A 282,857-nucleotide genomic window follows, 5' to 3' on the forward strand; every position below is an offset into this window, starting at 1 on the left:
CAACTCTGCTCTCAAGCCTTCCCCAAGACTTCCTAGCCTCCACATTGCCCAGCCTATCCTTGGACTAGAAATCCTCCTGACCGTCTCTCAAGTGACTATATGAGTACTGCCAGACCAAGCTCCCCAGCAAAGTCCTACAAAGACTTTTTTTTCCTTTTATATGTTAACAGACAACCACAAACTGTTTTGCCCCATAGACTTCTACCTTCTAGCCAAGTGGGCCATTCTAGTTTAATTCTTTTTTTACTTTCCATGACTGATTCTATGCCAAGAGGTCCAACATCCACCATGTAAGCCCAAACTGGTCCAAGTTAAGAATAGTTTTGCTATTCAAAACAAGTGTTGAATAATATAAAAATCAAAGACTACAGCTGGGCTCACACTCAGGAAGAGAGACGTTGTCGGATTTCTGAGGTCACGGCCAGCCTGGTCTACAAAGTGAGTTCCAGGATACCCAGGTCTACAAATAGAGAACCTGTCTTGAAAAACAAAAACAAACAATCAAATTGAGACACATACATACTTATGTAATCAGAGTCTTACAGAAAGTCCCCAGCAGGTCCTCCCAAGGACAGATGAGCCATATGCATAAAGGAAGTCCTGGGAGCTCAAGCAGGACTCTGTTGTTGGGTTGGTGTGTGGAGAGGTAGGGTTTTGCTACTGAGGCCAGTCTGGCAATCCTGTGGTGTCTGAAGTGTTTACAGGCAAATGCCATGCTTTTCTGTTTTCTTTTTAAACATGTCTTACCAGTCTATTACAGAGTACTTGTGTTCCCTTAGGCAGAGTCTCACTCTATAACTCTGATGGGCCTGGAACTCACTGCATAGCTAAGGTCGGCCTCAAATTTGCAGTTACTCTCAGGCCCCGGTGTGTGGGTGCAGGCACATACCACCATAGCCTGCTGTGCTATTTGTTTATCCTACCAGTGTAACAACGAAAACTCAAAGAGTCTGTCAACTTTAAAATAACCGAGGATATCTGCCACTAGCCATGAGAAGTAAGCAAAATAATTGGAGACTGGATGACAAAAAGCTATTTAATGTCTGACAAAGTCAAGCTCACAAAGAAATTTCCTCGAGTTTAATAAAGATGCTAAAAATGTTACTTTTCAAGTATTTAACTTTTTCTTTTTTACAAAGTTCTGTACATAAAAATAAATATACAGAAGCAAACCCCATCAACTGTACATCAGTAATCCTCACTGGTGGGCTCACCGTTTATAAGGAAGACATCATTCAACGCATCCTGTCACAGAGACTGTCCTATCAGAAAGGACTTCTACCCCCAAACCATCACCACTGGGCCTCCTTCACAAAGTCTGCTAAATACAAGAGGCCTTCAGCCTACCAGCTAGCAAGTAGCCATGAACTTAATGGCTGTCTCGTCTCTAAGCAGAGTGTGACCTAACGGCAATGTCTCATCTCATACTGACCAAAGCCCTTAAAATGCAGGTAGTTAAGAATGGAAATAAGCCCACCTCTTCTTGGCTAGTCACTGTGAAAGTGTGCGTAAGGCAATTGAGTTGAGGGTTAAGGGTTCACCTTGTTAATGTCAAGTGACACTAACAAGAGTCTTAGCTTCATCCACCAGATGATGGGCCCCTGCGTCCAGGTCTCCAGGAGCAGGTTCCACCCCCTTCACCAGTCAGAGGGTTATAACCTGGAAGTGAAAAGGAAACAGATCCATTTTGATGGCTGGAGATGAGGGAATATTCTATATTAAAACTCTAACCACAAATCTAGCATGTAAATCACTGCAAAGATAAAGATTCCATCCTCATGGCCATTTCCAAGGGACTTTAGAATATAAAAAATAAGGTGGAGATAGTTGTGGTGCAGCCTTTAATACCCGGACTTGAGAGGCATGCAAAATGTTAATCAGAAATTACTGGATACCCTGATTTAACTATATGAAGCCTCCAATTTTAAGCATTACAGCTCTGCTCTGAGGGGAAAATTTCCTCAATACAAGTGTTGCAGCTCTGAGGGGAAATCCCCAATGCACGAGTTAACTCTAAGGTAAGGTTTCCCGAAGGAGGTGTTGCAGCCCCGAGTGGGGAGGTTTCCCTAGCAGAAGTAAATGTTTTCCTCTGTAGAACTGTTGCATCTCTGAGGGGAAAGGCATCTTTGGCAGTCGGGAGCCAAGGAATACCACAAAGTCACACCACACAACAAACCTCACATAAGAGATTTATTGGGAGAGACACAAGAAATTGGCTGCCTTTGCTCAGGTGAGAAGCAGCAGGGGACTGGGCAGGAGGCAGGCTTAAACAGGGTTTCTTGGGGGAGGAATTTTCCAGAGCAGGGGTTGGTGAGATTTCAGCCCTGCTCGAGCTTGGCTCGAGCCCAGGGATTCATGGGATTTCATGCTCAGGGACTGGAGGGTTTTGGTAGGTTTTCAGAGAAATGGGCTTGGATGTTTACTCTACACTAATTATAGTGCTTAAAAGAAAGCACACATCCAAATAAAGGCTATTAAAGCTGCAGAAAATAGACTTTTGAAAACAATTAAAATGACCAGATGTGGGGGCTCACAACTGTAGTTCCACTCAGGAGGTTGCATAAGGCCAGCCTTGGATATACTGTGATTCCTAAAACAGCCTAGGCTATAGTTTGAGACATTGTCTCAAAAACAAAACAAAAGCAAAGCAGAACATTTTAAAAGGGTGTGATGGTCCAGGCCTGTGATCTTAGTCCTTGGAAGGAGGAAGCAAGAGGATCAAGAGGTCCAGGTCATCCTTGGCTACATATTGAGCTGGAAGTCAGCCTAGGTCTAAGACCTTGTTTCAAAAACCAAACCAAATAGCCAGAATGGAACCTTACACTTCTAGTAGTCAGAAATGGGTCACCTACATTCTTTTTCCATCTCTTCCTCCCACATCAGATCCTTACAGCCAATATGATAACTGTGTCCTTGCCAAATGCCCGAGGCTCCACAGTCAGTCTTACATGGGCTGGTTCTGCTCCAAGCTTATCATGAAATCTTGCCCTAAGTTTTAGTTTCCTCATTTGCTAAGCCAGGTTGCTTAGGTTGGCCCCAGCTCAGGACTGCTGGACAGCACAACAGGCCATGTACAAACTGATGTGTGTTGGTTAGGCCAGGATGAAAGTAATTAGCTCTGGAGGTGAGATACATAATAAATTGTTCCATTGCTTCAAACTCAGCCTGAATCACAAAAGATTGCTAATCCCTGCATTTGTCTGTCCCACCTTCCCAAGATATGTAAAATCCCTCAGGGACAAGATGAAGACGTGCTGCTATGGTGTCACCTAAAGCATCTCGTCATGTAATATACAGGAAAAGCTGAGTGAACATATTTCTATCTTGAGAAAGTTACTCATAAGAAACAGGGCAGCACTGGAGCAAGACAAGACAGTGTCTGCCAGACACAGCTCTGTAGGACAGAGTGTTCTCATCCTGGCTCACATTTCCTGTCACAGCCTATCAAGGAGCAGGAAAGACACTGAATCCCAGCACCATCATCCTAATTGCTCAGTGAAGAGCCACAGGCAGCCTTATCTCTACAGCCCTAAACTTGGGGACAGAGAAACTGAGACTGTTTCCTTACTATGTAGCCTAGGCTGGCCTCCACTTGGACAATCATGCTTCAGCTGCCCAAGTACCAGGATTACAAGCATACATTCCATGCTCAGCTGAAGAATCTTAACTTTTAAAAGGAAAATACAGAGCCAGGAAGAAGGCTCAGTGGGAAAAGGGCTGAGCAAGCACAAGGACCTGTGTGCACAGCCCTAGCACCCAAGCACAAAGCCACGCATGGTAGCAGACACACTTGTATGCTCAGTGCTTCCGCTTGGACTGCTGAGGCTTCCCAGCCGCCAAACTAACTAATGAGATGAGGGGGAGGTCTTGTCTCAGGGAGTAGGGTGGAAACTGATAGAACCTAATGTCCTCTGTGTACAAGCATGGGCACGTGCACTGGCAGACTCAAGTGCACACAGCACACATACACAGAAAGTACAGACAAAAGACAATATATCTTGTAAGTGTTAAAACTTCTAAATGATTCACATCGCCAGGCTCTTACCACCTCCCCGCAAAGGCTTTTTGTTAGATTTTCCTTTGGGGGTGACAGACGAAGTAGAAGGCCCAGGACCATCTTCTTCTTCCTGTTTGAACATACACAAATTTAAGAATCAATAAATTCTACTTGAGGGTAGGGTGGTATAGTTCAATATGCCATGGTCTGGGTTTAATTTACAAAAACCACAAACCCAATCCAAGCCCCGGCACTCGACACAGCTAGTTGCCGTCAACTCTAGTTACCTGAGGCCTTCCTGGATTTCTCCGGTAACTTCTGCCTTCTTGCATGCTGTCCCACATTTCAATCTTCTGTCTCCTTTTCTCTTCTTCAAGCTAAGGAAAAATCACACACACAAAGAACACAGAGAGGAAGCTCTCATAAGCTCCTACTGGTCTCAGGGAAAATGCTCATTTGAGAATTCTAATTCAAATCTCTCTCCAAACACGGCTCACTTTCATTATATATATATATATATATATATATATATATATATATATATATATATATATATATGTTAAAAAAAAAAAAGAGCTGCTGTGGGGGCTTGGCACGGTGGCCACGGTGGTGATGGTGGCGATGGTGGCGTACACCTCTAACCCTGGAGCCCAGGAGATGAGAAACTTTAAGTCTGAAACCAGCCTGGCAAACACACTGAGACCCTATCTCATAAAATCTTTATTTAAATGCTCTAAAATGTACGGAAGGGGCTGGAAAGATGGCTAAGCAGTTAAGAGCACTGACTTCTCTTCTAGAGGACCCAGCACCCACACGGCAGCTCACAACTCTCTGTAACTTCAGTTCCCGAGGATCTGCAGCCCCACACATACACGCAGGCAAAACACCAATGCACATAAAATAAAAATAAAGTTTTTAAAATGTGGAAAAAGAAACAATGATTCCATTATTTCAACCCACCCTTATCAGTCCATTTTGGCAATGCAGAAGAAATGACCTGTAATGGGTGTGTGTGGCCTGTTTTACCACTACCTGGCTGTGCCTCAGGCACTGGATCATAGGACAACAGATTGCCAAGTGCATTAGAAAGTTAAGTACTATGGAAACATAAGGGAAATGAATCCCAGCAGAAAACCACACTCAGCAATGGCTGCCCAAGAAGCCTGTGGTAGGTATGGATCCAACACACATGGTATTTGCTTCTGCTTCCTGCTTCATGGACAGGAGCCATTTTTTTTAAGCAACCAAGCATTGCAGTGGACATGCATGTCAGGGGCATGCAATCTCTCATTTCCGAAAGAATTCAAACCCAGTGCAATCTATTCTGGTCCTAATTAAATTGTGATGACATAAGAACACATGATGAGATGGCTTAAAAGCACATGTTCTGCAAATTTCTCCATGGCACACCCTTCAAGCTTCCATCACTTATAAGCACAGGAAGTTCAAAAAGAACCAACTACCTCTTAACATAAAGGTTACTCTATACTTTTAGTTACATCAAGAATGTCTAACTTAGTGGGGCATGGTGAAGCATGCCTGCAATCCCAGAACCCCAGCTATAGGGAGGCAGGGGCAGATGTCTAGTCTAGGCAGGGCTCCATGAGACCCTATGCCTCAAAAAAAAAAAACGTCTAATCCATCATAACAAATCAAAAAACAAATGGGGGGTGGGGTGCAGCAAGATGGCTCAGCAGGCAAAAGTGCTTGCTGAACAAGCAAACAAGTTTATGATCTATTTGAGCTCCAGAACGCAAATGGAAGAAGTGACTTGACTCCTGTAAGTTGTCCTCTGAGCTCCCAGTGCACACCACAACATGTACATGGTTGCACTCAACACACAAATAATAAACACCCAGAATCAATGTATAGCAGATAAATTCTAACATTACCTATGAGAGATCTAAACTAACCATAAGCCAGGCAGATATGATGGGCATTAGAAAAAACATGCACGTACTATTTCCATTTCTATTCAAAGGGACCCACACAATGTGCTCATAAAATACTGGATAAACTACATCTGTAAAAATACCTACATAAGCCGGGTAGTGGTGGCGCACACCTTTAATCCCAGCACTTGGGAAGTAGAGGCAGGCAGATCTCTGTGAGTTTGAGGCCAGCCTGGTCAACAAGAGCTAGTTCCAGGACAGGCTCCAAAGCTACACAGAGAAACTCTGTCTCGAAAAAACAAACAAACAAAAAACCAAAACACCTAAATAAATTTAACATTACATGGGCTATTTAGGCAGTGGGTAAGAAGCAAGGACAGTGGAGATGTTATTTCCACAGAACAAACTTCTATGCCACAGGTTTCTAATTCTTAACTTTAAAGTCAGGCTGGTGACTAAGGGGAAGACTGGCAACTAGCTTACATTATCTGAAGGCTGCTACTGAACTAAATGCCTCAGGAGGGAGGGTGTGCATTTATATCTTATTATGTTCTTTCCTTCTGGGTCCCAGTCAAGCTGGGAAGAGCAGACCCGAAAGGATGGCCATGCAGAAATAAGAGAAGGTGCCGATGTGGCAGAAAGGCACATGTCTCTGGAAGCCCAGCGACACGACTGAGGCTGATAATTCTGAGACCAAATTGTCTGGTGCCTCACAGCTGGGAGAGGGTTCTTTTTGTGGGAGATGAGAGAGGCTCTGAAAACTTCTGGATCAGACTGGAAATGACAATGACAGATTAGCTCAATGCTAGTGTACAAATGTCATTGGAATGATAAATGTCACCCACAGGCACTAGTATCTGAACACGTGGTCTCCAGCTGGCAGCCGTGTTTGCGAATGTCATGGAACCTTTAGGAGGGGCAGCCTTGCTGGAGGAAGTATGTTCTTGGAGGTACTTTGAGGTTTTATAGCCTGGCTCCATTTCCTGCCTTGTCTGCTTCCTGACTGCCAGGCTGGCCTCATGTTCCTGTTGCCATGACAGACTGTGTCCTCCCCCAGGGTCTGGACACCAAAATAAACCCTTTCTCCCCAGTTGCTTGTCATTCCAGCACAGCAGCAGAAGTACCGAGTACAGCAGTCTTACTCCCATGAGGACCAGCGCAACTCCCCTGGCTGCTCAGAGTAACCTTTGGTTCCTCCTTCCCTCACTTTCCACCTTTCCTCCCATGAAAATCCATGACTTAAAAACAAACTCAAAATTCCCATCTTTTAGTCTACACCTCCACCAACACAATCCTTACCTAAGCCTTACGCTGCGTTTTCTTACTCTCCTGAAACCCACAGCTGTGTGCTTGACCATCCCTAAACTAAGTCATATGCAAAACCCAGCTTCAAACAGAGCTAAATATGGAGCTTGGAAGCCCAGCACTTGGGAGGCAGACAGGCTGGTGGTATCCACAGCGGCTCTGGCAGCAATGTGCCCCTAGCACACAGTCTTGTGAAGTAATACTGTTAAGAAAACACTTGAAGGCAAGACAGAAACAAAAGATGTACCTTTCTTCAAGAGTTTTCCTCCCTTGACTGTTCAAAACTGTACAAAGCAAGCATGCTGACCCACAGTAAACTAAATGAAATTAATTCTTGATATCCACCCAAAAGGCGTGCACTCACTCACCCACACTGTCCACGGTAGCAATGAATTCACAAACATATTCGTAGCCAGCATATTTCCTCTATATGGCCAGCGCTGACCTAGTAGACTATAAAATGCAGCTGGAATTTAATGAGACACGACTCTGCTCTATGCTTGGAAATAACAGTAAATATTTTACTGACCATTATCACTAAGCCTTGAACAGTTCAGTAGAGGTATGGATAGGTAACAGAGACCTTGTCTAGCATGCTCAAGGCCCTGAAAAAACAAAGAAAAGAAAAAAAAACCCAACACAATTAATTTAAGTCAACCCAGTTCATACCTGTCTTAGTTTTTCCTTATGTTTTTCAACTTGGGCATTTAGATCTTCCTGCATTCTCAAACGAGCAGCTGCTAAAGCCTCTTGTCGCTTAACAACAACATCAGGTTCTAAAATAGCAAGAAAAAACAATTAGGTATGACTCCATATAAAATAGCCTATAAATATAGAGAGGTTCAAACGTCAGAAAATCACCGCGAAATATATCCTTGCACACTCAGAGTGGAGCACTAAGTGCTATTATGGTCACGGAGCGAGACTCTACTGTACAACATATACACCATACATCTCACTCGCACCCGATCACTAGGCTGACCAGCGGTCCACAAAGCAAAGCTGAAGGCCTTTGCATCTCCATCTATCACTGGACTTGCCCAGGTCTGTGAAAAGAGGTGTAAGATCCTCTTCCAACAAAAAACAAGTCCTTTTAGTTAGCATTATGAATTGAATATGAATATCCCAGCTTAACTAACTTCTGGTTGAGGGAGGGTCTCCTGTAACCTCAACTGGTCTCCAAGTCACTATGTAGCCCAGAGTGACCTTAAACTCCTGATCCTCCACCTCCCAGTGCGGGATAACGAAAGCTGGCCATGCCCACTTTTATTTAGTACTGGAGACTAAACCCCAGGCCTTGTGTATGCTACTTAGGCACTCCACCAGCTGAGTGACAGCTCCAACCCCAGTTTCCTTTTTTTTTTTTGATAGGATCTTACTATGTAGCTCTGGCTGGCCTAGAACTCTCCATGTACACTGAGCTGACCTCAAATTCATACAGATCTGCCAGTCTCTGCCTCCTGAGTGCTGGGACTAAAGGCATGTGTCCCATACCCAATCCTAGTTTACAGCTTTGCCTAGCTGTAAATCAAGGCTTTCCACCCCAGTCCCAGTACTATGGTAATTCAGATGCATGGTGATCTGTATTTTAGTTACACTGCAACATAAAATACTTCACATTTCTTTTGGGCACAACCACAGAGGTAGCTTCTAGCTAGAATGGCTGCGCTTTAAGGTTTTTTTTTTTTTTTTAAAACAACCAAATGAGAAATGGAAATCAGGTTTTTTTTTTGTTTTGTTTTTTTGTTTTTGTTTTTTTGTTTTTGTTTTTCGAGACAGGGTTTCTCTGGAGCTTTGGAGCCTGTCCTGGAACTAGCTCTTATAGACCAGGATGGCCTGGAACTCACAGAGATCCGCGATTAAAGGCGGAAATCAGGTTTGACGAGGTCTGGGAAACGTCAAAATGAAGTGCATGCAAAATCCTAATGCCGAGTTTCTGGTCACCCACAATAACTCAAAGGATGTAGCTAGAGCACACGAAAGGGTTAAGTTTTTATTTTGATCCTCTTACTAAACAAGATGTGCACTGAGTATGCTACACGCCGTTGGGAAATTTTTGCATCTCAATAAAAATCTTTCAAAAACCCAAACTAAAAGGCATAAACTGCTGCCACCCATGAAAGTAAGCTACAGGCACCTTCATTTCTATCACAGGACACTAACCCAGAACAGTCTCAGCCTGGTCCAGCTGCCTCTGTCTCCACGCCCTCAGTCGGACTGCGAGTTTCTGGATGGCAACGTAGAGAAGGATGCAGCTGAAGAGGATGTACCAGCCGTAGCTGGCCAGCACGGAGCCCACTGACAAAAAGAAAACAGTTTCAAAAACGGAGAATGCCATTTTTCAATAATATTCAGCAGAGATAAATCATAGCTCCTGCCATCAGAACCTTCACATCTAGCTGAGGAAACTGACCCCTTTACTAGTTACTATCTGGGCCGGGAATGCAAGGATTCCGGAAATGCTGAGTACAGAAACTTCTCAACCACCAGAGCACTCGGGAGTAGTCTGGAGGGTGCAGGGCACAGCAGCGGGGTTCTCAAGGGCTAGAGGGATGTGTCTATCCAATTCAGGACAGCAAAGGCCACCCAGACCTGCGGAGCTACACTTTGTAAAGGAGACAGCAGTGGGTTAGGGCTATGCAGAGCAAAACGCCAGCCGGAGACTCCAGTCACTGCATAAAGGAGGTGTTAGAAAGACTCCAGCGAATCAAGTTCGCGAGCGCCCGCCCAGAGCGGGCCGATTTCGGGGAAGCTGCTCTCGGGCCAAGCCCGCCGTCCCAGCCTGCCCGCGGCGTTAACGCCAGGCCTCCTGGAGGCCGACCCACCGAGCATGGCGGCGCCTGCCGCACGCTCAGCCGCCCTTCACCTGTAACGTGCAGGAATCTCAGGCCTTCGGTCTCCAGCGCTGGCCGCGCGGACAGAGGTTCCTCTGGGTGCTCCATTGCCTCCGCTGCCAACGACAGGCCCACTGCTCTCCTCGGCTCCGAGCTTCCGGTTCAGCCCTTTGTACACGTGGCGCTCACGGCCGCGGCGGTTCTGACCTATCGTGGCTCGACTTGTCTCGACGCTCAACCAATCACAGAGGGGGTGTGACCGGAGGGCGGGGCTTGAGGACGCCCCGGCGGAAGCGCGTTTGACTTTGGGGGAGAAGAACTGTGGCATTTAGAAGCTCTGGAAGTGGATAACAATTTTTGCTCTGGTTTCCAAACAGATCTTGTACTTGGTCCTGATTGGACAGCGAGGAGCAAGGGATTTGGAGCCTCGTAGGGATGAAATTTGCATCCCGCCCTTGTCGTCACAGGGCCAGTGAGGATTGCAGCATAGGTCCCCTCTACGACCATGAGGAAAGCGACCTAATGCTCCACTGACCCAAATTATTTCTAAGGAACCACAATGCCAAGGGAAGGATTAATGTATTAATGACTCCAACATGTTTAGACTCTTACCACAGTTTTGTAATGCTTCCCAGCAACATATTAGGAAAGCAATAAAGGATACTGCTCCGATTTGAAATGGAACTGATGGAATCAAGTTTCCAAAGTCTTAGATTAATGGGATTAAGAAGGCAACAATTTTATCCGTGGTGTATAAAGGCGGCACCTTTGTGGGGGTCATATGAAGTCAGTATGGAGTTCTCCAGGAAAAATACATCCCACCATGATGTGACACAGTCAAAGGACCCTGACCGATGTTTTACCGTGTTTTGTGTGGACTTTGAACCTCTAAAATGCCATTGCTTCGTAAAATTAGCTTGTCGAGTAGCCTACTACAGTAGTAAACTAATGCAGTTTTTCCTACTGAGGGACTGGTGTTCATGGAACGTGGGAGAGAAAAGCCTGAAATTGCTTCACATTTTCAGCCACCTTGAAAATGGACTTTTCAAATCAGAAAATTGATGACTGGATATTATCAGTTAAGGATATGACAATAGTCATCAATTTGCTAAATTAGTTTTATATTCTTAATATTTTCCTCTTAGTGGTAAAAAATGATGCCTTTGTTTTAAAATTTGGGATACCGATCATTGGGCTCCCTACACTCTACTTCTGAGCTACACCCCCAAAACCATTACTCTTAGTTTAAGGTGATTTCTCACGTACTTAGGCTTCGTCATACAAATGCAAGAGAAACATCTGGTTAAGAGGGAGGAGGTTGCTTAATTTGCCTGTTTATCCAGTCCCGTAACATCTGTAATCATGATGATGAAATAAGTAGTAACATTTGGTTTCTTTAAAAGGGAGTGGGAACAAAACCAGCAACAACAAAATGCACACCTTTAACCCCAGCACTCATTTCTGAGTTCGAGGGCAGCCTGGTTTATGGAGTGAGTTCCAGGACAGCCAGGGCTATAAAGAGAAACCTTATCTCAAAAAACAAACGAGCAAAAAGGTGGGGTGGGTATGATCAAAGTACATGATACACATATATGAAAATGTCATAATAAAATCAATTATTTTACACGATGCCAATAAAAGGAATCTTTTCCACTTTAATTTTGCAATATAAAATAGAAACTAGCAATTCATAGAGATAATGCATTAAAAATATACAAAGTAGGACTGGGAATGTATCTCACTTAGGTCAAGTACTTCCTTGCCTAGCATGTCCAAACCCTGGGTTTTGAGCTCTGCACTGCATCCACTGACTATGGTGGCAAAAGCTTCTAATCCCAACGTTTGTGAGGAAGAGGGAAGAGAATCAGGAATCCAAGATCATCTTTGGTGTCATAGGAAGGCCACACTGGGCAACGAGAGACTGCCTCAAAAATCAAAACCAGGGGAGACAGAGGCAGGTGGATATCCATGAGTTCCACTTTGGCTAGGGCTAGCTACATAGCCCTTCTCAGAAACAACAATGCCACATAAATAAAACATATATACAAAGTCGCTTTGTTTACTCTTGGGCACCACAGCGTGCACTTAGATGTGCACAGTATAACAATCCAGTAAAATGGAAAGCATTTTGAATTGAGTGCATAGATTTTAGACTTTTATTCCAGTTTCTGCGAAGAGGTGAATAGCAGCTACAAGGCCACTGTTGCTTGTGTAGACTAAATGCCTAGTTCTAACTGCCACTTCTTAGAACCACAGCCTTGCATGGGTACTTCTTACAGCCATGGCTTTCAGCTTAGGTGACTCTCCACAGCCATTTATTTAGCTAGGTGAATTGCTTTGGTTGACAGCCACTAAGCAGAAATGTTATCAGTCCTGAGTAGGTTAGTTAGTTTTTGGAGAAGTAGGCATAGAAAGCCAGCTACTCTAGTTGATTACAGATGTCACAAGACCTGCTCAAGACTGGACTCAACACCCTACTACTGAGAGGGGGAGGTGCTAATTCAGGCTAATCTAATAGACCCCCCAGGACTCTATTACTACTAGCTGATGGAGGGGTAAGAAACATTTCTTCAGTCGTGCAACCATTGGTAAGGGGCCCGTGCTCCTGTAAACAACCCTAACTCACTAAATCCAGCCCTTAAAAAAAGGTGGCTAGTTGGGAAGAGGGAGATAATCCCAAGGGCAAAGGCAAAGGAGAGTAGTGTGTGTGTGTGAATGAATAAAATATATGATGTGCATGTATGGAAATGTCACAAAACCCATTATTATATACAATTAATATAAGGTAATAAAAACACTAAAAATAAAGAGCAGATGGGCTGCAGAGATGGCTCAGTGGTTAAGAGCTCTGGTTGCTCTTCCAGAGGTCCTGAGTTCAATTCCCAGCACCCACCTGGTGGCTCACACCCATTTGTAATGAGATCTGGTGCCCTCTTCTGGCCTGTAGGCATACATCCAGAGTAACACTGTATACATAATAAATAAATAAATCATAAAAAAATAAAGAGCAGAGTCAAACATGGAAACATGTAGATGATGTGGCAGTAGCTGGCAAACTGCCAAAAACTTGCTGTTTTGCAAGAAGCAAACACAGCGGACTAAGGGTGTAGGAAGCTCAAGATCTCAGAGACAGCAATGAAATGACAGTACTGCTCTAACACGAGTAAGGCCCAGGCTCTTTCTGTGGACACTCTTTTTTCATTTTTGGTTTTTAAGGATAATTTAATTTTATGTGCATTGGTGCTTTGCCTGCATGTATGCATGTCTGTGTGAGATCCCCTGGAACTGGAGATACAGACAGGTGTAAGCTGTCATAGGGGTGCTGGGAATTGAACCCTGATCCTCTGAAAGACCAGCCAGTGCTCTTAACCTCTGAGTCATTTCTCTAGGCCCTCTGTGGGCACTTGAGTAAGTGTTTTGCATGCATGTAAGTACACCATACACCTGCAGTGCCCATGGAGGGCAGAAGAAGGTGTTGGATTCCCTGGAGCTGTTCAGAAGGTTGTGAACTGCAGTGCTGGTGCTGAGAACCAAATCTAGAGTCTCATTGAGACATCAAGTCCTCTAAGTCACTGAGTTATCTTTCCCGCGCCTACTCCTGTGTGTGCTTGTATAAATATGTGGGCATATGTATGGAGACCAGTTGTACAATGTAGATCCAGGGATCAAGCTTCAGGCTAATCATTAATCACCTCTTGTTGATCACGTTCAAGCCTTAAAGCCAAGACATTTACCAATTACATTCAAATGCTAAAGCAATAACATTCAAGGTCAGGCGTGGTGACACGCCTGTAATCTCAGCTGTTGGGAGGTGGTGGTATAAGGGTTAGGAGTTCAAGGCCAGTTTCAGCTGTATAGCAGTTGAAAGTCAGCCTGGACTATGAGACACCATTTGAAGTCAGTATGTTAATGCAGTTCCACGGACCCATTCTTGCAACTGTTGTGTGACTATCAGTTGATACAAATTTCTGCTGTAACATGCCCAACATCAGCCCGAATAAAACTCATGCTCTACAAAATTATTCATGTTGGGTTCTAGGGAAAATAGCATGGGTGGAAGTGAAGACGACCAATTATCTGGGTCCTGAGACAGATGGAAAAGAAGCCTCATTTGCCTCTGGCCAGCTTTGCAAAGTCTTTGATCAGGACACTGGCATTCAGGACCTATCTCAAGTACTAAACTATCCAGTACTCACAGTCCAGACTAACTCAGTGCATGCTCAGCAGCCTCCATCATTCTCAAGGACTACAATGTAGCCCAGGCCTGGGTTCCAAACTTGAGTTACTTGTAGTTAAAAACCTGCAATTTGCCGGGCGGTGGTGGCGCACGCCTTTAATCCCAGCACTTGGGAGGCAGAGGCGGGCGGGGATCTTTGTGAGTTCGAGGCCAGCCTGGTCTAGCTAGCTCCAGGACAGGCACCAAAGCTACAGAGAAACCCTGTCTCGAAAAAAACCAAAAAAAAAAAAAAAAAACACCAAAAAAAACCAAAAACCAAAAAACCCGCAATTGGAAGTTACCCCCGGACACCAGCTTGTCAACACTGGGACTGTTGACCAAGATGGAGTCTCATCCAGTAAGAGAACTCAATGAAGCTATGGAAAACAGAAACGTTTTTTCTTTGGTGCAGTCTTAGCATGACTGTCATAAAGCCACAGTCACAGCCAAAAGAAGCAAGCACTTCATCTGTCTTCTGAGCAACAGGGGCCAGTGCATTACCAGAAGGGCTGTGGGAGCAGCAGCCTCCCTGAGGATACTGCAAACCAGACTCCAATCCAGCACAGGATGAAACTAAATTCAAGCCTAGGGCTCAGCAGAAGCCACTGTCCCCCATTCTCGTCAGCAAGACCCCTAGGAAGCCAGTTTCACTGTATCTCTTTACAAGAGCAGCTAGTTGTCAGTCATCGAAGCAAAGCATCCAGAGACTATTTAATATGCTTGTCACGTCCGCAATTACCAAAGGAGTTTGAAAAACCAATCAGGGGCTGGGAAAATGGTTCAGCCCGAGTACCTGTGTTCAAATCCCCACCACCCACGTAAAAAGCTGGGTCTATACAAATGCATACCTACAACCCCAGTACTGTGAGTGGGGACAGCACTGCTGAAACTGATTGGCTGCCGGCCTAACTCCAGGCTGAGAGAGACACTGTTAAGGGAACTAGGCAGAGTAGCGAAAGCAAGGCACTGATATTTAACAATAAGTCTTTCCTAAATGAGGAAAGCAGTTAAGACAGCTAGATGCTAAGAGAAGTGTGCCTTAACCTGCTCCACAGAGAGCCATGACCCATGTCTGTTCCGCAGGCTGGAAGACTGTTCTGCTCATGCTGTAGCACCAACAAAGATTATTCTCATTCCTACTTAAAATTTTTTACATCATTTTAAATTTGTTAGCTGCTTACGTGTTCAGTTTTATTTGTCCAGTCCTAAATTCTGCCTGCCTTTACAAAGAATCTGTTACATTTCATAATTAGAAGTAATGTTTATTCAAAAACACCATCTCCCTGCACTGGGTACTCTTGTATCAACCTGACACAAGCTAGAGTCATCAGATAGGACAGAGCCTCAATTGAGGAAATGTCTCCATGAGTTTCTAACGTAGGGCATTTTCTCAATTAGTGATCAAAGTGGGTAGTGCCATCCCTGAGCTGCTAGTCTGAAAAGCAAGTCAGTAAGCAGCACCCCTCCATGGCTTCTGCATCAGCTCCTGCCTCCAGATTCCTGCCCTGTGTGAGTTCCTGTCCTGACTTCCTTCAGTAATGAACAGCAATATGGAAGTATAAGACAAATAAACCCTTCTCTCCCCATCTTGCTTTTTGGCCAGTAATGGGAACACGAACACACTCCCAAACTTCCAACTTAAACATGTCCTTATATCTCACCACAAACACACAGCAATTTGGCAGCACAGAAAATGGCCTTTATTTTATCATTTGTAGAAAACGGGCATTTAGATAGCAACATTCATATTAAAAAATTATCAGCAGTAGTTCTGAGCACTCAGCAATGCTGACAGATTCCTTGTTGTTGACACAAGCAAAGCTGTTACTCCATGCTCAAAAAGCAAGACTTGTCCCTAGAGAACCTATCTGTCACAGAGCTCAGGACCCATTTGTGACTGTGTCTTCTTCCATCTCTTCTTCACCATCATCACTTGGACCTGGAAAAAACCCATTAAACCATAAGTCGTGTCAATTTTGTATTACCTGTCCACTCACCAGACACATACACATTAATAAAACAAAACGTGAATAAATACACACAAACACACAACGGTTCTAGTTGTGTTTCTGTGGCAGGATATTTTTTATTTATTTATTTTTTTAAAAAGGATTTTTAAAGATTTTTGGTTGCAGAGTGGTAGTGGTATATACCTTTAATCCCAGAACTTTGGAGGCAGAGTTCAAGGCCAGCCTGATTTGAGTTCCAAGACAGGCAGGGCTACACAAGAGAAACCCTGACTTGAAAAACCAAAAACCAAATAAACAAACAGATAAATACTTTTTTTGGAGGGTCAATGTATTCTGAAAAAAAGAAAAAAACAAAACAAAAATGCTGAATATGGTAGTATATGCCTTTAATCCCAGCAGCCAGGAGGCAGAGGCAGATGAATGTCTGAGTTAGTCCAGCCTCGTGAGAGTGAGTTCCAGGACAGCAGGGCTATGTAGAGAGACCCTGTCTCTAAAAACAAAAAGTGTTTCCTTGTTCAAGTGTGCAGAGAAACTACTGAAGTTCAAGTCTATCTGTGACATCTGCAGTCAGAAGCAAACAGCAGCTTCTCACAGACCATTCCCAAGGGGAACTTGAAGTTTTCTCAAGGAACTCTTTCCATTCATACCTGCAGCTCAAATTCCACCTTGTAGTCTGAACGGATCTTGTACCTATTCATACAGACACTTGAGTATTTGGAAAAATTCATTTACCCTGTTTTGTAGATCTTTCGAATATTGAGTAATTTCATGACACGGTATCATGAAAACTAAATTTCATTAATATTCCCACTTTTCCAGAAACGTTTATAAATACTAGGAAGATATCAACATTACACCAGTGGGTCTACGTTTTCCTTCTACTAACAGTGAAGTTTGAACCCAGGGTCTCATGTGTGTTAGGCAATGTTCTACCAGATTTACATCCCAGCCCAAGTTTTCCAAACTTCAATTTTTGCTTAAGAATCTGCAATTTTATCATTGGTAATAAACACTGTCAGGTGCTGGAGATTGCTCAGGGACGTAAGTATGGTATCTTAACTCTATCTTCAGTTCCAAAGAAAATCATTTCTATTCCTTCATCTAGGACAGGGAGTGAAATTACATGAATTTTACTGGGAGTAGATACAAGGAAGAACACTCCTTGCTGAGGCACCAGCAGGTCTTCCCCACCAGTGCAAATTCTACTAAATGAAAAGAGCAAACACCTTGGACTTATTACAGAAATAATTTGCCTTGCATGTCCCCAGGGGCCCAGGAACAACAGCGCAACAATGTCACCGATCTTAAAACTATCCTATATCCTTTCTCTGAGGAGCAACTGGCAATTATTAGCTGCTGAGGTAGGAGGTCATTCTCTTCAGGAATGAAACCACTATAAGTTGCCCTTGTTCCAGTAAACACTCCTGCCCCATGCTCATGCAAGTAACCATGACTAAAACTAAGTGGGTCACAAAACCAAAAACAAAACAGCTCAAGGATAATGATACCCAAGAAGCTGCTGTGGTAGTGATCCCTAGGGATACTTATATCAAAATGTGTAATACCTGCTTACTTTATTTGAGTAATGTATCTCTAGTGCTCAATTTGCTGACACAACTTGACATTCAAACATTACACTAGTTAACACCTACCCAAAACTTGCCCTGTGCCAAATGCAATTATTACAATCCTCCCCCAAACCTTTTGATGATAGTACCTATCTTAAACTTGCCTAAGATGAAGAAACCTGCCCAAAGACAGTACTGGTCAGGCTCTCTATATAACCTGTGCAGTTAACCACTAAATTACCATCGATAGTCATACCTTGCTTTACAGGAATCTACGTTCTAGGAATTTTATCACTGGAGATCTTGTTTTGTGAAGATGAACAGGACAGAGTGCATACTTACACAAACTAGATGGTATAAGCTATTAAACTACCTATATGGTGAAGGCAATTATTTTTTCTAAACTATGAACCTGGACAACATGCCACTGTTCATCTATATATAAACATAGAAAGCATGCAGTAAAAGTATCAGGCAATTTTTAAGCTATTACTTTATGGGATCACTATTGTATATGTAATGGATCAGTTCACCAAGATGTCCATTATGTAGCATATGACTTAGAAGTTCACAATCACCTCTAGAACTCTGCTCTTGCCATGTTATAAAATGTTTTGCTACAACTTGAAAAGACCCCCATAAATATTCTAATGGATCAACTTTATTGCCCTTCCCTCCCTACTTCCACTTCTTTCCTTCATTCCTATTCCCCCGCCCTCAAAAAAGGTCTTGGTCTTGTGTAGCTCAAGCTGATCTCAAACTTGTTTTTGTTTTATAGCCAAGAACGACCTCTAACTCCTGAATCTCTGGCCTCAACCTCCTGAATACGGGATTTTAGGTCTGCTCATCATGCCAAATGTGATGTTTCAGAATTCCACGGAGAACATTTTCTCACCTGATCTGCGCTCTCTGCCAGGTATTTGGCCAGACTGCAGCAAGCCCTTCAGCCTCTCAACCTCAGCCAGCGTCGAAGCATTTGCTATGGCATTCTGGAAAACACAGGAAAAGGAAGATGGATGATGACTACCACCCAGCAGACACTGCAGAAATTCCTAGCAACTTTCCCATAGAACATCAACCACACGGTTCTGTGATGGGGGAAGAATTGCATTGGCATATTAAATCAACCTAGAATCTGATTAGTTTCTTCAAATAGACACAACGCCCTGTAAGGAGCCTGGGCTGGGCAGTAAAAGGTCTCTCAATCAAACACTTTAGATACTTGATTAAGTGTGGCTAGAATTCTGTTGTCCTTTTCAAAAAGCTTATTTAGTACTTGAGAGCAGTACAATTTAGGAATTCAACATTTAGTGTTATGTTTGTGGTAATTAAATTACTAAAATTTAAATTCAAAGCTGATACTGACTTTCAGTATGTTTGAATAATTTATTTCAATCTTTTTCTTTCTCTTTTTGTTTTTTTTTTGATATCTAAATACAGGCAAAAATATTCTGATGGAAGTTTGATATCTAAATTGTAAGCATTTAGTACATGACTTGTGAGGATTTTAAAAATTGCACAAATAGGGGCTGGAGAGATGGCTGAGTGGTAAAGAGCACCGGCTGCTCTTCCAGAGGACCCAGGTTCAATTCCCAGCACCCACAAGGCAGTTCACAACTGTCTGTAACTCCAGGTCCAGGGGATTCGACATCCTCACACCAATGCACATAAAATAAATAAGTTAAATAAATTAAAAAAAACTGTACAAATAATAAAGGATGAAAACAAGCACACACACACACACACACAAAATTCAACCTAGAAAATACGCCATCAATTTTCAGTATTTAGGAGAGATCCAGGCTCTTAGAAAATAGAAGCAGCAATCAATCATTTCATGCCTAAAATCCAAGCTAAGTATCTGTTGGGAATTCTGTTACCGGAGACTAGGATTTTCTACAGATATTTCAACAGGAGCTGCCAGTCAGCAAATCCTGCTCAAAGAAGTGAACGTCCCCAGGAGGAGACACATACAGATGCCTTTGATTAGTTCATGCAATTAATTCAAATCAAAGTCTGGTCAAATAGGCACGTTAAGGTAGTCTTTTCCTGAACTAGAATTACCAGAGTCTTCCTAAGAACTATGAGATAATGGGATCTACAATGTTTAGCACTAGGCCATGCTGCTGTCCTGTCCCATCTCGGCTCTCTCCAGTCTGACAACTCAGGCACACACATTCTTACCTTGATTGCTTCTACATCCCCTGCAGATGGCCCACCTTTCTTTTTGTCAGTTGGCAAACCAGCACCTGGATTAAAACTTGGGAGGGAGAATATAATCGTTACATTCTGACTGGTGCAAGCTGCTTCTCTTACTTTCAAAAGCTTTTGAAAGTAATTCAACCAGTGTAGTATCTTATCTTTGTTAACAAACTGATACAAGAACTCTCTCCTTCAGAAACACCACCCGATCCATCTTCCAATAGAGAAAGCAAGACGTTTAATAACACACCGAAATGGTAAGCCAAAACATATGCTCTGATAACTTGGTAGAAATTTCCCACGATGTCATGGATGGCCGGCACCATCATTCAAATGTACTAGCACACTAAGCAGTTTGGTTTAATTTTTCTAAGAGGCAGACTGCCAGACAGACGGTGTTTCTGAAGGGAAGTGGAGTTAAGTTGGATATCCGTGTCTTACGTTTTGCTTCTCCTGGCAATATCCTTTGCAAGCTGTGCACCCCGTTTGCCCTTGAACATTTTCTCTGCTTCCTGACGCTCCTACAGCGACACCACACACAGAGTTAATTGAAATAGGAATACCACATGCATTTAGATGCATTCCTTAGATAACATGGAAGAGAATTCTCCTGATGTATTCTGGGCTGGTAAAAACACCAAAAGCCAACTTTAAATTAGGAGACACAGTGGTCCAACCTTCTCGGGCAAAGCTCTCAAAACGCCCCCACCTTGCTAGTTCCTAAGAGGGACTCCCAAGGGACTACAGAGAATTAGCACTTCCCACAGAGGAAAAGCCATTCTAACAGGCAGAGCTGCTCAGCTGGACTATACTACACTTCTTGTTGGGAACACATCTAAGCAGCCAACCCACTGTGTAGTTCGAGCATCTGGCCAGCAATGGCCAACAATGCCCTGCCATAAACTGCCACAAGAAAAACAAAAACAACAACAAACAACCCCAACTTAATGTGTTCTTTCTCACACATAAATTTCAATGTAATGGTAAAAAGTTACTAAGCAACTTTAAAAAACTGGTCATGAAAGTATAAAGGATCATTCTGTAAAGACTCACAGCCAGGATGCAATACTCACTTTGAGTTTCACTTTCTGAAAGTCCAGAACTCTGACTTGTGGGACTTTGTAGATCACATAAAGTCGGTAATGCTTCTTATTTGTTACAGGATTTCTTAGGATGCTATAAAAAAGGGACAGTGCCAATCTCACTCAGCATTCCATCTGAGAAAGTCATCTGAAAAGTGTAGTGACTATAAATCAAGACAAAGCATACCACTCTTCCTACATTACTGTCACAAGGAACACACAACATCCAGGGAAGAGCAGTTCAGCAGCAGCCTGACAGTGTTAAGGACGTCACTAGTCAAACTATCACAACAAGAGATTTCCATACCTTAGATATGTCAGTGATTTGAGAGATGCCAAAGGATCCAGATCACCCTATAAAATAAGGGTCAAAGTAAGAACAAGGCTGATAGACATGCTTCTATTCTGATATTTTGAAGTGACAAGCATCTTTGAACCAAATATCCACACTACCATTTACTTATTTTTTCACTGCCCTGGCACCTAGTCAGATACTAATACAACACAACTATCCAAATATCTTCCACCCAATGAACTGATGAATATATTCTAACTTCTTTAAGTCTTGGTAGTAACAGCATTTGTTTCAACAGAAGACAAAAAAATTGACTTCCTATAGCGATCTCAAAATGACTACTAAGCAATGATTCAAAAATAAAACCAATGACAACATCGGTGACTTACTTACGAGCACGGTATTTACACAGGAACCTCAAACCAAGATCTTGGTCTAAGGTGGGGTTTTTGTTGTTTGAGACAGAATCTCCTAAAGCCTGGGCTGGCACTAAACTTGCTATGCACCCTAGGATGATCTTCAAACCTGATCCTTCCAAGTGTTGGAATAATGGGTATATGCTGCCAAACCTGGTGCAAATGTCCTTTCTTGTTAGTATATCCCAAGTGGCCCAGGGAGCATACTACCTTTGAGAGAAGGCACTGTTATCTTAGTCTTCCCCTGCCCCCTCTCTTCAAATGGTTTTAAAAGACAAGGTGAATAGTATAGCTAAAAAGTTATGGTGGCCAGTCATGGTGGCACATGTGTTTACCCCAGCACTTGGGAGGCAGAGACAGAGAGATCTCAGTGAGTCTGAGGCCAGCCTATTCTACATATTGAGTTCTGGCCAATCAGGGCTACATATTTTCATCTTCCCAAATTGTCCTGGAAACCATGATGGAACAAAGCTAGCAAAACTAAAAACCCATCATCCAAAGCTACAAGCAAACTAGACAAGGTATTTCCTAGAAATTATACACTGGGAATAAGCAGGGATGCCAGCTACAGGACTTGCACAGCGCTACAGGACTTGCACAGCACTTAAGAAGAACGAAGTAGAGGAAAGGCAAGGAGGTGTATGATAAACCACAGAACTCTATAATAACCAACAGATGTTCAGTTTGAGACTAGCTGCCCAAGGATCTGCATGTTCCAATATTATGTACAGGGAGATGCAGATAGAGTGTGACGAGGCTATAGCAATGTGGATCTTCATGCTTGTCTTTTCTCCCACATGGTACAGAGTCTTGCTATACAGTCCTGGCTGGTCAAACTGTGTCCCTTCTAGGACAAAGTCCTACACTAAGAAAAAACCTGAGATAGACCTAAATTGAGTAACTCAAGAGGGACACTGGGAAATCTCACAGATGAAGCAGGAGTACTCACTTCTACAGCATGCACACTACAACAAACTGGGAGGACAGAGAAGGTCAGTGTGGCCGTAAATGGATGGCATGTACCTTTGTTAGGAGGGTCACAATTTTAAAAAGCAGTGAGAGAGAAGGGAGTTCTCAGAGAGCAAGCAGTTATCTTCATGCTGTCAGAGGAAGCACTAGAGCTTGAAATCTGGCTCACTACCATAAAGACTCCAAAAGAAATAAAAAGTGTCTGCTATACATCACAGTACAGAACATAATGACAGCATGCTGCCGGTTTTAAGAAAAAGAATAGCTAGGCCTGTAGCTCAGTAATGGGGGCTTAATTAGCACCCGAAAGGGCCTAGATTCTATAACACATCACCAGAGGCACTGACTCCAGAAAGACCCCCTGTTGGGACCTTCTACATACCCAGCTGTATGCTGGTAGAGCACTGGCTTTAAAGCTGGGTGTAGCGGCTCATGCCTGTAACCCCAGAATTTGAAAGGCTAAGGCCGGAAGACTGTAGTGAGTTCAGGGCCAGCCTAGGCTACATATGGAGCTACAAGTCAGTCTGAGTGACAAAGTTAAGTGATTGTCTCAAAATACAATATAGGCTAATAGTTGATCTAGGTTGCCTACCAGAAACTTGAGGATAAGACCCTATTGGTGAAGGCACCAAACACTTTCAGCACAGGACATGAGAAATTGAGTTGGTATTGACCAGAAAGTTTCCTACTAGCTGGTTAGTTTCCAAAGTACCAGAAGTTCTAGGCAGGCTGCTGAGATAAGATGTCATCAACAGTCATACCCAGCTATGAATACTGTCAGTTCAGTAACGACAATGTGGCAAAATATACCCATGGGCATAGTAGTGGCACAAACATTAATGATATAAACAACCATTTTCTGATTTGATCTAAGATCTACTTCAACAAGAGGAAATGCATGCCTGGTACAATAAATCCGGCTAAAAATCCAAGGTTGGGCAGCTCACAGGTCCTAGAGCTGAGTCAACTATTAATATTTTGCTAAGAGGACACTGCATCAAACTGCCCTTTAAATATGTATCTCTATCCCCACAGATTAGTAGTGCAGTTCCTGGACCTCACCAGAGAAGTTTCTTTGTGGAGTGGAGAGCAGTTTATGAAGAAACTTATGACTGGCCAAAGTGTAGAGACTATGTGTTTCTGGAGGGCTAAGTCACACCGGGACATCTCTATCATACCTCTTCTACCAAGGCCCCCAGACTATTGAGGAAGGACAAGTGGAAAGACCGCAAGAGCTCCAGGTGGGAAAAGACCAGGCAATACAAGTGTCTTCTGAACATGGCAGGACCACTGCACTGTTCATGAACTCGGAGCAGCTGTGGTCATCTGCACGAGACCAAGCCAGTCAATATTCCAGCATGGAAGGGGGCAGGGGCTCACAAGTGCCCAGCCCTACCCGAGGAACTTTTCACAGCTGGGGAAACAGGAGGAGGGAGAGTCAGTATTCTTGAAGGAACCTGGTAGTTCAACCATTCTCCTGTAGATGGTTCCATACCTCAGAGCACATGGCCAGCACAAAGAGGGACATGACGGGTTAAAAAAATGGTGGGGGGGAGAGCTGGGCATGGTGGCACATGCCTTTAGTCCCATCACTTGGGAGGCAGACGCAGGAGGATCTGTGAGTTCCAGGACTGTAGAAATATCCTATCTCACCAAAAAGGTAAGGAAATTAAATTGTGAGAAGGTAGGAGCAGATATGGGAGGAATTGGGAGTGAATACGACCAAAACCAAGTACACATGTATTAAATTCTCGAAGAATGAAAATGTTATATTTAAAAAGAATAAAGTTGAGAAGGGTAAAGGTATTGTAGACTTTAAACTGTGGTTGCTGACTATGAATAGAAATAGGTACAGCAAATGACTTGTAAAGCATTTGAAGGGAAAGTAGAATGACAGACACAGACAGTGCACACGCATACACATACAATATAAAGAAACAGAACACATGACAAAGGGTGTCCCTCAAAAGACAAGCTATGATATGCCAATAATACCATTAAATGCAAATAGGATATAAGCAATGCATTTAAAAGGCAGAATTAATAGTGGACTTAAAAAAATCTTATCACTGGGCTGGGCGGTGGTGGTGTACGCCTTTAATCCCAGCACTCAGGAGGCAGAGGCAGGCGGATCTCTGTGAGTTCGAGGCCAGCCTGGTCTACAGAGCGAATTCCAGGACAGGCTCCAAAGCTACGGCTCCAAAGCTACCGAGAAACTAGGTCTTGAAAAAGGAACAGGAAGCATCCCTACCCTTTACAGTACCTCCATTCAACTTACCAGTTCCACTAGACTGTTGTTGGTGAGGATGAGCTCTGTCAGGCAGGGGAGCGCCTGATCAAGTCCCTCTCCTATACGGCTAAAAGAAAAATAGAAAGGCTTTCAGTGAAAGCGATAAACAAGCTGACAGTCATTTCTACCCTTGCAAGTATTTCAGAACAGCTCTCCCACATTCCACCTCAAGGAAGGTGAGATTCCAGGGCAGAAAAAAAAAAAACTACTTAGCCAATTTGCAACTTTTTGCCCAGAAAACTCAAAAACCAATGATTCTGCATTCTCAGAGCTGGTGTAACACATTCATCCCAAGAAAGTGTTAATCATGAAAATGGCTTCTACCTAAAAACTCCACTCACTACTTTTATGCGTGTGGGTGTTTCGCCTGCACTTATGTCTGAATACCAATTATGTGCTTGGTGCCTGTGGAAGCCAGAAAAGGGCCTTGAATTCCCTGGAACTGGAACGGTGAGCTGCCACGCTGGTCTGGGGGAAGAGCCCAAGTCCTCTGAACTGGGAAAGGAGCAGCAGTACTCTTAAACACTGAGCCATGCCTCCAGCCCCTGGAATCTTTTCTTAATAAAAGCTTCTGCAATCCCAGTCCCCTGACAATTCTTCCCAAGAGCCATAGACCCTAACAGTACCAGGAATGAGCAATCTTTTTCAATAACTATATTAATACAATCTTTACATAAAGCTGATAAAGCCAGGTGGTACTGTACACCTTCAAATCCAACACTTGTCAAGCAGAGGCAGGCAGATTCATAGTGGGTTCCAGGCCAACCAAGGCTACATAGTGAGACCCTGTCTCAAAAAAAAACAAATAGGATCTTAATTTCACAGAATTATATTCTAGAAGCCAACTACAAAGAAAAAAAAAGAGCAGGGTGTATGATGTATAGCATCTCAGTGAAAAGTGATTTTATTTAATTAAAAAGATTTTACTGAGACAGGGTCTCACTATGTAGCACCAGGTGGAACTTGCTAAGGATATCTCTTATCAGCTGGCGTGCCTCAACCTGCCAAGTGTTAGGGTTAAGGGGGGGGCACCACTACACCTGACCTTTAGAAATTGTTTTATTACAATGCTGTTGATAACTGCTCCAGAATCTGAAATGTATACATAGCAACATGTTTTAAATTCAAAGTTTAGTATCAACTATGAATATTAAAGATCTCTGAAGAGTAAACAGTAAGGTCAGACAAACGCCCACATTAATCTCCCAATCTTTTAGGAAAAGTGCTCGATTCATTTCTCCCTTTAAGAAGAGACATGGAGAGGCTGGAGAGGTGGCTCAGCAGCTTATGAATGCTGGCTGTCCTTCCAGAGGACCCAGATTCTATTCCTAGCATGCACGTGGCAGCTCGCAACTGTCTGTAACTCTAGCGCCAGGGGAACTGACACCCTCTTCTGGCCTCCAAAGGCACCAGACACACTTACAGGCAAAAACACTAATACACATTAATAATAATAATGATTATAATAATACACCGTCTTCAAGGCACGCTGTAACATCTACTTCAAATAAGAAAGTATTCTCGCTAGCAGACACTCACCAAATTCTGTTGTTGTTCACTAATAATGTTTTCAGCCTTCTCAATAAAGGAAAACCATCCAGTTTCCTGATCTCATTGTCAGAAAAATCAATAGCATCAAATTGGTCTAAGGTAGCACCCAGATTTTCAATGACAGGAATTTTATATCCTGTAGAGGGGAAAAATACAAACAACAAATATTAACATAAATGAAAGGTTCTGAAAATAGCAGGAGTATTTGATGGTAATTAGACACGAAGTATTCTTTCAAGAAGTATTAAACTGACATTATTGCACAAAAATACTGAAGAGAAACAACAAACAAGAGTTACGGAAGCCACTGCCACGAAGCGTGTGGTTGTGTAGTAGAAGTGACGAGGTTGAGGACAAGAACAAGAAGAGCAACCTTCCTAATACTGGTGTCCACTGTTTATAAGAACATCTACAGGGCACTCACACTGGTCAAAGTCCTTGCGTTATTTGGGCTCCATGATGAGTTAACACACAACTCAACAGTATAGCCTCCTGTATCCTGGCCACCCTCCTCCGCACCAGAGCTGAAAACGGTTTATATAAACCACAAATCACACTGCGCACAAATCACATGGTGCGCATCCCCTTGACTATCCAATAGGCATCATCATCGAGCTACGCACCAGAGGAAGTAAAGACATTTAGTACACAACTCTGTAGTGAAGGAGTACAATAAAACATGGTACCAAAATAATCCTTCTCAAGGCTGCATGGTCTTCAGAGATGCGGCAGAGACCCAAAATGTGCCAAAACAGTAAAAGGGTCCAGATGCTCCTCTAACGGACTTCTGCCTGAGAACGTTAATTTCAACAAACAAACGTACTAGGATTTCCTATAGGCCAGCAAGGTTAGCAAACGGCAGAGCGCAGTACCCTGAGACTGTGGTTGCCTCAGGTCATAGTTAAATAATCGTAAACCTGGCAACTCTAATAGCTTTCAAAACCATCTCTTGAAAAGTTAGGTTGATAATTACACTTTCAATGCTACGCCGGGTTACTTGTCTTGTTTTATTCCAGACAGGAGCCTAGACTGGCCTCGAACTCAGAGATCCGCCTGCCACTACCTTCTGAGTGCTGGGACGTGCACCACCACCGCCCGGCTAATGCTGTTTTTAAAACCAACTCAACAGGTGAAGGGTGTCCACCACCCCTCACATGGAAGTAATGATTAAGTCTTGGGTCAAACAGTTCAATCTTGAAAACACCTTCATAAAAGTGAATTATCAGGGGTTGCGGATCTGGTTCTGTGGGGCGAGTGCTTGCCTATCATGCACAAAGTCCTGGCCTCATCCGCAGCATCATATAAACACGGGGCATACATTTCAACCCAGCACCTCGGGAAGGGAAGGCAAGAGGTCGGAAGTTCGAGGTAATCCTGAACTACATAGCGGTTTGAAGCCAGCTCTGGGGACAGGAGACCCTGTCTCAAAAGCAAATAAACAAATCCAAAAGGGGATTACTGTATAATTAAGATAACTTTCACTTATATCTAACCTACTCTCACGTGTCATATGAACGAACTTGCTAAAAACCAGCCGGTCGCCATCCTGTATGCACCAATTTCTACTTGCCTGGATCTCAAACAGTTCAGGCTGCTGAACGAGCCGGGCAAAGCCTAACGGGTACGGACCAGGGAAGGAATCGAGGAGCCGTGTCTGCTAGCTGGGGCGGGTAGGAGATGGCTCCAAAGGGCCCTGACGGAGTCGATGCGAGGTGACCCGGACCCGGGCGGGGAGGCCCACGGGCCAGGCTCCGGCCTCGGCGCACGCGGCGGGGCCGCTCCTCTCGGGCGCGCGCCGAGCAGGGACGCAGCCCGCGCTCCGCCTAACTCACCGCGAAGGTCCAGCTCGCGGTCCCGCACAGCATTGGTGTACTGCGCCGCCTGCTCGATCAGCTCCGCCGTCAACTTCACCATCCTGCCGCCGCCAGAGTCCCCTCACCTCGGCCACCGGCCTGCGCCTCCCGCCAGTGCCGAGTCCCACAGTGCACCGCGCCGCGCTGCCAGGCAGTACCAATCGCAGTCGCGCGCAGCTCGACCACCAGGCAAAAGCAATCGAAGGCCCCCGCCGAGCGTTGCGATCGTCGTCTTTGCTTCTAGGTTCCGGGCTGGAGCGTTTCTGGAGTGTGGAGAGCCCAGATTCCAGACATTTGTGTTCAAAAGATGAGAACACGCGAGAGGCACTCTCTCTCACTTCAGTGCACCTCGAGGGAGGGGTGTTTGGGATTGTCCCCTTTTCCATCCACAGGGGCGGAGACTACGTGAAATCTCCAGCGATTCAGGTTTCTAAGCCGGATTTGGGCTTCCAGCAGAGCTAAGGTCGGGCCAGGCGGCTAGACTGCATTAAAATGGGCCGCTTCCGAGTTAAGGCTTCAGAATGGACTTGCGGCTTCTACGCTTTTAAGTATTCATATCTGGGCTAGCCGATGAGAAGACGTAGAGGATAAGAGCACTTGTTGCTTTTGGTAAGGACTTGACTTCACATTCCAGTACCCTGTTAGTCGTTTCACAACTGCTTGTAACTACAGCTTCAGGGGATTCATTGCCCATTTCTAGCCTCCTCAAACACCCGCAATCACAAACACACACACACACACACACACACACACACACACACACACATGCAGACAAGTAAAACATCTTAAATGAGATTTACATTGTAGGCCGGGCGTGGCAGGGAACGCCTTTAATCCCAGCACCTGGGAGGCTGGATCTGTGGGACAATAGACCAGGTCATTCTGTTCTGTAGCGCAAGTTCCGGGACAACTAGAACTATACAAAACAAAACAAAACAAAACAAAAAACTCTGTCTTGAAACAAACAAACAACAGCACCAAAATTCGTATGAAGAGCAGGGGAGTACACACCTCAGAAGCCTGACATTTGATGAATGACCACAGAGTGAATCAACAACACACCTGCAGAGCCTTGGCCTCTGCTCCCAAAGACTTCCGGGAGCCCAATTCCACAAATTAGTGTGCTTATTTTTGATCATTATTATTAGTGTATATGCCACCTGTGTGCGGGTGCTGGGGAGGCTTCTGGCCTAAAATTCCCTGGAGCTAGCGGCTGTGAACCTGTGTACACGGGGGACTTCCAGCTGAGCTCCGGTCTTCGGCAAGAGCAGAAAGGCACTCTTTAAATCTTTTTTTTTCTTTAAATTAGCTGTATATCTGTGTGGTTTTGTGCACATGGGTGCGGATACCCACAGAGTTCAGAGGTGCCAGTTTCCCTTAAAATTGGAGTTATAGGTGGTTGCTCAGGTTCACTGAAAGAGCTGTCTACGTGCTTAATGGCGGAGCCATTGGATGACTTTGAGCATCTCACCTTCCTGTCTCCTCCTCCAAGTGCTAGAACTACTGGATTGAGTTTATGTGGTTGAGGCAATGAACTTGGAGTTTTTGTGCATGCCCAGGCAAGTATTGTGCTAAATGAGTCACATCTCCAGACCTGGTTTTGTTTATTCTACGACAAACACAGGATTTCACACCGTAGCTCAGGCTGGCCTGTAAGTCACTGCAATCCTCCCAACTCAGTCCCCCAAGTGCTGTGGTTACAGACAGGAACCACTGAAATGGCTAAGGCAACACCATCCTCTCCTGACTCTGTTTTGTGCTTAGATGGTCCACAGCTTCCCCTCTCCCTCCAATGGTCACATACCTTGGCAGTGCTTTCGGGACTGTCCATGACCCCGATCATGGTCCGGATGTATTAACCAGAATAATTGATGTTTGTGAAGGCTATATATAAAACTCAGATGACTAAGAGGGGTGAAAATCAGAAGTAATTGTTATGTGGTGTCTGGAGAACACTACTAGGCCCTGCAAAAGGGCAGACGTTGCTGATCCCCCTCAAACATTGATGTAATTGTGTTTTTTAAAAATGCTGTACCCCTGAGCTTCAGCACCTAGAAACCCTAAGGTCACTCTTGGTTGCTGGCTAATAAAGGGACTTAGATACTCCTAATTGGCTCAGTTAGCATGACTGTCAATAACTATCTTATGTGGATCATCTCACCCCATACAGCTGATTTTTTTTTCAAGAAAGGGTTTCTCTGTGTAGCCCTGGCTGTCCCGGGACTCGCTTTGTAGACCAGGCTGGACTCAAACTCAGAGATCCACCTGCCTCTGCCTCTTGAGTGCTGAGATGAAAGGTGTGCACCACCCTTTTGTGTGCATGTACTAAATGCATTTGTGTTTGTGGGTGCACCTACCTATAGGCATCTGAGGGGTAGAGGAGGGAGTATGTGTCCTGCTCTAGTACTCTTCTTCCCTCGAGTCACAGTCTCTCATTGAAACGAGAGGTAGGCTGGCAGCGAGCAATCCCCTCAACGATCCTCCTAGTTCAGTGTCCGTTGTCTCCCCCAGTACTGGGGTTCTAGGCCCATACCACCACGCCTGGCTTTTTATGTGGGTTTTGGGTATTTGAACTCAGTTTCTCATTGCTTGTGCAGCAAATACTCTTCATTGCTGACCCCTCTCTCGAGCCCTTGGTCTTTGGTTTTGATCGATCATGCAGTGTGCTTCAGCACCAAGAGACTCTGAGGCAATATGATTTTTGCCTAATAAAAACAACTGAATGACAGAAAGGTTTATTTTGTCTTACAATTAAGATAGACATACAGCATTACTTTGTTATGATCTAGAAGGCATGACTGTAGCCACCAGAGGCATCTGGTCAAACTGCATCTACAGTCAGGAAAGAGAGAGAGAGAGAGGTGAATGCTGCTTCCAACTCACTTTTTCTTTTTGTTCCGCCATGAACCCAGTCCATGGGATAGTATTACCTTTATTTATGGTGGATTTTTTAAACTTGTTGGAAAATGTCCCCCAAGACACACTTCACTAATGAGTCTGCTGGGAATCAATCTGGAATCGATATCAGAAGGAAGCGATCAAGAGATACCATTTCTCCCCATCTGAATATTAAGTTGACTCAACACCATATTCAAAGGCCACCCTTTGCACATTGCTCTCCAAAACCACTCTTGTCAAAACCAAGTATCTAAACTTGTAACCATCTGCTTCTGGACTAGCTATTCTGTTCCATGGGTTTACTTGCAGAGCATCATACTGTTTTAATAACTTCATGTTTTCTCATTACCTTGGTTATTCTTGTCCTTTATAGCCTTTACATAAAAAACTTAGCTACATCTTATATCAGAAAAGATTCTTTGTGCTGGGCAGAGGTGTCACACACCTTTAATCCCAGCATCAGGAAGCAGAGGTAGGCAGATCTCTGTGAGTCCGAGGTAAGCCTGGTCTACAGACTGAGTCCAGGATAGTCAGTGCTATGCAGAAAAACCCTGTCTTGAAAAAATAAACAACCCAGAACAGCAACGACAAAAGATTCCTTGTTTTGTTCTGTATTGAGCCTGTAGGTAAATGGGGAAAAATTAATATTCTTACAATCATGATTATGCTAGTTTCTGAATATGATAAAAGTGCATTAATTAATTTTTTTAAGCTTCAGGAGTATTTGAAAATTTCTGTTAGAGACCTTTCATAAAGTTTAGTCCAGCCTAATCATTTGTAAAAGTATCTTTTATTGATGAGTCCATAGTCTAATCTTTAAAGTTTATTTATTTATTTAAGTTTTGGATATGTGTGCTATAATGTGAATTGCCACTAGGTAAGGAACCAGAAGGTGGAGAGGACCTTTCAAAGAAGGGGAAATAGAATATAGAGTTTTGGAGAGACAAAGATGAAACTAGAATAGGGGATTAAATGGGGAGGAGGATAGGTGAGCAGGGAAAAGAGGAATATGAGGAGGGACAACTAACACTAAAGGCATTTTGAAAAACCATATGGAGGGGGCTAGAGAGATGGCTCAGAGGTTAAGAGCACTCACTGACTGTTCGTCCAGAGGTCCTGAGTTCAATTCCCAGCAACCACATGGTGGCTCACAACCATCTGTAATGAGATCTGGTGCCCTCTTCTGGCGTGCGGGCATACGTGGAGGCTGAATACTGTGTACATAAATAAATAAATAAATCTTAAAAAAAGAAAACCATATGGAAACCTACTACTATAGAAGCTTCCTAAAATGTATACATATATGAAAGTATCTAAATGGGATCACCATGTAATGGGAGAAACAGTGCCCTAGCTAAACATCTTATGCCACTGAGCAAAACCTCCAGTGCCCAGAGTTACATGTAGTTAACTCCTTGGTTAAAGTGATCCCATGTTATAAAAAAATGTTACAGGAGCAACCCACCATTTTTTATTGTAGTTAAGGCCCATTCCATGAGATGGAACCTATACCTGACAAAGCTAAAGTGACCAAGAATCTGAGACACATGGGCACAAGAGAAAACCTATTTTTCTGCTAAAGGAACATAGCAGTAAAATGATGCCTATGAGTGAGGGCAAGCAGACAAAGAGCTTGTACTTCCTCTTGTGTCTTGTGTATAGGCTGCCACCAGAAAGTGTGGCCCAGATTTAAGGTGAATCTTCTGGTCTCAAAAAAATCCAGACTTGATAATTCATAAGGGTCAGGCTAGGAGGCGGCGAGCTCCACAGGGGTGGGATTGAGCCAACCACCTAGGCCAGAGTGGGTCTGGAACAGCGAACTCCACAGGAGCAGGACTGAGCCAGCAATCTAGGTAGGAACAGGCCTGAGACAGCTGAACTCCACTTGAGTGGGAGCAAATCCAGACCAGGGACATTTATGGAAACAGGACTGAGCCAGCAGCCTAGGCCGGAGAAGACTTGAGACAGCGAACTTCACAGGAGCAGGTTCAGGGGAGTAAGTGAGTTGGGCTAGGGCCAGAGACCTCTGTGGGTCCAGGCTTGAGTCTGGGACCTACAAGGGAGTAGACCAAAGTCAGGACTCCTATGGGTCTAGGCGTAAGTCTGGGATCTCCGAGAAACTAGGCCAGAACCAGGACCTCTGCAGGTCCAGGTGCACTTGAGTCTCGGACCTCTGAGGGAGTAGATCAGAGCCAGAGACCTTTGTGGGACCAACTCTAAGCTAGAAACCTCCGCAGGAGTGGATTCATTTACAGAAACAGGTGTGAGCCAGCAACCTAGGCCAGATCAGGCCTGAGACAGCAAATTCCACAGGGGCAAGCAGAGCAAACCCCAGGACCACCAGGAACACGGAGTCACCAACGAGGTGACTGGAACCATGGCACTGACTGTACCACAAGGAGCAACCATCTGAGCCTTGGAGCCACTGGCACATGGAAGATTGATCACCAGAGTCAAAGACAGCCCCAACTACACCAATTAGAGGAAAAGATGGGTAGACAAGGTAAGAACACATGCAAGACCACAAAGAGCAACACAACACTAGTAAAATATTGAGACCTTACAAAAGCAAGATTTGAACACCCCAATATAGATGAAGCAGAAGAAAATTACCTAAAAAATAACTTTAGGAGAATGTTTGAGGCCCTTAAAGAAGAAATGAAAAATTCCCTCAAAGAAATGAAGGAAAAGACTAATAAAAAAATGGGAAGACATCAGCAAATCCCTTAAAGAAAACCAAGAAAAAGCAAAAAGCAATCAAACATATGAAAGAAACTATTCAAGACTTAAAAACTGAAATAGAGACAATAACGAAAACACAAGCCAAGGGAATTATAGAAATAGAAATTATGAGAAAATGAATGGGAACCACAAATTAAAGCATAAACAGCAAAATACAAGAGATGGAAGAGAGAATCTCAAGCGCTGAAGATTCAATAGAGGAATTAGACTCATCAGTCAAAAAAAAATCATTAAATCTAACAAAAGCTTAAACCAAAATATCCAGGAATAGGGGACATCATAAAAAGAGCAAACCTAAGAATAATAGGTATAGAAGGAGAAGTTCAACTCAAAAGCACAGAAAATACATTTAACAAAATCATAGAAGAAAACTTTCCTAACCTAAAGAAAGACATGCCTATGAAGATACAAGAAGCTTACAGAACACCAAATAGACTGAATCCAAATAAAAAGTCCTCTTGCCACATAACCATCAAAACACTAAACATACAGAGTAAAGAAAGAATATTATGATCTACAATGGAAAAGGGGCAAGTAACATATAAAAGCAGACCTATCAGAATTACACCTGACTTCTCATTGGAGACAATGAAAACCAGAAGGTTGTGGTCAAGCATTATGCATACATTTAAGAGACCACGGATGCCAGCCAAGACTACTATACCCAGCAAAACTGCCAATCACCATAGAAGGACAAAACAAGATATTCCATGACAAATCTAGATTTCACAAATACCTAGTCACAAATTCAGTTCTACACAAAATACTAGAAGAAAACTCCAACCCAAGGAAATTGGTTACACCAACAAAAACACAGACAATTGTTAGTCTCATAGCAGCAAATCCCAAAGAAGGGGAAAATGCACAAATTAACATCACCACAACAATGAAAATTAAGTTAACAGCAGATAGCAGTCACTGGACATTAATAACCCTTAATATAAATGGAGTCAACTCACCTATAAAAACTCACAGGCTAACAGGTTGAATATGAAAACAGAATCCATCCTTCTTCTGCATACAAAAAATACACCTCAACTTCAAAGACAGACATCGTATCAGAGTAAAAGGTTGGGAAAAAATATTCCAGTCAAATGGACCTAAGAAACAAGTGGGTATAGCTATCCTAATATCTAACAAAATAGACTTCAAACTAAAATCAATCAAAAGAGACAAAGAAGGACATTTCATAGTAGTCACAGGAAAAATCCATCAAGAGGAAATCTCAATACTGAACATCTATGCCCCAAATACAAGGGCACCCTCAGATGTGAAAGAAACACTTCTAAAGCTTAAATCATACATTAAACCCCACACACTAATACTGGGAGACTTCAACACTCCCCTCTCACCACTGGACAGGTCAGTCAGACAAAAAAATGAACAGAGAAATAAGAGAACTAACAGATGTTATGACTTAAATGGACTTAACAGACATCTATAGAATATTCTATTCAAACAGAAAAGAATATACCTTCTTTTTAGCACCTCATGGAACCTTCTCAAAAATTGACCACATTCTCGGTAACAAAACAAACCTCAACAAAGAAAAAAAAAATGGAATACCCCATCTATCTTATTGAACCACCATGGCTTAAAACTAGAATTCAACATCAAAACTAATTCCAGAAAGTCCACAAACACATGGAAATTAAACAATGCTCACCGGAATCATCAAAGGGTCAAGGAAGAAATAAAGAGAAAAATTAAAGACTTCCTAAAATTCAATGAAAATGACCATACAACATACCCAAATTTATGGGACACAATGAAAGCGGTGTTAAAAGAAAAGTTAAAGCCTAAATGTCTACATAAAGAAGTTGGAAAAATCCCACACTAGTGAATTAACAGAACATGTGAAAACTTTAGAACAAAAAGAAGCAAACTCACACAAGAGAACTAGACAGAAGGAAATAAACTGAGAGCTGAAATCAACAAAATAGAAACAAACAAACAAACAAACAAAAAACAATGGAAAGAATCAATGAGGCAAAGAGTTGGTTCTTCGAGAAAATCAACAAAATAGACAAACCTTTATCCAAACTAACCAAAAGGCAGAGAGCGAATATCCAAATTAACAAAATCAGAAATGAAAAGGGGGACATAACAACAGACACGGAGGCAATCCAGAGAATCATCAGGTCATCTTTCAAAAACCTGTACTCCACAAAATTGGAAAACTTAAAGGAAATGGACAACTTTCTGGATTAATATCACTTACCAAAATTAAATCCAGTTCAGCAAATTAAACAGACCTATAACTGCTGAAGAAACAGAAACAGTCATCAAAAGCCTCCCAAACAAAAAAAGCCCTGGACCAGATGGTTTCAGCTCAGAATTCTACATGATTTTAAAAGAAGAACTAATACCAATACTCATTAAATTGTTCCACACAATAGAAACAGAAGGAACATTGCCAAACTCTTTTATGAGGCTACAATTACCCTGATACCCAAACCACAGAAAGACATTACTAAGAAAGAGAATTGCAGACCAATCTCATTCATGAACATTGATGCAAAATTACTAAATAAAATACTCACAAATTGAATCCAAGAACACCTCAGAACCGTCATCCACCATGATCAAATCGCCTTCATCCCTGAAATGCAGGGATGGTTCAACATATGAAAATCTGTCAATGTAATCTACCATATAAATAAGCTGAAAAATAAAAACCATGTGGTCATCTCATTAGATGCTAAAAAAGCTTTTGACAAAATACAACATCCCTTCATCATAAAGGCCTTGAAGAGAGCAGGGATACAAGGAATATACCTAAAAATAATAAAGGCAATATATAGCAAGCCAACAGCCAATATCAAACTAAATTGAGAGAAACTCTCAGCCATCCCACTAAAATTAGGAACAAGACAAGGTTGTTCACTCTCTCCATATCTATTCAATATAGTTCTTGAGGTCCTAGCAAGAGCAATAAGACAACAAAAGGAGATCAAGGGGACACAAATAAGAAAAGAAGAAGTAAAACGCTCACTATTTGCTGATGATATAATAGTTTACATAAGTGACCCCAAAGTGACCAAGGAACTTCTACAACTCATAAACACTTTCAGTAAAGTAGTAGGATATAAGATTAACTAAAAAAAAAAACAGTAGCCCTCCTGTACACAAATGATAAATGGACTGAGAAAGAAATCAGAGAAACATCACCTTTCACAATAGTCACAAATATAAAATATCTTGGAGTAGCTCTAACCAAACAAGTGGAAGATTTGTATGACAAGAAATTTAAATCTTTGGAGAAAGAAATTGAAGAGGACACCAGAAAGTGGAAACATCTCCCATGCTCTTAGGTAGGTAGAGATAACACAGTAAAGATGGCAATCTTACCCAAAGCAATCTACGGATTCAATGCAATGTCCATCAAAATCCCAGCAAAATTCTTCATAGACTTGGAAAGAAAGGTACTCAACTTCATATGGAAAAGTAAAATACACAGGATAGCCACAACTGTCCTATACAATAAAAGAACTTCTGGAGGCATTGCAATCCCTGACTTCAAACTCTACTACAGAGCTACAGTACTGAAAACAGTCTGGTATTGGCATAAAAGCAGACAGAAGAACCAATGGAACCGAATCAAAGACCCAGATATTAATCCACACACTTTTGAACACCTGATTTTTTACAAAGAAGCAAAAAAAAAAATCAAATGGAAAAAGAAAGCATATTTAACAAATGGTGCTAGCATGACTGAATATCAACATGTAGAAGAATGAAAATAGATCCATATCTATCACCATGCACAAAACTCAAGTCCAGATGGATCAAAGACCTCAACATAAAAGCAGCCACATTGAACCTCATAGAAGAGAAAGTGGGAAGTACACTTGAATGCATTGGCACAGGAGACCACTTCCTAAATATAACCTCAGTAGCACAGACACTGAGAGAAACAATTAATAAATGGGACCTCCTGAAACTGAAAAGCTTCTGTAAAGCAAAGGACACGATCAACAAGACAAAATGGCAGCCTACAGAATGGTAAACGATCTTTACCAACATCACATAGATCAGATAGAGGTCCTATCTCCAAAATATACAAAGAACTCAAGAAATTGGTCATCAAAGGACAAATAATCCAATAAAAAATGGAGTACAGACCTAAACAGAGAACCCTCAACAGGAATCTAAAATGGCTGAAAGACACTTAAGGAAATGCTCAACATCCTTAGTCATCAGAGAAATGCAAACCAAAACAACTCCGAGATTCCATCTTATACCTGTAAGAATGGCCAAGATCGAAAACACTGATGACAACTTATGCTGAAGAGGTAGTGGGGAAAAGAAAATCAAAAAAGAAAAGGCAAAAAAAAACAAAACAGATGGGTCTTTCTACCTCACAAGGTCTAGAGTAACAGTGTGTCATCACACCTCAAAGATTCAGATTAGAAGTGGATCTTCCCACTTCAATGATTTAATTAAGCAAAATTTTGTCACAGGTGTGATCAGCCATTTTTTTTTGCATTTTAGTTGTTTCCAGATGTAGTTAAGTTTAAAACCAAAATAGCCATCACAAACTACAACCCTTAAGGCTCAGGGATCTATGCAGGGGAGGCGGCAGTAAGAGTCGCAGGGTGAGAAGGGGTGGGTGACTCCAAGGAACCCGTGTCTTCCAGATACAACAGAACTGATGCTCACTCAAACTCACAGAGGCTGTGGCAGCATGCACAAGGAATCACAGGTTCAAGTTATACAGGGTCCTGTCATTGAAAAGGGGCAGTGGACAATAGGCCCACCTCTAACCAAGAAGCTATTTGCAATTTATACCTATTGACAAAGGAAAAAAATCAGTTTTCTCCAATGAACTGTCACTGGGTATATCAGACCACAACCAGGGCAGGCAGTCCCATGTTCAGGAGTAACTGCCCAACACAAAATGAACCTGTGGTGGTTTGAATGAGAATGGTCCCCATTGACTCGTATGTTTAGTCCCCAGTTAGTGGTACTATTTAGGAAGGATTAGTTGTGTGTTTTTTAACTTTGGCTCTGCCAAAGATTAGTGGCTGAACCCTAATTTCAGCCAGCAATTGCAACTACGCAGTTACTGGCCTGCTTCTCTGGCAGCGGCCTAACTGCCACAGTCTGGTGGGAATCCTTTTGCCACCGGTACCAGTTCTGTCACTGCTACTGCTGTTGCTGCTGTTAACAATAGCTTTAACTAAATCTCTATTGTTCTATTTATATATAAGACTTGACATTCAAAGCCTGGGGTAAAAACCTGCTAGCTCAGAGATACTGGGTTGCAGTTAGCTAACCTTCCCTCCTTGTTGGTGTCTCCCAAAGACCCATGCTTCTTTTGCTTGGCCAAACCAGAAAAAGCTGAGCCCCTCCAAACCCCACCCTCCTACCTCCTATCTCTCCCAGATGCCCTCTGATGTCAACTAATTGCTGGTGAAGCCTCTTGACCCAAGGTTAATTTTATTTCAATGATGCAAATGCAAACTCGGGGTTTACAGTGTGATTGAATATCCCCCAACGGTGGTGGGCTTGTTGGAGGAGGTGTGGCCCTTGAGTTGGGCTTTGTGTTTTCAAAAGTCCATACCAAGTCTAGTCTTAATAGACCACTTACTCAGTCACTCTTGACCTACAACTTGCAGATCAGAAGTGAACTCTCAGTTACCCCTCCAGTGCCCACCATCCTGCCTGCTCACACTCCCCACCATGATGATAATAGACGAATTAACTGAAACTGTAAGCAAGCTCCCAGTTAAATGCTTTCTTCGAAAAGGTGCCTTGGTCAAGCTATCTCCTTATAGTAATAGAACAATAACTAATACAGACCTCCATGGTGTGTGTGCACGTGCGTGTGTTTGCACGCACGCACACGCGCGTTGCATGCTATTTTGCTCTGTTTAAGCATTTTCTCTTATTGTTGTTTTGGTTTTTTCTTTTGAGAGAGCGAGAGAGAATGAAGTTCAGTGGGTAAGGAGATAGGGAGAGATTGGGGGAGGAGAAAACATGATCAAAATATATTTTATGAAATAATGAAAATTAATTAATTTTGTGTGTGTACCCACTGTGGCACATATATGTCGGTCAGGGGCCAGCTTTCAGGAGGCAGTTCTCTTCTTCCACCAAGAGGATCCTTGGGATCTAACTCAGGCCATTAGACTTGGTGGTAAATGCTTTATCCACTTGATAATCTTTTTAAAAAAATTTATTTATTTATTATGTATACAATATTCTGTCTGTGTGTATGTCTGCAGGCCAGAAGAGAGCACCAGACGTCATTACAGATGGTTGTGAGTCACCATGTGGTTGCTGGGAATTGAACTCAGGACCTTTGGAAGAGCAGGCAATGCTCTTAACCACTGAGCCATCTCTCCAGCCCCCCACTTGATAATCTTGCCAGTGTCCATGCTCTAATTAGTACTTTCTGCTATATTAAAATTAGTTGATTTTTGTATATTGACATTGTATCCTGAAACCTTATTAATTTGAATAGTTTTGTAACTCACTCTTTTTCCTTTTTCTTCTTTCTTCCTTCCTTCCTTCCTTCCTTCCTTCCTTCCTTCCTTCCTTCCTTCCTTCCTTCCTTCCTTCCTTTCTTTCTTTATAGGATTTCTCTGTGCAACAGACCTGACTGTTCTGAAACTCTCTTTGTAGACCAGACTGGCCTTGAACTCACAGAGATCTACCTGCCTCTGCCTCCCGAGCGATGGGATTAAAGGCATGTGCCACCATACCTGGCCATAATATTCTTTGGTATCTTACACATATTATAAAAGTAAAAGGAGTAAAAATTGATAGTTAAAACATCAGAACACCTCATGTACAATGTGTGTGTGTGTGTGTGTGTGTGTGTACGTGTGTGTGTACATGTGTGCAAGAGTGTGCATGAATGAGGCAACAGGGCAGTCTTAGATGTCAGTTCTCCTGTGTTTTTGAGACAGTGTCTTTAGCCAGGCTGGCCTCTGGAGTGCTGAGATGTTTTTCTTGATAAGAAATGCCTTCTAAAGTTTGAGGGAATCATGGCTATTCTTCAGAAAATTACTCTTACATTGTTCAGGAAAATATTTTTGTATTATACAGCTTTTCTATAATTATACTTGAGTGTTTAAAAATCAAATCAAATCAAAACAAAACAAAACAAAAACCAACAAAACAATTCAAACTTTTCTTACTTCCAGGATGAACCACTAGGTGGAGGTCTTGGACTACAGAGCTGGTTTTTTAAGACCAAGAAACACCTTGATTTGGGGAGGCTCTGAAAGAAGGTAAGGTACAGGAAAGAATATGATAAATAGAATATATACTGCATGAAATTCTCAAAAGATAAGTTTAGAAAAGACCTAAGAGTATTTTTCTAATTTAAAAAGGGAACTGCAGCAAGGCCTTAGGAGGAGCCCAGAAGATCAGGCAGGACATTGGACACTGAGTTATTTACATGGTTAGACCTTGGCTTTGTTTTGATTGTGACTGTGCCCTTGTTGTTTCCTTTTGGAATAAGAAAGTATTTAGCTTATTTTTGATTTACAGGAACTCACAGTTGAGAGTGCCGAACTTTTTCAAAGAAGAGATTTTGGAGCTTTATAGAGTCTTTGGATCTTTTAAAGTGCTGGAATTTGTAAAGACTGTGAGACTTTTAAAGTTTCAACATGCCTTATAATGTAATATTAATATGAGATCTTGGGGGTAACAAGAAAGGAAAGGTTATGCTTCATAAGCTATCAACATGTCTGCGTGTCAAGTTGATAAAGGCATTTGTGCCAGTTAGTTTTTATATCATCTGAGAGGAGGCAACCTCAACTGAGGAAATTCTTCCATAAGATTAGGCTGTGGGCAAGCCTGTTGGACATATTCTTTTTTATATATATTTATTTATTTAGTACGTGTACAATATTCTGTCTGTGTGTATGTCTGCTGACCAGAAGAGGGCACCAGACCTCATTACAGATGTTTGTGAGCCACCATGTGGTTGCTGGGAATTGAACTCAGGACCTTTAGAAGAGCAGGCAATGCTCTTAACCTCTGAGCCATCTCTCTAGCCCTGTTGGACATATTCTTAATTAATGATTGATGTAGAAGGGCCCAGACCATTGTGGGTGGAGACACTTCTGAGCTGGTGGTCTTGTATTATATTATATATATATTTATATATTTATAATATATAATTATATTATATATATATATATAATATTTAAAAAGCAGATTAAGCCAGGAATGGTGGTGCATGTCTTTAATCCTAGCCCACAGGAGACAGAGGTAGGCAGATCTCTGTCAGTTTGAGGCCAGCTTAGGCTACAGGATGAGTTCCAGGACAGTCAAGATTGTTATACAGAGAAACCCTGTCTTTAAAAAAACCACCCCACAAAGGAAGTGGAACAAGCCCCAAGGAGCAAGCCAATAAACAGAAGTTCTCCATGGCCTCTGAATCAGATCCTGCCTTCAGATTCAAGCCATTTGAGTTCCTGGCCTGACTTCCTTGGATGATGGACAGTGATATGAACATGCAAGCATAATAAACCTGTTGCTCCCCAAGTTGCCCGTGGTCATGGTGTTTCACCACAGCACTAATTACTCTAACCAAAACAGAAATTGTTACCAGGAGTGGGGTATCTTGTTTTAGCAAACAAGTGGATGAAGTCAAACTACGGGTGGGTTTCGATATCCTTATGACCTTTCAAACATTTTTCTGTTTAATTATATTTCCTGTTGCTATGATTTCTCACCTGAGCACTACTGACTTTTTAAGCTCATAATTCTTGGTTGTCAAGCCTTTGCGTACATTGTAGGGAGCTTAGCAGCATTCCTGGCTTCTATCTGATAGATGGGAATGAATCCCTGTAGTTGTCAAAAATGTTCACAGACATTGCTGAAGTCTCTCTGAAAAACCAAACTCCGACCTGGTTGAGAACTTTTGTTTTAGGTAATAAGACACCCTCGGCTCCTGTCCCTTGGTTCTTATGGGAATAGGCTCCATAGGAATGCTAAGAGATAGTCACCCTTAGTGTGGATAGTCTATTTGGTGGTTTGAATGAGAATGGCCTCTACAAGCTCCTATGTTTGAATGCTTGGTCCCCAGTTCGAACTGTTTGGGAGGGATTAGGAAGTGTGACTTTGTTGGAGAAGGTGTGTCACTGGGGTGGGCTTTGAGGTTTTAAAAGCCCATGCTAGGCCCTCTCTCTCTCTCTCTCTCTCTCTCTCTCTCTCTCTCTCTCTCTCTCTCTCTCCCCCTCTCTCTCTGCCTCCTGCTAAGAGATCAGGAGTAAGCTCCCAGCTACTGCTCCAGCACCATGCTTGCCTGCCTACTGCCAGGCTTCTGCCATGAAGACCATGGACTAACCCTCTGAAATCATAAGCAAGCCCCCAGTTAAATGCTTTCTTCCATAACGTTGCTCTCACAACAATAGAACAATAACTAAGACAACCCATAATCCTGTTACTTAAAATAAAATCTATCAACATACTCTACCTAATAGTGTTTGGTAATCTTTACTTTGAGTTTGGGCATTTGTGAACAGGTACTGGATGAGGTCAGCTCTTTGCTATGTGTAATGAGAGTAGTGCCAGGGATAAAAGGAAGCAGGGCCTCAAAATCCTAAGCAGGTGTCCTACCACTGAATTAGCTCGAGCCCTAGTCAGTCTATTTTAAAAAGATTCCATTTAGTCACTAGAACTCTGTCAATAACTCTCAGCTTCCTAGCCCCTGGATGAGCCAGCCTAGACAATACAAAGTGAGTAGGTGCTTGGAAGGCTGTACGGTTGGCTGCTTGTTCTGGTTGACTGCTTGTACTTCATGTTCTCTGGGACATATAAGATATACAGATGCACTGTCTGTCTGTCTGTCTATCTGTCAGTACTGGGGAATAAACCAGGGCCTCATGCATTGCATGCTAGGTAACCACTCTTCTATTTAAGGCATATCCTAGGCTGGCTTTCTTTTTTCCCCTCCTTCCTTTCTTTCTGCCCTCTCTCCCTCCTTTCTTTCCTTCTCTTTGACAAAAATTTGAGATTCTCCTGTCTATGCTTCAGTAGTGGGATTATAGTCTTGTCATCATTACTCAGTGCTCCAAAAATCTGGACTCTACACTCTTTGTAAAAGAACTTTTTTCCCCCTTTCTGAGACAGGGTTTCTCTGTAGCATTGAAGTCTGTCCTGAAACTTGCTCTGTGGACCAGGCTGATTTCAGACTCACAGAGATCTGCCTGCCTCTGCTACCTGAGTGCTGAGATTAAAGGTGTGCGCCACCACTGCCAGGCTGACCTGGCATTTTTTGATGCTTGAGTGCTAGAGCAGGGGTTCTCAACCTGTGGGTCATGACTCTTTTGTGGGGGGCAGTGATTCTTTCACAGGGGTCACCTAAGGCCACTGGAAAACATAGATATTTACATTGGATTCATAACAGTAGAAAAATACAATCATGAGTAGCAGCAAAAATAATTTTATGGTTGGGATCACTGCAGCATGAGGAACTGTCTTAAAGGGTTGCAGCATTAGGATGGTTGAGAACCACCTTTCTAGAGGCTAACAGCACACCTTGGCCATTGATAGGGCAGAGTAGAGCTAGGCGGGCAAAACTAAACTGAATGCTGGGAGAAAGAAGGTGGAGTCGGGAGATGCCATGTAGTTGCCGCCAGGAACAGACGAGCCTGAATCATGCTGGTAAGCCAGAGCCATGTGGCGATACACAGATTAATAGACATGGGTTAAATCAGATCTAAGAGCTAGCCAATAAGAAGTTAGAGCTAACAGATCAAGCAGTGATTTAATTAATACAGTTTCTGTGTGGTTATTTCAGGGCTGAGCAGCTGGGAACAAACAAGCGGCCTCCTATAATACTTAAGTATCTTCTCAACTCATGTAGCCTTTTGTCAGCATTGACAGATTATCTGACCTATTCTATTGCTTTGCTTTGAGTAAAGTTTTGATACTTTTGCAAATCGACGTTTGCCCTTATTTCAACTCTTTGAAAAGCCGAGAACCTGGGAGCACCGAGTCCAGACCCTGACCACCGAACAATTTCACCGGGTGTTGATATCCTTAAGGCAACCACTCTGGATTCAACATTCCAGACACACCCAGTCACTCTTTCAGTCTCACACTGACAACCCCGCCTCACCTGTGTTTGTGGTAGACCACGTTGGGTAGTCTGCCCCCTTCTCGAGAGCTATGCGTCACTCCTTTCCCATCATAGAGCCCCTATGGATGCTGCTGTGTAGGTAGTCCCTGTGGCCATCACTGTGCAAGACAGGCTCAGCTGAGTCCGGACCCAGGCAAGCAGAGTCAAAAACAGCCAGAAAGTTAGTTCCGGGGCGGGGCTAACACCAGCTGCACTTGGGTGGTGTCTTTTCATTTGTCTTACCATGAGACAAGCAGGATAGAGGGGGAGAAGGCCATGACTTTATTGGAAATAGGGCCCAGGAGGCAGTGCTCTCTGGTGCGCTCATCCCCCCAAAGTTCTGAACCGATCGTGGATTTCAAAACCATTGCCCATCATTGCTTGTGTTCCTTCCTCAGTCAGTTCCAGCTGGTGTCCTTTCTCTAGCTACAACTAAAGGATTCTACATACAAGCTTTGTGAAGATCCCAAGAGGCATGTAACCCAGGAACGCAGGGATTTCAGTAGCTGTGGAGTAGGTAAGTTGTCACGCAGTTAAATGACACTTGGCAGATGTAGGTGGAGGGCCTCAGGGTCCAGTGACTCTCTACCTGGGGAAGCTTTGGGGCCTACTTGGCTTTGGTGGTACAAAGAGGATCTCTTATTTTTAAGTTTTACAATTGTGTATTTATTGTGTGTGTGTGTGTGCGCGCGCATGAGTGTTCCTGTACGTTAGCGAGCATGTGGAGATCAGTGGATAACCTGTTAAACTTAGTTTTCCACCATGAGGGTTCTAGGAATCAAACTCAGGTACTCATGGGAGGAGGGAAGTGCCAGCCCCCATAAAGTTTTCTTTGACAAATGATGCCCTTGAATTGTAATTCTGGGGCTTCTTTATTCCATTATGTCAACATCTGCTAAAGCCCGTTTTGGATGTGATGGTTAACACTGTCAACTTGATGGGGTCTTGGATTACCTAAGAGACAGGCCTCTCGGTGTGTTTATGAGAGATTATCTAGATTAAATTAGCCTCCGGATATGTCTGGAAAGGCTTATATAGATTAAATTAATTGAATGCTCCCAATATCATCCCATAGGTTGGAGTCCCAGACTGTGTGGGAAGGTGAGCTAGTGTAAGCATTCGCGTTCCTGACTGTGGATTCAACATAACTAGCTGCTTCAAGATCTGCACGTGGCTTCCCTGTAATCATGGGCTATTCTTTGGAACTGGGAACGAAAACAAATCTTCCTCCTTAAATTGCTGTTTAAACATTTATTTTATTCTATGTGTGTGTTTTGCCTGAATGTAGGCATTGCATCACATGTGTTCCTGGCATCCACAGAAGTCAGAAGATATTGGATTTCTTGGTACTGCAGTTACACACAGTTGTGAGCTTCTATGGGGGTGCTGGGAATTGAACCTGGGTTTTCTGAAAGAACAAGTGCTCTTAAGCTCTGAGCCATCTCCAGCCCCTTAAGTTGCTTCTTGTTAAAGCAACAAGGAAAGTAATGAATACAGACATCAAACAGATCAACAAACCACAAAGTGATCTCCATTTCATCTGCTGGCCAGAACCAGGGCTCCAAGTTTTATCTTGGAAAGAAATACAGGCTCCTTTGCAATGGGATGTTAACTCTTTTATTAACTCAGGGTTAACATTAGATTTGCTTCACTGATTTCTTAATCGAAGTTGTGGATTCAACAGACACACAGCTGGGTCCTTGCCACTCACAGGTGGCAAAACACATTGTAGTCAGAAAGGGGCACAGGACAATATGGAGAGAGACAAGGCTGGAAAAAATTTAAGGCAAATGTTACTCCCATATTTAAGGGAACCGATCAAGCAGATCTGTGCATTTCAATGAAAATATATGAAATATTTGTCAAAATAATTAACATTGGTAAAAATTAGAACACGTAGCTTATAAAATGCCTACATAGGCTTGTCAGAAATCAATCCAGCTACATCATGTAGGCTCATACTATACCGGACCAGAGCAGCATCCACCCGAGAACAGAGTCCTGAGAGCAGAGGCCAAATGCACTTAAAAGCGGTTGTGTAATGTGGAGGACTGGCGATTAGTGACTCAGGGGCTGGCTTTGCACGTTTAAGGAGGAATTGCTTGGCCATCAGGTGCCTTTTGGTTAGCCCTGAATACCCTCATTGGATCCTCTTCCATAGGTTCTGCATCTGTAGATGGCTGGTGGCTCAGGCCCAGGAGGCCCCAGGGACACAGGAAGAACAGTCATGAGGACATCTCGGCTCACTCAGGAGAACGCCGAAGAGAGAATGGTCTGTTTCGGTTTGGTGCTGGACCTTCAAGGCGGTGGCTGCAGTTCTGGAAGAAGCTGACTACACAGCCAGAGATTCTATCCCCAGTGGTCATACATCTTATGCCCTGAAACCTATTGTATTTACAGTCTGACCAAACTGTCCCTCGGGCTGTTTGGTGGCCGGTGATACATGGATAGGAGGCTAGGCTCTTTATCATAGGGGAGGACAGCCGGGGGTCCTGGCAGCCAGCTTGGTGAGATTTGCCACGGTCACACAGACTGTGAGAGGAGGACTTTTGTGGTACCAGGCATCTCTCTTTTTCTGCTTTGGTCTTGAAATTTCAGTAAACTAGGGTCCCAGAAGCCACTCCGAAGCTGCAGCTCTGAGTCTGATAATTCCTTTTGTTCCCATTGTTGAGTTCAACTTTAGGCTGCAGTCAGCAAGCAGAGTTTGAGGGGGGTGTTGCAATTCTAGCCACATATCCTTTAAGGGCCACCTCCACCTGGTTCAGGTGCTGAGCTGCTGCCGTAGGACTCAGCTCCGGGAAAGATCCAGCTGCCAGAGGCAGGGCCACCCCAGGAACAGGCTACGGCTGACCATCTGGAGGAAGGTGGATGGGCAAATGGGCCGACAGGAGGACCCTGCCCTTTGCGGGCAGCTGGTGCCCCTACCCAGCCAGGAGGCAGGTGCGGCAGCAGAACTGGATAAAGAGCTTCCGTTCGCAGAGCCGGTTGGACTTCACCATCTCGCAGAAGGTCTCATCAGCTGGCAACAGGGAAGGAAAAGTAGGCATCAGACTTTGGATACTGTTAAGATTCCACTGTTCTCCACTTGCCAGGCACCGATGGCGCACGGGGCAGGGCCCGCATTCTCTTATGAGTCATTTCAATGCAAAAGTCCAGTGAGGCCCAGGTGGCACTGGGGTACGGAACATCCGCTAAGTTAAGTGACAAGGGGGAGGGGCTTCCTGAAGGGGCTATGGGGGGTGTGTGCATGTGAGCCTCTTCCAGGACATTGCTGGTGGCTGCTTAGGAAGAAGCGGGGGGAGGGGGAGTGTTGTTGGTGCAGACAGAGCGCAGGGCCAGAGCAGGAAGGAAAGCAGGCTTCAAGAATGTTGTCTAGGGAAGAAGACAGGCAGGCAGGACTCAGGGATGGCAAAGTGGGGAGAGCAGAGGAGGCTGGTACTCGGCCTCTGCATTGCCACAGGGAGCAGACTGTGTTATGGCAGCCTCATTCTCTGGGGCTGGGTACATAACCTGAACAGGGACTTCCTAAACAGGAAGCCCCCTGGTCTTTGAAAGGACAGGGTTTTGCCAATTTAAAAAGTAAAACAAAGCAAGCAGGTCACCTTGCAGTCAGGACACCTGCAGAGTGCTGTGTGGGCGCTCTGCCATGGCAGGGCCAGGCCAGCATGATACCCGGGGATTACCTGTCCACCCTTGAACTCATGGAGTGGGTGGATCCCTTCTCCTGCATATCAGGATATGGTATACAGCGCTCCTGCCTTAGGATTTCTTCTGCGTTTCTAGTTTCATAATTTGTCCTCTTACCCCCTACCATCTATGTGTAGAGCCAAGGTCCTCCCATAGCCCAGCTGGGTTCCTCTTGCTCAGCAAGGGGCTCAACTCGGTTCTTCTAGTCCCGAGGATGGGGGTCTTTCAGGCCTCTCCTATGGGGAAAGCTGCCTATCGCCTGCCTATGTCAGGAGAGTGGGAACGGTACACAAACAAAACTTCTTTTAACTTACGTAGTCAGCTAGATGGTCGAACAAGTCAGAGATAAGCACCCCTACTCTGGGCAGCCATGCCTGTTCTTTCTCACCCCCTTTCACTGCTTCACGGGCAGCTCGGAGGGCCCCCCCGATGGTGCTCACCGTTGCTGCACGTGTGGTTGGTGATGCAGGAGGTGCCCAGCTGCGTGAAGCCAGCCTTACATCTGCTGCAGTTCCTGCTGGAGCCCTCGCAGCTCAGGCAGTTCTCGTCACATCTGTGGGAAGACAGCAGCTCCTCCTGAGGTCCGAGGCAAAGGCCCCACTACATGGGGTTCCTATCCCAGAACCCCTCAGCATATACCCCCAAGCCCTCAGCTTTGGCCTCTGTGGCATGGGCATTCTCGACATGCACCGAGTGTGTATCATTCTTGTTCAGCCTCTTTGTTACCAGGGGAAGGCAAGAGCAGTCATAGTTGTTAGGAGCATTCCCAGAAGAGGAGGCCAGGCCTTGTTTTCTGAGACTCCCTGTGGCATGCCTGGACATCCTAGTGGACACTGGTCCACTCTTCACATGTGTCTTCCACAGAAGGTCCTGGCCCAGCCTGGCCCCATGGTCCTGCTACTACAGACGGCTATGACCTCACGTCACAAAAGTGGACCACAGCGGAAGTCCACACTCAGTAGTCTCATGGGAACATGGGCTCATTTATACCTGATCTGTGGGCGCTCTTTTGCTACAGTGGTAAAGCTAAGAAGCTCTGATAGGTAGCCCTGCCCCGCAAGCCTGAATTACGTATTGTATGGCTCTCGACAGAAGCAACTTAGCATGACTGACTGCATGATTTCCCACCCAGGGCTGTGTGTGCACCCATGCTATCTTTGCTATTCCCAGCTTCAGGTGACCAGGGCTCCACAGTGGCTCCTATCTGCTTCCTACTTCCTTTGCTACTGCCATTTAAGTGTGGAACAGGCCTGGGGGAGGGGAAGAAGCCTAGCTCAGCCAAGATTTGGCCTGCTCTAGGGGGTCCCATGTTTAAGACAGATGACTGCTACCACCTATAAGAGGTCTTCAGTGATGAAATGCCCCTGGCGGGGTTTAGTAGGAGCTACAAGAGGCCCTAGTGCAACATCTCAGCCTGGATAAGGTGGGTGTTTATTCTGTATGCAATGGAGAACGCCAGATTTGCCAGATCCCTTGTTTCAGATCAGTATGTAAGTTACCCAGGGAGCCACTTTCAGGCACTGCTCCCCGGCTACAGGAGCTCTCTACTTCTGGTGCCATTTTGGGAAGTCCCTGGCGTCTGGTTCTAGCTACGCTGTCTCCCAATAGTACCCACAGGGTTCTGAGGACACAGGTCCCTTGGAGATCTTCCAGGCATCTTTCATGGACATGCATGCCAGGCTAGCCATTTCAAAGGATGTCAGTTATCTGTGAGGCTCGGGCCTAGGGACTCCCAGATACTGGCGGAACGTTGTTTCAACCATGAACAACAACTACAGGATGGAGTAGCCTGCAGTGAGAACCCAAGCCAGACACAGCTCTGCTCTTCACATCCCGCTCACTGAGCTCAGCGGGATGGCAGGTGCCTCTGCTTTCTATTTCTGCAGCGCCAACGGCCAGTGAAACATCACATCCGAGCAAGTCTGGGTTCTGCAGCCAGAAGCCCAGGCGGGCTCAGCTGGGGTATTTGCACAGGTCTCTGGAGGCCCTGAAGCGGTGCTGGCCATCCGGAGTGCTCGTTTGGAGTTTGTGGGGTGAGGGAGAACCAAGCATACTTTCTGAGAAAGATGTGATACCTCCCAAACTCTACTCCCCAAACGCCTCCCCTGTCTCCAGCTTCTGACTGTAACCAGCACAATACTGTACTGGCAGTGGTCTCTCAGGATACCTATGGTTCTTCTGTAGTATTGACTTCACCTCTAAAACACCATGGCAACTTTATTCTGCCGAATTCTGGAGGGGGAGCTGGGTTCACCACAGACCTCTCTCTGCACCATAGCAGGAGGCACCCCCTTATCAGGAAATAGTAGGACATGTGCCACCTGCTTCAAGAGCCCCCATCAAGTTTCAGTCTGGGTACAAATTAGGCAGGAAGCACACCCTGAGGACTTCTGTAACCATGGGGGAGTAGGGAGAATGGCAAGGGCTGGGGGAATGTGTGATAAGTCTACCTCTGGAGCAAATCCCCCAAAGTTGCTCTTGTTTTCTTTCAAGAGGTCCTTGCTTGGGAGCCAGAGATCCCCTTACTGGGTCTTGACTGTGGCTCACGGTTCTCCTGAGACATTGCCACAAACTACCTTCAGCTTCAGCATCTGCCTGTCTTCTTTGTATTCAAGTTAGCAGCCAAGCAGGCCGGTGCCATTCTGGCTTCCACATCTATCCCTCAGACAGTTATGTCTTCCTTGTGGCTTCCCTGGCTCTTCTGCAGGAGAAGCATGGTACCAGGGAGCATTCTGGGGCCTGGAGGATGCCTGTGGCCCGCTGGCATCTGCAGCTGCCTGAGTTGAGAGAGGCATCCAAAACCATGTATATTCCCTTTAAGGAAAGGTTCATACTTAAGAGGCTCCTCAAGGCCAGAGGCTCTGTGGCAAGGAATCGTGTGACATTTTAGTGCTTTGTCACTTGGGGGTCTGTGCAAGGCTCCTGGGGGTGTTTCTCCAGGATCTGGTAGATCATCTCCAAGCTGAGGCTGAACTTCCCTCTGGGGTTGTTAGTGTCCCCTCAGACAGAAACTAGCACCCAGGAACTTTTGTCCAAGCAACATTTGTGGGCTGGCCTCCCTCCTGTCTCCTAGAAGCTGAACACCATGGCTTCTGGATGCCACAGCCAGCATCCCCCAGGAGTCTGGGGCACTTGACAAATGAAAGTGATTATCATCATTAAGTTCCATGCTGTCCCTGTGCTGCTGTCCTTGCTTTAATTATCAGTCAGCCAGCTGGCTTATGAAATGAAAGGTTTACTGCAGACAGCTGTGTCCACGGCCCTGCACACAGGACTCGGCATGGCAGGAAGAGGCATTTAAGATTCCCCCGTTTCAAACCAACCCAGCAGGGTGCTGGCCCTCCTACACATGTAAGATACCCCACCCCACTGACCCCTCTTTCTCAACATCAGCTGATGCACCCAAGCTCAGGTGACAATCCACTGTCATTCTCAACACAGCCCAGGAGGCAGACCCCACTGTGAGCTTTGCCACTGGGACTGGGAACTGGGCATGGGCTCTCACGCCTGTCCTGACACAAGGGTCCCAGAGTGGCTTTGCTTTGAGCCTTTTGCAGACAGAAGTCCCCTACTTCCACTTCCTCCAAGACCACCCCACCACTGCATCAGCACCGTCACCTTCAATGTCTCCCCGTTGCTCTCACACCATATTCTGCCTTTCCAGTTCCTGGCCTGTTTCTGATGTCCTCACCTGGCATAATTCCCAGTCAGCCAAGTGCAGACTAAAGCACACATCTGCTCCTTGAACAGCCTGTGTCCCACAGAACAAGGGAGCACTCGCACAGTGTTGCCAGGAGCAGACATGTCTCATTGTCATAAAAAATCTTATGTTATTAAAACATCTTAAGTGCCACGTTCTGTAGATCTCTGAAGTGTTTGAAGACCACCTGTCTACCCAAAATACATCTCTGTTTGACCTTGAAAACATACCTAACATGACTACAAGTTGGTAACTCCTAACAATGGGAGCAGCGACTGTCCCCAATGCTGTGGATGGCTTTTGGTAACCTATTCCCAGCCTGGTCTTAGTACAGGGGACATGCTAAGTCTACCTCGCCAAGTGTGTGCACTCACAGAGGAATGGAAAGACAGCAAGATAGTTAAAACACATGTGTCTCAGCCAGGACTGGCTTTGCTATGAGGACATGACCAGAGTTGTTTTATTTTTGTCTAAACTATCTAACTTAGAAAAAGTGTTAGCTCCCACACATGGGGTTGCCTTGACCACCTACAGGGTGAAAGCACCCTGCACCGTGGCTTGAGCAGGATTGCCCTGTACCATCTGCTGCTGGCAAGGGCAGTGTGGCAGCACCTAGTTAATTCTGTTTCCTGTCCTAGCCCACTGTGACCCGGTGCTGCATATGGTAAGTGCTTCACAAATAATTAGGCATTAAGAGGGGGCTTGAAGGCTGCCAGCTGGCTTGCGACTTTGGCAATCACTAACTGTAGGCATCCCTTCCTCAGTAAATGGTTTTCTGTTTGCCCTCTGCACCTACAGCTGCAGGTGACAAGGCATGTCAGTCCCCTAGGCTCTGGGGAAAGCGACACCACACCTGGCTATCCAGCTGCTCCGTCTGCAATACCCAGATGACCACTACTCCCCGCCAGCCCTGGCCACAGCCCGGAAGACCATACCTTCGGCACACTTTGTGGGGCAAGCCAGGCATCTCCTCTGGGTAGAAGCCCTCACCGCATGCTGGCACACATTTCCAGTCTTGGAAGTGGAAGCTTTTTGCACAGTGAATACATTCTTCTCTGCTGGGCCCTGACAGGTGTGGGAAAGAAGCAGACGTCAAGGGCATGTGTGGTGTTCTAGAACATCTGGGGGGATCTTCAGAGGTTCCCAGCCCACCCACACAGCTGACACTTTCCAGGAGTTTGGTGAGAGCTCCATGTGACTGGAGGTAGATCACCCTCCCCACTTCACAGATGGGGACATCAGAGGCCTAAGCTGAGCCCAGTGGGGAACACTACTGGGCCACCATGACTGACTGATTCTATGTATTTCCTTTCCCATTAGTTTTCAGCTAGAATTAGGGCAGTAGCTACTTAACAGGCGCGGTGGCCGAACTGAGTTGTACTGGGCAGGAAAAACACAAACACACTGGACTTTAATTGTACTTTTTCAATTACGCTGAAGTGATGGTGTCTGAGATTCACTGGGTTAAATGGCACGGTACACAAACTATTTCCACATGGTTCCTACTTCTCTTCATGGGAATGAAGGCAGGCGTGCATGCATGTGGCCATCATGGAAGTCACCCTCAGGAATACTGCCTACCTCTTTTGAGATAAGATCTCTTTTTGGCCTGGAGCTCACTAATTAGGTTAGGCTGACCATGAGCCCCAGGGCTCCTCCTATTTTTGGGCTTCTGTAATGGACAAGAATATCCATATGGAGTCTCTTTTTTTCTTATGGTTGTGTGGCCAGCTCCCAGCCCCTCAAATTAAAAGGGACAATCAGTGCCCGACACTCCTGTGCCTCATTTGCTCAATTGTTAGCCCTGCTGGCCATCCTCTAGCCTAGGTCCCTCTGATGGGAATGGATGCTTGTATCTAGTTGAATATGCGTTACTTTTTTTGGTGGTAGTATTGGGGTTCACATACGTAAGATGAGCTCATTACCACTAGGCAATACCCCTAGATAATGCTGAGTCTATTAAACCGAACAGTTACTCTGAAGTGGATGTGGTGGTGCACACTTACAGCCCAGCACTCAGGATGTGCAGGCAGGAGGATTATAAACTTAGGGACAACCTACTGAGTCTTCATTTTTTTCAGTTTTCTAAATTTATTTATTTGTTTTTCGAGACAGGGTTTCTCTGCAGCTTTGGAGCCTGTCCTGGAACTAGCTCTCGTAGACCAGGCTGGCCTCAAACTCACAGAGATCCTCCTGCCTCTGCCTCCCAAGTGCTGGGATCCAAGGTGTGCACCAACACTGCCCAGTTGTGAGGCTTAATCCCCACCACCAGAAAATAAGAAACTAGAAAAAAATGTTGGTTGCAGGCTCAGTTGGGAAAAATGGCAAAACCCCTGAAGATGAATGGTGGTATTGGTCACATAATAATGTGCTTAATGTCACTAAACTCTCCATCTGAGAATGGTCACACAGGCATGGCAGGCATAGTGAGAGTATGAACAACAGGAACTGCAGAGGAGAAGTTGGTCTAATGTACTTGTGATGTCTTGACCGACAACACCTCTGGCTTGTCTCTGAGGGTGTTTCCAACGTGGATGGCACCATCCCATGGACTGGGGTGCTGGACAGAACAGAAAGGGGGGGAGTGAAGGAGGCAGCCAGCTAAGCACCAGCATTCCTCTCTCTTTCCTAGCTGTGCATGCAGAATGGCCAACTGACAGACTCCTGCTACCACGGCTAGAGCCTTTCATGTTGCTATGCCTTTCCTGCCACGAAGGATGACATCCTCCAACTGAGAGCCAAAATCAAGCCTTCCATAAGTCGCTTTGGTCAAGCATTTTGCTACGATGTTTTGTTAGTGAAAAAAAAAATAATGGAAACAATTCTAAAGCAAGAATAGGGCAACCGTAGCATACAACATCCAGCCATGTTTCCAGATAGGGAGAAGAGCTCAAGGGTTCTCAACACATACAAATGACCATATCTGGAAAGACAGAAATGCTAATGACCCTGACTTGGTCATCACACATTGAATACATGCACTGAATTATAATACGGAGTGTCAAAAATCAGTACAGATATATCAACTAACTTTTTTTTTTTAAACTGGTGATGGCTCATGTCTTTAATCCTTAATCACTTGGGAGGCAGAGGCAGGCAGATCCCTGAGGTTGAGGCCAGCCTAGTCTACAGAATGAGATCCAGGACAAACAGGACTACAAAGAAACCTTATCTCAAAAAAAAAAAAAACCCAAACAAAACAAAACCCCTCCAAAACTCAAATAAAATAAAATAAGTAAAAAAATATTAAAATGGTTAAGATGGTAAATTTTATGTTATATGTAGTCTATTACAACAAAAAATGCTGATAAGCACATTGTCTATAAAACTACTTCCACAATCACTACCTGAATGTTATGAATGTTATATTCAAAATCCCTCAAGGATTCCATTCAGTCTTTATGGGCTCCAGACGCTTTAGGAACCCCCTCAGCACTCGCAGTAACGGCTCAACGGGCTATGCTTCTGCTAACGCATCGTGCTAGGCCTGGTACAAACAGACACACGGAGCCTTGCTGAGAAGGCAAGAAGATGCTGTGAGAAGCGCTAAGGTAGAAAGTCTCTCTTTTCCTTTGGAACCTCTCTGGACCTGCCCTAGTATTCTTTACACTCACTAGTTCTTACTGTGCCTTTCCAGGCCCAGGCCAGGATCAACCATTCCAAGGGCCTAGGACACTGCTTCTCACGCTAGCAAGCATGTAGGCATGTCCACTGGTTGCCACTTATCCTGGGTGGCACTTCCCTCTCCCATGGGTTGACTTATCAACCCTGAGCCAAGGATCACAACCTCACACCAGGACTCTGGGCACTGGCAATGGATATGGTCAAGACTCTTGCTCTCAGAAAGCTCAGTGCACTTGGAACACTGTAGGCTAGGCCACCATGCTGTGACAAAGATGTCACCAGACACACTGCTTCTAGGCAGACCCCGCCTGACATGGAGCAAAGGGCTTCAGATGACTCTGAGTGGAGAAAGAAATCTCTGGTCCCAGTCGCTGCCTTGGGTTACATGTGTTCTAGGGAGGTTAAAAAGAGCCCATGGGGGCTGGAGAGATGGCTCAGCGGTTAAGAGCACTGACTGTTCTTCCAGAGGTCCTGAGTTCAATTCCCAGCAACCACATGGTGGCTCACTACCATCTATAATGAGATCTGGTGCCCTCTTTCAGAGTGTAGATACACATGCAGGCAGAACAGTGTACATAATAAAGAAATAAATCTTAAAAAAAAAAAAGCCCATGGGCTGGAAAGATGGCTCAGAGGTCAAGAGAACTGGCTTCTCTTTCAGTGTTCCTGAGTTCAAACCCAATAACCACATGGTGATTCATAACCGTCTGTAATGAGATCATGCCCTCTTCTGGCATGCAGGCAAACATGCAGACAGAACTGTATACATAATAAATAAAGAAATCTTAAAAAAAAAAGAGCCCAGGGGGTATGGGGAGACATGGAGAATTCCTCTCCTCTGAGAGCTTTACAACTGCCTGCTGTTAACTGAATTCTTCCAATGATGGAGGAGATACAGAACTGAGATAAGAAAACCTACAAGTGACCCAATACAGCCATTGGCTGCCAGACAGTCTGGGGTCTCCAAAAAAAAAAAAAAAAAAAGATAAACGAGAATTGAATTATCGAAATCAAAAGAGTTATAGACCACAAGCCTGAATGCTATGGATTCAAGTGACTCTGACATTTAAGTAGGAGGCACTGGGAGACGCTTCTTAAACAACCTGGGTTAAACCGGAACTAAACACAGGCAATAAAAAGCAACAGGACAACCAGGTGGCAAAAGCTGCCAGCTGCCTGTGGAAAGGATTCTCCCTAAGGTTAAGCCTGGGTCCTTCTGGGGCTGTCTGAGGATGGCGTGGAGGAGGGCATGTCTCCCACGGGAGGCTAGAGTCAGCCACTGCCGTAGCTTGTGGATGCTGCGATCTCTGGCATATCCACTTGGGTAGCACAACTGATACCTTCATGAGGCTCACACAGGACATAAGGAGAATGACAGTGCCTGCCTCCTGGCATTTCTAATAAATGGTTTTGTGGCAAATGAGATTTAGCTGAGACCTAACTCTTCTGTTGTCACTGTCGCAAAAACTCCATCTCGCGTGAGTTTCATAGAAGGCAGCGAAGTGCTGGGGGCAGGAAGGGAACTGAGGAGACTGCTTCACCTGGAACATATCTGTGCACATAACTCACGATGCGTGTGGATGACTGCAAGACGAAACCCAATAAAAGGAATGAAATTGTTGCTATCTTCTGCATAAACTGTGCCCGGAGACATCTGGGCTATAATCTCAGTGGGGAACTATAATGCCTGTGAAATTGTTTATGGCAGTCTTTCCCTCTCTGAATAAAATGTTCCAAACAAGTGGAGATGGGTACAGAGGACTGAAGTTCTGTCTTACCGCACCCTGCCCGGATCTGTCCCCACCCCCTTCTGAGGCCTCTCAATCTTTATGGTACTGCATTTTAGTTTAATTCTGCAGCAAGAGTAGAGTTTTAAGGCAAGCCAGCTCACAAGCTGCTAAACATCCTTTATTTCTTGCCTACAAACATTCATAGCACGGCTGTTTTTAAGGCTGGGGAGCCCAAGCAGCTTGCTAACAGTGGGTCTTTGTACTTTTTGCTGTTTTTGTTTTTAATAATAGTAATAATAAACTGTTGGTAGGTATCAGGTATGTAATAAACTTTATCATCTCAAACATCTTAAACTGTATAGTTGGGCAGCATTACTGAATTCGCATCAGTGGGCAGCCAGTTTTCATTTCCTCTAACTTGCACGTCTGTATTCATTAAATAGTAACTCCTCATTCTTCCTGTCCAGCCCTAGGAGGCTGGGAGAACCTTTGTGTTTTTATAGTCTATTTCCCCCATATATCCTACATGGGAGGCACATGCTCTCCCCTGAGCTCCACTTTAAGCCCCTCGCCTTTGAGTTAACTTCTGTAATAAATGCAGAAACCCACAGAGTTACAGAACTTCCTGAATTTCAAGGTAGCTGGCCTATTCACCTTGGTGACCGTGCATGCAAATGCCCAACAAGACAAAAGCCTTGGCAGCTTACCTACACAGGTTCTGCAGGTGTGATGGCACTCCGCACATTGGATCAGCTCAGAGTCGAAGTAGGTGCCCGGTTCACAGTCTGGAATGCAGCTGCCCCGTGCAAGGCTGGTAAAAAGATAATAGGGCCCATTTCCATGTGTGTCCCGAAAGTCTAATTAAATTATGATCTGTCCTCAAATGCGTTTCACGGGAGGAAATGAAAGTTACCAAAGCACCACGCTTTGTGTCACTGGAGGTTCCCAGCTAATGAAAGCCGGCCAAGCTGGCCTGGAGCCAGCTGGAGGTCCTGGGGCCTCCATCCTGGTGCAGGAGGCCAAAGCTTCCAGCCTTCTCCTACACAAGGGTGACTTCTCTCCATAGCGTTTCCTGAAACCTGAGTTAGAAACACCCCTCTCCCCAGAAACTGGAGCATGGAGCCATTGTCACTGTGGCAACCAAAGGGTCTATCTACATTTTGAGGGTAATGGGCACAAGGCTGGCCTTCGGTCCTTGATCTGCTCTGGATTCTTTCTTACTTAAAACTCTGCTGTTTTCCATGAACTTGAAACAAGAGTCCCCCCCCACCCCCCCGGCAGTTGGCAACTTGCTATATGTGGCTTCTGCTTTCCCTTCTCACCCCATCAGTGCCTACAAACAAATCTTTCCCTTAGCCAGGCAGCCCAGCAAGGCATCGTGGACACAAACTGAGCTTATACTACCCATGCAGGACCTGGCTCCACTGCTTCCCAGCTGTGCAACCCCAGGCAAGACACCCGCTTCCTCCTGGTAATTGGTTCCTACAACATAACACTGCTTGGAAGACACACCGAGCAAATGTATATAACCGTTCAGTGTCTGGCACACAGCCGTGTAAATAAATGTCACCGACTACAATTTCTTTGGTTCCTGGGATTGTATTGTGTCTGAGGCATGCGTTTTAAATGGGTTTGCCAATAAACAGATTGAGCAAGGGCTCTGGGGTGTGTCTGTCAGATCCAGAAGGCCTGCTGTGATGTGATTTATATTTAGAAATACATATTTAGGCTTCATTCTGGCACATAGCTCCAGAACGCTCTAGAATCAATAGTGATAAGTGTCACATTGCGTGCTAATGAGGTAATTGGTAGCTGGGGCCCTACAGCAGCTTCATGGTGGGGCACTGGTTGCAGGTGAACAGACCATTGATCGGAGAGGCAGTAATTTCCAGCCCCACCACCCCTACCTCAGAGGAGGAGAAAGAGACTGAAGGTCGAATCGGTTACCAATGGCCAATGATGTCAACATTAACTCAGGCCTCCATAATGGAGTCTCCATGGCAATGCCAAAGGAGATGATTTGGAGCTTTCAGGTTGGTAAACAAGAACAAATACACAACTCAGAAGGCTGAGGCAGGGGGACTACCATGAGTTCAAGGCCCATTTTGGCGACAAAGAACACATTCGTCCACCTGACGGTAGGGTATTGCACCCAATTCCTCAGGAATGGAAGGTCTTATGTTCCTGACCCTGCCAGTGTTGCTATGGGCAACACCACTTCAATCCACTTCCTTTGTAACACTTGTATAATAAACAGCTAAAGTAAGGAAGTGTCTCCCTGTTCTAGGAGCAGTTGTAGCAAAGCAATCATACCAAGGAGAGACCGAGGGAACTCCGAGAGCCAGTTGGAAGCAAAAATGGTTTGCAATCTGAGACCTGGGAGTAGCCTCAGAAGAAGGGCCAGCATTGGGAACTGAGTTCTCAACTTGTGGGATATTCAGTTGGGTTTATGGGGTATCCAGTGGGTGCCCACCCATCCATCTTCTGATGACCAGAGGGCAAGTGTGCTGTGCTGCATATGTAGACCCCGGGTTTTGCACCTCCATCCAGTGGGGGTGATGCCCAAAGGGTTGCAAACTCCTCTCCAAGATGGCCGATGCTCACCTGGGACCCTGTCTCACTAGGTGCCAGGGCCAGCACGCAGGCCGGTTAAATCACGTTTGTAATAACCGACACTTCCCTGTGAACCTCTCCAGTGTTTGTCCCCCTAAAGAGACGGATGGCCAGGAGGCAGCAGCTGTGACGTGACGGCAGTGATTTGAAGTCACAGCTGAAGAGGATATTGGGCAATAAAAGGAAGCTTTCTGTGGATTATGGCTGGCGATGTTTCCCTGCTTTGTTTGTGCTCCTCTATGGATGCTCATTAGTACTGCAACCATCACACCTGCCCAGGGAGTTCTGCCTGAGAGGCGCTTCCTGCCCTGCATCAGCCTGACTTCGCTCTTCTTCACAGGACACAGAAATAGGTATCTTGGACCCCTTGGCACGTTTCCTCTGGGAAATAGGTTCCAGGGAGTTGGATTCGTGGAGTCTTCCATCCTTTACACCTTCAGATAGCAGCCTATGGTTGAGGATCCATAGATGTAGATACTGGTGCTAGAGGGGCCCAAGATATTAAAGCCGGCCTCTCCCAGCTGCCGGTTGAGGCCTCTAGTAAAATCTCTCCCCTCTCTCAACTTTGTTCCTTTTGGGAGATATCTTTCTGGACCAGCAGATCCTTCTGCTTCGAATCCTGTCCTGACTGGCCAACAGGTTTAAAGAATGGTGGGTATGATGTGCCACATTGGAAGGTCTTGCTTTCCCTGCCTGTCACCCAAACTCTGATCTGAAAGAAAGGGGCAGGATGAGGGCAGTGTCACTGAGGCAGCCACATGGAGCCTCCAAAGCCTCCTGGGAAAGCCATGGCCTCCTCTGGTGCGGGAGAATTGTCTGTATTCTGTCAATCATATTTTAATAAAATGCTGATTGGCCAGGCAGGCAGTATAGGCGGGAAAGCCAGACAGGAAGTAGGGGTGGAGCAATGAGAACAGGAGAATTCTGGGAAGCAGGGAAGTTCCTCTGCCATTCCTGTGCAGACCACCGAAGAGACAGCATGTAACCTGCCCAGCTGAAAAAGGTACGGAGCCATTATGGCTAACATAGATGAGAATAATGGGTTAATATAAGTTATAAGAGTTAACAAGAAGCCTGACCTAATGAGCCAATCAGTTTATAACCTGATGTAGACTCCATGTGATTTTCCTTGGGACTTGCTGGCTTGTTGGGGTACTGGGCGGGACAGAAACCCCAACAAGCTGGCCCTCATGTTACACTCCTCCGCATGAAAGCTATGAATAGCACTAAGGACTTCATAAGTTGCTGTAAAGGTTAACGGGGCGACATGGGTGGGGACATTTGCAGTAAGAGCAGACGCTTTCTAGGTCCTCCTCCGCTGTTCTTCATCAGAGAGCTCCACTGCTGCTGTGAATTCCAGTCTCAGCATCAGTGGGAGGAGAGAGGCTGAGCTGGGTAAGTGGGGCGTGGCCTTCCGGATGCACCCGCTGCTCCCTGGCTGGACCCTAGCATCCCCTCACTTGGCCTCTGCTGGAAACGCAGGGGCTCAGGTTTCACCTCGGCTCGCTGTCATTCAGACACAAACCCCTGAGGTTCCTATGTCTGTCAAGGTACTTACCATGCTGACTCCTCCTTCACTTTCTTCCTTTTCATGAAGACCATAGGGCTAGGCTCTCTGTATGGGCTGTCCAAAGCTTACTTTGAATACGTGCTTTCTAAACATTTAGATAGTAACTCGTGAAATGCATCTGATGACACTAAATGTAATTCAGGTGTAGCGAATGGTTCTAACAAAAGGATTATACATGGTTTGAAGAAGACTCCTTAGCTTAGCAAAGAGGTTTGTTTGGTTTTTTTTTTTTTTTTAATGCTGAATTTCATAGGGTTGAGTTCTCTGGAACTGGGAGGATCAAGAATCTATGAGACATCTTCAGAGAGCCAAGTTCATTCTCTGGCTGAAGATGAAAACCACTGAGGGGTGATAAGAGAGAAGACAGAGGGCTGCCTGGTCAGGAGGGAGGGTGGGCAGTCACGGCAGCTGTCACCTGGGCCAGGAGGGGAACGGGAGCAGAGGGGGTTACTATTGCAAAGGAAAGTGACCTAAGCTTCCTAGAAATTCCTCCCACTGCGCAGCAGTAAACTCTATTGTACCTGGTTCTAGTGGTTTATTCTTTGTATTTTGATAAATAAATCTCAAAGACCAGTGGCAAAGCTAAAGCCACTAGAGGTCAATGGGGACACACACGTAATAGATTTGTACTCTTGAACGTGGTTGTGACTGATAAAGTATAGGGATATCTTATTTATTTTTAATAAATAAAGCTTGCCTGAAGATCAGAGGGTAAAACTAAGCCACTAGAGGCTAGGGAGTGGTGTCACATAACTTTATTCCAGGACTCTGTGAATTCAAGGCCAACCTGGGGTACACAAGGTCAAATTCAGGTAGTGGTGGCTCACACCTTTAATCCCAGTCCCAGGGAGGCACACATGCCTTTAATTCCACACTATAGGAAATATAAAATGGGAGGAGAGAGGCTTAGCCTGCTTAGTTGTGGTCACCCAGCCTTGGTAGAGGTAGAACTTCCCCAGTGGCCTGCCTGCTTTGCTTTTCTGGCTAAACCCCGATTTCTGTCTCTAGGTTTTTATTATTTGTGCTATCCCCACCTGATGTGTTCAACTGTCACTTAACCAGGTCTCCAAACCTAGCCTAGAAAGTTTGACCATGCTCCAACTTCTCTTCAACAGTCCCTTGACTTGACAGCCAGGGCTTAGGCTCCAGGCCTTAGACCTCTTAGCTTTCAGCAAAAGACGTAAACCCTTGAGGAAGCAAACACAGCATGGACCCTGTCACTTTTGTTTTTTTCCCCACGCAGGGCAGACTTACCTGAATCCTTCTTTACACACAGTGCACTTCTCAGGTTCATCCACACACTTGTGACAGCTCGGGTGACACTTGAGGCAGTTTCTCTGACCTGGAGAGAGGCAGGAAGACAGGGAGCAGAGGATGGCATGGGGGAGGGGCCCAGAGTAGAGAGCGAGCTCCAGCGTGCTAGGCAGCCTTGGCAAGCAAGACAGTTCTCCCCAGGGCCCTCTCCAGAGCAGGTCAGGAAATTAACCACAGACCTGGGTGTTAGACCCCGGCTCTTCCATATCCCTTTGTCTGGAGTGTGTCAATCAAATCCTCAAAGGACCAGTAGATCTGGGTGGTTAATTCTACATCCCTTATCTGGAATATGTCAATCAAATCCTCAAAGGGCCAACAGGCTTCAGAGGTGGTCCCTTCCTAAAGGAGACATTCTCATTCTGCTAATGAACCAGAGCCAGTTCCTGGCTGGCTGAGTACACTTGAATCAGGTGCAGGTCTTTACAGACCTCGGGGCATGCTGGAGGCCACCAGTCCCTCTCCCGGCGAGTCCTTCCCGGGAGTCTTCACTGAGAGCTTGGCACCTCTATAGTGAGGCAGGGCTCTATGCCTCCTCTCAGGAGCATCTGGGTCATGCCAACTCCTGCTTGCACTTCCCGGCTTTATTTCCTAGCTCAGTTTTGTTGATGTCTCACCACCCCCAGCTGGTGCTACTACTACATGCCAGGCCCGTGAGCTGAGGGGCCTTGCTGTTCCTCTGTGCAGCCTCCTTGGGGTCCGGTGGTGGCGTCACAAGCACTCAGCTGGTGCTCAGCAAGGACAGTGGTGAAGGATGACTGACCTGCCCTGGAAAGTGAGGAAGCTGCGTGTGTGGCTGAAAGTGAGCCTGGCTGGCAGCCCAGGCAAGAGTCTGCGAAGCTAGGAACTGTAGAGGGGTAACATGCCATTTCCCCTCTAAAGGGAGTCTTTCCCGGCTGCTTCTCCCCAGGGATAACAGGCACGGCAACAAGTGACAGGCTAGATCAGCGCAGGGGGACAACCAGGAGGACTAGGGTCAGAGGTGCTGCCTGCAAAGCCTCAGTCTCCAGCTTATTCGAGAGTCATCACCTGTCCATTTAACACAAACCTCCTCTTCCACCTCTTCATTGTGTGAGGCCGGTTGTTAAAACATATGCCTGAGTTCCTGCCTATCCATCCCTCACGTCTGCCTGGGCTGGTGGGCCAGCGGGATATCTGGCTTCCTGCTCTAAGTCTGAGTGTGTCATTACTAGTTAGGGACTTCTTACTCCCTTTCAACTCAAGATAAGGAAAACCGTGTTCCCTCTTAGGCATGGTCACTACTGTAAAGAGTCACACAGACACTTTCCAGACTTCCTGGGACCTGACTCCTACATGTCAGCAGGGGCCCGGCATTCAGAGGACTGCCTCTGAATCCCAAGTTGAGCTCATAGCACTTCCTGGGGGCTTCCACCTCCCAGTTATGTAAACTTGTGCTGACATCCACAGCACTCTTTCCTGGGTGAGAAGTGGCAAGACAGGTGGCAGGGCATCTTCTTCTGGTGTTTTAAGCGAGGCTGAGCTGTGGGCCCGTGGGCGAGCTACCCTTTCTGCGTCCTGTCCTGAATAGAGAGTAAATTGCAGTGTGCAGGGCTCACTTCAACAGCGCCTTGGCCGAGCGCGCAGCATGCCGCAGCCGCGGAATGCTGTGGATGCCCTCTCCCAGCCCCCGGCCTGGTGAAACGTCCCAGATAAGACCAAGAGAATACAGGAAGCCAAGGGCCCAGCCAATCCTCCCAGAATAGGGGAGCCCACCCCAGAGGCACAGGCGGGGTAGCGGGAGGTGGACAATTCACTCATTCTGTGTCTGTGGACAGTCCACTTACTTTCATCGGCATAAAGGCCAGCAGGGCAGAGGGTCACACAGGTGTTTGTCTCTTGGTAGTGATAGAACCCACGGCGACAAGACAGGCACTGTGTTGGGCTCCTGCCCAGGCAGGTCTCACATCCTTTGTGACATCGTCGACAGCGTCTTGCTGCTGTGTCCCCAAAGTAGCCCAAGGGGCACTCGCTCACACACTTCCTGTGGGACCAGGAGCAGGTGAGGGTCTCTCTGCTTTGGTACCATCCCGTGCCCACCCTGTGTGGCTCTTACATGGGCTGAGGCTGCATAGCTGGGCGGGTAAAAAACTGAGGACACCGGATCTTGGGGTAAGGTTAAGTCAAAAGTAAGTTCCCCTATATTTGCTCACCGGGGGGGGGGGGGGTGTGGGTGTGGGGAGGTGTCCTGGCTACAAACAGGCAGGTCTGAAGACCAGGAATTCAATTCCACAAGCTGGGTCTGGTGGCTCACAAGAATAACCCCGACACTTGCCGGAGGTGTAGGATTCTGAGTTTAAAGTCAGTTTGGGCTACATTTGGAGACCTTGTCTAAACAAGACAGGAATCCTTTCCCATTCTGAAAGCCGCTTGGTTTCCTGTAGGCACTAAGACTTCGGTGTTGACGAGGAACTTCAAATTGTTTGTTTGTTTTGGGGGGTTGCTTTCTTTTGGGGGCACAGGGCTTCTCTGTGTAGTCTTGAGTATCATGGAACTTGTTCTGTAGACCAAGTTGGCCTTGAACGCAGAGATCTGCCTGCCTCTGCCTCCTAGAGCTAAGATTCAAGTCATGCACCGCCACTGCCCAGCTTGACTCGGAATTTCTGATTGGGTCAAATCCTACATGGATGCCCGCAGAGACCAAGTCTGATGGTCAGTGAATGAAGCTGCAGATGGCTGTCCTTGTACTGAGCCAGGGTTTTTCCTGGGTCTTGGGTGGGGACGCCAGATACAGCGAAATTGCATCCCACCACCACAGTGTGCAGCACACCCCCGACTGGCCTCATGAACGTGCATCAGCAGTGTTGAGGTTCCTCTGCCATCCAGACCTTTAAGGTGTCCAGCACGGTCTTGCTGTCACCTTGGCCATTCATGTGAGACCTATGCAGCCCATGGTGGATGCTCAGGAAGGTTTGCGCATTGGATAAATACAAAGAGCAGCTTCAAGTCTGTTAGAGCATGGTACAAGGGTCTGAGGCTTGCACACTCCCCACAGAAGGGACAGTTTAAGCTGGGACAATTGGCTGCAGGCTGATCATCCCAGGTTAGGTCTGTCAGAGGCCTCCTTCAAGGAATAGGAAGTTATACAGACTTTCTAGGAAGCCACCAGGGAACTCCATAGCCCCAGCTGCAGCCTGTTCAAGAGCCATGTCACCCTGCTGGTCCTCTGAGGCCTACAGTACGGGGTCTTGTCCACAATCCTCTTTGAGCAGGCATGTGTACTCAGTACGATCCAGTATGGATGCAGAATGATACCTGAGCACTGCCAGCAAACTGTTCATCTTCTCACCTTTCCACAAGGGACTTGTATCACCTGTGTGATCAGAACCAAGCTACTAAACTTTTCAAAAAATAAATGCAGAGCTGTAACCCTTTGATGCAATTTCTTTGTGGAGGACTATACAGCTCAACATGGCCACCTCAGTGCTACAACACGGGGCCCTAGGGCATGCAGACAGCAGCTCCAGCCACCTGTTACCTGCTTGTCTTGGCGTTCCCCAGGCTGAAGTGGACACAGTTCAGGCACTGGTCTGCATTGGGGCCATCGCAGCCTTTGTCACCGCACTCAGGATGGCACGCACCTTAAAGACACAAGCACTTCTTTTCACCCAGAGAGATGCTTTCTCCATCCAGTCCAGCCCATGGGTCCCTTTGTCAGGTGACCACAGCCCCCAGGTCCAGGGAACTTCCTTCAAGAGTGATGTCTTACAGGGGGCTACACCAGAGACCTACTTGTGGGATGCGGTCACAGCTGGGGGCTGAGTCTGGCCGTCCTGACCCTCTATGGAGGAAAGGCATATGAGAGCAAATGATACAGCCATGGGGGGTGGCGAGGGACCAAGGCCAGTGAAGAGATGGGAACTGAGATGCTAGAGATGAGGCATTAGGGCTATCAAGATGGGACCAGTCCCCTTATTAGGGGCACTGTGAAAAACAAAGCAATACCGTTGGGTGTGAGTTGTGACGTTGCAGTGTTGATATGCCTGAGAAGGGCATCTCTCCATTCCCACACCTGCTGAGCCTACTCTTACACAGGATGGAAGGGGGCAGGGACAGTGGGAACCCGGCCCTGGATGAAGCTTATGGTGACTGGACTGAGTTTCTTCCTGCCGCATTTTTTGCCCTCTGGTTTCCCTCACGCCAACTGTTGGCAGTAAGCCATCAATGTCTTCCCTCAAGTCTCCTCAGGGGACTTAAATTCTAACTGTGGGCTCCATGTTGTTGGAAAGTCATCCAAAAGCGCAGGGAGCTCTATGAATTCCAGAAAACTGTCACCTTCTAGATTCTCCCCTGGGCCCCACAGAGAGGAGATGGGTTTAAATATCCACCTCCTCAGCTGCATTGGGCATGACTGCAGATTCTCAGCTGCTGAAGCCAGTCTGAGGTGACTCCTGCCTTTCCTGCGGGTCTACTCCCGCTATGCATACAGAGGAGCATCCCTGGAGATGCAGGGAGGGGCAGGAGGAGGCATAGGAAGAAGCTGGAGGAGATGCAGGGAGGGGCTGGAGGAGGCACGGCACAGGGTGGGGGCTTCTGAGACATCAGAAGGAACAAGACTAAGCTTGTGTTGGTAGAGGATAGGGAGTGAATTCAGAAGCAAGGAAGAGTTGACGTGCTGGGCCCCTCATCTCACAGCGAACATGAAGACAGATGCCCTCCTTCTCCCAGCCCACAGTTGGCTTTGCTGAGGAGCACAGAGGCTTCTTCCTTCGCTCTCCCTTTCTGCAGGCCCTCCCAGCCTTAGAGTTGGCTTCCTTTCCTGAGGTTCACCTTTGTTGATCCCTCCCAGTTTTCACTGTGGGTCTCCACCTGACTCTCTTCCCACCGGGAACCCCTGCAGAGCTGAGGTCTTCTCCTGGTGTTCTAGATGGCCTTCCCAAGTGGTGGCTGGCCTAGTTTGTATCCTAGAGAGACATGCCTGTGACTACCAAAATTCAGTGCCTGAGCCACATCCTCACCCTGCCTCCCAAGACTGATGATGATGATGATGATTATTTTGTTGTCCTCACCCCAATATTGTTTGGCTACCTTCCCACCCACCAGGCACGGTGACATTCTGCTGTGGCTTTGCTGACCAGTTCGTTAAAGGGCTTGCCTTTTGCTTTCTGTATAGGACATAGAAGAAGGCAGTAGGTAACAACACAATCAGCCAGGTAGAAAGGAATACACTGTAAAGAGACACTGTGACTCTCAGTCTGGCCATGAGACCATTGAAATGACACATCCCCTAGAATTGCATGCTGGGAGAAGGAAAAAGCATTAGCCAGAGGGGGATCTTGTCGACTGAAAGAGATGGGACAGCTTGTCAGACCACCTTACAGGAGGAGACTGAAGCCCAGATAATGATGGGCTGGTGGTGTGCAGAACCACAACCCGATCAGGACTGCTCAATGTGCATATCCCTAGACACCCACCAAAACTTTAATCTCACTTCAGGACCTTGAACATGGACTTGTGGGGGTGGGGTCAGAGGATTTCCTTGTCCCTGCTCCTAATGTGGCTACATTGAATCAATCTCCTTTTCCTGCCCTTTTACCATTAATTAATTTGGTTGTTTTAATTGGCTTCTTAAGGATGGATAGTCAAACTTGACTTCTTAGAGTACAAACTATGTCCCCAAGCTCAGTAACAGTCTTCCATTTTAGGAAGATTAAGGGTGTTGGGAGAACAGGGACATGAGTCCCATTTCCTCACAGATAGAAAAGGGTCTGAAAAGATGGGGTCTCGCTTGTCAACTGCAAGTCCCTAGGCTGTCTCTGTGTGGGGCAGGCGCTAGGTAAATACTTGCTGGTGGCTGAACTGTGACAGGATAGGGAAAGAGAGAGGGGAGCAAGGGCAGAATCTCACTATCTGTAGGCAGAATGTTCTAGCAAGTCCCTAGATTTAAATGGCCTGGGGCGGGGCCTGGACTGGGCCATCCCCAGCATTGGTCTACAGGATGCTGATGTCACCTGCCACCTCCACCTGCCCCTCCCTCTCAGGCCTTCCCAGGGTGGAAAGTTTTATTAGCCTTCTCTACAAAGGAGCCCTTTGCAAGCCCGGGTTCACATGCCAGCCAGGGCAGCAGACCTCTGGAATAGCATCAAGGCCATGGGCAGCAGCCAGCCCTCAGCTGGAGAGGCTGGGATATGACAGTGTCTACCCAAGAGCAGCTATCAAATTCATAAACCAACTAATCAACCAGCATGTGGCTTTCTGGGTGGTTTTAAAAGCCAAATATCAAGCTTCAAATCACCCACAAAACACGCTGAATCAGATCCACCTGGCTAGCCATCTCCCCCCAACCACCGCTGCCCTCCCAAGAATGCTGGGGTCCAGCTGTAACTCATTCTCTCCGCGAGCATCTGTTTTTGTTGTCGCGGTCTGTAATTCTGCCTGCTTTGTATCTCTCCTCAGTTAGCTGCAACGGACTCTGAGGCCTGGCTTCCTGAGTCAGTGCGATTGTGCATCAGTCCGAGCAGAGGCTCCCAGCAGAAGGAGCATTTGAATGTTCTGAACAGCTTGGCTAACATAGATCACAACCCCACCGGGCTAACTAACACAGGCTAATTTGAGATGCCAATTTTCAGTTCTTTGTGGTGCAAATCTGGGGTTGGAAAAAAAAAACCCAAAAACAAATCAATGAATCAGGAAAACAACTTGGGGTCCTGCTCTCTCCCTCTTCCCTTTATCCTCCCCTCCTCTCTCTCTCTCCTTTCTTTCCAGGATTAGGGATTGGATCTGGGGCTGCACACAAACCAGGTAACTGTTCTATCACTGAGTTATGTCACCTGTACTTATGTTTTTGAGACAGAAACTGCAAGTTGATCAGACTGGCTTTGAACTCACTCTGCAGCCCCAGTAAGCCTTGAATTTACAATCACCCTACCTCAGACACTCCTACTACCCAAGTTCCTGGGATTACAGACCTGCACCATGAGGCCCATTAATTTTCTTGTTCAATGACTGCTTCTTTCCCCAAGCTAGGCCCCAGTTCATTCCAACAACAGCTGGGTCACATGCTTGTAAGACCTCCCCTCCCCCCACCACCCCATGTCCTGCCTCCATCCTTTCTGAGCTCAAGTCTACTAGCTGCCTAGGTACCACCTACCTGGAGTGTCTTATTTACCTGCTATGGGTATAGACTTCAGATCACTCCTGGTCTCTTAGGTGGGGTCCGCCTAGGGTCTGCATGCTAATTAAGAATCCTGAGGAGTTCTGGTGGTGATGGTGGGGTCTACCTGTACTGCTACTACCAGACGGCTGTCACTGTAGGCTGGCCCTCACTCCAAGCTGTTCACTCTTAGGACCCTACACGCTGACTTCCCCATGCTTCCTCTTACCTACCGAGGCTGCTACCCTTGCTTCCAGTAGGCCGTCTAGTCCCCGGTTCTCTTGCTTTCTAGTCCACTGCTCCACTCGCTAAGTCATTGCTCATACTCCACTTCCTCATCTCACATGGAGACTACTGCTGCTGCCTCTGGTCCTATGGTCCTATGTGATGACTAGCTCTGATTGTCCAATGACTGGCCCGAGGGACACCTAAGAGATAACTACAGCACACCTCCAAGTGTGTCTGTATAGATATTTCCAGAGAACTGGATCCATTATGCCTCTGACCCAGTCAACAGTTCTAACCACTCATGGATTCACAGTGTTGACAGATTTGGGGAAGTGGTAACACCATGGAAGGTTGGGCCTCACTCTCCAGTCACTGGAGTACTGGCTTCTTCCTGTCTGATCTCTCCTTCCTCTTTATAATGCAGTGAGCATCTCTGCCCCACCCATCTTCTCCATCGTGATGCTCTACCCTACTACTCAGAGCAATGGGGCTAAGTAACCGAAGCCCCTGAATCCGTGAACCAAATCAATTGTTCCTCCTTTTAACTCTTTCTCTTAGGTTTCTGTCCCAGTGATAAAAACCCTATGAGCACACAGTGCAAGGTAGTTAGAACTCTTTGGGTGTTGCCCTCAGAAAGCATTACTTCTAACTTGTGGCACTAAGTTAGTTCCAGCAAGGACAGGTTGTTATAAAGGAAGGCCTTGCCACCCCATTGGCCCTTATATGCCATCCCATGTTTTTCTCTGCTTCTCCACTCTCCCAGGATGCAGCCAAGGGGATCTTCCTCAGAGATGGACAGGTAGACTGCATTTCTAGTCCCCTAAAGTATGAGTCAAATAAATCTTTTTTTCTTCTTTATAAACACCCAGCTTTGAGGGAAAACAGACCACTGTAATGCTGGACACTCTCTGCAGAAGCCCTGTTTTCCAGTGGTGGGCAATCCTGCCAGCTGCTGTTTGGGGTCCTTGATATCTATGAACATTCCCCGATCTTCCTCTTTCACCTCCTATGTCTTGTTCCAGGGAGAGCTGGCCCTCCACCTCTCATCTCTCCTGTCTGTCTCTCATCCCTGATGCTGGTCTTTGGGACCACTGCTCCACTGGACTCTGTCTTTCTTGATATGGCAACTACTTGTTAATCCACAAGGCCCAGGTGGAGTCAGTGCCAGTCTGGACAACACCACAAATGCACCGTTTATCAATAACCAGTTTTCCATGTTCTAAGAGCAACAGCCTGTGACTCCCGTGCCCTTTCTTTAACCTCTGAAGTGGCTATTCCTCGCTCCTCCTCTTTAGCCACTCATACCACGGGACCCCCTGTCACTCTGGCTCGCCTCTGAGACTGGGTCATCCTTCTGGTTACCCCGTAGACTTTAGAGAGCTTTCCAAAGAGCCAGAAAGACATCGTATTCTCATGGACACTGCTTCCTCCATCCAGGCCATGCTGTGTAGAGACCAAGTGACTCAGAGTAGAATAGCATAAGGGTGAGATGCCAGTGTGCATGGCTGAAGTCAGTGGCAGATTTTGAAGACAAAAAAAATCAGTTCTTTATTAATAATTACTGAATCTAGCCATGATTTATAAATCACAGGGGGAAACAGCATATTAGCCCATACATAATTCAATGTTCCATTTTAAAGGAAAAGCAGAAGAAATTTAAAATGAAATCGACCAGTGTTTATGCTTGATTTGCATTGGTGGGACTTTCCACTTAGTTATCCATATTCTGAGAGATCACCCGTCATTTTTCAGGTAGCTAGGGCACTTAGCTGAGAAAATATGCCCAACCAGAAACACCCAGCGTCATAAAATCGCTGTGGGACGGCTTAGAGGAAAACGAACAACTTTAGCTCTAATGACATCTTCACTTTGCTGAGAGGCTGGAGGTATCCAAAGACATCTTTGGGTTACTGTGGCTCCCAGCTACCTTGCAAATGAGCCAGCAGTCTAGAGACTGAGGCCACCATGTGCACTGGGATAGCTATAGAAGCATCTGTACCAGGGGTCTTTACACGTGAGCTTTTGAAAATGTTTATGCCTAGCATCAGTCAGTACTGGTTCATCTCTTGACACCGTCCTGAGAACCAGCCCTGGAGAGTGCTCACTTCTCAACCACCAGCTCTTTGGAACCAAACTTGTGGAACCCAAGTCTTCTTCTCATTTCTGGTTGCTCAAAGTGGATGGACTTGAGAGAGTCAGGATGCTGAGTCCTGGGATGAGGGCCCTTGAAGAAGGGGAAAACCCTGGAGCCAGCTAATTAATACAGGGCAAGCCCCAGTTCTGGTTGGGCATATAGGAACTCAGTGCCCCAGCCTGGGAGGTCAGAGAGTACTTACTGGTCTGAAGCATACTTACTGGTCTGTAAAGTATTAGGAGAGCCTTGGGTGGAAGGAGCTGTGTGAGTGCAAATTACCATCATTATTATAACTTCCAGGCAAGACAAGGCTTAAACCAAAACCCCACCTTTTGCCTGAAAGGGCCCCATCTTCGAGAACTAGAGTGGAAAACAAAGTCGGGAGGCCAACCATCTCGTCTCACTCAGTTCCATTACCTGTGTACTCTTCCTCGTCCTCAGGAGCCTCTGCCTGGGGAGGTGGTCCAGCAGCTTTGGGAGGCTCCAGTTCTGGAACAGAGAGCTCCAGCATCCGTGAGCGAGACTGATGGGAACTGAACGTGCGGTATGGGTGCTCCGCTGTGCCATATAAAATGAGGCTCCATTCTTTCAGCTTTCCTGGAAGGCACCAACACCACAGTTATCCCCCAAAGCTCTGGATGTGCCTGCAGGCTGCTGAGCCTGTGCAGTAGACTCCACTCATCACTCATGAGAGCATCAGATGTGGCCTGGCTTCTACTCCCACAGTAGGCTCTTGGTTGGTCCTTCACTGCCCACTCGCTTACTGGCCACGTGTGATGGCTGTTCCAGATATTGTTAACTTGACTACACCTGGAATCATCTAAACTCCATGCAGTTAGGTAGACCTGGGAGGGGTCTCTTCTTAATTAAATCATTTAAAGTGTTCCCACTTTTATGTTCCCGCCTCTGATTCATTTTTTAAACTGGATCTTTTGAGGTGGTAAAACACACCTTTAATCCAGATCTTTTGAGGCGGGAAGATCCACCTTTAATCTGGGTGACACCTTCTGCTGGCAGCCTATATAAAGGACACAGAAGGAAGCTCACTCTCTTGCCAGCTTGCTCTCACTCACAGACAAGTCCATTCCTTCAATGGCCTTGGAGCTTACATTTTGGGGATTCCAGTGTCTACTGAAGACTGGCTGAGACATCCAGTCTTGTGGACCGAAAAACTACTGGATTCTTGGAATTTCTGCTGGTAGAGAGCCATTGTTAGACTAGCTGAACCACAGCCTTGGAAGCCAGTGATTCTCAACCTGTAGGGGGTGACCCTTATGGCAAACCTCTATTTCCCAAAATATTTACGTTATGATCCAAAACAGTAGCAAAATTATAGTTATGAAGGGACAATGAAAATAACTTTATGGTTGGGGGTCACCACAACATGAGGAACTGTATTAAAGGGTCACAGCATTAGGGTGAGAACCTAATTAGGTTGAGAACCACTGTTGTAAGTCATTTTTAATAAATCTCCTTTCTATATATATTCATTCATTCTTTAAGTTCTGTTCCTCTAGAGAACCCTGATTAATACAGATTTTGGTACCAGAAGTGGTTCTAGAGCAACGGAAGTTTAAGGATGAACTTTAGAATAGTATCTAGAATAGGCTTTCCAATTTGCCAACACCTACCGCTACTGATGTCTCTCCAGTTACTGAAGGCTCTCTCGGAGAGTCCTGAGCTCCCATGGTGTGAACAACTCTACAAACTTAAGGAGGCAATGCTTTTCTTGATTGCACCAGAAAGATCTAGGCTAACACGGGTCTTCCTACTTCAAATGATTTAGTTAAAAAAACAAAAAAACAACCAATTCTTGTAAATGTACTCAGCAACATAGATTTTAGTTAATTCCAGATGTAGTCAAGTTGACAACCAAGAATAGCCACCGTAAGTACATGCCTAATCAACTTGACACACGATCATATTTCCTTACATTATGCTTAATTTCTAAATGAAAGCAATAACTAGGTCATAATTATACCAATATGATATAACCACCTCTCCAACAACCACAAATGCATTAGGAATTTAAGAATTTAGGTGGCAAAGTCCTTGGAGGGCCAATCTTATAGTATTTCAAACTTAAATGATAGCCACTGGTATTCTCTTAGTTGATGTAATATTACATGATAAAGGAATCAGGGAAAGAAAATACAAGTAGCTGCATGAATACATTCTCACAGCAGGACCAATGGAATGGAATCGAGGGCCTGGATATCAATCTACACACCTACGAACACCTGATTTTTGACAAAAAAGCTAAAAATATAAAATGGAAAAAAGAAACTATATTCAACAAAAGTTGCTGGCATAACTGAATATCAACATGTAGAAGAATGAAAACAGATCCATATCTATCGCCATGCACAAAACTCAAGTCTAAATGGATCAAAGACCTCAACATAAAACCAACCACACTGAACCTCATAGAAGAGAACGTGGGAAGTACATTTGAACACATTGGTACGGAAGATCACTTCCTAAATATAACCCCAGTAGCACAGACACTGCAGCAGGTCACATGGCCTTAGATGATTTATGACTGCCTTCCTCTACTACCCATTCTGTATTTCCTACACCCTCAAAAAGCACCCTAGCAGGCCTTGGCTCTTTTCCTGGAGGAGTGACCCATACCTTCATTCCTGGCGGGTCTGTGCCTTTTGTCAGTCTGCCTTGATTAGGATGTTGTAGCTTCCCACTGACTTTAACCACAGAACATGGCAGCACCGAGAGACGCTCTAAAGCAATGGTTCTCAACCTTCCTAATGCTGTGACTTTTATTTAGTACAGTTCTTCATGTTGTGGTGACCCCAATCCTAAAATTATTACATTGCTATTTCATAACTAATTTTGCTACTGTTATGAATCATAATGTCTGATGTATGACTCCCAAAGGGGTCATGACCCATGGGCCGAGAATCACTGCAAAGGATCTTCTGCATTCCAGATATCTTCTTCCTTACTTCCATTGTGTAGAAGCAATTACATTTCTCCTTGAATTTTGGTTGGATTTATTTCCCATCTTCTAATGTGTATACATGTTGTCCAGGATCCCGAAGTTGTGGCCACCTCCTGCTCACTTGTTCCCATCAACATAATGGCATCAATATAGTGAAACAATGTTGTTATTTTGTAGAAGAGACGATCAAGATCCCTTTGAACTAAGCCATGACACAGGACTGGAGAGTTAACACATCCTTGAGGGAAAACAGTAAAGGTATACTGCTGCCCTTGCCAATTGAAAGCAAATTGCTTCTGGTGGTCCTGATGGTACCAAGAAAAAGGCATCTGCTAGGTCAATAGCTGCATGCAATTTACCAGATGTGTTAATCTGCTCAAGTAAGGACACCACATCTGGTACAGCAGCTGCAATTGGAGTCATTACTTGGTTGAGCTTTCGATAGTCAACTGCCATTCTCCATGATCCATCTGTCGTTTGTACTGGCCAGATAGGAGAGTTAAAGGGAGATATGGTGGGGACCCCTGCATCTTTCAAGCCCTTGGTGGTGGCACTAATTTCTGCAGTTCCTCCAGGGGTGCGATACTGTTTTTGATCCACTACTTTCCCTGGCAGAGGCAACTCTAAGGGTTTTCATTTAGTCTTTCCACCCACTGGTCAGGGAACTCATGCGACAATTCTGCCAACTTCTAATTATGCCTATCCCAATTATACATCTTGGACTGGGGAAATAACCACAGGTGAAATTTAGGGACTCACTAGATCTATGTGTGTCGGAATTCAGCCAAAATAACACAAATCATCTGATCTCCATAAGCCCCTACTTTAACTGGAGGGCCACACTGTTTCTTGGGATTTCCCAGAATCACAGTTAATTGAAAACCAGTATCCAACAGACCCTGAAAAGTCTGACTTTTTCCTTTTCCTCCGTGTACAGTTACCCTTGTGAAAGGCTGTAGGTCCCTTTGGGGAAGGATTCAGGAAAGGTTAACAGTAAAACTCTTGGGAATTTTATCACAGTCCTCACAGGAAACTGGGCTGGAGAGATGATTCAGCGGTTAAGAGCACTGAGATAGTTCAGCGGTTAAGAGCATTTCCTGCTCTTTCAAAGGTCTTGAGTTCAATTCCTGGCAACCACATGGTGACTCACAACCATCTGTAATGAGATCTGATACCTTCTTGAGGAAGAGACCTGGTCAGTTGCCCTCATCAACTTAGACCATGAAACCCAATACGGACAAGTTCGACAGAACCACCATATACGGGCTACCCATGCATGCTTCAGCATTGCCAGGGTATACATTTCATTCATTTCATTCTTTACAGGAAACTGGCTGTCCCTTCATTCAAGGTGTTCTAGGTCTGCAACCTAGCTCCAATCTGGAAATTGTTTCCTAATTGAGGTTGACTTTTGCCACGATCCAATGCAGCATTTCTTCTATCTGTTTGAGAATTTTTCTGCTTATACAGATCAAACAAAAGCTCTGTAGGTTTCTTACCTATTTCATGCCTGGAAACACCATGATTGATTAACCAGTATCAAAGGTTCATATGAGTCATGCCATGATAAAAAGCCCTTTGTCTGTGCTGTCCATTATGGGTCAGACCATTGTGAACATTGCTCTGTCTATGCTGCCCATTATAACAGCAATGATCACCTTGACTTTGGCAAGTCAGTGCTGGTACTTGGCCCCTGCTACCTCAGGGCCCAATTAAACCCATTGCATTTAATTTGTCCAGTTGAGCAGCAGTGCCCTAAGGTCTGGCACAAGGGAAACGGTGACAGCGAAGCTCTTCAAAGGTGCGGATGCCCCTCTCACCATTTTTGTGTCTATAGTAATCATGAAGGGCACATCTTCTGGGCCTTCCCATTGTGGGGGATTAGAGCGTATCCACTCTAGCATTGCAGTTTCCCTGAGCCTTAAGATCCCTTCATCAATACCAAGACAAGGAATATCAGGCATCTCCAATTCCTTTTCAGTAGGCCAGCTTTTGACAAATGCTTCAGCCAGTCACTCAAACAAGTTTTTGACAACTTTTTCTCTAACTGTGTGAGCTTCCATATTAAACCAACAATCTCCACTCAGATGGCCCATATCAATAAACCTGGCCTGATCCAGTTTTATGTTCCTTCAACTATTTATCTCACACCCTTAAAATCCATTCCCACACACATTCCCCAGACTTCTGCTTGAATGAATTAGCAAACCCATTAAGATCTTTGGTAGTGTAGGGCACCTCCTCATGAACTACACTTTCTACCACCCCTTTAGAAGCTTCATTAGCTTTAAGTCTGGTTGTAGGTCTAGGGGGCAACTATTGGTAGGCACTGAGGGACATCATGATTGTCTTGCCTGGCATCCCCTTCAGGGAAGGCCACTGTTGGTTTAGCAGACAATGAAGGATTGATTTCCTCAGTCAAAGGCAGAAAAGACAATATTTCAGGGCCTGGGGGTGTGAGTGCATCTTCTGTTGAGGGTGCAGAGACTACTTCCTCAGGTGAGACAAACCCTTGAGAATCTCAGGATTGAAAGTTCTCAGCTTTAATAGGGCCCTCCCACACATCCCCATCCCAAGTCACAGGATCCCACTCTTTACCAGTTAACGCCCTTCCTTTAACTGCTTACACCCTCTGAGGCTAGGAATTGAAATTTCGCAATAACTCAGCCAAACTTTGAGGGTTTTGGTTTGATTTTCTGCAACCTGAGCTCTGTGGAGAGAAGATTCTCTTCCCAGAGCACACTTAGAAATCTCTAGAATGTTAGTGGCATCTGGATCTGGTCAGTCTTACCACTGAGTTCTTTGTTGTCCTTTACCGTATTCTGAGATGCTAGTAGCGACTTTTAATCAGGAGCTCCTCCTTTTCCCTTTCCGGTTTATTCAGAGATGCTAGGAGCAACCAATCACCACCACCATTTTCCTTAGCTTTCCACATTGTCAAAAGTTGTATATACAGTCACCAAATCTGTGAGCTCTCACAGTTGGTGAGTCTACTTCTTTGGGATTCAAGCATACTGAGAAGACCAGCTGAGACACCCAGTCTGATGGACTGAGCAACTATTGGATTCTTGGACCTTCTGTTGGTAGACAGTCATTGTTGGACTAGCACCCTGTAAGTCATTCTAATAAATCCCATACATAATACACACACACACACACACACACACACACACACACACACACACAAAGCCTGTAAGTCATTCTTATAAATCCCATATATAATACGCGCGCGCACACACACACACACACACACACACACACACAAAGCCTGTAAGTCATTCTAATACATATAATATGCACACACACACACATAAATACATGTACATATATGCATATGTATATTCATCCCATCAGTTCTGTTCCTCTAGAGATCCCTGACTAATATACCAGGTAAGCTTACTGCCTGGGCCACAAACTGCTTTCCCTAGTCACCTCCTTCCTAAAAGCCAGGGTTCTTCTCTCCCTGAGCTGCCCTGCATTTCCTGAACCTGATGGAGGGAGCTTGGCTGTTTGGGACTCTGCCATCCTAGAGGTGCCTTTAGCTCCTTGACTCTTTTCACTACAGCTGTCTTTGAAGATGTTCTGGCCCCACACTGGCAATAGCTAGCTATCAGTCCCTCTGGGTATCAGACTTGGCAAGAAGCCTTGCCAGTTGGCCTCCTTTGGGACACTAGCTTGCACTCAAGGGACCTTCTATTTGGGTCCTCCACTCCAAAGCATAAAGGAATCTGGTGTCAGGCTTGTGACTCTCTAACCAGCCCAGGTAACAGTTTGTGGGTGGGAGGTGAGAGAAGCCCTGGGGACAAGCCCAAATGTATACTGAAGCTGGTATGCACGGAAAGCTTTGTAAACAGGAAGATGAGTGGCAAGATTAGGCTCTGTGGGATGGGCATGTGCCAGGTATGGGGAGGCCAAAGTAGGATAGCAGGGCACCAAGCCTATGATGGGGACAGTGGGGGCCGTGTTCCACCTTCCTCCTCCAGGTGGACACAACAGCCACATAGCTAGGCATGCTGAAGTGTGAAGAGAACAGGACGCCTAACCTGAGACTCCCAGGAACATTCTGTGGGTGTGTATATCCATGTGTGATGCTGCGCGTGGAACCCAGGGCCTTGCACACACGAAGCAAGTGCTCTAGCATCGAGTCGCCAACACACCATCAGGTGAACTCCTGATGTCATGGAAACGCACAAGTAACAGACTTCTGTGGGCTAGTCCACTCTTAGGGTTTCTTTCCTGACAACAGCATCCCTAGCAACTGTGTTTAGGAGGACCAGAGGTGAGGGGTAGCGCTGTGCTCATCCTTGGGGGTGTATGCAGCTTGGTTGTCATTTCCCTTCCCCATCCTGCTACAAGGGCAGGCATCTGCCTCTAGAGACATGTGCCGAGGTGGGTTGCAAGGTGGGCAGCTCAGCCAGGGCAACTTTATCTTTTGCTCCAACGGACATCTCTCAGGCTCGCTAAATCCACCAGTCAGGACTCATGCTCATCAGAGTACCACACACCCCTGTGACCCCCTGGGTTCTAGAAGAGGAGTAGGTTTGGGTAAGTGATAGCACAAGCCACCATGTGGCGCTCAGCTACAAGTGGGGCTCATTTGTAACAGTGTTTTATTTGGGCCAGTCCTAAGTTTACAACCACTAAATGGCCTACTTTCTGTTCAGGTGTTGCAAACACAGTGCTCGAATTCATAATAATAACATCTGGAGATGTACTTGGGAAAATAACTTGGAACAGATTATGCCAACGCTGGCCAGGCCCTGTAAAGACAGGAGGAGATGTGTAAGGAGAAGCAGCGAGAGAGAGCGGAGCCAGCACGCTAGCTCTGACTCACCGCGGGATACCCTCCTCCCCATCATGATGCAGCAAAACGGCTTCACCAGATGCTGGCAACAGACTCTTGGACTTTCAGGCTTGTACAACCACAAACCAAGCAGACCTCTAATCATTGTAAATGACTCAGCCTCAGGTATTTTGCTATAGCCACGCAAGACAGAATTAGGCCTTGCCCCAGGTCAGACCCTGCCTTGCCTGAGGCTGGCTTGGCCTGGGCAGCATCGGAGGATGTAGACAGGCATGATCTTTCCACGTGGAGAAGCAGACCTTTTCCTAGTGCATGAACTTCCAAACGGTTTAGCTCCTTTAGACTCTTGGTGGCTCAGCCCCTTTACATGTTCCACAGGTGCATATTTGACTGTGGCATTGAGTGCCTCCCACAGCTCCAGGTACAGAAAGCCCAGCTGTGGCAATGATTGTATCCACCCCAAACTCCTCAGAATCAGAGTAAAGCTCTATTTCAAACCTCAAAGGCACCCGGGCTCTTTAACTACCGAGCAATGCATGGTGATTACAGAGTGACTGTGAAGACCGAAGGCCAAGGGCTCTCTAAACTGTAATTTAGCCAGGAGTTATTTTGGGCCTATAGGATGTCTCCAAAAACGCCCACAAAAAGCCAACTCACTGAAATTAGAGCCTTATTTTAGGAGGCAGTTTCAATCAGACAAACAAAAGGAGTTATTCTGTCCTCAGGATCAATAGTGTTTAATGTGGAGGAGGAAACAGAGCAAAGTCATCCCAGGAACCACCCTGCAGGGTGTGTGTGGGGGGGAGGCAGAAGGAAGGCTAACGCTCAGAAATGGAAGAGAGGTTTCATTTTTATCACAGGCCCTTGGATCAATTTTTCTTAAAAATACAAGCACCCACCATATTTCTTGTTCACATATATAAATTCAAAAAAGCATAATTCCAAAAACCCTACAAACAAAGCAGATCTATGTCAAAGAAAAAACGGCAGAGAGCAGTAGGTACATGTGGGGGAGGGGTCTATGGTTTCAAATAGGATACATAAATGGATACTTCAAACCCAGTTACAAAGGCAAGACAGAGTCTCCCTGCCAGAGGGTGACTACGGAGCCTCATGCTGTGCTCATGAACTCTTGAGGAATCCTTCGTCTGCTTGCAGCCCTGGGAATCGAACAACCAGGGTTTTGAACATTCTAGAAAGCCCTCTACCACTGAGCTATAGTCCTAGCCCAAGTGTTGGATTGTGTGTGTGTTTGTGTATGTTCATATGTGTGTGCATGTATGTGTGTGAGTGTGGAGTCCAGAGCGTCACACTAGGTGTTTTGCTCAGTTGCTCCCCCTCCTCCCCAGCTGTTTCTGAGGCAGGGTCTCTCACTGAACTTGGAGCTCACTGATTGGGCAAGACTGACTAGCTAGCAAGCTCCAGGGATCTGCCTACCGCTACCATCCCCATGGCTATGTTTCAGATACACCTGCAGCACCTGGCCTTTAGGTGGGTGCTAGTGATCCAAACTCAGGACCTTATACTTATGCAACAAGAACTTTTCTGACTGAGCCATTGCCTCTGTGCCTCCCAAGCGTTTTATCCTCATCCATGCACATGTGATCGCATACACTGCCTTACCCCCTTTACTAACACATCTTGTAGCCCCACCCCTACCCCGTGCCCTGTTTTTTCTACTAACCGTGCACTGTGAAGGTCATTACAGTGCTGCACTGCAGACAGCGGGTGTTATCCACTTACATGGTCCCCCATGGGGGGGGGCACTAAGGTTGTTTCTGAACTGGAGAAACAGCATATAGTACCGTGACCTTGCAGCCCATGGAGTAACTTTGGTGATACTAGGAGGGATGTCGAGAGGCAGACTGCATCCTGGCTCTGCTTGCTACTGGCTAGGTACCATTCGGGAGAGCGGCTGCTTCATCTCTGTCCTTTCGTTTCTGCATCGACAGAAGAGCGGTCCCAATTCTAAGTATGCCCCAGAATACCGGCTGCCACACAGGAACTGCCACCAAGTAAACAAATAAAATCTGATGAGCTTGTCATTTTGTATCTTGTTTCAAGGTGGGGTCCCGGTGGGTGCTCCTCCCCCCGTCCTTCTGTGTGCTGAGATTACATTGGCACCCCACCCCGCCATGCTCAGCTCTCTTCGTGTCTTCCCAAGCATCCTTGTAGGCTACACTCTGGGAAGCAAGAGCGAGTGTCAAAGAGAGTCTGCTCTCACAGCCTGGGACCGTGAGCGTCACAACGCTGAGAGGTGAACCTTGCATTTCTCAAGTAGTTAAGTACAAGTGCTTTCCTGATTTGATTGGATGAGAAAACTGTAAGCACTTGCTAAGCTCCGAGATTTACTCGAACTGTTTGCTCCAAACAAATGAATGCGCTTCAAAGCTGTGCCACAGCATGGCGAAGCTACATCAGCAGTGGGCCAAGGGGGGACAAGAGGTGCTTTCGTCCACACCTGCTCTGTAGTGCTGTTCCTTCTATTGGCAAGATATTTCCGAGTGCCTCCGAGGGCCCAGGGAGTATGCTGAGAAGTCGTGGCTCCGAGAAGTAGGAACGCAGCACGGAAAATGAGTTTGCAGGGAAGGGCAGTAGGACAGGAGCTCTCATGGGCCCCTAGCAGTACAACGCCTTTCTAATAGGTATGATTTCCACAACCTGTCCCAAGGTCATGGACCACATTTCTCTCCCTTTTTTCCTTGCACTTTGGTGAGGTTTTCACTCTACCTTCCCTAAAGGCCATGCTCCAATTGGAAAGAGAAGATATGAAAAAAAAAAAAAAAAAACTCAAGGAAGAGAAGAAGGCCTGCCTAGGGCTCATCCATGTCAGCCTGATTCTACCCTTAGCAGAACTGATGCCGAGAGGAAGCTGTAGAATTTGGCCCTCCTTTGGGCAAAGCATTTAACCGGAAGGTATGAGTCCTTAGGACCACCAGCAAGCGTGTTCGAGTCCATTGTCACAAAGGGACAACTAGTACCTCACAGCTGTCTCCAGGGGGGGCCTGAAAAATGCCCCACGTCTATCTTCCTGGGCTGTTTTGACATCAGATTCCTGAGATCATAGGAGAAAGACAGTCAAACCCACCTGCTTACACACTGGGCCTGGCACTGGCAGCATGCCGCTTCCAGGTGCCAACAACGGAACCTGGGTGACTGCAATTGCCAGAGGCTAAGGATAATCCCTGGCTAATGCCACTGGAGGCTGCCAATCAACAGCTTTATCTCCATCTATTCTCTTCCCAGTGCATTTCCCCTGGGCAAGCTAAATTCCCAACAAGCAAACAGGATTATTACTATTTTTCAAAGAAAGAACCAATATTAACAGAGGACTGAGGTTGAGCTCGCCAGCAGGAATGAAGCTTTTCTTTGCCCAGATTTTTGAAGTAATCCTCAAATATCCCTGGGAGAGGAATTTATAACTGGAGACAACATGGGGTATCGTGGGTAGAGGTTCTGTTGGATCGCAACTATGAGCTAAGAGTTTGAATTCCTGGCTTTTTCTTGCTTATACAAGAAGTTATTAGCAATTAAGACTCTATTAAATCTCCTACACTCCCAGACTTAACCCATGCAGGAAGAAATAGTTTAGCTGAAATACAATAAAGGAAGAAAGGGCTAGAAATTCAAGTACCTAAGTTCCAGTTTAATGCTCCAATGAATGGTTTGTTTTTTCCTCGGGGGTCCAGGAAATCAGTCACCCAAGAGCTACACTCAAGTCACAAAGTTTAAGCACGAAGATTTGGGTGAAATAAATGAAGAAGGCTGCCCACATCTATTTATAAGCGTATACAAGAACACCTTACAAAGGTCAGCTTTATGATGTGTGAATTATAGCTCAAAAAAGTCTGCCATTCAAAATACTGTGTATGTATTATATCCGCAGAGTTGCCGTCCACAGCAACGTTTACTCAGTCAACCTAACACATAATGTGAAATGTATTTTAAAGCCTCATTATGAAAAGTAAAGGAAGGAAGATGAAGGGCATCAAGGAAGTGGCTTGGAAGAGAGCACATATGTCTACACACACACACACAAACACACACACGCACGCACGCACACAGAGTTCCCCCCTGGATTTTGTAGGCATAAAATTTCTGAACGATGATATTTTAAATGCCAGAGGATCTAAGAATTCTAGACTCCAGTTGTTTGGGTGAAGGAGCCATCAGTGGGAATATGGTCCGAGAACCCCAGGGGATGCTGAGAACTGCAGAGAGCCCTGCTCTGTGGAGGCACTGCTCTTCCTGGTGTTCCCGCTCACGTGAAATGTTGTTGCCATCTGAACTAAGCACCTGGCTTGCACTGTGGCTGTAACTCCTACAAGGGGCAACAGCAAAACCAGTAAGAGGTTTTCCCTTCCCACAGTTTTATGGCTGGAAAAGACATCCTACTGTAGAGCACAGCAACCTTGGTAGACCTTTTTTTTTTTAAAAAAATATTTATTTATTATGTTTACAGGGTTCTGCCTATAGGCCAGAAGAAGGCACCAGATCTTACTAAAGATGGTTGTGATCCACCATGCGGTTGCTGAGAATTGAACTCAGGACCTCTGGAAGAGCAGCCAGTGCTCTTAACCGCTGAGCCCTCTCTCCAGCTCACCTTTTTCTGACTTAGGTGAAGAACTTTCACCTTGATGCTTAAAGGAAGCACCTGGTAGTTACTCTTTGGTACATCTGAATCACCAGCCACACTTTTATGCTTTAGGGCTTTTGATACTTTGATAACGGTTCACTGAACACAAACACTGTATTCAATCACTGAGACAGTTATCCTGATAACCTAAGCCAGTAACGAACAAGAGGGTAAAAGGAAGACTCACACCTTCACCTGGATGGAGCAGAACAGGAGTTCATCACCCTGCTCAGAAGGCCACACACTTGAAAATTTATGAGTAGCAAACTTATGGAATTTTTCATTAGACATTCCCAGAGCATGGTTGATTATGAACAACTGGAAAGCAATGTGGCTTGAATGAAAAATGTCCCCCACAGGCTCATGCATTTGAACTCCTGGTCTCCAACAGATGGCATGGTTTGGGCCAGTCATGAACCTTGCTGGGGGAAGTCTGTCACTGGGGGTGGCTCTGAGGATTTACAGCCTGGCCCCACTGGTTGATTTCGCTTTGCTTTCTGTGTGCAGATGTAGTGCGATCAGCCAGCTTCCTGCACATGCTACCCTGCTTTCTTCGCCAGTTGCCACGTTGCCCCCACCAGGGTGGATGGCATCCCTACCCATTCTCCCTTAAGTGGCTGTTGTCAGTGTATTTTATCAGCAATAGAAAAAAAATGAATACACCAAGGAAAATAAAATTGTAGCTTTGGAGACGACACTATGTCCTGGGTAACAAGTTGTACCCGAGTGTGCCAGGACATTCGGCGCTTTTCTTAGCAGCCCTGTGAAGTCTGACACTGGAGTGCCATCTTTTTGTTTGTTTGTTTGTTTTCAAGACAGGGTTCCTCTGTAGCTTTGGAGCCTGTCCCGCACTCGCTCTGGAGACCAGGTTGGCCTTGAACTCACAGAGATCTGCCTGCCTCTGCCTCTCAAGTGCGGGGATTAAAGGCATGCACCACCACCACCCGGCATGGAGTGCCATCTTTTAATTAGTTGATGCAGTCATTAATATTGCGATGATGCCATGGAACCCAGAGCCTCACACATGTCAGTAGGTAAGTGCTCTATCTGAGTGTTAACCCTAAGATCCTTTGATTTCCTGAGGTGTAGGGGTTGAGATGGTGTCCTATGTAGCCTTGGCCTGTCTGCTCCCAACTCCTCCTAGTTAGGGATGGCAGGCATATGCTATCACATCCTGTGGAAATGCCATCTGGAAAAAAGTAACTTAATAGTCTGAAATTCCAGATAATGCTCTGAGGTTTATAACATAGAACAGGTCCTTCTTTGTTCCCTTCTCCTTGGGATCCTATTGACCCACCACATAGAGCTTCCTTTAATACTCTGGTCGGCCTTCCTTGGCATTGACAGCAGACTCCAAATGTTCCCCTGTGCTTCCCTATTCCTTGGTTTCAAACAGTGCCTGGCACCATCCCACCTCAGGTGTGAGAAGGTGTTCCCTCACACCACCCTGCACATGCTCAGCTCCCACTTCCCTTCCTGTCTTCTAACACAAGTCCTTCAGCTGATATTCAGCCTCATCTCATTTTCTGGGGCTAATCCCTCCAGTCTACTGTCTAGTTTAGCTACCTTTTCCTGGTTGTTGTTGTATTATGTTGCTCTGGTTAGCCTTAAACTCATGGGCTGCCTCCTGCCTCAGCCTACTGAGCAGCTGGGACCACAGGCATACGCCGCCACCCTCAGCTGGATTCCAGCTTGGATTTTCTTCTATTTTCACGTTATATTTACATTTTAAAGGCATTTATCTTCTGGTGCTCACATAAAAACCGCAGCGGCTGGCTCCTGTTTTACTGCCGAAATGCTTGTAGTTTTCTAAAGTTTCCTTTTGCTGCCTGGCTGCCCTTTTACCTTGCCAAGTTTATTCTCTGCTAGAGTTTGTTTCTGATTTAATATTGGATCACTCCCTCAAATGCCTGGTGGGTTCCTGGGCATCCTCTCATACTCACTAGCAAGGCAATAAAAAGCTGATGGGGAACTCTCCTGTGTTCCCGGGATATGGAAATGTGCCTTTTGTCTGTTTATTCATGTTGTATACAGCAGACTTGCCAGCCTGCACACCGTGGGCAGAGAAGTACGTGAGCGTACTAGCTGGCTCGGATGTAAATAACATTCGCAAGGCAAATGCAAACACTGAAAACAATGGCGATCAGATGATGATGTAGTATCTTTAAAGTGCCGAGATTAAACAAAACATTCTGCCAAGTCCGAGTCTATATCTAATCCAAAATGGGTCGAAACAAAGGCATTTACAAATATGTCGAGCAAAGCTGAGTGAATTTACCACCAGCAAACCAGCATGCCAAGTCATGGTGAAGGAACACACCTGTGAGTCTGGCTCTTAGAAGGCTGAGACGGGAGGAACGTGAGTTCCAGGCCAGTTACTAGCTACATAGGGAATCTGTCTTTCAAAGGGTAAAGGGAATTCTTTAAGTGGAGAGAAAAGTGACACCAGGCAAGAATTTGGATCTAAAGAAAATAAGAAAAAGTAGCAATGGAAATGGCAGATGTGTGGTAAATATTGAAGAATGGGGGTGGTGTTTTCTGTCAGTTCTAACTGGACTGTAAAATATTTGGTGCATTTTAATCCTATAGCAACTGCTCAGAGTGTGGCTAAGAAGTTAGTGGAGGAAATAAGTTTTTCTCTCTCTCTTACTCTGTGCGGTAGACCAGTAGTCTCTGTCTGGTGCCCTGTTGCTCTTGATTTTTAAGACAAGGTCTCACTGAATCTAGAACTCACCAACTTGGCAAGAGTAGCTGGCCAGTGAGCCCCATAGGGGTCCTCCTAGCTCCGCTTCACCCATGCTAGGATTACTGGCATGTGCCACCATATCTAGATTTTTTTGTTTTGTTTTTGTTTTAAGCATGAATGTTGGGGGATCTGAACTAAGGTCCCATGCTTGCTTGGCTGGCACTTTACTGACTGAACCATCTCCCCAATGCCTCCTCTTTATTTCTTTAAGGCATCTTAAAGGGGAAAACAAAAACCAAAACACCCAAACAATCCTACATTTCCTGAATCACTGGAAGAGGAAACTTGTAAGACACACAGAGGTACAAGAGGCCCTCCTCCAGTTCCACAACACACACACAGCAGAGCACATGTACACACACACACACACACACACACACACACACACACACACACACACACCAGAGCACAGATGAAGGAAGGGCGTTTTCTGTCAGTTATAACTGAACTGTAAAATATTTGGTGCATTTTAATCCTATAACAACTGCTCAGAGTGTGGCTAAGAAGCCAGTGGAGGAAATAAAACAATTTAAAAATATTTGATTAATCCAAAATATGGCAAGAAAAGCAGACCAGTGTACATTACTCTAAAAAGGCAATTTGCCAGACTCTACCTGGCCTTGTGTTTCCTTCCAAACTATAGAACTGATTTCATTACTAGGACAATTTTGAAATGGCACCTAACAACCCAAGAGCACACTGGCTTCTCAAACACAGACGGAACAGGTGTTCAAGTCTCCTACCATCTTCATGGATAGATGCTGTTTTACCTTTCAACTGTATCTGAGTCACTCAACAATCTCCACCCTTATATGTGAGTTTGTTCTTCCTTCTTATAGTCTTGATAAATTTTTCTATATATATATTTTAAAGCTATGTTATGAGTTGCTAGAATTTGAGACTAGAATTTGAATTTCCTAAATGAACTAAGTCCTTTGCTAATAATGACATAATGATAATACACAGTCACATAATTGGTTGCTCTGTTGTTAATATAGCTGTATCATCTTTACTTGGCTATTTGCCTTACATATCTATTTCCCATTCACTTTACCTTTCGTATTTTGACTTTCTTATGGTTGGATAATTTTCTTATGTATGGTTATAACAGTTCTATCAGGAAGTAGACAGAACAGTTAACCTAGGAGAATCCAAGTTTTTATAAAGAGACTATTATATGAATAGAGCCTATGGAAGCCAGAAGAAGCATGCTGGTCCCTGGGGCCTATGGAAGCCAGAGGAAGGATGCTGGTCCTTGGAGCTAGTGCTTGATAAGCAAGAGGAAGTTTGCTTGTGACCTCGAAGATGTTGCTTTCTAGAGACTAGAGGAATGAATATCGTAAAGAAATGTCTCTCCTCTTCCTCTACTTACCCTCTAGAGTCCTATCTCTCTGTTCTCCACTCTACACTAACTCAATTAGGCATCTCTGAAGAGGTCCATTTCCCAAAGCAGACTAGTACACTGTGCATAAGTAAAACACTCCTTGCACAAAAGCAAATACATTTTAAAAGTCAAGCCTGACAATTTTTGCCCTTTAAATAATTAGTCCATTTAGCTCTGTTAAGTTACCACTATTATCAGACACCCCACCCCCTTGAGGTTCTGAGGATGGGACACTAGCAAAGCATTGAAGCTGTGAGTATACCCACATTCACCTAATGTTTGAATCTTAGCACCTTGTTTTCCAGGCCTCGGTTCTGTATTTTCTGTGCCTCTTTCTTTCCTTTGGTTCCTCCAAGGTTCCAGTGTTGGAAAGTCAGCTGGGAACTCTCTACCCACAGGGACGTTATATGTTAGCAGAAGCCCGTAAGAAAAAGCCAGCTTTGCTTCTCTGGGTCTGCTTTTGGATACCAGCTTGCCCTTCAACAAATATTAAAAAAAATTCTTTTGTGTAGCAGAGAGGCCTCCAGACTCTTGGTCTTCTATGGATAGAAATGGAAAGAAATCTAAATAACATTTAAATTCTTGGTTTTCTGATAATTTGCTAGTAATTTAGTGGGAGAAACCTCGGTTAACTTATAATGAAAATATAAACAAATTATAAAAAAATCATAAAAGCAGGATTTTTTTTTCTTTTTTGGTTTTTCAAGACAGTGTTTCTCTGTAGCTCTGAAGCCTGTCCTGGAACTAGCTCTTATAGATGAGGCTGGCCTCGAACTCATAGAGATATGTTTGCCTCTGCCTCCCGAGTGTTGGGAGTAAAGGTGTGCACCACCACCACCACTCGGCAATGGTAGGAATTTAAAAATAGAAATAGTTGCCAAAACTGTAGGAGACATTTGGGATTAGTTTTTAAAGGTTTATTTATCCATTTATATTTCTATCCATATATTTTTCCCCGAATGTATGTAAGTTCGCCACGTGCATGCCCGGTGCCCACGGCAGTCAGAGGACAGCCTCAGGTCCCCTGGATCTGAGTTACTAGTGGTTGGGAACTGCCACGTGGGTGCTGGGAACTGACACCAAGTCCTCTGGAGGAGCAGTCGGTTCTCCTAACCACTAACAATCTTTCCAGCCAAGATTATTTTTGAGAAAGGCTATGCAATGACATTAAAATCACTGGATATGCAAGTAACAAAAAGAAATGCCAAGTTACATGTGTAACGTGGCTAGAACGCTGTACAATGTTCACAGGGGGAAAAAAAAGACTGGATGGAAATAGAAATATATTTTTGAACATGCCGTGTTTCTCAAAATAAATTTTATTACTTCTGTTTAAACATTAAAAGCACCCATGGATTCTGGGGAGGGTTTGGTGGTTGCAGCATTGACCGACCAGTCAGGCAGCGGGCAGATCTAAGGGAGCCTTCACCGCTAATGCCAGCAGGACAAATCCAAGATAGTGGCTCTGGGGAGCTTTCCTTTTCTGAAAATCTACTTTTCTTTCTCTTTTTAAAGATTTATTTTATTTTTATTTGTGTGTGTGTGTGTGTATGTGTGTGTGTGTACATCTGCGTATGAGTATGGATATGAATACCCTCAGAAGCCAGAAAGGGGCAGGCTAGCTCCTGGAGCAGGAACTATAGGTGGTTGTGAGCATCCCATGGAGCTGTCGAGTGGAGTCCTCTGGAAGAGCAGCAAGAGCTCCGGACCAACCATCTCTTCAGGTCCAGGAGGGTCTATTTCCATTTTCATTTCATCATCCTGAACATGTCACTTACAAATTTGCCACCAGGAGAAAAAGAACTGGTTAAATCTGCTTGTGCCCCATGAAGGAGCCCAGCAAGGATGAGGTAGGTGCCTCACCTACTGAGCAAGCTCTTTGTTTTGTTCTCGAACTAGGAGAGTTTGAGGGGGAATATTTCCTTATCGATCCCTGGAAAAGTAGAAGTGGGCTGCAGTGGTTGGCAGCAGTGTTAAAGCAAACAGTGCTAAAAATGAACCGTGACAACCATGTGTCTGGGGACTGTTTAGAAACGGTACTGAGTTCTTCAGTTTTGTTTCCAAGGAAGGGGAAGAGACACTGGATAGTAGCTCTCTGTAGAAAGGAGTTGAGTTAAAAAGTTTTCAAGCCAGCACAGAGGACGGGCACATTCAGTCTGTCTCCCTCTGAGTATAGAGGACAAGATAAATTGAGCCATCGGCCACAGATTGCAAAATTCCAACTCTCATTTTGGAAATGAAGATCAGCCCCAAACAGATGTCAATAAAACAGAGGTCAATAAAACAAGCGACGGAACAAGAGCAGTTAGGAAAAAAAGACAAATACGAATGAGCCATGAAGAGGAAATCAAGAAACCATGGAACCTTCTTCAGAAGACGAAGAAAAGAGCAGCCCCAGGAGACTCATTCTTTCCCCTTTAACTGATTATTGAACATCCTGCTGGGCATGCATGCCGAAAACAGAGCTGATTAAAACCACACAAGCTTTGATTTAAATAAGGCTCGCACATGCACGCACACCCATCATCCAATCACTCAACAGCTACTTATTAGCCACGTTCTCAGGGCTGAGCTGGAAGGGGAGAGATGAGACCAGATTCAACCCACAGCTTCCTAAGACCATGGCGCAATCACACTGGCTTAGTTCGACACACGGTGGCTTTGGGATCGGCCCCTGTGGACTACCTCACAGAGATCATGGAAGCTTGTACCCAGCCTGCCTCCTGGTCGTGTTTTAGCCCAGGTCCTCCAGAAGATGCGGGTCTAAAGAGAAGCTTATGGACTAAAGCTGTCGTGGATGGTGCACCCCCAAAGCAACCAACGGTAGGGAGGATAGGAAGTGGGAGCCAGTGTAAGGCGGTATGGTCAAAACTGAACAGCAGAATAAAGTACACAGGAGGTGGCTTGGCCAGGGAAAGACTTGCAAACTGGTCTTGATCAGTCGCATAACCCTTCTGGGTTGGGTCACCTGCTTCACCAGGGGGCTGCATGTTGGGGGCGGGGCAAATGCCATGTCTATCTGAAAGGTAAGTAAAACAAGAGTCACAGTCCTGCTGGCGTGGATCTGACCTGCTGGAGCTACCACAGCTCATGAGACCAATGCCGAAAACGATGGCAACCACGCCAAAGCTAATCTCTACCTCAAGGGAGCCTCAGAGAAAGGAAGTAGGCTGTAGATGAGACCTGGGGACAGCCCACTGGGCAGTTCTGGGGAGGTGAATTAGAAGTCCAATGTGACATTAGCGGAGTAAATGTCATAAGTCCTGAGCTATCATGAGTCAAGCCTTCCTAGGCTTTCTTTAGCCTTCCATTTGGTAAGCAGAGCACCTCTCTAAGACGATTTAAACGCTGAGTCAGGTAGAAAAGCGGTGTAGTTGATACCCAGTAAGCTTAAGATCAAGTAGTGTCTTGTGGGCTGGGGAGACAGCTCAGGAAATTAAGTGCTTACTGCACAAGCAGGAGCACCTACCTAAGTCAGATCCCTGAACCCACATAAAAAACCAGGCACAGCAGTGTGCATCCATAACCCCAGCCCTGGGAGCCATAGACAGGTAGCTCTCTGGGGCTTGCTGGGTAGCCAGCTGAGCCAAATTGGTAAATTCAGGTTTAGTGAGACCCTGTCTCAAAAAAAAAAAAAAAAAAAAGAAGAAGGTGGAAAGAGACTGTGGAAGACACCTGCCCTGTTGTCCTTCACATGTATGAATGAAAGTGTTCATGTTACCCCCCTACCCCCATCCCCAGACACAAGTGTCCATACACATGCACAAAGAATTATTCCACAAGGTCCTGAGTTCAATCCCCAGCCTTGTGCCAACTAACTAACTAAATAAAACTTTGAAAAGTTTTTCTAAAACTGTATGTGTGCACATGTGCAGACGATGTGTGCCTGTGGAGGTCAGAGAACAACTCTGTGGAATTTGTTCTTTTTTTCCCTCTTCTGTGTTGGTGCCAGGGATGAATCTCAGGATGCCAGGCTTGTGTGGCAACCGCCTTCACTAGCTGGGCTGCTTGCTCTCCATTTCTCCAACTTAGAACGGTTCTTTATTCTTTTATTTAGTTATTTATTTATTATTAGGGTTTTGTTTTATTCTTGTTTTGTTGTTTCGTTGTTGAGACAGGGTCTCTTTACATAGTCCTGGTTGGCCTGGAACTCATGATATAGACCAGGCTGGTCTTGAACTTAGAAAGGTCTACCTCAGCCTCCCAAGTGCTAGAGTTAAAGGTATATGTCAGTACGCCTGGCTAAGATTTGTTTTGACGACTTTTAATCATATGTATGATGGGTGTGTGGGGGGAAGGGGTACGTGCACTGGCCTGCAGAGGCTAGAGGCATCAGATGCACTTGGATTTAGAGACAGTTGTGAGCTGCCCAACATAGGCACTGGGGACAGAATGAGCTCCTAACACTCAGCTATCTCTCCAGGCCCAATTTTAAAATCTTAAAGACAGAAATACTTATGGATGAGAACAGGCATGATAGTCAGAGATGGATTATATTCTGGAAGCTTTTCCAACTCCTCACAGAGGAGTTCATATAAGGCCTGCCTGCATTCAAAAGCCCCGTGCAGGCCCCCCAAAACACAATTATTTTTCCATATGAATGTAGAAGCTGAAACTAACAGAGGGTGTGTGACCAGGCTGGCAAGTGACTAGTTGGAATTCAGAGTGGGACCGCCAGGTGTGCTGCCGTGGGTGTGCACACACACCAGCAGTGCTGCTGTGACCAGTGGGGCTGTCCCGACCCCACCCTGTGCTTCTCTCGGGAGGCTGGACTGTGGGTCAATCTGCTTAGCTTAGCCGGGCTTCTAGAACTCACGCTGAATGTTTTGACAGAAGCTTTTCCCATTCTCACCGGGGCTCTTTGATGGTGTCCCAGCCTTAACTTTTCCACATCTGCGGGAAGGAGGGAACCACAGATTCCTCGCCTTGGAAGGCTGCAGGTAGAGGTCAGGTGTGCCAGGCTGAGCGCCAAAGAAAGCCAAGATGCCTGGGAACTGCTCTAATGGTCTGACCCCGGGGAACGCAGCCAAACACACAGGAAGCCACCAGAAGCCGGGTCCCAGCTGATTGTCTGCTCACAGCAGTTCTGAAGCAAAGCTGTTGATTAGCACATTTCTGCTTGCGTTTGATTAGAAAACAAAGCAAAAACAGAGATGAAAACTGTCATTTGAGGCCAAGAAAGGAAGAAGAGGTGTGCAGCTGTGGGGTTTGGAGAGGACTTTCCACGCAGTTATCTGAATTCAGCTTGCCTTCCGAGTGGTGGCCTAGATTCTAATAACTCTAATCTTCCGACTTTTCCAGAAACACAGGCTGTGTAGTCTTTCTCACAGGCGTGGGGGAAGGTGTCTAAAGGGACCCCTGGGCTTGGTAGCCCTAGAAAGCAAATGGGCCAGTTCCTAATGTTTGTGCTAAGACCTACTTCTGTGGATGGTGTATGGGAAGAAGGGAGAAAGAAGACCTTGGTTTCTATGGCAACCAACGTAAGTTGACTCCTTTTGGGAGTGAGCAGCATGGTAGCAGGGAAGCTGTGACCACTCCAAAGTCTCTCAGTCAGTTACTGGTGTTGTGTCTACACTGGGATCCCGAGTGGAGACAGCCATATCCATCCTGGCATTTTGCAATCCTAGGAACTGTGTTTGAGGGCTTGTCATTATACCCACGTCTTCTGTTGTAATTTATACTTTTCAGTGATTAATAAAGAGCTGAATGTCTTTCGTTTGTTAGTTATTTGTATTTTTCTTTGCAGACTGATTGCAGGCTCTTCTTATTTTTAAAAATTCATTTAAAAGTGTGTACGTGCGCGCGCGCACACACACACACACACACACGTGCACCTGCTCGTCTGTATGTGCAACACCTGCATACAGAGCCTGTAGAAATCAGGAGAAGGTAGAAAGTACTCTTAACCACTGAGCTGTCTCTTCAGCCCTCAGGCTCTTTTTCTATCCTTCTACTTAAGTGTTTTGTGCATACTTAGTGATTTCTAAATGCTCTTTATATGTGAAAGTAAGAACAAAATACAAAGTTCTATGTATAATCATCTAAACAACTGAACTCTGAAATATTAGAAATAAAGAAAATACCTACCTCTTTATTGGACATTTGATTTTTTTTTTTTTTTGCTGTTTTTGTTTTGGGGTCTTTCCCTCTTTCAAGACAGGGCTTCTCTTTGTAGCCCTGGCTATCCTGGAACTCACACTGTAGACCAGGCTGGACTCAAACTCAGAGATCCACCCACCTCTGCCTTCTGAGTGCTGGGATTAACGGTGTCTGCTCTTCTCCCACTATCTTGCTCTGTATTAGAGGATTTTGTACTGTTGTTTTAATATTTGTCTTTGAAAGAAAAAAAAAACTTTTTTGGTAGACTAAGAATTCAGAGAATGGTTAATTGGCAAGATTTACTCAGGTAAATAGTTTGAGTTACATAATAGACAAGCCAATGGCAAATAGACCTGAGAGCTGTTCTTGGGGAGAAGTGAGCCAATTAACTTGAGCACTCATGGCTGTGGTGCACGGCTCTAGGAAGAGACTGAGGTGCTAACTGGAGGGCTCTCTAGTCAGTAAGTGAGGACTTGATTGGCAGGTGATCTGATTTCCAAGTTATTCTACAGAGCTCTCATAACAAAACCAGCACGGTGACCTAAGAGCAGATATGCTTATCAATGGCCAGCAATGGGAACCTATAAACAAGGCCACAATCACTTTCCTCTTCAACAAATGCGGCAGGTAACTGGATATCCACAGGGACAGGAATGAAACTAGATCACTATCTCTCACCCCCCCCCCCCCCGTGTAAAAATCAGTTCACAATGGAGGGACGGGCTCAAGATAAAACCAGAAACTCCACAGCAGTTGGAAGGAAATGGAAACCCCATCACGATCGAACAGAGACGAGGCCATTTCTGAGAAGGCCTCCAGCGGTTCAGAAAACCAATGACGTGCTCACACCATGGACATTCTCAAATAAACACAAAGTGGAAGAAAAGGTACAATAGGCACCGACAGCCCCTACCGTGGCCATGGCAACCGTCTGCACTGCGTGAAGTCTGCTTTTACCTTTGTTTCCTGCCTTTCCATGCTATGCCCCTGATAGATATTTTTAAAAGTCTTAAACATGTAAATATTTCACTTATGAACATTTAGGATATGCACTCCAGCAACAAACATATTTTTTTTATTTATTTTTGTGGTTCTGGTGACCAAACCTAGTGCCTAGGGTTTCATACATGTTAGGCAAACATCCTATCACTGAGAGGTACCCTAAGCTTTTTAAGTTGACTGGTTAGGCTGTGAACTTGCCCTAGAATTCAAGCAGGCTTTGAACTTGTGATCCTCCTGCCTCAGATCCCCCAGTAGCTGGGATTATAGGGTTGTGCATCTATGACTCCTTAAGACTCTCTGATTCCACACTGATTTTAACAATGAGGTCAAAAGTATGAGTGAACACACACACACACACACACACACATATGTATTATCATCCTAATCTCCTCTTGTTATTTTGTAGGTTGGTGGAGATAATGCTGTTGTATACATGGAAAATAACGTGTGTGCATGTCTGTGTATGTGCGCGCGCGCATGTGTGTGTGTGTGCTTGCAAGTGTGCATGTGTCGAAGCTCTTTTGGAAACAGGAAATAAGAGAGAAAAGAAAACTCTTAATCAGAAAGAGGGAACTGCCAGTATAAGAGAATCATAGAATTTTATAAAATGTCTCCAGTTGTTTCTGTCTATTTATTACTATGTGAATACAAAGTATCAGGCTAAGGAATGAGATACATGGGTCCGATTATGGGGAGGCATTGAAAGGCACGCTTCATCACCTCCTGCTCCTGAATGCTGATGCTCACAATTCCCAGGGCAAGGGAAATACTAGGAGGTGCTCAACTCTGATTGGTTACAAGCAAAGGCTGAAGATATCAATATAGTGGCAGTTTTGCACAGAGAGAATCACACGTCTGCCAGGCACTGAGCTGGAGCCTTTATGTTGCATAGAACGTGGAAGCAAAGAATGAGGGTGCATGCCTCTGCCCCATACCTATCCCTGGAACGCAGTAGGCTCCTCATCAGGGTGTGTGCTGGAGAGATGCACCAAACCAAGCCCAGTCTCTGAGTAGGAAGACCCACACTTCACCTGCACCAGGAGCTCAGGAGTACCAGGTTATATGCAGGCGCAGTATCCTTCCTTAGCCACAGGGTGCTGAATGGGATACACACCTGGGTGGGCAGTCTGGCCTGACTTTAAGCAGGCGTAGGGCTCTACCTTGTGACCTAGGTGTGACTTCTTCCATTTGGAGCTCTGAAGTGAAAAGGCTGGGAAAAGACAACACTTCCTTTCGGTGGCTGTGTGGGCTACCGCCTCTTGTGGAGCGCCAGGAGAAGCCCAGTGTCAAGGCTGGAGAGCTCGTGAATCTGGAGGCAGGAGGATCCAGGCACAGGTTTCTGCATCTTGGAGGATGAAGCCTCCCTACACTTGGTGCCTGACCCTCACTTTGTGATCATCCTGGATAGAAACAGTTGGAAATGAAGCCTCAGAGATGTTTGTATGCATCTCATACATATAGCAGCTCACCCTGCTCTGGCTACGCTACTGAAACTTCCCGTCTCTGGCCTCTAGGCAGGCTCTGTTTGGAAGCAAGGCCTCTACTAGTAGAAGCCCCGCCCCGAGGGGTGTGGTCCTAGAGTCCTCCCTCTGGCACTGAGTCTAGTAAGGGCACGCTGAAAGAAGAATGAACCAAGGCTGCTGTGTGCTGGAATGCTACTGGCACTGGCTTCCATTCTGAGACTCTCTCCTACAGGACAGCCTTCCTGGGAGAGGCCACGCCCCTTCCTTGGCTGGGGAGCTGAAGTGGAAGTGGATGGCTCAGCTCTACTCAGGTTTAGAATATAGTTTTAAAAGTAACTACATAAGACAAGCAAGTTCCGTCTGCCAGCGGAGCACTCCAGCGAGTGTGCTCAGATGACTTAATTGCTTAATAAACGCCTGTTCCTAGCTGAGATTTTTTCAAGCACGTTTTACCCAGCAGATCATTAAGACTGAGCTCTTTTTTTCCCACATTACCCTTCCTCTCCACCCCTCCCTCCCTCCCTCCTTTCCTTCCTCATTATGTTGAAGATATTCAGAGCCTAGAGAAAGACCAAAGTGAATAACACAGACGGGAGGCACCGTGCCCTCAAAGCAGGCTCTCAGGTTCCTGGAAAGAACTTTTTCTTCCCGGGTTTGCGAAGCATGCCCTGAGGCCAGCGGCCAGGGGAGACCTCAACTCAAAAGCCACCCCACCAAGGAGAGAAAGATCTTCCATTTGGGGCCAATTCACACTGCACAGAAATACTACCGGCGGGGCGGCGGACCCTGACAATGCCTTATTGGCGTTGATTCTCCTGGGCTCAAAATCCTAGAATCACGACGTCACCTTCTCAGGCTAAGGTCATAGCAGACGCCCCTGAAGTGACCTGAATTTTCCAGTGTTGTCTCCTTACATAGCACCAGATGTGCGCAGGTCCCTTCCTCTCTGTCCTTCTAGGTGACGATTATGCACCCATGATGACATCCTAATGGGTGTAGTGCTGGGACCACAGGAATGAGCCACCACATGGCATGTCTGGCAAGCCTTAAAGTGGGCCCTTCCTTGTTCCTCCAGCCAGAAGTCGCTGCTTGTTCTGCTAAATTGCGAGGCCCTCCTCTGGCTCTGGGGTGGCCCTTGGGGCCTCCCATGTGGTATTGCTCAAAACTGAGCCCTTCCTGATTAGCCTGCTCATCAGAGGCAGGGGTGGCAAGTCAGGGTCCCTGAACATCTGTGCGGCATCTGACAAGGAGGGGGACTGCCTCAGTCAATCAGGGGAGGAGGGCTAAATAGCAAACAGCACACACAGCAAACGCTGCCTCATTTGGCAGCGGAAGGCGACTTATCCTAGATGGACTTCAGATGTGTTTGTAGCCACGCCAGCCTAAGACAGGCTCACCTTGCTTTTATTGGAGTTCCTCTGCCCAGTTTTAGCTTCTGTTCATCTCTGGACTCACCATGTACCCTGGAAGGTTATAGCACCCAGTTCAGAGGCTCATGGAGCAGGTTAGTGAGGCAAGGCCAGTGGGGTCAGCTGCCATTGCAACCAATGGGCTCCTTCTGTGGAGAGACTAGGAGAGACTAGAGGCTGCCGACAGCTGTATGGAGAGCTGTCAGGTGTCAGGGATGCTGGGTGTGTGACTCAGAGAAGGGAACGTCCTATGGAGATGAAGTGTTTGTGGGCCTCAGCCCTTGCCTTCTCTGGCGAAGGCTATGTTGAGGAATAGTTGGGAAAACCCATGCAGAGCCAGCTCAACCCAGAGCTGCTACAGGGACATCCAGGCTCTCTGTGACAACTGATGTGTTCTAGTAAGTCACAGGAGGTCATTGTCAGAAGAACTCATGAGCTTTTATCCTGCTCCCATGCAATCTACATATGAAGGCCTAGATGCTAACCATGTTGAGCTCTGAGACCAACTCATTCCAAGGCATAACTTGGGCCCACTCTTGGGACCGTTTGCACCCAAGGACTGTTCTCTGTGATTTGTAGGACGTCTGGCCACGAGGTGACTGTGGCCAATTCTAACAGGACTGGTTAATTTCCCAGCACCTATGAGGTACCTATCGTGAGTCAGCACGAGGGTCAGTGACATAGCAGGGGTCAAAACGCAGGCAGTATTGACAAGGAAGCAAGAGACGGCTGGTCCTGCGAGCCAGAATCAGGCAGTTGATGAGCAGCACCTGGCTGGGCAGGAGCCTAAGTGGCTGTGCAGGGCACGTCACATGACCTATGTGCCATCGAAACACTGAAGTCCACTCGGCACACCAGCACAGCAGGCCCAAAGCATGCTAATGGCCATCAGGCACACAGTAGATGCCCGCTGCCCATAAGCCCTAGAGAGCTGACAACCTGCACAGGGATGGCATGACCTCCGGCCTGCCTTGCCCTCTAGGTCTACACCTCTCCTGGGCTTATCACCGTGTCTTCAACTTGCCCCTTCCCAAAGGAGTTCTTGACCTCTGCGGCACCTGTCCTCCATGATGCTCCAGCTTCAGGAAACGACACCTCCATTCCTCCGTGCAGGACAAAATCTGGAATCGTTGGTCTACTTTTCCCCTCTCCTAGCCCACTGACCATCAAGCCCCTCACCTGTACAAACTGCATTGCTTTGCTGCCCCCCACCGCGACAGCTGGGGCTGAGCCACTGTCATCTCTTACTGCAGGGACTTCCTCACTGGTCTCCCTGTCTTTACCTCTCTCCCATCCCCATTTCAGGCTATTCAAACTGAGCTGACAGCTTATTAACAGAGAAGTTCAGGGCTGTGCTATTTTGATTGACTTTGACTTGTGGCTTCCCACCAAGGCCCGTAAGGACTTACACAACCATACAGACCGACTCCATGTTCCCTTGGCGAGTGTCATATTCTGTGACTTTGCTGCCTCCCTGTTGTGTGGGCGAATGCCCTGACAAATGCCCCAAGACCTTTGACCTTGGCACCTGACTTGACCTTTGCCTGTCCCGCCCTTTCCCTAGATTGTTTGGCCAGCTCAGTCCCTCGTTTTCCTTAATTTATTTAAACATCTCTTTCATGAGGCTTTCTCTAGCTACCCCGCTCAGCCCTAAACCTCTCATGCGCTGCTGGTGGTGTGTGACGTGGTACAGTCAATGTAGCGAACATCTTGGCTGTTCCTTGACATGTTCAATTCCAGGTTACATATGATTCCTTAGTTCCACTCCCAGGTCTATAACAAGGAGACATGCAAACATACACCCGCACAAAAACTTGCCCCTGAATACTTATGCCAGCACTGTTACCGAGGCTAAACCCCCCCCCCCCCCAATCCATTTGTCTCCTCTCTGCTTTCTACTATCAAATGGACAGCAGCCTCCTGATTGGGGCTCTTGCTCAATGGCTTGGTGCCCCTAGGAAATGAGCCCAGGCCTGTTCTGATCCCCATTCTCTCCTACTGCATATGCAGTGAGTGTGAAGAAAGGCTGTGGTCTGGAGGGAGTGTGGGATTTAAAGAAATCAGTGAACTTCATTCACTAATATGCTGGGTTTTTTGCACACCTATCCAAGTCAGCCTATAGTTTGTTTCCTACACTGATCAATTTTCCATCACTCTGCCCATCTTCTAGTAATTTGGAAGGGCAGCATCAGCTTTTGAAATTTGGGCAATCTGTGTATTTTACGAAGATATTTGATTTTGTATATGTTTGTCAGTGCTAAAACCCAAATGTGATCTATTGACTGGTGTGTGTGAAAATCTGAGCAAAGTTTTATTCCTCCTTATTTTTGTTCTCAACCTGTTTTCCCAGAAGGAACACTGACGGGACCACAATGAGGGGCCCATGTCTGAGCTATGGCTATGGGTAGCTTTGAGTAGAGTATCTCCAGAGCAAGTAATAGCAGATGGAGAAGCCCTGGGCTGGGTTGGACCAACCAGGGACAGGAAGGAGGTCAGAGGAAACTGAAGGTGCTGGGAAGACCTGCCAGGTTTTCTGGCTTGTTACGAGATTGGGTATTGCTCTGAGGACTGTGGAAGGCCAAGAAATGGTCACAGAAATGTGATCACCATGAGGGTTCGGCAGCTTCTCTGTAAGTGGCGATCACTGCCACACGTGGGGCAGGAAGTCCAAGGGAGGTGAGTGTGTAGAGACCGGACGGGCAGGAAGGAGACTGATGCTGTAGAGCAGGCCCTCTCCGCTTTCCTACTGCCGATCCTTTAACACAGTCCCTTACACTGTGTGACCCCCAACCTAAAGTGACTTTGTTGCTCCTTCATAACTGTAATGCTACTGTTATTAATTGTGATGCAACTGTTTTCTGATGATCTTAGGCGACCCCTCTGAAAGAGTCCTTCAACCCCCAGTGGGTTTGTGACCCAGGTTGAGAACCACTGGTGTAGAGGCAGATGAGGGAGGATAGAGAAAAACCAAAGGTTAACTCGGGTTTGGGCAGAATAAGCATGCTGACAGAGAAACTGCTTATGCTATGGGGGATACAGGGAGCAGCTGCTTAGGAGTCCTGTCTGAGATTCTCGGAGCCCAGGTGCAGAGCCCAGAAGGCTACTGCAGGGCTCGGGATAAGGAGGGTCAGGGAGAATGAGGTTTGAGGACCATCATCTGGTACTGAGCTGAATGGCACTGGATAGGGTCCCTGGGCAGAACTGATCATCAGGGAACCTGGTAGCATGCTGGGAGATGTGAAGGAGAAGGAGCATCAAGAGAGACTCCTAGGGGCTGGTCTGAGCCTGTGAGGTGAGGTTTGCCCTTCTCTCACCATCCTGTTTATATTGACAGACTTCATCCTACAGCTGGACCTGGTGGACATCATCATCTCATTTTCTTTTTCTTTTCTCTATGTGTGTGGTATGTGTACATATTCATGTGGGTGTGGTATGTGTACATGTCCACGTGGGTGTGGTATGGGTACATGTCCACGTGGGTGTGGTATGGGTACATGTTCATGTGGGTGTGGTATGTGTACACGTTCACGTGGGTGTGGCATGTGTACATGTTCACGTGGGTGTGGTATGGTACATGTTCATGTGGGTGTGGCATGTGTACTTGTTCACGTGGGTGTGGCATGTGTACATGTTCACGTGGGTGTGGCATGTGTACTTGTTCACGTGGGTGTGGCATGTGTACATGTTCACGTGGGTGTGGCATGTGTACATGTTCACGTGGGTGTGGCATGTGTACTTGTTCACGTGGGTGTGGTATATGTACATGTTCACGTGGGTGTGGTATGTGTACATGTTCACGTGGGTGTGGTATGGGTACATGTTCACGTGGGTGTGGTATGTGTACATGTTCACGTGGGTGTGGTATGTGTACATGTTCACGTGGGTGTGGTATGGGTACATGTTCATGTGGGTGTGGTATGGGTACATGTTCACGTGGGTGTAGTATGTGTACATGTTCATGTGGGTATGGTATGTGTACATGTTCCTATTCGTGCATGTGTTCAAAAGTCAGAGGTTGATGGTGGCTGTTTTTCCTGATCGCTCTCCACTATACTTTCTTGAGATAGGGCCTCTCGCTGAACCTTGAGCTCCGGGAATCAGCAAGGATGGCTGGCCAGCAGGGATCTTCCAGCCACAGGGCCCCTGTCATTGCGATCACAGACATGTGTCACAGTGCTTAGCTTGGATGTGGGTGCTAGGCTTCTTCATGCTTGCACGGCTGGCATTTAGCTGACTGAACCGTTTCCTTAGCCCCTGGTATCCCATTTTCTAAGTGAGGAGACTGAAGCCCAGGAAGGCTAGTGCTTTGCCCAAGATGGCAGGCATCAGCAGGAGTGTGGCTCCCAAGACCAGAGTTTTAACCACTGTACCATGTGACCACTGCAGAGGGTGGCTGTGCTGGGTAGCTTTTATGTCCGCTTGACTCAAACCTAGACATATCTGGGAAGAGAAACCTCAGTTAAGAAAATGCCTCCATCAGATCGCCTGTGGGGACATCTTCAGCTCATTCTCTTTAATGACTGTGGATGAACCAGGTCACTGTGCGTGGTATCACCCCTGGGCTGGTGGCCCTGGGTTGTATAAGAACGCAGGCCGAGCCAGCCATGAGCAGCAAGGCCTCTGCTTCAGGTCCTGCCTTCAGTTCCTGGCCCGACTTCCCTCAGGGATGAAGTGTGATCTGAAAGCGTAAGATGAAAATAAACCCTTTCCTTTTCATGCTTTTGATGATGGCTGTGATCATAGCAGTAGGAACCTGACTAAGACAGAGGCCATCCTGTTAAAGAGGCTCAGACAGGACAGCACTTAGGAAGCAGTGCCAAAGGCCTTCTTAGCTGCCCTAGACAGGGCAGGGATCACTGTTTTCTGCTCAAGACATGGAGTGATTATTGGCCCAGAGAGGTGAAGAGGTCGGCAGTGGTGGCACACGCCTATAATCCCAGTGCTTGGGAGGCAGAGGCAGGCAGATCTCTGTGAGTTCGAGGCTAGCCTGGTCTACAACAGGACAGGTTCCAAAGCTACAGAGAAACCCTGTCTTTGACCACACAAAGGAAACAGAGAGGTAAAGAGGCACGCCATCAACCTCCATGTGCCCATAGAACCAGCCTCATGGGCAAGCAGGCCAGTGGTCAAGCAGGCTGATGGGCTGGTACAGGGACAGGAACTCTATGGTGCCCAGAGTGGTCTGTGCTTCACTAGAAGGCTGGCATGGAAAAGCAACCTCCATTTTAGTGCTCTATTTTAATGGTAGGCCCATAGGTTTTGGGGATTATAAAAGAAACAATTTAAGAGCCTCTACTATGAAAATGGAAAAAGTCATTAAAATTTTATGCTTTCATATTTTTAGAATTTATCAATATTTTCTTATAATAGCTACTTTAAAGTCAGAAAGTAAACTGAGAGAATGCTCACAGATGACTTGCTCATTTAAAGTAAACCCTTTGGAAAAAGCACACACCTCTGCCCCCACCCCCAAAAACCAACAATACGACACCCTGAAGCTCTACTTTATAAAAGTTGAAGTGAAGACGAGAGGATATTAGATGTTCATAGGCCGATTGAGGAAGGTACGTGTCTTCATGGAAAAGGGACAGGAGCAAAGCAAACTTCAGGGCAATATTCCACACCACACTAAGATTCCAGCCCGGCCCATAGAACTATGGATCCACAGAGGACTGTGGGGGCAAAGTTAACTGGCCTCTGTGGAGGACTACAGGATGGTTACCCCAGCTTTGTTTCTTGGTCTAACTCCATCACCTAGATCAGTGCCTGGCCCCTAGTAGTTACCCAGTAAATATTTGTTAAATAGATTATTAATTAGGAACAGTTACAGAAAGCTGTGAAAATTATCAGAGATACAAACCATCCAAAACCAAAACTAAGAAAGCAAAAAACTCTAGGGGCTGGAAAGATGGCTCAGGAATGAAAGCATCTGCTGCTTTCTCAGAGCTCAGCTCCCAGCATCCATAGCTGGTGCTTGCAGCTGTCTGCAACTCCAGCTCCGGAGGATCCGATGCCCTCTTTTCACCTCCCAGGGCACCTGAACACACATGGCATACACTCACATAGGCATGTACACATATGCATACATGAATGTAAATCTTAACAACAACAAAAAAGAAAACTAGGTTTGGAGAGAGAGAGTTCAGTGGTTAAAATCACCGGCTGCTCTTCCAGAGGACCTGGATTCAATTCCTATCATCTATACAGTGGCTAACAAGCATCTGTAACTCCAGTTCCAGGGGAGCTAATACCTTCTGGCCTCCACTGGCACCAGGCATGCAAGTGTGGCACAGACAGACATGCAGGCAAAACACCCATACACATAAAATAAAAATTTAAGTTAAAAAAGAAAATACTGTTTCGCTTAGAGTAGCACCCAGAAGAACAAAATACTTAGCAATTAGTTAGTAGGACACGGCCTGCACACTGAACTAAAAGCAAAACATTGCTGGCTTTCGAAATAAAGCGAACGAAAGAGAAAGCACCCATGTTGATGGGCTAGGACAGTTACTACTTTTCTTTTACTTTTTTTTTTCAAGACAGGGTTTCTCTGTGTCTCCCTGGCTGTCCTAGAACTCCCTCTGTAGACCAGGCTGGCCTCACAGAGATCCACCTGCCTCAGCCTCCCAAGGGTTAAAGGTGAGCACCACCACTACCTGGCGAAGTTACTTTAAGATGGCCACATGTCTAAAATTATTTAACTGTTATGAAAGCTAATGTGAGAGAGAAAGAGAGAGAGAGACAGAGAGAAAGGAAATCCACAGGGCCATCCTAAAAGTCATACAAATTTACAAGTGATTCAAAACATCCAAAACAATTTTGAAAAATAACAGAGTGGGAAGACCGCAAATTTATAAAGCAATGCAATGCAACAGGAATTGGGAGTCGAGACTAAATCTTTGTACCAGGGATACTGACAACAGTGCCTGAACCACAGTACGGAGAAAGAAGACTCTTTAATAAACAGTGCTTAGAAAATGATGCCTTGTGCAAAAGGATGATCTGGCGCCTCTTCTCAGAACACATACATTGGTGTCTTATTATTGCTGCTATCAGACACCACGACCAAGGCAACTTATAAAAGAAAGTGTTTAATCTGGGGGCCTATCGTTTTAGAAGGTTAGACCATCACGGTGGTGAACATGGAAGCAGGATGGTAGCATGGCATCGGAGCATGGCACCGGAGCGGTAGCTGAGAGCTCACATCTTGATCCACAAGCATGAGGCAGAGTGAAAGTTAACTGGGAAAGGCATGGACTTTTGAAACCTCAAAGTCCACCTACTCCCAGTGACACACTTCCTCTAACAAGGCCACACCTCCAAATCCTTCCCCAACAATTCCACAAATTGGGGATCAAGGATTCAAACATATGAACTTAGAGGGGACATTCTCATTCAAACCATCACAACTAGCTAAAATGAACCCAATACCTAAATTAAACAGCCCAAATTACAAAATCCTTGAAGGGAACACAGGGATAAATTCTTGTGACACTGTGTCAGTGTATGCTGGTTTCAGCTTGACACAGAATAGAGCTACCCATCATGCTGTGGAGAATTTTCCTGATTAGTCCCATTCTTGGGCAAGTGGGCCTGGGCTGTATAAGAGGAAGCCAAGGGGAGCAAGCCAGTAAGCAACACTCTTCCATGGCTTCTGTTTTAGTTTCTACCTCTAGGTTTCTGCCTTGAGTTCCTGATCTGGCTTCCCTGGACTCTATCCAAAGCCCTTTCCTTCTCCAAACTGCTTTTGATCATGTACAGTGTTTATCACAGCAACAGAAAGCAAACTATGACAGCAACATATATATATATATATATATATATATATATATATATATATATATATATATCTATGATACCAAGAGAGCTGGGCCTCATTACAAAATTACAAAGTTCTGTACATGAAAAGATCCCATCACTCAAGTAACACACAACCCACGGGATGAGAAAAATATTTTTAAATCATACCCGTGATAAAAAAATCCTGCAACACAAAAACAAGGAACCCAATTTTAAAAATAGGCAAAGAACTTGAACAAACATCTCCCCAAAGAATATACACAAATGAACAACAAGAACATGAAAAGATATTTAACTTCCTTAGTCATCAGGGAGCTGCAAATCAAAACGGCAGCTACCACTTCACACCCACAAGATGGTTATTAGCACAGAGAAGTCAATAACAAGCGCTAGAGAGGGTGTGGAGGAGTCCAACTCCCTGGCACTGGCAAACGCTAAAACGGTGAAGTGTCAGGCCCAGCGATCCCACACCTAGGGTTAAAACTGGGGGAAATGGAAACCCATGTCAATGCACACGAATGTTCCTGCAAGTCCCATTCACAATGGCTAGATGGTGAAAATAATCCATGTTTCCATCAGCCAACGATAAACAGTATACTGTCCAAAGGAGTATTATTTGGTCAAGAAAGCAATGAAATCTGATATATACTATGCCATAGACTGACCCTGAAAATAAAGCTGAATGAAAGAACCCACACATCGTGAGCATTCATTCACAGGAAATGTCCAAATAGAAAAATTCAGAGACAAGAAGTACACTGAAGGTAGGCAGCGGGTAGTCAGGGGAAGGGATGGGAGCCGCTGCTGTACAGTACAGCATTTGCCTCTGAGGCAACAGTCATCACGAATGTACAGAAGTGACTGAACTTGAAAACGCTTATGACAAAGACCTACCAACAGGACTGCCATTCAGACTGACACGTGAAAGAGGCCATGAAACGCCGAGAGCCACTGACCTTGTTTCTCCGGGTTGCGGACCTGGGATGGGATATCCTGAATTTCCAAAGTCCATTCCCCTTCGGCTTTTTCTCCCCAGCAGTGGACAGTCATGAATTCCCAGTTGGTGAACCCCTCATTGGAGAAATCCAGCAATCTGCAATAGGAGACGCTGTGTTAGAAAGCGAAGGCCCTGTCTGCGGAGCCAGGCAGCTCAAGGGGGATGCTGACCCACCTGCCCGGGGGCAGGGGGCAGGGGTCAGCTCTCTTCCTTCCACCATGTGGGTTCCAGGGAATGAAGTTCAGGAGGGCTGGTGGGCAGGCGCCTTTGTCCACTGACTCTTATGGCTGGCTGTTTTCAAAGTCTTACAGCTGAGGCCCACAGCCATTACCTCACAGAACCTCTCTATATTTGGTGAGGCAGATCCACCTCAAGTGCCCAACAACAAACAGGGACTGTGTGTCCTCTGGGAGAGGCCTGGGGAGGAGGAAGATGAGGCTTTCTGCACACACTCAGGTGGTGCACTCTTTGGAGGTTTGATGGTCCCCCCCCCCCCCCGCCTTTTTTTTCCAGACTATACGGTCTTTCCTCAGCTGTTTCCACTGGCCCCTGAACCTTCAGCCTCCTCCATTTTTCTTACTTAGTTCAAACAGAAATAGAAGCAACTGTTGACACTAATTTCCTCTTCTTCCAATGCTGTGGGATTGAACCCAAACCCTGTAATGCTAGGCCAGCAGTCTACCACTGAACTTCACGGCCAGCCCTCTAAAACTAGGCATTTCTCTTTGGAGATAAGAGTTTGCACGCAGGAGCAGACTCCTGACGTCCGTCAGATCAAATAAGGACGTTCAATTCCATTCTGGCCTGGGGGCTCCTAGAACTCTAGAAACAACATGATGCCGTTCAAGTGAACATTCTTTTCAGGGGGGAACAGTTCTAAGAAACCGCCAAGGTCAAGGGTGACTTTCATACAAAGCCAAGTGGAACTTGACACACCAGAGCTAAAACAAGGGCAAACTGTCTTGTCGAATAGGAATGCCAACTTTCAATGTTAAAAGAAAGAAAGAAAGAAAGAAACCTGGCAAGCTTAAATGCCTGCAGAGTCCAGTAAGAAGTGAAGTAACGTAGAGAGAGTAACGGATTCCCAAACCACAATCTTGATAGCATGCACAGACTCTTGGCAAAACACCAAATTCCCAAGACTGCCAGGTGGCCCCGGGGCGACGCTTTCAAGTACTCGCAGGCACTCCTAGCAACCGGGGAGGTCCGAACAAACCCACAGGACCTGCTCCGGGTTGCAGGGAGCTCAGACACCTGGGCTGATACACAAGGATGATTGACAGGTCAGAGGGGAAGCAAGGCACAGTTGGCAGGAGGCCTGTTGGGTGCTGGAAGGTTCTCACAGGTCACAGGGCTGGATTGATTTCAGCGGGACATGAACAGGAGCCAAGCATTCTTATCTCCATTATCATATTTGATTCTTATAACATGTTTAATGTTTATGGATGAGTGGAAGGGCATATCCAGATGAGCAATAAAGAGAGGCCAAGTGCCTGGCTCCTGGGCTGCGCAGATGCTGGGGCATAAGTCTACCTCTCCGTGCTCCAAAAGCACACTGTATCTCTCCTGCCTACCACCTGCCCCCAGCCCCTCGCCACGAACCCCTTCCCCCCGTGGCCTTGAATATGCACACCAGTCTCTCAGGCAGGCTTTGCCCCTGGAGGTCACAAAGGGTCGCAAACTCTGATGCTTCCAGGTGTAGACACAGCTGGGAGGAGATGGAAGCCAGGCTCCCAGCATGGAGCAGGCAGCAAGGGGTGCCCCGAGGCAGACCTGCCCTCCACTAGACTGTGTTAGAGAGCGGGTTCAGAGAGGGTGAGCCTCCAAGACTAGCAAATGCTAGAAATGTAGCTCTTTAGACGAAATGTTTAAAATGTGGAAGCCAAATGCCTTCAAGCTTCAGCTTGCTGGCTGGCACCTTCCAATTGCGTGCCCCTGATGGACCCCCTTCCCCCCCCGTGCAGAGGTTGAGCAAGGATGAGTGTGGCTGAACACGGCTGAGGTGGCCTTCAGGAGAGGAGATGCCTCTACGCTGGCCTTCTGCTAGGAAAGTGGGAGCCGCTAGGGACTCTGGGAACCCATCCACCACAATTGCCGCCGCACTGACTCAACTGCACTGAGAACAAAGCTGATGCCAGGCCCGTGGCCCACTGCTCGCTGTCCCATCCGTGGACTGCTGACACTGGAAGCCACATAGAGGGGTGGAAGGCACGAAATGGACCTCTTCATCCTGGGACAGAGCTCCGGGAAACCCTTCATTGCTCTCCTACAGCTGTCTTACTTAAGAGAGCTTAAGGAAAATGGTGGATGCTGCCTGACTCGTGTGTGAGCATTTCCCATACAACCTGCTTCCCAATCTCCCAGGCTTCCTATACCCCAAGAAAGGGGTATGACAGACAGGGCACACCCAGGCACAGGTGCTTCCTCAAGGGCTAAGAGACACATGCAAGTTCCAGAAATACTGGTGTGGCTGTGAAAAACAAACAAAGCCCCTCTCTGTAGCTAGAAAATGAATATATGTGCCCTAGCCCTCCCCAAGTTCCTCCAGGTTCCTACAAATGTCCCTGCTCTATTTTCCTACAAGCCATTAAAGCCCATCCAAGCACTTGCCTTCATGTCATAAGGGTACATAAGACATTCAAGACATGACTGCACAGCACAGCCTTCCACAACCCTGCAGGAAGCGAGGAAGCTCCAGCAGTCCCAAACTGGAGCTCAAACCTTTGCAGAGGGGAGGCTGTGGAGAAGAGCCTGGGAACCTTCCCTGTACCTCAGCAGTCACTCCTGGCCCTTGGGAGTATTCCAGAACTGTGGGGATGCTCCCAGAGAAAAACAAACCTTGGGGTACCTCAGCTTTAGTGCCAACTGAACAGGATGGCCATGACCTTTAATGCATTTCAAGGAGCAATGGGGATGTAACGTGAATTCTACCCTCACCCCACCCCACCAACAGGCAACAACTCCTATCACTTCTTGAAGATTAAGGTTTCACAGGTCTGTTTTAAAGGCCCTGGACAGCTCTTCAGGGTTGTGGGTCCTGCCTGTGTAGACCCAGAGAGAATCCTCACTTCTCTGTTCAGGGGATCGTGCAGGGATTCAAAGAGAGCCCGCAGGGCCTTCGTGAGGAGAAAACCCTAAGAGAGTGTGGCCTTACCTTTTTGCCAAAAGTTGAGACTTGGTTCCAGAGGGAGAAATCAGGTGGATCTGGAGGTCTCCCCGGCGTGGGTGTGAGATAGAGATGCGGACTACCACGTGCTCCAGGTAGATCACCCGCTGGTCTGAGTGCTCCGCACAGGCATTGGTCAGGGCTGTGGTCCGCAGCACCTGCACTATGGGGATGCTCCTGAGGAGGAAAAACAGCACAGTGCTGGACACCTTCCTCACACAATGAGGGCCATGCGCTCCAGCGCCCTAGTCTGTTCCTTCCCTGCTGTGGCTTCTGGGTTCTGGGAGTCCCCAACAGGTCACAGAGGTCTCACTCTTGGGTGCTCCATTCTGGCCACTGCTCAGAAAACTTTATATTTCTAGAATTTGTTTATGGGTCTTCATGTACCCTTGGGGCCATTGTATCTGGCGACCTTCCCTTTGGTACCCAGGAGGTACCCCTCTTTAAATAGTATGGAGTCAACTCGCTGTCTCAAGAGCTTTCAGAAATACACGGCTTTATCCCTGGAGATAGCATTATGAATGATGACCAACCAGCACAGGCATTGGTTGGAAAGCTTATGAGGGTTAAATCATCCATTCAGGGAGAAGTAAGGACTGCACTCAATGTCACACGGCTACGGAGGCAAAGGTTCAATCTCTGTGCCATGTCTCCTTGGGTAGACTCACACTCAAAAGACCGAATGTGTGCGGCTGGTCTACTACCAGCTATCCTGCTGGAAGATTGCCAACGCATTGGCCCATGAAGAGAATGAATGATGGCCCTTTCACAGCCCAATGGCCCTTCTGTCACATGGAATGGAAGATGAGGGCAAGCACACCTCTCCATCTTCAGTCCCTCAAACCTGTGGCCCACAGGCTGCTTTGAGGGTTTATGTCTCGAAAAGTTGGGCCCCTCCCTACCAATTTGTAAACGGAATAAAGATGGCATTCTTTGGTAGAAACCCGATTGCCACCCAATTAGCACATGAGGATTTCCCTGCTACCTGGCCTGAGCTGGACTTATGATAGGAAGGCTTTTCCCTCTGTGCAGGGTTTCACTCTGGAGAGGCCTGGCACAAACGTGTGTTTGGAGTCTCTTAGGAATGGTATCTCTGGGCTCTACTGGCCCTGAGTCACAAGAAACCATTCAAAACAGCTAGGAAGAGTGACGTAATGCCCCCGAGACTCTGTAAAAATTTGAAAAACACACTTTGCATGTACCATAAATTGACTTAGAGGCTGTTTTTTTTTTTATCGCTTTCTTCGGGTTTTACTGTCTGGGTTTATTGGTCAGGGGCTCCAGGACTGTGGCAGCACATAGCAGAAAGTTCCAGAGAGACCCAGGCCTTGCAGGGCTCACATAGTGGACCCACGTACCCTACCAACTAGTGTTCACCTCCAGTACCTGGCCTATGTACTCAAAATGCAAACTGAATGTGTTGATGACAAGAGTCTCCTTAGCGAAGGTGGGCACATGGGGCCGCCACTGTCCCTCCAGGGCTTCGAAATGTGATGCCACGAGACCCAGGAGTGACCTCACTCTTAACCTTCTAACATCTCCCCAAGCAGAAAGCAACATCAAAGCAAATAAGATTCTGACCAATATTAAAGCCCTGTTCCCTTCCTCAGCCTTTTGCTAACTGTTGGAGACAACAGTGACCACCCTCTAGAAATAGACATGGAACCCTACTGAGGAAACCTGGATCCCAAGGATAAGGACACAAGATTTAAGTGAACAGAAACAAGGTTAAAAAAAAACAAACAAAAAACAGAGCTAAACACTCGTTCCCTGGCCAATGCCCACAGTCGCAGCTCAGGGCTCGATGCACCCAAGTCTAGAGGAGGAACTTATTTCATTCAGCTTCTCTTGTCTTAGTGTGAGCGCTAAGAGAGGAGTCTGGGCTGGTCTCCCCCTCGGGAACCACTCTACTGCTGTTTCAAGATGGCGGGCCGGTGGGCAGTTCAGCCCCTGCAGGAATTAATGGCGTCTCCTGTCTCGGTTTTCACAGCCAAGATATTAAGTTCCTCTGGGGTTGGGAACCAGCCTGCCCGGGGCACAAAACTAATTGTAACAATTAGTTTTTATGTGAAATCTCTTAACTGTGAAATCACTCAGCCACCAGGGCTGCTCATTCCTGCAAGTCCTAGGGAAAGGTTGGTACCCAGGACACTCCTCACTGCAAGGGCAAGATGTTGTCCTTCCTGGCCTTTATTTCTGCTGCTGTTGCTGAAGCAAATAACCTAACACCCCAGATAAGGGGCTTTTACATTTCTTAATGAAAGCAAAAAGGAGGCTTTGGAAATGGTCAAAACATCCGAGCTGCAATTGTCTTGGCTTTTGACAGAAACTCGAAGTCAGGAAGCCAAGTGCCAAAAGCCATTACTTGTAAGGTTCCCTTAACTCCAAGACAGAAACTAAGCGAGCTCATAAAAAGGAGAGAGCTTTAAAAAAAACCATGGGAATTACTCCCTGTTCTGCAGTCATTGCAAAGACAAGACAGAAAACATAAGTTAACTGTAAATTTACTTTTTTACCTTGGTTTTAAAATTCACAGGGTCTATGATTGTCACATTGTTCTTTAATAAGAAAAATTGACTTAGGAAGATCTTAAAGCTCCTGATGGCAAAGGCTGTCTGCACGTAAATTCTGAAGTTGTTGTTTTGTGTGCAGTCATCTTCCCAGAGTCCTGGAGGAACTCAATGAATTAAAGGAGCAGTCTCCGCTTAACTGAGGGACACTGGGGACTTGAATGAGATTCCCTAATGACACAGAAATGCCACTTCCCATTCCTCACCACCAGAAGTCCTCCTTGCATCCTTAAGACTCTAGACCTACTCCATTCCAAAAAGGCAGAGGGCTACCAGGTGGAAGCCATCATAACATAACATAACCTCCACCCACACCATGAATATGGTGGCTTCCTAGTTTTCCCCAATGTGTAAATATGTAGAAAAACTCCTAATTTTCTGGCACTTGTAACAATAATATTCAAGGTCAAAGATAAGTATCTTCAAGTAACTAAGCAGCAGGGACAATCAGAGGAAGGCAGACCCCTTTTAGAAACCTCTCCTGCTGGTTCTGTCTGACTCTCCACTTATTTTTCTGATCTAACCAAGAAGCTACTAGAAGCCATGATTTTTAGTTTCACGCTGAAGACTTCACTCCAGCTCTTGTAGTCTTGCATTGGCAGGCCAGCCCTCACTCAGCTCCTGCAGCCTTGCATTGGCAGGCCAGCCCTAACTCAGCTCCTGCATCCTTGCAGTGGCAGGTTAGTGCTGTCTTTCCACTTGGCAGAGCTGGGGGCAAGAACTGGAGCTCCTGTTTCTCATCAGCCAATTCTGAAATCATGTTGAGATACCCATGGCCATCAAGAGATGACAGAGATCTTCCCTCTGCTATATTTAGCATCTGCATGGGAAAGAAGGGGTAACTGATCCACTGGGGCCCATAGAGAAGAAGCTGACCCAGGGACTGTTTTCAGTGACCTTCCAAGAATCGTGAGTGGGTAGGTGGGAGTATTCACTAGAGTCTACACACTAAATCTGAGTATGGGGAAACATCTCAGTGAGCCACCTCCTAGATCTGTGTTCAAGAATTAATACCAACAGACTCATCCAAGGAAAGATCATTTTTCTAGTGACATATGATATACCACATGAGCGTGTATATTTTGGACTGGGGGAAAGTTGAGACAAGGTCATATGTAACTCAGGCTGGTCTTGAACCAACTACGTACAGGAGGATGACCTTGAACTCCTGATCTTCCAGCCTCCACCTCCTGAATGCTGGGATTATATATCCAACTAGATGAGATTACTTTTGATTAGTAAACCGTAACATGATATTTAGGCTAGAAATACAATTTAGCAACAAACATGAACCTATTCTACAATTAATTTAGACTAGTTTATCCATAACTCATCATCCTATAGAGCATACAATGTGTATTTGTGGCACACCCTTTTATTCTATGCCCAGTGCTAACAACAGTCTGATAGGAAGCTAAAACAGACATTAGAATCCACAGTCAGTTCTTATGGTTCAGATTATGAGTTTGCCTTTTTGCCTGCTCACTAGAAGTTATTTGTATACTCAGTTTTAAGACTCATGGCAGCTTTGTGGTCATCTGTGGACATGCACAGAACAGTGAAGTCTGAGTCACCCAGCACAGGCCCCAGCTGAGGTCAGGCCACGTGGTTTCTTGTTTCAGCTCTCACACTACACACAGGCTCCCATTTCATGCTTTCTGTAACAGTGGGCTTTCCATGTTCAAACTCTTGTTGGAGTTTTACTACTTTCAAGCCCTGATCCTAAACACCTCAAGCTCAGGGTGAGCTGCTTTTGGGTCCTCGAAGGCTATGGTGTGTCTTATAGGAAAACAGATGAACCGCATCCAATGCTGGCACTAGAGAAGGCATCAGAGGCTCCGAGTTCAATGTCAATGAATCAGCAACAGTCAATAAAAATGGCATCTTTAAACAGCAATGCAAACAATGAAGCTGTCACCCACTATGTGCCATCCACAGACATACAGAGAGTAACATACAAGCAGTCTGGTTTAATGAAATGCCAGAAATAATGAAATACAGAAAAGGTAGCAGGCTATTAACCTGGAGTCAGTTCCAGACAGACATCTACGAATTGATCATCTTCTGTATAGATCATCCTCAATGTCTATAGAAGGAGGGAGGGAGAGAGGAAGGAGGTGGGAGGGAGCTTGAAATAAAATAAGAAGCTTGAAATAAAAGATAGGTCGGTGGGAGCGAAATTCTGAATGGGAATCTTGAAAAGCGAAGAAAGATGCACAGGTACTCTCTTATCCTCTCTGCTGGCTTGGCTGGTTCTTGTTGTTGCCTCTCCACCCTCAAGTTGGGAGCCGTGGATGTCTGCGCCACGGAAGTCTGGGTGTTTTAAAATGCAGGGAAGTACTGGCCAGAAACACCTAGTGGATCAACTGTGATTTTAATAATTCAAAGGGATTATATGAAGCTTGTCTTTTTTTTTCCACTTGAATAGAAGCTATGAAAGAATTCATTTTACCCGCCTCTACACAGAGATTCAAAAGTCATTCTGCACAGGCAAAAGTCACTGCTTATAATCCTATGTGCCATTCCTTCATGGAAGAAAAGCTCTAAATAAATGAAAATTTCTTGTGCCCCCAAACAGGGAAGGATGCCTTGAACCTCCATTGTGTTTGGATATCACAGGAGCTGCTACCCAGGTCACGCTTAGGTTTTCATCCAATAAAACCCACAGGACACTTAAGCAGCCTCTATTTGTCCTTAGGTTCAAGGGATCGTACCTTGTTCTGGCATTTAGAGTTAGCATTGGCAGAATACTGTCCACGACAGTCTTGCACTGTGGGTCCTGCAGAGGAAGCCTTGGCTTTAGCCATGTGTATTGTGGGTTCTTCAGGGGACACTGGACTGTAGCGCTTACTCAGCAAAGTCCGGTAAGGGCAGAGGTCCTGCTCCTTTGGTTGCCACCTAAGACATTCTTCCTGTCATCCTCTTCCCTGATGGGTTCCCTGTGCTAACCTGAGGAGCATCTATGTGAAGTCAAGTGTCCCTAAACGTTCAGTGTCCGGACTGTAAATGCCCTGGGCCCCTGCTGGCCAGTCCTTCTCCACACCAGGGATGTCTTTTCACCAGATTTCAGAGAACCAAGGGTAGCTTTCTCCTGGAGAGGGAGGTGAGGTCCTGCATGTGCTGTGACTGTCATCATAGGTGAAGTCACATGTTCCAGCCCTTCCCACTCGTGGCTGTTGGCTTTTCTGTTCCCGCCAGCCTGGACTAAGCATTCAGGGGCTGTGGCACACCAGCAGGGCAGCACAGGAGTAAGCCGAGCAATAGAGGGATGCCTGGGGTCAGAGTGCCAGTGTCATGTGGTCCTTTGGGCCTAGTGACATGATGCCAGTTTCTAAGCAAGGCTGGGTGATCAAGAAGGCTCTGTAGTAAGGGGAGTCCTTGTCAGTGAGGTTCTGTCTCTCTGAGTCCCAGGACCTACCCTGTTCAGGAGAGGGATGTATCCCACTCAGGGGTTGCTGTCCTATACGACCAAAGGGATGGGTGCCCCAATAATACCCTAGCCACTCTGACCCAGGACCCCCTACAACATCACCATAGACAAAACAGATGGAGCCACAATGCCTTCCAGATCCTGGACTGAAAGTCTAGTAAATATAGTGCTGGGACCTTTGGTCACAACAGGGTAGCCTTTCCTTTCATCAAGGGGAACGGCAGGTAAACATGCCCTACGCAATATACAGTTATACCTACAGATATTCTCACCCCACCACTCATCTCACCCTCTCCCGTTCTCTCTACCCCACCTTGCTCTCTTTGTCTAGCCATGGGAAGCAGCGGAAGCCAGATTTAAGACATAAAGACCTAGGGCTCCATCCAGAAAAGAACTCAGAAGGAGACAGAATGGTCAATGGGTCTGAGCGGCAGCGAGAGGGAGAAGCAGAAATAGGGGGAAATTCCTGTCCATTTAAAGTCAGGTCCATTTAAAGCCAGGTGACCTCAGCTGAGCAAAGCTGGGGGTGAGAAGCATGAGGCCGAGAGATGGGAGATCGGGTCAGTAGCCTGGTGCAGATGGCTGGACCCCTCCTGTAGCCTGCTCATAGAGCTTTATCTCCGCAGGAAGTGAGACACACTGACAGAGAGGGGCTAGCTGTTCCCTCTGAAGGCCCTTGTGTCCTTAGGCGAAGCTGGACAAGTGGTCTGAGACAGGAGGTTAGCTGAAAATTCCAGACAGAGTCAGAAACAGCAAAGGGGGAAGAGGATTTTTCCTTTAGAAACAGAAGTCCGATTCTTGCCCCCTTTTGGAGTTGGTAGGGTCCTTACTTTCCTCAAAGGATAGGAACAATGTCATACTGTATGTTAGCGTGGGTTCCCTCAACCTATGCTGTCTAGACTCTGTGTGCTTTTACTCAAAAAAACAAAATAAAATAAAAATAAAAACAAGCACTCGCCACCTAGGCACCACTCGATCATCTTAAACAGATTTCTGGCAGGAAAAGAATGCTTCATTCAGGAGACGCCCTGACTGGGAAGCTGGGCGGGAGGGGACCACAGCAAGAGATGGGCTGGCCTAACCTGTGTTTCAGGCAGCTCCCAGCAGACAAAGTCAGCATAGGCAAAGGCCCTCTTTAACTCACAGCAGCCCCCTCCTACTTAGATTTAGCACAAAAGCTTTCTAGAGGAAATGAGGTCTTAAGAAGTCAATGGTGAGGCCTGCGTGTTGGCTGGTAGACCTGTCTGGTCGTAGAGCGATGGGCCCAGTGGTCAGTGGGTACAATTAGCCACAGGGTGGAAACATGCTTTGGAAGGTCCTTCAGTGGCTATTCATCCTGTAAATACTTTCTGAACTCCCTCAGTTTTCAAGGCACGCGCAAGAAACACAGCTCTCAGTATTTTGAGGTGTACATGTTCATAAAGAAGAGAACTCAAAGACGAGGTCTGTATTTGTAGATAAAACAGTGTGTCCTACGCCCTCTCCTCTGTCCCCTGTGGTGTGTGTGTGTGTGTGTGTGTGCGTGCGCGCACGCACGTGTGCATACACATACACACACGTGGAAGCCAGAGGTTGACTTAGATGTCTTCCATTATTGCTCTCTTCTTTATCTTTTGAGTAATCTCTCATTAAGGCCAGAGCTCACTGGTTGCCTGGACTAGCTGGCCAGTCATTTCCGAGGATCCCTTTGGCTCCACCTGCCAGTGCTGAGGTTATAGTGAGGTTATAGGCGTGTGCTGCCCACGACCAGATCACGTGGCTCTGTCTGCATGCCTCTGCATCAGGCGCTTTACTGACTGAGCTGTCCCTGGCCCCTGTTTTTTGGGGTTTTCATTTTTTAGTGCTGGGGATGGACCAATGGCTTAACACATGGTAGAGAGGTGTTCAACTGGAGTCACATCCCCAGCCCTGCTAATTACTTCATCAAGTCTCATTCAAGCACACATTTCCCAAAGGTAACAAAACACCGTGTTCACATTCTTAGAAAGCACAGCCGCAATGACACAAATTCAGGATAATCTGATTTTCGAATGGAGTAGGCTTCTTCCCATCTGATTTATGTTACAGTTCATTTTTGTTGTTTTCTTAAAAAAAAAGAATCATAACCAACACATGTAACTGGTTTAAAAACACTTCCTCCACAGGATGGCACAGAAAAAGAGATGAAGCCAGGGTCCTACAGCCTGCTCAGGGCCTGTTTAAACATTCCAGTGCTTAAGCCTTAGGAAGGATTATAGGGATGGATAAAAACAATGCAGAGATGTTGTGTGGTCCATGAGCCCCTGTACTCCAGCCTGCTACTGAGGAGGGGCAGATCCTGGGGCTCTAGGGCCAATGGGGCTGGGTTATAACTATGGTGCCAACCTCTATCAGGTAGAACAGAAAGAATCCTGTGACTGCTACTCTTGTATTCCCATGGGCAAAATAAATCCCAGTCTCACTGGCCATGCTAAACATATGGATGCAACTTTCCAATAACAGGCCAAGAAATTCAGGCTGAGAAATAGATCCCCTACACTGGTATTATCTGCCACAAAAGGACAGGAGGCCTCTAAACAGTAGTACATCTAGAAGTGCATCTCCTCCTAGCTGTCCAATATGTAAGAGAAAACTCGGGCATACAGAGATGGGCACTACCCATGTGATCCTTCCTGCCTGGGTGCATAGAGATGCAGGGTTGAACACCTTCCCTCCCACCCGTGCTGCACAGCCAGGTCTCAGGCACCTTAGAAATCACCGGGGTCAGAGTAGACTTACCTGGGCCTTTTGTCTGCAGTGGCCACGCATACGTGCTGGGCTGGCACTGCTGTCCACTTCCTTGCCTCCAGGACGAGAGCTTCGGCATCCACCAAGCCGAATCCATAGAGATGGCTAACTGAAAAAACAGGGCCTTCAGAGCCAGCTCTTCCTGCCTCCCCCAGCAAGGAAGCTACCCCCATTCTATGGCTCTCAGGAGTACACAGCAGCTCTGCCACCTCAAGGTCACTCCAAGGTGCTGACACGTTCTCCTGGTAGCTGGTTAGGGGTCCAGCCTCATTACCCTCTGAACTGAACTCTTTCAGCTCAGGAAGGATGGCTGGGACATGTGTCCCACTTTGGGACAGACTCCAGAACTTTCTTTTGAGAGGACAAGGTCATGTTTCTTTCTGTTAGGAGGACCTGCCAACAAGGAAACTCAGAGTAGACAAGAGAAACCAACCCGAAAGTCTCAGAGTCCAGGGTGCTGGTATTGGGCACCTGCCAGGCCTACACAAGGCCCTGGGTATGAGTGTCAGGACACATCCCCTAAAAATCCAGGCACATGACTGTGATGTGCATCAAATACCATAAAAACAAGGCCAACTGTTGTTTCAAATATAATTTCCTTTTGCTACTGTCAGGGTTCTTAGGACAACAGCACACTGTCAGGCGTGCCTGTCGGTCGGGCTGGCTGGATCCAGGATGAGACTTGGCCAAGAGAGAAAGTTTCAAAGCTTAGTTTCAGGGCAAGGTCAAGACCTGATACAATCTATTTTTCTTTTTGATTAGACCAAGATGGACACGGAGGGCAATGTTACGGGACACCACTGTCAACTGCAAACAAAGATCTAAGAGGCTCGGTCAATAACCTCTTTATTCCAAAGAGTGGCCCTTGTTACTCACAGTTGCAAGGCTTGACCTATATGTACAGAGAGTGACAGCAGGCTTGAAGTCTCAGGAGTCGGACCTGAGCTTCAGCACAGGGGGCAAGTTTTCTCTAAGACATCACGGCCAACAGGAATGTTTTCCAAGTACTTCCTGTCAACTTCCTTCTCAGAGGCCCCAAATATCTGGGCTGACTGTCCTGATCATGGCGCCGTGTTCCCGCACTGTGTCTGAGCTGGGGACGGAGGACCCATGTGCCATCAGTTCCTTCTATAACATCGGGGCTGACTGGCAGCAGGTTTAGAGATCAGAAGTAAATCACAGGGCTATCTCAATGTCCTTTTTGTACAGATGGGAAAACTGAAGGTGAGAACCGAAAGGGCGGAGTCCGACTGTGGATTCATGGTCCTTGCACGGCAGTCTCCCAGGATTGTAGGCATGTGCCTCCATGACTGGCTCGAACATGGCCTTGTACATCACATTTCTTTGTGAGAAACAAAAATCAAGGAGCAGACTGAAACAGGACTATGAGACAAACCCTCGACACGGCAAAGGTTGTGGCATTTAGAGATCTGGACTCTGAGACCTTTCAAGCCAGTGTGTGCTCTGGGAAACGATCCTTACATCACTGCAAGGTATTTTAAATTTCTAAACCATATAGTCAGTGATAACAGTGGATGCTATTTGGGTGACCAGAGCACCTCTCCCAGCCCGCCAGGAGCGCCCGCACCTTTATGCCCAGCACCATTGACTTTCCAGTCGTTCGCCTTCAGATGAGCTGGCCGTGAGGTCTTCACGAGCAGGTGCTGCACATCCCTCCAGGTTAACTGGTTGCTGCAATGACATAATAGAGGCCATTGAAGTCAGTGCTGTTAGCCAGGGAGGCCGCTCCGGGGAGGGACGGGCTGTCAGCCCAAGGCTCAGCTTGCAAACCTCCACAAGGGTTCACTTTGCAGCAACTGAACCCTAGGCTGAAAGAGTTCAAAGGATCTAAAAATCTACAGGCAGAAGAGACTGCCCGGCTGCCAAATCCACTTGAGTTTGTAACGGGCCTTTTGGAAGTGGAGAAAAGAAAACCTTTAATGTCACTGAAAATGCTTATCAAGTAGATGGAGGAGCTCTCTGTCATGATGTACAGGGTGTGCTAAGCTGGGCTCTGACCCAAGGGAACCACAGGCTGCAGACTGTAGGAATTCTAAATTTACATTTCCCTTCACTGGACATACAAACATGCCATCCAAGAACACATCCCTCCTTCCCCAATGTCAATCACAGACCACATTTCTTAGGTTTTGGATTTTAAACACCTCTGAAATCAGGCCCTTTTGTCTGTTCTAATTGCTCTGCCTCCAGCAACAAGCCCGTGTTACAGTGTCTGGGAGTGCTGAGTTTGGTGCTGGCTATTCTTATTGTCGCTTTCAAGCTGAAATACCTTTTAGGATAAAAGAACATCACACTAGTTGTACAACATCTAAGAAATATGAAAGCATCAGTATTAGCAGCACGGAGCACTTTATATTCTGCAGAGTCCCGGGTTTGGTGAAAATGGTGCCTTTCATACTATCACCAGGTAGAGAAAAGCAGAAAACAAAACCCCCATTCCTGCCTTCTCTTCTGCATTAGTTATCACAGAATGTGGATATCTGAATATGTAAGCCCTCTACAGGGGTGTTTTAAATGCAACAACTACATCAGACTCATCCAGAGTAGGAATGAATCTATCTATCTATCTATCTATCTATCTATCTATCTATCTATCTATCTATCTATCTATCTATCTATCTATCTCTTTTTAAAAGAAAATGTTCTTTTTTCATTTTTACATAACAATCCAGTTCCTGCTCCCTCCCCTCCACCCCTTCCCTCTACCTAGCTCCCCACTCTACCCCCCCATTCATTCTTTGGGGAAGGTCCAAGGTCCTCCCTACTATATCTAGGCTGAGCAAGATAGCCATCCAATGAGAAAAGGTTCCAAAAAAGCAAGAACAAGCAGTAGGGATAAATCCTTGTGCCAATGCCAGTGGCCCCGCAGTCTGAGGAATATAATTTTTGCAATGTGAAACTAACAGCTGAGTGGAAAGCTCATGGTTCTACCCACAGTCCCACCAAGAAATATCTGTCAATGTTTTATTAAACGAGTCTGTATCTCAGTTACCTCTCAATCAGAAAAACAGCCAAAGACAAATGAGCATCCTTCTTACTCCCTTCAAAAAATAATTCCTTTGCATTTTGTCTTTTCAGGACTTGTTGAAATGAAGGTTACCAGGATAGTCCTTAGTACTGTCCAGGAGCTTGTTGACCTCATGATGTAAACGATCTGGGTATGTCAGTGCGGCTAATACAAGGATGCCGAAGCCAGACTTCTGGAAATTTAGCACCAAGATCCCAGAAAGCCATGAGCCTCTGGGAAAAGACTCTGTCCAGAAAGGGAGACTATAGAAACCATTACCCATTTATTTGCATTTGTTTTATGCTGAATTTCTTTCCATGAGTTTTTATTTCTTCGGGGATATCTTCCCCCTAAGTATCTTCTTCCAGCTTAGGCACTGTTTCCTTATGGTGAGAATCGTTTCCATGTGGCAGAGAAGCCCAAGGAGAGGCTGATGCAACCCTGTGCTCTGTGAGTGCAGTGTGTGGAGCATCATGGGCACTTGGCTCACCCGGAGAGTACGCAGCTGAGGCTCTAAGTTCAGCATGTTAATTGCACGTTAACTCTAAGTTGCATGCATTGTTACACATGTGTGGCGAAACCTCAGCTTGCCTTTTGGGGCCACCAATCTTGTGACCAGCCCCACTGGCTAGCCCAGTCACATATACCAACTCTGCTACCAACAGCATGGGGACACACACCGCTTCTGGCTACCAACAGCATGGGGACACACACCGCTTCTGTGAGGTGACACCAACTCTGCTACCAACACCATGGGGACACACACCGCTTCTGGGAAGTGACATCTTTCAGATACAAGAGGGCTTTTAAAAGATGGACATCATTATAAGCCTGGCACTTCGGTTTTTGCATGTGAGCCCCTCAACTCACATGAATCTCTGGGATCTTCTGCATCACAGGAATTGCAAACCATGTTCACAGGTCACTCGTGCTGCTGCCAGCCAAGAAGGTGGTAGAAACCATCTCATCAGGAGGAAGCAAACCTTTCTTCCCTCCTTTCCTGTGCAGGGATTGAACCTGGGCCTCAGTCACTCTACCTCTAAACTACAGCCCTAGTCCCAAAATGCTTTTCAGTGGAAACAGAGGTGGGCGGCATATCTGGAGTCTGTAGCAAACTTGGAATTCATAGGTTGCCTGTCTGCGCCATTCTTATCACTTGTTGTGCGTGGGTCCTCCCATCCCCACTGGGAATATCTTTCTCGACAACCGTGCTAATGCTGTGACCCTTTAATGCAGTTCCTCATGCTGTGGTGACCCCCAACTATAAAATTATTTTGCTTCTACTTCATAACTATAATTTCTGCTACTGTCATGAATCATAATTTAAAGTTCTGACATGTGACCCGTGGGGGTTGTGACCCACATGTTGAAAACTACTGCCCGAGCCTGCTGGACACTGTAGACTCTCAGTGCCCTAAACTCAACCAGAGTCACTAGACACCATGTGGTCCTTCCTGAACCAATCCTAACCCCAGGAAGTTCTAAGTGGGTTCTCTCTTTAGTGGGCTTGCTGGAATTGCACCCGCAACCCCTCTGTATTGGCTCCCACAGGCCCATAGGCAAGCTTACTGGGACACCTGATCATGAAGCCGGGCGTGTTTTCTATTTTGGTCTGACTAACAAAATTCCTTGCATGTTTCCAATAAGGAATGCAGGAAAACAGAGAGTGATGAATTGCTAAGGAAGACAATGCAACTTTTCCACACAAGGAACTGATGATGGCAGAGCCCCAGGACACAGAAGCTAACATTCTGGTTTTGGCCTGAAATTTGAAAATATTTAGCTGCTTTTGTTAAACTGGTAGCATCTGAGTGTTTTTGGTCTTTAGCTCTGTAGAAATCAGTAGCAAGCAGACACAATTTCAAGGATTGACACATCTCAAATATTCTCTCGGCTAAAACCTCATCTTGAACAAAGAATTACTGCAAATGCCTGGTCCCTCTGTGACAACTGATGTCTAAACTGTTTCTGACTGCACAATTGTACATGGAGTGTTTTTGTTTGGATGGGGAATGTCCCCGATGGGCTCCCAAGTTTGAATACTTGGTTTCTGGCGGATGGCATCGATTGTTGGGGAAGGTTGTAGAACCTCACATAGGGTGACCCCACCAGCAGGAAAGGGGTCACAGGAGGTTGTGGGGGTGGACCTTGAAGGTGGTAGCTTAGGCCTGGTCTAAAAGTGTTCCTTGATTTGCTAAGGATGCCTTAGTTAGTAAGGATGTCTCAGTTAGGGTTTCTATTGCTGTGAAGAGACACCATGAGGACAGCAACTCTTATTAAAGTAAACATTTCATTGTGGTGGTTTGTTGAAGTTCAGAATTTCAGTCCCTATTGTCATGGTGGGACAGGGTGACACGCAGGTAGACATGGCGCTGGAGAGGAAGTTGAGTGTCCTACATCTTGGCTTACAGGCAACAGGAAGTGGTCTGTCTCACTGGGAGGAGCTTGAGCAAAGGAAACTTCACAGCCCACCTCTACAGTGACACACTTCCTCCAACAAGGCCACAGCTATTCCAGCAAAGCCACACCTCCTAATAGTGCCACTCCCTTTGGGGGCCATTTTCTTTCAAACTACCTTGGCCAAGAAGTAACAAGCTGTGCCACGGGCTGTTGCCACCACGGACAGAGCCTAAGTCTCCATGCCTTTTCCACCACGATGGACTGTATCTCTCCAAACTAAAGGCCAAGAGTGAACTTCCTGTCACACTGCTGAGAAGGTGACTCATTCACGCAATTAACCCTCTTCTGTCTGACCTGTTCACATTTTGTAACTCTAGGATTTGTGGGACTTAGACAGGCAAAGGGGAACTTTGTCACTGTCAGATAGAGAGAAGATGTGACAGTTTGGGTGCATGGTTATGAGTGGAGATCTCTGGCCCAGGCGCCTCCCGGGGTCCTACAAAGGAGAAGAGACAGCAGGCTTTACAAAGAGAAGAAACCACTCAGAGAATAGCCTAAAAAGGAAGGAAATTCTGACAAGGACTACAACACAGACATGTGTGTTTACCCATAACATTATATTAATAAAACACACCAACCCCAAAGGGCAGAATAGGCAGGACATCCCTATCCAAAATGCAAAAAGGTATCACAGATTTTGAACTTTTGGAGTATCTGCATAGACTTAATAAGTTTAACATCTTAAATCTGAAAATCTAAAATCCAAAACTCTTCCAGACTTTAAACACTCTGAACATAATATCAGCACTAAAAACCTTTCAGGTTTTGGAGCACTTTGGATCTGGCGCTTTAGGATTGGGGGTGCTTGGTGTGAACTGTATGGTTCTGTTATGTGAGGTACTTAGACCCATCAAGTTCAAAGATAGGAAGCAGCATGGTGGTTCTCAGTGACTGAGAGAGAGGGGGTGTTATGCGCTGGACCATGGCACATGCTAAAGTCCTAAGCCCTGCTCCTCAGAATGTGACTGTATTTCAAAACAGGGCTTACCGAAAGAAAATTCAGGTAAATGAGGCTATCAGCATGTGCCAGCTGGAGGTGGCCAATTGCCAGTCAAGGAGATGCCAACCCTGCTGTTGCCTCAATCCAGGCAGGGACTTTGAGGTCATGCATTCCTATTGTATGAGCAACTTTTTACGGCAGCCTGGGCAGATCAATACAGAGAGTTAATGTTTAATGGGAACAAAACCTCAGTTTGGGAAGATGACAAAATTCCGGTGATGTGACAGTGATGGGCACATGGCAATGACAATGGGAACACACAGCTGAGCTTGTCATTTAAACCCCCCAGGACGCTAGGTCTCAGGTTAGGTGTGTCCCGCCAGCCTATAAACAGAAGGAAGGTCGAAACTTACTTTGCTTCCAGAGCCAAGGCAATGATGCCAGCCACCATGGGGGCTGAGACTGAGGTCCCAGTGTGACCATCGGTGCAGCGCTGACGCAGATCCGTGGTGACCTGCATGAGAGGGTGGCATGTGAAGCAGGGCCGTGGATAGAGGCTGGCTCCCCCTGAGAGAACCGAGGCACTTGCAGGCTGCCAAGTAGAGAGAGTGATCCTGGGTGCCAGCGGCAGAAAGGGCATGCTGTCTTGCTCTTCTGGCTTTGCACTCAGGAGCAAAACTGTAGATGTTCACTATAGATCAGGCTAATCCCAGAGTGTCACAGCAGGGAAAATAAGCATCTAGAAACACTGGGTGTGCTTTCATGAGGGATCAGCTCAGCGGGCTCCTGAAGACCACAGAAGTCAGTGCAGACAAATGGTAAGGCAAGATAAAATGGACTCTCTGCTGACCTATCTTTCTGTAGGGCTCCATACTCCTACCCCTAAAATGCATGAAACTGCAGAGCTAAACTCAGTGACTCTGGACTTGAGGGGAGCAGAAAACTTCTGGTCAGGAAATGCTCAGGAGCCCAGATAGTCTTTCTACCTTTAGCTGCAAGGCAAGGACTGGGAGGGTTGGATCTGGACACCCTCCCTGGGGAACTCAAATGCTCTTGTCATCACAAGGCTTGCTGAGCAGGACAAAAAGGCTGCTGGTCTTTTGGGGAAGGTGAGGCTGGCTCTGCCAGCTGGGGCTTTGCCTATCCTCCCCTGAGGCGATGAGGGTGGGACACGAACTTAGAACCTCACAACTGCCCAACCTGACATGCGCATCCCCTAGGAGGTCACATGAAGAGGCTGAGATCAACACTTGATTCCGGTTGTGTTGGGTAGGAGCATGGCCCCTGTGACTTGTGCTCCTGGTTTTAATTCTCTGCCCTCTGCAAATGGAATCAAGGCTGCTAACCTTAAATCTGAGAGGCTTCTGGATTATCCAGCTGGGCCTGATAGAATCAGAAGGCTTTAGAGGTAGGAGGGAAGGCAGAAAAACCTGTTGGAAAGGTGAGGCATGAGAAGACTCCAGCCATCACGGCTGGCTTTGAAGAGCGAGCTGGAGAGACCGACACCAAGTGTGTAGGGAAGAGGGGCTTTAAAAACAAGAATGTCCATCACCTAACAGCTCACAAGGGAACGGGGACCTCAGTCCTACTGCCAGGGAGTTGAAACACATCTAGGCTACATAAGCGAAGACCTCCCCAGAGATGCCAGGAGGCCAGAGAGCCCTTCTGACATGCTGACTTCAGTCTGTGCATCTGGAGCTGAGAGTCAGGGAGGTGGCAGGACTTCTGAGCTGCAAAGTGGGGAGAAGCCAGTCGGCACCCGCCCGAGGATGCTAAGTTTATGATGACTCATAGGGCAACGACAGGAAAGGAGCTCACCCGGGAAGCTCATGCAGCCATTTTATGGAACCCCTGAGGATGAATTTCTCCAGCATTAAAGGTCGGATCTTTCCACACAGAGGTGTCCTCTGGTCAGTGAGGCTCACGACCCCCCAGGGGAGGGGTATCTAGCCTGGGTCATATGTTCACGGGAGGATCTGATGGGTAATTTTACCAGAAACCAGCTTCCTCGCTGCAACTCAATAGGACAAAAGCACCCCAAGGAAGCGTGAAGGGTCAGCCCAGGAAGGGCTTCTGTGACCCCAGCCCTTCTGTTGCTCCACACAGGTCAGCAGGGCATCAACTCCTGCCCTGGCTTGGTAAATAGCCTTTGGGTGGGAACTGTGAGCAATCAAGGCCCAGGGTTGGCCCTCCAGGGGCAGAATGGGGGATTTAGGGAGGGAACAGAGACAAACCTGTGAGGGAACAGAACAAAGGTGGGCAGAGCCCTCCCACATCTGAGGGTCCTGTTTGAAATGCTGCTCACAGTCAATGAACTGACCCTCATCTTTAGTCCCCAAGGGGAGAGGTACATGTTTTAGTTTTCTGATCAACAGTCATGCGCGTCCATGAGGAATTCCTCACTCCTGGTAGATGCTGCAGGAAGGAAGCATGCAGGGAGCGGGGTTTTGACTGACATTAGTGATGTGGGCCTCCTCCTACACACTAGCGCTCACCTGAACTCAAGGCTGTGAGGCACCTGCTGTCTTGAGAGCTTGCTCAGCCCCTTGCAGGACATTTTTGCCTCAAGCAAAAATGAGGCTCCAGTTAAGGGACAAAAATGCTCATCACACTCAAAGCAGAGTTCCAGGACAGCAACTCTGACGCTCGATTTTATCCTTTCCCCTCTCCCAACCGTATCTTTCTTATCCATAAATATTACTCAGAGGAGGGAAAATTCAAGAGAGAAAATTCAAGGAGGGAATTCAAGAGAGATGATGGCACATGCCTGTCACCTCAGCATTTGTGAGGTGAAGTCGAGAAGAACAGGAGTTAACCTCTACTATAGAGTAAGTTCAAACCCAGCCTAGGCTACATAAGACCATCTCAGAAAAAAAGTGTGTGTGTGTGTGTGTGTATGTGTGTGTGTGTGTGTGTGTGTGTGTGTGTATGTGTGAAGGGAATGAAGGTGTTCTGTAGCTCGACGTGTGCATATCAAGCACAATAAGTAAGTAAATAAAGTCACGAGTCCTCCTTCCAGAGCCGAGTGCCATCACCGAGGATGCAGCCCTAGCACAATGCATCCAAAAATGCCAACTTCAACTTGAACCTATTTAGCCAGTAGGCCTTTGCTCGGTTTCAGCTGAAGCATCTGTTTAATAATGCTTCAACGAGTCTGTGCTCAAATGAGGAAGAAGAAGAAATAAGCAGGGCATGGTGCAGTCTCAGCTGCCCATTTCAGGGCTGCATGATGGGAAAGAAAGTCTTAACACCTCTGTGAATCAGTCTGGGCCACTACCAGGCCTGCAGCAGGATGGCAGTGGCTGACCTTCCATGGGCACACAGCAAGCAGAGAACAGGAAGCTTATGTGCGTCCCAGAAAAAAAAAATGTAAAAATAACTTTGAAAATAATTTGTGTCTAAGCAGCAGGAGGAATGGAAAGACACTGGTAAGCGTTAAAATCAAACCATGTCTGGGCAGCTCCACGGGCTCATTTTCAAAATATCTACATACTAACTTAATGACTATGCATTTGAATTCTGCATTAATTTAGACTGGAAACCTCCCCCTTCTCTCTCTCTCTCTTTTTTAATATAGGAAAGTATGTCCAGAAGGATGAAGCATACATTTCCAGCCATATACTTAAACGGTTACCATTTGAAAGATAAATCAGGGGCTGGGAATGTGGCTCGGCGGCGGCGTTCCTGCCTACCGTGGGTTTGAGTACCACAAAGAAGAGTCACAGAAAACCAGCACTTCTGTTCACTGCAGTGAGCAGAGCTGGCAAAAGCTGTGGCTTCCCTTCCAAGCGTCTGGGGCACGTCCCTTGGCAGCAGAGAGGCCTAGAATGCTCGGGTTTCCAGAAGGTTTCAGCATAAAACCAAGAGTTTCTATTTTATGCATCAGGACGGGACTGGTCAACTGGACTCTGGGATGTGACCACAGAATTCCAGAGAGCTAAAAGGAGATGTAACAGGATGAACCCCATTCTTAAGTGACATTTTTAGGTCTCTAAAGTCAGAGAGGGGCTCATTGGCATTTCTGGGCACAGAGGAGTAAGGCATCTTATAAAACAGTAAAGCCTGAAGCCAGCTGCCAAAGCCCTGGGGTTGACCTTAGGTTCAGCTTATCCACAGAGGGATGAGGCTGGGGCCTGAGCTCCAACAACATCTGGCCAAACCTGCCCTTGAGAAAAGGGAGCCCTTGAACCTGAGGAGAGAACTTACAATCTTCCGCTCATAGAAGGCCCCACTGCTGTAGGTGGTGGCCAAGGTGGAGGCGCATTCCTCCAGGTACCAGGGTTTGTGCCCGTTCTCGGTGGTGCTGCTCACAGAGATGGTGTAGATGCTGTTGGTGTACCCATCACAGGAGCAGTGGTCCCCTTCTCTTCCTCCATTCCCAGAGGCCCAGACAAAGATGGAGCCCAGACCCTGGCGGCCCTACATGAAGCAAGAAGAAGAGGAGGGTGTCATCAGCTGTGGTGGGATCCCACGGGGGAGGGTCTGCAATCCCGCCTTCAGCATGTCCCTCCACAGGGCAGTGACGGTGCACTGGAACCACAGAGGGCTGCTGACGGGTTCCATTTGGGTTTCAGTGGCGCCATCTTGCCTGTGATGGCAGCATTAAGATCGGAGACGCGTAAGATCCTCTCGGACACCTCTGTCCTTCACAGGAAACCCCAGACCCCAACGCATGCACCTCCAGTTCACACCACGTCACTAGTTTCCATTGCAGTAGCTGAGGACCAAGGGCACTGAGCATAAGACCAAGAGTAGAGACAGACGATGGCAGAATATGGAACTGTTTCAGTTTTACAGGCCAAAGGAGCTGGCTTCGAGAGGGAAGAGCGGTGATTTTCCTGTAAATACAGTCGCAGAGGTAAGCTTCTCAGAGGTCCAGCTAATTCTTCAAAGAGAGGTGAAGGGTGAGAGGTGAAGGGTGAGGGGTAGGGGTGGAGGGTGAGGGTGGGGGGTGAGATTGTGGCTTCTGTATGTAACTGGTAGATAAGCATAGCCATGCTCCAGGACACTGCTCTGTGCCTACAGATGTTCCATTAGAGTTCCCGGAGGCGGCTGCCATGGACCAAAGTATACGTGCTAAAGCAGTCAAGTCAACCCAGGCTGCTGACTTCACTTGTTCCCTGGGAACGTGAAAGAGAGAAAGCACGTGACAGTGGCAGGCCAGGCAGGTTCCTGCAGCTCTGGTCCACACTACACCCATGGGATCAATGGTTTCTGACCAAACTTCATGTCATCCCAGCTACAAACACTAGTTACTGATTAGCTCATGGAAGACTCGATTGAGTCAGTCTCAACAGCTGGACCCAGAGGGCGCGCCATGAATTGGACTTCCCAGGCTCTTAACAATTGAGAACCCTCCCTTTCAAATGTAGGGAGGGGACTGACCCCGAGTCTGAGCAACTGGTCAATTTAAAGACGACTTTCAAGCAGATTCTACAACCCGGTGCATGATCCCTCCTCAGAGTTCAGGGCTTTTCTTGGGGAAGAGGAGCCACCTGCTCTGGAAACCTGTGACACTCGATTTTGCAGACTTAAGAGACTTCGATTCTAGGCTAAGGCTCCCAACAAAACCCACAGGGAGGTTACTGGTGCCCCCAGCCCTGCTATGTCAGGGCAGCTCCTTCTCTCTGCTTCCTCCATCGCAAGACAGGCTTCTCTGAACGCCCAGGAGCTTTCCACAAAGGTTACCTGTAATTAGCAACAAAGGGTAACTTCTGCAGTTGGAGAGATAGGTCAGCAGTTTAGAGCACTTGTTGCTCTTGCAGGGGACCTGGGTTCTATTTCCAGCACCCACCTGATGGCTCACAACCATCCGTAACTTCAGTTCCAGGGGATCTGATGCCCTCTTCTGACCTCTGCAGGCACCAGACATGCATGTGGTGTATATACATGGATGCAGGAAAAACATTAACACACACACACACACACACACACACACACACAATCAATCTAAAAGACATTCTGAGAAATAGGTTAACTTCTAGAAGAAAGGCACAAACTCAGGAAATGGGTGTGTCTGTGTGAACTGGGCCATGCCCTGGGTCAGGATGCTTCAATCAACAATGGATCACACAGGTGCAGAGAAGCTAGGCGTGTGGAAGGCTTTTGTGCCATCGAAGTGTGAGTAAGAACTCTATTGGGAGGCTCACATCGTGACGAAAGCGCTAATGATGGCTTTCTTGGAGGATGTCCTCATCATTAAGCAGAGCAAGACCATAATTACCTGTTGGAAAAGATTAACCAGAAGCCAGCTTAAATGGACTAAAATCCAAATAAAGAGACATTTAGCCCAGCAGAGCCTGTCTATTCCAGACACGAATCATTCCCGAGATACTGTCATTCTCAACTCCATACCCAATGCAGAACAGTTTATAAAATGTTCTTATTTTGTAAGGTTCAACAATCTTATTATTCTGGGAGTGTAGGGAACAACTTAAAATAATGCTCCCCACTCTTGAATATGTGCACACCGAATCACAAGGGGATCTCGTTACGAACATCTTTGGGTCCAGTGAGTCTGGGGTGGCCTGTCAGTTGTACAGCACTCTAATAGATATGTGAGGTAAACCAATTACAAAAGAGTTTATTTGATTCAGTTTTGTAGGTTCCAGCCCATGACTGGCGGAACCCATTGTTTTAGCCTTTGATGACAATGCCACAATAGAGACCATGGGGATGGGGGTAGGGGAGCCCAGCCCCACAATCTCCTTCAAGGTGTGCTGGCAATGACCAGCCGATCTCCCGCTAGACCCTGCCTCTTCCAGTTCCCCCACCCTCCCGGCAGCACCATGCTCATGGGATTGCAATTCTGCATGCCTAAGAATTCTCAGCCCACACCTTGCCAATCCCAGCCCTTCCCCTGACACCGGGCATTCACTGCCTCACCACTTCCCATAGGCACCGCAGCATCAGCGACCTCCTTTGTGTCTTACTGTGGGTTTCTAGAGAGACAGAGCTCAGGGGGAGGGGGGCAGGGAACACAGCTAGGTTCAGGCTGTGAAGTAAGACCTTGGCTGTCCCTGGAGGTTTTCGGTTCACTTCCCACATTTTGTATCTGGACAGGAGTTGAGACCGGGGTGGGTGGGTGGGGTGTGTGGATGTTCCAACTCCAGCCATGAACTTGCATTTCCATTCAGGAAAGCTACAACTTGAATTCCAAACTGCACTGGTATCCTCCCTTGGGGGGCTGGCTGTTAGGAACACCCTCCCCAGGGCAGGAGAACCCCAGTCATCTGGACGAGGCCAGCTGTTCTTTATCTCAGTGTTTAATCCCCTTTCTGAGTGAACACTCGGGCGAGGAGTGTGGCATTAAATAGATCCCAATGCCCAATGATGGCTTCTAAAGGCCTCTGCCACCCTGCCACATCATCTACTCAAGAAGAAGCCACCATTTTACAGAAAAAGATAATAGATCACAAATGGGGTGGCACGGAGGAGTAGCAGATGGGGAGATGGACTTTGGTTGGACGCCATCACATTTCCGGAGGATTCTTCCTGGCATCTCTAGATAGCTGCCATTTAAGGGGCTTGTCTAACACACTTTACTTCAGATGACTAAAATTTAAATGGTCTCTGTATTTTAAGAAAACATGACAAGAAGTGGGGGGTTGTTACCCCGACAACCTGATGAGCTGCAATCTCTTCTTTGCAGCTCCACCTTGACTAAGTTCCATATACAAACCCAAGCACGCTGCAAGTGACCCCGTGAAAACCGGCATCTCCCCTCCTGGATGCAGAGCTCCAAGCCACATCTTTAGAAAGCGTCTCGTAGAAATGCCAGCTGTTTGGCATTAACACCATTCCTACTGATGCCTTTGGTGCAGCAAATGCGACCTCCGACTGCAGTCAGCCTCTCTGAAAGCGGCAGCTCAGCTTAACTCCTAGGATGTTTCACTTGTCATTGAGTCTGAGATCTGAGTGATCTAATGGTGGGAGGGGACTGAGTCATGGAAACAAGTGATTTATTTATTCAGCAATCCCTGGCAGGGCGGCGGCTCACTCGGTCATGCCTGCGTCTGCCAGGACTCCCCTAGCTCAGCACGTGGCCCAGCACACGGCCCAGCACATGGCTGGGCTCAGGTGCTCAGCAGAATAATGGAAGCTGCCCCTGCGTCCTGCTGGAGTAGCAGAGTGGAACGGTCCATGTTCTGAGCCTGAGCATGGGTCTTACACAGTCTGTCTGTCTGTCTGTCTGTATGCTGCCTCCTTTACTTTTCTTCCTCTAATTGTTGAACACCACCCTGTTTCTGATTGCTGATTTCTCAGGCACTGTGGCCCTGGGTGGCATGGTGCAAGGGCACTGAATAAGGATGGCATCCCTCGTGCTGTGGGGGTGTGCACACTAGGTGTGCCTGACAGGAGGTGAAGACATAGCACACCCTTTAACTGAGAAGTGTCGAGAAATGAAGGTGCTCCAGGGATCCAGTGTGGCCGGAGTTGGCACGGCAGGATGTCCTCTGGCAAAACTCTTGTTGCCACAGAAAAGATAACACACAGCGACCAACTCAACACATCCAAGAAAAAAATCAAGTGGCAATCAGAAAGAGAGTCCTGAGCAGAGTTTAAAGAAGAGGGCTGGGAAACCGGTCTAGTTAGTAAAATACTTGCCACTCAAGCAAGAGGACCCAAGTGTGATGGCCAGAAACCACTTGTAAAAAGAAAGAAAGAAGAAAGAAAAAGCTGGTGAATGACCCACACAACCCCAACGCTGGGAGATAGAGACAGGCTTGCTGGCCAGCCAGACTAGCCAATCAGTGAGCTCCAAGTTCAGTGCACCTAATGAGAAACTGTATCTCAAAAAAATAATGTGGTGGTACATGTCTTTAATCCCAGCCCTTGGGAGGCATAGTAGATCTCTGTGAGTTTGAGGGCGGCTTGGTCAACATAATGAGACCCCAGTCAATCAAGGGTGATAGGGTAAGACCCCGACTCAAAGATAAAGAAATAGGGCTGGAGAGATGGCTCAGGAGTTAAGAGCACTTTCTGCTCTTGCAGAGGACCCAGGTTCAGTTTCCAGCACCCACACCGAGGCTTACAACTGTCTATAACTCCAGATCCATGGGATCCAATGCCTTCTTCTGGTCTCTGTGGCACTAGGTATGCACATGGTGCGTATACACACACACACACACACACACACACACACACACACACACTTGCAGGCAAAAAACACACTTAAAATAAAAATAAAATCTTTAAACAAAAGAAATAAATAAAGTGAAGAACACTTGAAGAAGAAATTAGATGTTGACCTCTGGCACACATGTGCACACGCACTCACACACACAGAGGGTGGGGGATTGTTCCTCTAGGGCAAGACTGCAGGGGAGAGGGTAGACATACAGAGACAGAAAATCTGTCTGCAGTATAAACTTTTGAGTGTTTTTAGTTTTGCTTTGAGACAGGATTTCTCTGTGTAGCTCCAGCTATCCTCAAACTCACTCTGTAGACTAGGCTCGCCTCGAACTCACAGAGATCCACTTGCCTCTACCTCCTAAGTGCTGGGATTAAAGGCATACACTGCCATGACTGGCTCTTTTTGATGTATTTTTTTTAACTATTCACTGCATCTGAATTACTGTGTATGGGTTACAATATAATAAAAAAACTTTTAAAAATGTTTTAAGTCATATAAATACAAATAATGAAATAGGCTCAATCCTGCGCCCTTGCTTTTCTGTTTTCCACAGGAATCAGAAACGCCTGGGTTTCTTCACAGACCCTGCCTCACATCCCACCCCTGCCAGCATTCATTTAGCCACACCTATGCTGTGGTCTGGGGCTTATGGGGCCACCCAGGGCCTCCTGGGTGCTGACCATAACTGCGTCTGACTATTCCAAGAAACTGACCTCACCTGGAAATCTGTCTCACCACCTGGCTTGGAAAACCTGGTTCATCTCCTGCTAGCTCTTCCCAAACTCAATTCTCCTGAGTCCCCTGTCCCGCCAGCTCTCCACACTGACAATGGGTGAGGCCCAGAGGGTAGGCCTCTGGGGCCGAGCCTACCATCCTCCCAGTTGAGGAGGTAGTCAGTTTCTTAGATGTTCCTCATGTTTGCCTCTGCAACTGTAACTGTGTTGGGCTGTGTAGTACTAAGGGTGTGGGTATCTAGGTGACAACTCTCTGCTGCCATGAGGCTTTGGATTAGCCACACCCCATGGTAGATGGAAAGTTCCACTCTACTTAGTTCACCTCCATAGTTCAAGGAGCAGGCCGGGAGATCTGACTGTGCTGCCTCCCACCACCTACACACGTCTCTCCTGACTCCAGTGGAGCAGCCATGGATGGGGCATGGTAGGCTGGCTCTCCCAGGACCAGCGGGGGCAGCCCAGAGCCCTTCATTCTGGCACTGCAGGGCTTTCCTGCCAGTCTTGTTTCAGGCCACGGCTGATGTCACTCTGATATTTAAATGGTGAAGATGTTCAGTCACCCCCACCCTGGGTCCTCCCCTGTAGTCCTAGGTTACTCACACCTTTTTAATGCCATACTCGAAAGCCTGTTTAGCCAGACGGCCGGGCCCGTCCACTGTCTTCCCGTCGTCATCTGGCCCCCAGCTGGCGCTGTAAATATCAATGTAGTTGGGTCTGATGCCCAGGGACTTGGCCTCAACCACATCAGTCACATCACCGTCCAGCATCCGGATGCCTGCAAGCAGAAGGGGAGGCTCACTGTCAGCGCTGGGGAGTCTGAGCAAGGGACCAGTGAAGAACCACGGGGACCAGGAAGACTGCAAGGGCTGGGAGCCTCAGGAAGCTTATCTCAGGACACCATGCCACTAGGTTCCCAGGAGGTGTTTGTAGTTGCTAGTTTTATGCCATTTTGAAACAAGCTATTGTCATTTTGGAAGAGGAAACCTCAACTGAGAGAATGCCCCCACCAGACTGGCCTAGGTGGGGCATTTTCTTGCTTGATGTCTGATATGGGAGAATCCAGCCCACTGCTAGAGATGCCACCCCTGGGCAGGTGATCCTAGGAGGTACAAGAAAGCAGGTTAACAAGCCATCGATGAGCAAGCCAGTAATCAATGCCTCTCCAAGGACTCTGCATAAGTTCCTGCCTCCAGGTTCCTGCCCTGCTTGAGTTCCTTCCCTAATTCCCTCAGTGATGGGTACACCTGAGAAATAAACCCCTTCCTCCCCGTGGTGCTTTTGGTTATGGTATTTTAATGACCATCATACTTGGAGCGTTTCTATTCAAACTAGTCCCTATACACTCTGGTCTGAGGCTAGAAGGGCCCATCTGGTCTGAACTGGTTTGGGGTACCTATGCAATCAGACAAAACTATTCCTTAAGTGAACGGTCAGGGAGAATTTTCTATTCAACATCCTATACATATGCATAATCAGGGGCACATATGATGAGTGCACAGAGAGAAAAGGCCTGGGTAAAGGAAGCCTGCCAATCCAAATAGAGAACCCCCCACTATACCCTCAGTAAGCAACTCTTCCTTCTCTTGAATCCCATAAAAGGCAGCCCGGAACAATAATCAGAACCCCTGAATACCCCCACTCATGTGGCCCATTGTCGGTCTCCATACCGTATAGCTTTCCTTTGGAACATGGGATTTTAGTTCATTCTTGAAGGAGAAGCCGAGAAACCACTGGTCCAGATTCCAGCCACCAGTAACACCTCCCTGAGCATCTCCAGAGCCTCCTGGGCCCGGCTCTATGTGTGCAACGGCCCTGCCTTTCACGGAAACGTTCTCCGTCTTAGAGCTACTTAAGACGTAACAGGAAAGCCCAGCTTACACTCTTCGATGGAAGCTTAGTAAACGGAAATGACCAAGGATGGCACTTTGCTCACTTTTCTTTTAATATTTATCTTCACCTGAGACATACTTTCATCCCAAATCTTCTCCTTTTTAAGAAACTGAACTTCAAGTGAAGCGCTCCCCTGTGTGGTTATGGCTGTTTTCAAAGCATGGCTATGAACGGCCTTGCACTCTGGCCCTACCCACGTCAGGCCCAGGAAGTCCTTCCTCTGCAGCTGACCTCATCGTGGAAGGGGTCTGTACCTCTCCTGTACTGGACCTCCACAGGAATCTTCAAGAACTGAAATTCTGTTCTTCAACTATAATAGACATTCATTCATAGAGAGATGAGTCATCTCTGTGTCCATTGTTCTGTACCCACAGACTCAACCCAAAACACATCTGAAAAACACCTGGGAACACCCCCCAAAAAAGCCCAACTGTTTTCTGTATTATCCTGGGATAGACTTTTTTGTGTCACTATTTCCTCAATAATAAACAATGATACACAGTATTAATGCTGTATTATATATTATGCATAATCTAGAGATGATTTCACATACACAGCAGGATGTGAGCAGGCTCTATGCAAATGCTACACCATTTCATATAAAGGACTTTAGCCCAAGCACTTTGGCATCTCTATGGGCTCTGGACCTAGTCCCTGGGGGTCTATTGTGGTATTTCACCCTGGGATCAGGAGATGGTCCCCAACACAAGCAGGAGCAGTCGCAGAAGCAGAGGTCCCAGAGACAAGTACCTCATGAGAATTAAACCCCAGGGTCCCACTTCATTGTACTCATGGGCATCCTCATGTAACCCTGCTTCCACTTAGCTGCTGAGCTCACAACCTTAATATATGCCTCCATATATTTTTTTTTTTGCCTTGTATCTTCTTGCTTAGTAGCACACGAGTTACAAATAAGTAGATATACTTCATCATTCAGCAAAGTGTGACTTCCTTCCCTGTGTGGAATCGGAAGATTCAGAATCCTTCTCTTTAACCAGTTTTTAAGGCTCAGGTTCCTCTATGGTTTTCTCTATACCATCTGCCCCAAAGTTCCGTGCCATAAGCAAGAGAGTCAATGCAGGCATCGCTATGGAGGAATCTTGGGAGGCTCTATAATGTAATTAGAAACACAATAGGGCAGGAGGGCTGCTCTGGGGTACAGTAGCCCAGCCTTATACTTAAGTATAAGGTTTAACTGCAAACACCTGCTCTGAAGGTGTGGGATTTCTCTGCAAAATCAGTGTCAGAGAGATTTACTGAAAATATAATGATGATGATGATGATGATGATGATGATGATAGTAATAATAATACAATAATCTCAGAAGTCTAAGGGTAGTGCCCAGAGCCATGTGAGGAGTCAGCCGGGGTGCACAGACCACAGTGGAAATCAGAATGTACTCAGAGGAAGAGCCTGTCCATTAAGGTTTGATGGTCCCCCAAAAAGGCAGCAGGGATGGATGTCGGCTTAGCGGCACCTGTCTTCTCTGGCTCTCCATCCACTTCCTTCCACTTCCTGTCACCCTGCCACCTGAAACACCATGGCTAGGGACTTAGACACTACCACCCAGGTCACCTGCTTCTGGTAGAGGGAGACCCTCACTGCAGCAGGCCCCCCACTGGCTAGCAGACACAAGGGTGTGTCATGGGTGGGACCCCTGCTCTGGCTGCCAACTGTGACCAGATAGGGACCCTGGAAGTTCTCTCATGGTACTTGGCTTTCTGTCTAAGGCCATATAGGAAGTCATCTGCACTATGGGCTGCCAAATGAAGGGAAAAGGACCTGGGACATTTAATGTGCTTGACTCCACTGAATCTCAGTTTTCCTATCTGTGAAAATGGGCATTATTTCAATAACTAGTTACTTCCTTCCCCATTTTCTGAAGATATAGCATACGGTTGATATCTATGAAGAGGGACATTTGCACACCTGCTAGCTCTAAAGCCTAAGGAAATGACAGATCCTACGCAATGCAAGCAAGAGGGTGAGACTCAAGGGGGGCGGGTCCTACACACATTTACTTTTTCTCACCCTGCTACTTGAATGAGATTACTTGGAACTTTGAGTCACTCATTCCCCTATCTTTTAAACATTATGGTTTCATGCTTGCGCATTTATTTAAATAGCATTGTACTTACTTTTGCCTGTCTTGGGAATTAATTTCTTGCTGAATATATAGATCATAAAGTTTTACATCTTGCCTTCTATATATTGTTTTTTTAAATTCCAGAGATTGAACCCAGGAAACCTTGTGTGTGAAAAGCATTCTATCACTAAAGCCTTGCCCCCTAACTACACAGGTTCTTGATTTAAATAACGCTAAATGCTTATTTTCCTTTGAAATTCTTAGTCATAAGGAAGCCTGAGTCTCCTCTGGGCTTGTGGGCATCTATTGTAAGGTTCCTTATATCAGTCCCTCTCAACAGCCACCCCAGCCAGGCACACGTGCATTGTGACACTGGCTCATTATATTTTCTCCTTTTGGGGTTCTGGGTAGAAGAACTGAGAGGGCTACAAGGTACCATCCTTCCCCAGGCTCTATTCTGCATGCCCAACACTGCTTAGCTCCATGGCTGTTTTGGAGATGCTGGGCCCAGGGAGTCAGCTCCTTCAGCCAGTGCTGGAATTAGCATTCGACAAAGGCAGAGCAGCTCAGAGTGGGGCGACAGCCATGGTCATCTTAGATCTGTGTGACCTTGGGCATGGACTCAGCCTCTCTGAATCCCCACTGTCTACAGTGTTTACCACTGAGAGGACTGATGATGACACGAACTGAAGCCCTTGACTTTGGTACCAGAGCATCCTTGAAGAGTTCATGCTGGGAGCTCAATCCCAGTGTCGTGACACAGAGAAGTTGTGGTGAGGTTCCCAAGTGGGGATTGAATCCTGCTCATGGAACCCTGCTTAGTTCTCAAGAGAGGGGACTAACACTGAATTGTTCTCTGGCTTCTATGTCATTCTGAGGTCTCTTTCTCTTGCAAATGCTCCTGGGGGGATTCCTTTGCCACCAGCCATGTTATTAATGTAGCCCAGGGAAACCCCACCAGAGTCGGCACTATGCTGGCTCAACTGCAAGCCTCCAAAACCGAGAGCTGGAGAAGACCTGTGTGTGAGTTACTTAGCCTCAGATATTTTGTCATAGCAATGGAAAGTAGACCGTTATGTCCTGGTTCTTAGTGGGGCTATAGAAACAGGACAGTATTCCCTCTGCCTTTAAGGTTCAGCAGCAGACTCCTAGGGCAAGAGAGCTAGCTGGTCACAGGGGTGGTGGCCAAAGCCAGTTCTGTGGTTTTAGTGCCGAAAATGGAACCTGCTATTCTAAGGTTTTTCATACCGGTTATAGATGCTGAGTTGCCGATTTCTAAATGAGAAGAATGGAATACCAGGAGACATCCAAAAATATACACACGCACACAGGCAGAGTGAACCCCATCAGCTCTCACAATGCTCTCCATCCTGAAGGGGGCTGACTGGCATGTGAGAAGTTAAGTGTTGAGCACTGAGATTTTAACAGCGCATCTATTTCCCCCAGCACTGACAGTTGCCAACAGAGAAAGGTAAATATTTTCAGTAGAAACCTGCTGTTCCAACATTAGCTTCAAATGTGAATGGCTCCCTGCAAATGCCAAGGAGAGGAGGAAAAAAAAAAACCAGTCATTATTTCTCTAATGAAAAAAAGAAAGGCCCATTTACTATAAATTGCTGGAGATAAAAATAGTCTGGACAGATCATTTGGATGGCAAACTAACTCCTGTTGTTAGCTTGTGCTGGGCTGCTTTCCTGTGGGCAAGGTCAGAACACAGGACAACAAGTAAAGACAGTTGACCCCTCTGCTCTGATGGCGGAGTCTGTGGGTTCCAGGTAGAGGAGTAGACAGATAAGGTGGTTGAGCCTGGTGACTTCGCGTGTGAGTGGAACAGGAGACTGCTAACGGAAGTCAATCTCCACAAGATGATTCCAGGGACCCCTACAAGTCCATCCTGGGGAGAACTGGGCAGGCTCCCCCAATCCTGGGGAGCACTGGGTAGGCTCGCCTCCTTTCAGTAACGCACCCAGTCCCATTGTTTAAATGCCCTGAGAGAACCTGGCTGAAACCAATGATCTTAGAAGTCTCTTCGTACAAGATAGATGAAAACACCAGTTTTCTCATAGTGATCCATCCTTCCTCCCTGTTTCTGATTTATGTCGTGATTTTCTGCAATCACGTGTGAAGCAAGGCAAACATGGCGACATGCAGCTGACCCTATTGAAGAACACATGATGTAGCTGAAAACTACTTTCTGAGGGAGCTCAGCACGAGAAGGAAGAAAAAGAACACATACACACATGCACACATGCACACACACAGGCTCTGGTCCCATAGGAGAAGTCAGCCATATTGCCTGCCTGCCTGTTAATGTCTGGAGGAAGGCAGGGGGGGCTGCCATGCTGGGGCCACTGTTGTTTATTGAGCAGTAATGTGTTTTGCCTTTAGCAAACGAGTGGCAACGCAGGAACGATGAACAGCAGCCAGGAAAATGAGATTGTAGCTTCCCGGGTGTGACAAATGGCCCTCCTCAACACATCCAACTCATTAATCCTGGGTTTGTTTCAGTAAATCCACAGAGAGATGTTTGTTTGTTTGTCTGTTTTCCAGCAAAACCATAGTTCACTCTATCTCATGAGTAGCCGTGCAGGGCGAGTTTCAACAGTTGTTCAAAAGGCCACAAATGGGGCTGGAGAGATGGCTCAGCAGTTAAGAGCACCAGCTGCTCTCTCAGACCGCCTGGATCTGGTCACCAGTAGTCACTTGTTAGCCCACAACCGCCTGTAATTCTACTGATAGAGGATCTGATGCCCTCTTCCAGCCTCCGAGAGTACTAGGCACACACATGGTGTACATACATACATGCAGGCAAAACAGTCACACACGTAAAATAAAAATCATTTCTTAATGTCCATAGATCCACAGAACTGTCAAGTCTCATAATCAATCTCCTTAGAGTCTCTAAACACGCCCCACTTGACAGCCTTTTTCCAAGAACCCAGGAAGTTGAGGTCTACAGAGCTGTCAAGACACACCTACAATCTGCCAGTGTCCCAGGAAGTACATGACAGTGCGGTAGATCATCAGAAAGCCGGGTCTCTCTCAGTCTCCCATGCTATTCCTGATCTTGCAACACAGCATCCATCTCTTCCCAGAGACAGAGACAGCTGCAGTCAACAAAGTACCTCATACTATGGCTACATGCCACATACATGCACCCATGGTTTTACCTGCATACCATGGGCATGCACCCATGGGCTTATCTGCATACCACGTGCAAGCACCCATGATTTTACCTGCATACCATGTGCAAGCACCCATGATTTTACCTGCATACCATGGGCATACATCTATGGGCTTCATGCCTGCACAAACAAGATGAGGGTCATCTCCAAGTAGGTTCTTATGTTAACTATCTTCTGATGCATTCCCACTTGGGGGTCTTGCTAACCCTGAAGAGACTTTTCTCTTCTGACTTGATGATCTTCTAGACATGGTAAATGACTCCCATAGAAAAGTGTGTCTTTCAACTCAAGAAACTGGTCATCAAAAGAACAAATAATCCAATAAAAATGGAGTACAGACTTAAAAAGAGAACTCTCGACAGAGGAATCTAAAATGGCCGAGACACTTAAGGAAATGGTGAACATCCTTAGTCATGAGAGAAATCAAAACAACTCTGAGATTTCATCTTACACCTGTAAGAATGGCCAAGATCAAAGTTGATGACAACTTATGCTGGAGAGGATGTGGGGTAAAGAGAACACTCCAGCATTGCTGGTGGGAGTGCAAACTGGTATAGCCACTTTGGAAATCAGTATGGTGATTTCTCAGAAAATTAGGAAACAACCTACCTCAAGACCCAGCAATACTGCTTTTGAGTATGTATTCAAAGGATGCTCAATAATACCACAAGGACATGTGCTCAACTATGTTCCTAGCAGATTTATTTGTCATAGCCAGAACCTGGAAACAACCTAAATGTCCCTCCACCGAACAATGAATGAAGATGTGGTATATTTACACAATGGAGTACTACACAGTGGAAAGAAATAAACATCTTGAAATTTGCAGGCAAATGAATGGATCTAGAAAACATCATATTGAGTGAGGTAACCCAGACCCAGAAAGACAAATATCACATGTACTCACTTATAAGTGGCTTTTAGACATAAAGCAAAGAAAAACCAGCCTGCAATTTACAATCCCAGAGAACCTAGGCAACAAAGAGGACCCTAAGATAGACATACATGAATCTAATCTATATGGGAAGTAGAAAAAGACAAGATCTTCTGAGTAAATTGGGAGCATGGGGATCATGGGGTAAAGTGGGGGGGGGGAAGGGAGAGGAGTGGAGAAAAATATATAACTCAGTAAAAAGAAAAGAAAAAGAGAAAAGAATGACTTTCACATGGAAACCAAGCAATCAGTCTCTACCTGCAGCTTCCTTTACCGAGCCCTGGCGATCTGACCAGTATCCCGTGGCAGTTCACAGATGACTAGGGACATTCGCTATCCTGCTGAAGTCATCTGAAGTAGCCAGTCCCAGCTACTCTCCTTGCCTTCCCCTGGAAACGGCAATGAATCTTCTGTTTCTCCTTGCTCCTCTGACTCCTGGCCAACCTTGGAGCGTCCCCAGGAGACTGGCTTGGTGTGATGTGGCCTGTCCTTTTGGGGACTATGGGTCACAAGCTGCCTTTCCAATCAGTGGCAGCCATCTGCTCATCAGATAGACTTGTCAAAACCTAAGGTATAACGCAAACCACACTCCCTTCTCATAAGTGGGTCCTGTTGATGTCTCAAACAATCACAGAAGGACTAGAAAAGCCACAGCTATTGTCTAAAGCAGTGGTTCTCAACCTTCCTAATGCTGCGCCCTTTTAATACAGGTCTTCATGCTATGGTGACCCCCCAGCCATAAAATTATTTTCATTGCTACTTCATAACTGTACTTTTGCTAATGCTATGAACCATAATGTAAATATCTGATAGGCAACTTGCAAAGGAGTTGAGGCCCACAGGTTGAGAAACACTGACCCGGCGAGCTGATGTCTGCACTTTTTCATGGAACAAGGGCTAGGTTCAGAAGTGAATTTTCTAGAGACCTAGGAATTCAGCAAGAACTGGAAGCTTGGGGCACAGGGTAGACAGCAAGCTCCGGAGCTACACAGGACCCGCAAATATCTGCACCACAGGTAAGAACAGCGAGGAACCCCAACAGAGTGTGTGGCTGAGACAGGGAAAGGCTAGCCTTTGAAGAAGGTGAGGAGGCAGTGGAAATACGATGTTGAACATGCGTGAGCCTGTGAGCCCTAGAACTGGTCACTAAGCCTGAGGCTCCACTGGAGTCTGTCCTTCTTAGGGTCACCAGGAATGAAGTGTCTCCTCAGCCTTTGGGGAATTACCTCAGGAACTCTGACCAGGTCAGCACAGGATGTCTGCGAGCCAGCTTCCGCTGTCCTACAGAAAGGCGTGTGTACTAGAGCTGTCTGGGGAGGGTATGACCACCAGGGTTTGTCTACCTCCTCCTTCCCAGGAGCCTCTTGCTGTGCCTGGGAATTTCAGGCCCAGTGGGCAGGCATTTTAGAAAAGAATGTGTGTGGTGAGGGACAGGGAAGTGGGAAACCCTCTTCCTGGACAGCACTGGCTCCACATTCCCCAAATCTCCCAAGCCTCCTGTGCATTTTAAATCCTTCTGCTTTGAAGATAATCCGGAGCTTAAACGGCTCCTTTAAAATGCTCACAAGCCTAAACTGCTTAATGGAAGCACTAATGAGACTGAATTCTGTGACTCAAAATGAACATAATTAACCAATTTATGTCACAGATTAATTTAGTTGTTATGTACTTAACATTTCATGTTTATGAAAGGAAAAAAAATATGATTTAGTTCCTCAATCAAAATATAGAGCAAAAACACCAACAGAAATCTGTTTCCGTTTCCTTCCCGGAGGACAAGTGAACACAGCAGGAACTGGGAGGTTGAGCAAGGGATGCTGCTTCAAAGTGCCAGTCAAACTCTGGGGTCCTCAGGTCCTCTCCTGCTCTGTACCCCTGAGCCACCAGCTCCTGAATAGTCTGGGGGATCCAGTTCCTCCAGCTAGTGATGATTCTCAGAAGCAGGGGGACCCTAAATTGTGTGCCTCGTGGTAACTCTCTTTCCTCTGGAAATCTGAGTCTTATTGAGTAAGTACACACGCAAGGTGCTGGCCAAAGCCTGCCCCACACTCTGGAGCATTTCTGGTAGCAATAATGTCAGCTAAGGCCCATGCTGCACCTGTGTACCCAGAGATCTTATGCCAGAGGATGCTGAATGCAGTCTGCGGGTCAGAGGATGCTGAATGCAGCCTGCGGGTCAGAGGATGCTGAATGCAGCCCGCGGGTCAGAGGATGCTGAATGCAGCCTGCGGGTCAGAGGATGCTGAATGCAGCCCGTGGGTCAGAGGATGCTGAATGCAGCCTGTGGCCAGGAGGATCTGGTATTGTGTGGACTCAGTCTCAGAGCGATGGTCTGAGTGGGACCTTTGCATTCTGCCCACACCTGCAGGATGGGCCATGCTCAGGGCTGTGGGGGGAGGTGGTCCGGACTGGGAGGTACACACTGCTGTTGGAAGGTGCAGCCAGCTCCCCCAAACCAATGCCAACTGATAACACGTGCAACAAGAGGGAAGAAGCATTGCAAAACCAAAAACAACACAACAACAAACACAAACAAAAAAGACAAGATGATCTCTGGATATGCCAGATTATTTTAAAATAAAATGAACAATTTGTAAAAATAGAATTAAAAAAAAACCAGACGGAAAGACAAGTGAAGTGAGAGAGGAGAAATGTTGAGTGAGCACAGAAGCCGAGGAGGAGGACAGCTGCCCTTCCTGCTTCCTCTTGTGCTGTCCCATTATCCTTTCTCAGCTTGGGAGGAAGAAGGAGGTCAAGTTATGCTGGGAAGGAATGCAATCACCATTGTACTTGCACACAGCATAAGGTCTTCCCTTCTGTTTCGAGCTACTGGGCTCAGCAGCAGCTGACCTCAAAGTGTCACTACTATGCCCTGGCATCAAAGAGCTAGGATAGCAGTCCTCAGCCCTCAGGTCATCAGGTCTGCGCTCACCTGTTCCCTCTGCCTCTCAGCAACAGCAGGACACCGCAGGTGACAGTTCACCTCCCAGCTCAGTTTAGTTTCCAGTGGTGAGACAAGGCCATGATAACCACAAATCACAGGTTCCTTCTGAGGACCAGATGTAGAGACAGAACGTTGAAGGGTTTGGTGCAGCAATCCCAACTAAAAGCAGTCAGCAATGACTGCTATTCTTGTAATGATGATAATAATAATAATAATAATAATAATAATAATAATAATAATAATAATAAACCCTAAGGAGACTGGAGCAAGCAGAAAGTGAAATGAACACACAGCCTACCCCTCTCCTCAGGATCCAAATCCCCAGAACTAAAAACACAGAAGAGAAGGAAAAGAATAACTCTGGAATAGGCATGAGAAGTGTTCAGAGGAACTGAGACAGCACAGAGGAAATGCAGGAGGCAGAAGAACACACCCTGCTTCAAGTCTGTTTGAAAGAGAGCAACTCCACAAGGGCACAAACCCCTGAGGCCTGGGCTGCTAGGTCAGCAGGGATCCTGTGCAAGCATCCCCGCAGGACAGCTGCATCCCTGCAGGCTGAGCAGAGAGCAGCACAGGATTGTTCAGAGATGAATCAAGGGAGAGATGGTGGGAAGGCCAGAGGGAGGGGATGATGTCCCGAAGCTAGGTAGTCTGCTCACCACCTTCCAAAAGGACAGGGCCCTCCAGCACCAGGTCCCCGTTCTCCCCATCACAGGTAGACCTCGGCCAGGAGACTGATAATCATTCACAGCCAAGAAGATTTGCGAGTACAATTGTAAACGTGCAACCAAACCCAGAAAATATCTGAAGAAAGCCAAACACCAAATTGGAAAGTAACACAGCTAGATGTAATGGCTCATGCCCATAATCCACGCATTGCAGAGCCCAAGGGAGAAGGAAGCAGAGTCTGGAGCCAGCATGGGCCACACAGCAGGATTCTGTCCCCAAAGAAACTCCACACGCCAGATGATTCCCCCAAAGACAGGGATAAGAGAGTACAAGCAGGCAGGGGGCCTCCAAAATGAGTATCAGTATGCACAAAACGATGCACGATAGTCTTAGCATCTGTTAAAATCAGTTAGAACTCTCCTGTTTCCAAGAACATGGGAGAGACATTATTCACTTCATTCTTCCTGCTTCACCAAGCCCAACCCTGGAGATGGCGTATGAAACAAAGGGGAACTTTGACAGGCAGACTGGTCGTGGAACTTGTTCTGTTAAGAATGACATGGTAGTGGGATCTTGTGTAGTCTTCTCCTTCAATTTTAATTTGTGTGTATGGGTTTTTGTCTGCATGTACGTCTTGTGTACTATGTGTATGTGGTACCCCCATAAGTAAGAAGAGGGCACCATATTCCCATGGGATTAGAGTTGTGAGCCACCATGTGGGTGCTGGGTATCCAAGCCAGGTCCTCTGAAGAGCAGCCAGTGCTCTTAACCACTGAGCCATCTATCTAGCTCCACTGTATCTTCTTTGTGTGCGTGCTCTGTTTTGTTGTTTTGTGGCAGAGTCTTGCTGAGACAGGATAGAAAGATGGAAACTTAGGGGCACATGATGCAAGAGCAAGGAGGGGCGGGGCTTGGAATGTCCTTACAGTAGCTGTGGTCTGGAGTCTAATACTCCTCATCCAAGAATGTGGCTGAAGTTTTCACCAGCTGAGACTCAAGAATTCCAACACAGTTAACAACATTTGCTTAAGGCTTTCTCCCTTCCCAACTGTAAACCCACAATTTCCTAGGAAGCTCACGAGAAACCCACTTAGAGTAAAATGACGAGTCCTAACCCTAGTAGTGGCTTCTGGTTTTATTTTATTAGATTGTAATCCCAACTGAGGTATCTCCAGAGCTGCCCTATAACCTATTTTTCCAAAAAGAGTGGGAAAAAAAAATCTTTACAACCCTGCAAAGATGTAACATGGGAGCTACCAGAATAATGCATAACTCTACTGTCCAGCCACATAAGGGCGACTCTGCTTGAGAAGCGACAACCAGGCTCACACAGGACAATCCTTCCCTGAGAAGCCCACATCTGCTCTCAGGTTTGCCTATTCTTTTCCCAAGAGCCGTTTTTTCTATTTTTAATAAACTCGAACTTTTTTCATTTTAATTTGTCTTGAAAATCCTTTCTTCAGCATGGCCAAGGATCCAGTTTTGGCACAGTAGAAAACGCTGAAAAAGGACTCCTCTGCCTGTTTGGATGGCAGTGAGGAGTAGAGTCTACCACCCTCACCTCCCTCCCCCTGCTGCTGCCACTATCGCTTTGCATCCCAGGCTGGCCTTGAACTCTCCACCCTCCTGCCTCAGCTTCTCAAGAGCTAGGATTACAGGTACACACCACCACACTGAGTTAACTGTCTTCTTTTTTTTTAATCTTTTTAAAACCAGAGTTAGAGATGAAGATGGCAACCCAGAAATAGCACTAGAAACAGACAAAAAGGGAAAAAAGGAACAAAAACTTTATTTCTCTAGTTTAAGCACCAGGAAAAGGAAAGCCTAGTAATCAAATAGGAAACTTTTACTGGACAACTGGTCTACCCCAGCCAAACAGCACAGAGAAACCATAGGACCAGCCTACATAGTTGGGTGACATGCCTGGACCTCCTTCCCTGTAAAGAAGTAACAAGCCCCCACCCCACCCTAAGTCAAGTGTTGTCAGAAATGAAGCACAGATATCATTCTGGTCACATACACACACACACACACACACACACACACACACACACACACACACACACAGGCTCTTCTCATGAAGACACACAGTCATGAAAACCCATTCTTGACCTCCAACCAGGCAGTATCCAGGTGCTTTCCTGGTCTTCCCTAAAGCTTCATTAGGAGATCTGGTGGGGATTGGACACAGTAATGAGATACCCCACACAATGACATCACTGAAGACACATGGAGATTAGAGTTCCCAGCGTGCCCAGGATTAAATGAAGAGGAGTGTGGATGCTCACACACACCTGCCAAACTGAAGCAGCTGCCCCTTCCCTGCTGGAGCCATCTCAGAGAGAGCAAAAATGGGAGGCTTAAACAAGACTAGAATCTTCTCACAAAATGCACAACTTTCTAATGAAAATCACATATCATGGTGTGGTGGTGCATGCCTTAATCCCAGCACCTGGAGGCAGAGGCAGGTGGACGTCGGGGGATTCGGGTGGGCTTCAGGACAGCTTGATCTCTGCTACACAGAGAAATCCTGTCTTGAAAAAAAAATTCACCCAATCCCCCCCCAAAAAAAAACAAAAACAAAACCAAAAAACTTCAGAAAACCATATATCATGTGAACCACAGGTTAGCAATGACAGCGACGCAGCCACAGAGGAACGCTACAGTGGAGTCCCAGACTGTGACGTGGCAAGAATGTTTCAGCAAGAACTACAAATGTGCTTGACACAAATGAGAGGACAATAACAAAGACATGGAAAGTATCAGCAAAGGAACAGAAGTTATAAGGAAAAAAAATCAAGTTGAAGTATTAGACCTAAAGGTACTAGCATCAAGATGACAGCCCAGTAAGGGCCAGGCACAAGGAGGAAGCCTGGAATGTAAGACAGACCCAGAGGAATCCCAACCAGGACAACAGGAGGAAAGACAATGAACTACAACAAAGATCGAACATCGATGTCACCCGAGTCCATAAAAGGGACTGAAAAGGTACACAAAGAAGCAAAGGCTAAAGACTACCCACATTTTTTAAGTGGCACAAATTTAAAGACTCACTGGGTACTGCTTCTCCTCCTGAGTTGTCTGTGTCATAGTTGACAGCTGAGGCAGACATATCTGATATGATTCTAATATGTGTATATTCAGACAGTTATAAATACCTTACAGGGAGGAGACTAGTGAGGTCTATACCTCACTCAGGCTGTAAAATAACTATTCGTAGTCTGATTAATTATATGTAATTTATGCATTAAAACATATTATAGATAGATCAAATAGAATAGCAGGAAATCAATACAAAATGTCAAGCATGGCTTGACTGGATATTAAGAGCAAATACTGCTGTTGCAGAAACAGCTGACCCGAGCTAGTGGGAACTCACTGACTCTGGACTGACAGCCAGGGAACCTGCATAGGACTATACTAAGCCCTCTGAATATGAGTGACAGTTGTGTGGCTTGTGCAGTTTGTGGGGGTCACTGACAGTGGAACCAGCATTTATTCCTAGTACATGAACTGGCTTTTTGGAGACCATTCCCTCTGGAGGGACACTTTGCTCAGCCTAGATACAGAGAGGAAGACCTTCGTACTGCCTCAAAGTTCTTGTCTGAGGTTTCTGTCCCGCCCAGTTCCCGCAGACATTAAGTCCCAAAGAAATCACACAGAAGTCTACATTAATCATAACCTGATTGGCCCATTAGCTCAGGCTTCTTATTAACTCTTATAACTTACATTAGCCCATTATTCTTATCTGTGTTAGCCACATGGCTCAGTACCTTTTTCAGCGGCATAGTCACATCTTGCTTCTTCTGTGTCTGGACAGGACTGCAGAGGGAGCTTCCCTCTTTCCAGAATTCTCCTGTTCTCATTCACCCATCTCTACTTCCTGTCTGGTTGTCCGACCTATACTTTCTGCCTGGCTACTGACCAATCAGTGTTTATTTAAAATATAATTGAAAGAACAGAATTGTCCCACACCATCAAGAGATGTAACAGACTTGGTTGACTCTCCATGGGAGGTCTCACCCTCTCTGAGGAGTGGATGGGGGTGGGAAGGGAAGGTTGGGGGAGTAGGAGGAGGGGAGAGAGAGGGAACTGGTATTGGTATGTAAAATAAAAAAGCTTTTTTTAAAAAAAACAATAAAATAAATAACTTTAAAAAAAACCCAAATATATTCTGCTTCTAAAATCAGGGATAAAAATAAGATAAAAAATGTACAATAAAAGTTGCAATAAAATAATCTAGCAAAACTAAATATTATTAGCCAAAATACAATTAAAAGTAAAAAATCAACACATTAATTTTTATACCAACTGAAGATCCAGTACACCAAGAAGATATCTATTAGGTAACTTGTAACATAACTGTAAAACTTACACAGCTAAAGCATAAGGAAATTGACAAATCTGTAACCATCGAGGAGAACCAGTGCCCTTCTGAGAAATAGATCAGAGAGATAAAAAATAAGACATAATACCAGGCCTGTGTTCCTTGCTGTGGAGTGAACCTCAGAGCTAAACAGAGAGTGGTTGGTTACCTGGGTTACAGTCATGCCACTACAGCACGAGCCCACATGGCTTGACTGGCAGGGTGGTACTGGCATTTATAGGATTCACTTCTAGGTAGGATCCTTGGCACTTTGCATGGCCCATTTCAGTATTGTGAAATCTAGCTCATGGGGAAGCAGTTTCTGGCTCAGTTTCTGCTTCATTTGTTTATATCTTATCACTGAGATGCATGGCCTTCAGTGTTAGACTATGGGAACTCTTGCCTGATACTTATAAACCGGGGAAGTTACAGGCTCTCGGAGGGACTTCCTACTGTTGTTAGTTAAACTAATACAGCGCCAAGCTGCCTTCTAAAAACTTATAATTATGCCCATAGGCAAATGCTACCCTCAGCCTTAATCAGCAAAGCCCCTTTGCAGTGAACGGCAGTGAATGCAGAGACTCATCGCTTCCCAGAGTGTCAAGAACAAGTGATGGTTGAGTGCTTGCTTGTAAATAGGACATTTATGCCACCCTCTCTAAAGCTCAAAGACCATTCTGGGAGAGGGGGTGGAACAAGTGTAAGAGCCAAAAGATGGGGAAGGCTTGCTAAATGCCATCTTCTTGGCTTCATGCAGGTACCACAATCACAAACTTATAGTGGATCCTGTTACCACCACCGGGTCTGCACGAGCGTGGCCTGGTCAACAATCTGTCACGGATATGGGAGGAGCTCATGGGATGCTATCCCTCGCTGCCGAGCTATTGGCTACTGAAACATTCTGGAGAAGGGGAGTCATTATTCTCAGTGGACAGTTCCAAACCCATGATCACATGAATGTCCCTGGTTATTTTCAATGGATCACAGAACAAAACCAAAAGACATGAATGAGGGAAAGGGATTTATAGGGAGAAGTGTGAGGGAGATAGGGGGTGAGATTAATCAGAATGCATTATATATAACAGATATTATATATATTACATAATATAATTATGTAACATGCATGTATGTATATATAAATAGATATCTAATGAAACATTTCTAGAGACCTTCTTAATTAATTAAATTTCTTTGACAGCTTCACACACACCATATATTAATACATTAATACATATATTAGTACACACACACACCATATATTAGTACATTAATACATATATTAGTATATTAGTATGTGTGTGTGTGTGTGTATGTGAAGCTGTCAAAGAAATTTAATTAATTAAGAAGGTCGCTAGAAATGTTTCATTAGATTGATCAAACGCTCTGGTGACAAATGCAGATGTCTACAGGCACCCAGAAGGCAAGATCAAGGGACAAAGTGTCCAGTTTTACTTACAAGATCATGACATGGTGGGGGAACTTCCCCTTGAGTTAGGAATGGCCATCATGTGGCTGCCAGTAGTTGTTGCCTTGAGAGGCGAGGTCCTGCAAAGCCAAAGCTTCTGGTTTTGCAAGAGTAAACTCAACTGTTGCATATTCTAATTTATGTAAAATCTTTTGGCTTAAGAATGCAAGTTCAAAACAAAATACTGTGAGGCACAGATCAAACCCATGTTGTAGCCACAACCTGCTAGTGTGAGAGGCTTTGACCCCCACAGCAACAGCTAAACATCAGCAATGGATAACCAAAGGGATTGATCCAGTTAGAAAGCTTTAGAAGTCTCTTCTAAGTAACTTCAGGATTAAAGAAAAAAACCAAAGCCGATATTTAAAAGTTTGCCGGAACGGAGTGGCAAGCTAGCTCAGTGGAAGCGCCTGCTGCCAAGCCCAAAGACCTGAGTTCAACCCCAGGGATTCACAACAGAAAGATCATTGCCTGGCCTCCCCATGTGTGCCCTAGCTCTCCATGCCCCCACACATCACACATGCACACAGAGTAATAACAAACAAGAGTAATAATTCAAAAGTATTTAGAAATAAATAGCAGGAACAGTGCAGTATAATGAAACCAGTGAGGGGGTCAGGGAGAACACGTAGATGAGGTTCATTCATTCATTAGGACAAAGAAAACCCTAAACTTAAAAAACACTAACAAATATTCCTCAAGGAGCTAGGAACAAATAATAATAAAGGTAAGGCAAGGGAATTAACACACAAGAAAAAGCAGAAATTCATGAAACATTAAAAAATGTATAAAAAATGCAATTAAAAATTCAATTAAAAAACCTAGTTGTCTGATGAAATCCTCTTTATAGGAAAGAGCAATCTTTCACGGATCAGGGGTAAAACAGATATCATAAATAAATTTGGGAACAACAACTATGAATATAGAAAATACCTTTAAATTATGAGAATATGTTATGCTTATGTCAGACTTGAACCTCTGGAGAAATGAGTGACTTTTATAGAAAGATCTCATTACCAAATTTTCCTCAAGGGAACTAAAAAGCCCACGCACACAGTGACTGTAACCATGCAGAATGACCGGGCAGATCTACCGCTGTCCCCAAACCAACATACAGAGTGACTGTAGCCATGCAGAATGACTGTCAGATCTACTGCTGTCCCCAAACCAGGCTATGCCTCTGATAAGGCAACTGCTTCAGAGCAGGGGAAAGAGTTCCCTAACTCACCCCACGAGATCACCCTCAGTGACACCCTAGCAGTAGTGTGCTGAAAGAACAACATTTGTGATCAAACAGAATTTATTCCAAGAAGAAAAGATACATATATTAATGCACTTTATTATAGTACACAGACTCAATAGTACACGTGAGAAAGAATATAACCATCTCTATAGATGCCATTTAAAGGAACGCCTAATAAAATTTAGTATTCACTCTTAATCAAAACTTTCAGAAATCCAGGAATAAAATACAGTTGCCTCAATTTGACAAAGGCCAACATCAGGAAACTTACAGAAGAAGGCCATAAATGGTTTAATACTATTCCTGTATACATCGAACATGACCAGAGAACCCATAAACCATGACCATTCAGCAATTATTATCAGGAGTCTCTATATACTGACATAAGGCATGAAAAAGAAATGAGTCACTGTTGTTAGAGACAGTCTGCCACTATGGCCACAGGTGCCTGCCATTTACACACAGAGAAGCCATAAAGCCTCATAGCACCAAGAGCATTCAAACAGGGCAGGCAGAAACAACACTGCCCTTCCTATATCCCTGTCAGCGATGATTAATATAAACATGTATTAAATATCAAACCCAACATAAATCTAATTAAGTATGAAAGCTCTATCTGGAGAAAGTGATAATTTCTTTAAAGTTAAACTTTTTTTTAAAAAGCCTGAAAATACAGAAACATACCATGATGCTGCCTAGGAGGGAAGACTCATTATTGTAAGGATGTCAATTCTCCTCCAAATTATTCTATATGTTCCATGCAATACCCATCAAAACCCAAACAGGAATTTTCATGGAACTTGACAAGAAGACTCTCAAGTTCACTTGAAAGGGAAAACGTGTGAGAACAGCAGGAACAGCAGGGACATATTTTTTGGAAAGAACTGTAAGAGAAAATTCACCCTGCTAACTATCGGGAAAAACTCAAAACTCTCCAAATAATAACGATGCCATTGACAGAACTTAGAGACGGAGGAAGGAACCATCAGGGGCCAGCATGTGGACACGGGGGATGCAGGATGGGACGGACTGTATGCATGCCTAGGCTGAAGAGCAACCTGCGAGAAAGTGATGTCAGTGGTTCCTCATATTCACGATTCTTAGGAAAAAACACATAGGAAAACACATAAGGAGGTAAAAATAAAAGATAACTCCATTAAAGTGCCGGATAAATTATTGTCCTAAAAACTACATTCTCAGAGGAACCACAGGAGAACCAATTTTATTTTTGTGGGCTTTTCTTAAGCTAGATCCCTAACTCCAGAGTCATAAAAGAAAGATAAACAAATTTGACATTATAAAAATTTCATCAGGTTTTTATTGGAATGTTACACATAGAAAAAGAACATAAGTCATCCATGTGTAGCTCAAGAACTTAATAAAAAATTTAAATCTTCGAAAGCAAAATACATTCGAGGCTATTGGTTAAACACACTAGGGTTTCCCAACTCTAAAAATGATATGTCTCTATTGGTCCCTGAGAAATTAAATCTCTTCTGAACATAGATGGCACACCTAAGGACAATATGACCTGGGGTGCTGGTGGCTGGGGAAATTTATTTCATAAGATATAATTTGGATGGACCCACTGCTTTCTTTAGTTATATTTATGGATAAAACTTACAAGAAACATACAATTTTACAAAGAAAGTTGGTAAAATTTACTCCGTTTGAATAAATAGGCAGGTTTTTTTTTTTTTTTTTTTTTTTTTTTTTTTTTTTTTTTTTTGCCTAAGAGCCCATTGTGGTGATTTTAGTCCAAGTCTAAAAATACTTTGCCACTTTTGTCCTCAAAGGTGCAACCAGCTTCCTGCCTCTCTGGGGTGTCGTGACGCACTTCTCATGAAGAGAATGGCTGACGGACTTGGTCATAAAACAATCAACGGCGGTGAGGGGAGCTAGCTCCCACGCTACAGGGACACTAAAGCCACCCTGAGAAAAGGTGCATACATGGAGCAGCCAGCACCCCGGCCCACAGCTGCCAAGGAGTAAAGGCCTCTCACCAACAGCCCCATGCAGTCCGTCTTGAGAGTGGATCACCCGTACAGCATTCAGATCACAGACATCCACCAATTTGCTACACCATGAAGAGCGACCATGAGCCTGAATCATTTAGCATAGACATGATCTGCTATACGGCAGATGTTTCCCGTGCAAGGAATTATGCTTTAAGACGACTGCTAATGGGGCAAAGGCTGACAAATGTGTACTCTACTAGATCAATATAAAGAGCATATGAGCTCCAAGTTTTAGTTTCAGTAAGGGTAGAGGAGACTGTAGCAGACCACCTCTTCTCATCCCAGCTCCTGGGAAACACAAGTGCAGTTCTAAGGGCATCAGAAAGCAACCAGAAGAGGGCAGAGATAGATAGGGATCCGGTGGTTGAAACAGAGGGAACTATCTTGGGTGTCCACGTTTAGATGGATTTCCTCGGCAGGGGCTCTCCCTTGCTTTTCCAAAGCCAGAAGTCAATTGTGACAGGACACGGATTTTGAGAAATTGAGAGCAGGAACCTCAGAAAGGACACAGCTGTGGGGAAAGACATACGCTCACTCAATCCTTCGGCAGATCCCTGAAATATATGTGTCTAGGCAATGTTCTTTAAAAAGGAAACAAAACTCGAGACAATGCGCATAAGCCTGGGCAAGCTGTGCAGAAGTTCCAAGTACTATGCACCTCAGGACTGCAGGTTTCTGAAATACCATAAAGTCAAGGTACAAGAGCAAAACCTATGTCCCTGGTAAAGAAGTCTGTGAAACGAGGAATAAGTCTCTCAAAATTCAAACTTAAATCACTGCTATAACGAATTTTACAGTATTCAGAAAAAAACCCAACAGGCTCTAAACTCTACAATATAGATTATTTTTATTGTATAATAAATTTTTATTACATAATGATACAATAAAAGTAACTAAACATGCAAATGAAAGAATATGTGAACCATTGTAAAGAGGAGAACGAATCATTAGGAACATAAAAGTGACTGGGATACTAGACCTAATGCAAAAGTAATCCCTACTGCTGTACCAGAGAGCGTAGGATAAAAAATACTTAGAGTGAAGATGTGGGGAGTCTCGGGGGAGACTTAGAGATGGTTAAGAACAATAAAGCAAACTGAAAACATAAAACAGAAATTACGATAACTAAAACTTTTTAATTAGGTGGAATTAAGAATAGACTGACTACAATAAAAAGAAGGCACACCCAGAGACAGTATCAGGCAAACTATCTAATTAGAAACAAACAGAGGAAAAGATTTTCCAGAGCCTCAGCGACCTATGAGGTGTGGGGAGTAACCTGGCAACTGTAACTGAAAAACAATGAAAGGCTAACTGTTTTCTTTAAGCTACATATATACATACATACATATGCGTGCGCACACACACACACACACACACACACATATATATATATATATATAGAGAGAGAGAGACAGAGAGAGAGAGAGACAGAGCGAGAGAGAGAGACAAAGACAGAAACAGAGAGAGCACGTGAACTTACTGAGAAACACAGCAAACTCCACGCTGAAATGATAGAAAGAAAATTACACAAAAGGTCATGACAGTGGCCGGGAGCTAGAACTGGGAGGAGCATCCTCAGGCCTCCGCAGAAACAGATCACACCATAGCGGAGGCAGCAGCAGGGATGGTGCCTGCCTCACTAGGAAACACCGGTGGCAGGAGAGCAGAGACCGGTATCTTTAGATCACTGTAAGCATCACACTAGAATCCTGTGCCTACAACTTCTTTCCAACATGAGGACAAAGACCACTTTCAGGGCCAGGAGTTCGATCCCTGGGACACTCATGATGGAAGGAAAGAATTGACTCCCCCAGGTTTTCCTCTGACCTCTGTATCCGTGGGCATATACCCACAAACTAAATTTATTAAGTAGCTTTTTAAAAGACACTTTCAAATACATTCAAGGAGAATTTCTCACGAGAATACTTGAAAATTAAAAAAAAAATCTCTAGAGTCCAGTGTCTTAATCCTTTTGTCTCAATACTCGAGAGGCTGAGCTAGAAAAATTGCCATGAGTATGAAGCCAGCCCAGGCTACATACAGAGCTTTAGGCCAATTTAGGCTACTGACTGAGAACCTATTTCAAAGAATAAATTCTCAGGTTGAAAATTTAAGAAACACTACATATAGGGGCTGGAGAGATGGCTCAGAGGTTAAGAGCACTGATTACTCTTCCAGAGGTTCTGAGTTCAATTCCCAGCAACCACATGGTGTTCACAACCATCCAAAATGAGATCTGGTGCCCTCTTCTGACCTGCAGGCAGAACACTGTATATATAATAAGTAAATAAATCTTTTTTTTTTAAAGAAAGAAACAAGACATATATAGGCAAGTGTATCTTTCTATTAGCTGACTTGAATATTTAAAGCAAGAAACAGTGGATTCTGAGTTGGGTTGCACACATCAGTCATTTCAGCCCTCACGGGGGGCTGAATGCTATGAGGTCAACCTGGGCTACACAGAGACTTACAGGCAAGCCAGGGCTACATAGCAAGACCATGTGTCAAATTAAGAGCTGAACAGTAATATCAATAGGCACAGATCAAACACATAAACTGCTCACCCACAAAACGTGACGGCATGAACTGAAAGAATCTGTTTTCGATTATTTCATTATATCACACATGATTTGTATGTGACTTATTCCAGATGGACTGAGGCAAGCTAGGATATACACTTTACTCTCCTGAGCAACAACTGAAACACACAGCAAAAACTGTGTCGACCCAGAGCCACTGCAGAACCCCACCCCTGCCGTGTGCATTAAAACTCAGAGAGGTTGGCCTCCTTGTGTCTGGGGTACTTCAAACTTGCACTACCTAGGGGTGGGTGACAGGGGTGGGACAGGCAGAAGAGGTGGCCAGCTGTGTGGAAGCCGAATTGCGCATGACGGCTTTGGGGATACTGGCTGCCATGTACCCCGGGTTACGGACAGCTCTCTCTCACACATTTGTCTTCCTCGTCCCTCCCTAGGTCGTCTGGCCCCACCTAGCTCCATGCTGCTGATTTCGCTGCCTCCTTGGAACTCCCTCTGTTTGCAGCCAAGCCTCCAGGTCAGGATCCAGCTGTGCCTCTTGTTTCTGCCTTTCCACGCTCTGCCTGCCTGTCTCACTCCAGTACTTGATCCTGTCCTGACTTCTAGGCAGTACTATTCATCCCAAAGGCATGCTGAGCTCCTGGAGGCTCCTAATTATGTCTGGCATCATCTTCTCCCCTTCGGTGGCTGCCCAGAGTTATACATGTGGTACGTGCTTGAAGATGTTCAATAAATTAATTTTTAAGACATTCTTGTTCCCAGACCTACACAGGAGGTATTCTCTGTCCAGACTCTATAGACTCTGGGAAGCTCAGAGACACAGTTTTGCGTGGAGGATAGGATAGGACCATCCAAGGACAGCACACTGCCCTACACAGGAGGTATTCTCTGTCCAGACTTCAGACTCTGGGAAGCTCAAAGACAGTTTTGCTTGGAGGATAGGGTAGCACCATCCAAGGACAGCACACTCCCCTGCGCAGCTCCCCTGGGCGGGGCTTTATAAGCTTCCGCTGAGTCGTTCTTACACTTTCCCCACCTGCATGGCCCCAGAGAGTCCTCGAGGCCAGTGTTAGCAAACTACCTGGTCCAGACAAACTCCGTGGGACTCTGCAGATCTGGGGTTGCAATCTGCATCTCTAGGAGATATCAGAGTCACTGATGCTGCCCTTCTAGGGAGCTAGAGCACGGCTTGAACAACCCGAACAGTGGTTCTATCTGCTCAGTCAAAGTGAGATAAATGGTTTTGATTATGGGAGGATTGCAATGGGGAGAGGGGGACGACTCAGCAGCTCCCTGGAGATTAGCTCTGAGGCAAAGCCTGCAAATGTGGTATCTGATTTTATTGCCATATCAAACCTGGGAGGCAATCACTGCCTGCCATACATGGGCTCACAGAGAATAGACAAGTTGTGACTACACAGGCAGTGGAGTGTGTGAGTAGGCTTAGGCCTGAGACCTGACGTCAAAGGCCAAATCTTAACCACTTCAAGAAGTCCAAGGAGAGGCAGGCGAGTTCCTAATTTAGTAAACACTTGGAACTCACTTCCTCAAAACTCGAGAAATTCCTCAAGGACTGGGTGATGCAGGAAACCCCTGACCCAACCTCCCCACCTCATGTTCTTTGTAGGTGATGCTGAGGAAGTTGCAACCCCCACCCCTAGGGGGGCCAGCAGAGACATGGGTAAGCCCCCAAGTAGTCCTCGAGACTGTCTGGCACTGTTTCTTCTGCTCCACCTGCTCAGCATTGTGCACTCAGGGGCACTTCAGAAAACCCGGCAACCGAGTTATCACACTGCCAGGCTCTGGTAGGGCAGAGGAAGACATGGCACCGTTTGCTCCAGAGCCTCATGCCAGCAAGGGCAGGCTTGACTTATCAATGTGAGAAACTGCATGAGAAAGCCAGATACAGCTGCAGGCAAGCCCTGGACACACCAACTCCACCAGAAAAAGGATGGAGGCAGAGGGATGACTGGTGGGGAGCACTCCATCAAATACGGAAGCAGGAAGTGGTTGTACAGCAACAGGAGATTGGGCCAAGGGAGAAGCAAGCGTGTCTGGGAAGAGACAGGGAGCCACAGAAGCCTGTCAGAAGAGTCCATGTGATGGCAGAGGCGAGTCAGTGGTCAGGGTGGCCAGGACAAGAGGATTCCCTTCCAGTGGGACCCTCGATGGCAGGAAAATGGCAAGCAATTCCTAGTTTGAGGCCTCCCTACCAGGCTGGCTGCCAGGGTTGTTACAAAGCTGGTATTGCTGCTCTGGGCCAAGCCTATGCTCAGGCCACAGGACATGAGGCTACTGAACGCCATAGGAAGGCTGTTCTCTATCCAGCCCTTGGTCCCTTTGCTCCCGCCTCGTTTTGCCTTACCTCCTATCTTTGCGTTATATGCGATGCCCACGATGCAGTAGGAGTTGTTGGCTGACGCGGCGACTTCTCCTGCACAGCGGGTGCCATGTCTGAAGCAAAGAAAAAAAAAAAAAAAAGAAACAATAAAAGTCAGGTCCCGGACCAGCAATTATTAGAGAACCCTGTAAAATGTTCATTATTTCTGCAGCCAAGGTCAACTATCCCTATGCCTGAGATGGCGGCCAAGCCCCACCCCCTTTTTTGGCAGCCCTTCTGGCACATGTATTCAAGCTGGTTTTGTCCAGCCCTCTTTGCCATCTGGAGGTAGCAAACCATGGTTCCCAGGTTGTCCCTTCTAGGATGCCTCCAATAGATTCCCAGTGAGACCTGGTGCTGGTGTCCATGGCCCTGGGTATCTCCTTGCTTCCTATTGCTCACTCACTGCCAGGGCCATTGACAGTCCTGCCTCAGTTCTGTCTCCTGTGACTAAAGACATGACACTTCACACTTACATGTGTGGCGGTGTCCATGCTCGCCTGACCAGTACAACGAAAGGAAAAAATACCGCGCTTTTGTTTGCTCCCTGTGTCCTGACAAGCACCCTGCTTCCCTACACAGGCCTCTGCCATTTCCACAGGGGTTGGAACAGGAGCTGAGAAAGGACAGTTTTGTCAAATGCTCAGTAGAGGCGAGGGACAATGTGGAAGTCAGCAGAGAAACAAATTGCTTTCCCCAGGAATGACCCCCATCTTCTGACGTGCCACACCGGGTCATTTCCTCTCGCAGAGGCCAAAACATGGTCCGGGTTACATGGCACAGCTGTGAGGAGAGACCACGGGGGAATTGGAATCATTGATCAGATTTGTAGCAAAATTTAAAAATGGCCCCAGGTCTGCTTGCTAGCCCTTTGGAAGGGAGTCATCTGTCATTCTCTGGAACTGTCACAGCCCCAAGGCCAGGCCTGCTCTCAGGTCACACGCTGGGATTTGAGTCTGCCCTTCAAGGGTCACTGCGTGGAATATAGATCATGCTTCCCCGCCTTTTGATGTGTGACCAGGAAGCAGGTCCTTTGCCCGAGGCCTCCCCACGGCTGAGCAGAAGGGCACCTTGGGACGTGAGTCAGAAAGCAGGCAGTCTAGGAGCTCTGGGAGGTCAGCATCTGGCATGTGGCACCCAGCACCCAAGTGGCCCTGCACAGCATCTCTTGGAACCCATGGCATAATAGCATACTGCAGGATTCTGGATGTTGAATACTCCATCCCCAGTCTCACGTGTTAAAGGCTTAGTGACATGTTAAAGGCAAGGTGACATGTTGTGGGATATTTGTATATTCCCTGAAGATACATTGCTGTGATTGATGTAATAAAAGGATGAATGGCCAATAGCGAGGTAGGTGGTATAGGCGGGACTTCCGGGAAGAGAGAGAGAGACTGGGAAGAAGAATCTGGCACACAGGAGACTCCAGGAGACATGTAACAAGTTGGACAGACAGAAATGGAGAGGAGCTAAAAAAAGCCACAGTGGAACATAGATTAATCGAAGCAGGTTAATTTATATTATAAGAGCTAGTGGGACAAATCCAAGCTAAAGTTGAACTTTTATAATAAATATTAAGTCTCCGTGTTAGTATTCATGAGCTGGCGACCCAAAGAATAATCTGTCTACAGTGACATTACTGCAAGGGGCTGTATTTTTAGCAGGTAGAGCCTAGGTCATGCCCTGAGGGATACTGTGAGACCCAGACACTGTGGGCAACCCCAAGACTGCCATTTAGCATGCACAGGTCACATGACCTCTTCAGGTCACCTAAGTGGCGACTAACACAGTGTAAACAATGCCCACAGGTCACCTCACTTACCCATCTCAGTAACCCTTGAGCTCAAACATGTGACCTGTGTGGATAACATACCAAGTTGATGTTTGAACACTGTTAGTCACGGAGAATCCAAAACAAAGGTGATTCCTTTAAATATCCCACAAGGGTAGAAACAGGGACAGCGGTTCACACCCTCTCTGTCTGGCCAGCAGAGGTAACTCCTAAAAGAAAAGGCTAACTCCAAAGAAGCCACCTGTGCCCAAGGAGCTGTGGTAAAGAGACTCCTGAGACCTAGACAGGCCCTGAACAGCACCCAGGCAGGAGAAGAATGCAGAGCCAGCACTACTGCAAGCCTCCTCTTTGCATGCAAGGAAAGGAAGATAAGCCAGGAAGGAGACTGCAAAGGAACATACTTATTCTCATTGCTGGCGTCATATCGTGGAGATGGGTCATAATCATTTCCGTTGACATCATAACTTGCGTAGGAATCCTAGGAGTTAAATCACGGTTAGCAAAGATTAGAGGCGCAATGTACGACAGCCCCAATTTAAAGTTTCCCTGCACCGCGTTTAGAAAATGAAGACAATCACAACCGGGGTTACTGTGACTGTCACCACCATCCTACACACCTTTCCCTGTAGTGAAATACATGGTACATAAAATCTTATCTCAATTGTTTTCAAGTGTATGGTTCAGCGCTGCTAAACTCACACACATTTTTATGCCGTTATCACAACCATTTATCACTAGGACTTTTTCACTGTGCAAAAGGAAAAGCCAGTACTGATGAATCAGGAACTGCCCACTCCCTCCCTCCCTCCCCAAGCCCTGGCGACCACGGCTCCCTTTGTCTCTTTGTGACTCTAGATGTTTCACAGCAGCCATTCAGCATTTGCTTTCTGGGGCAGCTCATTCCTCTAAGCTAAAGTCTTCAGGTCCCAGAACTTCCTTGATTTCATATTGTAACATGCATACTTTCCTTTACATATTTGTAATAATGGTATTCACACAAATCTCATCCTTCTTGGAAGACATATCACCAAGTTTTCCAGTGTTAATGCAGTCTTCAAAACTCATCTCCAAGGGCTAAATAGTTACCTCAAAAGCAGATTCTGTGGGGTTTACTTCACACTCTTGACCCCAGGTATCTTAGAGGCTTAGCACATTTCCCATATTGACTGTATGCCAGGTTCTCCCCTTTACACTAAAGAACTCATCCAATCCTTACAATAACCCCGTAAGGAGCAGTCCTCTCAGTCGCCTATTTTACAGATGGTAACACTGAGGAACAGAGAACTCAGGCAGCTTGCCTGGGGTCAAGCAAATGACAGAGCCAGGAGAGGAACTTGGACTCCCTGGGCCCAGACCCTGTGTTTTAACCCTCAGTGACCCACAAACTAATGTGCATGCGAAAAGCATCTCTGCACGCGAGTTTCTATTCTCTAGGCGACATTCTGGAAGCGTGTGACTCAAACGTGTGGGCGTATCCCTCTGCAAAGCCTTCCCTGGTGCAAGGGAGAATGCATCCCTGATCCTTCCCAGGATGATTTTCATCGTTCCCTGATTTAATGTGTTTGGGGAAAAGGAAAGACAATTTGGATGTATTTTATAACTAGTGTGGTTGAATACCATGTGTGTCAAGTCTGAGGTTGGACTTACATAGTTGGGGGCCAGGTCTGGGTGATTCCTTTCTATGCCATCATCAAGGATGGTGACCACCACGTTCTTTCCCGTGTAGCCTCGCTTCCATGCCGCCTGGACGTTCATCTCTGACCGACAGCGACTGTTCTTATCAGCACAATGCTGCAAACACAGAAGACGTGAAGCCCAGGGTGACACCTCTGATGCTGAGTGGCCACAGAATGTCAACCCAGACACTCTTGATGCCCACAGGGCACAGCATAGAAACCCAAACACTCCTGATGCCCACAGCGCACAGCATAGAAACCCAAACAGTCATGATGCCCACAGGGCACAGCACGGAAACCCAGACACTCCTGATGCCCACAGGGCACAGCATGCCGACCCAGACACTCCTGATGCTCACAGGGCACAGCATGCCAACACAGACACTCCTGATGCCCACAGGGCACAGCATGCCGACCCAGACACTCCTGATGCCCACAGGGCACAGCATGGAAACCCAGATAGGGGCGACTATATTAGGAAGCCATGAAAAACAGAGGGCTCCACCTTAGCAAAGACTTTCTTACATGTGGAGACTCCCTAGCTTCTCTGCATCTGGCAGTGTGCTACCACTTCCCTATGTCCCTGTCTCCTGCTGGGGACACTGCCCAGGGACAGATCCTCTCTCCTTAGTCCATGCTACAGCCAGCATCAAAGCCCTTCCCTCCGTACAGAGGACTCTCACACAGGCTCGTTTGTGCTTTCATGTAGAGCAGTGGTTCTCAACCCGTGGGTCGCGACCTCCACAGGGGTCGCATATCAGACATCCTGCACGTCATCTATTTACATCAGGATTCATTACAGCAGCACAATCACAGTTATGAAATAGCAACAGCATAATTTTATGGGTGGGGGGGTCACTGCAACACGAGGAACTGTGCTGAGACCACTGACGCAGAGGGTTCACACTCAAGATGAAGGAGGTCTGTCTGGAGCTGTCCTGGGAACACAAGGGAAAAGACCACCCACTTCAGAGGCATAGCATGCTAATGTCCTAGAGAAGACAGAGGTCCCATCACCTACTCACCATGTACCACATGTTGGACCAAATGGGATCATTGAAATAGAGAGAGTCGCTTCGCGCCTGCCTCTTGACCCTGCGCTTCACTTCTTGTTGTTGGAGCCATTTTACCTACCGGAAAGCAACGTAGATATTATTTACTTTGAAGGTGTGATGTTTGCACAGGTAAAATACTTGCTATGTGAGCCTGACAACCCGAGTGTAAACCCAGGAACCGATATTAAAAACCAAACACGATGCAATGGCTCATATCTCCATTCCAGCACCCCGACAGCGAGATGGAGAAGCAGAGACAGGAGAATTGTCCTGAAGTTTCAAAGTCAGCTACCCTGGAGTCTGCAGTGTAGCAGCAACAACAGAGGCCCTATCTCAGAAGTGATGTGGAAGAGAACCAGCTTCGGCAAGCCTTCCTCTGACCTCCACATACACACTCTGGTGTGCACGTGTATGTGTACGTGTTCACACAAACACACACAAACACTTAAAAAGGGGTGGCAAGGTTGCTTAGTGGGTAAAACACTAAGTACACAAACCCAAAAAACTCACAACAATGTGGAAGGTGAAAAACAACTCCATACTTAGCCTGTAGTCTCCACACACATGCTGTGTATGACATTTGTGTGTGTGCATGTGTATGTGTGCATAAACTAACCACAGGTAGATCTATCTGATAGATAGGTGTATCTGATAGATAGGTACATCAATGGTAGACAGATAGCTGATAAATAGAGCATTTATGTTTTTAAAAGTGACCTCCCCGGGTGGTATGGTGTGCACCTTTAATCCTAGCACTCGGGAGGCAGAGGCAGGTGGATCTCTGTGAGTGTAAAGCCAGTTTGGTCTACAGAGTGAGTTCCAGGACAGCCAGGACTGTTACACAGAAAAATCCTTTCTCAAAAAAAAAAAAAAAAACAAACAAAAAGGTGGCCTCCCAATTTCAGTCTCTTCTAGACACTGTGGGGTTTCCTTTGGTAAGATCTGGGTCACGGTAGGTGCTCTGGATGGCATGTACCAAGGGATGCTTTTGACCCCATTTGAAAGCTTGCTGACTTCCTATGAATGGGGTTGCTGGTGGTGCTGCTGACATAACGGACAGACTTTGACCTTAGTCCCCCAGAAACAATAGGCTGTGAAGGTGCCAAAAGACTGAGTGACAACTGCTCCCAAAAAGGAAACACGAATGGAAGAGAATGAAAAAACTGTTCCGCCAGCTGGTACCAGAGGACAGGAGGAAGTAAAGGGCCATAATTAATGTACCAGAGATCTGGGCAGCGACTAGAAACGCGGCACCAAAGCATGCACAGAGACGATCCAGAAAGGAAAACATCAGAGGACTGACATCAGCAATTCCTAGCTAGTGATATCACTGCTAACCCACAATCGAGATTTTAGAAATTTCTTTCACGCGGCATTACTTGCCTTCATGATCGAGCAAGAGTTTGAAAGGTGGAATAAATGAGACAGAAACTGGGATAAACTCAGCCCCACACCTTGGGGTGCCTCCCAAGCCTCAGTTTGTCTGTCTGAAGAATGGGCCGACCATCATGCATTCTGATGGCCGCTGCGTACACAGGGCATACAAAACACTCGCACCCATACCCAGCATGCAGCGTTATGCTTATTATGTGATGCATTCTTTTCTGACTGCAGGAGCCTAGTCCAGATCCCAAGGTAGTAGAAGTGTTTTCTTTGGCCTTGCTGAGCCGGGCAGCACCTCAGCAACGCTTGCAGCTGGGGTTCAGGCGGGTGCCAAGACTGGAAAGATGAGATTGCAATCGTGCATCCAGCCCGTGCTCTCAAGGAGGCCGGACCCCATTCTGGGGCTCCCACCCTGCAGGCGGTGGAGTGATGTCACTCTACATAAGACAGGCTGCCTATAGGAGTTGGCACAGACAAGAGGAAAGAACAAAGGACAAGGGAACTCAAGGTTACTTGAAGGTTTCTGGGCCAAGGCTGGGGACTCGAGGCTTGTCCTAGACATTAGAATGGCTATCAGTTTAAACAAGGAGTGAGGTATTCTGGGGTGAAAGGTAAGATTCCCCTCTCTTCCGTAAGTCTCAGCTTCTCCATTTCCTGAAGGAGGGAGCATTGCACCCCGACTGGGAGCCTGACAGGAGGACAATGGATGTCAAAGCTCCCTGGTATGCAGGACAAAACCTGTCGGAGGAAGCATGGGCTGACCCACCACTGACAGGATCTATCTACGAATCATCTGTATATTAGGTTTATTAGCAACCCTGCAAGAAAGCTGGGAATGGGTACACACACCGTCAATTCTAGTACATGGGAGGCAAGAGGTTCGATGCATAGGCCAGCCAGAGTTATGTAGCAAGACACTGTCTCAAAAACAACAACAGAGAAATCCTGCAAAGGGCACAAAATCAGTTTGGGCTTGGACAGTTTAAAAGCTCTGGCCCCAGGTCCGGGGCAATTCTTAAGAGCCACAGACAGAGACTCCTGCGGGAGACAAACGATGCAACAAGAGGCTTTGCCCATCACAACCACTCACTCGCGGCATTTTACAGCGTCCCCACCTTATGCTGCTACCGGAACAGAAAGCCCTACCTGGTATGAGAGATGTAAGGCACTGTTTCCACAACTGCTAAACACCTCGTTATAAAACACAGTGGACGCCGCCGGTTCTGTCCTCTCTGAGATGATGCCATCCCCCCGGCCATCCTGAGAGCTCCTGACTTACTGTCACCTTAAACACCCAGAGCCCCAGCGCCACCAGGCCTCATTTCCGCTTGAGAAGGTAGCTATGCTTTCTGAGCCTGCGTGGATGGTGTGGGGAAACAAGTTTGCCGAATGGAGTTGTCAGCTGAATGAGTTGAGCATCCCAGCTCCTGGTCATGGCTGGGCTCTGGGGAAGGGCCCCATGCTGACACGGTTCTGCGTGGGCTGTGACAACACTGGATGCACAATACGATCTGGAGTTCCCAACGGTATGCTCTCTCTCCTCGTTATAAATCTCCCCCAGTGACAGGCGACAGGGACCAAGACAGTCTCAGAGCAATGAAACCGAACAGCATGGATTATGTACCCAGTGTGGGGTATCTAGGGTCAACGCGGTGAACAGGGACCAGGTCAGCACAAGCACAATGACTAACCTGGCTAGCTGTCACCCAATCTTTTTCTCAGGCTCTGGCCACTGCCTTACTCCTCCCCCATCTCTGGGAAAAGGCAACAGGACTCCCAAGCTCACTTCTGGACTGTCATAAAGAGTAAGCTAATTTTCCATCCTGATTTCTCGGCGTAGTGGTTGGTCATCCTGGGACCACATAGTCACCTGCTCACTCAACAGAGACGTGCACGAGAATTCCATGGGCCCAGCGCTAAGTTCTGGGGAGACGAGGGTAAACATACTTGGTTCTTGACCAAGGCCAACACGCCAGTCCTCCACCCCGGCCTGATGTGAGGCTCTGTGTGGGTGCCCTCAGATTAGAGCCACCTTGCTACTCTAAGAAGGCCAGAAATAGGCCTATGTCCCAAAACCAAGTGATGGAAGCTTCATCTCCCACATCAGACAAAACCCTCTCATGTACACAGAAGGGTCCTTTGCCTAGGCATGCCCACAGACTCTCATTATGTCCCTGACTAACGTGACTTACAGCAAAAGACTGTATTACTTAGGTCTCTAACATATCCCTCTTGGGACTGATGCTTCTGTAGAAATTGAAAGCCAGTGTTGAAGAGCTGAGGGCTGATAACGTGTCTTTTGGACTATTTTACCCTGAGTATGTAATTATCTATACTAGAAAAAGCAACGTGTGAATCTCTTTGGGTTAAGTATTGCCCGTTACAGAGGTTTGTATGTGAATGTCCTCCACAGGCTCAGATTTTTTTGGTGGGGGGAGGGGGGCTTCTGCCCTTCTAGCTAGCTCTATTTGCTTCCTACTTGTAGGAAAGATGTGTGCTTTCAATTTCCTGATTCAGTGCCCAAGCCTGCCGCATTTGGGGCTCCCAATCCTCTGAAGCTTACAGCCCATGTAAGGCCTTCCTTCTGTAAGCTATGTTAGTTTGGATATTCTTATCTCAGCAAGAGAAAAGGAACCAGTCCAGACCTTGGAACCAGTGAGCAGGCTGTTGCTGTCAAGAACATGGTCATGCTGCCATTCTGAAGGAATATGGAAGAAGACGGTTAAAGGGGGTAAGCGGGGCTTAACGGACCATTCCACAAGCAGCCTGGAAGGCAGCAGTGCCGTGAGAAATGGGGACTGTGTCTGAAGAGGTTTCAGAGGGAAACGACAGTGGGAACTGGGCTAGAGGTCATTCCTATGAAATTTGGCAAAGAATCTGGCCACTTTCCACCCGAGTCCTAAGAACTTGTCTGAGGCTAAATAAAAAAAATTGATGAACTAATTTCTTTGGCAGAGAGGATTTCAAAGCATAGCACTGAACCTGTGGCTTGGTTACTATTAACAACTCTTATGCAGGTCTACAGTTACAAGGAATAGGCAAGGTAGAAAAAAATACAAAATGTACAGTTTAGAGAGAAAAAAAAAAGCTTAATGTTACATCCAAAGCCTGTGCTGGAAGAGGGGCTATAACTGCTCAGATCAGCAGCATTAAGGAGAGAGCCAACTATACCGGGACAAAGGGAGGGGTGTCCCTAGGGGGAGACCCCTCCATCCCCTAGCCCTCACCACCAAGCTCCCAACTTGTGAAAGAGAACCCGTGGTGTTTCTTCTAGGAAACAACTGGATCCCAAAGCCAATGTGATTCAAGAGGGCAGGGGCCATCCCAAGCTAGTAGCCAAACCTGGCAGCATTGCCCATTTGCTGCTGGATCCAGAGTACAAGGGACACAAGAGGCAAAAGATCATGGTTCTTCTTCCTCTGTGGTATCAGAGAACCTCGACGGCCAGGCAGTGTGGCTTGGGGGGGCCTCTGTGTGAAAGTCCCGAGAGGGTAAGAGGCTGTTTTACAAGGCTGTGAAGGAGAAACCTGGGCTGCAGAGGAGATCACAGACATCGGCGATGCCATAGCTGTTAGGCAGCTGCCAAAGGGAGCAACAGGCAGGGGGACCAGTCTCGAGAGGAATGCCCGTCAGTGACTGCAGCGCGGGAAGGGTGGAGCCTTTTAAGCCACTGGAACCAGGGGATCCATGGGGCTGTGTTTGCTTTGCTGGACTCCGGTTTTGCTTTAGTTCAGGATCTCCTCATCATGCTCCCATTCCTCCCTTTCAGGGTGGAAATGTATATTCTGTGCTGTTATATGTTGGAAGCATGTGATTTGATTGTTGATTTTACAGGGCTCTGTAGTTCAGAAACTGCCTTGAATCTCAGAAACTTTGGACTTTGTGACAGTGTTGAGACTGAGAAACCCTATGGGGACTTCAAAAGATGAACAAAATAAATTTTGCATTATGTTAAGGCCATGGGTCTAATAAGCCCCTCTCCTAAGAGAGTTGGTGTACATAGGAAGTCTTCGTGCTTCTCTGGCAGCAGGCCTGACTATCTCTTCCCACTAAAGCTTTGTTCACGCCCTTTGCACCAGACGCCGTACACTGTGTGAGGTGGCCAAACTTTCTCCCTGTGAGAAATGCACAGCAAGAGCCAACAGTACGTATTGATTCGGCTTTCGAGTTCACAGGATAAGACTTGGAAAACAAGGTCTAAACTCAAGTAAGCTCATGTCTGAGTGACTCTGGCCTCCGCTTCTGACTGCACGGCCTTGGGGCTGCTACGGTTGGCAAGCGTGGTGAGGGCTTGTTGACTGACCTACGGTGCTGTTGAGAGATGCATAACCTTGAAGAGGTGAGGTCCTGACTGGCGCTGCAGGCCAGAGGCAGACTGTTTACCTAGTAGGCATGTACAAGGTACTGGGTTTCAGCCCCAGCAGGGGATTGGGGGAGCTAGTTGAAGGAAGTTATGTCACTGGGGTACACTTTTGAGGGATATTGCCCTGGACCTTCCTTGGTCTTTGCTCCCCAGCTGCCGTGGGGCGAATCTGCCTTCCCTGTCATGTGCTCCCTTTATGATGTGGTGTGCTGCCACAGGCCCAAACAAACAGGACAGTGGTTCTCAACCCGTGGGTTGTGGTCCTTTTGGGGGTTGAATGACTCTTTCACAGGGCTTGTCCTAAGAGCGTCAGAAAACACAAATATGTACATTATGACTCATAACTGCAGCAAAATTACAGTCATGAAGTAGTAATGATAATCATTTTATGGTTGGGGTCACCACAGCATGAGGAACTGTATTAAAGGGTCGCAGTGTTAGAAAGGTTGAGAACTCCTGCAATAGGATTAGGTAACTATGACTTCAAAGTTCTGAAATGGAGGTATGTTTTTAAATCAAACTTTAAATTATCAAACCGAGTGATGCACTGTGGCATTTTCATAAATGTACCATTATACTTCGTTCTAGTTCACCCCCCCGCTTTGTCCCAAGTTGATTTATCTCAGGTATTTGTCATAGTGACACAAAGGTGAATTTAAAATGGTGGTCCAATTATCCTTGCTGCCCTACAGCCACGTAGGCAGGGTCTAAGTCCTGTCGCTGTTGTATTTCACTATGCTCGGCAATGCATGGCACTCAGATGGAGTTCATTAATGCTTTCCGGATGAAGAAATGAAGCTGTGACTCAGATTTTAAATATGAATATGCTTCGGGTCGTATATAAGATACACCCATAAACAGACTTTTAGGAACATACTTCTGAGTTGAAAATATAATTTAGATAGATCTCCTTTTCTTTTTGAGACGGGGGTCTCACTATGTTGCTTCTGCTAGTCTGGGACTCACTCTGTAGCTCAGGCTGGTCTTGAACTCACAACCCTCTGCTCCAGACCCAGCTTGGGTACTGACTACTGTTCGTTTAGTTTTTGTGGAACATCAACAACAAGTGATTTGGGCTGGGAGCAAGGCTACTAAACATACTCCTACCATGCACAAATCCTGCCCATCGCCAACTGATGCAAAACATCTTCATTTTGATTTCTTTAAACTTTATTCTGACCCTTTTTTTTCTTCTCTCCACTTCTGTTTGTTTCGTGCTAAGCTGACACCAGAATTACCCTACAAAGTTCTTCGCTCCGGGAAAGAATCTTCCCAGGATTACATGCAGAGCGGCACTTTGGCAGTAACTGCAGCCCACACACCGCCTCGCCCCAACCCTATACTTTGTTTTCCAGCAAATGGCCAACTTTGTTCTAGAAGTCAAGTGAAAATCCAGCCTCTCTGGAATGTGTGCAAGATGAGATACAATTTACAGACAGCCATAGGAACCCACACGAAGAAGCAGAGACCTGGTGGCAGAGGGCAGGGTGGGGAGTGTGGGGAGACCCTGACAGGACTGCAGGAAACAGCCTGCAGGTGTCAAGGGCCATTGATGTGACCTCGTTGTTCATCTAGTCCCAGTGGCATCCTTTGCTGTTTCCTCTTCCCCTGAGCGGATAGCCCACTTGACACATTGGTCCTGGGTGTCACTAGCAACAAAGGGCTGTTTTGAAAAGTCCTCACATGTGACAGTTATAACACAGAGAGTATAAAACTCTGCTTGTGCCCTACCCAAAGTCATGTATGATGTCAGCCCTTTCCTGCCCAGAAGGGTTTGCTACAGCCTCAGAAACCCCAGCAAGCTTCCCCAGGGAGGCCCCTTTCTATATGCGAGCCTAGAGTCCACGGCGTGGATGGATAGAGTTAAGGCGACAAAGGACATTCACAGAGGCCTCTGTACTGAAAGCTCCTACACAGGATGGCAGGGAAGGGCATATGTGGGAACCATACCACTAAACCTCTTTAGGCACTCAGCAGAGGGTCTCTCCTACTGAGCCTTGAATGGATTCTGTGCTCTGTGTACAGAGGTACCCAGAGCAAAGAGGACAGTTCCTGGCAACTCTCTCTTCCCTGTGCCTTTTGGCTTCATTAAAGAGAAGTGGACTTTATTCTATAAATGTAAAAGAACAAGAGGGACTTCTATATGGTAAGGCAGCCTGAGTACCCACCTTGCAGATCAGTAGAGGAATCAAGGCCCTGTTCCCAGAGCCCAGAAACCATCGAATCCTAAAGCCCCCCCTCACCCCCTTACCACAGAAGGGAGCAGCTGGGGAAATAAGCCTGGGTAGACAGTCAGATAGCCTGCCAGGGCCTCAGTTTCCAAACCACAGAAGTGTGTGGGTTTGGCCAGCCCATCTCTAAGCCTTTGCACTCAACGAGGTGATCACAGTTAGTTTATGCTGACGGATTTAAAGACCTTGGCTGGGCCAACCTCCAACTGCTGAAAGGCTCAACATGGTGAGTTAGGTGAGGAAGAGAGTGCTCGCCAATGATTACACAACTCCAAACAGCTTGCACACCGCTTTACTGTGTGTGCACAAGAGGTGCACAGATGTGAGAGGAAGTAAAGCTGGACCCATGTCCCTAAAGGAGTGGAAGGACAGGCTGGAGTCCTGGGACTTCTGGGAACTGCATGGAAATGCTGCAGGAATGGGCATGGGGTTTTTGTCCTACCATAACCTTGATCTGTTTGTCAAAAGGGCCTCAGTCTCACTGTGATTAGGAACACGGGATAAATCTAAAGAGACAGACATCTGGTCACCCCTTGCCATCCTCTTCGGTCACCTACATCACGAGAACATAAAAGGAAAAGCATATATTTTTACTGAAGGGCAAAATTATAAACATTAAGAAAATGTCCTTGGCTCGTGCCTCCATGCTGGATGTCCTGATGCTACCCACATTTCAGAGTAGACTAAAAGCCCTCTTGCTCTTTTATTATTAATAATTTTCATTTATTTTACATACCGACCACAGTTTCCCCTCTCTTTCCCTCCCACCACCTCCCATTTACCATCCCCCATCCACTCCTCCTGGTCTCTGTTCAGCAAGGGCAGGCAATGGCCCTCTTATTTGGAGTTTGATGGCTCTATGTCTGCAGTTATGGCTTCAATGGTCCCTGCATGTCATTCCCATCTAATTGCCCTACTGTTGCCCACGATGTTGGACTAAACAGAAGACTGAGATATGCTGCTGCCTCTAGACTTTCCTGACCTCCTGACTCTTTCTCCCTTGCGCTTCTCTCCTTTGGTCTCTGATGAAAAGTTGTTGATTGCTCACTTTGAAAGTTGAAACTAAGAACGATGAACTGTGTTAGAGCACGGAAATAAAACTCATGGATTAAAATGCAACAGTGACAGCAATGACAAAAAGATCGTGGGGAGCTGGCCAGAGGTGGCGCACACCATTAATCCCAGCACTTGAGAGGCAGAGGCAGGCAGACCTCTGTGAGTTCGAGGCCAGCCTGGTCTACAGAGTGAGTGCCAGGACAGTCAGGGCTACACAAAGAAACCCTGTCTCAAAAAAACAAAACAACGACAACAAAACAAAACAAAAAACCATAGGGTTAAGCTAGGTTCATGGAAATGAAAGGGTTTCCTCTGCACTTGTGGATGTGACAGCTATCACCTCCTTGGAGGCCAGGAGGACTATCTAGGCTTCTGGCTTCACCTGAGCTGGTCTTAGTAGGAATCCTGAGCCACTTGTAGTGCTGTACAGATTCTGCTTGGGGTTGGCATGGAGTAGACACCAGGTTGCTATGCCAATCGTATGCATAAATCAGGGCAGTAGACAATGGGAAAAAGTTAGGAAACCCAAGAAATAAAACACACTCTAACTCAGCCTAGAATCCCACCAGCACCACCCTCTCGTGTCACCAAGGCAACAGGGAAGCAACCCCTCCCCTCCCTTCTTCACTTGCAGCTACAGAAAAACACTGTAGAAGCCATTTCTTGAATTCTGTTTAGAAGACCCTGGCTTAACCATCACAAGAGATGTGATGATGTGTGATGATATTTTGTTTGTGATCTGACGAATAAAGCTTGCCTGAAGATCAGAGTGTGGAGCTAAGCTACTAGTTAGCCATAGAGGCCAGGCAGTGGTGGCACACACCTTCAATCCCAGCACTGGGGAGTCAGAAGGTGACCTCTGTGAGTTCAAGGCCACCCTGGGCTACACTAGATTGATCCAGTTTAAAACAGAAACAGAGTCAGGCAGTTGTGGCTCACACCTTTAATCCCAGTACACGGGAGTCACATGCCTTTAATCCCAGCACTAGGGAGGTGGCCCAGCAGAGAGAGGAATATATAAAGCATGGGGAGACATGAGTTCAGGGAATTCAGTCTACGGATTTGTAAAGATAGGATCTTGCCCGCTTGGTTCTGAGGATTCCATAGGGGTAAGAACCGGTGGCTGGCTGCTTTGTTTCTCTGACCTTTCAGTTTTCACGCCCTAATATCTGACTCCGGGTTTTTATTATTAAGACCAATTAGAATTCACGCTAAAAAATGTGAGCAGTATGTCAGTGGGTGCTTTCGGAAATTAAAACTGTTCATTCATCCGTAAGTTACTTCCCATTTTGCTGAAGGACATAGAAGGTGCTAGAAGGTGCCAATCTCTCATCAACCGTCACCGGCTTCCAGTTACTGAAGACAGAGCTGCGGCCACAGCCCAGCTTGGTCAGTCCTTAGGGCTGAATTGTGTCTCCCCCTAGATTCTTATGCTGAAGTCCTAAGTAAGCCCCAGTATCTCAGAATGAGGCTGTGATGCTCAAACCCATGGCCTCACACATGTTAGGCAAGTGTTCTACCTCTAGCCACACCCCAACCTCTGGAGACAGTCTTTAAAGAGACAAACTGAGTTAAAATGAGGTCATTAGAGGGGGCCTTCATCCATTATTACTGATGTCCTCATGTGAGATTAGGGCACAGATGTGCACGGAGGGAGACCATGTGAGGACACAGCAGGAGCACAGCAGTGTGCAACAGACTTCAGCAGAATCCACCCAGCAGAAACCCTCATCTTCTCCTCCTGGCCTCCGTGACTGTGAGACGGAACGATCTGTTAGTTAAGCCACCCAGTCTGTGGTCCTTTGTCGCAGCAACCCTAGCAGACACCGAGCCACACTGCCGGTGTCTATCATGATGGTTTTGGCAACGTGACAAGGCTTTCGGAATTCAGGCTTTCTTGTGGGCTTCGTTTTAAGTGAGTTAGGGTGAGCCACAATTTCTATCTCAGACATTTAGAAAGAAAGAAGCTGGTATGCAAATGAAGCCAGGTAGATGCTGTATACACAAATGAAAACTGAGGGGCATTTCAATAAACATTTATTTAGCATCTGTTATCTTTTACTGGGCAACTGCTGGGCTTGTAGGGAAAATAAAAACAAACGAGATATGGTCTTGGCTCTCAGCAAGTTCATATTGTGTTGGCAAGAAATGGGCTTTTGTATTTCTATGGCCAAGCTCCTCTTCCCAAGAGCATCCTTGAAGCTGGTTGGTTTGCCTTCCCCTTACCTCTCCATTGGTTCTATTGGTTGTAGCCTACTGGATGACCTTCCTGGATGATCCTTCTAGATCTCAGTGACACTATATGCAGCTTCCTGCCAACTCTGTGTCTGTCACTGCCCAGATCCCAAGCAAACTACTAGTGTGGTTGAAATTCCTATCAAATACTATGGTATGTACTCATTCAGGCTAAATCGAGAGTACAAATACACAACTGTAGAAGGAGCAGACCATATCTGGGAATTTTGATTGAATGTTTGACTTCCTGGTAGCAGGACTATTTGAGACCAGAGTCTGGGAAGAGGAAAGATGAGCAAAGATATGCAAAGGCTGAATGGGGTGAAGAAAGAAGTCCTCCAAAGTGAACTCTAAAGGCTGGCATGGTTGGGCTCAGGGGAACCACAGGGGTAGCATCCACTCAAGACAGTGGCAATAGGGAGTTTCATAGGATCCCTTGGGAGTGTGGGGAGGTTAGCTGTGGGCCAGAAGTGACAAGGGAGCTCTCAGGAGGACAGCAGGGAGGGTGGTGTTGCGATACAAGTGAGAGCAATCAGCATATGAACAGGATTCTGCAGGAAGGGGCTGGCCCCCACCAAAGAAGCTGGTAGGGGAGGGCGAGGTCGCCAGCTCAAGCCAGAGAACGCAAAGGCATACTTCTCTTTGAGACCGTGAGACCTTAGGGATGTCACCGAGGCCTCTAAGCAGAAGTGCCAGTATGCCGGTAACATTAGGAAACATTGACTTAAGGTGCATTTTAAAATCAAATCCTTCGCCAATTGCCAGCAGTCATGTCCTAGAATCAGTTCTGTTGTACTGAAAAGGTGAAGAGAGGCGGCTCGTGGCTGTCTTCTATATTTCTTGGGAAAAGAATGACGGTTTAACAGACCTCTAGTCGGGGTGCCTAGAGAGTTCTCCCTACCCCCGTGGGCAGATCCACCCTGGGCAGAAGCAGCCTGCCCATTACATAATCCATTGACCCCCCCCCCCCCCCCCCGAGACCACTGTGGTCACCCGTTGTCTGCGCGCTGCTATTTGCCAGGAACTTTCTGTTTGTTTGCAATCTGAACAGCTCCCCCACACAAACTGTCAGATAAAGCTCCATCTGTGGTTAATGGAAAGATCTGCTCCAATGTTGCTTCAGTGCTGGGAAGAAACCAGAGCTTTGATTAAACTCTGGGGCAAAGTCCCGTCCTACAGCAGAATGCCTGTCGCAGCCCCTGAAATCAGGCTGCGGCTGTGAAACATGGAAGCACTGACTGGAGGCTCTGGCTGGGAAGGCCCCCACCGCCCGGAAGCAGCCACCGAGGCCCCCTCCAATAACAGCTCCATCTCTCCACTTCCGTCATCCAATTGGCTGAGCACCAAAGGAAGAGAAAGGGCTGAACCAGAGTCATCGAGCGAAAATGCAAGGCTTGGAAGACAGGCAGCAGCATCTACACCATAAGCCAGCTTGGAACAGAATCAGAACGAGTAATTTTTAAAAAATTTTTTGTGAGCCCTTTCAGCTATTGGCCGAGGCTTCTGTAACATCTGCCCTTCCTTCTCTAGACGCTTAGTAGAGGAACAAGTTAAAGCAAACACTCTCAGCTTGCTTAAATGACAGTCCGTGAATAGCCACGGACTGATAATGCACACTGGGAACATGTGGGTTTTTCTCCCTGGTGACAGGGCTGATCAGCAAGGCAAAGCAAGATGGCTCTTTCAAAGGCAGGGGAAATCATCTACAGGGTAATTAAGAATACAAACAATGGCTGAGCAGTTAAAAGCACGGACTGCTCTTCCAGAGGACCTGAGTTCAACTCCTAGCACCCACATGTCAGCTCACAACTGTCTTTAACTCCCGTTTCAGGGGATCTAATACAGTCTTCCACACTTCCACAGGAACTGCATGCACATGGGTGCACAGACCCATGTGCAAAACACCCATAGGCATAAAATAAAAGTAAATAAATATGTGTCTTTAAAGAAGAATGTATGGAAAGTGACTGCATATGCCAGTATAGGATCAGTGTCCAAAGACGCTGAGCAGGTATCATAGCGTATAAGTATCTGTGCGTCTAAAGACGAGCATCCCCACTTCACCACCTCCCTCCTGCATTTTCTTTAAACAAATTCACCCCCCGCTGGTTTTATGTGATGTTGGGGTGGACTGTAAACTCTACCACTCATCAAAGCACTTTGATACAACAGAGACCGGAATGACTAAAATGAAATACCATCTGTATTCGATTGGACTTTCTCCGAAGCCCTATAACATTCATTTCCAGTTTGATCATTCCAGCACACGGGCAACTACGTTCCAATGTCTCTGAGTAGTATTATATCATCTTTTCCTTTTGTGCACACTATTAATTACAGCATTTTCCAGATGTAAAGGTATCATAAAAAGGCTTTGCGAATGTAAGAACATGGTTCGGAGAGGAGACAAAACTACATAATCCTATGAAACAGCTAATTTAATCAAATAGTTAATTGGTAACGACTAGGGAAAGCAAATATTCATTAGACGGACAGTTGACTCATTTGACTTGCCTTAAAACTAGACTATGTAAACAGAGGTATTTCATTTGTGGTTCTGAATTCCTAATTGGTTTCTATGCTTTCCCTAGGGCTGAAACTTTAATTAGAACTGACGGTGACCATCCGTCAATCACGGGCAGGTTGTAGGCAGGGCTGGGATGGGTTTGGCTTTTCACCTTTTTCCTCTTTATTTTTTTACTGGCAGGATGCTTTGATGGCAGCCCTGCCAGGAGCTACGAAACTGGGTAAAAGGGATTTTTATTTGGAAAAATTAACAGAGGCAGAGCCTTGCCCTAGGAAGTCTGTCCTTCCTTCTGCTTCCTTCAAGGATACAACTGCAGGGTACAGAGGCTTACAACTGTAATGCCAGCATTTGGGAAACTGAGGCAGGAGAACTGCCCTAAATTCTATGCTACCATGGGTTCCACAGCAAGGTCTGGATCCGTATGTGATACAAAATGAACACCTGTCTCATATAAAATAAAACAACTGATCCCCCGGGAACACTTTGTCCTCGGAACCAAACTGAACACAGTCCTTTCAACACACCCAAAATAAATCAGCGGAACATCTCAGCTGTTGCATACAGGTAGGACTAAGGAATCCCGCCACTGGAACCCCTTGAAATATGTCCCCACCACCCTGCCTGCGTGGCCCATGCATAAGCCTTCTGTCTCAGCATCACTGCGGCCTCACCAGTATGGGACCTACTGAGCAGCTCTGAATCCCACAATTATATAGCCAATATTTTTGGAAAAGAAAGAATGCCCAGGGAGAGAGCTAAGGAAGGTTTAACTTTGCCAGGGCTGGCGGATCTTGTCTGTAATCTCAGCTACTCAAGAGGCTGAGTCAGGAGGATCGAAAGCAAGTTATCTAACCTCTGTTTCTAAATAAAAAAAAAATGCAAAAGGGGGCTGAAAATGTTGCTCTATAGAAGAGCACTCACTTAGCATATGGGAGGTCCTAGGTTCAACCCCCAGCACCCCTAACCCAAACAAAACACCACAAAGGTTTAAAACAGGAAGGAGACAATGTATTCTCTGTCTCCTATATTGACTGCTAGCCATCTGAACATCAAGAAGCAGTTTTAATTCTTGGAAGCCCCCTTGAAAGAGGGCCGGGAGCCAAGTCTCTTGGCAAAGAGCATCCATGTCAGAACATTCTCTATATAAATACTGTGCCCCAAATTTTAACGTCCTGAGAGGTAGGAATTTAAAGACGCTGAAGACTTCAGATGAAGGAAAAGCTGCCTTTACCGGACCCATCCACTAGTGGCTTGGAGTGAAACCATGTTGAGGTCATGTGGTGGTGACTCCCTTGTTAGCTTAGACTTTCCGCTAAGACAACGGGTGATGGGTCACTGTCAACATCACAGGACCTGTCAAACCTCTGCATGTTCAGCCTGTGCCCTGGAACGGGATGCCCTGGAACGGGGTGCCCTGGAATGGGGTGTCCTGGAATGGGGTGCCCTGCTGCCCTTCTCTACACAGCCCCGAGGACTGCATCACCCACTCTTTCCTTCTTGCCCTCACTCTGGAAGGGTGAGCAGCCATGGCATGGCTTTGCTTCCTAAGGGAAGGGAGTGCCCTCGCTCCTTCGGAAAACGTTTCTCCATGTTCCTTATTGTGAGCACAGGAGATATAATCATAACCCGTGTAATTAGGTGAGATGGCGTGCACAAACATCTGCTAATAAACATCAAATTCCTTTCCTTGTTGAAGGACTAACATCCATTCTTGTGTTTATCCATCTATTCATCCATTCGCCCACTAGTCCACCATCATCCATCTGTCCATCCATCCATCCGTTCATCCATCCATCCATTCATCCATCCATCCATCCATCCATCTGTCCGTCCGTCCATCCATCCGTCCATCTATCCATCCATCCATTATCCATCCATCCATCTATCCATTCATCCATCCATCCATTCATCCAACCACTCATCCTCTCATCCTCTAGCCTATAAAATGGATTCACATATACCTTCAGGATAGTCCTGTCTTTCAGAGTCCACTTCCATGAACGCGGCTCCCTCCCCTGTACGTCAAGCCAGAATGCCTGCAGAGTGATGCCCCAGTACGAAGTAATTCATCACTGTGATCAGGGATGAACCGTCTTCCCCATCCCTCAGCCCTGTCAACAATGAAGCCATGACTGCCAGTGGAGCGACTTGCAGCAACATCAAAAAACTCCTCTTTCATGGAAACTTTGTGGTAGATGTTCTCCGGGAACTGCCGGGCTAATTGTGTGCACCAGACAGTGGGTTCACAGTGTTATTTAGCACATTGCTTTGAAGGTGAGGTGACTTCTGTGTTTAAAAGGCTGGCCTATCAGGGCCCACACTCCTTTGTGGTTAGTGCTGCTCCTCACGTGAGCATCCTTTCTCCTCACAGCTCTCCTCACAGATCTCCCTATGACAGATCACATTTATTGCTTCATTTTTGGTCAGCCCAGCTGTCAGCCTCATTGCTGTAGGCAGAATGAGCCACACAGCAGGTATTTATAAGAACCTACTGAATAAATGAACTTGTGAGAAGCCCACCGACCTGTTGTGCATTTCTGATCTTACCAAAAGCATTGTCTGACTGATATTTGCCAATGTTAATTTCAAATATAGGTAGGAAGGAAACATAATTTACTGACCCAGTCAGTATGGGTTACACAAAAACCTTTTCAAATGAATTTAATTAAATCCGAAAAAGATCACATAAATTTTTAAGGAAAGAGCCATATTTACTGCCCTGGTATTTAAGCCCATGACAACCAGCAAGATAAGTGTCTTAACCGTCAGGAAAGAGTTTCTCTCTGCCTGATCACTATATCATTATTAAATACTTGTTTTAAGGGTTTTGATTTAGAGGTAAGAATCGTATCTGTATCGTTTGTAATGACTGCATTTCTTAATTAACTTTTGCAGTACTGCAAGTGGAACCTAGGGTCTTGTGAATGCCAGAGAAGGAGTCTACCAATGAGATATCTTCCAAGCCCCATTGACTTTTAAAATACTGGGAGATTTCAACATTTTAACTAAAGTCAAGTATTTTTCCTCTGACCAAGACACAAACATCAAGGGCATTTAGTGGATCTGACATGTTTCTATATCTCTGCTACATTTTCTTCAAAGTAGATACTGAAATTAAAATTTTAGAATAGAGTCGCACTACGGTCCACTTCCAAGAGGGCAGTGCCAGGTACTCTAGTCCTTAGAAAGGCTCCTGCCCTGCTCATACCTGTGGGTCCATTCTGAGGAAGGTGTGAGGGCCTCTGCTACTTAGGGTCGATCGCTTGAAGGTCTTGCTGTGGTAAAAATGGTAGTAATCGTCCAGGTTTCCGATCTGCAAAACAAGAGGCGGGGTTACTTTTCTCCAATACCACCTCACAGACAGCTTCAAAGTTCTCCTTCCCACAACTTCTTCCCATTGCCCGAGGCTTGTTAGGCTTCCAGTGCAAACAGTCTCCCCACCCTGCTCCCCACCTGTGTCTCTGGAACACAGTCAATGTTTATGAACCGGAACTTCTTTTTAGATAAACAACCATAGATAATGTTTCTGAGGAAGCATACACTCCATCAGAACTTACCGGCTAATATTGTCTAAGTTTATACTATTAGGGCCAAGATTTTTAGACATGAATTCGTGTTTATTTTGGGTCAAGTATCCCTGAGGTAGCTAAGTTAGTGTCAAGTCAGGTCTACTCCAAAATATCCGTTGTAAACACTCTCCTTCCTCTCCACCCCATGGGTAAACCAAAATCTCTAAGAATGGACACTCACTCTCAAGTGCATGGAGGAAGCCAAAGAAAACACACTGGTCCATCTGCTCCGGGTTTTGAGAGGTCAGATGAGAACATCCAGACCCCTGGGGTGTCCCAATTTTCTTATGAGCAGTTTTTCAGGACAGATTACAGCTTGAGACTAGGTGGAACTAAGAGAAGCCATGTGGTCTGACGCCGTCTTCAAGAAAGGCTGACGCTCACACCCTCCCGTCCTGTTGACTCGCCCAGGGTCTGAAGACTCCTGAGCACAAGAACACCACTTTCAGAGGCCTGCTCATCCTAGCTGTCCCTGGCTGTATAAAGTCACTGGTTAGCCACCATCCTCAGAAGCGGCGTCTGAAAATGCAGGTGGACTGGACCTACACCGGTACTGTTTTGTGGCTCCTCTCAGCCAGCTGGGCTGCTGATGCAAGGAGGGACTGAAGATTAAGGAAGCCACCTCTGCACCCACGCACCCACGATTTCACTTACAGAGTAATCTGCAGTCGATTGCGATGCGCAAACACTTAATGGAAAATTCCAGCAATAAGTAATTTGCATCTTATAGACACATTACTATCGTTGTTCTATTCATTACTGTTGTTGATATTTTACTGTGCCTATTCCTTAAACTACACTTTATCTATATATGTATAAGTAGGAAAAGGTACAGTAGGTACCTATCTATCTATATGCATACATATGATTTATAATATATATAATGTATGCTATAGTACTATCCATTTGTACATATCATATATACATGTATATATGTCATATATGTGTGTACATGTCATGTATATATGATAAATATATATCCCTATGTACATGATATCCATTTGTACATATCAAGTATATGTATATACTACTGTAATTGGCCTCTAGAGCAATTTAGATGTGATGATTTTACACATCACATATATAGATTTTCAGTCAGATAAGTTTCATTCAAACTCTTCCCACCATTAGCCATGTGGTTTTGAGCAAGGATATTCAATCCCTGTTTATCTCATTCCCTTCTGAGTAAAATGGGAATAAGATTACTTACCCTTGTCCTCTCTTGTGTTACTGATTCCCCTTGACTTTCACCAGGACTAAAGTGTGCCCAGTAGAACACCGTCAGCTGTCCCAACCTCACAGCCATTCTGTCTGCTCTAACTTGTCGATGCACAATAGAGATGACGTGACAGCCTTAGGACAGACCACGGGATTGAGACGCTGTGAGCGACCATTTCCACATCTTTGCACAAGAAGACAGGGTGAGTATACAAAGAGGTTCTGCTGGGTTCTCTGCCACCCTCAGCTTTCCTTGCCAGCCAGTCTGGCAGCCCGGCTGCTTCCTGTTCTTACATTGAGGAGACAGCCCTTTTTTATTAAAAATATAAAGCCCCTCTACTCAGGCTTGTTCTGGCATGTTCTGTTCTCACACACGAGGAACATCAAGTACTGAGACAGTCAAGTGTCAACCTACCCAGCGCCGACAGCTTAGGGTGGTACTAACCAATGACAGCGCTTACTGGGGGCTGGGATTAGCTCTCCAGCGGCTCCTTTTTGAGGCCCCTCCATTCCTCTCTTAAGGTCTCAGATGCTGTGGATTTGGGATAAAGCAGGCTGCCTGACTCTTTCTGATGGCAAACCTGGATGGACCCTCTCTGGGCTTTCATTCCTCATGAGACGTTAAGTACCATTGTGCAAGTTGATTGTTTCCAGATCTGAATGAGAGACCTAAGTATATGAGGGGGCAAGCAGGGCTGCGGGTAGGCAGTTAGCACCCCACGCACGGCTACCTGCAGGTAACCTGCAATTCCAATTTTCTGTCCATTTTCCACATCTTTTTCTGCCATCACAAGCGTCACTGTTTCTGCCCTGTCTTCAACACAGGCACTTTCCTCTTTTCCTACAGGTAAATCCTATTGCTCACTCTCTAAACAAGTGACCCCAAGACTGCTAAGTAGCAGACCTCTCCGAGCCAAAGGCGACCATGGAGCCTCACTGTCTAGGAGGAATTAGTAAATAAGTATGCCTATGAACCATCACTATCCCTGTTGGGGGGCAGGACACACAACTGTTGATCTTTTAAATGTGAGCATTCAGGTCAGTTCCCTCTTAAAGAAATGGTGACAGGTGAATGAAATTTGCTGGTAAATAAATGATTCCATGTAGAGCCACCTGCCATCTGGGGCGATCCTGGAAGTCATTCAGGGCAGTACTGGCCTCTGGGTAGCTGAGCCACGCCAGGGGAGCCATGCCTTTCATTAAAAGTTCCAACACCCGGTTCCCTTGTCTCTGGGCCACTTGAGATCATCCTCAGAAATGGCCCACCAGGTCTTGGAAGACGGAAAAGAACAAATGACCCTCACAATACTAACTAGGCAAATGGCCTCTGGGGTGGGTCAGCAGTGGCCAGCACTGCACCTGATTGTACATACATCCAAGTCGGCAGGAGGGTTGAGTTCCACTGCAGAGGAGAAGGGGCCATCAGCCAAGGACTCCTCCTGCCCTAACAAAGCTAGCTGTTAACACAGAGAGCTGCTTCAAGTGAAGCTGGGCGGCATGTGGCCTTTTATGCCTGGCTCATTCTGATTGGCACCATGACTTCAAGGTTATCCATGTTGTATTATGTGTCAGAATTTTCTTCCACTTTAAGGCCAATGAACATTGCATTTATGCATATATCCATCCCCATGATGACGGACACGGGTTACTTCCTCATTTGGCTACTGTGAGTGTTACCGCTATGGACGGGGTGTGCCAATATTTGCCCAAGTCCCGCTTCCACTTCCTGTGGGTACATTCCCAGGGCCTCCTTCTAGAATGACTGGACCGGTCACACCCACTTGTTTGCTTATGTAGCCATTTCCTGTGGCTCCTCCTTTGCCGTTGCAGCTCTTGAGTTCTCACCTGGCCTGCCGCCGCAGCACTTACGAGGCTTGGAAACTGCTTTTTCCCACCCCAGGCTGTGGTCATGAGGACAGACGACTGGATACCAGGGTGGCAGGCCCAGGCTTGGACAGAGTCTCTCAGGGATGGGTCCACTCTCTGGCTTCAACCAGATGCTATCTGAGAGTGAGTGCTGCCCCTGACTCCTATGACTCTGACTCTCTCCACCTCACTGGTGCCATTCGTAAGAGGAGGCCATCATATGGGGAGACTGAGGCTCCAGTGTCACACGGTGGGGGGAGGGGAGCTCCAAATTTCTGAATTAGCCAAGGTAACTGACACTAAATGATATATGAATTCACAAGTAAGACTTGAGATGACTGTTATTCCCTTGGTTTAACTTCAGGGTCAAACTAGACTTGTAATAATATAGAAGTCTCCTATCCAAGAGCCTCGGTGGGAACTTGAAGCTACCAATAGTACCAAACCCCATAGATATTATGATTTTCCCCTATACATCCATACTCACAATACATTAATAAAATTAGGCATAGTACTTAATAACAAACTAGAACAAACATAATGAATATAAATATAACTATGATTCTAAAGCAATGTAAGCTATAAAGTATGAAGTACTTTATAATTTTTTATTTAATGTCTTTAGGCTGAGGTTGACTGGGCATAACTACAACTATCAGATGTGAGCCCTCAGATAATGAGGGACTCCTATGGACAGACAAGGCAGAAGCAGGCAGCAAAAATCCTTTTCTGGAAGAAAATGGGTGCTGGGGACAGAACAGAGTCTCATACATGCTAAGCATGTACCACAGAGCTTCACACTCAGTCTAGAAACATCTTTATCCTTGTTTGACACTCATTCATATTAACACAGATGCTTGGCTGTCTGGCTGTTCATCCTGTACTGCTGTCGCTGGGCCCTGGCCTGGGATAGTCTATGCCAGACACTGGTTCTGCTCCTACGGTCAGTGTCCACATCCTGCACACCCATTTCTGAAGTCGTCTCTGAATAGTCCCTTGTTACAGAGATAGATACACTGGGTGCCACAAACACTTCCATGCACAAGCAGGGGGCAGCTTCTCTCCCCTCCCCTTTGTGGGAACAGGAGGAGCTAGCCCATCAGACCTATGGCCTTCCTGCCTGGTTCCACTCTACCCTCCCTAAGCCACTATCTGTTCTTCATCAGCAACGCTGCCTGCTGCAGTGTAAGGCACTGTTTCTTAAATCCTAACATAAAACTTCAATATGTTCTTGTTTTCCTTTCTTGCCCACGGTATTTTCACAATGTCTTCATCGGAATCAGTCTCTGAGATGAGAGCACTATCCAATAAGACAGTTTGCCGAATATCAAATGTTCACGTCTCGACACTCAATATCAATATGTAACTATATACATTAGTTGGTAAAATTGGCAATATCATTAAAACATCATTAAAGGCCTTGCTAAATGTTCTCAACCAGAACATAGGAAGAAATGAGATCAAAGAACTCACAGAGAACGAGACAAACATAGTTTAATTCTCCCTAACAGGAGGCTCTATTAGACATTTCAAAAGCACTAGATAATTAGACACCCAATGCATTCAAGGAAGGTACAAAGAGAGACTGGAAATAGGAGCAACTACCCCGTTCTGTCCCTAGCTGTCCCCAACTTGCACTGCGTGCCCGGAGCTCAGAAGGCAAGCATCAGATAGCGTGCCCATCCCAGTTAAGATGGATTCACAACTTAGGGAGCTAGCTGTTAAGTCTAACCTCATCTTGCAGACAGAGGAACTGTGCTGTGGATCTGTGAAGTTGTTTCTTCAAGATCACATATCTTGTTAACAACACAGTTAGGGTTCTTCGTCGTCACACCTCTATCTTTTGGAATAATTAAAGGCCAATAGCTGCCATGGAGATTTCAAAAACCCAATGTCTGTCCTCGGTAGGAGGTTACGCATACTGGGCCACATAGCTCAGCAAGTGCCCACTCGTTTCCATTTCTAAGGGAAATTATCGGTGTCGCGCATTAGGCTCAATATCTTTTCCATTGTGCCTCTGTGTGTATGTGGATGGATGGATGGCTCAGTGTTGTACGAAGATTTGTTTTGGTCTGCTGTGTGTGAAATACCCAAGTATTGAAATACATATGCATATATATTCATATATATATATACACACACACACACACAGGTATGCATGTGTTTGTGACTGTTTAAATATATAATATTTGGATGTATTTTACATATGTATATGGATATATAGGAGTTTGCACATATAAATACATAAGCATTCAGGTGTATGGATACATGTGACCAAAGACAGGCAAATCCTTGATTTTCTCATAACCATCATACCCAAGTGGGATGCTGGAGCCGGTGCTGACTGCCCTGATTCAGAAGCCTGGGGTCTCTGGCTCCCCATTGTGGTATACTTCAAAACCCGGCAAATAGCTCCAACAAATCTACTGCAAGTTGGGCCTGACCCCAGATGGAGGTCTGGGTGCTGACAGGGCTTGTGGGTCCTGAAGCAACAGAGCAGCTGAGCCCTTCCTAGGAGGCTGATCCTTCTCCCCACCAGCCAGTTGACTCCCACTCCCCACTCCCTCCCCCTACCTTGGGACTCAACTTGGGGCTAAAGGCAGCTCTGGAGCTTCCCCTCCCTCTATCCAGATGGATCCCAATTACCCTGCATGGTCAAGGTCAGGGCATTGGGAGACTGGGGCATACTCTCAGCATCTCTGTCCTCAGGCTTGGGAGAGCACAGGGGTTACAGACAACCCCCACCACAGCTAGATCAGCCATCGCCATCATTTTGCGCCCCCCCAACCTTCTCAAAGCAGTCCCTTAAATGGTCCACTGCCCCGTTTCATGAGGGCAGGCCTGGGGTGCTGAGCCGGCCCATTCACCTCTTCAATGCCACCACACTCCAGCCCTACCCAGCTCCTCCCTGTCACAGAGGACAGCATGAGCCCCTCGCAGAGTACATCCGTCGCCACCAAGCCAGGCCACTTCTCTTGCCAGCCAGGCCACCTCTCTTGCCACAAGCTCGTCCTTCAGAGACGCTGCCAGGTGTGGGAGCCCTTCTCTTGCGCTTCATCCCCGTGTTGCTTGTGCTGGACCTCTGACCCTGGCTCCACTAGCTCCTGCTATTGATAATCTTATCCTAACGTCATCCCTGCCTCCAGGAAGCCTTCCCAGATGTCCCAGACTCAGCTGGTTCACCTGTAGCCATCACGACTCTCACCATTTACCCCCTTTGCTGGAATCCCAACAGCCGGAATCACAGCACCTGTCAGGGTCTCTGGTGTACAGAAGCTTGGAAAACATAGCAAAGCCAAGTAAATTTCAGAATTCCAGATCCAAGTGACATCAGATAGATGGAGGTGATGATCTTTTGCATTCTACCCATATAAAGTAGCTCAGGGAAAGTTTGAGTACAGAGGCAGGATGGACCGTCCCCAGTCCCTTCCCTCCCGGGCACCACTGTCTTCATTTGTACCCTCCCCCAACCGGTCCCCTTTCCAGGACAGTTATGAAACTGGAAAGCATTGTGCGGTGGAGCCAGGACACCAACTCCTGGCTGGAGGCTGGGGCGGACACAGCCTCTGAGCGACCTAGAAGGCACAGCTCACCTACTCGGGCGCCTGGAGTTCATTCATGGTGAGCACACCCACAGATGTGAGGAGCGCAGAGAACCTGCAGAGCCACAGGAGGGGGAGCGTGAGAGCCGTGTCTGAGCCGAGTCTTTTGAGATTTTATTTTAAGCCCAAGCGCGTATTCTCACCCTTGGGTGAGCCCCGTAGTGCTGCCAGCTGGAGTTCGTTCACCCTGTGTTCTTCCAGACAGCGTTACTTGAAGGAATGGAGGAGGAGCCCCAACCTAATCAGCCATGTCTGCTCTGCAGCAGAGTCACTACTGAAAACCAACTTCCACCCCAGAGGACATCCGGAGTCTTCCAAAAGTCCACCAGCCCCAGGGCCAGAAAGCTGGCTCTGTGGGGAGCTGCCTACAGTCCAGGAAAACAACATCCCACCTCCCCAGGCTACAGCAACTAAAGCTAGTCTCAAGGGAGCAGCTGAGAAGCAGGCCTGGGAACATCACCCTTCAAGGTCTCCAAAGGACCGGGTAGAAGATTTGCAGCTTCCAACTGAAAAAAAAATAAATAATAATAATAATAACAAAAAACCTTTATCACTCCTGGAGCCTGCCCTTGGCTGGACACAGCCGCCTCCAACCCCTCTTCCCTGCAGCTGCAGCTAGCGGCTTCTGGAGCTGCCTGTCTTTCCTTGGGTTGACATCTTCCAAAGGCTTTGGCTTTCTGGAAGAGTCCACGGCTAAGTCACGGTCCCCTGGGCTCAGTTATATAACACTATTGATCCCAGTTGGCCAGCTTAAGAAAAACACGACTAATTAGAACCCGTAAAAAAACCTACACACCAAATTAATTCTGAATTGCTCTGGTGACTTCCTACTAAAAATGTTATAAATAGAGATGGCCACCTGGCCTATATTTAGCCTGTGCTAGGCTACCTGGTATTTATAATTAAGGAAGTCCAGAGGGATAGAATGGACATTTTGTTGTTGTTGTTGTTGTTTGTTTGTTTTTTTTTTACAAACAGCTTCCCATTTCAGTCACATATACACACAGTCACATTCAGTTACTGCAATAATTACAATCCCACCCGAGTTAAGAGACCGCACAATTTCTCAGTCCTTTTTAAAATTATGTTCTCCAGCACGTTACACACCCAAGTGGTGCAATTAGGCTGGTCAACCTCCTGCAAATCCCTGAAAAAAATAACATGAATTTTGATTTTGGAGACTTCACGTTTTCTTCCCTTGAGTTGCTGAGGCAAACAGCCCAGTGTCCGACGAGGAAGCTTGGCCTGTGCTGTCCTGCACGTGGCTGCAACCTTCCAAAAAACTGTACTCTGAAGACTTCCATTCTAAAGAGCTTACCAGTTAAGGAATTCCAGTGGTCGCGTGAAGTTTGTTATTGTTCTCTATCCCGAGTATTCACTTCCATTCTGTTTTGATTTGATTTAAAAAGTGATACGCATGAATCTTTCTCCAGGAGGCTTCCATCCGAAGGAGAGGGTGTGGTTTGTGTGGGGAAGGGACAAGGGGAGGGCCTAGGGTCGCCCAGGGCAAGGCACCACTGCTGGAGCTCAGCAGGTAAGGAAGGCGTCCCCCTCAGTGATTGAGATCCTGAGGGCATCTGAGGGAGGGCAGAGTTGCCCACTCTGGACATCCAGAATATGAGCAGGTGCCCAGCTTGGGGGCGGAAATAATGAACATGTCAGAGGGGCTGGCCACAGGGGCATTGATAGATCAACACATCAGGAACAAAAGAAGCCAGCTTTCCCAGCACCCGAGGAGGTCATCCATATGAGGTGGAACTCCAAAGAGAGTTCTATGGGGAAAAGACTGGAATAAAACATCCTCATAAATTCGGTTTTCAGTACAGACAGAGAAGCAAACACACGCAGTGTTTATGTTATATGTGTGCTGTGGTTTGGATATGTGTCATCCAAAAGTCCATGTGCCAAAACCTTGGTCATCAGCCTTTGGGAGGAGTTAGGACCATTACGAGGGGCAGAGCCTCATGGGAGGAAATGAGATCATTGAGAACAAGCCAGTGAAGGGAATAGTATGACCCAGGGCCCTCTCTCTCGTTTCTTGGCTGACATGAGGCAGGTGGTTTTGTTTCCTTGTATACTGTCACCAGGACCTACTGCTTAGCTCCAGGTCCAAAAGCAACGAGAAACTGTGAGACAAAACAAGATTTTTCTCCTTTTGTCGCAGGATCAGAACACGGTTTAATGAAGTATATGCAGATATAGAAACATAGTGCCAACCTGAGCCCGCAGCCCGAGAACGACAATACTCCAAAGCAATGAGCACACAGGAATGCAGCTCTTGGTGCTCATAGGCACCATTTTCCTAGTGGAAGCAGCAGGACTCTGGCCGTGGCTGTTCTAGCCCTGGGACGGTAGCGGTAGAAGAATGTGCAGTATTATAGGTTGGCAGAAAGCAAGCAAAAGCCCAAACAACTCTAGAGACATTTCAAAACGATACAGAGGTTAGATGGAAGAGAACCCACTGACTAAGTTAGGCACAAGACTAACAGACATTCTAGTGGGCTGTGCCCTCTGACTAAAACTCAAGGTTTCAAACGAATATCTGCTTTGGTTTCACATGGTTTCAAAGTAGTACTATATAACCTCCTTACAACTATAAAGGCAAAAGGAGAGATCTTACAGTGTTAAATTCTGATCAAAAAGTACCTGAGTCAAGTGACCTACATAAGAATTACTGGCGAAGCCCTGAACCATTAGCCAGGGGACTGCGGCTGCTTCAGAATGGTTTGCCTCCTCCAAATCCCGCCGTGAGACTTCAAGATGGCGGAAACCTAAACCTGAGGGTTAGAGATGAGATCTTTTGGGAGAGACTACAGTTAGATAAGCTCAAGGGGGCGGGGGGAGTGCCGATAACTTGAGTCTTGGTAGCTTTATAAGAATAGCAAGGGATACTTCAACATAGGCACATATTCTCCCTGATTCCTGCCATGTTGTGACACCCGGAGTCAGCCTGGGACCCTGCCAGCCGGGATGGGCCCTTGACTTTGGACCTGCAGAAGCATGAGCCAAAATAAACAGCCCTTTCTTTCTAACTTACCTGTTCCCATGCTATTGTCATCAGCAACAGGAGCCAGGCTAAGATGTGGCCAGGCACCACAACAACCGGTGTCACATTGTTCTGCAACAATTCCTGCAACAAGGCCTGACAAACCCAACTGGAAAGAGAGTCCCCTAATATGCAAAAAAAGGTGTAGGTCCTAAAAGTCAAGAAAACACTAACAAACGCTGTAGAGTGGAAGAAATCCAACTGCAATGCCATGGCCTCCCTGGAGGTCACGCTGGAACCCGAGGCAAAGGGAAAATCAGCAAGACTGCACTGTGTTGCAAATTCCGACGCTTTGCTCATGGATTTTCAGGCATCAGTCATTTGAACACTGCAGTAATTGTTGCTTATCTTGAGGATGGAATCTTTCGGTACCCCTTTATACTGAGCCCTGCAACCACAGGGCAATCTCATCCTGCCCGACTGCCCAGCCTGCTAATGAGACCTGCTCACCCACTGTAACCCGATTCTGAACAGTATAAGTTGGCTTCTGTCACTAGAGCAAAAAGGCCCAGACAATTTGTGAAGAGAAAATGTTTGTTCTGCCTGACCATTTTGGAGGTCAGGACAAATAAATGGTCCTGGCTGCTGTGGGGTGTACAGGCCACCTGTACAGTACCACCTATCTACCACGGGACGGCTCGCCAGTCGGGCAAGGGGTTGAGATTGAAACACAAACACACACACACACACACTCTCTCTCTCTCTCTCTCTCTCTCACACACACACACACACACACACACACGGAGAGACACAGGTCATCCCCCCACACACACGGAGAGATACAGAGAAACAAGAATGCCCCCTTTATTGTGTTTCATGGTATTTTATATAGGACTCTCCTTGACTAATGGCCACGCCCTAGGTCTTGGGACTTTTCAGCTGCAAGCCCACCAGAAACCGGTCCCTGCGATCAGGATCTCATGAGGGTCTCGTGCTCAGAGCAGCTGTAAGCATAGGAAAACAAGTTGTTTACTCCGGCAGGCAAGGGGGTCACAGGAAATTCAGGGTCTGAGGGTCTGCAGTCCCCAACAGTGGTAGAGACATCTGGCAGAGCAAGACCACTCAGCTATGGCCAGAAAGCACAAACACAGAGAGGAAGGGATGTCCTTCCACAGTCTCCTTAGAGGATATGCACCCATGTCTAGACCCCCCCTTTAAAAGGTCCATCACTTTCCAACCATATCATGTTGGGAATGAACGAAGTCTTCAACACGTGGAGGCATTCAAGTCCTGGGCACCGAGGAAAGCGAGGCTCACCCATGGTGACAGACTTGCCGGGATCTGCCACAGCTCTGTAGAGACTGCCCCTGTTTATGTGACAGATGCACTAGATCGTTGGACTGATGGGATTAAGCTAGCAACATTCTTACTGAGAGCTTTTAACCTTCCTGGGAGCTTGTGGCTGGTTGGTTTTGTTTCTACATTTGTTTAAAATTGCAATAAAACAAGGCACCTAACGTCCCAGTATCCTTTCTCAATAAACACTGTGGCGGTTTGAATGAAAATAACCCTCATAAACTCATAGGAAGTGGTACCATTAGGAGGTGTGGCCTCGTTGGAGGAAGTGTGCCACTGGGGGTGGGTTTTGAGGTTTCAGAAGCTCAAGCCAGACCCAATATCTCTCTCCTCTTGCTGCCTACAATCTAGATGTTGAACTCTCAGCTACCTCTCCAGCACCATGTCTGCCTGCATAATCCCATGCTTCCCACCATGCTGATCATGGACCAAACCTCTGAGCCATAAACCAGTCCTAATTAAATGTTTTCCTTTATAAGAGTTGCCATGGTCATAGTGTCTCTTTATAGCAATAAAACCCTGACTAAGACAAACAAAGAAATTGTGATCTAGTCAGACACAGGTATTGCAACCTCAATACCAGAGAAGAGAGGCCAGGAGGGTCAAGAGTTCAAGGCCACCCTTTGGTCCCGTGGCGAGTTTAGAGCCAGCCTGAGTTATGCAACACCCTGTCTCGAACAAAACAAATTAATGGTTTAGAAAATAAAAGTTGAAATGCTTCAACTCCTGTAACGCAGCCCCGAGGCGCTCTCTCTATCACTGTATAAATGACGGATAGGTTATCTGAATTTTGTCTCTGTATCCTCCTCTAACCAAAGTAGAGCAGGAAGGGCCTGGAGCGCTGTAGAAGAAACAGCAAGAAAAGGAGACTTATTCCAAGAAGGTGACCTTAGGGGCAGAGTGGCTGTAGGAGACCTGGTCCTTAATGTCGTCAGGTGTGGGCACCTTACTCTGTCAGGACTCATGATCCCCCACAGGACATCTAGCCTATAGCCCACTCATTACTAAAGATGGGATCATGCCGTGTGTCCCTGTTGCCAGCTAACTATATTGGTCTAACTACATCTGGTCTCTATAGCTTGTTTTACGTGCATGAATGTTTTGCCTGTGTTCATGTCTGTGTATCCCATATATGCGTGATAACCACTGGATGTCAGAGGAGGGCAGTGAATCCCCTGGAACTGGAGTCCCCTGATTCTTCCCAGCCTCAGTTTCTCCTCTCTCAAAGGAGGAGAAGCATTGACGTACTGTCCTGCAACTTCATGCTAACACCCATGGTTTCTAGAATATCTGCTGATAAATAACTTTGGCAGAACTTTCAGATTCGCAGTAAAATCTTCCCAGCACCGGTCAATTAAACTAGTTGCTTGAAAGGAAAGCAGGAGAAAGCAGTCTACCCATGGTGCCCTCTGTATCAATGACCCCCTGAGATGAAGCACACATAGAGTCTCACACACCAGGGACCCAAGGAAGCCCCACCCAGCCCTCTGTATCTCTTTCTGTGTTTACTGACAGCACCCCGGGTACCTCTCTCCCCTCCTTGCTCTTCTTCCTCCAACTACTGCTTTCATCTCATCTAGCCACTACAAGTCTCCATGGGCATCCCTCTATTCCTTTGTGGATTCCCCCGAGACGGATGTGAGCAGCCACTTGAGCAGGACACAATCCTCATTATGGGAAACCCAGCAGGACCCATGGCAGTCTGGGCCTGCTTCAGAGGAGGAGGTGATAAGGATGAATGGAGGATACACATTTGGGTCCACCTGGGCCCAAACGGCATCACAAAACCCGGACTCCTAGCCAAATGTACCCTAAGATACAAACAGGAACCTGCATTCTTAGGGGCTTAGCAGAAAGAACTTAGCTGCTTTTCCTCCAACGACAGATGGGGTGGAGGTGAGGTACAAAGGAGACAAGGGATTCACCTCCAGTTATCACCTTGCACGGACTACAGAGGAACTCTGCTGGGACCCAACTCAGCAGCTGAGCGAGGTCTCGGCTTCGGAACAGAGCTGTTCATGCTAGCTCTGCCTAACTGAAAAGGGACTTTGGGCACAGCTCCTTCCTTTCTCTTTTCACGTAAGAACAACACTAGTATTCCCCTACCAAGGCTGCGGGGAGGGAAGTGGTGCTATGCAGCGCAGGAAATGCTCTAGAGGGGACTGGTAGCTTCTTGCACATCATTTCTTAAAGAAAGGAACAAAGGCGCACCTCTCTTTAGGAGGACAAATGGACCAAATGAAATTGGTTGCAAGGTTAGATAACAAACGCCCTTCAGTTTCTTTTCTTTTTCAAGTATATAGGCAGCCCTCTGCATCTGTGAGTTCTGCATCCCTGAATTCAACTAGCCTTTTTGAAAACATTTAAAATAAAAAAAAAAGGTTGTTATTACTGACGTGAGCCAATTCCACGTTAGGCCTCTAAGGCTAGCTGGTACATCTATACTGACAATGTATAGACCTCATACAGACTTTCCCCTGGGACTTAACTCCCTAAACAATACAATACAACAATTTATATCATGCTTCCGCTGTATTAAGAATGGTCAGTCATCCAAAGGTGATTTAAAGTACACAAGGGGATGTGTGCAAGCTCTCCATACACACTACACTATTTTATATAACGAAACCGAGCACCCACAGACCTGGGTATCCATGGGGATCTCCGGACCAATGTTTCATCAAAATCAAGGAAAGAAAGACTCTATTCGTGGTTCTATAGGGAAAATAATCCCACTTTGACAGAGTCCTAAAAGGTGAAGAAGAACAAAATAGCATCTGGCTGGCTAGGCCTCCACCCAAGGGGCAGCGGGAGTGGAGGACGGTGTGAGGGTGGACAGCCGGACACTGTCAGGCAGGTGACAGCATCCCTGTCTAGCAGCCCACTGCATTTTTCCAGTTCCCGGAAGCTAATATTTCTTATCCATTTACTCTTACACACTCATCTGAGCTCGTAATAAATGGCTGCTTCCAGGCTGGCACATTTTTTAAGTCCCAGAGTTCCGATTCTGCAAAACAAATTCATGCCGTGTGTCATCTCTCACGTTCCACGAGTCTGCAAAGACAAATCCACTTCGAGCTTGGGAACTGCTCATCTGGGCCCGTGGCATCCTGTCTGATGGATGGGCGCTGCCTGCTGGAGCTGACAGCTGGCGTCTCTGATACCCTCATCACCCTATGCTGGTGACACGTCTCTCCAGGGATGTGGCTGGCTCTGGCAAGGCTTTCATTTCAGTGGCTCCTAATGTGGTCGCCTTACCGGTCTTGCTCTCCAAGGGCCCCATAGATACCCCCCCCTCATGTGATCACACATCGATCACACAGCGAGGGACTGATGTGGCTGCCAGGTGCCTTCCCTCAAAGAGTGACAGGCAAATGCACCCCGTTTTCCCGGGATGGGAACGGGTTGTGACGTCTGGGGTGAATGCTTTCAACACCAGCTCCAGTGCTGTGTGGTCATTTTTATCCCTCGTGTGGATCTGAGATGCTGCAGCAGGCAGAAGCGTGTTTAATGAGTTTTCTCCATAGCTTTGACCTAAGACACAAGCCCAAATGCCCTCAAGAAGCCAGGGAGGCAGTGCAGCATAAGTTTTACAATCCCTGGCCCACTGTGTAGCCTGGTTTCCCAGGCAGACCCTCAGCACAGACTCAAGCTAGGTCCTGGGTGGGTTTGTTTACCTATCCACAGACATCTACTTCCAAGGACTGCCCATGCCCTGCCTTCCACGGAGTGCATCCCCCTGCAGGGGCACCTCAGATGGACTGCAGCACCATAGAACATGCCCGGCAACGCTGAAGTCTCTGGAGCTCTCTGCAGAGTGGGGCAGACAGGGGGGATCCTTTCAAAGACGCGTTTCATTAAGCTTTTCTCTAATGCCAGTGGAAGAGACAGACTTTGAGAAACATCGCTGATTCTGAGGAGCAGGCCTAATTACTTGTTACACCACTCTATAACCTCCCTCCCGAATGCGGGCTAAATTTAGCAGCTTTTGGTCCATCTCTGCCAGCTTCTACAGAAGTCTTCCTATTCGCCTCACATGAAAGAAAACAAACTGCCCCCACCCCCACAGCATTTGAAACCGGGCACAGCCCGCTCATCTCCCCTACCAGAGTGGAATGTGCCTGGAGGCTTATGTAGAGTGGCAGACCTGGGGACAGCTGCCTGTGGCTCCTCTCTGTTGATGGGGAGGCCTTCGCAGAGACCAGGATCAGATGAGGAAACGGAGAGACACAGTTGGTCTGAGAGGCTCATCCCAACCTGAACACATCTGGAAGTCACAGGCTGGAGTGGCCAGGAAATCACAAAACAGAGTCTGGGACCTCCACATTGGTCAGTTTCTTACACTCCCTGCTGCAGACAGCTCTGGCTGTCCTTCAGTGTGACAGCCAGCCTCCCTCCTACCCAGCACCTGCAATGTGTCCCCGACATCATTGCCAACTGTTCCTGCCTCCCCATTCTGTGTATCAGACCTCTTCAGATGACTGCTCCTTCCTGAGTCCTACGGCTCCTCCTCCTACAGAGACCTTGGGAATCATAACTAAAGAAGAAAAAAAAAGTCCTCAAACAAATAAAACACTCATTGACCCCTTACTACCCCCTTGTGCCCTTGGCTGCTTGACACCCCTGCCCTCCCCAGTAAGTAGTGCGCATCCTGTTTTCTCAACCCTATTGTCCTGGCTTACACTACTCTGGTTCCCCTTGCACTCTCAGAAGCGTTCTGTGCAAGACTGAGGTCACCATAAAGTGGCCAGTATGACCCTGCACTGCAACCCAGGTCCACCTGAATCTAAACTCTGGGCATTTTCCCTTCATGTGCTTCCCCCAAAACCCCAGGAGATAACTCCCTCCTGACTAAGAAATGGGGTCCTTTCCCTGGACCTCTGGCCTGACCCAATCCTCCTCTCCTCTCTGGTTCTCTTTGCAGAAGTTAAACCATGCCTTGGCTTTCCCTCAGCAGTATTCATGTCATTCTCTCAGCTCAGACCCTCTCAGTCTCCATCAACCTAAATGCTACCCACCCACCAGGTCTCCTCTGGGATGGCTATTCTTGGTTGTCAACTTGATTCTATCTGGAATGAACTACAATCCAGATATGGAGGGCACACTTGTGATCTAGATCTTGAGGCAGGATGACAAGACACCTTTAATCCAGATCTTGAGGTGGGAAGGCACACCTCTAACCTGGGACACACCTTCTGCTGGAATCCTGTAAGAATAATGGAAAAATGAAGGATTCATTCGTTCTTCACCTGCTTGCCCTCCCCTTGTCAGCACGCCCATTCCTTCCCTGACATGGGAGCCCACTTGTTGGGGATTCTAGCATATACAGAAGACCAGCCGAGACACAGAAGACCAGCTTTGTGGGACTAAGCAACTACTGGATTTTTTTTTTCAGCTACTGGATTCTTAAACGTTCCATTCACAACTAGCCATTTTTGGACTGCAGCCTATAAGTCATTCTAATGAATTCCCTCAGACAGACAGAGAGAAAGAGAGAGAAAGAGAGAGGGGAGGTTCATTCTATAAGTTCTGTGACTCTAGGGAACTGGACTAATACACTGACATGGGAAGCCACACAGCCATATCTCAAGCCAGGCCATAGAGATATGTAACACTGACGTGGAGAAGGTTTGAACCTGAAGTCCACATTATGATGCCAAACATCATGAACAACAGTGGAGGACATTCTTCTCCAGAGACCGATGAGGTTCCAGACCCTAAAATAAAGCTCTCCGGCATCAAGGAACTAATTTCCAAGACAATAGCTGATCTGAAAACAATTCAGTTAGATATTGATAACATGAAGAGATGAAAAGTCCCACACACATAGAAATGAGCATACATGCTTAGGTTATTCATGGCTCAAACACCATAATGTGGACTTCAGATGTGCACAATGTAATGCCAGAGAAAGTACTGACGGGAGAATGTATGAGCATCACTGACTATGACATCAGAAGGGACATTGCATCCTCTCCCATACTAGTAGAAGCAGAGGTGACAGACACTCATGGGATCAAGTGACCAGCTAAAGATTTTTTTTGTGTGTGTGTGTGTGTGTGTCTGTGTGTGTGTTTTGTTTGTTTGCTTTTGGAGGCAGGATATCTCTGTGTAACAGCTCTGGCCGTCCTGGAACTCACTCTGTAGAGCAAGCTGGTCTTAAACTCACAGAGATCCACCTGCCTCTGCCTCCTGAGTGCTGGGATTAAAAATGTGTACCACCACATCTGGTTTAAAAAGATATTTTTTAAGTTCAAGAAAACAGAGAGACGGAGAGTTAAGGTTAGAAGAACTCTGCAAAATAGAAGATAAATTAGGAATAGAGAAACGTTAAGCAGCTGGAAACACTTCTTTAAGAACCCAGCAGGAGAGATAAATCTAGCTCAGTACAGAAAAGGGGAAAATGCTCAGAGAAGTGGAATACAAGGAAAAGAGGCCCTGAGCCTGCGGAGGGGGGATATAGTGCACATGTCTGTTAACCCAGGCCCTGAACCTGAGGTAGAATATCAAGGCCACCCTGAGAGGAGACCCTGCCTCAAAAGAAAGAGCAAAGTTACCAAAACACAGAACATCATTGGTGACAGGAGAAACTATTCAAGTGATAATCCTCGGAGAAATAGATGCTCCCATGGGGGAAAAGAATCAAGTTCTGTTTCACAGGAAACACAAAAAACAAATCTGAGTAAACTGAGACCTAGGCCTGACGTTCAAAAGTAGAGCCCGTAGATGCCGCCTGGATCTCTCCGACTCACCCTAAATACATCCTGCCTCTCGCTCTGTACTAGCTGACTGATGTGTTTTGTTGTCGTTGCTGCCCACTTGACACTAGGCAGAGTCATCCAGAAAGATAGCAGCAGGTAAGGGATTGCATCCATCAGACTAGCCTGCGGACCCGTCTGAGCTGCATTTTCTTGCTTAATGATTGATGTGGGAGGGTCCACCCTAGGCAGGTGGTCCTGGGCTATATAAGCAAGCAGGCTGAGAAAGTCATGAAGACCAAAACAGTGAGGGCGGCTTCTCCACAGCTCCTGCTCCTGGTTCACACCTTGAGCTGCTGCCCCAACCTCCCTTCCTGACGGGCTGTAGCTTTGAGATGAAACACACCTTTCTTCCCTGGGGTCGTGGTGCGTCTCAGCAATGGAGAGTCAAACTGGACAGAATCTGGTGCCAGAGAGTAGGGGATTGCTGCGACAAAACTGACCGTGTTGTTTTGGGGAACGCTGTGGGAGCACTTTATCCTGGAAAAGCCGTTGAGGGCTTAGAATGGGGGCCGTCTCGGTTTCTTCGGAGACCCCCTGCATATGACAGAAGCCACGCTGTGGGCTGACTACCAGGGGCAAGGGGAGGTGTGATGGGGAGCTGGCCTGTGCACAGTTGTGTGTGCTGATCAGAGCAGAGCTGAAGATACAGAACTACCCAAGCAAGCTCTTTGGGACCAGAAGCCTGTGAGACCCAGATGTCAGACAGTGACTGTAACTTGTCCCAGTTCTTCCCTTCTGGAATAAGATATAACTTGCTTTTTATTTTAGAGGAGCCCATAATTGAGAGACTTTAGGCTTTAAAGAGATTTTGGATATTATAAAGAGACTTTGAACTTTAAAAAAAAATGGTTGAATCTTTTAAAGACTTTGGGAGTTTTAAGGCTATACTATGCCTTCTCTTGTGATATTAACATGAGATCGTAGGGATAAACAGGAAAGGAAAGGCCATGATCCAATAGTCAAGTTGACAAGAGGTTAACTGTGCTGGTTAATTTTTTTAAAAAAAAAATCAATTTGACACAGGCTACAGTCATCTGGGAAGAGGGAGAGTCAATTGAGTAATTACCTTCAACAGACTGGCCTGCAGATATATCTGTGGGGCATTCTCTTGATTAATGATTGATGAGAGGGCCCAGGTGGGTGATGCCATGCCTGGCGAGGTGCCCCTAGGTTATATTTTAAAAACCAGCTGAGTAAGCCGTGGAGAGCAAGCAAGCAAGCAATGTTCCTCCTGGCACTTACTTCCGTCCGTGCCCTGACTTCCCTTCATGATGGAATGTAAGCTGGGAAAAACAAACAAACAAACAAACAAACAAACGGACAAACAAGACCCTTTTCGTCCCCCACGCTGCGTTTTGTCATGGTGTTTCTCACAGCAATAGGAAACCGAAGTAGGACACGCTCTAGCCCAGGTATGGAATGCCCTTGGCAGCTTCTCTGCCCTCTAGTTTTAGAATGACTCAGTGAACCCAAGGTCAAGTGCGGAGGAAGATGAAGCTGGCTTGTCAGTCCACTCCCCTATGCTCTGCCCACAGACATGCTTCAGCATCGTTTCTCTCCCAAATCCCTGCTCGTCCCAAGGGGCTCACCACCAAGGTGCTCGTTCACCTAATCCTCCCTTCGGGCCCCCATCAACAGCCTCTCTTCCCTTCCTTCGGGGCCAAGGAATAGACACAACCCCAGTGCTAACAGTCCCTGTGCTCCTCCAAGCTCTGTTCCTACCTTTGGAAAAAGGTCTATTAGACTTCCTCAAAAGTACTCCAGCTGAATGTACCCCACCTTTCTAATTGAGCTATGGACTGATGACATCATTGTCGCTGAAAGGTACACAGAAGATAAATAGGCTCCCACAGTGGGCTTCATATACTCCAGGAGCTCTGAGGTAATCACCAGGCCATCTGAAGCATTTTGGAGTGCATGTAAACCCACAGTATTCTTGATCATACATGATGATATAGATGTTCACATGGAATGAAATACCCAGCTCCAAGACACAGTATAGCAATAACAGTGCTGGTCATGGCTGAAAGGGCAGGCAGGCTCTCCTTGTGACACTCGAGAACACCTACCAGATAGAGGAGTTCAAAGATGGAACAAGCAAGGGGATTCAGAGAGTCCCACGGTAGCTGCAGGGTGTGACGCGTACTTCCAGAGTCAAGGAAACACTGAAATGGTCAGTCTTCATGGTGTCTCAGTTAGGAAGGTGAGGAAGAGGATGGAAACACACAGCAGACACTTATGTGGCAAGGAACTCTATGTTCATTGGATGACCTTCCACTACCCATGGGTAAGAAAAGAGTCTTCTCCACAACGTGCCTTCCACGGCTACTGCGGCTGCCTCACAAGGCTGGGGCTCATCTTCCCGGATTCGCCCACACCCCTTAAGCCCATATTACAAACTGGGTTCTTAGGTCCCGAGACACACAGGCGCTGTCTTGGTTAGCGCATGTGGGAAGTGTGGGAGACTGGTCTTCAACTTGAGATCCAGGGATACTCCATAAATAGGCCTGATGCCATGGCAGTCAGCAGGCAGATGTGGCTCTCTTCGTCGCAAGGAGGTGTGCAGAGCCAAACCCAGGATGAATATGAACCAGCAGCTGAGACCAAGTGTGCTGGAAGCTCAGACTCGCCATGATGCTCTGAGTGCCCAGCCGCTGTACCCCCTATGTTCCAAAGCCAGAGAGCTGGGCCAGCACCCAGTCTCTGAAGGAGCGGCAGGGCCTGAGAAGTTTTATTTCTAGCAAGGTCCCAAATGCTGCTGGTGACGGCCTGGTGGGAACCTGAGGAAATGGGGATAGTGGAGGGATTCATCATGAGACACCTACTAAGATATCCTGCCCTCCGCTCCCAGGACAGGGTGGGAGGCTGCTCCCACCTCCACGGACTTAGGAAAACGCCCTGGTGAGAGACAGCAGATCGCTAACGGGGTGCTCCAACAACACGAGATCCCCCACATTCCACGGGTACCGCGGAACCCAGAGTGCCAGAGGCCAGTGGCAAGCAGACCTGCATGACTGTCCTACACAGAGGACCGCAGTGTTACTGATGCCCCCTGATTTGCAGCACCTGCGTGAGGGCTCAGGGATGAAAAGGGCTGGCAGGCAGTTCAGTAAGATGCTACTTGGTACAGACTCCGCACCTCAGTTTCCTTATCTAATACATGAGAAGAAGTGTTTACAATGGGGTCTATCTGTTCAGACTAAATAAGGCCAAGCCCTGAGGGCCATCTCTCACCCAGTAAGAGTCTATCACCCTTGCCAGCTGCCCTGTTCATCTTCATGATGTCTTTATCTCCTTTTGTTGGAGGCGACTGCCCTCTCCTCCCTCTGGGATCACTTGCACCTCTCCTAAGGAGTTTGCCCACTCTGGTGGCGCTGGCCTGCTGATACTGCTGTCTGGGTATCTACAACACAATCTGCCCCCGTCCTGCCCCCCCTTCCCTTTTTTCCTGTTTTGGTTTGGTTTGGTTTAGTTTTGCGACAAGAGTTTCTCTGTGCAGCTTGGGAGCCTGTCCTAGAACTCGTTCTGTAGACCAGGCCGGCCTCGAACTCACAGCGCTCCACCTGCCTCTGCCTCCTGAGTGCTGGGATTAAAGGCATGGGCCACCACCACCTGTCTTCAATCATTCACAAGACAATGGACAGACACTACCTGTGGTGTGGAGGAAACACGGTAGATACAAAATCCTACTTGCTTTTCTAGCCCTTTCTTTACCTCCCTCCTGTATAAAGGCTGTAGAATCTAACACTCTTGATTTCTCAGACTCCCCTGAAGCCAACGTGGCGATGTAACATAGCTGTAACCCTTGAGATAGATACAGGCACAAGTCCCTGGGGAGGGTGACCCTTCTTGACTGAAACGGGATTCTGATTATTCTATTTGTTCATCCCCCGACTCTGCAACCTGCCTAGTACCTGGATATTAGACTTCAAAGTGTGTGTGTAGTATTAACCCCATATCGCCTCGGGGACTGCCCACAAGAAGAGACCTTCGGGCCAAGAGTGACAGAGTGGAAAATGGAAGTGCCACTGGACACAAACAAAACAAAGTAATCTCCATGGTGTTTCAGTTATGGCCTCTGCTTTCTGCCTCTGAACACATTCCTAGCAACAATGTAACGCTTCTCTGAAATTGACGGCCCATGCCAATTCACACGGTATATTACTTCCCAATGGAAGGTGAACTGTCCGTGAGTGGTGGTGGCCGTGGCGGCGGCTTTCAGATGACTGGTGAAATTAAACTGTAGCAAATTCCTCATTTCACATTCTAGACTTATTGTCAAGAGACAGGTGGTGACTCCAGGACTCCAACACCCCAAATTCTATGCCCTTTCAAAATCAAATATGGAACCAACCCAGGAAATACATGAGGGAGTAGCCAAAGGAGGGGCAGTACTAACAACTGGCAGGTGGCGTCCACCCTCCTGGTCCTAAGCCACTGGTCACAGTGGGGACTGGCTAGGGTATCCACTAGGGATAATACCACTCTTCCTGAGGTCAGTGCAGAGCGAGGCTGTCAGGTAGGAGGACCACGTTTGTATTCACACTAATAGCAAGGCCGGCGCTCCTCTCCCAGAGAACACTCACACTGCAATCTCCAACAGCCAGCTGCAGAATTCTGTTTTGCAAGGATGGCTGCAATCGTACATCACAGATGAGTGATTTGACATCCAAGGATGTTAAGTGGCCCGCCAATTGTTGATCAATGTGTAGGCAAGAGTGTTCAGATCATATCTAAATCTTCTGTTTGTGTTTGCCTAATGGCTCAGCTTGCAAGAGCTGGCCCATCAAGGTAGTCCCCGAAAACGAAAAGCTGGCTTCATGCGTCATGGGGAAACCTAGCTACCGTGAGGAGAGCAGGACGGAAAGGCACCATTGCCTTTACAGTTCTATGGTCTCCTTAGGATTTTCCTTCGTGTCCGATGATGTCAGTACTCTGTACCGTCCTCATAAATGGTGCCCAGAGCAAGACACATTTGGGAGGAAGATAAAAATCTAGCACCTCCAGAAATGCTGGTATCTCTGGGGGGGGGGGGGGCGGTGAATGAAGATGAGAATCTGGAATAGTCAGTAGAGAGAGGATACCTGTTTCTATCCACAGTCATCTTTGGTGAGCTTTCCTGTTGACTCCAAGGGGTTAACATGGGCCAACTGACAAGTCACACTATTTTGTTTGTCTCTGATTTTTAAGAGAGAATTTATTTTTAGTCCTGAGTAGCAGGGACCTCTCTTGCATCCATCTTGGTAGGTAGGAACCCTCCAAAGCATGCTAGGCAGGGCAGGGAGGCCCCACCTGCTGCTCCGACCTGCTGCGGAATGGGAGGGCAAGTCACTGTGATCAGCGCCGCGGTCGTGGCGTGTCCTCGCCGCATAAGTCATAGCTCACGAGTTTAGTCTAGCATAGCTTCTGTCTGCGCTGTCCAAGTGTTAACGGCTACGATCTTCCTCAGGAAGACCAACGGTCACACAATATTCATCCGCTCCACTACGCTCCACCACCTTCGTGGTGCAGGAGCTGGAAGTCATGGCCTTGGACATGTCAGGCAGGCGCTCGGCCTCGCTAGCCTCAGCCCCCGCCTCCCCTGCTTTGAATTCCGGCTTTAAATGGAGCTTTCCTAGGGTGACTCCAATACGCCTAACACTGGGCAGACTGGTACGTCCGCCCTGGGTGGACTGGTATGTCTAGCTCCACCGGCGCAGATAACCATCACTGCGATCATGCTATTAGCAGCACAATGGTCACCTGAGGACAGGCTGTTCCAAGCGCGTTCTTATTGGACGTGCTGCTAACTTCCGTTTTTCAGAAGAAAGAGCTGGGGTACAGTCAGTGTCCGAAGAGAGAGTCTTATAATCCATGCCTTCATTCTCATTAGATTTTTTATTTTTAATTTTACTACATGTTGGCACATGTTTTTAATCCCAGCACTCAGGGGCAGAGGCAGGTGGAGCACTATGGGTTTGTAGCCAGCCTGGCCTACGTAGAGCTCAAGGCCAGCCAAGACTACCTAGTGAGACCCTGCTTCAAAAAACAAAATAAAGTAAAATAAAATTACATTTATTGTGCCCTGACATGCACATGCACCTATGCACGGAGGTCAGAGAATGAATGACTTGCAGGAGTTGGTTCTCTCCTTCCACTGCGTGGGTCCTAGGACTCGAACTCCGGGCCTTAGGTTTGGTGGTCAGTGGTTTTGCCTACTAAGCCATCTGGCTGGCCCCTACGCTTTAGACTTTAATCTGAGTTTTCCCCAATAAGTACATGTTCTTCAAACGCTACCTCATTCGCTGAAAAGTGGTGTCAGATTTCAGCTTGCCTAACACGAGTGGCTGTTACCTTGTATTAGAGCCCACCAAGGCCTTTGGTCAGTGGTCAAAACTCCCTCATTGTGTATGCAGAACAGGAGGCACTGCCTTGGCTGTTGGAGGGAGGGGAGCAAATTATAGCCATTTGCATATTTTATTATATTTAGTGCATTTTATTTTGTCAATGACTCTTAAAGCACATTATGTAGTTAATTGCTTTATTTCCTTTTCAACATTTTATTTGTCTCTATAATGTAATTAGTGCAAACTCCATATTTGTTTTCCCCTTGAGTCAACTTAACACTTTCTCCTTTTCATTATGAAATATTTCATGCTTCCGTCCGAGCTTTCTCCTCACCGAGTCCTTATTTTAATTTGCTTTCCTGGTACAATGCGCTCTGAGACGATTTCATTTCAGAAAAATGTCGCATCATCCCCTTGGTACGGAGTCTCCTCATTTAACCACGTTCCCTAGTTTAGCTTAACGTCCTTTCATTCCTATTATGTGTTATGTGTTCCAACTTTTATATCCCTCTGGCGTTCGTTCTAATAGAATTAGGAGAATCTATAAATAAAAGTGGCTTCTTAAAATAATGCTTTCATTCTTTTCCTCTGCCCCCGGCCCCAGCTTCGGAACTTACCAGCAGACCCTCTCAGGCAGAGGCTCCGCCCAAGAGGACTAGAGTCGTCTTTGCCGCATCTGGTCTGGGGCGCCCCTGGGGAAACAGGCAGGGGTCCAAATTAGGGCTCCCATTCAGGACTTTGCAGGGCGGCGGCAACTGGTCCTGCCCCTTGGTTTCAAAAGAATCAAGAGAGGCTGAGAAGTCTTCGGAAAGTCACTAAGTCTGATCCTGAAATTAAGGGAAGCGCGGCCTAGCAGGCGGAGGAGAAAACAAGCCAAACCGACTCTGCCGGGGTATCTGCGGGGGCTTATCGCTTCTGCACAGGAAGTTCCTATAACTCTGCGATTGGGCTCGTTTACATTTCTGGAACTCTGCCAGCACCGAACTAGCAAGAGAGGGCTGCCAGGAGCCACATTTGTCCCTTCAGGCGCCAAGGCGGCCTACACCCTAGAAGTAAGGATCCCAAAGTCAGACTTCACTGCTGACGACGTCACTGGCTCTATTAAATCTCTCGAAGTCTTCTAATCTTCATCTGGAACTATAACTTCATGATTAGGACAATCCCGGCTTCCTCCTCAGGGAGCCCCATCCGCCACACCCTCACTATCTTTTCTCCTAACATCTTATTATGAAAATGTTCAAACATCGAGCTAAGTTGAAAGCGAACCGTGTGCGGCAAATGGCCCCACCCCCGCCACGCTATTCCACCAGAAGTCACTGCCATCCCCTCAGGGTTCTCGCCCTGAATCCACCCCGCAATCAGCACATTTATTCTTGGTGTGCTCACTACAAGAGTAAACGGCCACGTCAGCACACTCCCCGAGGAACACTTCCACAGCCAGGTCCCTAGCAAGAGCCCAATATTTACCTGGGGATTTTTCTTCTTTTGAGACAAAATTTACCTGTGAAGAACTGAGCATATGGTCACACCACACTGGCTGAGTTTGGTTATATATGTCATTATATATGTTCTTCAAACTATCAAGATTTCACCCCTCCTACCAAGACATCACCCCGGAGTGTCTGCGAGCCTTCCCATCAACCCCCACCCCAGGCTGAGTCCCTCCGCACTATTAGTGTCTCTTCTGCTGCTTTCTGCATACGGAATCACTGAGTTGTGGTACAAGGCTTTCACGTGGTGTGATGTTTGTGAGGCCTTTCTGGTTATGCAAACCTGTTGTCTGTTTGTTGCCTTCCTGTTGTTGTGTTTTCGTGTAACCTTGGCTATCCTGGATCTAGCTCTGGAGACCAGGATGGCCTCCGACTCAGAGAACCCACCTGCTCCTGGGATTGAAGGTGTGTGCCACCACCACCATCCAGCCTGTCTGTTCCTTTTTACTACTTGTTTTTGTGTTCCATTTTTCTGTCTACTTGCCTATGGATGATGCCAGCAAACTTAAAATTGTGATACAAGTTAAATAGTCCAGGAGACCTCATAATCACCGGGTGGGAGTAAAAAGCAATACCCCAATATGCTGAGAATCTAGCATTGACACAGGCAGATTGGCGACCCACTCTGACCAGAGGTGCTTGCTGGCCTGAGTCTCTCAAATGGGAAAAACGTGGCACTAGTTCTCGTAGTCACTGGGAAGGGCTGGTCATGTCATTCATACCGCTGACATACCTTCTGTGGCTATGACAGGCTGACAGAAATCACACTGGAATCAAGGCTAGCACACGCAGGGCGTTTAAAATGAACTAGGTAGGTTTGGCAGAACACTACACTCTTGCTGGCCTTGTCCATTGTCCCTAATGGCCCATGTGGCATCAGTTTCATGCCTATGATGCATGCAGGAACATGGCCCAGCCCCAAGACTCGCAACCTAATTCATGCAGCCTGACAGCGTGATTCAAATAAAACAAACAAGACAGCAGGAAGCATGGCAGTAACAAGCGTACAGGCAAGGCTCCCCCGCCTTGGGGAGAAGATCTCCCAACGGCAGCACCCGCCACTAAACTCGGCACAAAGTGATCTGTGTTCAGGATGGCCCTCAAGGATGCTGTGAGACTGTCTGGCATGGTGACAAGCCAGGGCTGTCACAGCCGCTGGCACAGATCAAGTACAAAGAAAGGCACAAAAGTGACTAACTTCAGGAACCAGTGGCTGGAAAGCAAACCCAGTTTCAGGTCAGAAAAACACACTGGCTTTCAAATGCTTTGCTTTGTTTTTGTTTTTAGTTTTGTTTTTGTTTTTTTCAGCTCTCCATAGCTGAACTCCTGACACAAGAAGAAAACAGAAAACGCACCCATGCCTTGAAGACAGGGCCATGCTCAGGAGTTAGGGGATTACTATTAAGACCGACAGGACATAAACAATTGTGTGGTTTTTGTGACACCTAGTTGCCCCGCACAAGCAACAGAGTGACGTCAGTATGTCCACATCTACTCTGAGGATTCATCTGGGTTTGAAGTTGATTTAATGGGGTTTGGAATTGACTTAACAGGAGACAGAATCAGTTTGGCTTCCTGATGTTTCTGAGGTAAGTAGGTGGGAGTGGGGGAATTAGAAAATTATAATGACAATATTCTGTACAAGGACACAAACCTGTATGGAAAGAGACAGCAGCCATTCCCCAAGTGAGCCTTGGGTATGGCCTAGCTTGTATGAGGTCCTAGACTTCATCCACAGCATGCCAAAGTAAAACAATCTGTTTAAATGAAGGGCTGAGAGGATCTTGAACTGAGTCACTGGACAGAAGCTGGTTGAAGCCACTGAAAGGAACCCAGCTTTCTTGTTTGGGCTAATAGTATCACATTCCTGCAAATGACACATTAAGAGGCTGTAAAGAAAGGTGTTAATGAGCTCTTGACAGAGTCCGAAATGGTTTCTTTTCAATTCAGGAAAAACAGGGCCTTATCATGAAGAATATAAAGTGAGGGTTTTGTTTAACTTTAAAAACCAATAGCTTAAGATGGAGCTGTATGGAGGCCAAGGTCAGTGACAGCTAAGAATGGACTTACTTTTCTGTTAAAATCTGTTCTCAGACAGACACACCTAAATAAACTCCAACTGAGACACAGGCAGGGATCCAGGCACATGGGGTCTGACAGACACTAAACCGCAGGCGTCCTGACCCTCGGAGAAGACATGCATAAAGCTAAAACTGGCATAGGAGGGAACTGCTTGGGGCACAGCCTGCCTGTCCCAGCCCATCTTTGTAGCTCAGGACTTGCCAGGCATCCTGCCGAGCTTGGAGACACTACACACCTTCACTGAACAAAGCCAGCGGCTGATAAATACCCCTGCCATTGAACACTATCAAATATGTGGCAAAGTCTCCACAGATCTACCCATCTTTCCTGTCTTCCTTCCTCCTTCTCCCTTTCTTCCTTCCTTTTTTCTTTTTTTCCTTTTTCTTTCTTTTTTTTTTTTTTTGAGACAGGCTGGCTAGTTTGGAATTCACTAGGTAGACCAGGCTGGTCTCAAACTCACTACCTCTGTCTTCTGAGTACCAATTGTCAGAACTTAAAAAAGAATTATAGTGTGTGTGTGTGAGAGAGAGAGAGAGACAGAGAGACAGAGAGAGACAGAGAGAGACAGAGACAGAGAAAGAGAAAGAGAAAGAGAAAGAGAAAGAGAAAGTGTTCGCATAGAGGCCAAAAGAGGGTGTCAGATCCTCCAGAGTTATTTACAGGTGTTTGTAGCGAAACTGGATGGTTTACAACAGTACCAGGATCTGAACTCTGGTCCTCATGATTTGTATAGTAAGTGCAAATTACTTCATGTACATGAATGTTTTATCTGCATGTATGTCTGTGCACACCATTTGTGCCCCGGGTTCATGGAGGCCAGAAGTCACTGGATCCCATGCACTGGAGTTAAGATAATTGTGAGCTGCCATGTGCCAGTTCCTCTGGAAAAGCAGCCAGTGCTCTTAACTTCTAAGCCATCTCTCTAACCTTCACTGAATCCCTTTCCCCATCCAGAACTTTTCTTTTCTCAACTCTTGCTCTTACCTAGCTGATTTTTTCCCTTCTATCTCCAAGGGCCCATTCCCTACCTGTTCTGCTCTGTCAGTGAGATGGCTGAGCCTTCCAGACAGCACCACCGGGCCACTGGAGGCACCAGAAGGAGGCTGCATTCTCCATAGTGAGAAGCTCTATTCTTCATAGTGAGAGGCTCTGCTAACAGGTTTGCCCACCTCTCTTCCCCACTCCCTCTGGAGCCCTTCCCTGAGATTCTCTACTTCTGAATGGGATGCCTCTGAATGGATCGCTTAGCTTCTGAATGGGATGCTGAGTGGGATTCTGTCCAAACATTACCCCACCCCGTTCTGCTCCTCTGTCCAAAAAAAAGTCCTGTGGGACCCTTCGATGTTACTGGCCACAAAGCCTTCCCTGAACCCCAGGTGAAAGTTCCTGTTCCCTGCTGTTGCGCAAACCAGCTCTGCACATTCCTCACCAGTGGTTACTTAAGTTCCTGTTGGCTGTGGACAGGGATCTATCTAGTCCTGCTCATCCCTGAAATACGCAAGGGGCGGGCCCAAGGCCTTGCACACAGTGGCATTCCAGACTCTGTTTCAAAGCACAACAGGCAAACAAACAAACTCACTGAATCAGGTTCAAAGAGATTGCTGCAATGTTCAAAAAAAAAAAAAAAGAGGAGGAGGGTACTGATTCTCAAAATACACAGAGTTTATATCTACAAATTATTCAGATCAAAGGCAGACAACTCAACTGAAAAACTGGGCAAAGGATATAGAGGAGCAATTCAGAGAAGAATGGAAGTAGCGAACAGACATGAGAAGAGATACTTGACTTTAGTTGCAGTTACAAAGAAAGCCAATGAAAGTAATCTTGTGCGGGCAGGACTGGTAAGTATGGCAAGAGATCATCTTCACCCAAATCGGTAATATCCACCTTCTCACAGTGGAGTCAGTATTAGTCGTCATCCACCTGCCTGGGAACTACAGCCAACGCCCCGGGCAAGGTGACATGCATATACACTGACACATCTCCTCAATCTCTGGAACCAGGCCACCTTAGTCCCAATCTTGGCTCTGGCATTTACAACCTTACTGCTCTGTGTCTCCGTTTCCTCCTCTGTAAGATGTGGGTGACGGCACCTACTTCACAGGGCTCCTAAGAAGAGAAATGAGTCAGGACAAGGAAGAGCAGGTGGAACATCACCTGCCAAGGGAACCAGAACCAGACAGGTGTCTGTGACTCTCCCTGATTATGCCATTTGTTCTTGCTATTACAGATCCCATGAGAAATTCTCATGCATGTGTCCAGAGAGGAATGAATAAGAGGGATCCTGGCAGCATGGAGTTAAGGCAAAGGAAGATCTGAAGGTAAATGGTGCAACAAGGTATCCATTGCAGCCAGAGAAATGACAGAGCTACTTACAGTATCTAGAAAGCAGGCAGCTCATCACTTCCAGGGTGGCTAAGACAGCTGAGTATTAAAAGGATGCTGCTTTGGATCCAAGTCCAATGTTCTGTATGTGCCATGTTCATATTTAACAGAAACATACACTGAGATGTGCGCAGTGGTGATCTCAGGAGGAAGGACCAACTGGGACGAGCACAGCAAGAACATTTTGGATATTTTTCTTCTTTATACATATGCACTAAGTTTTTTCTCCGTGTTGGAGATTAAACCCAGTGCCTAGTGCGTTCTAGACAAGTACTCTACCATTGAACTACCTCCAATCCTGTAATGTTTAAAAAGAAATCTGTATGTTCATTTATTTCATACATAGAAGTGTTGTGTCTGCCTGTGTGTCTGGGCACCACATGTGCTTGGAGCCTGCAAAGATCAGAAGAGAGCTTCAGATCTAGGACTAGAGTTATAGACGGTTGTCACCTGCCATGGAGGTGCTGGGAACTGAACCTGAGTCCTCCGGAAGAGCATCTGGTGCTTTTAACCACTGAGCCATCTCTACAGCTCCCAGTAATTTTTTTTAAAATAAAAAAAATTCTCAATAATACCATGAGTTAATGAGTTAAACTGAACAAATATTTCTAAGTTCCTCAAGGGCAGAAAAGTGGGACAAGCCACCTGTCAACATAGGTGTGAGCTGGTCAGTGGGGACAGAGGAATAGTGGAGTCACCTCCCTACAAGGTCCTGCATTCTAGACCAAGCACACCCAACACAAAGAATCCCTTGACCTGAATGTCAAGGAAATGCTAAGCAAATTACCTGCCAGCCACACAATGGCATACCACCCATTAAAAACTACAACAGAGAGTATTTACTAACTTAGGAGGGATAATTTAACTATATAGTCTATTTGTATAAGTTATCTGTGTATATAGGAGTGTGTGTGTGCATATATATTAGCACAAGGATGTGTGCATATGGACACACAGTTACAAAAATAACAAAAAGGCTGGGAAGATGGCGCAGTGGGTGAAGCACTTGCCGTGTGAACGTGAGGACATGAGTCTGGATCCTCAGAACCCACATAAGGCTGGGCCCATCTGTAATCTCAACACCCCTACAGCAAGACAGGAGTTGGCGATAGGAGCATCTCAGATACTCTTGGGCCAGCTAATCTAACATTTATAACTGCGAACAAGAGATTCAGTCTCAAACAAGGTGGAAGTTGAAAACCAATGCCTGAAGTCATCCTCCGTGCACCACGTGAACCATGGCGTGCACACATCCAAACCCACACACACTCCCACACACAAAGATTAAAAAACAGAAGGACATGGTCCAAATTCTAACCGTAATCATCTTTGGGTATTAGAATTATGGATGATTCCCACAGTTTTCTGCCTTCCAGCTTTTCTACATTTAAATGTCTCATCACATTGACTGCACTGCATTGCTGCAACAGATGAAGACTATAAGGCTTTATAGCCTGGCTGCGCCACCCTCAGTGCAGCCCTGGGTCCCCACCTGATTTCTCTCCCCTCTAGGTTCTACTTTCTGACTCTAACGCTTAGTACCATTATAGTGGGAACACAAAGTCTGCTAGGCTGGGTGGTATACACTAAGCTGGGAGGGGGTATGTATACACCAGGCCAGGAGAGCATATACTAAGATGGGTGTATACACTAGGATGGGGTATACACTAGAATGGGGTATACACTAGGATGGGGGTATACACTAGGATGGGGTATACACTAGGATGGGGTATACACTAGGATGGGGTATACACTAGAATGGGGTATACACTAGAATGAGGGTATACACTAGAATGGGGTATACACTAGGATGGGGTATACACTAGGATGGGGTATACACTAGGATGGGGTATACACTAGAATGGGGTATACACTAGGATGGGGTATACACTAGGATGGGGTATACACTAGGATGGGGTATACACTAGAATGGGGTATACACCAAGATGGGGAGGGTATACACCAGGATGGGGAGGGTATACACCAGGGTGGATATATACACTATGATGGAGAGGTATACACTAGAATGGGGTATACACCAGACTGGGGAGGTATACACCAGGATGGGGAGAGTATACACCAGGGTGGATATATACACTATGATGGGGAGGGTATACATTAGGTTGGAAGGTATATACTAGGATAGGGGTTATACACTAAGCTAAGAGGACATACTCTAGGCTGGAGAGTGTAAACAAGAAAACTTCCCCTTGAAATTTTTGGATCTATCATAAAAATGCTGGTCTAGGACTGGGGTGTGGCTCAGTGGTAGAGTGCTTGCCTCGCATGTGTAAGGCCCAGGGGTTTGATCCTAGGCAATGCAGGTCTGTCTTCATTCCTGCATAGATAAGCCTTTGATGTAAGTTCTGGGCCAGAGGCCTGATAAGAAGGGAGGATCCCAAGTACAAGGCACCCTCACTTAGCAGGGCCACAGAGGCACCTTCCCAGGGTACCGCCCTTCCTCCCCAACCTTCCAGACTGGACTGCATCCCTCTGCTCTTTACTGTTGGAAAACCTGGCTCAAGCCCCCACTGGCTCATTTATCACCTCCTCTCTGTACCTTTCCTAACAGGGCTGGCACGGCCAGTGTAGGGCCCACAAGTCAGGCCGCCAAGCGATTGAGTAGACTTCCACTAACTGTAGTAAATTACTCCACCTCTCTGGGGGCCAATTTGCTCAGCTGTGTAGTGAAGTTAATATACCAGGACTCTAGGGATGACCGGCAGCATTTGGTGGCTAGTAAGGACCAGCTAAAAGCTGAATGGTGACAGTCACGCTGGGAGTGGCGTCCACTGACTAAGCTGGCGTCTAAATACAGTCACACCAGAGGCCCAGTGTAGTCAGAATCTGGACTGCCACTCCAAAGACTAAAACCTTCACAAAAGGCTCCCGCTGAGGCTTGGGGTAGACCAGACTCTCTAAGCCATCCTCCCTGCCCGTCATTGTTTCTTCCACCTCGACTTCCTGGCCCTGCCGCTTTCTTCCTGTCCTTGGTCCACTTAGGAGCAAAGGATTCATCCTGACTTTGGGACACCAGTCTGGATCCCTGGGTACTGCCAAATGTGTCAGCCTGGCCCTGTAGTAGCCACATGGCAGGGAGGGCTGAGGTTATCCCTCAGCCTTGATTTTTAAGACTCTGCAGGTGGCCCTGAAATCATGGAGCAAGACCTAGTGATGGAGAACATGCCACCCAACGGCAAGGTACCAAGAGACGTCATGGGATAGAAACCTATACATGTCCTTGACAGTTTCAAACCTAGAACCCAATAGAAACTGTGACAATGAAGTTAGGGAGTGGAATCAAGGAACCACAAATTCTCTAATAAAAATGCTGTGAAGGTTTCAGGTGGACTGAGCCTATGTGCCCGGAAGCAGGCCAGGTCATGAGAGTTTAAGCTACACGATGCTGCTGTCCAGGGAGAAGACAGACACGCTCGCTCCCACACTGTGGCCAAGCCCTTCCTGGAGCTCAGGGTGGACAGTTCATCCCTGTCAGCAGGAGACAGGTGAGAAAAGACCATTTCAGCCAGTCCTCCAGGATGATGTGGTTCTCCGGCGGGGATCAGATAGAGAATGTGAGCAATAACAAACAGCAGATGTAAAGAAAGAGCCGGGTAAGGTTTCCGGAACACCAAAGCTCTGCCACTACAGAAGTGAATAGGAAGGAGCTAGGTTCGAGATTATGCAGGAGGCAGGCGGGCACCTCACCGGGGCTGTGTCTACCACACTACACAGGAGCCTCTGATGGTCTGAAAGTAGGGAAGGGACAATGTGAGGCTTGTGGTTCTAAAGACCCTTCCGGTTGGTGGTGGGGTCAAGGCTGAGAAGGGAGTCAGGGAAGGCAGAGGGGCAGCAATTCAGGTGTTAGCAGAGTGTAAACATGGGTTGGCCTGGGCTGCGGCTGCTGGCTTGCCGGGTAAGGGATGAATGAGAGGCAGATGGAGGCAGGCTGGCAGGGACTGTACCTAGGGGCTGCCAATACCAGGGAAAGGAAAAATCCAAGGAAATACCCTGGTTTCTGGCCTGGAGAGCAGGGAAAGAGACAAGGTGAACAGAGGGGCAGGTTTGCGGGTATTGGGTACCCCAAGGAATTCTGGAGAGGGTCCTGAATTACACAGTGGATCGCCTGCTCGTGTTCTCTCTCTCTCTCTCTCTCTCTCTCTCTCTCTCTCTCTCTTTCTCTCTCTCTCTCTCCTGGTGATCAGATCACACAGGTAACCTAGGCCTCTCCTGAGCAAGTAGGATGCTCTGTGATCATTTCTGAGACTGTCACCAGCATGACTGGAAACCAAAGGGTGTGGAAATCCAGGTTCCTTCAGAAGCACAAGGGATTTGTTTACCCCGCGGCAGGAGTGGCCTGGCTGATTGAAAACTTGGCCCCAATCAACAAGGGCTCTATGACTACTGATGATGGCCAGTGGCAGAAATTCAAGAGTCCCCACGAGGGTCCAAGAGCTGACAGTGATGGCCCCTTCCTGGTCCAGTTCAGCAGGGGACATGTGCAGCGTACCACTGCAGAGTAGCGAATCTGGCTGGACCTCAGGGCCGTGCAGGGCCCTGCGGGGTGCGGCTTGTTTGTGCCCAAGCGGCCAAAGTGGAGACAATGAGACTATTTCTTCCCCTCTGCGGTGCCACCATCTCGACACTGAGGGCATTGATGGGTTGGTTACTATGGGAACCCAAGGCTGCTGATCCCATCCCACCAAGCGTGAGGCTCCCAACAGCTGATGGCTATTCATCCTGGTTCCTTGCAGGACCAGACAGAGGCCTTGCACCCATCACCGTCTTCGGAGTCCTCGCATCAGAGGCACGAGGACACCGGGAAGATGCAGGATTCGATGGAACGATAGGACCTGTGGGGTGGGAGGCATGCATGGCAGGACCCCAGGGAACTGCCAGGGGATGCAGTGTGGAGCTGACCTGACCCAGAAGCAAAGGGTGGTGTCCCAGGAGGGTGTCCTCATGCATATGCACACACAGGGGTGAGGGAATCTAAAAAGCAAGAGATTAAAATAAAAAAAGCAGTGGGGGAGCTGTTCAATAAAATAAGGGCTGGACCCTGACCTTGTTCGACTCACAATCTCTACAAGGACTCACGCGTCCCAACTACGGACCACTTTTCAGTCACTAGCAATGCTGGTAGAAGCGGAACTGACCTCAGAGAAAGAACAGCCCGGAGACCGACTCCAGACTCACCAGAAAGCCCAGAGTCTAAGTGGCAGACCAACCAGCAGGCCACAATCATCAGGAAGGATGACAGTGAAGAGGAGCCCAGAAGACTAATGTGTCCTTGGGGCCGGGGCACTCAGGGGAGGGCTGCTGACAGAATCAACAGTGGAGCTGTGGAAGATGAGGGATCGCTAGGAGGGCGAGGCCCATCCTAGGCAGACAGGGTAGCGTGAGAAAGCGGGTTCCAAGGAGTGCAGTCGGAACCGGGGTGGGAGGCTGCGGTGAGGCAAAGGTTCTGGTACTCAGGCAAGTGGACTCGGGGTGGGGGTGGAGGGCTGGCCTATGAGGCACAGTGGAAGGAGCAGCCAGGGCTCTCAGAGCCTGTCAGTCTGTGCTGAGAAGGGATCAGTTAGAAAACAGATGTGAGTGCCCCCCGTTGGTGGGGGCGCACGCCTTTAATCCCAGCATTTTGGAGGCAGAGGCAGGAGGATCTCTGTGAGTTCAAGGCCAGCCTGGTCTACAGAGCGAGTACCAGGACAGGATCCAAAGCAACAGAGAAACCCTGTTTCGAGAAACCAAAAAGAAAGGAAGGAAGGGAGGGAAGGAGGGAGGGAGGGAGGGAGGGAGGGAGGGAGGGAGGGAGGGAGGGAGGGAGGGAGGGAGGAAGGAAACAGATGTGAGCAACTGGAGCCAGAGGCAGCTCCCAGACCTCTAGTTCAGGCACCAGACACAAGAAGGTGAGTTTTATAGCTAAGTGTGCCCAGCTGATAATGTACAGTTAGAGTGACTAAGTGTAGCATCCTAGGGCTAGAGGGACAAAGTTTAGTGTTTTAAATCCATAGAGAGATGTAAGCTTCAATGCTACGAAGTCCCACTGTCCCCATACAGAACAATGTGACACACAGCACAGCGCATATGCATATACACACAGGTAACATGCAACATGGTACATGTATATACACACAGCTAACATGCAGCACGGCATATGTGTATACACACAGGAAACACGCAGCATAGCACATGTGTATACATACAGGTAATAGCACAGTGCTTATGTGTATACATACAGGTAACACACACTATCACAATATGATGAATATGTGTAAACACACAGGTAACACGCAGCATAGCGCATGTGTATACATACAGGTAACAGCACAGTGTATATGTATATACACACAGGTAACACATAGTATGGCACATATGTGTATACACACAGGTAACACGCATCATGGCACATATGTGTATACACACGGTAACACGCATCATGGCGCATATGTGTATACACACGGTAACACGTAGCATGACGCATATATGTATACACATGGTAACACACATCATGGCACATATGTGTATACACACGGTAACACGCATCATGGCGCATATGTGTATATACACGGTAACACGTAGCAAGGCGCATATATGTATACACACAGGTAACACAGAGCATGGCACATATGTGTATACACACAGGTAACTTACAACACGGAGCACATGTGTATACACACAGGAGTATCAGATGGACAGGAGCCCAAACACTGACTGTAGCTTTATTAGCCACTCTCAGTTTATTTCATCAGGAATTGCAAGGCTTCCAATGAGAGGGTGGCTGCCCTTGACTGAGAAGAAGAGCCGGGGTCCACCTGCCAGAGGTGATGAAAGTGGAAAATGAGCCACTGAGTGCGGTCGGTCAATCATGGGTTTGTCAAACTCTAATTGGACCAAATGCCTCATGGTCGGTAGATAACATCTCCCTACAGGGCTGACATAAGGTTCCCCAAGCAAGGACACCCACACAAGAAACATCACTCAGCGTGAGGCAGGGCTTCTGGTCAGCCCCGAGGTCACTGGGGAGCAGGAGCAGAGAACTACTGTATGCAGGTCCTGGGAGGAAGGGAGGTTCCTGTTCAGCATGGGCTAGGCTCAGGAGAGCTCAAAAAGTTACCGTCTTTGCAGAAGCGAGTAATCCAAACAAGCCTGGGATGCTCCCAGGACAGCAGGGAATTGCCAGACATTGGAAAACAGTGTCTGACCAGCCCCTGTGTGGCCCTCTGGCCACCCAAAATGCGAGGCAAACTGAGCTCCCAGTGTCTGAGCTCCCTTGCCCTGTACCTACAGCTGTGTCTCTGATGTGCTCCCTGGCGTGGGCCTGGGAGACACTTGAACACTTCCAGTGGGCTGGTCAGCTAGCCAGGTGCTCAGGCCCCATTCCATGTCTGCCTTTGGACATTGCCATTTGGGACCCTCCTGGCAGCTCCAGACACCAGGCAGATCAGCTCTGGTCACTGCTATCCACCCAGCCCCAGTAATTCAGGAGGGCAGCCTAATCCATGAAAGCCTTGTCCACTAAGTAGAGATGCCAAACGAGACAGGATGACACAAGCTTCAAAAATCCCAACCTTGTCTGGGCCCCCAGTGTACATCCAGGACCTCTTCCAGGCCAGCTGTGCGTAACACCAAGACAGCCTGTGACCAAAAAGCAGTACTCAAGAACTAGGTCACAGATGACTGGGACTGTGGGCTTGGGCTGGCACCAGTTCTGGCCCACTATTCTAACACCTGGTTAAGGTTTTAGTTGGTTCATCGTGAGAACAAGCTGTCCACGGCACAAGAGTCCTCTGCTGACAAATGAGTTCCACAGGCTTACCTGAAATTCTGGGCCAGGGATGACCTGCTCACTAGCTATTTTAAGGAACACTATTTAGGGCAAGTTCAAAATCATTTAAGGCTCTTAGATCTTTTAGGACCTTGGCAGCCAGCCTGCTCTTTTTATGCTCAAACTCAGAACTAACAAATTAGCTCAATACCCCAGGCAAAGCAACAGCACCAGGGGGAAGTACGGTGTCAGAACGTGACCTGTCAGCTGAACATCACTCATGAGCATCCAGGAGCTGAGGATGCCTCGCTGCTGTTCCAAGCGCGGAGAACACGGTGCTGCAAGCCCAGCTCATAAACAACATGCCTTGTCTAAGAGCCGTCAGTGTCAAAGATAACCATGTACATGGGCTGGAATGAGGGGCCTTCTGCCAAGAGACAGAGGGAAAAAGAAAGGAGTATGGCAGAGGAGATGGGTCATGGCTGGGAGCCAGAGTGCTTGGTGCTTGGTGCTTGGTGCCGCTCTGTCCAAATACCCTGTGATCTGCGGCCAGGCCTATGTTCACTGAGTCCCTATTTCCTTGACAAGTGGATGAGCCCTGCCTGGGAGGTCTTAAGGCAGGGCCTTCTTCTTCTTCTTCTTCTTCTTCTTCTTCTTTTTTTTCCTGAGACAGGGTTTCTCGGTGTAGCCCTGGCTGTCCTGGAACTTGCTCTGTAGACCAGCCTCGAACTCAGAGATCTGCTGAGATTAAAGGTATGCACCACCACTGCCCAACTCAAGGCAGGGGCTTCGTAACCCAGGCCCAAAGGCACCTTGGGTGTCCATGGACGTGCTTCAGGCAGTCCAAGAACACTGTGGCATATGGGTCTAATATACACTTTTCCCTTCCCCCCCCCTCCACATCTACGTGTAGATGTATATGTGGACATGTATGTATGCATGCTGTAAGCAAACAGATGCAGATCATATGTAATGTGTTCTGACTTGAAAAAGAATGTAACGAGCCTGAATATAATGTGACTATAAGCCAGATACATTTCTCTCAGTGCAGGCGTTCTCTGGTACCCACAGATACCACAAACAAGGATGCTCATCTCCCTATACAAATGATAGGGTATTTGTAAAGAGCATCCTCCCACACGCTTTATATCATCGCTAGATTACTTACAACACCTGATCCCATGTGGGCTTGTGCACAGAGCTGCTCTGTGGTGCTCAGGGAATAACAAAAGGTCTAGTCTGTCCATGTCACACACAAGCATTGTCTCCTGAGTAGTTTAACCCAGTGTAGACTAAGACCAAGAATGAGAAACCTGAAATCACAGAGAACATTTATGTGCACCTTGAGAATTTGACTAAGAGTACTCATTAGTTTTTCAGATGACCAAAGTTCGGGCCCTAGCACCCACAAGGTGACTCACAACTGACTGTAACTCCAGTCCCAGGGGCTCTGACACCCACCCTCTGACCTCCATGGGTAACATGCACACATATATGCATGTGTGCAAAACACTCTCATACATAAAGTAAAGCAAATAAGTCTTTAAATTTTTTTTTTAAAAAAAAGGCTGGGCAGTGGTGGTGTATGCCTTTAATCCCAGCACTTGGCAGACAGGTTAATCTCTGTGAGTTCAAAAACAGCCTGGTTTACAGAGTAGATTCCAGCTAGGGTTACAAAGAGAAACCTTGTCTCTAAAAACCAAAAAGGAAAAAAAAAAGATTTAAAAAGGATTGAGAAAGCTACAAGTCTTCCCCTTCTTAGAAGCCATTATAAACTGGAATTTGAAGGAGATCCTTGATGCCTAGACTTCTAAACTTTTGCAATCCTTATATTCATCTACCAATAATACGGTATGTTTTGTTTTTAAAAGTTCACATAAATATTGTGTACCCGAAACTGCCTTTAAGACTCGATGCTGATTGAATGGTTCACATATGTATCACAACTACGAATCTGTAGCCCTGTCTAGTCATTCCACGGTGTGACTATTTTGAGTCATTCCTTCCCTCTTCTGGTGGATGTTTAGGCTTCTTTCCCCTCATTTATGTAAAGTACAGAAAGTCTCAATGGGCTGATTCCTCGTAGTCTCCCTGCCCACACAGCAAGTTTCCCAGTATGAGCCTTCACACAGAGTAGCTTGTGCAACATGTCTCACTATGGTGCCAAAACGCTCTCTACAGTATGCGCCAGTTTCCACCAGTAGCAACAAGAGGTCTCGGGGCTCCACATCCTCCACTGTGCAGGGTTTTCCAACCTGATAGGTGCGCAATAGTGTCACTGTGGCCTTCCGGCAGCTCCCAGCCAGCCTAAGCATCCCCTCTTCATTGGCCATTCATTTCCTCTGCTCACCCACTTCTCTGCTTCTACCGAGCATTTATCGTTTTCCTCACTAATTTGTAGTTTTAAAAGTAATCTGTGTTCTAATTTTCTGTTCTTTTCTCTAACCAATTTCCTGGTCTGCCACTTTCTGAAAATTCTCAGAGGGCTTTTCTTTGCATAGAATTTTTATTTTGGCATATCCATCTCTTCGTTTGGCTTATAAACTCTGGTATTTATTAAAAATTTTAATCAAAAATAAAAATACAGACTAAGAGAAACCTCGAACTAGCGGGAAAAGAAACAATGTCTGTGGGCGGGAACACCACGAGGGCCGTGAATGCCAAGGTTCTGAAGCGCAGGCTACTAGTTGCTCCTTTAGACTTCTAGATCGAGAATATTAAAGTAGTTACTATTTGCTCATTTTTAAATCCTAAATTCAAATATATTTGGTTTAAGACCTTGCCTCCTTTCCTAGTGTCATAAGAGTAAGACATTATAATTTTCTAAAAGTCTTATGCATGCTCAGGTCTTTAATCCCATCTAGAATTCAACATTGTAGAGTGTGGGCTAAGAATCTAATTGTTTCTCCATGTGGACAGTCAGTTCTTCCAGAACCACTTATTAACCAAATGGTCCATCATTCCTCATCCATCTGTAACTCTTCTGTTGGCATGCACAGGCTCCCACGCACACTTGGCTTTGAGTCCATTCCACGGATGGGCAGAACCTTCACTGGGCCAATGCCCTTCCTTGCTCTTCCTTCCCAGTCTTGTCTGAGGGACATCTTGGACCTTGCTACACCATATGAATTCTCTATTTCATTTGTGAATTCTACATACAGTTCAATCCCACAGAAATTTACAGGATTACAGTGGACTAATGAATTGGGGGGGCAAAGAATTTTTCTGGGGCTAGGGGTATGGCTCGGTGGCATTAGCCTAAGCATGCTCCATCTGCAAGACCTCAAAACCAAAAAATGCTTTATCATTCAGTCCATAAATTCTCCCCTCTAATTTACTCATCTCAAAGTATCTCACAGTTTTTATGCTGGGATGCACTACAACTTCTCTCGCCTTCTATGTGCCGAAGTACAGGTAGGCAGCGTTCTAGAAGCCCATTCCACTCCCTAATGAGTTCTCACAGCTAATCTCTAGGTTCCCGTCTATTATCCATATAGTTACGTCAGATGAGCACACATGTGTGCACTCCACAGGACACATGTGGAGAGCAGAGAACAACTCTGAGAGCCGGTCCTCTCTTTCTACCACGTGAGTCCCATGGATTAAGTTCAGGTCACCAGACTTGGCAGTAAGCTCTTTAACTACTCACTGAGCCATCTCGCTGGCCCATAACCTGGATTTCATATTAAAAACAAACTTGTTGCATTATCTGGAATGACACCTAGGAAGGAAAAGAGTGGCTAGCCTGTCTTTATTCGATTCACATTTGTTAATGGAAAGGGACAGAACCAGTATGAGACCGAACGAGATTCGTAGCTTGAGAAAGGTGACTAACTGTTGGCCTAAGTTACCCGTGGGTCATGTTAAATAAATCAGATCAGGTTATCGATTGATTGACAGTAAAACAGAATGCCAGAGAACAGCCCAGCGGATGGACAAGAACATCAAGGCTGTGACTCAGGCAGGTAGAGAACAGAACACTAATTGTCCATTAAGGGTTTGGAAGAGAGAATCACACAAAAGCGTTCTCTGAGGAGGGAACGCAGCAAGAGGCAAAGGCGGTCATCATAATGGCAGAGGTTACCGTGTGAACACAAACAGCCCCCTCCCACGACTCCCACCCCATTGACTCATCTATAAAGCAAAACTAAGAACATCGACGTCTTATTTGTGAGTCACAAATTCTCCTGGTTTAAAATGGCAATAAGGTTTTTTAGGAGCTCTTAGTAAGTAGACAGAGGTCGGAAAGATCCAGGCCTTTTCCACATTAGCTGTGCACTTAAAGGTGGGGAAAGAAAAGCAGGCTTGAGAAGAAAGTGTAATTAGAGCTTTCCTTGAGGAATTACAAAAGACAGCTCCGACCCCCAACCCAGTCATCTTTCAGTTCGAAAATGTCCCCTATCGTGTCCCGACCAAAATCAGGCCTACCAAGCTGAGGGACAGGCCCTGTGGGGTCTGCACTGTCCAGAGAGACCTAAAGGGCCACCCAACAACCTCTCGGGGTGATGAGATACATGCCTCAAGAAACTTCTTGCCCACAGGCAAAATGGGGAGCACAAACCTTGTTCATATGCAACTCACCCAGACACAGAAGATTCAAAGTCTGCATGGCCAAGGGGTGGACAGGTTATTATGGGGTGGGGGCCAGGGGTGTGTGTGACAAGAATGCCCAAGGGAGAGCTAACTGTGCCTCTTTGTCTCTTGCAATGTAGAGCTCAGAGTTCAACTTCTCGACTTCGCCTCCTCTCTGCTCATTTAATTATAGGAACCCAAATCCCAGGTACTTTGTAATTTACCATCCTGCTTAAGAATCACTTTCAGCTAAGACAAATTGCTGGGCCACCTGGGCAGAACAACGCGCCGTAGGAGTCAGGAGCCAACAGGAGAGCTGTCTTCAACCCAGTTAGCCCCGGAGATTTGACAGCTACAGAAAGCATTGCAGCCAGAGCCACCGATAGGCAAAAATCTTAGCTCTTAGGATGTCTGAAGACACAAAAAGTTGATTACTTTTTTTGGATCAACCCTAACCTGTCCCAGGAACTAACTACACATAGCAGAATTTCCCCTTCCAGGAGGTCTTCCACCTCACAACAAGAGCCGAAAAAATGTCATTTCGATCAGGACCACGGCACACTTTGCTGGCTTCTGTCATAGACAATGATGAAGCTAGATTTAACACTGCCTGATCCTGCAGTTTGAGTTATGAGGCCACACTCCCTTCATTTCACTTGGTTCTCCTGAGGGTGTAGTTTGTCGACCTATAATGGTGCTGGGAGTACTCCTGGTGGGACTGCACATTTGAGCCTGTTGAGGCCCAACACGGGCCATAAATCGAGATCAACCCTCCTGGTTGTCTGCCCCTCTGCAGGGCTGCATCAGGAAAAAGTGCCCTATGTTGGCAGTCTTTGGGAGCTGCACTGACTTAGTGCCCAAACTTGGCTACTCAGGATTAATGACAGCCAGTCTATACCTCCAAGGGTGGGAGAAAGGGCTTTCCATGACTAGCGCCTTGCTTCTGAACATCCACGGGGTCATCTCATCAGCCTCAGGCAGTACAAAGTCACTACCTCTACGGCTGAACAAGTCAAGAAGTAACGTGTCCAAGGTCATGCAGTAGCGTGCACAGAGCTGCCGTTCTAGCTACAGCTGGAGCCCAAAGCAAAGCAACCATCCTCTCTGCCTAGAGAGGTTTTAAGTGCAGAGTCCAGCTTCCAACCATCCGGCAGCTTCTGGGTGCTGCTTTCTCCCTGACCCAAACCTGACTTCTGGGCACAGACACCAGCGCGTCACGCCAAGGGAAAGCCAGTCCCTGAGTTGCCGGCCACGCTCAAGTCGCCCAACCAGCGCCTGACTGCCTTGGCGCGCGCACCTAGCCCAGAGCCCCGCGCCACCCGTCGAGGGCAGAGTAGCCTGAGAGGCGGAGCTTGGGCTCGGGAGGCCACCGGGAATTGAGTGGACGCTGAGGATGGCGCGGGTTGGCAGAACGCAGCGACCCCTTGGGCGTCCACTCCAGAGCGGTTGGGCAGGTGTCGGCGCCCGATCAGGGCTTCCGAGGCCACACTTCCGAGTGCGAGTGCCCGGCGACACCGCCTGGGGACCCACGGCCTCGGGCCCTACCGCGGGACGGTCCACGCAAACCACCACGTCTTCCCCGCCGAGTGTCCCACGGCACTCCCCGCGAATCCCCTCAGGGCACCCCCGCCGTCCCCCGCGGTGCGGGCCGCCTTCCCACGCGGCGCCGCCGGCGGTCGAGCTGGCAAGGCGCCCCCTCGCGCGTGGCCGCCGGCGGCCGGGAAAGTTTCGGGCGCGCGGGGCCGGCGGTACTCACCTGGCCCAAGTTGAGGTAGCCGTGCGCCGCAGCCACGCGGTCCGCCGCGCCGGGGCCGCCCAGCACTTGCACTGCCCAGTGGTTGGTGTAGACGGGGCGCGGCGGCGGCGGCGCGGAGCAGGCGGCGGGCAGCGCGAGCAGAAGCAGCCAACGCCAGGGGCGCAGTGCGAGCGGCGGGAGCCCGTGCCGGCCGGCGTGCCCGGCGCCTCGCGCGACATCGGTGGCCCGGGGCGGCGGCCGGGACCCGGGCGCTGGCGGCGCGCGCGGAGGCATGGCAGCGGCAGGCTCGCGCGGCGCCCGAGCGGCGAGTGCGCCGGGGGGTGGGGAGCCGCCTTTTAAAGCCGCTCCGCGCCGGGGAAGCGCCGCCGCCGCGGGCGGGAGCCGGGGAGGAGGAGGCCGCCGCGGCGCGTTCCCGCCCGCGCGGCCCGGTGGCGCCCCTGGGCCCGCGCTCGTGCGGCAGTCTCCCGGCCCGCCCGCAGTTCGGGGGCCGGAGCAGGGGAGGCCCGAGACTTTCGGGCTCTCGGGACACGGCGCTGTTCGGAGTGGCAGCCTCAGCCCCGCACGTACTGCTAGGAACCGGGAGGGCCCTGGGCATCCCACGTGAGTTCCCCCATATCCCCGAGGAGTTGACCTTGGTCGGCACATTTCTACCGGTTGCGCCCCTGGAGGCTGAACTCACCTGCTGGGGTCCCCGAGGCTAGATAGCCTTGCTCAACTTAGCTGTGGCAGTGAACTTGGAAATGTATCTGGATCTCAGAGGGAAAAGATTCCAGGGAAAGAAACACTGGGGTGTCCCAGCACCTGACCTGACCTGAAGACCACAATGAATGGGGAAAAGGGAATGTGGAGAACTTAGCTGGAGTCCGCGAGAAAACTGGGGACACGGCGTCCACACAGGGCTGAGGCTGCTGCATAACTAGGAAGGCTATGCAGGTGAACCCCATAGCCTACCGCTTAGTATCTGTGCGATCTTTGGCACCTTTCTGACCTCCCTGGGCCTGTAAGATGGGGGTAACAATAGCATCTACCCATCTGGCTTGTTTGAGGATGTCAGTTTCTTCCCTTACAATCAGCTGACAATAATGTTTGTTTTGATGATCCCAGGAACTGCCGCGTGGCTGGTATTAGATTGTGTACACTCTTAAAAGTACTCAGTGATCTAGGACCAGTCAATATGAAAGTGAGTTGACTTCTCTTCATCCTTCCTCCTGCAGCAGCCTGAGAGAACTGTGGATGCTTTCACACGGTGAACAAGCAATGACGAGAGGCTAGGATGGCTGCCATCCTCGGAGGACCCACTGGTCCCAACTGCCCCCACGCTGAAAGAAAACCTCAGCCTGATTAGTGCAGGAGGGGAAACGGGAAACAAAACCCAAGAAACAGGCAGAGAAAGCCTTGAGACAGGAAGGAAGTCGCTTCACCGATGCTCAGGTTCCAAGAACAGCTGGTTCCCGTTCTGGCACTGTTTGGCGTTGGCTTGCCTGAGTGAGTCTATAGCAGGGTGGATAGGGCAGAAGTGAGAGGGAATAGAGGAGAGAGAGAAAGCAGGATCTACGGAGGGCCACCTGCAGTCCTCTCCAACCTCCCTTTCAGGAGTCCGTGGGTTTTATATTCCACATGATTGTACAAGCACACGTCACCCTAATGCAGGTGGGAGAAGGGAAGGAAGTATGGTGGAAGGCCTAGGCAGGACAAGCCAGATTTATGCCAAGGGCCCCTTTTAGCACCCGGGGCCTTCACTCTTCTTCCTCAGATCATGACTGACCCTGCTGTCCCTAGCCAGATCCACCCTATGTTGCAGAAAAAAAGACCTGGGTCAAGGTCTGGTTGCTCCTGGTCCTCTGCCTGCTGGAAAGATGTGCGGCCATCACACACAGTGGCCAGCCCTAGAGGAGAACACTCCACGCCTGTTGGACAAAAACAGCACCCAGAGCCTTCAGCCTGCCTCTGTCCAGCCAGGTGGCCCCTAGAGAAGCCACTGGATGGAGGAGGGTGGAGTCTGAACATTCATTCTATTCCTTTCCAGCGAGCCACCTGGACAACCTGAGTCCCCGTCTGGCCTTCGTGAACCAGCCTGTCTGCCTTGTGATCCGCTTGAAGGCCCTGCATGCCGCACATACTCTAGATGAATATGGAGTGCCTCATAACCCCCAGGAGGGTACCCCAGCCACAGCAGACATCATGAGAGGCAGAGACACAGGTTTTCTAAATTAATTTGGTAGATTCAGTGATATACCAAACAGAGAGGAGACTAAAATGCATCTTACTTTTGTATTTAAGGAGGTCAGAATTATTTTATTAACCAGACTGGTCCGTTGGGACTGAACCTCCTGCTTGTTGGAGAAGTACCTGGGCCACAGCTTGGCTGTAGGAAGACCAGCTTGCCAAAATGAACATCCTAAATCAAATCGCCTCCTGTGAGTTTCCCACTGATTTACGCGGTGACAGGATTAACTCAATCACTGGAGTCCCAGCCCTCAGAGTTGAGATAGGATCTGTAATAAAACTTGCCTCCTCTTCCTGCAGGGAGGGGATTTCATTACTCACTCAGCTCTACTCTCCAGATGGCCCTGAGGTGCACACAACTCCCAGGCTGTGATTGGGTGGGTGGGGGGGATAGGGGGTGAATGTGCTGCTCCTTTGGATTGAGGTCAGCCAGGCTGGGCAAGGACAGGACACGGGCTGGAAAGGTGACTAGAGATGGCCATGTCTCGGAAGTTAGAAAATACCCCTACAGAGATAGGATGCTTCCACGAACATCGTCTCCCAATAGGAGACGAGCCACTAGGAGGTGTTATGGAGTTACATTCTTATGCCTGTGTCTGGTACAGCAAGTGCAGGGCTGCCTAGTTGGACCCCAGTGCACCCGAGTCAAGGCCACCACATAGTCTTTTGGGATTCAGAATTATATCCATTTCGGTGATAGAAACTTGACTGCCCGATTGTGCCGTGGAGCATATGCTAGGTTCTGCAGGCCAGGATGAGACCTCTGCAGCATGCAGGTAGCACCTTTAGGGGTCCAGGGAAGAGTGAGCTCTCAGTGCCTGGGTCACCGTCCCACTCACCTAGTGTGTGACCTCAGACAGGTCGCTTTAGTTTCCTCTGCTATAAATGGCAGTGGCGCTGCTGTCCCTGTGGAGGACACCGAGGAGCTGGTTGGTGTGGAGCCCTCTGTCCAGTGCCTGGCCTCCATGCTTGACCATGCTCTGCTGGATGTCAGGTGCTCCACAGTGGGGCGCGGTGGCTGGGGTTGCCCTGCTGCCCTGTGCTGGGCTCAGGGGATAGAGGTGTACCATCTGGATCAAGGCCCAGTTTGCAGATCTTCAGGTTGGTAACATTCGGAACCAGGAAAATAGCCTCATGATGGATTCTTTGCTGTCACTACTGGCTGGGCCTGAAACTGAGTTGTTCCAGAGGGGATCTGTGTTGACCTGGGGCCTCTAGCTCCTGAGGACCCCGGAAGACCTGCTTTGCAGTGTGGTCTCAGACTGAGAGCCAGCTAGGGTTAACCAGGGCACGTCTCCCTATTTTTTTCTCTCTGTCAGGACCAAGGCAGAGGATTCAGGGTTCCTTACTATCCCTCTTTGTATAGTCCACATAGTGGATATCCCTCCCCTCATTTTCTTCCACACCAACAAGGTAGGTAGCCTTTGCATTGTCTCCTGTAACACTTCCTACCTTGGGCATTTTCTTTCTCATTTTTTTAGACTTTATTTCATTTAAATTATGTTGCGGATACATGTGGGTGTGTGCATCCATATTCGAGGGTGCTTGTGGAGGCCAGAAAAGAGCAGGGGGGTCCCTGGGCTGGAGTTACAGGTGGTTGTGAGCCATCCAGCGTGAGTACTGGGAACCTAACTCCTGTCCGTCATAAGAGCAGCAAGTTCTCCTAACCGTGTAGCCATCTCTCAAGCCCCTGCCATTTTCCTTCATAATACCTTAGAGCTGGGGAAAGTAGTTTAAAGAGTGAAGTGCTTGCTCTGCAAGCCTGGAGGCCTGAGTTTGCATCTTCAACATCCATGTGTTAAAAAAAAAAAAATACTGGGTCCAGCGGCACTCACCCGGTATCCCAGCAGTGGGAGGCAGGCTGAGGATCCTCTAGCTTGCAATCTGGCCAGTCTAGCTGTGACCCTGTCTCACAACCCAAGGTAGAGAGAAGTTGTGGGAAGCCCAGTGTCAACCTCTGGCTTCTACACATATGTGTTCAACTCTACATGAACACTTGGACATGTGTATATTGATGACACATGGTGCCAGTGCCTTTAAGACATGGCTCAGGAAAGAGACCCGTGGGACTGCCGCCAAGGCACTTGCTCTTCCTCTTCCTCGTGGCTTCTATTGACATCGACAGAGCTTTGATCTTTCTTCTTGCTTATTTTCTTTTCCATCAAAATTGATTGTGATTATTCTGCAAAGTGAAGGCTCCTTCTGAGCTGGTTTGAATTGTCAGATGCTGCCTAATATGTTTCTAACCGATCACATGGCTGCTTCAGGCATGTTCAAAGGTGAGAAGCCTGCTGGGGCTTAGACACTTCCCAACAAACCATGCTTCCCTGAGACCAGATGAACATCAAAGGTCTCCACTAGGAAACACTGATGTGACTACAGGAAGGGACCTGAGATGCAAGAGTAAGGTTTTGATCTTCCCCACCCCTTCCCTAGTCCCCAAAATGGTTGCCTAGACGCAAGGGTTCCTCTAGCAGCTCCTATTTCTCCTCTTTCCTTCTCAATCTTTGGGAATCCTACCACAGCTCTCCCCTGCTGGATGGGAGAAAGTTCTTTTCTTCCCAGCCCCACCTCCCAGCCCCCAGGCTCTGTTTCCCTCATCCATAGAACTCCCCTGGGCCAGCAGATGCAGACAGCTCTGCCTCACCTTCTGATTCTCCCTTTGTATCTGAACCCTAGAGTTCTTGAGAAAGAGCCCCCTGAAAATGGTTTTCCCTGCATACACAGTTATCCTGGACCCTACAACTAGTATTCTGGGGCTCCTTTCATGATCCCATGTAGAAGCTGAGTGTCAAAAAAACTTGAAGTTGTGGGGCAGTGGTGGCATATCCCTTTGGTCCCAGCACTTGGGAGGCAGAGGCAGGTGGATTTCTGTGAGTGTGAGGCTAGCCCGGTCTACAGAGTGAGCTTCAGGACAACCAGAACCTTTATGCAGAAAGACTCTGTCTTGAAAAACTAAACAACAAACAAAAACAACTCAAAGTCTAAGATGCTCTTCCTAAAAGTGTCTCTTCAGTGTGTTCCCTTTTTGCCTTGTAGAATTTTCTAGGCTCAGAGCTAGGCATGACAGAGAATGACAATGCTGATTTCCCCCTTCTATAGCTATTAGGGAGCCTCTGGTTACAGAACATTTGAATGACCATCAAAGGAAGCACAAACAATCAAGTCATCAGCACTCTCTTTCACCCACAGGCAACTCAGAGCATTGGTGAACCGGGACTGAGGACGGCTTTTCTATACTTCGTCTTTTGGTTCCTAAGTAACTGCCACAGACAGGAGCCTCCTTTCCCCTCACAGCTTCCCAGGGAAGAAGGCAGATGTGGCTTCCTGCCTCTTCAAGGCCCCTCATCCCCTGTTGAAGCAGACCCTGCCTCCGCCGCTGTAGCCCATTTCCCCTTGGGCACCCCCGGGCAGGCCTGGTCACAGGCTCTCCTCCTGCAGCCCAGTTCCCAGGTTCCTCTGATTGATCATCTTGGGTTTTCTCCTGAAGTGGCCTTCTCCACCCTGCAGCGTGCTGCTGCCCTACATTGAGCAAAAGAAAAATTAAGTCAGCAAAAGGTGGCAGCGGACTAAAGGCGGCTGGGGACCTAGCCAGTCTCCCATCTCCCTTCTGTTTCTACTGTGTTTCTTTCTTCTAGATTCTGCTCAGCTAACAGCAGTCTCCAACAAATGTTTGTTGAAAGCAAGAAAAAGAAAGAAGGAAAACTGGGAAGGAAGAGAACAAAGAGAGTAATAAAAGGAGGGGATTAGAAAGAGAACTCATGTGTTATTAAATAAAATACCGCCTAAACAGCGCCACGGGACCGCCATAAGCAGCTTTAACCTCCTCCAAATGTCCAACCCTATGATGGTAAATGAGGATCTAGCTGTATTTACATAAGTCCACCTGCAGGATGTACCCCGCTTCTCTGTAGAGACGGCCTTGATTCCGGAGTGGGCTCCCAGTCAATGCCCATGTGTTTTCCCAGGTAACTTCAGCACCTGGGCTCACTTTTAAGGCATGGCGAATGAGCCAAGAGAAGACTGGGTGGAGGTGATAGGCCTGCACTCACTAGAGCTGAAGGTTTAGTTCTGTCTACAAAGAGAAGTCTGGTGAGTCCGTGGCTGCCAGAGAGTTGCTTGGTATAAGCCTGTAGGGATACAATAGAAATTAGTGTTCAGTGGGGTCTTATAGATTCCATGGCCTCTATCTTCCCCCAGGACATCACAAGCCAGAGAACACCTTTGTCCCCTTTCCTCCAAAACTGTCCTGAATCCCCAGAGAACCTTATGTAATGTAGGCTGGTGCAGCCCTTACTTACTCTCCTGTCCCGGATACTTTGTCCCTTCCCCAGACTCTTCCCCTCAGCAGAAGGGCCCCACCCTAAAAAGATGCCTACCATCCCTACCCTACAGCCCCTTCAAGCATCCCCTCTGTTCCTTCTGTTGTAGCTGCCAGGCTTCTGGACAAACGAGCGCCAGTTTGTCCTCCTCTGTCAGCCTTGTCCACTCAGGAGCTGTCCCTGTGCTCTGAAGGCAGGTGGGGAAGAAGCAGAACCACTCTGACTGGTCGGCCGCACCTCACAGGCCTACTACAGTGACACCTAAGTCTGCCTCTCCTGCTGATTCAGTCCCTGAAGCACCACACCCCTACTCCAGCTCAGCACCTTGCTTCCTGCCTTCTCAGGAGACATTGTTGTAGGGCCTCTTGGGTCCTTGCCGCCCACCTGTGCTGCTCTGGATTCCAATCCCAGCCCTGTCAAGGACATGCCTTCTTTATCCTTATTGTCAAAACTTCTAGATGATCCCGTGCACTGGCAGACCTCTATTGAAAACTTCTCTTTCACCTACTTCCTGTTCTCCCTTCCCTTTATGCAAAATCCTGAAGAAGTTGCCTTGCCGCCTGGTCAGTTTCTACCCTGTTCTGACTTAAACCCACCTGTGTGAAGCCCCACCCTCAGAGCTTCCAACAAACATCACCAGTGGCCTCCGTGGTAATAAACGTGTGTGTGTGCGTGTGTGTGTGTGTGTGTGTGTGTGTGTGTGTACACATGTGCACTCACACTATAGTGCATGTGTGAAGATCAAAGGACAAATTACTGGAGGTTTCTTCTTTCTCCTCCTCCTCTTCCTTTCGAGATAGGGTTTCTCTGTGTAGCTTTGGAGCCTGTCCTTGAACTCACAGAGACCCGCCTGCTACTGCCTCCTGAGTACTGAAATTAAAGGTGTGTGCCACCATCGCCCGGCTCTTTCTTCTTTTTTCCTCTCCTTCCCCTTCTTTTTCTTCTTCTACTCTTGGTTTCTAGGCATTGAACTCAGGTCATCAGGCTTGGTGACCAGCTTTGCCACCTCACTGGCCCCACCCCTCGCCTTTGATGCCTGATCTTCATAGGACTCATGGCACCTTCATCTGCCCAGCCCAATCTCCTCCTTCTCTTCCTACTTTAGGAACTCCGAGGCTGGCACAGGATGACCCCGAGCCCCGGTGTTCTTCCTCTGTTGCCGCTCTCCCAGCAATCTCTCATTCTGGTGACTCTAAATATCTATAACATACAAGTGACTCCAGGTGACCGATGCTGTCTCCATTTGGATGCTGTCGGTTTGTCACAGACTTCCCCCCTCTACACTCCACTTCAGCCTGGATGTGGTTGATTGTGCGTCCCATTATGTGAACCATGTGTTGACATGTAATCCCCACCATGGGACATCAGATCAGAAGGGCGGAAGCTCCAGGTGTTCAGAGGTGCGTCCTCTGGGAGGTGGTGAGGATTAGATAAAGGTATCAGGGTGGAGCCTTTGATTGAATCTGGTGGTTTTATAAGAGGGGGAGAGAAAAAAAACAGTAACGACATGGACCCATACATACATGTACCTTCCCTTGCTGTATGATACCTTGTACCACCTTGGGAGTTTTTCAGATGCACTTGGAGAAACACAAGCGAGAGAGAGAGGGAGAGAGAGGGGATGGATGGAGAGAGAGAGAGAGAGAGAGAGAGAGAGAGAGAGAGAGAGAGCTCTTTTCTTTATAAGGTTTCCCAGCATCAGGTATTTCATTACAGTAATTAAACAGTTCATACACACCTCTGCTCCAGTTACAGCAAATGCCAGCTCTCTCCTTTTGCTCAGACCTAAGGCTGAGGTTGACTTAAATCTCCCTGCTCCTAATCCCATGTCTCCAGTAAAGCTGGTTGTTTTCACACTGGATATCCACTCAGGATCTGACTGATTCTTAACCATGTCCCCTGCTATCCCTTTGGTCAAATCACCCCACCCCCGGTAGCCTCCCAGTGGCTCTCCTATCTTGCCTTCCTCAATGTGGAGAACCTCGTGTGACAGAAATCAGGTCACTCTCCCCTTGTCTCAAGGCATCTCCCATAGCTTTTGATCTCGTGTAGAGAGAAATCTGGTCCCCAGAGGGTCCACATGTCCACCGTCCAGTTCAGAGTGGGGCCACGGGAGAGCATTGAACTGGATGGATGAGTCAAGGCTTCTCAGATGGAATGATTTTTAAGCTGAGCTTGAAGAAATCGAGAGAAACTATGCAGATGAGTGGTCCATCAGTCAGGTCTCAGCAAGGAAACGGACATCACATTAAATATTTCTGATGGGACAACCCAGTGACTTGGGTAATAGAGGAGCAATCCAGGGACAGCCTAGTCTCTCCGGCCCCAACATGTCCAAGAAGAGCACTCCAAAGTGGAGTGCAAAGGCCCTGGAGCAGGAGGCAGCTTAGTGGTTTGGAGGCTAGAGAGGAGGGGGGAGGGGCGGGAGCACTGACAGTGAAAGGAGGGTAGTGGGAGAGGGATGAGGACTGATACAGGTCAGGCCGTGACAGAGGCAGGCATGGCCTCCGAAGTCACAATGCGCGTATACGAACAGGTGTGGGAGCCTCTGAGGCTAGGCCAGTTGGAGCACAGCCTTCCTTGGCTTTCTGTTCTTCTGATCAAGCCCAAGTTCTAACCAAAACTGATTAAGCTGTCACGTGACTGACTAGCATTCGCTGTGTGACTGCTGGGGATATAGGGTGGGAGGCACAGTGAAGGAAGAGCACAACCTGGTTCCTTTGAGGCTTTACTAAGTCCCAAGTGTTTCCTGATATCATGTAGTGGGCTTCCTCTGGTGTGGTGACCCCAACCATAAAATAATAATAATAATAATAATAATAATAATAATAATAATAATAATAATTTGGTTTTTTGAGACAGGGTTTCTATGTAGCCTTAGAGCCTGTCCTAGAACTCACTATGTAAGACCAGGCTGTCCTAGAACTCACAGAGGTCCACCTGTCTCTGCCTCCTGAGTGCTGGGATTAAAGGTGTTTGCCACCACTGCCCGGCTATAAAATTATTTTTGTTGATACTTCATGCCTAATTTTGTTACTGTTACGAATCATGATGTAAATATCTGTGTTTTCCTATAGTCTTAGGTGACTCTCCCAAAGGGGTTGCGACCCACAGGTTGAGAATCGCTGCCCCGGAGGCTCACTATTTATTGTCTGTCTCCCCGACTCCCCAGCCCAACCGCAGTCACTCCTGTCAAGCTCACTAACAGGTCAGAGGTCTGGGGCCCCAGCAAGGACTTCACCTGGTTCTTCAGTGTTCTCTACCCCTTGCACCGTCTGCCATAGAGAGAGCTTCGGGATCACCTGTCACAGTGTCTACTCCCTGCCTTAGAGGATCCCCTGCACTGGTACTGCTTCCTGTCATTCTACAATGTCATCTTCCAAAGGCTGAAATTTTGGTCGTCAAACATTCCCGTGGCCGGTATATGGAGCCGTCTACTCCCTTTCCTCCTCCTTTCTTCCCCCATCCAACAAAAAGTGATCTTGGATCAGAAACCAGCCACACACACCGGTGTGCTCCCCCTGAGCACAGTCAGTCACAGGTGGTCACCATCGCCAAGAAGAAAGCCAGATTCGGTTCCCACCTATGAAAGACGGCAGGGAAGTTTAGAACCTTCTAATTCACAGCCAGCTCACTGCAGACTAGTCGGAGCTCCTCTCGGGGTGTAAGGCCACATGACAGGATGTAACACTGATGGTTCAAGAGCTACAGGGTGGTCCAATCACGAAAGGAAGGTCAGAGCCAAAATGTGATTATGGTAGAAATGCTACAGTTGACTAGTCTGCCACTTTATCACTGGGTGACCTTGGAAGAGTCAGCGAACCTCTTTGAACCTCAGTTTTCCCAACTGAGCATAAAATGCATGCAATATTTGTGTTCACTACTAATGAATTAGTGTGAAGCCTGGCTCTTGACAGCAGTGCGTAAGAGGGCTTATCAAAAAGGCCGATGTTTTACAGCATCTAGTTGCTATTAGTAATAACGAGGATTCTAGAAGTATCTGTGGGTGTGCGGCTGTGTTAGGATGCAGCTGAGCTATCCAGCCTCACCAGGGCTTTGCGTCTCTCCTGTAAGTGGCCCACGGTCCACCTTCCCTTTCCCCCTCGGCATCCCACAGCATCTGGAGGTGCTGGACTCTCCCATGTGTGGCTGATGGAAGGCACAGCTCCTCATTTGTGAACTAGCTTCATTCACCCCTTCTCTCTGATGGGTGGAAAATCATGAGCACAGAGGAAGAAGAACCTTACCGCTGATGGCTTGAAGGAGAACAATCCCAATGGGATCATCTCTTTGAGTGCTTGGTCCCCACTTGGTAGAAACACTGGTGTTGGATTAGGAGGTGTGGCCTTATTGGAGGAGGTGTGTCATTGGGGATGGGACTTTGAGGTTCCAGAAGCCCAGATCATTGCTACTTAGCTCTCTCTCCTTCTTCCTCTCCCTTTCTTTCTCTCCCCCTCCTCCTTCTCTCTCTGCTTTCGACTTGTGGAAAAAGATAAAAACTCTCAACGACTGCTCGAATACCATGCCTGCCTGTCTGCTGCCACGCTCTCCACCGTGATGGCCACAGATTCTAACTAGCCCTCCGAAACTGTGAGTCCCAATAAACTCTTCCTTCCACAAGTTGCCTTAGTCATGGGTCTCTTCACAGCAACAGACAGGTAGCTAAGACATTCCTGAGGACCACGCCATCCCTAGCTTGTTAAGGGAACTGTTAAGACTCTGTGATGAGCAGCTGGTGAGGTGGCCGTGAAGTTAGTTACATATATGAGGGAGAGGGAGAGGCCCCCAAACACAGGGGTCTTGTCTCTTTGTGCCAAACAGCCAGAATAGCTCTTAGATGAAGACTCGGGCTTTGCTCAAGGGGAAGCAGAACTCTCCAGCTGGTCTGTCGGAGTGTCAATGCATAGCTGGCTGTGGGTGACTATCTACAGAGATGTCATCTAATGCGGGTGACTATCTACAGAGATGTCATCTAATGCGGGTGACTATCTACAGAGATGTCATCTAATGTGGGTGACTATCTACAGCGATGTCATCTAAAACTATGCTCCCAGGGTGCTCACTGGGACTCAGTAGGCTGCTCTAGCTACAGCTCCCTGGAGGACACAGGAGGAGAGGGATCAGGTTCTCCCAGCCCAGCCTAGGGAAGCTTGGATAACTGCAGGTGGCTGCAGGTCTTTGATTGTCAGACACCCCGACCCGGCTCTAATGGTGCTCCAGGTAGAGTCCCTGGGTGATGGGAACACAGTCCTCTGGGGTGGAGTTCAGGATACACCAAAGGTAGCACATGCTGGACCTTGTGCTACTGCACTCTCTAGATGCTCCCTGCATCCCTATTGTGCCTCTCCGCTGAGGGACAAGCCCTGCTGTCTATCAGCACTCCGGAGCATCCCCAGGACGTGTTCCGAAGTCAAGTCTACTTCTAACAGTGACATTTGGGAGTTGGACAACATCTTAAAGACGGTCTTTTCAGAGCAGCTTTCCGACACCCAGGAGCCCCACTGTCAGATATGAATATTCTCTTAAAAATAAAAATTATAGTACCCTTAAAAAGGAGCGTGTTGTATCTGCGCCAGTGCTAAGACAATTTATTACTGCCCACAAAAAGAAGGCCCCGATGATGCGCCAGAAGCTGGCTCCGCGGGCTGTGAATTACAAGCCATTCTCTCTCTGGAAGAAATAAATTCTCTTGTCACTCATTGTGACAGGTAGCACACAGCCAGGGGAGGGCACAGCTTGAACAACACATCCATTACCTGGAAGCCATTCAGCCGCGCTGCCAGGCTGGGCTCAGATGCCTGTTCTCTCAGACACCTCACGCCTCGGGACGCGTGCCCTTTCTGACATGAGTGAGCAGCCAGTGTTGGTGGACTTCCAACAGGCTGAGGAAGCAGAGTTCAGCAGGAAAGGAGAGGATTCCAGATAAACGGTCTCGTTGGGGTGCCCTGACTTGAAAGAAGCACCCCTTACCTCCCTGAGTACTTTCTCTTCAGCAGGTAAAGGGAGCATTGAGCTAAGAGGGGGCGCTGAGTTACAGGACCACCCCCAAGGTACTTGTTGCATCTGAGGTGATAGGTTTCCCCTGCTGAGGGATCTCAGATGCTGAGGCATCCAATCTGATCTGGATGTTGCCCCAATAGCCTTCTCCATGCTCCAGAAAGCCTAACTTAGATCTCAGGGACATTCACAGGTCCCAAACTCAATAAAAACAGTAGCATACCCACTTGATGCTGACCACCTGCCTCTGACCACGATGTCCGTGTCCAGGCTGTGCCACCCAGGCACCCACCTAGCCAAACCAGTCCGGCTTCTTGAGTTCACTCTGAGGAGGGTTTCCATTGGCACTTGCTGTCTAAAGCTGTAACCAAACACAAGAACACTAGTAATAAGCAGCATGAACAATTACCCATAGCAAATACAATGTGATATGTCCACTACATGCCTGTGGGATTAGATATTTTCATGGAAGGCTGAAGGAAACTCAGTAGGGTTGCTGGGTAGATACTGGATGTGCAGTTAAATCTGAATGTCAGATCACCTTGGAAACCTTTTAGTGAGCATAGGTATCTCTCTTAGTTATTGTTCTATTGCTGTAAAGAGATGGGATGACCAAGGCAACTCTTATAAAAGAAAGCATTTAAATTGTGGTTTGCTTATAGCTTCAGAGACTCAGAGACTTAGTCCATTATCATGGCAGGAAGCAGACAAGAATGATACTGGAGCAATAGCTGAAAGCTACGTTTGCACCCTGATCCTCAAGGAGAGAGAGAGAGAGAGAGAGAGAGAGAGAGAGAGAGAGAGAGAGAGAGAGAGAGGAGAGAAAAAGGAAAGGAGAGAGAGAGACTGACAAGGGTTTTTTTTAATTTCTTTTTACACAACAATCCCATTTCCCCCTCCCTCTTCTCCTCCTACTCCCCCCACCTTTCTTTTCCCCACCCCCAGACCCCATCCTCAGAGAGGGTAAGGCCTCTCCTTGGCAGTCGACTAAGTCTGTCCCATCACCTCATTGAGGAAGGCCCAAGGCTCTCCCCCCATGCCTAGGCTGAGCAAGGTGTCTCTCCATAGAGAACAGGCTCCACAAAGTCAGTTCATGCATTAGAGTTAGATCCTGTCCCACTCCCAATTGCCCCATATACTGCCCAAGCACACCATTGTTACTTCCATTCAGGGGGCCTAGCTCAGTCCTATGCATGTTCCCCAGTTGTCAGTTCAGATTCCCACTAGCTCAGATCAGCTGATTCTGAGAGTTTCCCCATTATGGCTTTTGAAACCTCAAAGCCCACCCTTGTTAACACTTCCTCCAACAAGGCCACACCTCCTAATCTTTCTAATCCTTCTCAAACAGTTCTACTCACTGGTGATTATACATTCAAATATATGAGATTATGGGGACTGTTTTCATTCAAACCACTACATTTCACTGTGGCCCCCATAGTCTCGTAGCCATATCATAATGAAAAATGCATTCGGTCCAACTTTTAAAATCCCCATAGTCTTTCAAAGTCTCAACATTCTTTAAAAGTCTAAACTCTCTTCTGAGACTCAAGGCACTGTATCCCTTGTAAAATCAAAATCAAAAAGCCCGTCACATAGTTCCAATATACAATGGCACAGAATATATCTCACCATTCCAAAAGGGAGGAAAGGGATCATAGTGTGGAAATATTGAACTAAAACAAGAACAAATGTTAGTAGGGCAAACTCCAAACTCTGCATCTCCAAGTCTGGTGTCAAAGCTGTTCCAGCTGTGTTGATTGTAACCCGTCTCTCTCTTGGGCACTTCCACACTCTGTAGCTGCATTCCTTGGGAGGTGTCTGGCATCTCCAGCATCTTGGTGTCTCAAACACAATCCAAGGCTTCACCTTTGCAGCTTCATGAAATGGCCTTCCAGGCTTCCATCCAGAGACAGGCTGGCCTCAGTGTCTTTCCTTAACCATGGAGGAAGATTCACAACCCATTGCTTATATCCCTGACTCTAAAGCCAGAACTAAATGACTGAAGCTGCCAAAGGCTTCTGCTTGCTGGGGCTGGAACCTGGCCCCTTTAGGACTTATATTCTCATAGACTTTGATTTGTTGATGACGTTAAGGCCAAGGAAATCTCTCAGATTTTTTCCTTCCACAGACTACAAGATTAGCTGGATGGTGTTTTGTCCTGAGGTTACCACTCTATTTATTAATCAGGCCTTTTTAAAACTTTTGTCTTCTTGAGCACAGGTCTTGGCTCCAACTTCACCTTCCTGTTGTTCTTTTTCTCTTCACACTGTACATTTTGTGTTTCTCCTTGCCCTTCTTGCTCATTTTCATTGTAGATCTGCATAAGAGAGCTCACTAACAACCATGTGACATGGTCCACACTAGGTTGTCTTGAAATCTCCTCTGTCAGTCTGCTAACAGCGGCCCAAAACTCTTCACTTTAGCCTCAAGAAGACTTTTATGACAGGGTAAAAAGCAGCCATGTTCTTTGCCAAAATATTTCAAGAATGGACTCTTAGCCCACTGATAATGTTCCTCTCCTCTGAACCAGGCCTGGTGGCACATGTCTTTAATCACAGCACTCAGGAGACAGAGGAAGGAGGATTTCTGTGAGTTCAAGGTAAGTCTGGTCTATGTAGGGCAGTCAGGGCTCTGTACAGAGACCCTATTTCAAAAAGTAAATGTATGGATGAATAGGTAGGTAGGTAATTACGTAGGTAGGTAGGTAGGTAGGTAGGTAGGTAGGTAGGTAGGTAGATAGTTAGATGGACGGATGGGTAGGTAGATATAAAACATCACCATCAACACTACTGTCTTCCACACTCCTACTAGGATGGTTCATTCATCTGCTTTTTTAGTTCAAAGTCTCAAAGTCTTCCATAGTCCTCTAACAAATCGCATGGCCAGGCTTGTCACAGCAATACCCTAGTTCCTGGTACCAACTTCTGTCTTAATTGATGTTTTAATTGCTGTGAACAAATACCATGACTGAGGCAACACTTTAAAAAGAGGTGATGGTGTATGGCTTCAATCCCAACACCCAGGATGCAGAGGCAGAGGCAGAGGCAGAGGCAGAGGCAGAGGCAGAGGCAGAGGCAGAGGCAGAGGCAGAGGCAGAGGCAGGCTGATCTCTATTGAGTTAAAGGCCAGCCTGGTCTACAAAGTGAGTTTTAGGACAACCAGAGCTGTTACACAGAGAAATCCTGTCTCATCCCACCCCAAAAGAAAGCATTTAAATGGGGGCTTGCTTATAGATTTAGATGGTTAGTCCATGATCATCATGACGAGGCCACACCTCCTAATCCTTCTCAAACAGTTCCACTCCCTGATGACTAATCATTCAAATATATGAGACTGTGGGGGGAGGCAGTCTTCAAACTACCACAGTATTCCACAAGATAATTAGGGTATATTAACACCAATAAAATTATATAGAGTTCCTTTTAACTTCAAGTTCAAGCCTACCTGGATAAGTTTTTTGATTTGTTTACTAGTTATTGTTAGTTTGTTTTGAGACAGCTTCTTACATATAGCTTAAACTGAACTTGAGTTTTCTCTCTTCTTGCTTCAGCGCCCCCACAGTAGATGAATACAGACAAGAGTCATCATGGGGGTGTAAAATGCTCAAGTTGGAATTGAGTAGGGAAATGTTTGTCATTATTTAAAAAATAAACCACAAATTAAAGCCTTGGCTAAAACTACGGAACACAGACTGGAGAGATGTCTCAGCAATGAAGAGTGTTTAGCTCTCTTGCAGAAAACCATGGTCCCCTTCCCAGAACCTACCACCAGCAGCTCACAAACACCTATAACTTTAGTTTGAGGGGATCCAGTGCCCTCTTCTGGCCTCTGAGGGCACCTATACAACTTGGTGCACATAAATTTATACAGGTAAACATGCTCACACACAAAACAAAAAAAAATCATTTTTCAAAAATATAAAACTATGGAACATTTTCTGTTGGGACCAGGAATGGTAGCAATTCAAATTAGTTTAAGTATCTTGCTTAGCACAGATTCTACCCATTAGGAATCCAGACCTATCAAAACATAGTAAAGCTGAATAAAAATAAAGAGAGAAGAATAGTCCTCAAAACCAAATGAGGTATCTGAAAGAATCCTTGTGTTCCCAGGTGTTGTAATTTAAAAAACGCCATGAAGAGAAGTCATGCCATGTGGCAAGGCTCACATAGGAGGTTTATTGGAAAAGGAGAGAGAAGGGGCAGATGAGGGGTAGAGACCAGTCCCTGGGGACAAGAGTGGTGGGAGGGGGGATGGAAGGAGATGGAGGGGGGGAAGAGAAGGTGGGCAGGCCCACCTTTTAAAAGGGAACGTAGCAAATGTGCACAGGGGTGCTCTTAGGGGCTGCAGCTGAGGACATACCCTGTATAGACCCCTGGGGTATGGCCAGTACAGATGCCTGAATACTAACATTAGGGAAGTTCTGTCAGCTAGTGTTTCAGGAGAGGTTGGGTTAGTAGAGCCCCTTTGACTGCTCATCTCCCTGACCCTGTTCTCTTAGGGCTCTGTGACCGGAAAGAGGAACAGAGGAAAGAAGGGCCCGTTGCCCAGTACCCGAGAGGGGAGCAACACTGTGGGTAGTGCTTCCCAGCTCTCGCTGCCCACCCCACACTCCTCCAGAATGGACAGTTACCCAAGATTGGGGCCACCCCTTTCCCGACGTTTCTTCTATGTCGTCTTCTTTACTATCTTTGTTTTCTTTTTTGACTTTTCAAACCAGTCTTTTCTCCATGTTCTTGTGACTTACTCCCCTCCCCACTTTTTTGATGGCCAGGAAGACATTTGTCTCTCATGGCTAGATCTCAAGATCTCAATGGACCAATTCGGATGTCCAGTCTGTCTCCACCTCCTCCCTAGGAGACTAGGTTCTGGTGAATTCCCAGCGTGAGGGTCAAAGCAGGTATGAACACAACAGCCTTTGTTGGTTTCCAACAGCATGACACACCTGGTAGCTGGGCAAAGAAGCAACAGCACCTACATGTTTGTGCTGCCTGTAAACTCACACAGGCACATTTATGTGCACAAAAATAAACCTGTTTTTAAAAAGGAAGTCCTTTGATGCTCACTGTTTCCTGGGTCTTCCGAATCACATCTTTCAAAAACAGCTTATCAATTTTGATTAAAACCTCAGAGCATCACCCTCTGCCACACTTGCCTCACACCCCTTGAACGTTTGTCCTGAGTCTGGGTGCAGCGCTGAGGGGGAAGGTACTGCTCTGACCTCCAGCAGTGACCACCCTGGAACCTCATGACAAACAGATGACAAGCATCGAAGGCTCTCAGGCCCTGACTGTCTACGAAACTGCTGTCCAGAGTAGATAGGTTTGATTATTGAGTTTCCAGAACATGGGAGTATTTGTGGCTCTAAATTTTGTTTTATTAGTTTGAAACACTTCGTTTCTCAGAATATACACCATAGAAAAGAACATATTATGAAAAGTCAAACCCACCCAGTCCACCCCTTTTTCCACCTTCATTCCCAGAGGCCACCATGTTGAACCATTTCTGTGTTTAGTTTCTCTGGGACATCACAAGTTAATTCTATCTTTGTATCCATCTCAGTTGGGTGCTGTCTATGGAATTCCTGACATGAAACATAGGTATCAGCTGATTTATACAGCCATCTTCTTCAAAATCTTTATGATTTTGTTATTTTTAGTTTTTTTTAAGCTGACTACTCAGTGTTACACATAAATATCGTTTCTCATTCTATTATTTTGGACAATGTGTTGATTCCTCTCAGGTCTTCCTAACTTTTACCTCATCAGAGTTGATAATTCTGTAATATTTTCGTAACCACAATTATATGTTGTACACAGTTTGATTCAGAAAACAACCTGAAAGATGGTAAGCGGTGAACATTACTTTAACTTTGTAGACGTTATTACTTAAAATTCAATCATGGGGGCGAGTGAGGTAGCTCAGTCAGTAAAGTTCTTATGTCAAGGTCAAGTACCTAACTTGGATCCCATCCCCACAAAACAAGGTGCAGAGACAGGAAGATCCCTGGGACTCACTCACCAGCCCAGTAACCATAATGGTAAGCCCTAGGTCCCAATGAGATACCCTGTCCCCAAAATCAAAGTGTCTGTCTACTGAAGAGCAACACCAAAGGTTGACTGCTGACCTCCACATGCACATACTCAACATATAGTGTCACACACACACACACACACGTACACACGCATTTCAAACAATATTTTAGGATTTTTTTCTTTTCTTATAGTTCCATTGTAAGCAACAGAGCAGGCTGGTTGTTGAATTCATGACACATTTTTGTCTTTTTGTCTTACTTTCTTTTGATACAGACCTGAGTCTCTTATATGACTTTGTGTTTTTCTTTAAAATGATAATTGCCTCGCTTGTTCCTTATTAACAAAGCAAATTTCATTGGCTGGCTCTCCCTAATTATTGTGATTCTCACAATTCTCAAACCTCTTAATTATCCTGTTTCTTGAATTTCTATACTCTGTAGAAAGGGTGAGCTTTTAAATCAAAAATTATTTTGTTCACATCTTTAAGGTGTCTCTGAGTTCAGGATTCTGGGATTTCAGTGGTTTTTCCAAAATTTTCTTCTTGACTATCTAACATTCCTGATAAGATATCTGGGGCTGATATTCATTTTTTTGAGAGCTTTTCATTTTATTCGAAGCTTTTGGGAGCTCCTCTTTGTGTCTAATGTGATAAAATATCTTGAGTCTGTATCAGGTATGGGTCTTTATTCTCCGCCCCCTGGATCTTAGAGGGTCTTTTAACTGAGAGAACAAGAGCTAAGTCTCCTGATGTGCTTGCTTTAGTTCAAGGAAACTTTCTTCTGCCTGGCCTTTCCTCTTACTGTATTGTTAAGGCAAAGTTGAAGTTTATTAAGAAGTAGTTGTAGGGCCGGACGGTGGTGGCGTCCACCTTTAATCCCAGCACTCGATGGCAGAGGCAGGCAGATCTCTGTGAGTTCGAGGCCAGCCTGGTCTACAAGAGCTAGTTCCAGGGCAGACACCAAAGTTATAGAGAAACCTTGTCTTGAAAAACAAACAGAAGAAGAAGAAGAAGGAGAAGGAGAAGAAGAAGAAGAAGAAGGAGAAGAAGAGAAAAAGAAAGAAAGAAAGAAAGAAAGAAAGAAAGAAAGAAAGAAAGAAAGAAAGAAAGAAAGAAAAAGAAGTAGTTATAGGATTGGGTGAGGACTAGGCCTTAAAGGAGAGATGGGGGCTGGATGCTTAGGAAAAGAGCACATACCCAAGAAGTGGGTGAGAACCTCTCAAGAGATGGAGACACAACTGAGTGTCTTCACGACATCCAGGCGTGACTTGGGTGGCTTTTGAAGTTAGATTTTAGTATTTTGAAGTCTATATTTAGTATTTAGTATTTTAGGAACTTCACCCTCCCTTTTTCCTTGGTAAATGAGATGCAAGGGTGTTTCTTGAGGGGCACTGGATAGAAGATGGATAAGAACGACCCATCTGTAGGTGGAAGTTTCTGTCCTGTCCAGACTGGCAGCCTTGCAGTCCCAAATAAACACACAGAGGTTTATATTAATTTAAACTATTTGGCTCATTGCTCAGGCTTATTAGTAACTTTTACGACTTCAATTAATCCGTAATTCTTATCTATGTTTAGTCACGTACCTTTTCTTAGTAAGGCATTCTTTTCTTCCTTCCTCTGCATCTGGCTTGTGACTGCGTCTCTGCCTTTCCTCTTCCCAGAATTCTCCTACCCTGATCACCCCGCCTATACTTCCTGCCTGGCTACTGGCCAATTAACATTTTATTAAACCAATACAAGTGACAAATCTTCACAGTATACAAGAGGATTATCTCACAACACCCATTGGGCATAAGGGTCAAAGGAATCCTCACTATACAAGGTTACAGGAGAGTTAAGAGATATGTTTTGACTGTAACAGAGTCCACAATCTTGTTTTTGAGTTTGATGGGCGGAGAGGTGGGGGAGGATCTGGGTGGAGTTGGGGAAAGTATGACCAGAATATGTTGTATGAAAGCTTTTTTTCAATGAAAAGACAAGGTGAATTTATCGCTGAAAAGGTGTGACATTAAACTCAAAGGTCATATGCACTTTGGCCTTAAGCATGGCTCATTGCTATTTTAACATTCTTATTTGAAATATCTTTATAAAAAAGAGCACAGTTTCTACACAGGTAAACTTCATGTCATATTTTGTTAGTGGTGCTGAAATTCTTGGTTCTCAGCTGACAAAAGACTTCAAGGGTAGGGGCTCCTTTTCCTTTCTATTTCCCATTAATATTCTGTCTTTGAATCCTGCCTCAGTTACCCCTCTCAGACTTTGATCCCTTAGTTGATGATGGCTAAAGATTCATTTTCTGAGGTCTCTTCACTGCAGAACAGGGATGCAGATCCCGCCTATCCAGGATCTGACATCATCCTGACAAGTCATCATCATGACTGACAGGCTTGACATACCTGACAAATGAGAAGGTCCTCACCTGGAGCTCAGAGGGTCATTATTTGAGGAGAATTGGGAAGAGGATGTCAATGAGAGGGCATCAGACCAGATAAGCAGGAAAGCACACAGCTGACTGACAGACATGCCCAATCCCAACTTTAGCACCAAACATAACAAAGCCATTTTCCCCTGAACTGCCCGGCAGCCACACTGCTGCTAAGTCACTAGCTTTAAGGCAGAATCTGACAGAGATTTAGTTCAGGTTTGTAAACTTCAGGGTTCTGAGGCTGCATTCACCCAACTGTCAGGTACATATATACAGTATTTACCTTAAACATTGCACAGGCTCCTCTTGTGGTGCTGTCAGATGGAGTGAAGTCTTTCTGTCCCTTTAGCCAGCCCCCAAATAATGGCATAGGGACTTCTTATTAATTATGAAAGCCTGGCTTGTCCACTAGCTCTTGTAACTTAAATTAACCTGTTTTTACTAATTTACATTTTATCATGTGGCTTTAACTTTTTTTTTCATCTTGCACCTCCTGTTTCCTCTCCGTGTCTCGGTTCCTTGATTATCTCGCGTTTACTCTCCCTGCCCAGAAGTCCTGCCCATCTCTCCTGCTTAGCTATTGGTCATTTAGCTCTTTATTAGACCAATCAGAAGGTGCCCTAGGCAGAGATGCAGCTTCAAGTGTAAATAAATATTCCACAACCCTCAGAATGCAAGGGCTATTCAGTGTGCAAGGCACTAAACCTCATCGTCTTAATTTCCGAGTTTACAAATGAGTCCTCTTCCCCACACCGTGCTGTAAAAAAATAAGACAAAAAAAACTCTGAAAGCCAAGACCAAACATCTGAAATGCCGAAGTTTATATATTGAGAATGTGGCAAGCTACAGAAAAGGACTCCAACCGTGAAATTCGTTAAGATATTGTGAGGTTTATAATGCCACCAACAATGTCTAAGAATAACACTCCCAAAAGACAGCTTTAAGTTCATAGCAGAGGAAGCCGACAGACTTACAAATGGGGACAATCTGCCTTATAGAAGAAGTTAAAATGTCTGCTTTTGAAGAGAATTTTGACACTTCTTAAGATTTATTTATTTATGTTTCATGTATATAGATATATGTCTGCATGTACATCTGCATACCGGAAGAGGGTATCAGACAGCTGTGAGCTGCCCTGTGGGTTCTGGGAATTGAACTCAGGACCTTCGGAAGAGCAGTGAGGGCTCTTAACCAGCGAGCCAGCTCTCCAGCCCCTACACGTCTTAACAGTTTTCAGGTAGAACACAGTTTGTCCCCAAGGAGCTCTTGAGGCAACACTTTCGGAATCCTGCTGGACAAGGTCCCCGTAAAAGATGTCAGTGGTAGCAGGGGCCACAACTCCACTGCCAACTGTAAAGGCCCAGGACCTGCTTTTAGAGACCTCTGCTCGACCGAAGCTGGTTTCTTGACCATGACACAGAAAAGAATTTCAGGACTTCTCAGCATGGAGCAAGTCATAGTTTATTCAGAAATGTGTTGGGGCTGGTGAGGTGACCCAGTGGGTCAAGGTGCTTGCTGACGAGCCCGACGGCTTGAGTTTGCTCCTCAGGACCCACATGGTAGAAGGTAAAAGCTGACTCCCACAGGCTGTCCTCTGACCTGCATGTGTGTGGCATGACACGGGCTTACCTGCCTTAACAAATAAATAACAAGCAAAACATGCACAAACACAATTCAAATTTTAAAACAGAAATAGTTTAATATATGTGAAAGCATGGGTGTTGAGGGAGAGTGGAGGCAGCATATTTAATTCAGTCAATGCACAAATAAGGTTTTGTTAGTCCATTCCTATGGTCTCAAAAACATTTCTTTCCCCTCCCATTCTTCAAATAGAACAATGTCAACTTTGAGATAAATCTATATTTGACATTGATATTGCTATGACTATGTAAACAGTAACTGAGCCTGTGGCCCGGCACAGCCACCCTTACCATTTCTCTTACACAGTTTGTGCTTCCAGTAGGGTCAGTTTCTTGCCATGCCTTTGTTTTCTGTGTACCTGCCATAAATGGTCTCCTCCTTCCCCAACAGAAGAGAGAGGCTCTTCCCCCGAGAAGTTCTGAAGCCTGTGGAGATGAGCGTGTGTGAAAGAAAGCTCGGCTTCTCTTCAGTCTGTCTGATGTCGGAAAGCGCTCTGTTGTTCTTGTTCTGCCTGAACAGCTGGGGACTTGGAATGCAGAGATGGAGGTCCCACAGATGGCAAAGGCCTAGCTTCTCCTCACTTAGCTTCCAGTGGTGCCATTGACCAATGTTTGCAGTCCCATCTCTCAGAACTGCAGTCCCCGCCCGTTGTCCACTGTTGTGACTCTCCCAGGGGTGCTTGGTGGCTTTCCCTCGCTGTGCTGAACACTTAGAGAGTGCCTTGGGCCAGAGAACTTCAGCATCCAGGAAATAGTCTCCAATCATTACTTTGGAAGCTGCCTCTTCCCATGACCTTCCCCCTCATTTAAACGGCCCTCCCTCAAGCTGCCGACTCAGCTTCATGACTTCATGGCTTCTGCTTTCCCTCTTCTGGTCGTGATGGCCGTAATTATTGGGAGGTTGCCTCAACTTTCTGAATGTCTACCTGTTTTCTGCTCGCATGCTTTTACATTTCAAAACCAACTTTGCCTTCAAAATGTCCCTTTCTACAACTATAATTTTCTTTCCGCCTATTGAGGCAAAATAAATATATAATCATTCACCTCAAGTTTACAGTTTACCAAGTTTTAAATCATTTAATTCATCATTTGGGGACTTTATAGAATGTACGTCCATCATCTTCACCCTCAGCTTACCCCAGACCCACCCCAGCTCATTCCTCCTCAACCTCATGTTTATTTTTGTCTTTAAAATAACCCGTCAACCCTAACTTGTGTTGTGCACATATTCCTGGCTATGGGACTACCTACTGGATCACGATCAACCTCCCAGAAGCTACACCCATAAAGAAAACCGACTTTCCTTTCCCTGAAGGCCACCACCTGTCCCTAGTTCCTCAGTTAGATGTTGGGGCTCACGAACTCCTTCCCCTGAGGTGATAGAATGTTGATGGATTGATGCCCTGAGGGTCACATGCAGGCAACCACAGCTGCTGTGCTGTGCATTTGTGAGCACAGCAGCCCTGCCATGTCCAGAGATGTGATTTTGCTCCAGTCGCCCCTACCCAACTTCTAACTCTTATAATCCTTCTACCCTCTCTTCCAAGATGGCCCCTGAGCGCTCTCTCTCTCTCTCTCTCTCTCTCTCTCTCTCTCTCTCTCTGTGTGTGTGTGTGTGTGTAAAACAGATATGCCATGGCTGAACATTTCATTAACACTTATTCTCTGCACCTTGATCAGTTGTGAGTTTCTGATGAGGTCTGAGAGCTGCACCAATCTACACGTAGAGAGATACAGATTTAGAGGGCAGGTAATATCATGTCCATTTAGCAAAATACTAGTAGGTTTATTCCTGGGGTCTGTGATCTCCCCAGTCATGGGTTCTTGTGAAAGACTCCCCTGGGGCGTCTTCCCTCGGGAGAGGCCCCTGCGCCCCAAAGATCAGTCGAAAACACGCAGCCGGATGCAAACTGCAAGAGGTTTATTGGAGATACACAGGTGCCTGCGGGCGACAAGTCTCTCGGAGGGCTTGCGCGCCTGCAGGTTGGGGATGAGGGGTTTTTATAGGGGAGCAAAAGCGCGGGTACAGAAGCAGAAAAGCTTTCATTTCATTGGTCAGTTCAAATAAGGCTAAGCTGAGTGGCACATTCTTGACCTTTTACCTAAATACCAAGGAGGGGGTTGTCCAGACCCACCTGGATACCAAGGAGGGGGTTGTGCTACCTGTTTTTCTTATCTCTTCCTGCCTTCCTAGCTTGGCTGGCGACTCGATGTCTGATTTGCACAGCCCCTAGCTTGTGACGAGCCTTGCTCTGTACGTGACTCAGGCCTCGCAATCCTCTCTTCCTCCCTTGAAGTCTTTGTTCCTACTCATGTCAGTTTATAAATCTCCTGTCCTGCTGCCAGATAAGGCTGTCCTCGTTCTAATCTCAGGTGTCTTTGCTTTAGCATTCTGGAGGTCTTGAATTAAGCCTGTTATTTGTTCAGCACTCTGGAGGTCCTGACTCCGGAGGCCTTAATGGAGCTTGCTATCTGAAAACCTTTGCAGAGCGTTATAACTGTGGTTAAAGTTAAAACCATAGTTTTAACTGTGACCCCAATGAAGTTGGGGTCCTTCACTTGTTGAGATTTAACACATCAGGCATGCATCTACTTCTGTGGAGCAAGCCTTCTAATAAAATAGAAAAGCAGTTGGTTACTTCCATAACATTCATGCCACTATTGCTTGTGATATCAGTGATTGCTGTGGTCCCCAGGCTCATAGCTAGGTAAGACTATTGATGCTGCATGTCACCTTCTAGTACTATGAGAACTAGCCAGCTTCCTGGTTAATACAACTGGATGTTTCCATGTCCAATGATCAGTGTACATGGTGTCTCAAGCAATGGATCTTACAGTCAAGTTCTGGCAGGCAATAAAGAACAAGGACAATAGCCTAAACTGTTTAGGGGATGGTTCTCCAGGATACCACTGACCTATGACTCGAGAGGAAGTATCCCACACCCTTGCCTTGGGCTCTTTATTTGGCATCCTGTGGCTTCTGGAATGAGCATAATTCCCTGTATAAAGTAACTCCAATTAAACTCTGTGTGTGTGTGTGTGTGTGTGTGTGTGTGTGTGTGTGTGTGTGTTGGAAGCAAACAGAATATTGAGTCCCCATGCTGTTTTCAAACATCCTCAGTGTTACTCATCCCTTCCTTACCCTTCTTCTGCCCTATTTTCCCATACCTCTTTCCACTTCAGCCTCCCTCCTCATTATTTCCCTTGTTCAGTTTACACCACTTGTGTTTCACTATGTCTTTTTCTTCTAGTTAGCTTTCTATTGCTGTAATTAAACACCTTGACCAAAAGTGACGTGGAAAGGAAAGGGTTTATAGTCTCCGTCCATCATGAAGGGAAGTCAGGGCATGAACTTGAGGCGGGAGCCTGGAGTCAAGAACGGAAGCAGAAGCCTTGGAGGAGTGCTACTCATTAGCTTGTTTCCCATGGCTGGCTTAACTTGCTTTCTTATAGCTAACTAGGACCACCTGCCGGGAATTGGTACTGCCCACAATAATTCATCAAGCAATGACCCATGGGATTGCCTACAGGCCAGTCTGGTGGGACAATTTTTATCAAGATTTTTGTCTTCTCAGATGACTGTAGTTTGTGTCAAGTTGACAAAGAACTAGCTACCACACCTCTTCTTTAAGATCTTCTTCCTTCTCCCTCATGAACAATGATCCCTTTTTAGTTTCCTGGACTCCATTTCAGAATGAGAGTGTGTGATTTTGTTGTTGTTGTTGTTCTGAGTCTGGATCACCTATTTCAGTATACTTTTCCAGCTCAACCCATTTGCCTTCAAATTTCTTTTCTTTTTACAGCTAAATAAACCCCATGGCATATAGGTATCACATTTTCATTATCTATTAATCAATGAATGGAAATCTGGGCAGTTTCATGCCCTAGTTATTGTGAACAGAGCAGCTATGAATATGGATGACCATGTGTCTACAGTAGGAAAGAGTCTTCTGGAGTGATATCACTGGGTCATATAACAGGTCTATTTCTAGTTTTATGAGGAGCTGCCACACTGAATTCCACAGTGGGTACACCAGTTTGCACTCCCAACAGTACCTGAGGTGTTCCTCTACTTCACCTTCTTGCCAACGTTTGTTGATATATCTATGTATTGTTTTTTTAGAGACAGGGTTTCTCTGTGTAACTTCTGGAGCCTGTTTCTTTTGTTTTATCTCGTGTATGAATGTTTTGACTGCATGTCTGTGTGTGCATCCCATGCACGTCTGACAGTATGGAAGTTAGAAGGTGTGTGAGCCCCCCAGAACTGGAGCTGTGGATGTTGTAAGTCATCACATGCGTGCTGGGAACTGAATTGGATCCTCTGAAAGAGCAGTAAATGCTCTTAACTGTCTGAACAGCTCTCCATCCCATTGCTCATAGTCTTAATTTTAGACATTCTGATTAGAGAAAGATACAATCTCAAGGTACTTTTAGCTTCCTTTCCCCTGATGGGCAAAGATGCTGAGCATTTTTACAGTATTTCTTGGGCACCTCTACCCAGTTCCATAGCCCACTTTTTACTTGGGTTGTTTTCTTAGTGTTCCCTTGTGGGTATATTAAATCCTAACCCTATTTAGGTGGACAGATGTCAAAGAGTTTTTTCTTACTATGTAGGCTGCCCCTTCAGGCAATAAAGAGTTTCCTTTGTAGGACAGAAACGATTCCATTTTCATGCAGTTCTACTTGCTCGTTGTTGATCTTATTTCTTTCTGGGCAACCAGAATCTTACTCAAACGTTCCTGATCTGAACCTATAGTTGAAGTGTTCTGTGTCCTACTCTTTATTCCTAAAGTATCAGGTCTAACACTGAGATCTAAAACAAAAAACAAAACAAAGCAAGATTTGTTTAGTCCCTGTCCATGTGAGTACATATGCACCACATGCGTGCTGGGGCCCACAGAGGCCGCATGGTCAGACCCTCTGCCAGAGTAATGTACTAATTACTTTACTGTTGCCGTGATAAAATGACCAGAACAACTTCTGAAAGGAAGAGTTTATTTGAGGTTATGGTTCCAGAAAGCTAGGAGACCACCCAGGTGGGAAGGCAGAATACCAAGCGGCGGCCCTGGCGGCAGGAACAGGAAGCTGAGTGCATCCGCAACCGGAAGCGTGAAGCAGAGATAACAAACAGGAAGTAGGGCAAAGCATTAAACCGTCCAATCCCACCTCCAATAGCATACTTCCTCCTCCAGCAAGACTGCAGGACCAGACCTTCACGGCCAGTGCTGCCAAATGGGGACCAAGTGTTCAAATATCCAGGCCTATGAAGTACACTTTCAGCTAAGACAATACTGACTTAAGCACTCTTACTAGATAGGTAGTGGTGGTGCACACCTTTAATCCCAGCACTCAGGCAGAGGCAGGTGGATCTCTGTGAGTTTGAAGGCAGCCTGGTCTACAGTGTGAGTTTCGGGACAGCCAGGGCTGCACAGAGAAACCCTGTCTTTAAAAAGCTGAATAAGTAAGTGAATAAATGAATAGATAGATAGATAGATAGATAGATACATACATACATACATACATACATACATAAATAGATAAATGCTCTTAACTGCTGGACCACCCTTATAGCCCCTAACATTGAGACTTTTGGCCCATTTGGAATTGATTTGTCTACACGATAAGAGACAATAACGAAGTTTCATGCTATCGGGTTTTTCCAACACCACTTGTTAAATGCTGTCTTTTCTACGATGTGTGTTTTGGACATCGTTGTCAAAAATCAAATGACTAAAGGTTTGCAGACTTAACCTGGGCCCCTGACTCTAACTCATTGATCAAAATGTCTGTTCTGTGCTAGTGTTCCGCTGTTTTCGCTACTCTGGCTCTGCGGTATAACCTGGAACTGAGTAGGGTGATACCTCTAGCAGTGGTTAATTGTTCAGGATTGTTTCGGCTGTCAAGGGTGTCCTGATCGTTGGGATACAGGGGATTCAAACACCACTTCTCACTACTCTGGAGAATTTAATAAACTTAATATCTGTATACACTTGTGAAACTTACAATCTATCTATCTATCTATCTATCTATCTATCTATCTATATATTGATTTACATTTTCTAAAGTTTATACATCTCAGTGTTTCATTCCTTTTACTTTCTACATCATGTCGTTATATAAAGTGTATACATTTTGTTTATTCATTCACCTGATGATTGATGTTTGATGTTTCCAGCGTGGGACCAGAACAAATAAAGCTGCCATGGGTATGACTTTGTACACATCTGAACAAACACCGAGAACAGAATGGCCATATCATATAGTAGGTGTACAGTTAATATTTAAGAAACTCTCTGTAGTAACTGTCCCCTACCCCATAACCAGCTAACCCCTGTATTAAAACCACAGCTGTGTTACCTCAGGATTCTTGTGGGTGATGAATTAAGGCTTGGATTATTGCTAAATTTCCATGCCACCCTTATCTAGGGGACCTGCCCATCTCTGTGTGACCTAGATCTCCACTGCCTCCCACTAAACTACTTACCCATCTCTGTGGCTACTTAAAAAGTCACAGTCATAGGCAAGGAAAGTGCTTGATGTTTGTTCTTTTCTTTTCAATTTGTTTTGCTTTTTCGAGTTTCTTTGCATTTCCTTATATGTTTTATATGTTTTATTACCAATTTCTACAAAACACCCAGCAGGATTTGAGTTGTTATGGTCTTCTTTACATATCACTTTAGAGAAATTTGCCATTGGGATGATTCTGCATCTCCTGATGATGATGAATGTGGCTTCGCTCTCCAGGTTAAAGCTCCAATCATTGCTTCGTTTTCAGCGGGAAACTATTTGCTTTTTCTAGAAAAACAAAACGGTCTCTCTCTCTCAGATTTGATTTTATGTGTGTAAATGTTTTGCCTGCATGTGTGTGTTGCACCATATGTGTGCCTGGTGCCTGCAGGAGTCAGAAGAAGGCATCAGATCCCCTGGAACTAGAGTAACAGCTGTTTGTGAGCCACCATGTAGGTGCTGGGAATCCAACACCTACAAAACAACAAGTACTCTTAACCACTGAGTCATCTCTCCAGCCCCAGTCTTTTCTTCAAAGCATCAGGCACCCCCTTAAGTGTCTAGGCTGGGCTGTGGTTAGTGGACATGCTGCACTGTGCAATGCTCTGATTGTGTCCCAGAACTTATGTCTCCTTACCTTTGCCCATTCTTCTGTTGAGAGCCTATGAACTCCTCCTCGAAGTTCCTGTCAAATGTTAAGAAGGTACATGAAAGGAGGGAGGAAATTTGTTGAGGGAAAAGGAGTCAAAGGATTCCAGAGAGAGGGGCAGAGCTAAGAGAGAGAGCAAGACGGGGGTACATATGATAACATGCATATGTGTATGGAACTATCAAATAAAATATAAAATATTCTAAAATAAAATATATAATGGAAAATAAAATGCATAATAATTATTGTGCATTATAATCATCCTACTGTGTTGTAGAACACTGACTCCCCTTTCTCTAAATTATTTTGGTATTCTTTGTCCAGCCTCCCTCCATCCCCTCATCTCCCTTCCCTTTCTTCTTTTTTGAATTTATCTTACTCTACAGCAAAGGCCTATTTGTCTGTGTCTGTGTGTGAGGCACATGCTCTTGTGTGTGCACAGAGGAAGGTGTCAGTTGTCCTCTATCACGCCCCATCTTGTTTCCTTTGAAGCAGGGTCTCTCCCTGAACCTGGAGTTTGGATTTTACGGTCAGGCTAGCAGCTGTGAAGTCCCACTATGTCTCTAGTCTCTGTCTCTGAAAGTGCTGGGTTATGGGTATGTGTGAGGCTGTGACCCGCTGGTAGTATGGCTGCTGGGATCTGAACTCGGGTCCTCGTGGTTGCACAGCACGAATGCTTAACATCTGAGCCAGCCTCCTTTCTAGTCTTTAGGGAACATTATTCTCTTTCCTTCTGTAAGGTCAACTTTTGTAAGATACATGTGAGAGAAAACACATGGGATTTGTGTGTATGGGTGGGCCTTCTCTTACCCATCCAGTTCCATTTGTGTTGCCACAAATGTCAGGAATTCACTCTTTGGTGGCTGAGAATAGTCCATTATGTGTACACGCCATCTGTTCTTCATCCATCCATTCACTGATGGACACATTAGTTGATCCTGCATCTCAGCTGTTGTGACTTGTTTGATAATTTTGAGTGTGCAGTTATCTTTGATATGCTGGGTTCTTTTGGACGTACACTTAATAGTATTAGACCGGGTTAAATGGTAGCACAAGTTCTCATTTCTTAAAGAACTTTCGTCATTTTCCGCAGTGGCCGAGTTATCTTACATCCACACTGACCGTATATAAGAGTTCCCTCTCCCCACCTTGCTGTCATTTGCAGCTTTTGTCTTATTGTCCTATTCATTCTGCCTAGGCTAAGATGAAATCTTGCTTAGGCTTTGAGTCTCACTTCCCTGCTGATTCCTACTGTTGAACCCTTTGCATATCCTTGTTGACCATTATCAAGCTTTTGAAAAATGTATACAAAGACCAGCTGCTGCTCTGTGGAAAGGAATCCATTCAGTCCACACTGGTAAGTGCTTTATATTTCAGATGTTATTATAAGTATATTGATTTCTAAAAGTTCAATTTCTAATGATTCATGTCCAATATGTAGAAATATCTTTGGCTTTCTTTACAAGAAAATCTTAAATCCCACAACACTGCTATGCTTACTTCTTAGTCCTAACAGCCTTGTGGTAGATTCTTAGAACATTTTCTACATAGATGGTTGTATCTACAGCTTCCTTCTCTTTCCACGTGGAAGTAGTTTTTCTCCTTCCCACCATCTCTCTTTCCCCCTGGAAAGAAACTGTGTCTGCTTGTTAGAAGGGCAATACTGTAGAGAGGTTGGAATGTTGCTGGTCCAGAGGCTAATTACTTACCTTGGGATAGCCATTCCTTGCCCATCTCTATATCTAAAGAACATCTTGTGACTAGTCGATAACAATCTCTTGGAATCTATCAACTTAGCAGACCACTAACTTTCATCAACCCAAAACCAGACAGCATCTTGGGCCTATACAAAAGCTTCCCCATTGCTGTAACCACTTCTCTGATGGTGACGAGGATGGTGGTGGTGATGGTGATGATTGTGATGCTGCTGCTGACAATGGTGGTGGTAATGATGGTGGTGGTGGTGATGGTGGTGGTGGTGGTGATGGTGATGGTGGTGGTAATGATGATGGTGGTGGTGGTAGTGGTGATGGTGGTGGTGGTGGTGGTGATGGTGATGATTGTGATGCTGCTGCTGACAATGGTGGTGGTGGTGGTGGTGGTGATGGTGGTGGTGGTGGTGGTGGTGATGGTGATGATTGTGATGCTGCTGCTGACAATGGTGGTGGTGGTGGTGGTGGTGATGGTGGTGGTGGTGGTGGTGGTGGTGATGATGATGGTGGTGGTGGTGGTGGTGGTGATGATGATGATGGTGGTGGTGGTGGTGGTGATGATAATGATGGTGGTGGTGGTGGTGGTGGTGGTGATGATGATGGTGGTGGTGGTGATGGTGGTGGTGGTGGTGGTGATGATGGTGGTGGTGGTGGTGGTGGTGATGATGATGGCGGTGGTGATGATGATGGTGGTGGTGATGATGGTGGTGGTGGTGATAATGATGGTGGTGGTGGTGGTGATGATGATGGTGGTGGTGGTGATGATGGTGGTGGTGGTGGTGGTGGTGATGGTGGTGGTGGTGGTGGTGATGATGATGATGGTGGTGGTGATGATGATGATGGCAGTGGTGGTGGTGATGATGGTGGTGATGAAGATGATGATGATGGTGGTGGTGATGATGATGGTGGTGGTGATGATGATGATGGTGGTGGTGATGATGATGATGGTGGTGGTGATGATGATGATGGCAGTGGTGGTGGTGATGAAGATGATGATGATGGTGGTGGTGATGATGATGGTGGTGGTGATGATGATGGTGGTGGTGATGATGATGGATGGTGGTGGTGATGACGATGATGGTGATGAAGATGATGATGACGGTGGTGGTGGTGATGATGACGGTGGTGGTGGTGATGATGACGGTGGTGGTGGTGATGATGGTGATGATGGTGATGATGATGATGGTGATGAAGATGATGGTGGTGGTGGTGGTGGTGGTGGTGATGATGATGGTGGTGGTGATGATGATGGATGGTGGTGGTGATGACGATGATGGTGATGAAGATGATGATGACGGTGGTGGTGGTGATGATGACGGTGGTGGTGGTGATGATGACGGTGGTGGTGGTGATGATGGTGATGATGGTGATGATGATGATGGTGATGAAGATGATGGTGGTGGTGGTGGTGGTGGTGGTGATGATGATGATGGTGGTGGTGGTGGTGATGACGGTGGTGGTGATGACAATGATGGTGATGAAGATGATGATGATGATGGTGGTGGTGGTGGTGATGATGATGGTGGTGATGTCCCAGGCTGCTTTCAAAGAGTAAAGTTGCAGGTGACAACTTGTGCCAAGTCAGGTCCAACCATCCTCAACAAGTCAATTAAAAGAGACAAGTTAAAGTGAAAAGCAGGAAGGCAGGATTTATTTAGTGCGACCACATCTGGAAGAGGGACTCCTTGAGTTCATCTGACTGGGTAAGATCAGTATTAAATAGAGGGCCAAGGATGCGCACATCTAAGCCATCCTGGTCAAGGAAAGTCATACTTACCACGATTCACCATTATCTGAGTTTCTTCGTTATATACTTCACATCAAATTGACTTAGGAGTAAATGCTCATGTAAACTCAAGTTGGTAACTTGGCCCAACTTTACTTTGGCTCTTAGCAAAATAAAAATTTGAAGGACCAAAATAATAAAAGACAAAAAGTACATTTAATCAATGTGACCACACAGGTAAATAACTAGAGATGGCTAATGATCCTGAATCTTTCTTTAGGAGAATTAATATGAGTCTTTAAATTTAAATTTTTAACTTTGCTTTTAATTAAGAACAAGACTAGATAATTGTATACTTTTGGTCAAGATGTTATCTTCCTTCATCTGTATCCAGTTCTAGTTCTACAACATGACTTTTATCGTTCGAGGGTATAAATTAACTCTAAGAGATGATGCTCACAATGCAGATATGATTTTCTGTTAGACAACTGCCCTCCCTTGAAGTACTAGACTCTATAATCCAAAGAACTCAGGTCTCTGTATTTAGACATGAGTGTACATGCGCATTAGTTAAATACAAACATTTTAAGGATGTTTGAGAATATTTTAACCATTCCAGCCTCTTTAAAGACAAATAATTAGGCTTTTCAAGATCCTTATCTTAGCTAAGCCGATGTAAGAGAAAACCCTAAACAATTTTTAAATTGTTATTTAAAAGCCTACTTTGAGGCTTACATGGATATCCTAGAGTTTACAGCACATCTTAATGTGTTATGCCACCATGACACATTTAAAAACACTTGTTCATCTTTGTTGATTTTTTTTAGTTATAAATGATAACAAAGTCATAAATGCTAAACTTTATCCTGCTCTAGATGCCTTCTCCTACTTTGAATGCCTTGTAAACACTAATAAAAAGTAAATGATTTTTCTAACCAAAAAAACATTTCAAGGTACCTGTTATAATAATGTAAATCTTTAAGAAGTAATTAATTTGTACTTGGTTGGGAAAACAAAACCTATTAATATACTTGACCTGTGTTTGTGTATGTGTGTTATATACTTGTTAGGCATATAACTAAGTGTTTTCTGTTCTTTACATACAGCCTCTTGAGCTTTCAATTAAAAGTACCTCATTAAAATTGTTTTCTAAATTTTGTAAATTATTACAAATAAGTATTACAAATATGATTACAAAATTATTACAAAAATATTATTATAAAATTATTGCAAACAAGTAATGTTAGGTTTAAAGTATGCTGTAAAATTTTGTTTAAAATGAATTTGTTATAACTAAGTTAAAAATAATATACAGTTTTAAAGATTAATTCAATACCCTGCCGGTCATGGTGGCACGCTTTTAATCCCAGCACTCAGGAAGCAGAGGCAGCTGGATCTCTGAATTTGAGGCCAGCCTGGTTTACAAAGCGAGTTTCAGAACAGCTAGGGCCACACAGAGAAACCCTGTCTTGAAAGACAAGAAACAAACAAACAAAAAATTAAAATCAATATCTCGAGGTAAAATTAATGGCTGATTTTCTGTAACAGTATTTTCTTAAGTACTGAGTTGTTCTTAGCATTCTTTTAGTAAGAACTTAAAACCTATGATTAAATTTTAATTTTCTAAATATTTTCTTATTGGACAAGGCTTTTGCTTTTTGGGTAACAAGTCATTACTTAAACCATAAAAAATTATCGTTAGAGAGTGATGTTTACTTAGAATATTCCTACTGAATTGCATACTAGTTGTAAACTTATTTTAATGAACCAGTATTTAGATTTATTTATAAAATTTGATCTATTAGATAAGCAAACAAAACACAATACTGTAAAAGACTTCTAACTTTGAAAACTGAACTTCAAAATTAGGTAGTGTCTTCCTCAAATGATAAAAAATAAATAGTCAATTTAATCAACCAAAGAGAAAAAAGATATCACATCAACGACTCCATTCTGGTTTGAAATGGTACCATATCCTGGCTTTTCTAACTCACTCATAGGAGGCAGCAGGCGCTCTCCTCACCTAAGAGCACATTCATGGGAACTTGGAGAATGCTGGCTGAACCTCAGCTTCATCACCACCACCAGCTGAGTGCAGAGGCCCTTCACAGAGTGACAGCATTCATCTCACATTACTTAGAAGCTTTTTTAAGTTAAATTTAAATTTTTAGTAATATTTATTATTCTAACTGATATGTTTTCTAAATGATAAAGTAATACTAATCTTGGTTTTAATCAGCGACAAATGAAAATATTATGTCCTTACATTTGAGCGTGCCTTTTTTTCTGTTTATTTACCATAAACCCCTACTCTCTTCAAAACTCATGTTTAAAAGTTTCAAATATTTTCATTCTTTTATAGATATAAGTATATACACATTCTCATTATCCAGTATAATATGGATAAAACAAAAAATACATCGCTTTTAAATTAAACTAAACTCTCTTTATTCTAACTAGAGTTACTTAAGCTTTGGGTTAATACTTCTTATTCAAATTATTCAAAGGACATTAATCTCCAACAACACTTACGATGTTTTATATATTAAATACTGATGTTTTCTTGACTTAGTTAATAACTAAAATACAGCCAGGATTAAAGAACTAATTAAATAATTTTACCTTACTAATAAAAAAGGAGAAACAACAATCCAAGGGCTCATTTCTAACCATTTCAATATGAGTAAGGCAGTTCACAGAGTACGAAGAACTGTACAGGGAAACATACAGTCAGTCTAGTTAAAATATCTACATTTTTATTATTTATGTTTGTTTCATCTGTTCCCTTCACTCCACTAGGCCAAGCTCTGTTCATTTTAGGTATGGCAATCCTACACCCCATGCAAAATGTTATGTCAAATACAGAGGGTGTAAAACCAGTTTGGATCGGATCTTGGTGGCTAATAGTTTTAATTCGATCCAGGGGGTTCTTCCTTAGTGGCCTTAACCACTTTAATCCTCTTTCCTGGAGACAGCCACCCTGCCTACTCCTCAGCCTCATCCACGACAGAGCGTAGGAATGAGCCTTCCCAGCTACAAGGGACCTTAGAACAGCTAACAAATATTGTATGTTCCCCATGCACAAAATGTGGCGCTTGTTCAACGGGGGCCTGAAAAGGAGCTGTGTCTGTAGAGACTGACTAGTTAGAACTGCGATACTATAGAGAGATTGAAATGTTGCTCGTCCAGGAACTGCAATACTGTTGCAGTTGGAGGTTGGAATGTTGCCGGCCCAGAGAAGTTCTAGCCCTCTGGGATAGCCATTCCTTGCACACCACTGTATCTAAACAAGCATCTCTTGACTAATAGATAACAACTTCTTGGAATCTGTTAACTTAGCAGACCACTAGCTTTTGTCCACCCCACACTCAGAATGTCATCAGACAGCATCTCGGGCCTGTAGCGAAGCCTCCCCGTTGCTGTAGCCGCTTCCCAGGCACATCCACTAACTTTCTCTGTTCTGTTAAACTGTAAAACTTCATCCGACTGCTTCCACACTGAAACATGGAGTTTGGGGTAGCTTAAATCTCTGTTCTCCAGGCCGTGGTCATTCAAAATGGCTCCAGAATAAGCTTCCTTATTCCCTTTAAGATGAGAGCCCGGGTTTTGCTTTGACAGCCACTTTACTGAATGTTCTGGAACCTCCATGGAAAGATTGAACACATGCAGCGAAAGCAGATGTGTGAGGTCTCAGATGAGCATTTGCTTACATATATATATATATATTGCTTTTTTGGGACAGGTTCTTTCTGTGAAGCCCAGGCTGTCCTGAAACTCACTATGCAACCAGGCTGGCCTCGAACTCACAGAGACCATCTGTCTGCATCTGCCTCTCCATGTACTGAGACGAAAGGTGTGTGTCATCGTGCATAGCTCTGGGTTTGGTTACTTTGAACGTCGACTGGTCTGCTAAGGGACAGATCCAGCATCCCTATATCGGCGAATCAATCCCACACCAGTTATGTTTTAAGGGGTTATTTATTTTGGGGGTAAAACTTACATACACCATAAACCGTCAGGAAGGGAGCCTAGTCGTTGGAGCAGGAGCCGGGAGCAAGCACCGGAACCAAGAGCCGGAACCAAGAGAGCCTGATCCGGATCTGTTTCTCTTTTTAAAAGAGAAATATACCACGCCCCAGTGGGCTGGTATTTCAGCAGCTATTGGCTGACGGCGCAGAAGTCGCTCCCCGCTGCACTGTGGGCTCGTATTTCAGCGACTATTGGGTTGAGGCAGTGGAAGTTACTCCCACAACATCCCTAAGGAGCTCTAGTGAGGGTGAATTCTTCAGTGTGACCTAATGCACTAAAGCATCATGATGCTTTGCTCAGCTTTGGAAATAGACGTTATATGTTAGGGAAGTTTTAGGCTCCTAGTTAAACTCAGGTGTCCGACAACCTCCCCTGATAGCGACTTCCCACAGCCAGCTGTAGATTTGTCACCGAACCTGAGCACACACCAACATGGTTATTAGGGTTCATTCTTTTACTTTTTTAGAACGTTTTAAAATTTTTCCATGTTTAAAAAATATTATTTATTTATATTTTGTTTTTATATGCACGTGAGTGTGGTTGTGTGCACTTATGTGCCCCATGTGCATGCAGGATGCCAAGGTACAGAAGAGGGCATCAGATCCTCTGGAACTGGAGTTACAGACTGTTGTGAGGCGTCACTGTGGGTGCTGGGAATTGAACACAGAACCTCTGGAGTGCAGGTTCTTGACCCCCAAACTATCTCTCTAGATCCTAGAATTTATTCTTGATGCTGTACGTTGTATATGTTTGGAAGATATGTAGTGTTACAAGTCAACACTATAAATCAGACAGTGTTTTCCGTCCACGCGGCCTGTTTCCACACAACACCTGGACTCCTACAGTCTGCATTTCTACAAGATTAGCTGTTTTCACTTGCTGATAAGCGTTCAAAGTCTCTCTGTGTCTTTTTACAATAGTTCATTTTTAATATTCTGAATAGTTTTTCACCTTAAGGATACATTAGAATTTCTTCATCTTTTGATCTACTGGGGGGACAACTTTGCTGCTTCCAAGGTTCTGTAACTTGAATGAAGCTGCTATAAATGTGTGTGCAAAGCCTTTGTGTGCACAGTTTCCAGATCATCAAAATATGTACCCAAAATACAATTGCTGCATGTAGTGGAAGACTGGGCTGTTTGTCAGAAACTGACAGGTGGGTTTCCATAGAGACTGGACCCTTTATAGTAGCTCTGCCCTCACAGGCTTTGGGGGTGGTCAGTGATTTGGATTTGGTAATTCTAATAGAACGTAGTGTTATGTGTTCTTGTTTTAAGCTTTCTGCTTTTCAGCCTGAACATCAGTTGTGTGAAGCATGACTAAAATAAACCTAGAGACAGAAAAGCAAAGATCAGAAAAGCAGAACAGTCAGCCACTGGCTCTTACTGCTACCTCAGTCCAAAATTGCTATCCTGCCTCCAGGAATCCTCAGAATGAGGACCGTGTCTGAGAGCTGTCTTCTCCCATCTTACAATCCTCTCTAGGGCTGGGATTTAAAGAATGCACTACTACCGCCAGTTTCTCTGGCAAACCAGTGTGGCTACTGGGATTAAAGGTGTGTGTCACCACTGCCTGGTCTGTAAGGCTGACCAATGGGGATGTTTTACTCTCCGATCAGGCAAGCTTTATTTATTAAAATATAAATGAAATGTCACTACAGCTGTGTCTGATTCTTTTCCCTCAGTATTTTGTCAGGTCAGTAAAGTTTTCTGCTGTGTCTTAGGGTTACTATGGCTATGATGAAACACCATAACCAAAAGTAATTTCAGGAGGAAAGGATTTATTCATCTTATAATTCCACATCACTGGAAGAAGTCAGGAGTGGAACTCAACAGGGAAGGACCCTGGAGGCAGGAACTGATGCAGAGGCCATGGAGGAGTACTGCTTACTGGCTTGCCTCCCATGGCTTGCTCAGCCTGCTTTCCTATAGAAACCTGGACCACCAGCCCAGGGATGGCACCACCCACAATGGGTGGACCATCCCGCCTCGGTCACTAATGAAGTAAATGCCTTACAACGGGAACTTATGGAGTTGCTTGCTCAGTTGAGGGTCTCTTCTTTTAACTAACTGTAGTTTGTGTCAAGTTGACATAAAACTAGCCAGGACAATCTAGTGTCTTTAATCAGAAATGGATATTGGACTTTGTAAATACTTCTCCTGTGAGTACCGAGGTTGTCTCACAATTTGTTTTAGTGGTAGTATGATGAAATATATTGATTTTTGGATGTTAAACCCAATGTACATGCCAGTATTAAACCTCACTTGCCAACTATGCATTATTTTTTTTATTCAGTTTCAATCACGCTGCTCCCATAGAACAAGGATGAAAGTGTTTCCCGGAGGGGTTTGTGTAGGGCCCTTGGAGGTTGCCTTTTTTCTCACATAGGCGTTTCTAGTGTCCTCCCTTGAGCCCCTGCAATATCTTTGTATAGACTTCAGTTTTCCAGAACTGGTTAATAGCGACCACACAACCACCTGCTTCCCACCTTCCAAATGGATTGGTTCTGTTTCTCCTGCCACCGACTTGAATGTAGACCAAGGAATTCCAAGAATATGTTCCCTGACTCATCAGTGCAGGGTAGTCCTTCGTTGTCATTGTTGTCAAGCGTTGGGCATAGAAGGCAGTACACTCGGGCATCTGCCATGCTGACCAGAGACGAGGCCTCCTTTCAAACTGCGTCTGTTTTCCCTACTTTCCCTCTGACAACGTCCTTCTCTCTATTACCTTTTCTTATCTCTCCTTTTTTACTCTGTGCATATGTGTGTGCATTCATGTGTTGTTGTGCACACGTGCGCGCGCACACACACACACACACACATACACACGTGGAAATCAGAAGGCAACCTTGGATGTTGTTTTCCAGGATGCAATCAGTTTGTCTTTTGAGACAGCATCTCTCACCATGCCCATGGGGCTGCTGGTCTCTGCCTCCCTAGTGCTGGAATTACAAGCACACGACGCTGTACTTGAGTGTACACACTTTTTGCAAGTGCTAGAGACTGAACTCAGATTTCCAGGCTTTGCAGTAACCGCTGTGTGAGCTGAGACGTCTCCCAGTCTCTTCTCTCTTCTTTCTGTCACCAGTCTTGGGGGTCATCCTGTGGGAGCAATCTGTGGGTCTATTGTGTTTGCTCCTTCTTCAGCATCTCTTTATCTTCATGCCTGGGAGGTCTCCCCTGCCTCCGCTCTCCATCTGCTTCCAGATACTCTTTTTAAAATTAATTTTTAGAATTATTATTAATTAAATTTATTTATTTATTTTAAAACCAGAATGTAGTTTCCTCTCTCTCTCTCTCTCCTACTCCCATTCCTTTTCCCCACCTCCCCCACTCTTAATCCACTCCTCCTCTGTTTCTGTTCAGAAAAGGTCAGGCCTCCCATGGATGTCAACAAAACATGGCCTATCAAGTTGAGGTAGGGTTAAGCTCTTCCTTGTATTAAGTTGGGCAAGTCAATCCAGTATAAGGAATAGGTTCCTGAAAGTCAGTCAAAGCATTAGGTACAGGCCCTGCTCCCACCACTAGGAGGTCCACAAAGTAGACCAAGTTACACAACTGTCACACTTATATAGAGGCCCTAGGCCAGTCCCATACAGAGTCCCTAGCAGTTGGTCCAGAATCTGTGAGCTCCTATGAGCCCAAGTGAGTTGTTTCCGTGGGTTCCCTCATGATGTCCTTGACCCCACCACTACCCCTGGCGTACGCAATCCTTCCTCCCTCTCTTCAACAGGATTCCTGACCTAGTGCTTGGCCATGGATCTCTGCATCTGTTTCCATCAGCTACTGGATGAAGGCTCTATAATGATAGTTGGGGTGGTTACCAATCTGATTACAGGAGGAGGCCAGTTCAGGCTATGTATCCACTGTGGCTAGCAGTCTTATCTAGGATCATCCTTGTAGACTCGTGGGAGTTTCCCTCACATGAGGTTTCTATGTGACCCCAGAATACACCCCCATCAAGACATCAGAGACTATTTTATCATCTCCTCATAACACTCACTTATGAATCTGTGGGTTCAGAGGCGCCCCAGAATTCTCGGAGGTAAGTTAGATTTGTCTTGGATCCTCTCTCTCTCTCTCTCTCTCTCTCTCTGTTTATCTCTCTCTCTCTCTCTCTCTCTCTCTCTCTCTCTCTCTCTCTCTCTCTCTCTCTAAGAGTTTGGCTGATCTGTTCAGGTATCAGCCTTCCTCAGACATCTAGCGACTCTTTGTTCATACTTGAAAGTGAAGAGCTGTGGATACAGAAGAGAAAGCCAACTCGGACTCAGTTTCTCCTACCTTATACACACAACACAGCTTTGACCCCAGCAGCAAGCAGTTGATTCTACAGCATTGGACAGGAAGGCACCTCAGTTGAGCAAATGCCTCCATAACATCCAGCTGTAAGGCATTTTCTTAATTAGTGATTGATGGAGGACCCAACCCATTGTGAGTGGTGCCGATCCCTGGGCTGGTGGTCCTCCGTTCTATAAGAAAGCAGGCTGAGCAAGCCAGTGAGCAGCACTCCCCCATGGCCTCTGCATCAGCTTCTGCCTCTGGGTTCCTGCCCTGCTTGAGTTCCTGTCCTGACTTCTTTCAGTGATGAACAGCAAAGCTGAAGTATAAGCCAAATAAACGCATTTCTCTCCAACTGGCTTTTTGGTCCCGGTGTTTTGTTGCAGCAATAGGAACCCTAACTAAGACACAGAGAGAGTTTGGATCCCACTGGCAGAAGTTCAGTAGACAAAAGCATCTTTTAACTTTAGATTCCCAACCTCAAGACTCCGCTTGCTTCACCCATGCTTCTGACTGACCAGCTAGAAATAAGGCCTTAGTTTTGGTTGGGTATGAGCTGTTCGCCACAGGCTCTTGTGTTTGAGCTCTGACTGACCTTGATAGTGAAATGGTCATGAAGGGTGGGTTACAGCCTGGCCCAGGTTCTGGCGGTCTCTTGTCCCTCTCTTCTGACCTAACCAGCGGCAAGCTCCCATACCAAGGAAAGATTCCCAGGGGCCATGTCTTCCTGTCATGAAACTACAATGTATGTTAAAATGTGTCCTTTTTCCTCTGAGTTACTTCCTCTCTGGTTTTTGGTTGTGGCAGCGAGAAAAGTAAAAATCTGGGAGTGGTAGCAAGTGTCTTTATTCACGGTTCTAGAGAGGCAGAGCCAGGTGGATCTCTCAGTGTGAGATTTTATAGAGGTTTTATCACATGGGTATAATGGACCCATGAGCAAGCAATCAAAACATGACTGGACAAGGTCTATGCTAATAGACAGTAAGGCCAGGTTCTCCAGGGTCCCTCTCTGGAGGCCACAAGTCAGGGCCCTTGAAATGAGGGTCTTATCACTGCAAGGCAGATCAGAGACAACCCTTAGATTTAGAGAGCAGTGGTGTTTCTCCATCCCTTTGGCAAACTTCTTTCTCCAAAAATATTGACATTACGATTCATAATAGTAGCAAAATTACAGTTACGAAGTAGCAACAAAAATAATGTGTAGTTGGGGGTCACCACAACGTGAGGAACTGTATTAAAGGGTGTAGCATTAGGAAGGTTGAGAACCACTGACTTTGAGAAAGATTATAACATTTATATTGTTCATCTTAGGGAAGAGAAATTCTAGTTTCTATGGCATGCCTTTGAGACAGAGTTACAAAATCAAAAAAAATATATGTCATAATACCATAAGGACAGTCCTACCAATAACTGGAGGGTTATTTCTTTTCAGTGGGCTTGCGCCTGGAGTTAATAAAGGACAGAAATGGAAGCATCCTGTGTGGGGTCACCTGTGTGGCCTTGGTAGGACTTTAATGGTCCTAGGTTCATTCTTTGATAATTGAACAGGAAGGAACAGGGACCACAGCCTTGGATTTCTCTCATGTGAGGGTGTGAGTCAGCGAGTTGTCAGACTCTCTGTGTGAGGGGGCTGGGAGAATAGACTGCTCAGCAATTGTTTTCCTGTCAAACCTTTGACTGTAAACCATATCGGATGCCTTCCTTCAGTTCCAGTTCCGAGGCCAAGCCTTTCTGGATTCTGCCCCAGTGCTTCTGTCTCAGCCTGCAACTTCATCCTTGTCTCCACCTCATGGGTACTCTGCATCCTTTGCTTCCCACCTTTATGTACCCATTTTAATATCTTGCATCTTCGTACCTCCTCTCCAGTCCCTCTTCCTTTTTTGGAAAATGATTGCATGTACCTTTTCTTCTCTTGCTAAGCATGGGCCTGAACTTGGGATCTCATGCCTGCTAGGCAACTGCTTGACCCAGCCCACCATTTTGCTCATCTTTATTGAGACCTGGAAAATATCCATCAGTTTTTTTGTCAACTGTGAGAAGCCAACTTGCAAAGAGGAAACGTGTATGCTGGCTCACAATTTTGGAGATCTCAGTCCACAACCAATTGGATCGCAGTCCATGGCTTCAGGCTGTGGCACATCGTATGGGAGTGAGTGATGGAGCAAAGAGGGGCTGAGATCTCATAGGCTGTTCAAAGACATACCCCACTGCCCAAAGACTCTACATTAGGCATCGTTTCTTTTATGCACACACACACATGCACGCACGTGCACACACATACACACATAATTTTAAAAAGCATTTTCATTTTCTGAGATTATAATATCATATTATCATTTCTCCCTTCCCTTTCCACCCTCCTCCAAGCTTCCCCCTATATTCCTCTTTTTCATTGATTGATTATATATATAATTTATAACTAATATTATATAAATATACATATATTATAGCCTGCAGACAATTAAGGAAAGCTGCGAGTGGACAAATAGTCTTCCCCAAAGAAGAGCACACCAACTGGTTGTCCAAAACCAAATGGCCAGCCATGGAAGCATACATACAAGTAACATTATACAGAGTGAGCAGGCCTCGCTTCTTAAAGTTTCTTCTACATCCTCATAATGCCTATTATGTTTTTAACACGTGGGCCCCTCAGGGATGTCCCAGATCCAAGCTGTAGGATGAGTTGAGATGTGTGTGAGCAACCCACGTCTTAACCCGAGGTCTGTACTCCCCTACTTTTACAAAGACTTAAGCTTCTGTGGAATGTACATCCAACTGGCTCGTTTCCTAGGGACCATCTAAGCATGTCACGTTCCTGGATGCACAGACTTGACGTCCTGTAGTTTACAGGTACAGTACGTAGTCCCCTTGGATGAGTCCTAACCAAATTTCCTGGCGCAAGATCTGTGACTGCAAATGATTTCCAGTGATGCAGGGACCCAAACTGGAGTGGAATCCCTGAGTTAGGGTGAGCGAGAACCAGAGAGTCTGCCCCTCGGGTGACCCCACTGCCAGGGCCGAGAGCTGCAAAGCACACATCCAAGGGGCCTGTGGCTCGGAGGTGTGAGCTCAGCCTTCTCCCAGCACAGATGGTTGGTTGTTGCCATAGCGTTCCCAAGACTGTGCATCACAATTCAGGGAGATGGGGCCTAGAAGAAGTGGACAGCCATGGAAAGAAAAACAAACAAACAAACAAAAAAACCCTCTGTTAATTATTGAAAGTAAGGCAGTTACTACTTTGTCTGCAGAAGGTTGTGTTTCTCCCTCTGTCAGCTAGTAGAGAGAGAACATAGACCTAGGGTTGTCTGCACTTGTATAACGTCTTTGGCTATTGCTTCAGATGCCACCTCCCATTGAAAAGAAAATCCCTCCTTCTCCTTTCTCTGGGAATCACTGAGCTGCCAACCGATTTCAACTGAGGGCTTCGCAACCTTCTGGCTGCTGTGAGCTGAAAGTTCCTGTCTCACAGGGACCGAGATGTGATTTCAAGTGGGGAAAAAAAAATTTTGGCAGGGAGGATTGGAAACAACTCCACACCTACAGCCGATCTGTCTTTTGCTATTTACAGTTCTGTTTTTAAAACATATCATTTAAATATGAGTGTCGACTTCCTGGTAAGCTTTGGATGTAGCGACCAACAAGAGACATGAGCGGTGAGAAAGGAAAAAACAGTTTCCGTACACAAAGCCCTACCATAATAAACAGGCAGAAGCGCTTCCTGACCCACCGTGCCAAGCAGCCATTTGCCTCCCAGCCTCTGCTGCATGCAAAATATTTTTATAAGACCAAGTGCAAAGTATTATTATCATTAATATTAAGTTTATCCTTCTTGGAACACGCCCAGGGTAGGGTTCTACCCAAAGGCCTCGTAGAAGCCAAGGGTAAGGACATTGATCTCAGCAGTTAGTTTGGTTTTAATTCCCTTCGTATAAATTTTGCAAAGCTGGGGACACACATACACAATATTGTGCTGATGGGATCTACGCCCAACAGCCCCAGGCCCCCAGCAACCACCCCACAAAACCATCACGACGGAAATTCCAGAGCAGTAAATAGGCAGCACGCCCAGCCAGGTTCCCAAAGGGGCAGGGGAAGAGAGGCCGGGACAGTTGTAAAGACATTGGGTGTCCACAGCCACCAGGGAGCCCTCCCCTGTAACACAGTGTGAGAACCTCGGGAAGACAACAAGGCAGATGAGAAATACCTATTTATTCTCTTTTACTCACCAAAGTAAAAGCCAAAGTGGGTATTCCCTTTGTTTAAATCAAAAACTGAAAACAACAGAAACAACAAGAAACCCCAAAGCCACTTTCCCGTGCCCTGTGTGCCGTGAGAGATGCTTGCTTTGTAAGCAGTCGCTGAATTTCCACAGAGCCACCTGTGCAGACCACGCCCAAGAGCCAGACTATTAGCAGCCCCCGGAAGTGCCACTGGGTTCCTCTGCAGTCGGTACCTGCCCTGCCTCATCTAGATGGTGATCGCCATCTAGAACCCTGCCATAGATCTCTTTGTCGGCAGGAGCCAGAAATTACTTAGACCACATTCAGGACAACTTTATGCTAATGTACTCAAAATGAGGCTGCAGGAACTGGGTGTGACAAGAAGCGACTGACCCAGAGATTCCCTCAGTCTTCCCAAGGGATGGGCCAGTGTAGTGTGACAAAGGAAGGAGCGGGAGGAAGAGAATGGTGCAACTGCTCACGTGGACGAGTGTGCAAGGGGCACCATCACGGGTGACACCACGGCCCTGAAAGAAAGAAGGCAGTGTTTGGAGGGATCCACCGGGAGGAAGGGGCCACCGGCATCAGCCATACTGACTTCTGTAATGTATTGCTGGCGTGCCAGCACCCGAGGGCAGGAGAGTGTCTTGTTTGTCCTCATCACCACCCATAGACCTGGGTTCAGGAAAGCTGGCTGGTCCTAAATACCTCCCCCCATCCCCAGAGTGTCACTCAAGCTGCTCACCCGCCCTTGGGCAGTTCACGGTCAAGTTGGGAAGAAGATTAAGTCACGAAGATGGCGCTGCAAAGCACAGGAACAGCGGAGACACGCTGACCACCCAAGGGCTTGTTCACCTGCATGCTACCAGCGGCAGTCCTAGAGCCGGAGGGAGGATTACAGAGCACACTTGTCTCACCTGAGGTGTCTGTCCATGGGAGCGAGCCCGTCTGGGCTGAAGCAGGGCAAAGGCTCTTTGGGATCTTCCATGAGGGATGTAGAGAATGAATGTGAAGAGGGGCTTTAGTCAAGGGGAGGCTCCTAGGCCCACCAGAGGAGCTCGTGAATTAAACAATGAGGCGATTCTGTCTTTCCAGCTCCCACCCGCAGGACACCAAAAACTCAGGGGGCAGGTAGGCCTCAGTCCCTGGGCATGCCCGGTGCTTAGCAGTGTGTCTAGGCCCTCTCCTCAGTCCTTCCACTTTGTTCACAGGGATATGTCCCTGAACATCACTGATGCCTGCTAGCTTGGCTATGGAGTCAGGACAGCTTTTAGCCTTTGCTTTCAGCGGTCAAAGAACAAACCTACTCTGCTTCATAGGCTGAAATGTGGTCTCCTGGCCTCTGAGAGATGAGAAAGAACATCTCTGACCTCTGAGAGATGTGAGGACCGATTTCCTCAGATTTTTGTGAGTCTAGGGGATGTGAATAGAGTCTGCCAATGTATCTGAGAGAGCTACTGGGCACGGCCACAGTGCCTTCAAGGGCCAGTGTGACGCCAACAGGAGGCCCAGGTTCTGACTGCAAAAGCCCTTTGTGGTTTTAATGGGTTAAAAATAAAAATTGTATGTATCACTGGAGTAAACATATGTTTTCTATTGTATAATTATCTTATATTGTTTTTATATGTCTGAGCATTTTGACTGCTGTTCGTCTGTACACCACGTGTGTGCCCAGTGTCTACGGAGGCCAGAGAGTGTCAGATCCTTTAGAACTGGAGTTACAGAGGGTTGTGAGTCATCACATGGATGCTAGGAGTCGAACACAGGTTCTCTGGAACCAATAGCAAGTACTGAGCCACCTCTCCATCCCTGGCTCCATATTTTGATGGCTGTAGAGATGGTGTAATGTTTATATCAAGCACATATCATTTTCTTGAAGTTCTTTTAGGTTTTGGAATACAGAAGGTGGAGTCTCTCCTGAAAGTGGGCTTCCTACACAGTCTGAGAATCAGTTGCCACATACAAATGGCAACACAGACAAAGATACCACCTTACAAGAGGAACTGGGTCTCTAAGAAAGAGGTACACATGTCCCAAGTCTCAGTACTTGTGAATGAGGCTTTATTTGGAAACACGGTGTTTTCAGGTTAAGATGAAGCCACAGTGGGTTAAGGCGACGGAGTTCAGTATGGGTGGGGCTTCCATAGGAAGAGGAGAGAGGTGGAGGGATTGACCTGAGCCTCTGGAGAAAGAGATGGGAGCCAAAGAACACCTGAGGCTATGCTGAAAAAAGCAAGAGAAATTCCTCCCTGGAGGTCCAGAGGGAACAACAGCCTGATTTTGGATTTCTGACCTTGAGGACTCCAAGACAATAAATTCCGGTCATTTTTAGCCACCAAGCTTGTGGTACTTTGTTCTAATTGCTCTAGGGAACAGACAGAGATAACCATCATTTGACAAGCCTGGCCTTCCCAGAGATGCCGAAACACACCTGCCTCCTGATGTCAGGTGGGTATCAGGCAAGAGCTCTGGCCAGAGAATTCTAGGTTTATCTTCAGGTCAAGGGCCTCAGCAGTGGTCAGGGAGAGGCAGTAGAGTGTCGCAGCAAAGATTCCAGACTCTGGGGGGTTTGCATTCAGAACCCTGGCTGGCAGATCATTCGCAAGTTACTTCACAGCTCCCTGCCTCAATTGCCTAATCTGTAGGATGGTAATAAAAATTGAGCTTCTAGGAGAGCAAAGAGGTTATCAATATAATGTGCTATCCTAGTTAGGCCTTTATTTTTATTTTTTTTGTCAACTTGACACAAGTTAGAGTTATCTGGGACGAGGAGGAATCTCAACTGAGAAAATGCCTCCATCCAGGTTGTCTGCAGGAAAGTCTATAGGGCATTTTCTGAATTACAGATTGCTGTAGCCAGGTGGAGTCCACAGAGGTGGGGGGGTTGCATATCTGGACAGGAAGACGTGAAAGCAAGCCACGCCAAGCAACATTCCTCCATGGCCTCTGCTTCAGTCCCTGCCTTGAGTTCCGCCCTGACTTCCTACAGTGTTGGACTATGATGCAGAAGTGTAAGCTATTTAAAAACAAAAACAAAAACAAAAACAAAAATGCTGTTCTCCTCGAGTTGCCTTTGGTCACGGTGTTTTATCACAGCAATAGAAATCCTGACTAACACATATTCCTAGAACAATATCTGGCTCGTAGTAGCTGCTAAGAATGAAGGCTTCATGGCCTTGCTGTCTCATCCCTCCCACTGGCTGCAGAGCAAGGGCAACGGGTCCTCTGCTGGCCTGTACGGGCACAGTGGTGGGTGGACAGAGGCTCAGAAGGATCAGGTGAGAATCTGGAGTCAGAACAAGGGCAGAGGCTGAGCCTAGGCAGAAAAAGTCTGTAGCAGATTGTGTCCTAAGTGAGGATCAGGGTGCACAGTTTTCTGGAAAGGCCAGGAGGTGGATCTGACCCCAGAGAGGAAAAGAGGGGTGTGCATGTCAGGGAAAGTAGATCCTGGAGAAAGCAGGGGAGTCAGCAGTCATCATCCTGGTAGGGGTAAAACGAGGGCAATCTCAATGGCTGAGCAGCCCAAGGTGTGGCCAGCGTCTTAGGGAGACTCTTGGTAAGGGGTAATAAGGGGCTGCTGGCTACTGGTTGGCCAGTGTGTTAGGGAGACTCTTGGTGAGGGATAGGAAGGGGCTGCTGGCTACTGGGTGCTGGTCAGGTATGGGTGTGGATAAGGGAGAGAGGAGAGAAACTTACCTACACATGATTGCACAGGGACCTGTTGATCTTCACCGTCAACTTGGCTGGGTTTGGAATTACCCAGGAGACACACATCTGGCTGTTCCCAGGAAACACACATCAGGTTGTTCCCAGGAGACACACATCAGGTTGTTCCCAGGAGACACACATCTGGCTGTTCCCAGGAGAGCATCCGAAGAGGATTAACTGAGGCAAAGACCTGCCCTGAATGTGGGAGGCGCCATCCACAGGCTGTGGTCGGATGGGGATCACAGAGTGACAAGGTAGAAGTGATCTGAGCACCAGCTCATCTCTCTACTCCATGACTGGAAAGTGGCCATCGGTGTCTCTGTTCCTCCACTGTGCCTTCCCCTACCATGATGAACTGTATCTCCTTGAACCGTGAGCCTGAGCAAAGCCTCCTTTTACTATGGTGTCCTTGTTATGTATTTGGTAGTCCCAAGAAGAAAAGCAATGAACATAGTGTCCCATGTTCGCCACCTCTATACCCAACTGGTCATGTTCCTCCAGCAATACCCTGACTACAGCCATAAGGCCGAGAGCAGTCTGTCAGCCCGATTGCGATATCTGAAGCTGGACCCAAGTTCACTTTCCTGCCCTGACTGAACAAGCAAGAGAAGGCAAAAGTGTTTTTGACAGAAAATGTAAATTTGGTTAAATTGACCAAAAACAATACAGTTGGTGAAGCCACGAAGCTCTGTAGTTGTGGTTGCTGTGAAACAAACAGGCCCAGGGAATCTCTAGCAATGCCTTATAGCTGAGAGAAATACAAACACTTCCAGAAGCTGATAACAAGAAAATGAGTCCTCACCAGAGGACAGAACCTGGCATACGCCATGTGATGCTAACTTCTTGGTATCCTGGTACTCATGGAAGCACAGTCCCACCATTCTTAGCCTTATTTCTAGTCTTAAAAATAACTTACTGATTAGAGCCCCAGCTCAGTTGGAAGAGAGTTGCGGAGTATTATTTTAGCCAGGAAAAGATGTGTTACATTTGTTTATGCTGTATAATATGAAGCTGTGTCACATTTACTTACGCTACATTTGTTTAACGACCTAAGGGTGTGGATTTAATCACATACAGATGTGTTGCATCTGGTTCACCTTGCCTGCCTGAAGTACCTGGTTGGACTAATAAAAAGCTGAACGGCCAATAGCTAGGCGGGAAAGGGCTAGGCAGGCATGGTGGGCAGAAAGAATAAATAGGAGGAGAAAGCGAGACTCAGGAGAGGAGTGAGAGACGAGAGAACAAAGAAGACACCCAGGGAAAGAAGCCAGGCAGCAGCCAGTCATACGTGAGAAACAGCGAAAGTAAGATACACAGAGGGAAAGAAAGTAACAAGCCCCGAGGCAAAGGTTGATAATGAGAAACACATTAAGTTAAAGAGCCAGCAGGAAATGAGCCTAAGCCAGGCTGAGCATTCATAACTAATAAGAAGTCTCCATGTCATGATTTGGGGGCTGGTTGGTGGCTTAAAAGAAAGAGACTGGTACAGAAGAATACTTGCTGCCATGTCCAAAGCCCAGGTTTAGAGCCCCAGCATGCATGCGTGCGCACACACTCACACATGCACATGCGCACACACATACTCACAAACATACTGATTAACTAATGAATAATTAAACTCATATACTTCTATTACACTTCTTCGTTTAAATAACACCTATGAATTCTACATTGTTAAAACTGAGAATTCTACTCTTTGGTCCTCACCCTACTTCCTTTGGAGTGTGAATTTGTTTGTTTGTTTTCACATTTGTTAAGTTTAAAACTAGGAACGTAGTTTCAACCTTTTGCCTTCTATCCACTTGGAAGACTGTGGAGCCCTTGCTGGACTGCGGAGCCCAGTGGAGGCCTGCCCTGTCCTTCATATCTGTCTCCTCTCCCTTCATCATGGGTACACGATCAAGGATGCAATTCTGTCTGGTGACAGCTCTCACCTCACAGGGAATGAGTGGTCTACTCCTAAGCGGAGTACGAATGACCATTAGCCCAGGAACGTGGGTCCAGGCTTTGTCAGATAACATGCTCTAATGTGGACGCAGTTCTGTGAAGGGTTGGCACGACAGACAGTCGTAAGTCAAGGCTTCGGACGAACAGCAATAGGGGAGCCCAGCAGGAGGAACAGCGAAGTGAGGACATTTCCACTACAGGTGTCAGGTGCTACCACAGGGCATTCTTAGCCTGGAGGTGGCAGAAGCTAGCCGCCTCCTCAGTTACTATGGTTTCAGAATACTTACCTGGTACAAGGATGTGAGGGCAGATGTGGGCAGTGAATGGCAGGTAACAGGATTAAAGATAACATAAGATGATTTGACTATAGATCTGTAACATCCCAGCTGTTTGCCATTACAAAGTTCCAATCAGTCAATAGCTTTGTAGAATCCTTAACACAGCTTTGGACTTCCCTCTGGGAACTTCTGTGCACAATGACCCGCGAGTGAGCTTCCTGTCTTTCTTAACTTTCATCTCTGTGTTAAGATAGAATAAATGGTCAGGCAGTGGTGGCGCACGCCTTTAATCCCAGCACTGGGGAGGCAGAAGCAGGCAGATCTTTGTGAGTTCAAGGCCAGCCTGGTCTACACAGTGAGTTCCAGGGCAGCCAGGGCTATTACACAGAGAAACCCTGTCTCAAAAACAATTGAACAAACAAACAAAACAATCAATAGGAATGACCTCTGTACAACTTCATCAGTACTATTATATCAGTCTTATGGTTTCGTTACTCAGTAGGGCTGCTGTTTTTTCCAGGGCCACAAAAAGTGGAATGTTCTGAATGTCAAAATCAAATGGATTCTTTCTTTAATATACCTTCCTTCTGCTCACATTCAGGCAGCTGGGAACCCCACAATGTGGGTGCTGGGAACGGACTGAATTACAGTCCTCAGAAGAGCAGCAAGTACTCTTAACCAGAGTGCATCGTACAGAATCTCATGTGGCCCAGATGGACTTAAACTTACTATGTAGCTGAGCTTGGACTTGAACTCCCAATCTTCTTGCTTCAATCTCTCTAATGCTGGGATTACAGGCGTGTGCCAGCATACCAGGCACGATCACAAAATTTACAGCCTTTTGGGTTCTTTATTCCCTTAAATGTTCTAAGCACCTTTCCTCTTTCCTCACAAGGAATACCCACTGCCCATTCCCCATGCTTCACTTCCCATTTCCCAAGCTTTGAAACAAGTCCCAGCTTGTCCTCCTGTGCTCTCTCATCTGCCCTGCCAGGGTGGGAAGCCTGGGACCTTGATTTCCCAGCTTCCCTCGCCAGCAAGTTTCTTCCAAAGCGAGACTTTGGAGCTGGACAGCGGAAGGGTGGAAAGAAGAGCTTCCCTCCTGTGGTACTGGCTGCATTAGCAGCCAGATGGCTATGGTGGGAGCTGGGGGGTTCTAGGCTCTGTAGCAGCTGCTGCAGGAGAAATCCAGGTTCCTGGGTGAGGCTGCTGGTGGTGACATTGGCCCTGATTTCCATTTCTTGCCTTCAGTTCCAGAGTGAGTTTACAGCTTCCTGCGACCCTGCCTTCTGGGTATTAAGGACTGAATGTTTGTGTCTCTTTCAATCCTTACATAAAAGCCCCCATCCCGGGGTGCTGCATTTAGAGACAGGGCCTAATGGAGTTAATTAAGGTTCAATGATATTATATATTTAGAGACCTATTCTGGAAGGACTGGTGTCTACAGAGAGAGGGAGAGACATAAGATTTCAGCCCTGGAGCCCAGAGAGAAGGCTGTAAGGACACCGTGCCCCTGAAGGTGCCTGTCTACAGGGCAGGGAGATATTGCTCACCAGAAACCACCCCTCACAGGCCTGGATAATGAACATCTAGCCTCTAGACCTACGAAAGCATAAGATTCTGCTGTATGAGCAGATGCACGCACTTCCATCAACTGCTGCTCCCTTCAGTGGCTTTCTTTCTCTTTGGTCCTTGGAGCCTGTGTAGGTCTCATCTCCTTGCTCTGCTGGTGTAACTTCCTAAAGAAACTCCCTAGGAAAAAGTAGAATGTCTGCCTTTATGTTCCTAATACCTTTCCCTTTTCCCCTCATTTGAAGCAGTGTCTCACTATTCAAACCAGGCGGGCCTGGGACTCACTATGGAGTAAAGGATCTCAAGGTTGTGGTCCTCCTGTAACAGCCTCCTGAGTATTGAGATTACAGAACAGAATTTCATGCCCAAAAGATTATCTTATATCCTCCACTCCTCCAAAATCTGGTCTCATTGTCTTCTAGAACCTTCTGAGAAGCTCTCAATTTTACTGCGTCTCTCTGGAAACTTGGGATCTTCAATATATATATATATATATATATATATATATATATATATATATATATATATATATATATAAACTTGAGATCTTCAATATATATATAGCATGTTCTCAAACTTCATGTGGTTGTATCTAAATACAGACAATTTCTTATCAGTTGTTCAGTATGATACTTATATCTTTTGGGGGGATACTTCCGATCCCTCATCTTTGGGCCAATGCTTTCCATTGTTTCTGAGATTATCTCCTTCCCTAAGTATTCTGTGCTTGTTGAAGATGAACAATCAGAGTTAAATTTTTTTTGTGGCTCTGTTTTTCACTTCTCAAGCTTCTTTATATTTTCATTCTAAAATCTAGGAAGCACCCCAACTTTATCTTATTGACAATTTTGAGCTTTAAAATGATTTTGTTGCAAAAGTAAGCTTATTTTCTAAGTATGTGCATGTGTACATGTCTGTGGGGGTACCAGTCCACATGAGTACAGGTACCTAGGAAGGCCAGAAGAGGGTGCTATTTCCCCAGGAGCTGGAATTGCAGGAGGTTGTGAGTTCCCTGCCATGGTGCTGGGAATTGAACTTGGGTCCTTTGAAAGAGCAACGTAGGCTCTTAACTGCTAAGCCATCTCTCCAGTCCTAATTGTTATATTTTATTTTAAAAATATTTTTATTTTCAAAATCAATTGTTTATATTTGTCTTACATGGAGAGGCGTTTTATCTGCATGCATGTCTGTGTACCATGTGCATGCCTGGTGCCTGGAAGCCCAGGAAAGGATATCAGTCCCCTGGGACTGGAGTTACTGACAGCTACCAACAGTCATATGGGTTTTGAGAATTAAACCTGGGTCATCTGGAAGAGCAGTCAGGGCCTTAAATCAATGAGCCATCTCTTCAGCTCCCCACATCCCCATTTTTTGAGAGAATGTTTCACTGTGTAGCTCTGGCTGGTCTAAA

The 282,857-nt window shown here is 46.5% G+C and overlaps 4 protein-coding genes across 9 annotated transcripts; 1 reads left to right on the plus strand and 3 right to left on the minus strand.

Annotated features, from left to right (window-relative positions):
* Window positions 1–1,022: 1,022 nt before the first annotated feature.
* On the minus strand, window positions 1,023–10,219 carry Selenos (selenoprotein S). Its single transcript, XM_048434777.3, has 6 exons — window positions 10,061–10,219; window positions 9,358–9,492; window positions 7,864–7,970; window positions 4,285–4,374; window positions 4,046–4,127; window positions 1,023–1,659 (listed from the first exon to the last, which is right to left on the minus strand). Exons 1-6 carry the CDS (start codon window positions 10,134–10,136, stop codon window positions 1,574–1,576), a joined length of 576 nt encoding a protein of 191 aa, XP_048290734.2. The 5' UTR covers window positions 10,137–10,219; the 3' UTR covers window positions 1,023–1,573.
* Window positions 10,220–15,921: 5,702 nt separating this feature from the next.
* Window positions 15,922–28,579, minus strand: Snrpa1 (small nuclear ribonucleoprotein polypeptide A'). Its single transcript, XM_085682656.2, has 9 exons — window positions 28,420–28,579; window positions 26,576–26,723; window positions 25,025–25,103; window positions 21,374–21,420; window positions 21,058–21,160; window positions 20,426–20,505; window positions 19,967–20,042; window positions 18,678–18,771; window positions 15,922–16,183 (listed from the first exon to the last, which is right to left on the minus strand). The coding sequence occupies exons 1-9, from the start codon at window positions 28,499–28,501 to the stop codon at window positions 16,125–16,127; spliced, it is 768 nt and encodes a 255-aa protein (XP_085538782.1). The 5' UTR covers window positions 28,502–28,579; the 3' UTR covers window positions 15,922–16,124.
* Window positions 28,580–46,760: 18,181 nt separating this feature from the next.
* On the minus strand, window positions 46,761–228,463 carry Pcsk6 (proprotein convertase subtilisin/kexin type 6). 3 transcript variants are annotated; one of them, XM_085682657.2, is made up of 22 exons: window positions 228,176–228,463; window positions 183,650–183,754; window positions 166,617–166,721; window positions 165,563–165,706; window positions 164,317–164,393; window positions 162,109–162,197; window positions 137,006–137,178; window positions 130,740–130,952; window positions 126,947–127,047; window positions 121,694–121,797; window positions 120,097–120,214; window positions 111,328–111,516; window positions 108,133–108,269; window positions 73,292–73,471; window positions 73,096–73,134; window positions 66,898–67,000; window positions 65,207–65,403; window positions 63,345–63,432; window positions 58,615–58,718; window positions 53,489–53,618; window positions 49,294–49,406; window positions 46,761–48,185 (listed from the first exon to the last, which is right to left on the minus strand). In XM_085682657.2, exons 1-22 carry the CDS (start codon window positions 228,446–228,448, stop codon window positions 48,088–48,090), a joined length of 2,880 nt encoding a protein of 959 aa, XP_085538783.1. In that variant the 5' UTR covers window positions 228,449–228,463; the 3' UTR covers window positions 46,761–48,087. The 3 variants fall into 3 exon arrangements, with proteins under 3 accessions (XP_085538783.1, XP_085538785.2, XP_085538784.1); XM_085682659.2 differs by lacking the exon at window positions 228,176–228,463 and adding an exon at window positions 185,221–185,331; XM_085682658.2 differs by lacking the exon at window positions 73,096–73,134.
* LOC125400676 (uncharacterized) lies at window positions 227,688–234,195 on the plus strand. 4 transcript variants are annotated; one of them, XM_087901465.1, is made up of 4 exons: window positions 227,688–228,190; window positions 229,390–229,660; window positions 230,202–230,375; window positions 233,594–234,195. In XM_087901465.1, the coding sequence occupies exons 1-2, from the start codon at window positions 227,813–227,815 to the stop codon at window positions 229,423–229,425; spliced, it is 414 nt and encodes a 137-aa protein (XP_087757591.1). In that variant the 5' UTR covers window positions 227,688–227,812; the 3' UTR covers window positions 229,426–229,660; window positions 230,202–230,375; window positions 233,594–234,195. The 4 variants fall into 4 exon arrangements, 3 of the variants coding, with proteins under 3 accessions (XP_087757591.1, XP_085538787.1, XP_085538786.1); XM_085682661.2 differs by lacking the exon at window positions 233,594–234,195 and adding an exon at window positions 230,456–230,583; XR_014999444.2 differs by lacking the exon at window positions 227,688–228,190 and adding an exon at window positions 228,601–228,775 and having other exon boundaries at window positions 230,202–230,592.
* The last annotated feature ends 48,662 nt before the right edge of the window (window positions 234,196–282,857 follow it).

This window comes from Myodes glareolus, chromosome 24 (assembly GCF_982192425.1).
Source record: "Myodes glareolus chromosome 24, mMyoGla1.1, whole genome shotgun sequence".
NCBI lineage: Eukaryota > Metazoa > Chordata > Mammalia > Rodentia > Cricetidae > Myodes > Myodes glareolus.

Excerpts from the sequence above, each read along its gene's own strand:
- Snrpa1 (XM_085682656.2), bottom strand. The coding sequence starts at position 28,501 with ATGGTGAAGTTGACGGCGGAGCTGATCGAGCAGGCGGCGCAGTACACC. Across the intron at positions 26,724-28,419 it reads CCGCGAGCTGGACCTTCGCG|GATATAAAATTCCTGTCATT; the intron begins GTGAGTTAGGCG and ends TCCCCTCTACAG. Across the intron at positions 21,161-21,373 it reads AAATCACTGACATATCTAAG|CATCCTAAGAAATCCTGTAA; the intron begins GTATGGAAATCT and ends CCTTTTTTATAG.
- Pcsk6 (XM_085682657.2), bottom strand. The coding sequence starts at position 228,448 with ATGCCTCCGCGCGCGCCGCCAGCGCCCGGGTCCCGGCCGCCGCCCCGG. Across the intron at positions 183,755-228,175 it reads GCTACCTCAACTTGGGCCAG|ATCGGAAACCTGGACGATTA; the intron begins GTGAGTACCGCC and ends CTTGTTTTGCAG. Across the intron at positions 73,135-73,291 it reads GGACGAGGAAGAGTACACAG|CTCCTTCCACCCAAGGCTCT; the intron begins GTAATGGAACTG and ends GCACTCACACAG.
- LOC125400676 (XM_087901465.1), top strand. The coding sequence starts at position 227,813 with ATGGCGCGGGTTGGCAGAACGCAGCGACCCCTTGGGCGTCCACTCCAG. Across the intron at positions 228,191-229,389 it reads CTCACCTGGCCCAAGTTGAG|CAGCCTGAGAGAACTGTGGA; the intron begins GTAGCCGTGCGC and ends TTCCTCCTGCAG.